We start from the raw sequence: 245,298 nt of genomic DNA on the forward strand, positions 1-245,298 counted from the left end.
GATCTCGGAAGCTAAGCAGGGTCGGGACTGGTTAGTACTTGGATGGGAGAATGCCTGGGGAATACCAGGTGCGGACTCATTCCATGACCAGAATAGCCTAGAGAGAGTACTCTCCTGTGGGTAGAATGCAGTTTGTTGCCTGCCTATGAATGCAGCCTGTTGCCTGTCTATGGAGGTCAGCAGGAGCTGACCCCTGGGTTCAAGTTCCCCATGAGTAGGGAGAAGCATACATAAGTGTAGCCTGAATAGAGGACCAGAGAGAAGGCCTCTTTCCATGACCTCAATAGCCTAGAGAGAGTACTCTCCTGTGGGTAGAATGCAGTTTGTTGCCTGCCTATGAATGCAGCCTGTTGCCTGTCTATGGAGGTCAGCAGGAGCTGACCCCTGGGTTCAAGTTCCCCATGAGTAGGGAGAAGCATACATAAGTGTAGCCTGACTAGAGGACCAGAGAGAAGGCATCATTGCATGACCAGAATAGCCTGGAGAGAGTACTATTCTGTGGGTAGAATGCAGCCTGTTGCCTACCTATGAATGCAGCCTGTTGCCTGTCTATGGAGGTCAGCAGGAGCTGACCCCTGGATTCAAGTTCCCCATGAGTAGGGAGAAGCATACATAAGTGTAGCCTGAATAGAGGACCAGAGAGAAGGCCTTATTCCATGGCCACAATAGCCTAAAGACAGTACTCTCCTGTGGGTATAATGCAGTTTGTTGCCTGCCTATGAATGCAGCCTGTTGCCTGTCTATGGAGGTCAGCAGGAGCTGACCCCTGGGTTCAAGTTCCCCATGAGTAGGGAGACGCATACATAAGTGTTGCCTGAATAGAGGACCAGAGGGAAGGCATCATTGAATGACCACAATAGCCTGGAGAGAGTACTATTCTGTGGGTAGAATGCAGCTATTGCCTGTCTATGGAGGTCAAAAGGCCCAGAGACTTGTGCTAATAGATTCCCAATGACCAGACTAGGACCTGCTCAGTGTAGCCTCTATGAAGTGGATGTCGTGATCTGTGTCTCCCTCTCCTGGCTCTATTTGGAACATACTCTAAGTGCTGTCTGCCACAGTGTGCATGGAGGTGAACAGGCCTAGACTTGATTCCCAGTGAGCAGAGTATGGCCTACACAGGGCTGCCTACCTGCCTGCCTGCCTGCCTGCATAGAGAAACCAGAGCCGGGGCTAACCCTATCATCCAGTACCCAGGTGAGAATTGTCCTACGTGCTTGGTGCCTGTTGTGACTACCAGAGTGGTCCTTGTTTTTGTAATGTAACGCTGTGAGTACAGCTCAGGAGGAAAAAATTCAGAGACCATTGTACTCTTTTTCTTTCCCCTTGAGTAGAGAGCCAGCACAGTAGCCTAGCCTCCTGTAGCCTGGATACATGCAGGTGTTCTAATTGTGGAAAGTGCAGGGTGCCTGTGGCATTCTGTAAATGTTTCTATTTGTGTAGTACACAGTTATTGTACAGTTTCTCTCCATCTTTCTTTCTGCAATGATTATAGAGTGTGTGTGTTTGTGTGTGTTTGTGGTTTCTCACCTGGTTTTTAATGTACTGGTCCTGGATGGAGCCACCTGATATGTCCATCTCTTCTGGTTCTAATAGGACAATGCTGCAGACTCCTGGGAGATTGAACCTTGGCAGATGTACAGAAAACCTTTGGTAAGAAAGTCATGTTTGACCTTTAGTGTACTGTTTAGGTGGCTAAACACTACACTAAACAGGACCCCTGAACCTATGTGGTAAATGTTTGTCCCATGAGCAGAGAACAGCATACATTAATATACTGTGTAGCCTGTATAGAGAACCAGGGCATGATCCTCCCTCCTGTTGTGTGAGTGTGTGTGTGTGTGTTTGCTGTGAAAATTGTGAATCCAAAGACACCAGGCCCGTGCTAATCGCACCTGTAGTTCCTAAGATAGTCCAAGTTGAAGCACAGCCAATCACAAGCCAGATATTCAAATGAGAGTCAAACTCTAGAGCACAGGTGTCAAACCGGTTCCACGGAGGGCCGAGTGTCTGCAGGTTTTCGCTCTCACCTTGTACCTGATTGATTAATGAGTTCACTAATTGGTTAATTTCTACCCCCACCTGGTTGTTCAGGTCTGACCTGGGAACCAATTTAAAGGACAACCCAAAGACCTGCAGACACTCGGCCCTCCGTGGAACCGGTTTGACACCCCTGCTCTAGAGGGTCAAAGTCGTTTTCATGCTTATACCTAACCCTAACTCCTTCCTTCCTTTCCCTAACCCTAACTCCTTGCTTCCTTTCCCTAACCCTAACTCCTTGCTTCCTTTCCCTAACCCTAACTCCTTGCTTCCTTTCCCTAACCCTAACTCCTTGCTTCCTTTCCCTAACCCTCACTCCTTTCTTCCTTACCCTAACCCTCACTCCTTGCTTCCTTTCCCTAACCCTCACTCCTTCCTTCATTTCCCTTACCCTCCCTCCTTCCTTCCTTTCCCTAACTCCTTGCTTCCTTTCCCTAAGCCTAACTCCTTCCTTCCTTTCCTTAGCCCTAAGTTAGCCCCATTCCCTAACCCAGCCCTATTCCCTAACCCTAAGTAATAGCTAAACCCTTAACCATAACCCATTTCACAGGTGAAGCTTTTGGAATATATAGATCTGTGTGTGTGACATGTGTCTTTGTCTTGATTGCAGGATGCTACAGAATGCCCAGGGCCCGGTCAGGGGATTCAGCCTTCAACCTGGCCCCACAACACCTTCCCTGGCAGGAACTGAGCCTGAAACTGCACCCCCTCTTCACCCTGCTCTATGCACTTATTATGATTATTTAAATAAATGTCATGAAAATGATCTGTCTGTTTTGAATCTATAAACCTACAGTCTATGAGCAGGAGAGAAGGACCAGAGGACCAGAGAGAAGGCCTCATTCCATGACCACAATAGCCTAGAGAGAGTACTCTCCTGTGGGTAGAATGCAGTTTGTTTCCTGCCTATGAATGCAGCCTGGTTTTTTTTACTTCTAAGACTCTTTTATGAACTGTTGGTTAACACTAACCCTAAAAGGGTTATACAGATTTACTGAATTACGAGTTACCATCTTATCTGCTTGTATGCATGCTTCCCCAGGCAAACACCAGATCCCCCTCTAACTACATTCCTTGTCTCATCCAATCATATAACAATATAAACAATACATCAATAAAATAAATTTCCCTGACAGATACCTAAACCATAACAAAGAGGTAGGCAGGTACAACCAAACATCTCCCTACTCCCTCCGCCGGTCAAAACACAGGGCCATGGCTGCGGCCTGGCAACAAAAACAGAAAATATTTAATAAAAATGTTTAACAATAAATATTTTTGTTTAAAATGTCTCGTGGGTGTTTTCAGATAATCCCAGGACATTTTCCCACTCTCGATTAATTCCTAAACCCAATGGTACGTACCATTTTGTGTTTCAGATGACAGTGCATCCTTATAGTGTTTGTTCTATAGGTACAATGTAGTACTTACCTGGCAGCTCTGTTTTGGCTCATTTGTAATTTTCTTAGTTGACTTTTAGATATAGATGACCATACGGGGAAACAATAATCCAAATGACATAAAATGTAAGATTTAGCCACCTGCTCCACAATGTGTGTAGGAACATAAGAAACACATTTCCTCACCATAGAGATACAACTACCCATCTTATAATATCAATATGGTCTTCCATTGACACCTTACAATACACAATCATGCCCAGTAATTTTACTTTATCTACCTGTTCTATAGGTTCCCCTGACAAGTTCAAACTCATCTTTGGTATTAATGACAATTTATGATTCGATCCCAAGATAATTGATTTGGTTTTTGATACATTCAGCACCAGCTTATTTTGTTTTATCCAATCAGAAACCATATTTAACTCTGCTGATAAAACATAATCCACTTCACTGACAGTTTTTGCAGCATAATACAATGTGGAATCATGAGCATACATTTGTACAGTTGCATACACAAAACAAATGGTATATCATTTGTGAAAATGGCGTAAGAAATGTGGTCCAAGGCATCTCCCTTGCGGGAACCCACAGTCCAAGACCTTAGATTGAGACCAGCTGCCAGTGTAATTAACCCGTTGCGTCCTACATGTGCGATAACTCTTAATAAATTTGATGGCAGTTGGACTAAATCCATAGCATTCTAATTTACCTATGAGTAGATGTGATCTATGACATCAAATGCTGCACTAAAATCGAGTAATGCAGCACCAGTAAACTTTAAATTATCAATTTCCTTGAGCCAGTCATCTGTCGTTACTGTAAGGGCAGAACAAATTGAATCGTTATGTCTATAAGCATGTTGGAAATCTTCAAACCATTAGATTAAAAGTATCTAACATCACATTATTTTTTATGAGCTTTACGTAATTAGAATAGATATTGTCCTCATTCTGCATTATATAGAAATCATTAATATGGTTTGGTATATATCAGTTGGTTTGGTCAAAAACTTCCCACAAAGGAAGCCCCTCCAGATGTCCGCCTCCCCATTATTTCAACAAAGGTTTTCCAGAGCTCTTTACCATTTTGCTTTACATCATTTATTCTCTTCATGTAATATTCTTTTTTCATTGATCTATTTCGTTTTGTTACATTATTTCTCAGTTGACGGTACATGAATCTGTCCTCCATCAATCCAGTCTTTACTAATATAGATTTGGCTTTGTCTTTTTCTTTCAAGAGGCTCTTTATACTCTCATTCAGCTATGGGGCTGTTCTCCCTATTACAATACACTTCCTCATAGGGGCATGCCTATCAACAATCTTCATAAATCTTTTTACTGTTTCTGGTAATTGCTATGATATTATGGTCACTAAAACACAGATAAACTGGTTTAGTGCCGCATTCAGAAATATTTGTATAAATAGAGTCTATAAAAGTGATGAAATATGTCCCGCACTGTTAGTAAAGACTATGGATGGTTGAGAGACCATCTGAGAAAGATTACAAGCAGCGATCAATGAAACTATGTATTGTTTCATTGGACATTGATTCACAAACCAGTCAATGTTTATATCCCCAAGTAAAAAAATATCACCATTCAAATCTGTAACTCTGTAAATGAACACATTTATCAATGATGTTGTAATCAGATAATTTTGTTCAAATACCTTATTTCTGATACTGCAGACATTCAAATGGGCCATAACATGACCCTTTGAAATAGAAAGGAGATTCTTATCATCAATAGGCCTACTATTCATAATTATTATTTGTTTTCTTTCAAATCTGTTCAGACTATATCAGCTAAAGTTAAGGAAACCATAATCTCTCGCTCCAGCTCTTTGCTCAGCAAAACTGTCCTTTTTTCAGTGGTTTTAGAGCGTGTGCGTGTGTGTGATTCAAGGACAATTCAAGACAATTCAATTGAATCCTAAATTCCGGCATCCCAAATCTAATTCTAAGCTTTATATCTGTTCTTTAACCTCACTCACCACACATAATATCGAAATGTCATATCTGTCATCAATTCTGACAAGATTAACATTGAAACTGAAAGCAATGGTGGTCCGTCACATTAAATGTGAATACTGCTGTAAGTTTTGGTGGGTCTGTAAATACATCTGTATGTTTGTGTTTCATGAACTCTATCCTCTTGGTGTGTGACTCTAAGAATCAAAATCAATTCTTTCTCAAAATGATTTTGCTTTCAGTGTTGTTTAGAAACAATATAGAAAGCCAAAACATGGCCTTATGTTTGGTCATGTTTGAGAAACGAAATCATAATATGATAATTTGACTGATGTATCCCCCATTCACCCAAGTAGGTGAGTAATAGTAATATAATATGAATATAGTGTTTTGTCAAATATGATGTTAATTCTATCGATCGACACTCTTAAATATGGAAGTACAGAGACGACATTTCAGGTCAGGTTCATACGTCTAGTGATTACTAGTTTGGAATATGATTAGATAAGAAATGTTTTCTAATTGGGCAGTACGTTTGAGGTCCCAGGTCAACATATTGTTAGAATTGTTTTGCTCATGACCAGAAGTACAGAAAAAGAGATGAACCCACCATGGGAGACTTCAGATCTTAGCATTACTAAGGATGAAACATTTACATTTAATGCTTCAATTAGACCAGAATTAAGTAATTTCCATTTAAACTCCACATTTTCCTTTCAAATGGTTATGTATACAAAATAATTTACTTTATTTTGTTAAGAAATATATAATGATTTTGAGGCTAAAAACGATTATGCATCCAGTACATAAATCCAGTAAATAAGTATTATGACATTTTGCTTATATGATACTGCTAGGAATGTGAACTTAAGAAATATTTAGATAATATGTCTGAATACTTACAAATACATCTATATGTCTGAATGTCGGGGTTCTCATATATTTAATGCATTGTAAGTTTATGGACCATATGTTAACTATTGCAATCCCAAAGTATTTGTTGTGTTTATGCAGGCATTTCAGCAAAAGGAAATAAATAATACATTTGATACATCCATTGATACATTGATACATTTGATACATATATTGTAGAAATAGCAACTATTAAATTAAATGTGGGATAACCAATGGAAGACTTATCACTATCATAACCCTTGCTAAACAGGTGATATATCCATGACACTGCGATATTGGTGAATAGGTCTTTCATATCAGCGCTCGACAACAGAAAGCATTGTTGTGGTAATGATCATTATGGTTGTCTCAATTTTGAAACAGGTTAAAACAAATGAAGCCGTCAAAATAATTTTAGAATGTAGCAACCGATAAAGATCATTTCGCATTAGAAATTATGAGCATTTAATACACAAAAATAAACGATTGTGCAACTTATTCCATTTGCATACTCCGAAATGAAGAGCATCACATTTCCATGACAGAAAATGGAGCAATAGACAAGAGGACATTTTTATTTTAGTGCAGCGCAGTCAATTGTTGGTCTAACAATTAATTTACTCAACACCTGTTATGTAGACGTGTAATAAGAGATGCGTTGCAAATACGCATTTTAGGATCTCAATAATCAATCCGCTCTTAAAATGACATCTGACGTTTTCGTGTCGTGTGTAGGCCATTTATGTGCCGTGTTCATGTCGTGTGTTGTCTTGTGGACATGTCGTTTGTAATTAACGTGTAAATGGCCTACACTCGACAGAAAATGACATGTCTCTATTGATGGACTGTTAATTTAAGATGTTATTTTTAGGAACTGTTCAGGCGTTAAGTGTCTTGGAATGTCATGTCAGTAGCTTCCCTAGGCCTGTTAAATGCATTATCCACCCCTCATAACACAGCAAGTACAATAACATGTATGCTATAAGAGCAGGTGCTTCGCATTATGTAGGATAGTACTTCCTTCGAAAGTTAAGTATGACACTAGCTAACAAGCATCATACAGTATGGTTAACATATTTACCATCTTTTTTGGGTTAATCCCTTTGATTGATACAATGAACAGGTTTATTCAATATGAAATTAGGGTTCTCACGATTCATCAAGTAAATCTGCTAAATCCAACTTGCATTTTGTGGCAGCATGTCATCAATTCGTCAAGATTAGAATAGGAGTCATGCATACACTTAGGCATAGAATTCTAAACAGTTTTTATTAAGGTAATCTCACAACTGATATCTGAAATAACACCCTCTATTTTTGGCACAGTAAGGCTGGGCAATATGGCCTTAAAAACATGGCTCTGCTGTTGTTTCTCCTAGACAGTTCAACTGAAAGTGGTTTTAGCACCTTTTAGCAGGGTGAGATATTGACAGTCAGATTTTATAGCTGTGTGCTCAATTAAATTCACCTGTATCAGTGGTTGTGGCTGAACTAGCCAAATTCTCAAATTCTAGTCCACATACACTAAATTGACAACAGTATGTGGACACCTGACCATCACACCTTTGTGAGTTTTTTGGACATCCCGTTCCAAAACCATGGGCATTAATATGGAAACACAGCCTTTTCACAGTATATGCTGGTCATTATGTCCTTGTCCTCGTTACAAACTGGCGAAAATGTTATGAGCACCGTGCTAACACACATTTTGTTCCAGATCATAACACCCCCATACCAATCATAGACATCAACAGTAGAGCACAGTAGAATATAGTACATGAATTTATGTTAACTACTATTTTCTCCTGTTTTGTTCATGGAGTATTCAGCAATAGGTACTTGACAGATGAATAGCTACATGACAGATGAGTGGATAAAGTATAATTGATCACCAAAATATTGATGGAGCAGTATTATTCGATTTTAGTGCTGCCTTTGACATACTTGACCATAGTTTATTATTGGGGGAGCTCAAATGTTATGGTTTTACACCATCTGCATTAGCATGGGTAGAGAGCTACTTGACAGATAGAACTCAGAAGGTGTATTTTAATGGAAGCTTCTCTGAAGTGAGGTCTGTAGCATATGGGATTCCACAAGGGTCTTCATTAGGACCATTGCTTTTTTTTCAATCTTTACGAATGATCTCCCACTGGTCTGTAGAGGAGCTTCTGTGTCTATAAATGCGGATGATGTAACACTTTATATGCCTGCACCATCTTTAGAAGTGATTGTTCCGCAACAACTCAAACGAACTTCACGGCTCTAAGAGATTTGCCAGAGCAGGTCTATATTGTCGGTGATAGGAAAACATACAGTTGCAGTCCTAGAGATGCAGGTGGGGTCTGCTATGTGGCGTATTTGGTCCCTTGGAGCCGACCATGGGAAAATGACAGCCTTATATCAGTCCCAAATTCGCCATAAGCGAACACTTACTAGAACGCAACAAATGTTCAGTGTACCTATTCCAAACTGTAGACCGAAATGTTAACCTTGTTGATGAATGTTTGGATAATGTTGAATATATTCTTAATGGAATGCAAAGGAAAGATAATCAAGGGTTCGCACCTGTTGGATCTGGTTAAATGTGTGACAGCAACCAAATTAAATTGCTGACGATAAAACGCCATTGTGGTGGGGGGTGTTTTTAGAGGTCATGGCATGTATCAACATGTCTTTTACAACTATTCCAAATGAGCTTGTAAAGTTATAAAACCAATTTATATAAACAAATGTCTGGCAATACAATGGATGATTTAGCCACTCCCTTCAGCAAATGGTTATCAATAAACCAAAACTTTCTTTGTACCCCCTACCACGGACCCACATAATGGCTTCCAATGCTTTTTTGATTCAATGTCAAAGTGTATGTTTTACCTTGAATAATTGTTGTACGAAAAATACTATTTAAACATTGATGTGGTTTTACAAATGGTTTTATTTTTGACTAATCAAGCTGAAAAATTAATGATTGACTCCTTTTTTTCTGAATTCATTCAATGAACTGAATCATAATGGCTTACAGCACACCTGAGATTCCCAGGCGGTCTCACATCCTGGTACTAACTAGGCCCGACCCTGCTTAGATTCAAAGATCAGGCGTGCTGAGGGAAATGTGGCTATAAGTCTACTGTCCAGTTGAATTTGGGCCATTGATAGTGTGTGGACATCTCCTGAATGAATGATTGACTCCTTTTATTCGAAATTGATTCAATTAACTGAATCATAATGTCTTACAGCACACCTGGTATTCCCAGGCCGTCTCCCATCCAAGCACTAACCAGTCCCGACCCTGCTTAGCTTCCTAGATCAGCCGTGCTGAGGGAGGTGTGGCCGTAATCCTATTGTCCAGTTGAATTCGGGCCATGTATAGTGTGTGGACATCTCCTGAATTAATGATTGACTCCTTTTTTTCCTGAATTCATTCAATGAACTGAATCATAATGGCTTACAGCACACCTGATATTCCCAGAAGGTCTCCCATCCAAGTCCTAAGCAGGCCTGACCCTGCTTAGCTTCCGAGATCAGTCAAGATTGGGCGTGCTGAGGGAGGTGTGGTCGTAAGACTATTGGCCGTTTGAATTTGGGCCTTTTATAGAGTGTGTGGACATCTCCTGAATGAATGTTTGACTCCTTTGATTCGAAATTGATTAATTGAACTGAATCAAAAAGGGTTACAGCACACCTGGTATTCACAGGCGGTCACCCATCCAAGTATTAACAAGGCCAGACCCTGCTTAGCTTCCGAGATCAGGCGTGCTGAGGGAGGTGTGGCCGTAAGCCTATTGTCCAGTTGAATTTGAGCCTTTTATTGAGTGTGTGGACATCTCCTGAATGAATGATTGACTCCTTTTTATCTAAATTGATTCAATGAACTGAATCATAATGGCTTACAGCACACCTGGTTTTCCCAGGCGGTCTCCCATCCAAGTACTAACCAGGCCCGACCTTGCTTAGCTTCCGAGATCAGGCGTGCTGAGGGAAATGTGGCCAGAAGGCTATTGTCCAGTTGAATTCGGGCCTTTTATAGAGTGTGTGGACATCTCCTGAATGAATGATTGACTCCTTTTTTTCTGAAGTGATTCATTGAACAGAATCAAAAAGGCTTCCAGCACACCTGAGATTCCCAGGCGGTCTCACATCCTGGTACTAACTAGGCCCGACCCTGCTTAGATTCAAAGATCAGGCGTGCTGAGGGAAATGTGGCCATAAGTCTACTGTCCAGTTGAATTCGGGCCATTTATAGAGTGTGTGGACATCTCCTGAATGAATGATTGACTCCTTTTATTCGAAATTGATTCAATTAACTGAATCATAATGTTTTACAGCACACCTGGTATTCCCAGGCCGTCTCCCATCCAAGTACTAACCAGTCCCGACCCTGCTTAGCTTCCTAAATCAGCCGTGCTGAGGGAGGTGTGGCCGTAAGCCTATTGTCCAGTTGAATTTGGGCCATTGATAGTGTGTGGACATCTCCTGAATGAATGATTGACTCCTTTTATTCGAAATTGATTCAATTAACTGAATCATAATGTCTTACAGCACACCTGGTATTCCCAGGCCGTCTCCCATCCAAGTACTAACCAGTCCCGACCCTGCTTAGCTTCCTAGATCAGCCGTGCTGAGGAAGGTGTGGCCGTAAGCCTATTGTCCAGTTGAATTCGGGCCTTGTATAGAGTGTGTGGACATCTCCTGAATTAATGATTGACTCCTTTCATTCGAAATAGATTCAATTAACTGAATCGAAAAGTCTTACAGCACACCTGGTATTCCCAGGTGGTCTCCCATCTAAGTATTAACCAGGCCAGACCCTGCTTAGCTTCCGAGATCAGACGAGATCAGGCGTGCTGAGGGAGGTGTGGCCGTAAGCCTATTGGCAGTTTGAATTCTGGCCTTTTACAGAGTGTGTGGACATGTCCTAAAAGAATGATTGACAGTAATCATCATCATCATCATCATCTTCTTCCGCTTCATCCGGGGCCGGGTCGCGGGGGCAGCAGTCTAAGCAGGGATGCCCAGACTTCCCTCTCCCCAGACACTTCCTCCAGCTCTTCCGGGGGGACACCGAGGCGTTCCCAGGCCAGCCGGGAGACATAGTCCCTCCAGCGTGTCCTAGGTCTTCCCCGGGGTCTCCTCCCGGTGGGACGGGACCGGAACACCTTCCCTGGAAGGCGTTCCGGAGGCATCCGAAACAGATGCCCAAGCCACCTCAGCTGACCCCTCTCGATGTGGAGGAGCAGCGGCTCTACTCCGAGCTCCTCCCGGGTGACCGAGCTTCTCACCCTATCTCTAAGGGAACACCCAGCCACCCTGCGGAGAAAGCTCATTTCGGCCGCCTGTATCCGGGATCTTGTCCTTTCGGTCATGACCCAAAGCTCATGACCATAGGTGAGAGTAGGAACGTAGATTGACCGTAATGTTTTCTAAAATGTATTGACCTCAATCAAAAAGGCTTACAGCACCTGGTATTCCCAGGTGGTCATTATATCTCCCGCAAGCTATGACCGAGCATAAATCAAACGTGAAAGCAGTATGTGACCCTTTGATATAATAATTTGATACCCCCTCCCTTCTTTAGGCAGGCGTCCTTTTTTCGTGTCACATGCCTTCTTGCTGGGGAAGTGGAGACCCGATGCCAACCGGGGAAACCTGTAGCAACATACAACACACATATCATTATTCCACCAATGCCCATGTACCCCTTTATTCTATTCTCATCTCTCCAGCCCTTTCTCTGTAACCCTGTCATCTTGGTACGAGTGGTAGGAGCCACTCGGTGTCCTAAACCCCCTTTTGTTACAGTATTCTTCAGTTCCTTCCCTTAAAAGTCTATTCCCCTGGCGCCGTCCTTTGTCTCCTTCTCTCGCTCGTACTCCCGCAGTATCCTGGGGTCCGCTCCAGGCACCGGTCCGGCTGGTTTTGGTCCTCCTTCCGTCCCCACTGGGGCAAGCTCCTCCTTCTCGGTTTGGATGAGGTCCGTCAGTGATCTCCCTGGCTCCTGCGCTGGTGTACACTAGCTCCAATGGTACCACGTCTCTCCTTTGTCCCTCAGGCGGACCGCATGGCTCGTTATCTCCACCACCTGATGAGGACCCATCCACCTTGGCTCCGACCACTTTCGTTTGATGACCTTCAGCAGCACCCACTCCGCCTGGGGCAGGTTCTGGTCCAGCGGGTGCAGGTTCCTCCGTTCTCCAACTCTGTTGTTGAATTCTGAAACGAGAGCTCGCAATTCATGAAAATACACTCTGTGATCTTTGGGCCACTTTTGCCCTTCCGGGACCGCAGGCCCCGCGGCTGGTCCTGGAAACTGTCTCCCCGTCAGCAGCTTGTATGGGGTGAACCCAGTGGCCTGATTTAACGAGCATCAAATCGTCATGACTGACAGTGGCAGTGCATCTACCCAGTTCAATTTTGTCTGTGCACATATCTTAGCCAATTTGTTTTTTAAATTTTGGTTCATCCTTTCTACCTTTCCCTGGGACTGTGGGTGGTATACAGTGCCAAAAGCTTGTTTTAGGCCCAATAAGTTCTGTTGTGGAAATTTCTTAATACAATGTAATCTCACTGATTAAAGGACTATGTCCCACTGTTTAGATAGATAGATGAATGTGGGGGATCTGGCATTTGCTTAGGGGGCATCATTGACTGGTGTCAGCTGATGAAAGGGTTACTCTTTATCTCCTTATCTGTTTGAACTCACCAGGGCATCTATTGTCTGTCCAGATACTGTAAGAACTCTTAAAGTTGAAGAAGGTATTTATGGCGGGAAGGAGAGCTGTCCTTGGTGTGAACCTTTGGGTAAACACTACAGTAAACATTATGGCAGGAAGGATAAGGTGGGGGAAGATAGCATTTGACTCTTGTGATAGAACAAAGGGAATGTGTCCTGATTGATCTGGAATGTCCAGGATTTGTCACACCCCTCTCCTGTCTTTAAATACTGTCGATTGCCTGTTTTTATTTAGAGACTATCCACTGTTACTTTGTAACCTGTATACTTTCTCCTTGCAAGCAAGATTAAAACCGTTTATTGCGCAATTGATTTCTCCTGTCTTACCTACCGTTTTCATACAACTATTTGGATTTTAGAAATTGCCATCACAGCTCTCTACCTTTTGTAAATCACTGTTCGTAAAGTGAGTCCCATTGTCTGACCTAATTTTCTCTGGGAAGCCGTGTCTAGGGATGTACTGGTTCACTCAACACTTGATCACTGTCTGACTGTCCTCCATTCTTGCCGGCCAGGCTTCTCGTCTCTGTTGCTCCTCTCTGTTGCCAAATTGTTTTCTCTTGTGGGGAAGCCCCCTTTTGATGTCTCACTACTTACTATCATTACTCGCGGAGTGTACCCTGCTGCCTGTTTTGCTGCTGTGTCTGCTGCTTGATTTCCCTGAGCTACTGCACTATTTGAGCTATCGTGTCCTTTGCATTTTATGATTGCTACCTTTTCGGGCAGGTCCAGGGCCTCGGCTAGTTCTCTCATCTCTGCCTCGTGTTTAATCGGTTTGTCCCCTGCTGTTCTAAACCCAGCTTTTAACCACTGTTCTAGCTCCACATGCGCTGCGCCTACCGCGTATGCCGAATCTGTGTCAATGTTTACTCTCTTCCACTTGGCCTGCCTGAGTGCCTCTATCACTGCTCTCACTTCTGCTCTCTGGGCTGACTGCAGCCCTTGAAGTCTCACTGCTCTGACTGTGACTAGACCCTCTGGTGTTAGTTTCACCACCGCAAAGGCCGCCCTCAGCCCATCTTGTTTGTGTCTGAAACAACACCCATCAGTGAAGAGGTCCTCTGCCCCTTGGAGGGGTTCTGCCTCCAGATCGGTTTGTGTCTTACTCTCCCTCACTACCTCTTGTGCGCACTCATGTGGTAGCCCCGTCCCCATCCGGTCTGCCATATTTATCGTGTGTGAAAGTCAAATTTGGAGCCCCGAGAATTTTGCTTAGGTGTTGTTACCTGAGGGAAGTCATAGTGAACATCTGTGAATTTACATATGCCACTACACTGTGTGTTGTAAGTATCTGAAGTTGATGTCCCATTACTATGTGTGCGCATTTTTGAATGAGTCTCGCCACCCCCGCTGCATGCTGTGTGCAGGTGGGGTGCCTTTTTTCGGTTTTGTCAAATCCTACGCTTATGTACATAAGGATGTTCCTATCTCCCCCTTTTTTCTGAAACAGGACCCTGTTCATGACTTGACCTGTTTCAGAAACGTCTAGAAAAAAGGGTTTTGTGTAGTCGGGAATTGCCAAATCAGCTGCGGTGGCTAGTTGTTGTTTCAGCATAATGAAGGCCTGGTCGGCCGGGCAAGTCCAATTGAGGGTGGCTTTAAGTTTACGCATTCCCTGCTCTTTAACTAGCGCTCTAAGTGGCCCTGTGAGCCCTGAGTAGTTTGGGATGTAATTGAGGCTATACCCCGTGAGCCCCAAGAATGATAGCATTTCCTGAACAGTAGTGGGTTTGGGATGGTGGAGGATGGTTGTGCGGTGTGCCGGTGAAAGCCCCGCTCCCTTCTGCGAGATTACTCTGCCCAGAAAGGAGACCTGTGTTCTTACCAGCTGTAGCTTTTCTTTCGACACCTTGAACCCTTTCTCAGCCAGTCTGGTGAGGACCGTCATTTTAGCTTGAATGCAGGCGGCCACCATCGGGGCCGCCAGCAGCAGGTCATCTACGTACCGGACCAAAGTTACCCCTGTCAGCAGGCAGCATCCCTGCAGCGCTTCTCTCAGTACCTGGTAGAATATGCCAGGGGAAAGTGCGAACCCCTGTGGTAGTCTCGTGTATCGCCATTGTCGACCCTTATGTGTGAAAGAAAAGATGTCACGAAGTTCCTCTGCTAGTGGGAGACAGAAAAAAGCATTAGCCAGGTCGATGCAGGTGAACCATTTTTGATCAGGGGTCAAATTACTGAGTGCTACATATGGGTTAGGTACCGGTATGGTGGGTGTGAGTAAAATGTCATTAATAGCTCTGAGATCATGGGCCATACGGTATTTCCCTGTCCCTTTCTTTTCGACCGGGAGGATAGGCGTGTTCCACGCGGAACATGACTCTTCCAACACCCCTGTGGGTCACAAACCATTCACTGTTACATCCAACCCTTCCTCCGCCTCTGGTTTGTGTGGGTATTGGGGCAACCATATGGGTTCTCCCGGGCTGATTTTAAAGGTGACTGGTGGGCAATCTGTGAGCCCCATATCCGTGGGGCCCTTGGACCACAGTGAGTCCGCCGTGGCTACAGGGTGATCCATATTTTCCCTCCCATGATCCCGAGTTATCTCCCTTCGCTCTAAATGTACCCAATCAGTCCCTGGTGCCTCTAACCGATACGAGGCTTACGGCCACACCTCCCTCAGCACGGCTGATTTAGGAATGAGTACCATACGTTTGGCGCCTGAGTGAGTGTCCAATCAGTGCATTCGACCGCCCTTTTAACCATGGGCCCCAGGTCTTTTGCTTGATGTTTAGGATGCAGGGCCAGTGACACATGCGGGACGGACTCCTCCGCCATCATGTACCACTGTTCCTGCTTGTCTGTCAACTGTACACCTGCCGCAACTCCTTCAGGGCCTACATATATGAATTTAGACCCGACCTGCCACGTGTCCCCACACACTACATCCCCAAACCCCTCTCTATACACCTCATCGCCCTGTCGATCATAAAATAGGGTTACATGTGGGGGGTCTGGCGGAGGAAAGTACGGCTCGAGGAGGGAGATCCACGGCTTCCACTTGAAGTACTGGGACAAAATGCCCGGTTTGTCCAGCTCTTCCGGTACCAACAGTCCCCAATATATTTACGCTATTTGGGGCAACCCCCGGCCACCGTGAGGTTGGGGTGCCCATGTGGGAACAGGGTATAAATCGGGTGTCGAGCCTAGGGCTGCCATTTGTCTGTTTCTTTTTAAACTCGTTTGCCTTTACCTTGGCCTCCCCCAGCTGTAAGCGCAGCAGTTTCTCTTTTAGTTCCTCTATCTGTTTATCTTTTTCTGACTCCTCGTTTTTAGCCCTCTGTAAATTATGCACTACATGTCTTTCCCATACGGGTGATTCACTGCCCGCCAAGTCAGGATTTGCCATCATTGCCTCTTTTATTTTCTCTGGAAGTCCCTCTAAGACCGCCCTTCTAAACCACTCCTGCTGCAGACCTCCCTTCCCCGGGTGGTGCCCTGTGTGTTTGGTCCATGTTTCTTTACATGCTTCTAAATACTGTCTAGGGCAGGGGTGTCAAACCGGTTCCACGGAGGGCCGAGTGTCTGCAGGTCTTTGGGTTTTCCTTTAAATTGGTTCCCAGGTCAGACCTGAATAACCAGGTGGGGGTAGAAATTAACCAATTAGTGAACTCATTAATCAATCAGGTACAAGGTGAGAGCGAAAACCTGCAGACACTCGGCCCTCCGTGGAACCGGTTTGACACCTGTGGTCTAGGGTGTTGATCTTTTTCCCAAGGTAACTTGGGTACCGGGGCCCCAGCCGGCAAGGGAAATTGTTCCCTCAGGGCCGTGGCTATACGGCCGACCACCTGACTGAAAGGGGTGTCGTCAGGGCTCCGCCTAGTGGTGGCCCCTTTTTCTATCTCAGTCATAGCCTGGGCGGACATGGCTCGGGCGGCTGCTGCCCTCCAGTCCCCCAATGCCAACATTTGACCAGCTGTGAGTTTATCAAATTGTGCCAACCATAGTCCACCTCCCTCTCCCATCGGGGGTAATTTATCTACCAGCGCCTGTACGTCTCCCAGCCCCAGTGGTTTATACCGTGGTTCACCACCTCCCACTCTAAAGAGAGGCAGCTGAAACCCAGCACAACTACCTTCCCCTGCTTGTGATTGCGGATACATTTTATTTTTAGTCTTTTGACCCGATTCTACTGCGTCATGGTGTAGTTTTTATTCTGGTGGGGCGAACGCGGCAGAGGTTCTACATCTACGTCTCTACTACTGTCTAAGTCGGTGTCTTTGTCTGAGTCAGTCCATCTCCCTACTGCTTTCCCCGTAACACCCATCCTCTATGTGCATTTCTCTTTTCCTGCTTATTTTTTGTCTTTCTCACTGTGTCACTCCCATCAGACCCCGACCCTGTGTCCTCACCTAACCTGCCTTTAGCACTGCCTAGCCTTTTCTTCCTGATTCCTTGAACCTCACTGTGATGGAAATTCCATGTATCGACACTCAGAGTAAGGGACACTGAGACAAAGTTCTCTTTGTACATTATAACCGTTTTATTAACTATTAGGCACATATGAGAGACGCGTCAACCGCTTACACACACATAATCGTCTGAGGAGTCTCTGACTCAATATAGCTCATTCAACCGTATATATCACATAGAAAAGGGGTGTGGTAAGATGCTGCCATCTGTCTCATGTCAATCAAACACCTTTGTTCTATCACACAAGTCAAATGCTATCTTCCCCCACCTTATCCTTCCTGCCATAATGTTTACTGTTGTGTTTACCTAAGCTTCACACAAAGGACAGCTCTCCTTCCCACCATAAGTAACTTCTTACAGTATCTGGACAGACAATAGATGCCCCCTATGCAAATACCAGCTCCCCCACATTCCTGAGGAACAAAAGACTGATACCCTTCTTCTAGGCAGGAGGACATAGCCCAAATGCCTAATAATTCTCTGATATTATACAGACATGTGTGTCACAATCAAAGTAAAGATCTACATATCAGCCAAATGGAAAGAAAGACATTTCTCAAATGTACCTTCGTTCAAAATTAACTCTCACTTTGTTTGTTAAGTTTCTTACTCCTCTCCTGATACGCTCCGTACTCTCTCTCTGCCCTTGCCTTAAACGGTTTCACTTCCTCCTTAGTGTCTGTCTCGCTCTCTGACTCTGCCTTCCTACTCAACTTCCTCTTGTCTTGCTTCCCTGTGAACTAAGGTATAGGCTCGCTGCTCTGTGTGTCTAGGCTCAACGTTCCTTGTTCTATGCGCAGCACTGGATACAGTGGTGCGGGCGGTGCACTAGGCGACACCGGGTCGTCTTCATATGCTGGGGGTTCTATCGCTTCTTTCTTCCTCTCCTCCTTTTTCTCCTTGTTCAAATGCTCTACTCCCTGACAACACACTGCTAACTTACACCAATCTTTTCTATCATTTTCCCATGCCTTTTCCTCATCTTTATATCTCCCTCTCTTGACCAAATTTGCTGTTTCCCTCTTGTCCCTAACTCTATCTCGATTCTTAGCACAATCCTTCTCTTTATTCCACAAAATTACATGTAATGGTCTCCTTTCATCCATCCTTAGTCCTGCCTCACTCACCACTTGTCGCAATTTCTCTTCTATCTTTCCCTTTTCTTTCGGAGTTGGGTCCATCCTGCCTACAACTGTCATTACATTTGCCACCTGTATTCCCAATTTCTTCCATCACCCGGTACCTGGACCCCACCCATCGTCATCTACTTCTCTCTCAAACTCCCTGTCCATCTCCTTACTAGTGTTTATCTATATGTGAGATTCTTTCTCACCCGTTATGTTCGAGGTGTCCCTATCTCCTCGGGCCGTTCACCCGACTGATTGTCAAGTCCCTTACTTACAATCTCCACCGTCCCTGTCGGGAAGTGGGGGGGGGGGGGGGTAGTCAATCCCAGAACAATAACCAATTGCCTCACCCTCCTGAATTTAAACCAGTCCCACAACGTTCTTCACAGGTTCACAATTTAGTTCACAGCCAATACGCAGATTTAGATATAACAGGCTCTGCTTACCTTTTTTATGATGCACCGGTGCTGAAACCTGTGAGTCCCGTATAGGTCAACTGGACTGAGTCGAATTCCTTCTCCTTTTTCCAATCCCGGACCGAGCCCCCAAAATTGTTGAAGTCTAACACTTCCCTGAGTAGGTTTGTTGGAAAGGAGAATAACACACCAGGAGTCAGGTCAATTACCGTACCGCATATTCCGTTTATTACAAAAGCTTTTGGAGACAAGTGTCGCCGCACCATGTCTAAACATGAACTGTCATAACAGCATTATTTATATTTCAAACACGCCTAATAATGGGGGGCGTTAAGGTAGCCAAGCAGTGTGCCATTGGTCCAATTTATGTTCTATACCTTATATGTGTACATGCAGCACAAGCGTCATATTTGGGCTTTATGTCTTCAGCTTGAAGTTCCTCAGTATGTGTGTGCGTTGTCCATCTGTGTCCTGTTTGCCTAAGACACCCAAGCTATATCTACTTCCTCTTCCTAGCAACCGTCTAAATAAGATTTCTTGTTGTTCTACTTGCAGTTTCAGCATTTTGCTACAGACATTCAACATTTTGGCCTTAATGCTTACAACAGTTTAACAGCTTATACATTCAGTATATCCACATTCCATATAATTTATTTACTGGAGTGTTTAGTATAACCTGCGTGAAGTTGCCCCCCCCAAAAAACGTCATCAAACTATGCTCAATTGTTTGTGCTGTAAAAAGTTTTGTTTGTGCTGCTTCGGTTTTTTAGATATTAACATAATATTTTTGGGTCACTCTGAGGTCACTCGATTTTTTGTGCTTCGTTTGTGCTGGTTTTTGCCAGTAAAATTGTCATTTGTGCTGCGTTGGGTTTTAAAATATTAGACATTAAATTATTGTTGATGACGTCACCAGCCCCCACACGCTCCAAATTCTCGTTCGTTTGTGCTCCGTTTGTGCACAACTAACTGAATGGGAAAGACACTGAATGAGAGAGAATTATAGACGGTGCACCAGCCCACTTTTTTTTTTAACAGTAAGCTAGTTGAAGTAACAAGGTATGACCTAAAGAATCGGCAAACCAAATCACAGTATTCACTTATAGATTACTGTTATCCTGTGCGTTTTCAACTTTTAACGAACTGATGCGGATCACAGGATGCAACATAAACTTCAAGGTAAGTGTTTTTACTTACTGTATGCTGTGTTTTGTTACTAATATAAAAATTGTCACAAATACACGCACCATAATCGGTTTGCTGTGTTTATACACATGTGTATTATAAAGGCTATAGGCCTATATTTCTCTTAAGCTCACTATGGCTTTTTATTTTTTTATTGAACATACTGATATTGTGAAATATTATTACAAGCTATTCGCTATTTTCAGTTATATATTATATTATATGTATAATTACAATGTCATTTATTCCTGTGATGTAAAAGCAGAATTTTCTGTATCATTAGACCAACTCCAGTTTTCAATTTCAAATGATTCATTAGAAATCATAGTAAAATGTTGATTGTATGCTCAATTATTATTGGTGCTCAGTTAATAAAGGTTCTTAATTTTGATCAATGTTGATCAACCTTTTATTAATTTATTACGTCCTTGCTAAAAAAAAATTGTAATATTTTTTTATATAGGCTACATTACTTAACCAAAATCTTTGAATTGTTGTATATATTGGTTTTCAGAAGAAGAAAATAACAACTCTTTTCAAAATTGATAGTTTCTTGAGCATCAAATTGATAACATCAGTAGGCTAGCTATTTTAGAATGTTTTCTGAAGGATCATGTGACAATGAACTAATGATGTTAAAAATCAGCTTTGATTACAGGAATAAATTACACTTTACTATATATTCACATATAAAACTGCAGTATTATTGGAATAATATTTCACAATATTACTGTATTTTTGATAAAATAAATATAGCCTTAGTGAGCATAAGAGAACATTAAACTTTGAGAAACACTTTTTAAAACCTTTTACTGGTAGGCTACTGTGTGTGTATTTATGTTTCTGTGTGTATATATAATGTAATTACTACTACTCCTACTACTATTATTATTATGTATGTGGAAACTCATGACTCAATTAAGTCAAAATGATTTAACTTTTCAAATGTAATTATGTACTATCGAACATTCCATTAACCACAAAAAAATACCTTTAAAAACTTAAAAACACTTAATACTGACAAGTTACAATCTGTCTTCAAAAGATACCACACAAAACAATAGACTTGAATGCAAACTTCCATAAAATAGCACACTACTTCTCCTAACAGGAGTAGGAAAACAAAAGTGTATGACATACAAAATGTTTAACAAAAAAAATAAAAATACAGTCAGGAGACACTGAAGTGAAGATAATTGTTTAGTCAACAAATAATGTGATGACAGAATGTCTTCTTCAATTCTACTTTAAAAGTGTGGATAGTTTAGCTGTTTTCTTGCCCAAAATGCTGAAGTTACATTTAAACTACAAATTGATGGCACACGCGCACAAATCCATTTTGCTCATAGAGAGAGAGTGGCAGAAAAAAAAGTGTGACATAGGCCTAATATCCGAACAACATGACGTTTTTATTAAACACTACAGGACTACAAAAAACACGGATAAGAAGTTGCATGATGTTCTGTTAAATCATCTTTATTAGCATCTAACATTTTAGAGATTGAATAGACAAAACTGAAATAAAATGCTCATAGGCTATAGGCTACTGACTAACTTCACACAAAAATACTATAACTATTTTTGATCTTGTGACCATTGATCTATTTTATTTGGCCTTATTTGTAGCCTATAGGTCTAATAAATATTAACATTAACTTGATTTAATTTCTGATATTTTAAAACCCAACGCAGCACAAACTAAACTTTTACCAGCACAAACGAAGCACAAACGAACAAGACTATTTTGGGTGAATTTGGAGCATGTGGGGGGGCTGAGTGACCTCAGATTGACCTAAAAATATTATGTTAGTATCTAAAAAACCAAAGCAGCACAAACAAAAATGTTTTGCTTGCAACTATGGCACGGGGGATAATGACGCTCTGCCAGAGACTGTTTTTTTAACGTTAACTGATGGTATGTTAAGTGTTATCGGATATTTTAAATGGAAAATGCTGCATAGAGCACCTTTAACTTTCCACATGCATTTTGTCATAGGTCAGCTGATCAAACATGATTTACACTACACAGTTTTGTGTTTTTAGAAATTCCTTCCTAATTTAACGTTAACATGCCTGAAAAAAAAAATAACCTCTCATCAGCAATATTTTCATGTATATTTTGCCAATATTGCTACAAGTCACTGTCTTATAGATTTGTACACAATTATCAAAATGGTTAGGTGTTGTAAGTGTACACAAAACACAGACCTAATTTGAAGTTGATCTAAAAATCCCCCGTTGAAGAAATTAATGGTGTAAGAACCAAGAGACACCTTTTTAGTTTCATGGGGATTATGACTCATACTATTTCACTGTACAGTTGTGCTCAAAAGTTTGCACACCCTTGGAGAATTGGTAAAGATATTTGTAAAGAAAACATCAGTGAGCAGCCAAAACATGTCTTATTTCTTATAGGATTCACATTTAACTGTAGGTCATAACAGAATGACACAATCATAAAACAAAATACTGGTCACTGGAAGTTCAACACGGCACCTCATGGCAAAGAACTGAGGATCTGGGAAAAAAATAAAAAAATGCGTTTCTCTACATTAAGATGGCCTAGGCTATAAGATTGCCAAGACCCTGAAACTGAGCTGCAGCATATGGCCAAGACCATATAGCGGTGTAACAGGACAGGTTCCACTCAGAACAGGCCTTGCCATATCCAGAGGTTGTCTTTGGGAAATAGACACTGAGGAACTTGAAGTCAGATACTCTCTACTTCAGCTCCAACAATGTGTATGGCGGTGTGATTCACCCCCTCTGCCGCTTCCTGAAGTCTATGATCATCTCCTTAGTCTTTGAGACGTTAAGAGAAGTTGTTTTTGCACCATGTAGCCAAGTCACTTACCTCCTCTCTTATTCAAAATGTTAAACAGGTAAAATGTTACTTAACATTTATTTTAAGACTAAAAGACCCAAATGACATTCCATACTAGTGGAATTTAGCTCTGCATTTCAAAGGCCTGTAAACAGTTAGTCTCCTAGGTCAGCTTCTTATTGGGTACCGGTAATGCACAATTTACACTGTGTGCCAACTACACACCACAGAACTGCAAACATTTTACAAAAAATCTCTGAAACTACAAAAGGTTTTAGTGTTTTAACCCAAACTCTTTCCCATTTAGCTCTGTACTTCAAAATCAAGATATCTGCTGACCTGCCTACTGTAGTCAAACCCAACAATGATGATCCCAACCAGAACTCCATTAAGAACTGGCTCAAGTGTGCCCAGATGGATGGACCACATATAAAGCACAAACGACAACTACAGCAAACAATTTGTCAAAGTTTATTAGAAAAACAAAAGCATCAGAACATTCTCTCATCCTGAAACATTTGGAAAACAGTCCTAAAATTAAAGGAACGCTTTTAAACTATGTTGTATCCGGTTTCAAAAATGAAGAAAAAAGCTCACAAGGAAAACATTTTTGGAATTAAAAAGTTGAGTAAGAATTATGATTGCAATGGGAGGGAGATTAAGTACTCCATGATAATATCATTAGCGGGGTAGGTTTCCTCTACTGAAGGGACCTCTTCCTGCTCGAGTGAAGCCTATACCTTGAATGGAGGGATGAGATGACAGGTTTGAATTTAGAAATTTGACATCATCCAAAATGGCCTCTTCATGATACTTCAATCTCTATTGTGTTATTGCTTTAGCTTTAAGTACTGAAAGTTGTTTTGATATGTGTTTGTAATATTATTCACAATCTGTCAGATCTTTGTGTTAACATTAGGCAGACCAACTGTAATTCATTTTCACAGTGAAAATGGTGTTATATTCCTCTTGTAGAACAGAAAATGCATGTCAATCACAAACTCCAAAACACTAAGAAATCTAAAACAATCTGTGAATGCTGTATATTGCCTATTGGCTTACCAACATAATAAAACTGCTCATCATCTAATGTGTTGTTTACACTGATACAGGGACAAAGAAGCAGTGCTGAATTTCTAGTAATATTTTCTCATATAACAAGTCGTGCATTAAATTACTGAAATCGAAACGTACATGAAGACTTACCTCTTCGTATAAGAGTTCTGCCTCTGTTGGTTGCCCTCATGGCCAGAGAATGTTGAGGTATGGGACGGCCTGACGGCTTGGGCTGCACACTACTACTGGTGTCTAGGGAGACAGAGAAAGAAAAAAGGAAGAGAAAAAGGTTCACTGAAGTAACAGTATAGTCGGTAAACAATTTAATAGTTAGCTACCTTGCTAGATCGGGGAAGATGATTTCTGGAATAGCGCTTTTGAGAAAACTAGTAAAATTAAATGAGATGGAAGAACTGATTTGCGTGCATTTACAATTGTGCTCAAAAGTTTGCATACTCTTGGGGAATTGGTAATATATGTACAATTTGTAACGAAAACATGAGTGAACAGGCAAAACTTGTATTTTATTTCTTATGGGCTTCACATTTAACTGTAGGTCATAACAGGATGGCACTATCATACAACATAACATGGCAACAAAGTAAAAAATTAACTGACCATGTTCAAAAGTCTGTATAGCCTTAGTTCTTAATACTGTGTATTGCCCCCTTTACCATCTATACCATCAAAAATAGCACTTAGGGTTGTGACAATAAAGCTCTATTTTGGTCTCATCACTCCAAAGTACAGTGTGCCAGAAGCTGTGAAACATGTCAATGTGTTGTCGGGCATATTGGATCTGGGCTTTTTTGTGGCATTTGCGCAGTAAAGGCTTCTTTCTGACAACTCCACCATGCAGCTCATTTTTGTTCAAGTATCATCATATTGTGCTCCTTGAAACAACCACACTGTCTTTTTCCAGGGCAGCCTGTATTTCTCCTGAGGATAACTATGGGATTTTCTATGTATCTGAAACAATTCTTCTGGCAGTTTTGGCTGAAATCTTTCTTGGTCTACGTGACCCTGGCATCAAGAGATCCCAGAATTTTACGCTTCTTTATAAGTGATTGAACAGTACTGACTGGCATTTGCAAGGCTTTGGATATCTTCTTTTATCCTTTTCCATCTTTATAAAGTTATTTTCTGCTACTCATGGCTCAGTATCTAGCCTGCTCAGTGCATCCACGTGAGAGCTAACAAACTCCTTGACTATTTATACACAGACACTAATTGCAATATAAAAAGCCATAGGTGTGGGAAATTCACCTTTAGTTGCCATTTTAGTTTTTTTTAGTTACCTGTGTGTGTCACCTTGTGTGTCTTTAAAGCCAAACATTGAAGGGTATGTACACTTTTGATCAGGGCTATTTCGGTGATTTCTGTTATCATTATGATTTAAAAAGGAGCCAAACAACTATGTGATAATACATGGCTTCATATGATCACTATCCTTAAATAAAACGTCCCAATTTCTGCCCCAGTATGCAACATTATGAACACAAATGTAATTAACAACAGAGACTGAAGACGTTAAAGGAGGTGATTAATGAGGCCTTTGAATATGTCTCGAGGAGATGAGGGTGAATACAGTGTGCTTGTTCAGCAGAAGCGTAAGTCTGGAGACTGTGCTACCCATTCCATGATTGAAGTGTTTGAACACCCCCATTTCTCCTGCTTTTATTGAAATGTAAGCAGTGTAAGTACATTGAATAACCTGAAATGGTATAAAGGTAATCAGTAAACATCCAGAGGTTCAAAATAAACATAAAAGGAACCAGGCAAGCCTAGTTTGGCCAGCCCACGATTAGAAGGGAAGAATGTCCTTGCCCTCGCTGGATTCGAACCTGAGTCTCCCATGTAACAGGCTGTGTCTTTAACCACTACCCCACTAAGCTAGATGTGTGCTCAGTGCTGGTACAGTGTCTCGACATTAGATAATTTTGTCATGCATTAACATCACACCAAGTTTGAATATTTCGCTAGATACAATTAGGCATTTTGTTAAACTGACTAACGTTTCTTATTAAGTTTACTTGCACCACAAATAGTATCCATGAACTGTATGGCTTTTGCCACTGGCCATTTTAACAGCTTGTAAGCCAGTAATAGGCTTAATAGTATATACTAACATACTACTTTGAATAGTCATAAGAAATTAGCAATTGCTAGCGAGACTGAAGATGAACTTGTCCCTGCCAAAGCTATTTCATTTCATGGCACAACAATGTTTGTTGTTCTTTCATACATGAATGACATTGATACAATAACTATTAATATAGGTGACGATAACGGACTCTCTCGTCAAGTGAAAAGACAAGAATCGTGGAAACCCCTCCTCATTCACTGCCCAAGGGGTTGTGTTCTATCTCACCCAACGCATAACTGGATGTGTACTTTGAAAATCCACTAGAAATAGTTGCAATATAAAATATAACTGTAAACAGTTATTCTAGACTTACTATTACATAGTTACTGAAGGTTGTAGCCATTAAAGTTTGTGTACCCTGAACAAATCCTAACGCATAACTTGTTCTGACTATGGCGAGGCTTGAACACCCGACTGCTGCATGGCAGTCCCTGCCTCTAATCACCATGCTATTTAACACTACAAATGCAGAGCCATTCACAACTACTAGAGCTGCTGTCAGGGGTCATTTTAACCCATGCATGTTTTGAACGGGAGGGTGTTACGAACACACATGTACAAACATGCATGTATCCAATGCCAATGACACTATTAGGAAGAAGGCCATTTGAGTAAAATAAAATAAAAATCGGACCAGGAATGCTACCCTGTGTACAAAGGTCTGAAAAATATTCAACACATTTTCTAACATTCAACAAAAGTTATTTTCAGGGTTAGCATAATTAGCCCTAGGGCTGTCGCAATTATTACATAACTGAAGGCAATTATATGAGCCAGACTACAATCTTCTTGCACAATATTTTGATTCCAAAATCTGAATAAAATCTGTTTCCAATCTGAATAAAAGATGTTATGTAAATGTTAGAAACGTCTCAAAAAATACCATGTGAATTATGTCAGTTTCCACGCACACACACACGCACACAAAATCAATATTACCAAAACTTGGCACCATCTGGTGGTAAATAAGAGGAGAATTAGAGCTTTAAAAAACTTTATAAAAATGGCGGATAGTGCATCCGGCAGAAATGTGGGCAAAATAGCTTTAAACTTGATTTCCCAGAGGTTATTTTAACATAAAAAAAAATACTGGGGGATAAAGCACACATATCCAGGAGCATTCCTAAAAGGAGCTTCCTGTAAGTTTATCGAGTGCTGCATTTATTTTTTTGGTACCTTGGGGTAAAACTGAACCCTTCTGTCTCTTCTAATGTTAACAAGGGGTAGTCAGTCAGTCAGTCAGTCATTCAGTAAGAGACATTCGGTCTTCTTGGCCAACACCACTTACACAGAGCAAAAAAGTTTAGGTGACCAAAAACTGAAAAATGATGTAATTTGCTGAATTTTAAGATAAGGCCTTTTTCAAGGAACCAGTAATGGGTTAACAACTTACAGCTTTTCTGCAGCAATGGAAGTAAATTAAGCATTGAAAGTTGATGCTAACAATTCCTACAGGCAGTGCTCGAAATGGGGCGGTACTCACCGGTACGCAGGACCGGCACTTCTACATTTTACTCTTAAGCGTACCTGCACTTTTTCTTGCGTACCGCTACTTCTCACATGCAGCCGGTACTTTACCACTGACAGAAAAAGCGTCAGTGTCAGAGAGATTTGTAATGACCTAACGTAACGTTACATAGACTACACTACCCAGAGGGCAATACGTGACTTACTAAAGATCTTGACAAATCATGTAAAGGCAAGCAGTTGGTTCACCCTATCAGGAGCTGTCTGATGGCTGCGGCTTCCGCCTGAGCGTAAACACATTTTTCACTGGTGAAATCCAAAACCTAGAAACTTAGAAAAAGTGTGTCGAATCTGAAATTGTAAGTCATGTTAGCCTGGCTTCAGAAAGTCAATAAAAGAATGCGTGTGCCAGAGCTAGACACTGTAAAAATCTCAAATGTAATTATATGCAAATGAAAGAGTACCGGCCCCTTTTTTCAAGCACTGCCAACAGGTGTCCCAACATTTGTTGATAATTTACAAACCCTATGTCACTATAAAAGCATTGTAGGAACAGACTCAGTTTTAACATTGAAAAGAAGACTTCAAGCTGCAGGTTTTTACAGGTCGAGTGGCACTAAGAAGGCCATTGCTAAGATGGCAAAATAAGAAAGAGGCTTGATGAACCACAGATAGTGGACTACTGGATGAAGGTTAAATCTTAGGTTAAATTAACTGAAATCTTTGGTAAATCATGCAGGGATTTTGTACGCCGTAGAGTAGCCGAAAGAATAGTTCCTCGGTGTGTGACATCAAGTGTCAAATATGGATAAGGAAGCATGCTGGATCCAGAGTCAGCGACTTGTACAGAGTGGCACCCTAAACTAAAAAGGCTACCACAGCACCATGCAATATCCTCTGGCGGAAACCTAGTTGGTCAGGGGTTCATCCTACAGCAAGACAATGACCCAAAACATAACTCCAGGTTATGTCAGAACTATCTTAGAACAACAAGACTGTTGGCTTCAAATCACGGAAAGGTCAGCACAGTCTCCACACTTAATCCCCATCAAGCTGGTTAAGGATGAACTGGGGATAAGGATGAAAGCAAAGCAAGTTGAACACATTTGTGGGAACGTATGCAACTCTGTTGGGAATCATTTTTATTTCCATTGTAGTAAGAATGCAACGAGTATGTTAGGCTGCAATACCCGCAAAAAGATGGCTACTTCAGTGAGTGAAAAGTTCGGATATAATTTTGTTAAACCAAAGGATTCCAATTGTGTATTTGTTGTATGCATTTCTTAGAGTACATTAAGACCATGTAAATATAATATAATATAAAAAAAAATTATTCTAAGAGCCTTTACTGGTAGTGTGTGTGTGTGCGCATGTATGTATGTATACAGTATTGAGTGCATAAATTAACATACTTAGAAAACCTTTGCAGGTGTTTTGCGTTAATTAGCTGATTACAGCTCTTCATAGGTTCACATTTCTGTATTGTACATCTTTTATTCTTATTTTTGCCAGATCAGGTAAACGGAGCCGGCCTAGAAGAGCGAATGTCTCTTACTGACTGACTGAGTCAGAGACAGACCTGTTAAATAGCACAATGGTTAAAGTTGTGGACTATCGATCAACAGGTCCCCTGTTCGACCCCCGTCAAAACACATTATGCCTTAGGGTTGGTTCAGGACAGACAAAAACTTTGCTGGGTACAAACTTCAGTATCTACGCTATAGGAAGCATAAAATAAAACAGTTCTGGGGGATATTAGGATTTGTTCAGGATAGACAAACACTTTGCTGGCTACACGATTCTCTTGTCTTTTCACTTGACAAAAAGTCAGTTATCTTCACCTATATTGATAGTTATTGTATCAATGTCATTCACGAATGGTGAATCAGCTGTTAAAACGCCCAGTGGCAAAAGTCATACAGTTCATAGATGCTATTTGTGGTGGAGGTAAACGTAATAAGAAATGTTACTCAGTTTAACACAATGCTTAATGGTGTCTGGTGAAATACTGAAACTCAGCGTGATGTTAATGATTAGCACAGCACGTTGAAATGCTGTACAAACTCAGCAAATATATAGCTCCATGGCATAGTGGTTTAAGACACAGTCCTGTAAATGAGAGACAAAGGTTCGAATCCAGGGAGGGCATCTACGATTATCACTTTTTATTGCGGGCTAGCTGAACTAGGCTTGCCTGGTTTCTTGTTTATTATGAGATACAGAATTTTTGATTTCCTTTAACTATAAGCCGTAACCATCAATGAATCTGGAATATATGAAGGTGTCACTGATTTTAATTACAGGAAAAAAATTCCTTTTCAACGGTATTCAAATCTTTTGAGATGTGTGTGTGTGTGTGTGTGTGTGTGTGTGTGTATGTATATATATAGAGATGTACATATACACACACTTATATATGCGTATGAGAGAATAAATAAGACCTGGAGATACAAAAGACAGAGACCGAAAGAGAGAAAGGGAAAGACAATCAAAGAAAACATTTATTTGAGAGAGACCATGACTGGACATTGAACAAACCACCAGAGCTGGAATTGGGCTCCTGGCTGGTGGAGGGCAGGCTGGCATCGTCGGATGGCTGGGAAGAGTCCATTTCAGCCTGGCTCTCCATCACCGTATCACCACTGTTACTGGTGAGAAAACAGTCTGTGAGCACAGAACATGTAGGCCGGTGTCTGGTTTGTCTCTGATGGTGTGTACTCACCCTTCATTCTCTGCCTCCAAGAACACTTCGTCTCCATCATCTACAGGGGCCGCCTCTCCACCAGACACCACCAGCCCCTGGTGACCTGCAGATGTGGTCACCATAGGAACGGACTGCGATGCCATGTCGTGCATGTCTGAGGGGTGTGACTCTGTAAAGACTGTCACTGGGGCAGCGACCTGTAAGGGTGTGGTGGGGACACTCCTCCCTCCTGACTCTTCATCATGAGCAGCCAGAAACAGAGGACTCTCATACATCCCCAGACCTACAACACAAAATCCATTGATAGGGCCAATGATATAATACCAACATTGAAACAGACAAATGTTCTTAATTGAATAAATAAACAGTGTCCTTAAGTACACTTCATCTTTTACCATCTAAGAACTGAGCACTGGATGTGTGTGCTGTACCTCCTTGTGAGGCAAGCTGGCCCAGGTCAGAATGGGAGGAGCTGGCTTGAGGCATATCTTCAGGAGGACCAAACCTGAACCTGGGAACTCCTGCCACCTGGGGAGAACTGGACAGAAAGAGATAAAAGGTATGAATTGCCAATAGACTGAAGCAAATACAGTCCATGGGTCCATACAAGGCCCTTTTTTGTGCAAAACCTATAAATAACTTTGTATTCTTATAATAGACGAACAAACAATTTCATAAATAATTATACAGAATGAAGTAACATAAGCATGCCAACTCACTGGATGGCTTCAGCAAAGCCATCAGTCCGGTGGGGGACCACCAGTGTGGGGGTGCTGGGGACCATTCTGTCATCCTCATCAAAGAAATGTTGCTAAGGGACACAAGAACCGAGTCAAATAGGGTTGCACCGATAATAAGATTCTTAGCCGATAATGATATTCATTATAACACAATTGGCTGATACCAGTGTTTTTTAATTTCTATACCTATTTACTGGCATACATAAAAAATTATTCTGCAGATGATGCTTCAAATTTCAAGAAATGCCAATTAAGATCATATAAAAGTTAGACTTCTATATATTTTAACCAAAAACTCAGTTTGAAAATGAATATAAAATGTAAAAATAATTTTATAATTACACATGCTCTTCCTGCAATTGTAGATTATACACTCATCAGATATTAATTAGATACATCATGCTAATACCAGGTTGGACCCTCTTTAGCCTTCAGAACTGCCTTAATTCCTTGTGGCATAGATTCAACAAGGTGCTGGAGACATTCCTTCGAAATGTTGGACCATATTCACATTATAGCAAAACATTATATTTGCTGCAGATTTGTTGGCCGCACATCCATGATGCAAATCTCCCGTTTCACCACATCCCAAGGGTGCTCTATTGGATTGAGATTGGGTGAGTATGGATGCTGTTTGAGTACAATTAATTTGTCACATTCAAGAAACCAGTTTGAGACATGGCGCAATCCTGCTGGAAGTAGAAGATGGGTACACTGTGGTCATAGCAGGCAGGCTGTGGTGTTTAAATGATGCTCAATTGGTACTGAGAGGCCCCACTGCACCACCACCACCAGCAGCCTGAACCATTTATACAAGGCAGGATGGGTACATGCTTTCACGTTGTTTATGCCAAATTCTGACCCTACCATCTGAATGTCGTAGCAGAAATTGAGACTCAGACCAAGCAACGTTTTTACAATCTTCTTTTGTCCAATTTTGTTGGGCCCGTGCAAATTGTAGCCTTAGTTTCCTGATATTATCAGAGTGTCACCCAGTGTGGTCTTCTGCTGCTGTAGTCCATCTGCTTCAAGGTTTGATGCGTTGTGCATTCAGAGATGCTCTTCTGCACACCTTGATTGCATCAAGTGTTACTTGAGTTACTGTTGCCTTTATTTTCAGCTCGAACCAATCTGGCCATTCTCCTCTGATCTCTGCCATCAACAAGGCATTTTCGCTCAGAGAACTGCTGCTCACTGGATATTGTCTCTTTTTCTGACAATTCTCTGTAAACCCTATAAATGGTTGTGCGGGAAAATCCCAGTAAATCAACACCTTCTGAAAAATTCAAACCAGTCCGTCTGGCACCAACAACCACGCCACGTTCAAAGTCACTTAAATCACCTTTACTCTCCACTCTGATGATTGATTTGAACTTCAGCAGATCGTCTTGACTATGTCTAAATGCATTGAGTTGCTGCCACGTGATTGGCTGATTAGATATTTGTGTTAAAAAGCAGTTGAAAAGGTGTACCTAATGAAGTGGCTAATGAGTGTATAATGCCTTGATAACATTTTAGGGATGTAGCATTTAAGCATTGCCTGAAGATAGAGAGAAGCACTTTGTGTGGCCCCGTAGGCAGGAACAATAACCTTGAAGCAAATTTGAGTTTCAAATGAACACAAAGTGTAGAGAGCAATGAAGTGGGGTGATGGGCGGCTGCATTCTGTATGAGTTGCAGGGGTTTGGTTGCACACGCTGGTTGCCCCACCAAGAGTGTGTTGCAGTACTCCAGACATGAGATGTAAAGTGCCTGGACAAGTACGTGCTGCTTTCTGAGGGAGGTATGGTCATACTCCACAAACGTTGTATGAATGAGTCACTGCATTGATGTAGAAAGAGAACGAGTGTGTCATCGAGAGGTCTTACAGGTAAGAAGCAATCCAAGAGTGAGAGGAATGTGAGATATAAAAAAAGTAAATCAGCTCTTACACTTTTAAATATGACATGATACAAAAATGCAACATGTTTAGACAAAAGCACAATCAATATGATTGCGTGGCAAATTTTTAATCATTCGACTAATAGCTGCTAATACCGATTGCTGACATATTGGTGTATCCCTAGAGTCAACATTTGGGACGGATGAAAAAGGATAGAGAACACAAACACTGTAGAAATGAGCACAGATGCACAGCTCTGCTCTCACCATGCTGCCTATCCCAGGAGTGAGCTGTGGTCCTCTGCCTACAGACTGTCGGCGGATTGGTGCAGGCTGCCTCTGTGGGACAAACAACAACCAAATATCCAAAGACATGCATGTGATTTGGGCATAAAACAGCACAAATGATAACACTTAATCAGTATACACACACTTTTTTCTATGGAAATGAACATTCTCAAAACAATAAGTCTTTGGTCATGGATACAGTCCCTTTTTTGGGGATCAGTGCCTTACCTGTGTGGGTGGGGGTCCAAAGCCCAGCTCAGGGGCGGGGGGCTGGATGTAGAGACGTGGGGGGAGGGGATGAGGGGGGCGGCGGGGAACAGACTGGGGCAGGCGCAGAGGGACTTGGCGTGGATCAAGGCTGAGTGAGGATGGGAATGGAGAGGGGGATGTAGAAAAGGTAGTGGCGGTGTTAGGTGTTGACTGTAACAGCTCTCTGGGGGGGTCAGCCAAGGGAAAAGGAATGGACTCTGTAGTGCTGCTGCTCCCTTCACCTGTAACGAGAACAAAGGGTTAATGTTTCTTTCTATGACGGTCAATTAACTGCATAATTTACCAATAGAAAATACAATTTCAATATCTAGTCTATCACGAATAGAAAGGCTTTTTCTCAATTGGTTTTGCTAATTCCTCAGTCCTCTCCTAGCCACCTTATTGAAAAAGATAACAGAAATATAAGAGGGGAGGAGAAGGAATGGGGACAAATATTTTCTGATAATACGTCCTCCCATTACTTCTAATCTGTTTGAAGAGCTCAAAAGTAAGAAAGGTAAGAAAGGTGGTAAGGAGAACGTAGGATGAACAATGTATTGTACAAAATATGGTCCTTCTCAGCTCGTTTCTTACATCATCAAGTCAATTACATTTACAGGGATCAATTAGGGTTTGGGACAATGTTTTGATAGAATGATGTCACACAGTCGTTTGTAGACTTGTTCGCCAAGCATGCATGGAGGGGAAAACTGGTGGGATATACCGTAATATAAAGACATTTAATATAAGCAACTTTTTAACAAAAGCCACAACCCGTAACATTGATGAATCTGACAAGTTATATAGTAGCAAGGTGAGGTGGCTTGGGCATCTGTTTTGGATGCCTCCGGAACGCCTTCCTGGGAAGGTGTTCCGGTCCTGTCCCACCGGGAGGAGACCCCGGGGAAGACCTAGGACACGCTGGAGGGACTATGTCTCCCGGCTGGCCTGGGAACGCCTCGGTGTCCCCCCGGAAGAGCTGGAGGAAGTGTCTGGGGAGAGAGAAGTCTGGGCATCCCTGCTTAGACTGCTGCCCCCGCGACCCGGCCCCGGATAAGCGGTAGATGATGGTATGGCATTTGTAATTAAGGCTATTAATGCAGTGAACTTTATCAATACAAAGAACACTTTCAGTTAGGGAGTTGTGTCTCCTCCAGACAGTGCTAGGGAGTAGTATCGGTTAGAGAGTTGTTGTGGAAATTTCTTTATACAATGTATTCTCACTGATTAAAGGACTGAGTCCCACTGTTTAGATAGGTAGAGGAATGTGGAGGATCTGGCATTTGCTTAGGGGGCATCATTGACTGGTATCAGCTGATGAAAGGGTTACTCTTTATCTCCTTATCTGTTTTAACTCACCAGGGCATCTATTGTCTGTTTGGGTTCGGTTGGAACCCTTAAAGTTGAAGAAGGTATTTATGGCGGGAAGGAGAGCTGTCCTATTTGTGAAGCTTTGGGTAAACACTACAGTAAACATTATGGCAGGAAGGATAAGGTGGGGGAAGATAGCATTTGACTTGTGTAATGGAACAAAGGGAACGTGTCCTGATTGAGCTGGAATGTCCAGGATTTGTCACACCCCTCTCCTGTCTTTAAATACTGTCGATTGCCTGTTTTTATTCAGAGACTTTTCACTGTTACCTTGTAACCTGCATACTTTCTCCTTGCAAGTAAAATTAAAACCGTTTATTGCACAATTGATTTCTCCTGTCTTACCTACCACTTTCATAGAACTATTTGGACTTTAGAAATTGCCATCACAGAGTGTACAGAAGTTCATGCAACAAGAATGTCATTAATTAGTTTTGCTCTCATCCTTGTTCACTATGTTTCTTTGATATTAGAAAGAACTCTCATTTGAGGAACTTTGCAAGCAACTAACTTCCTCCCATGCATGTAATCAATATAGGACTCCGTTCACTCCAAACTTCTGTGATTCTGCAAATTCTTTCACAATAGACAATACTCGTTTTTATATTTTATCGACTTTCACTTTTCCTTCACTACATTTAAAATATACATATATATACTTTTACTCCTATACATTAACAACGGACTCGTTGTTACACGCTACAAAAAAAATCTTATTTTAGATTAACAGACTTCAGTATTCGTACGCGCGCAGCGCACGAACAATTGGCGCTCTGGAGACAAGTTTACTACAACAGCAGCATATCTGAAAGCGAAGGCAGTCAATCAATCAAAATCAATCAAAATGTATTTATAAAGCGCTTTTTACAACAGCAGTTGTCACAAAGTGCTTTACAGAGACACCCGGCCTTAAACCCCAAGGAGCAAACAACCGTAGTGTTGAATTTCAGTGGCTAGGAAAAACTCCCTAAGTTATTGTGTGATGAATACGTCACCCTCGTCCGCAGGCGGTAGCTCCGATGCTGCTGGAATCGAAGACAACCACGGCCATATTTACAGCAAATGTTACCCTATGTAAGTGTTAAAGATTCCTCTCATGGCATGTATTGTCTATTGTCTCTGCCAAAAATCACTGAAATAATGGCGTTTAAAAATTCTCCATCGATCCTCAAGAAGCATATTGAGGTAAGTTAATTGTTAACTTACTTGAAGTTATTTATCATGAGTTAGTTATCGTTATCAACCTCAATGAATTTTGCGCAGTGTTGGTAAAATTGGTAAAACATTGGCTAATAGTTAGCTCACACTTTACCCAACGGTCAACTACTGCTACCTCATCTAAGAAATAGCTTAAAAAGAGCAAGGCTCTCACGTGACATTGTGTCCGTCCCAATGTATTTAATCAAAATGCATATACATAGTGAATAAAGCCAATAATAAAGCCATGGATACTTAGCTGCCTAACAGTGTAATAATTCAAAATAAAACATTGAGTTGCATTTAAATGACAGTGACATTTTCTATGCTAACTTAATATTTTAGTTTTTTTATTGATGCAGAGAAAGCATGATCATGTTAAAAAAAATGGAGCACTGACTTCACAAAAAAAAATGTCCAACCTCAAGCAGACCACATTGGTGAAAGCCAGATCCATGTCTCAAAGCTCAAATGGTCAAAGCTGTTAAGTATGTCATTGTAGGGCTCCAGCCTTTTGCTGTTGTTGAACATGAAGCCTTTATAGAATTTGTCAAGGATCTTCAGCCCAATGCAAACATAATCTCAAGGCACACGTTGCATTCCAGAATTGAAAATGTAACCATAAAGATGAAACAGGAGGTGACTGAAGCCATGAGGTTTTTGGATCACATCGCCACCACTACAGACTGCCAGTCAGTTAGAAGAATCGGTTTAATCGGTTTCCTGGCCTGTTCAGCAGATCGCATGGACCTACTGAAGTCCTTCCCTGCTGTCTGCAAGTTGTCTGTGAATCTGAACACACCTCTACCTGCCTCTGCAGCCTGTTAACGACTATTTAGCATTGCAGGATTTCACCCCACGAAGAGCACGACGATTCTCACAATTTTGAAAAACAAAGATTCACTACTTAAGATGAACCGCAAATCTTTCATCTTTAATTAAAGAAGGGAGCAAGAGAAGAAAAATGTGTAAAGGAGAGAGCCAGAGCAGAGGTAGAGACTAAGGGTGCAAGAAGAGGGGGAGCGAGCAAGAGGACATGGAGAAGAAGGGAGACAAGAGGAGACCGTGAGGAAGGAAGCAAGAGGAGAGGAGAAGAGGAGAAAGGAGTTGAGGGAAGGAGGGGTCAATAACGGAAAGTGAGTGAGCAAGGAGAGGGAGGGCGCAAGGGGGGGAGGGAGCAAGAGTAGAAAGGAGTTGAGTGAAAAATAAAGAATTTCTGTCAGTACTTTTACTTTTGATATTTACAATGAGGGATTTTTTTTTTTGATCCCCTGCTGATTTTGTACGTTTGCCCACTGACAAAGAAATAAATCAGTCTATAATGTATATGGTAGGTTTAATGCACAGTGAGAGACAGAATAACAACAAAAAAATCCAGAAAAACACATGTCAAAAATGTTATAAATTGAATTGCATTTTAATGAGTGAATTAAGTATTCAATCCCTCACAATCAGAAAGATTTCTGGCTTCCAGGTGTCTTTTATACAGGTAACAAGCTGAGATTAGGAGCACACTGTCCACAGAAGCAGTCAATCAATCAGATTCCAAACTCTCCACCATGGCCAAAGAACTGTCCAAGTATGTCTATGACAAGATTGTAGACCTACACATGGCGGGAATGGGCTACAAGACCATCGCCAAGCAGCTTGGTGAGAAGGTGACAACAGTTGATGCGATTATTCGCAAATGGAAGAAACACAAAAGAACTGTCAATCTCCCTTAACGGCCACCAGATGGCAGCACTAGATCGCTAGTTACGTTTGGACTTATATAATTTATAAACTCAGAAAAATTACCAACTTCTTCCCAAAAACTCAAGAACACCCCCATACTATGTTGACTAAATATTTATTTGTATATCATATTTATAATACAAACGATGTATTATGGTTCAAAACATCATATATAGTGATGTACACCCTTGTAATCCCTATTCTTGTCTACACATTAGCCTTTCTAAGATGCATGGTCAATGTCGTTGCCTGGTGAAAAGTTCCCATAGCAACCCAAACAATACACAGACAACCCAAATTATACACAGACAACCCAAATTATACACGGAACGCTTCACGAAAGTGGCTACAAATAATATACCATTGAAATCGGACGATTATGGCAATTCTATTTTTATAAATATTTATGCAAATGAGCACTGTCCGCGGATCTGCGGATGTCGACTATGTAAGGTTAAACTGAACCTTATAGTATCCCAAGCACTGAATGTTTCTGTACCTCCGTTTTTTATGCTTAATAATAATCTATTGCACATTTTTATGTAGCAGGGATATACTGTCCCCCTGCTGCCTTGGCTGGTGCTTTTGATGCTGTGTAAATGCTGGGTCCCTTTTATGTCTTTTGGGATAGTTATCCTAGACCAGAGGTGTCAAACCGGTTCCACGGAGGGCCGAGTGTCTGCAGGTTTTTGCTCTCTCCTTGTTCTTGATTGGTTAATTAGGTCACTGATTGGTTAGTTTCTACCCTCACCTGGTTGTGTAGGTATGAACTAGGAACCAATTTATAGGAAAAACCAAAAACCTGCAGACACTCGGCCCTTTGTGGAACCGTTTCGACACCTGTGTCCTAGACGATCTGAATCTTGACGTGCTAATATCAGTATCTGAAACAGAGGAGCTCAACCTACAAGGATATTTCAGTTATTAAGTGTTTATAAAGCATTTACAACAGCTTTTATGATGAACCGTTATATATCTGGTTATGAATGTTTGCGGTTGGACAGTGCAGATCTTTGCTGTTATTTATCCACTTGTGTGGATTGGGCTACGTGGACTTGTTCTAGCCTGGTTTAAATCTTACTTATCTGAAAGATATCAGTTTGTTAGTGTGGATGGCATATCCTCTGACAAGTCAAAAGTATATTTTGGTGTTCCTCAAGGCTCGGTTCTGGGCCCATTATTATTCTCACTATATATGCTGCCTCTGGGTGATGTAATCCGGAATCACAATGTCAACTTTGACTGTTATGCTGATGACACACAGTTATATATTTCAATGAAGCATGGAGAAGCCCCAAAATTAGCTACTTTGGAAGCATATGTTTCAGATAATAGGAAGTGGATGACAGAGAACTTCTTGCGCAACTCAAGAAACACAGAAACGCTTGTTTTAGGACCCAAGAAACAAAGAGCTTTGTTAGCAGATCTCACTGTGAACCTTGACGGCCTCATGGTCATATCCCAAAAAACTGTAAGAAACCTTGACCCTGACCACTCCTTTGATGAACATATAAAATGTCTCAAGAGTTGCTTATTTTCATCTTCGAAACATTGCAAAAATCAACTACTTTTCCCGGTCTCCTCCCGTTTTAAACTTAAGAGGGCATGAGGTCCAGGCCCACATCTGCGGAGTACCTGGTTTGGGGGACCCGTTGCAGTCCCTGTCCAAAGTCCTCCTGGTTGTGTTGCAGATCATGACGATACCCGACGATTTCAGCTGCCACTCTGCTGACCACCCCCCGTGTTGTCCCTGTCCTTGTCCATCCGGTCATGCTTCCGACTTGGACTAGGTTTAAATAGACTCTGGCGCAGCCAGAAATGTAGTGGCCACCCCTCTGAGCCTGGTTCTTCTCTAATTCACTTCCTAAATTTCAGCCTTCTTAAAGTTTTTCCTAGCTAATGAAATTCAACACTATTGTAGTTTGCTCCTTGGGGTTTAAGGCCGGGTGTTTTGTAAAAGCCCTTTGTAACAACTACTGATGTAAAAAGTGTTTTATAAATACATTTGATTGATTGATATTTCAACAGGATCCAGAACCGCTGCAGTGTTCCTCTGGGCCCAAGATTGACTAAGGTGAAGTGGTCTGACTAATCTACATTTCTAAATATTTTTGTGAATTACGGATGTTGGGTCTTCCGGACTTAAGAGGAGAGGGACCATCTGGCTTCTTATTACCGCACAGTTCAAAAGCCAGCATCCAGTGATGGTATGGGGGCGCATTAGTGGTCATGACATGGGTGATTTGCACATCCGTGAAGGCACCATTAATGCTGAACAAAATATACAGGTTTCGGAGCAACATTTGCTGCCATCCAACTTTTTCAGGGAAGGTCTTGCTTATTTCAGCAATGCCAAACCACATTATGCACATATTACAACAGCATGGCTCCGTAGTAAAAAAGTCAGAAGGCTAAACTGGCCTGCCTTTAGTCCAGACCTGTCACCCATTGAAAATATTAGGTGCATTATGAAACAAAAAATACGAGAAAGGAGATCTCGAACAATTGAGCAGCTGAAATCCTATATCAAGCAAGAATGGGAATCCATTTCACTTTAAAACTACAGCAATTGTTTCCTCAATTCCCAAAGGCTTACAGAGTATTGTTAAAAAGAGGTGATGCAAAACAGTGGTAGACATGCCCCAGTCCCAACTTTTTGAAATGTGTTCCTGGCATCAAATTCAACATGGGCATGTATTTTTCCAAAAACAATAACATTTCTGTTTCAACATATGTTGTCTTTGTACGATTTATTTATTTATTTAAATATAGGGATAAATGATTTGCATATCAATGCATTCTTTTTGTATTTGCATAAACTTTTTTTGCAAAAATGTTGGACATGAACTTGCACCAAATGAAAAAAAACTGTTGTAGCAGTTGTCAGAACAGAGGTGTAAACCCAATGCCTTTGGATCCAGAGATGCGTGAACTAGCCTTTATCCAATTTGGAGGGGGGAATTATGGTTTTACCATGGTTGTTCCAATATGTAAGTGTGGAGACGTTTTCCTTTGTCAACTATAGTCAAATGAATGAATATCGTAAATTAATAACTTACATGTTCGGTTTCTGAATGCATTTCATCTGAATTAATACAAATTATGTAGACATTTACAGTGTTGGGCAGTAGCGTCGCTACAAGTAGCGCCTTTACTAGTTAAACTAAATTTCTCAGTAGCGAAGCTCTTTTATTGATCAAGTAGTGCAGTTGCGTCTACACAATCTACATTTTCCCAAGCATTTCTGAAGCTTAAGCACAAGTCTGAAATACAACTGCTAAGGGTCACTAAGTGACGCCACCGCTATACACAGACCTGTATGTGTATTGTGTAGCCGACAGAAGGACTTCCGTATCAACAATCATTGTGCTGATGCCTGCGACTTTGCTATTGGGGAATAAAACCATGCATGTTTGAATTTACTTGATGTAAAGATGGCAGGGGGTGAGGACGACGAGAATTGGATCCAGGAGGAGTCGCCGTGGCCCTACCTCGAGAAATACATGATATTGATTGAAACAACAGATAAAAAGCATATTTTCAGGGGCTCACAGTGCAACCCCGAAAATAAGCTGCTCTCAACTTCCAAGACTTCAAATACAAATTTGAGAACACACATTCAGGTGATTCCTGAATAAGCGAACAACCATCGCCAACCAAACTTATCATCATAATTCAGTACTGTCTGCAAACACCAGCTATAGCAATTTGTCAACAGATAAAGACTAGCTAGCTAAATTTTTTTCACTGTCTGTTGGCAGAAAATAACTAAAATTAGGTGTTGGGTGGTGCAAAAGATTAACTTAGTCTTCTCTGTTTTGAATGGTTCTTTGAACTTCTGCAAAGACAAAGCCTTCACAAAACTGGAACCATTATCTGTTGTTGTAACGGTCACCTTGAAAATCTCTGTGCACATCTTCCAACATCTCAGCCAAAACGTGTGTGGCGCCCTACAATCCTGCGACAGGCTAATACGCCAGAGCAGATGCTTAAGTTTTCTTAGTTTATCAAGTGGATAGTCACCCCAAGAAAGCTTCTGTTGTTTGATGACCACGCATCTGTTGTGGTATATACAGAGTTCTGTTTGGACAAAGTCTTAGACAATGTGCTTTTCATTGATAAATGCTCATCCTCAAGCATCAATGGGGTGAAGCAGAGGTTTGGATACATTTATCAAGATGCAAGGTTGCTCATAGCCTCTGCAGCTTATCCTATGTTCAGATTGGTGTACATCCCCAGTGGAAAGAAGGCTGATATTGTGTCAAACCTGAAAGCAGAAGTAAACCCTGCTTCAAACTCAATCTCCAGATGATCATATGCAGACAGATGGCAAGGACCCAACGGATGACAGTGATGAAGTAACTGGATACTTCCCATCACAGAACAAGAACAGTTCTTAATGGACAGCTACGTGCAATCTACTGAAACCAACCTTGTCAGTGTATTCCACAAACTGCCGATGATGATCTTCCTGAAGTACAACACAGGAGTCCCTGCTAGTGCAGCTTGTGAACAACTCTTTAGTGTAGGAAAATACATTTTCCGACCAAAGAGAAACAGTCTTTCCAATTCAAATGTTGAAAAGCTTCTATTGTGTAGCGTGAACAAACACCTCTTGTGAGTAGGATCCAGCCTTGCCACCTCTTCCTCTAGTGAGGAGGAAACTTTAATATGTAGTGGAAACTTTCATGGAGAGAGATCTTTTTCACACAGAAACACACACGTGATTCAGAGGAAATGTTTTTTTGCCATGTTGTTACTGATTGTTTATAATATTTATCCTTTTCCATCTTTATAAAGTTCCATTACCTTGTTACGTAGGTCTTTTGGCTGTTTTTTTCTGCTCCCCATGTATCAGTACATAGCCTGCTCAGTGAATCCATGTGAAAGCAAACATACTCATTGACTATTTATACACAGACAATAATCGCTATTTAAAAAGCCACAGGTGTGGGAAATTCACCTTTAAATGCCATTCTCACCTGTGTGTGTCACCTTTTGTGTTTGTAACAAGGCCAAACATTCAAGGGTATGTACACTTTTAATTAGGGCAATTTGGGGGATTTCTGTTATCATTATGATTTAAAAAAAGAGTCAAACAACTATGTGATAATAAACGGCTTCATATGATCACTATCCTTAAATAAAATAGTTTTTTTGAATGATCAATCTACCTGTCCGAAAGAAAAAGCAAAAAATCTGAGTCGAACCGCATCCATTTCATGTCATTAGTTCTTCCACCATGGAAATGCAGCTGAACCATTGTTTTAGTTTTTGCCCTTGCTTAATCCAGCTCTTTTTACGAATAGCTCTACAATTCGAAAAGATAACTATGTTCTATGGCTATTCAAGTGTTTGTTTTAATATATTCCCTTCATGATCTGCAACCTAACACACACAAAAAGTGAATGGGTCTGAATATTTCAACAGGCACTGTAGTTTGGACTTTTATCCAAATAAGGAAACCCACTCACCACTTTGAGAGTCAGCTTGTTTTTGGGAGGTGGAGTCTGTAGCTCCCATGCTCTCATTGTCTGAGGCAGGCTCTGAAGTCTCCAGACCTCTCTCGTCCCCCTCTCCTTCAAATGGCTCGATGGCATCTCTACTCCCCTCGTTGCTTTCCTCTCCTCCCATCCCCGGGTCGTCATCTTCATTGACTTCATCCTCTTCCTCATACTTATGAAATGAAAATGTAATTAGTTGAATAACATACCAGCAAATCACATTTATATACAAAATTGTGTATATAATGTGATATACAAACAGGAATGGAAATTAAGTGCTTTCACAGATAAGAAAAAAATTATAAATAAATAATCTAGAGTGAAAAGCTGAAAGTGCAAACAAACATTGAACAGAATAAGGTCTTCAGAATATAATGTACACTGAAAACCTCACCTGCTCTGCCTCTTCCTCTTCGTCTCGATTGGAGCTGTCTGTGTCAATGACAATGACGTCAGGCTGGCGTTCCTCAATGGAGTCCTGCATATTAGAAGTCCGGAGAGTCACCTGATGGTCTGAGGGGACCGACTGGGATACCCCGTCCTCTTCCTCCTCCTCCACCTCTCTATATATAGGGAATGACACATCTGGTAGCTCCTAAGAACACAAATGAAGTATCACAGGATTATGCAAATAGACTCACATGGCAATGAATGGACTCACCATACAAGGGCAAAGGTACCCTCGATTTTCCCTTCCCCTCGATTTTACCTGGTTGCCATCTGGAGTCTCTTGGTTCACTCCTGATACTTCAGCATCTCCATCTGTGCCCTCTTCACAATCTTCCTCCAGGCCCACTCTCTGGATGATACAGAGCTTCTTAGGGATTGGTTGTTCTTCACTCTCCTCCTGGACCATGTCGGTGCTATCGGACGCAGCCTCCTGCTCGTCCTCACGGGGACGCTTAGGCCCTGTAGAGCCTACTATGGCCATACCTGAGCAAAACACTGCTGTAGATGTTGAAGGCCTCTCCATCTGACCGCCAGTACCAGCCTCTGGTTCCTGGTTTGCAGGCTCAGAGGTGGATGGGGCCTGCTGTTGCTGGGTGGGCTGAACAAAAGCAGTGGCTTGGCTGCTAATTGACTGAGAGTGTGCGGTGTTCTGGACGTTGGGGCTGGTGGAGCGGACTGAGCCACTGGTGCTGCCAAACACAGACACATGTTCCACGGAGATTCCACCCTCAGAGGTCTGAAGCACTGGTTAATACAAAAGAGGGTTAAGGTTAAATATAGAGTGCTTACATTTCTACGTTTCTCACACACAAATCTGTTTCCCCATCTTGTGGGTATATGAGGCAAATATTTTATTTTCTCTATAAACTTACCTGGTAAATAGTGTAAAAGGCAATGAAGGAATAATGGGAAAAGAGGAAGAAAAAATGGGTCAAGGCCCTAATTGTTGACTACAAAATCAAAGAAGTCTCTGGACATAAATTCAATTAAAAACCTTATTGCATAAGAGTAAGAACAGTCCATAAATGCAGACTGGAGGATATCAAGGATTTGAAAAGTTCTGTTTGGAAAAACAAGTCTGATCAACCACTAGTGAGCTCTGTGAATGTCTACTGAAGACAACAGTGCTGGATGATCGTAGAATCCTTTCCATGGTGAAAAAGAGAAGGTTTGGAGAAGGCTCATGAACTGAAGCATAACTCATTATCTGTAAAACACGGTGGAGGCTTCTAATGGCACAGGGTCACTAGTGCTTATTGATGTGACAAAAGTCAGAAGCAGCCAGATGAATTCTCAAGTGTTTAGAGATATAGTCTGCTCAGATACAGCCAAATTCAGTGAAGTTGATTGGATGGCGCTTCAATTTACAGATGGACAATAACCCAAAACATACTGCCAAAGCAGCCCAGGAGATAAAAAAAAAATAATTGTATTCTGCAATGGCCGAGTCAATCACCTGATCTCAACCCGATCGAACATACATTTCACTTGGTGAAGACAAAACGTAAGGCAGAAAGACCCACAAACAAACAAGTGAAGACAGCTGCAGTAAAGGCCTGTCAAAGGATCACAATGAGGAAGCCCAGCGTTTGGTAATGTCCATGTGTTCTAGACTCCAAGCAGTCAGTCTGCAAAGGATTCTTGCCAAAGTACTAAAAATGAACATGTAATTTATGATTGTGTTAATTTGTCCAATTACATTTGAGCCCCTACAATAAGGGGGCAGTATGAAAATGAAACATTTTTGTTCAACCAACTGAATTAAAACTGAAAGTCTGCACTTCAATTGCATCTCAGTTGTTTCATTTCAAATCCATTGTGGTGGCATACAGAGCCAAAATTATGAAAATTGTGTCTGTGTCCAAATACTTCTAGACTTAGCTGTATAAAACAAAACCCTATTTACATCAGGAATACTCCAATGTGCTTATACAGATACCTAGCCTAAAAGCCCAAAGAACAAGCAACAACAACAAATTCATGCAAAGATGCTAGGAAAAACTAATTTCTAGAGTCAGAAAACTAAGATAACAAGGGAAGAGCCAGACTAAATATTGGCCAGTCCATTTCTGGCTGTCCCAGGTAAAAATATAATCATAAGAATATGATACTTTTAAGGCCACATCAATATACAGCTCTGTAAAAAATTAAGAGACCACTCCTAATTTCTCTTAAATCAGCATCTCTACATGTATGGCAGCCATACCATTCCAGTGTCTGTTAAATTCCAACACAGACACACCTAATTTTACTTAATGAGGTACTGATTAGGTGATTACCTAAACCAAATCAAATTTAATGAGTATATGAGGATTATAAAATGTAAATATAAAAACCACTGCCGTGGTCATCACTATCCTCTTGCAACAGGACCCGTGGGATGGCAAAAACAGTGACAGTAGTACCTCAAAAGGTAATAAAAAAATTAAATACTATTCAGCATGACAAAAGAGTTGAAAAGAAAAGCTTTGAGAGAGGAAAATAAGGGTTCAATTCTGGCTTTACAGTGAGCGTCAGGTTGCTTCCATCCTGAAAATTTCAAAGATGGCGGTTTCATGTCTGTTGCTTGAACAAGGTCAAGCAACAGACACTGGAGACAGCAAAGCTACAGACTGGCGGAGGGCAAAAACGACCATTGACCGAGATGATCGTCAACTCATTTGAATGTCACTCAACAACCGTAAAATGACATCAAGTGACCTACAAAAAGAATGGCAAACAGCAGCTGGGGTTAAGTGCACAATGAGGACAGTTCGAAACAGGGGCAGGGCTGAAGTCATGCAAAGCTAGAAAAAAAGCCCTTCATCATTGAGAAGCAAAGAAGAGCCAGATTGAAGTTTGCAAAAGACCATAATGATTGGACCGTAGAGGAATTGAGTAAGGTCATCTTCTCTGACAAGTCAGATTTTCAGCTTTGCCCAACACCTGGTCGCCAGATGGTTAGACGGAGACCTGGAGAGGCCTACACGCCACAGTGTCTCGCAACCACTGTGAACTTTGGAGGAGGATCGGTGATGATCTGGGGATGCTTCAGTAAGGCTAGAATTGGGCAGATATGTCTTTGCGAAGGACGCATGAATCAAGCCACGTACAAGGTTATCCTGGAAGAACACACGCTTCCTTCTGCTCTGACAATGTTCCCCAACTCTGAGAACCGTTTTTTTCAGGAAGACAATGCTCCATGGCACACAGCCAGGCCAATCAAGGTGTGGATGGAGGACCACCAGATCAAGACCCTGTCATGGCCAGCCCAAACTCCTGACCTGAACCCCATTGAAAACCTCTAGAATTTGACCAAGAGGAAGATGGATGGTCACAAGCCATCAAACAACGCCGAGCTACTTGAATATTTGTGCTAGGAGTGGCATGAAGTGATTAAAAATCAGGGTTATTCCACCAAATACTCTTCTTCCTAAGTTAAAACATTAGTATTTTGTTGATGAAAAATGTATATGAATTTGGTTTCTTTGCATTATTTGAGGTCTGAAAACAATGCATCTTTTTTATTTTGACCAGTTATTTTCTACAAATAAATACTCTAAATGACAATATTTTTATGTGGAAATTGGGAGTAATATTGTCAGTAGTTTATAGAACACATTTTATTTTTTCACACGCATACCTATGAATAGTAAAACCAGAGAAACTGAAATATTTGAAACGGTCTCTTGATTTTTTTTCAGAGCTGTATTTGCATGGTCAGGTGACCAGTGGGCCAATACCAAGGTTCACTGCAATGTCTTCTTCAATCTCATAAAACATTGTAGAAATAATTTATGGAGCAAAATTGACCTCAAATGTAGACGGTAAGAAAAGAAAAACATAACAAATATTTGATAGTATGAAAAAACAGAATTCAAAAATGTATTCAAGTGTGGAAAAAATTTATGCTAAGATAATTAAATGGATTTTCGTGTCCGATCTTAAAATATTTTCGTTTTCTAACATGTTTTTTCCACATTCGCTTCTTCTTACGATTAGAATTTCGTAACACCTTCATTTGAGTCATGTTTTCTCAAAACCAAGTTTTAAGCCTTTATTGGCATGGAGGCGAGGCTTTATCTGGGCATTGAATTCTGGGCATGGCAATAGTGACGTCGACGCAACCTGGGAACAGTTTATTATTATGTTTTCAAAAGTACACATTTTGCCTAGTTTATACAATTCTTAAAATCTCTCCACATGTTGCATTGGGAAAGCAGTGCATGGAAAGGCAATGGTTTTCAACTGATAATGGTGCGATTCATGGGTAATCGGGTGCAAGAACTCAATGCCAATACCAATAGAGGCTCAAAACTTGGTTTTGAGAAAACATGACTCGAACAAAGGTGGGAAGAAATTGTAAACGTAAGGAGCGAACGTGGGAAAAACGTGTTTAAACTAAGATGTTTTAAGAATGGACACGAAAATCAATTTAATGATTTCAGCATACACTTTTTCACTCTTGAATCAATTGTTTTCATACGATTGAATTTAGTTTTCATAGTATGAAATATTTCAGTTACATTTTTCTTTTCTTACAGTCAATGAGCTCAATTAAGCTTGATTAAAATGACATGCCATTACTGAAAACAGGGGAAAATACTTGTTTTTATTACTTGTTAAAAGGATCCGCTCTAGGAACATGATCAAATCTAACTAATCCTTTTAACTGAAAAATACCATCCTTAGTGCAAAGCCAGAGGCCTCTACTGACCAAAAGTGTGCCTTCTTATGGACAAGAGAACAGAGCATTAACCTTTTTCATGAAGTCAACTATGTGTGACTTCAGTGTCATTGCATTTCAATGGTTGATCCATCCGCATGACCCAGTTAAGTGCCTGCACCCAGTGTTACGCCCTCAATGGCGCTGCATATCCACTCACAGGTGCCAGAATTGGCAATATATACTGATGTGTCTTTCAATCCTATTAAAACAGACATTGCAGTTCACCCACCAAATTAAAACCTAATTTTGATTGGCATTGAGAACTTGCTGTTTTATTTAGGATGAGCATGACAATTTCATAAAGTAAGACAGAATCCTCTAGTGACTAAAAGTTTTTTAATAGAATTCATAACTGAAGGCATCTACCAATTTAATTTAATCAACTGGATGGGACAGATCTTTCCTTATATCTGATACCGAACGTATAATACAGACCAACTCCTCTCACCTTCCTGGTTGTCAGACTGTGTGGTGGGCATGACGGTGGCAGTGGGAGTGGGTACAGTCACGGGCACCATTGGTCGGATGCTGGCCCTCGGGGTGGACTTATTTCCGGGGATCTGGGAGGGTTTACCAGTGGAACCACCTGTCACGGGGGTAGGCTTGATGTTGGCTGTGGGGGGCTGCTCTGAGGAGCCGGAAGAACCACTTGAAAATGAAATGTGAGAAAAAATACAGAATTGGTGTTAAAAGCTGGGGATGCTTTTTTATTTAAGTATATATTTTAGTGTGTGTTAGTGATGTGTGAAACAGAGTTGTTTGTGTTCCACCTATACCTGCATGTAATTCCTAATAACCCATTTATAACCGCCCCGACTATATGTCCACACCCATATGTCCACATATGTCCTATGCCCTATAGGCTTTTTTTCAAACGGGGAGAACTATTATCTCACAACACCAAGACCATTTCAAGAAATGCACACAAGTAGCTTATATTAATCATGTTATCGTAATAGTTGTGTAAACATCTGAGGTAAATAATAATACCAGCTAAGTCATGGTCAGTTAATGGCATAACGACAAATTGCCAACAAGAACAATTCCATCTGAAAAAGCTACTTAAATATCTATTGGCTACGTAGTCTGACAGAAGGTCCAAAAAGAATAGCTCTCAAATTACATTTTGGGGCTAGACAGAAAGAGTTAGCGATGCCTTAAGATACCACAGTGATACATTGAGAATCAAGCATTATCTGTTGGAGGAATTTAGAGGGGAGAAGTAGCGTTTTCGATCAACAGCTTCACACTGAATAACCTCAAGCCGCTTGAAGGCAGCGGAAATGGTACTCCGAGAGGCATATTATTGCACAATAACAGATCAGTACAAACAGAAATGATAGGCCTAGCAATGTATATTTTAACACTCAATCTGCCTGCAACCCACCTACTATTCTACCAAACTTAATTCTATGACTCTAAAACTGCTTGCCCCACAGATATAACGGCGATATCTGCAGGATGAGCGCATCATTAGTGTGCATGATCCAGACATCTTTATACCTTCCCCTGTCCGTAGCTTGGGTGGTCCTCTGGGTGATCTGCCTTTGCTCAGGAGCTCTTTGTGGTTGCTCCTGCGTATAAGAGTAAAAAGAAGTCACAAATAACTAAATTAATTTTAACTGACTCCTGGGTTGACTGATTCAAATTGAATTGATCCGAAATCCCTGTGTATCAGGTCTTTGTTTCAGGGAGAAAAACACGAATGGGTGCATGTGCTCAAGAGTGTCTTTGATCAGGGCTTGAAAGTAATTCCTAATAACCCATGTGAAACTGCCGCAGCTTCATGGATATAGTAAAATTCTGAAGCCCGCACCGACACGCAAATATACAAAATGCACTGTAACATGCAGTTCACGGTGCATTACCAAATAAGCTTCTTTTCCAGATGGTGGAAACTGTTCTCTCCCAAGACTTCGATTACATCAGAGAAAGTGCACAAATGTCACGTTCTCAACTGATTTGTTTGTCATTTCTGGCAAACAAGGGTCTTTGCTTGGCCCTGCATAGATACGTGTGCTGGCATCTGAAATATAGCCTACTCCGTTACTCATAATTGTTGCCTAGATCTCTCAGAATCAACAGATCATTATAAATGAAATCGTCAGGCCAGGAAATGTCATTTAACATTCAACTCGACAGCAACCTACCAGCTCACCCTCCCCAAAACTGTTTTATGACTGTAAACACGCTCACCTCGCAGATACAACTGCAGGTTCTGTGAGATAGGAGTTATTCTGAGCATCTACCGAGGATAATAAAAATATGCCTGAGACGGTTCAAACAGTTGTGGCCTTGCGGGACGCTAGGCCATAAAAATATAAAATTATAAAATATTATAAATTTTCTTCCTCATTGCAACACCAGATTATGCATCACTAAATGTTTGTCTCAGTAAAATACAGGGTTCAGTGAACTATTTCTCTCTTCACAGTTTGCAGCTCAGAGAAACATCACATTTTAGGACCCAAGAAACAAAATTTGTGGACAGATCTCACAGTGAACTTTGACGGTTGTATGGTCGTATCACAAAAAATGTGGAGACCTCTGCGTTACCCTCAACCAGAGTAGCTTTATCCCCATTTCACTGACACAATTCATAATTTTGGCTCTGTACGCCACCACAATGGTTGTTTCATTTCAAATGAAACAACCGAGCAGACATCAAACAAAATATCATATGAAACATTTTGGAATTGCACCCATTTTCATACAGTCGCCTTATTTCAGGGGCTCAAATTTAATTGGACAAATTAACACAATCTAACATTTTCATTTCTAGTACTTTGTCCAGAATCCTTAACAGAACACACAGACATTGCCAAAAGGTAGGTTTCCGCCTTCGTGATGCTTTGCCAGGCCTTTACTGCAGCTATCTTCAGTTGTTGTTTGTTTGTGGGTCTTTCTGCCTTAAGTTTCGTCTTCAGCAAGTGAAGTGCATGCTCAATCAGGTTGAGATGAGGTGATTGACTCGGTCATTGCAAAATATTCCACTCCTTTGCCTTAAAAACTCCTGGGTTTCCTTGTGTTTTGGGACATTGTCCATCCTTAAATTGAAGCGCCATCCAATCTACTGAATTTGGCTGAATCTGAGCAGACAATATATCCCTATACACTTCAGAATTAATCCAGCTGCTTCTGTCTTCGGTCACATCATCAATAAACACTAGGGAACCGGTGCCATTGGAAGCCATGCATGCCCATGCCGTCACAATGCCTCCCCCGTGTTTTACAGATTATGTGGTATGCTTCGGATCAAGAGCCATTCCAAGGCTTCTTCATACTTTTCTCTTCCCACCATTCTGGTACAAGTTGATCTTAGTTTCATCTGTCCAAAGAATGCCGTTCCAAAAATGGGCTGGCTTTTTTTGGCAAAGTCTAATCTGGCCTTTCTATTCTTGAGGTTTATGAATGGTTTGCACCTTGTGGTGAACCCTCTGTATTTGCTCTTGTGAAGTCTTCTCTTTATGATAGACATGGATAATGATATGCTTACCTCCTGCAGAGTGGTCTTCACTTGGCTGGATGTTGTGAAGGGGTTTTTCTTTACCATGGAAAGGATCCTACGATCATCCACCACTGTTGTTTTCTGTAGACGTCCAGGCCTTTCTGTTGCAGAGCTCACCAGTGGGTACTTTTTTTCTCAGAATGTACCAAACTGTTGATTTGGCAACTCCTTATGTTCCTGCGATCTCTTTGATGGATTTTGTTTTTGCAGCCTGAGGATGGCCTGTTTCACTTGCATTGAGAGCTCCTTTGACTGCATGCTGTGCAGTCAAAGCAATAGCATCCAAATGCGAATGCCACACCTGGGATCAACTCCAGACCTTTCACCAGCTTCACTGATGAAGAAATAATGAAAGAATAGCATATAACTTTCCATGAAACAGCTTTTGAGTCAAGTGTAGTTACTTTTGGTCCCTTGAAAAAGAGGGTGCTACATATTAAAGAGCTGTAATTCCTAAACCCTTCCTCCAATTTTGACTTTATTTCTGACCCTAACTATTCAGAACATTGCAAAAAACAAATCCATGCTTTTGTTACTTCAAGATTAGACTAATGCAATGCTATTCTCTCCGGTTATCCTTATAAAACAGTAAACTTCAATAAGTGGTTAAAACTGCTGCTAGAACATTAACTATGACAAAAATAAATTGACACATTACTCCTGTATCTCTAAATAGGCTGTCTGTTAAAGCTATGGCTGATTTAAATGTTAACCCGCAAAACATTACTTGCTCCTACTTGTTGAATTGGTCCAGCCATACATACCTACACGTACACTAAGATTACAAGATGCAGGTCTCAAAATTGTACCTAGAATTTCTAAACAAACAGCTGGAGGCAGGGCTTTCTCACAGAGCTACAATACTGTGGAATAATCTGACCATTAAGGTTAGAGATGGAAACTCAGTCCAAACCTTTAAGTGTCTACTAAAGACTCATCTCTTCAGCAAGGTATTTGATTAAGTGCTGTCTGGCCCAAGGGTGTGAAGGTGAACAGAAAGGCATTGGGTTTTACAAGCCACCCTTGCTACAATTGTTTGACAGGCTCTCATCTCCACTGGGATGTCCTTTCTCCAATGACACTTGGGGGCAGAGTCACTGGCTGTTGTTCTCTCTGCTGCTGTCCTTGTGCAATGGGAGTAAGTTCTGGGAGCGATATTTGGCCCTCATTAAGGGTTGTTGCGGTTGTTTGGTGTCCATTTGGTCAGATGTTTGGCGTCCATTTGGTCAGATGTTTGACAAAGGGGGTGAAATTACTTCCTGCCTGTTGTGCCCTGTCTGGCATTACCTTTGGACAGGGCCACAGTGTCACTGGACCCCCCGTCAAAGCCCCGAAGTTTTATGCTGCTACATAAGCCGTGGGACTAGGGTCTCTAACTTTTTGTGTCCCCTGTTCCGTTTAAACTTAGAAGGACATGAGCCCTTGATCCTGTTGAGAAAAAGGGCAGAGTGGAGGAGGTGAGCCGAAGATTTCAAGAGCAGCAGCCAATGACGGATCAGCAATCTGCACCAGGAAACGAGACAGATGACATACAACTAGCCCCCTCCCCCTTGGTGTTTGTCTATGAACCAAATGAAGACCCCAGTAAAGCAGCCAACTTTCAACAGAAATGGGGAGGGCCTACATAGACCCCAAATAAGGATGACGGGAGGGGTTGTAATATCTGTGGTCATGTGTTAATAATAAACCAATCATTGAACAATTTTGTATAATATGTACATCCTTCATACACAAAGGGAGGGGACTGAAAGATGATATCATGGTAAACCAATCATTGTACAATTATGTAAAATGTGTAGCTCCTTCATAAACATAATTAATAAAAAAACATTATAAAAGGGTCTGGAGGGTCCCATAACAAGGACTTTTTGATTGAGGACTCGGAAAAAGTTGATCTGACTCTTGGCTACTGGACCTTCCCGGAACCCGGTGCTAAGTACGAACGATAGGGGTGACTCTCAGTACCTCAGGCTCGGTGGGTGAACCGGTTCTAAATAAGCGTGACTACAAATATTGATGAGCTATAGAAACCGCTGAGTTGCAACATAAAAAGTTCCTACATCGGAGGATTGATCAATAGGACCGTTCCAGACTTAGGACGCGTGTCATAAGCCAGGGGGGAAGTTAACTGACCTTGCAGTTGGTCAAGTTACACCTTACGCTACATTCCAGTGCCTGGTAAAATGAGTTTGGTGTAATCCTTCCCAAGATGTAAAATCAAAACTAAAAGATCCCAGGGCTAGTATGAAATAACCTAAGACGCTTGGTGTCGTCACCTGATTCAAACTGAGGTCTAACAAATAACAGGAAGTAAGTTGATGAGGTGATCCCATAGGTAAAGGCGGCGAAAATACACACCCGAAAGACTCATAGCTGTCCTGGTCCACAGTCCTTATGGTTGTGTTACAGATCAAGTTGCTTGGGGTTTCAGGAGTGTCAGTAAAAACCCCTTGTGACAATGATTGATGAAAAAGGGCTATGTTGGAAGCCTATTTTATTTGTAAGTTGTATTATTATTATTATTGTTTCATCAGTTCAATGTGACACTCTGTTGTTTTTGGATCATTCATTATTACACTCTGAACACAAATGACACATCAACTCTTGATGAACAAAATATATTAAAGATCAAAATCTTTACTGTACATTGTGCAGTTTGTTGAGAACAAAATAACTTAACACTCAGTGCAGGGTCCTAAATTAACACCCGCCAAGCACCAAATGTGGGTAGATTTTATGTTTGGCGAGTAAATATCAGAAGGCTATCCACCACACTGGCGGGTAAATGTCTGTACTCAGTGTTTCCCTCTTACTAGGGGTGTAACGATCCATCTACTACATCGATGTATCGATTCATATTCCTATGATCCAACTACATCGATCTGTGCTCAGCAAGTTGGCCTTCCGGACGATATATATCGATCTAACATCGTTTTAAAATGTAATCAATCGATTGTATCGATACTAGGAAATAACCCATTGGATTTAAGCACGTCAGACTTTATAGGAATGTTTTTTCTTAGCACTTTTAATGATAAAGGCGATAAACGTTACTCGATTCAGTCTGCCTATCCGTGGCGTCATCGCCCCGAGCCAGCAGCAGCGCAAAGACAACAAAACAGCAGATGGCAGAGGAGAAGCCGACGAGCGAGAAATTATCTAGCCACCATTGCGGTCCAGTGTGTGGAAAGTGTTGGTTGCACTTTATTTTTGATATTAGTACTGTATTAGTACTAATTCTATGAAAAACAACAGCAAAAGTAGCAGGTAAACCTACTGTTAATTCAACCTGAAGAGATGTTGGTTGCACTTTATTTTTTATAGTAATATAGTAGTATTTTTATGTTGAAAAACAAAAGCACAAGTAGCAGGTAAACCTACTGTTGAAATGTTGGTTGCACTTACTGTACTTTTATTTAAAATGTATTGAATATTGAAAATGAGAGCACAACATTTTAACTTCCTATTAATTCAACCTAAAGTGTTGGTTGCACTTTATTCAAATAAAATGTGAATGCATTTGCCATTAATTGTTGTTTACTTGTTTGTTTATATCCATAATTAATTGATACCTGATTCCCTTACAAGAAACAACAGGAATCTAGGAAACTTAACCTGCACTGTCCAGTATCCAGGTATTTATTTCAGTCAAACGGGTAGAATTTTTGGCTGAAAAGATACTGAATCGATTTCAAGTCACTGAATCGTTTCGGATCGTATCGTTCTAAATGAACCATTATCGGCCTCGAATTGTATCGACAACCACGAATCGTGATACGAATCGAATCGTGGTTAAAATGAATCGTTACACCCCTACCTCTTACTGTAATCAGAGGTGAAGAGCGGCACGGCTAAATTGAATCAAGCTAAAGTTACTGGCTGTGTCTGTGGATGCACACGTTTCTGTTTAACTGTCACCAAGTGGCTGCCAAATTGATATAAAGAAGGTACTGTAGCCCGGGTTGTCTGAGCAACAACCCAAGGTAAGAAGCTAGCTAGCTAACTGCCACAACTCTATAGCTACAATAAAGAAGCATCATGCAGGCAACATTCGAGATTCGGCAGCAACAATAAGAGGGCCAGATTTCTCTTATTAAAGAAATTCGATTTTGTTATCATTGTTGATTTGCTTTTGCTCATTAGCTTTGGAGAGGGATTGTGTTAAATATGGGAGGCCCTCATAAAGAGGAAGGCATAGGCTACGGTATGTGGAAAGTGGCAACTGATGGAAGCTTTAGAGAAGTTTGTGTGGGGTTTATTGATCTGTGTTGTAGTCCTTTTCGCTCAGGTTGGATGGATTGTCCCTCTGACCGCCTCCGCCCTCCCGCAGTGTTCCGCCGGGCCGTTCGCTGGGAGTCCTGGGACTTTTGCATAGTTCACCCCGCCTGGCGACACTGCATCGGGGGAGAAAATGTTCCTACAATCGACGTAGCCAATCCCGCTGGTGACTGAGATGGTCCACACACTTTGGCTCTATGGACTTTGTTGTTGTGAACGTGGTGATGCAGTAGACCGTTTGGAGGCCGTTTCTCACAGTTGAAGTGTACCAATGGTAAAAATTACAGACCTCTACATACTTTAAGTAGGAAAACCTGCAAAATCGGCAGTGTATCAAATACTTGTTCTCCCCACTGTATACACATTTACAACCCCCCCCCCCCCCACCTGATCAGTTACACAAAATACATTCTGAAATCTTCGGTTCATCATGCAGGTTTTTATTTTTTTTACACAGTTGAGTAGGCAAAAGGATAATTCCTCAGTGTGACACCAATATGGAGGAGGAAGTGTGATGGCCTGGGGCTCTTGGGGGATCCAGAGTCGGTGACTAGCAAACAGCATTTTCCAGTACCATGCAATACCATTTGGTGTATGCCTAGTTGGTTAGGTGTGCATCGTAAAGCAAGGTAATGACCCATAACATACCTCCAGACAAAGTCTGTACTTTTTCTTTACTGGAAGGCAAGTAAAGTAGGTAAAACTTTCTAGTCTATAATCCGTCATTTGCAACATCAATGAAAACGAGATATAATGCAATTGAACAAAACAGTAAAGTAGACAATTGCGAAAGGGGGTTGTATTTTTAACTGTGTCATACATTTCAGAAATGGGAATTAATGACATAGCATTTTATGTTACAAATAATCACAAAACATTTTTGGTACAAGGAGATGGATTTCAAAACTGCTGATGACCAGAGGCCTTTTTTGCTGGCCTAGATGTCAGAATCAGACATTTTTATTTTTTATTAGTTAATATATATTTTCATTAATGCTATATGCAGCAGTGTCGTTAGGCCTGGGCGTCCGGGGCTACATCTTTCACGAATAGCCCCAGATCTCAAATTGTTGTACACCTTTTTTCAGGTGGTGTGATCAGAGAGCCAGCTATCTGAGGTAAAACTAGTTAGGACGTTGTGTAGGAACATCTAAGATTTATTTTATCTTTCTTTTGTGAAGTTTCTGTTAGATTTTTTGTTGTTCCCTGTTGTTTTTTTTATGCAAAATGGAGGGGAAGGAATGGATTTGGTGGTGGATTTACGGGCAAAGCCTTTTGAGAAAACATGGAAATTGCGAGGAACCAACCCCCCCACCTAGCAGCCCTGTCCCAGACAGGGAAAGGATTTGTGTGGCACTTGTAATCGATCAACTATGGAAAGTACACAGTGGCCTACAGTGTCGAAGGAACATTGTTGTTGTGATCATCAATTAGTGCTTTTCAATGGTCTATTTGTGTGGCAGCGTCCTGTCATACTGCATAACGGTACTGTTCATCCTTGGTGGTTTCAGGCACCATGTATTCATGTTTCTATAATTAGTGCTTTGTAAGCCTCTTGATAAATCACTTTATTCCAATGTCACTGTGAATACAGGGTGTTTACGTCGAATGACAATAGCCTATAGCTCAAATGTCATGAGGTTTTTTCAAAATATATAGCAATTATTTTGCCATTATACAGCTTTAGGCAACCATGCATGCTAAAATCATAAGCTTTCCATTAGCTGACTTTCAAGAAGGGATGATTACTTTGTCATTTAAATTATGCTATATGGGTTTAGGAAATACAGTGACATGCTAATATAGGATATGTAGGTGTACCGATTTCGATTCTAGTTCGGGAATTTTAAGTTTTATTTTGGAAATTTAGTGAGCTGATTTATTGATTCATTATACCACTGTATAAGTGAGAGAAAAATCACTAGCTACCTACTGTGTTGATCGTAAAGTTAATGTATTTAGAAAGTAGAAAAAAAGGTGTGATAATACAGAGCTAAACTAATCAAAGGAACAAGCCTAGGCTTGTTCAAAGTTTATTTTACACCCTAATGTTGAGTTGCTTTGTAGATATGATGAGTATGTGTTTGGGAATTTGTGGTTTTTGAAACTGGGAAGTAAGGTTAGAGAGCTAAAGTAATTCCCCATTGTTGGTGATCGAACAGTTTTAATGTCAATAGCACCACAGACATGGTCAAAATCTGCATATATGTTGTAATTTAGGATTTGTATTTGTTAGTTGTGTTAAAATACTACTTTTGTTAGAGTTTAGAACACAAATGAAACAGAGTTGGAGACTTTCCCTCATTTAGGAGCTGTTTCACTGTGCAGAAATTTGTCACCAGATGATATATTCCTTCACACAAGTGACAGTGTTGCGCATTTTGTGTCTTTGATTATTTTTGTGTTTTTCAAATGTTTACTTTGTTTTTGATTAATACAGTATGCAACACAATATGGTACCAATGTCTATTTTGATATGCATCCTGGAATTGTGGTTTGTCTTTATGCTGCTTTCTCTCGTTTCATTTTGTGACTACTGTAGTGAAAGCAGGGGGGATGTGTACTAGGTATGATGCTTATCAATAAATATTGATTTAAAGAATTGAGCTCAGAGCTCAAAATTTATCAAATTGGCATGCATGACGTGTTATATGAAACATTACTTTTCCAGTTTGCGTAGTTATAACAGAACATTGACATCTGTTATGGCTCATATTTTCCATTCACAGGATTTGTTTTAATTTGATTATTTTGAAATGGTTTTGTTTGATGTAAGGTCTAACATTGTAATGATTGAGTAGAATACATCTTACTATTTTGATTCAGCTAAGCAAAGTAAGACTGTATCAAGTTCTGTTCTAGAAAACCAGGTGGAGAAGTTTAAAACTGTAAACCTGTAAAGAGATGGACCCCAAAAGCCCACCCCTCAAGTGCACTGCTCACTCTAAGAAACAGATTTACTGGTGACATTATCAAAATTGTTATTCTAATTCGACTACACTGAATACTTTGTGTTCATTATTCTGGTTTTGACCATCATTTAGCTCTCAAACATCAAATAGGTTGAAAGCCAAATTTTGAGATTTTTGAGAAAATTCTAACTATTACTTAGAGAATTTATCTAGTACAGATGGGAGTTGAAAGTACAAAAAGATAGGAATTGAATCTGGATTTCTTTCTTGTGTGAAAGGGTAAAGTTTACAGACCAAGATTGGGTTGCTCACTTTTAATCAAGACCCTCACACCCTGTTTCAGGTCTGGGGAGATAGAACATAAGAGGGGGGGGGATTTATAGTGTCTTTGATCTGCTAGTATAAATAAAAGGAGATATTCACACTGGGTTTCATCTTAGAGAGTAATTAGGTGATGGAGTGCAATGTTTTGATTTGCAATATGGTACTTAATCGGTTGGGTTAAACAAAGGTGAATTTGATTGTAGTCCAGAGACAAAACAATCCATTGTAATTATATATCAACTGAGATCTGGTTAGATGAACCGAGAACTGTTTATAAACTACTCTGAGAGTGATACTTCAACATAAGCAAACTCTCTTAACAGATGATTAATTGGAACAGTAATAGGAAATTGTGTTCTTCTCTTCATGTAGTTTTTGTTATTTGTTGGTTGTTAAACCAACTATAGAAAAGAGTGGAATTGTTATTTTTCTACACTAGCAGAACAGAAGCACCAGAAATTTTAGTGTTTCCACTATACTGCTACTGTTTACAACTGTTCTAATCTATTTAGGCAACGAAAGCAGAAAGAAATTGAATATACAGATATACAAGTTTGTTAAGTGTTTGGTGGGAATGTGTTCCAATGCATTAACAAGAAGCAAAAACTAAGGTAATGGACATTATCTGATTGTGTACTGTGCAGTTGCAGCTAATCTTCTCAATGAGAAGTCACTGACAGGTACAGGACACTTGAAAGTGATCCAGCGACAATACTGGTTGGAGCCCAGAGACTGAGTTTGTCTCAAAGGACAATTGTGAGGTGGGCACAAAGTCAACAGTATTTTAGGCTATTCATTGCAATGGAGAAAGATACAAAGAATAAACTTGTTTTCCAATTCCTTCACAACAGTAGGCCTACCAGTCTAACCACTACAAGCTTACAAAAAAAATAATACCATCATTGCTACATGCAAATACCTGTCCATTCCATTTCCGCAGAAAATAAGCTGTTGAAACAAAGTTGAGCTCAAAACAAACCAATAATAATTATCCTAGAAGACATACAGCTACGAGAGAGATGCATGCAAAAACTGTAAACTGCACATTTTTGAAAATACGTCACTATACATCTTTCTAATTATAATTTTATTTATATCATTTTTAACGCTTTCCTATTGAAAATGACAAGAGAAGGCAAATAGAATATCATTTTTGCAGGCCAAAATAACATTGTTGATCTGCATGATCAGCACAATACATGATGCGCACAATATAGCGGAGAGCTATTATAGTGACTTGAAAAATCTCTTGCCAGTCACCGAAGTGTTCCTGACTAATGTATAGATGTGCCATGGAGGAAAATGCAGTACAATTGGCAATACTAAATGCCACATAACATCCACTGCAATGTATTGTCAATGAAGCTGGTAACCATACACATTTACAGATTTACATATTGATGTAATTGAAGAATATGCGATCAGTGGTTTTCAGCTAGAAAACAGAGTTATTAGGATCGTTATTAAATCGGGATAAAAATCGTAAATCGGGATAATTTTGGACAGGATCACTGAGGTATGAAATTCCTGTATCGACCCAGCCCTAGTCTCCAGTAATGCCTGTTCCTGATTGCAGGACTAATTCTAGTCCTGATGATTCTGTCTCGAGATGAAGAGGGCAACCTCCAATCGACGGTGGGAGCTAAGCAGAGCTCTGGTTCTGGACAACATTTACTGGGGCGCGAAAGACCAACTGCATGATATCATGCCACGCTGGTTGGGTCCATACCAGGTGCACCTCATCTGCAGTCCAGGTAGCTGAGAGAGGAACCAGAGACCATGCCACACTGCAAGAAGGCTCCAGCTTTAGAAGATACAGCGAAAGACAGATGAAATTGAATTTCACCTTAACGAGCGGCTTGAGACAAGTGCTAGTAACTTCTGTATTCCAATACATCCTGCAACCAAGGGCGACAGAGAGACAAGGACCGTGGAACCCCTTCAGGAAGAACGGAGGAATGAGATGCAGCACCGGGTGCCTGCTGATTTTAAGTATTATCATCATCATACCGATAGTGTGGACTTTCAAACCAGACTATGTTGATCATGGACAGACTGTAAATATGACACATAATGAAGCAAGGAAAGAGACATTCGTACACCATAAGGCCTAAACGACAAACATATACAGAGCGCAAATTTGGACAAGCTACACTTATCTCGTGACATGATTAATGGTCCCCCTGATGGAAATTGCTATGTAAGACCATTTTTGAAGGATAATAAGTGGTCTTGGTTGCATGTAGATACGGGAGGATATGCTATGGTTCCAGCTGTGAACCGACCTCTTGATTATGTTTACAGGTGGAAGTGGAAGAATAATTGTTGCGCTAGTAATATTTTGGAATAATCCATTGGTGTTTAAGCAATAATGAAGGCAACACACCTTGCAGACCACCTGACCACCCTAAAGGTAGACCCACTAAGATATACCCACAACATTTTCACCTACTACAACAGTGTCTACCCCTACACCAAGCCACCCCTGCACCAAGCCACCCCTGCACATAGAGCCAGAAAATGTAGCCCTTAGGATAAAAGTTGACTACACAATAATTGTTGGATTTGCCAAAACATACCAACATCCTCATCATCATCATCATCTTCCGCTTATCTGGGGCCAGGTTGCGGGGGCAGCAGTCTAAGCAGAGATGCCCAGACTTCCCTCTCCCTAGACACCTCCTCTGGGGACACACTGAGGCGTTCCCTCCAGCGTGTCCCAGGTCTTCCCCGGGGTCTCCTCCCAGTGGGACGGGACCGGAACACCTTCCCAGGAAGGCGTTCCGGAGGCAACCGAAACAGATGCCCAAGCCACCTCAGCTGACCCCTCTCGATGTGGAGGAGCAGCGGCTCTACTCTGAGCTCCTCCCGGGTGACCGAGCTTCTCACCCTATCTCTAAGGGATCGCCCAACCACCCTGCGGAGAAAGCTCATTTCGGCCCCTTGTATCCGGGATAATGTCCTTTCGGTCATGACCCAAAGCTCATGACCATAGGTGAGAGTAGGAACATAGATTGACTGGTAAATCGAGAGCTTTGCCTTGCGGCTCAGCTCTTTCTTCACCACGACAGACCGATACATCGACGCATTCCTGCAGAAGCTGCACCGATCCGTCTGTCAATCTCCCATTCCATCCTTCCCTCACTCGTGAACAAAGACCCCTAGATAGTTAAACTCCTTGCACTCTCCACCAACCTGAAGTGGGCAAGCCACCCTTTTCCGATTGAGGACCATGGCCTGGGATTTGGAGGTACTGATTGTCATCCCCACTGCTTCACACTCGGCTGCAAACCGTCCCAGTGCATGCTGAAGGTCCTGGTTTGAAGGGGGCAACACGACAAAATCATCCGCAAAAATCAGAGATGAAAACCTGACACCCTCAGGGCCCTGGCTGCGCCTAGAAATGTTGTCCATAAAAATTACAAACAGAACCGGCGACAAATGGCAGCCCTGCCAGAGTCCAACATGCACTGGGAACAAGTCTGACTTACTGCCGGCAATGCGGACCAAGCTCCTGCTTCGGTCGTACAGGGACCTGACAGCCCTTAGCAAAGGACCCAGGACCCCATATTCCCGAAGCACTCTCCACAGGATGCCGCGAGGGACAGTCGAATGCCTTCTCCAAATCCACAAAACACATGTGGATTGGTTGGGCAAACTCCCATGAACCCTCAAACACCCCGTAGAGGGTATAGAGCTGGTCCAGTGTTCCACGGCCTGGACGAAAACCACACTGTTCTGCCTGAAACCGAGGTTCTACTATCGGCCGTATTCTCCTCTCCAGAACCCTGGCATAGACTTTCCCGGGGAGGCTGAGAAGTGTGATCCCCCTACAGTTGGAACACACTCTCTGGTCCCCCTTCTTAAAAAGAGGGACCACCACCCTGGTCTGCCATCCCAGAGGCACTGTCCCCAACCGCCACGCAATGTTGCACAGGCGTGTCAACCAAGACAGCCCCACAACATCCAGAGACTTGAGGTACTCAGGGCGGATCTCATCCACCCCCGGTGCGTTGCCAGTGAGGAGTTTCTTGACTACCTCTGTGACTTCAGCCCGGGTGATGGACGAGTCCACCTCTGAGCCCTCATCCTCTGCTGCCTCAATGGAAGACGTGACGGCGGGATTGAGGAGATCCTCGTACTCCTTCCACCGCCCGACGACATCCCCAGTTGAGGTCAACAGCTGCCTACCTCTACTGTAAACAGCGTTGGTAGGGCACGGTTTCCCACTCCTGAGGCACCGGACGGTTTGACAGAATCTCTTCGAGGCCAGCCGATAGTCCTTCTCCATGGCCTCACCGAACTCTTCCCAGGCCCGAGTTTTTGCCTCCACAACCACCCGGGCTGCAGTCCGCTTGGCCTGCCGGTACCAGTCAGCTGCCTCAGGAGTCCCACAAGCCAACCAGGCCTGATAGGACTCCGTCAGCTTGACGGCATCCCTTACTTCCGGTGTCCACCACCGGGTTCGGGGATTGCCGCCTCGACAGGCACCGGAGACCTTACGGCCACAGCTCCGAGCGGCCGCTTCAACAATGGCGGTGGAGAACATGGTCCACTCGGACTCAATATCTCCAGCCTCCCTTGGGATCCAGTCGAAGCTCTGCCGGAGGTGGGAGTTAAAGACCTCTCTGACAGGAGACTCGGCCAGACATTCCCAGCAGACCCTTACAGTACGCTTGAGCCTGCCAAATCTGTCCAGCTTCCTCCCCCGCCATCTGATCCAACATACCACCAGATGGTGATCAGTTGACAGCACCGTCCCTCTCTTCACCAGAGTGTCCAAGACATATGGCCGCAGGTCAGATGAAACGACAACAAAGTCGATCATCGACCTGCGGCCTAGGGTGTCCTAGTGCCACGTGCACTGATGGACACCCTTATGCTTGAACATGGTGTTCGTTATGGACAAACTGTGACTAGCACTGAACACCTACCAACATCCTAACGTTCCCAAATGTTAACCCCCCCTATTCCATTTTCAGTAGCAGACTGGGAGGTGCATGGCCAGTCAAAGGTGGCTGCAAGGTTGAACATATCTACAAAAATGTATAACATACCTTCATTGTTCAGGCTTACACAATGAGTGGATAGGAGTTTTACTGGAGCAGGTCTATATAGTCTCTGGTCGGAAAGCATATAAAACAGAATGGCATTAGATATGATCTTAGCCTCCCAAGGAGGTGACTGCAAGGTGGTGGGGTCTGACTGCAGTACTTCTATGATTCATGTTTGGCTGTTTGTGAGTAAATTGTTTCAGTGTTGACCTTAAGGGTTGCTTAATCCAATAATCCAAAAGCGTGGATTATTATGGATATTTACTGAGCGGATATATTGATTAATGATACCATTGTATAGGAGAGTTAAAAATCACTAGCTACCTACTGTGTTGACAGTAAAGTACTGAGTTAATATATTAGACAGTAGGAAAATGCAAGACACGCTAATACAGAGGAAAACTAATCAAAAGAACAAGCCTAGTCTGATTGAGACTACAGTCACATGTTGCTCAAAGGTCAGTTATTTTGTGAGATGTTGTCCCACCTTCTTGTTCATTCAAAAGGTGTTTCTGAACTGTATGGCAGACAGACTGTCACTGATCTTGTGTTAGTCTTTCTGTCTCTATGTGCAAATATGAATAAACTATAATGTGTTAGAGTATTTTCTCTCTGCCCTACCCAGGAGGAGTTCTAATCGATGGAATTGCCATCATAGTTTCGATATGTAACGGCAAAATTTAAAAGGAGTTCGTGATTCTGTGACTGAGTAACTGCACGTCATTGATTGTGGCCAGCTGTTATCCATGTAAATGATATACACAATATCCATGTAAATTATTGTGTATGGTTAATCTAAAGGAGTTTGGATTAAATTAATTGCACTCACAAAACACAACTATACCACTCTATACAAAAACTCACAAAAAAATTAATTGCACTCACAAAACAACTATACCACTCTATACTCGCAGGCCAATTATTTAACTTTGGTTGCAACAATAAGACTTTACATTAGACATTTGTCAGCAACAATAAGACCACCGGTTTTCGTATTTTACCTTCAAAATAAAGGTCTGCGGTGTCTCTACAGTTTGTACTGTGTAGGCTAAATTTTCAAAGGAAAAACTGTGTGTGGGAAATGATGAACAAAATGTGTACATCAATAATACTTTACATAAGTTAAAGAATATAATAAGGTGAAGCACACACAACTGGTTAGAGCTTAAGTTAATGTAGAGAACATTGTCAAACATAAAAAAAATCCTATTTTGATGTTATTGTTATTAATTTGCTTGTACTTATTAGCTTCGGAGAGGGATTGTATAATAAACCGAACCACACTGTATTTCCATCCACCCACTGTAACATATAAGGGATACTTCTTGCAGAAAAACTGTGTGCTACACCCAGCAAAACTATTTTCCACTCCATCTAACCCCCAAAGCAATACAATTTCCTCTCTCTCATCTTCATCCGCTTATCTGGTGTCGGTCGCGGGGGCAGCAGCTCCAGCAGGGGACCCCAAACTTCCCTTTCCCAAGCCACATTTGCCAGCTTTGACCAAGGGATCCCGAGGCTTTCCCAGGCCAGTGTCGAAATATAATCTCTCCACCTAGTCCTGGGCCTACCCCGAGGTCTCCTCCCAGCTGGACCAGCCGGGAACACCTCCCTAGGGAGACGTCCTGGGGGCATCCTTACCAATGCCCGAACCACCTCAACTGGCTCCTTTCAATGCAAAGGAGCAGCGGCTCTACTCAGAGTTCCTCACGGATGGCCGAGCTTCTCACCCTATCCCTAAGGGAGAAGCCAGCCACCCTTCTGCGAAAACCCATTTCAGCCGCTTGTACTTGCGATCTTGTTCTTTCGGTCATGACCCAGCTTTCATGACCATAGGTGAGGGTAGGAGCAAAAATTTACCGGTATAGAGAGCTTTGCCTTCCGGCTCAGCTCTTTCGTCACAACGGTGCGGTAAAGCGAATGCAATACCGCCCCCGCTGCTCTGATTCCCCGGCCAATCCCTTCACCCGCGAACAAGAACCCAAAATACTTGAACTCCTTTACTTGGGGTAACGCCTCATTCCCTACCCGGAGGAGGCACTCCATCGGTTTCCTGCGGAGAACCATGGCCTCAAATTTAGAGGTGCTAATCCTCATCCCAACCGCTTCGCACTCGGCTGCGAACCAGTCCAGTGAGTGCTGAAGGTCACAGACCGATGACGCCATCAGGACCACATAATTCGCAAAAAGCAGCGATGAGATCCCCAGCCCACCGAACTGCAACCCCTCCCCCACCCCGACTACGCCTCAATATCCTGTCCATAAAAGTTACAAACAGAATGGGTGACAAAGCGCAGCCCTGGTGGAGGCCAACCACCCACCTTGAACAAGTCCGATTTACTACAGAGAACCCGAACACAGCTCTCACTTTGGACGTACAGGGATTGGATAGCCCTCAGAAGGGACCTCCTCACACCACACCCACAGTATTTCCCGGGGGACCCGCTCATACGCCTTCTCCAGATCCACAAAAGACATGTAGACTGGATGGGCATATTCCCAGGCCCCCTCCAGGATCCTTGCAAGAGTAAAGAGCTGGTCGGTTGTTCCGCAACCAGGACGAAATCCGCATTGTTCCTCTTCAATCGGAGGTTTGACTATCTGCCGAACCCTCCTTTCCAGTACCTTTGAGTAGACTTTCCCAGGGAGGTTGAGAAGTGTGACACCCCTGTAATTGGCACACACCCTCAGGTCCCCCTTTTTGAACAGGGGAACCACCACCCCGGTCCACTCCTTTGGCACTTTCCCTGACTCCCACGCAATGTTGAAGAGGCGGGTCATCCAAGACATTCCCTCCACACACCCAAAGCTTTCAACATTTCTGGACGGATCTCGTCAATCCCTGGAGCTTTACAACATCCTGTACATGGAATTCATATTGCCTCATTAGTTATTAGCTAGTGGCTTTTATTTGGAGACTGGTAGGGGATTCATGAACAGATTTAGATAATGGTTCATTTGGCAAATTAATTATTTAAAAATCATAATGTGATTTTCTGGATTTTTGTTTTAGATTCCGTCTCTAATAGTTGAAGTGTACCTATGACAAAAAATTACAGACCTCTACATGCTTTCTAAGTAGGAAAACCTGCAAAATCGGCAGTGTATCAAATACTTGTTCTCCCCACTGTATTTAAGTAAACACACCTTTGACAATTATAATGATTCTCTTCTGACCCCATAATTATCTTACAACAAGATGAATTCATTAATATGCTCTGTGCTGGGGAAGGCTGATTAACTTCCAAATATATACACTACATTTATTACATTCTGAAAAATTCTAACGACTACCTAGTTACATTGTTGGGTGCTTAAGGTATTGTACTGCACTGATAGTGTCAGACTTTTCAAGTATCCATATTTATCTGATGCAGAAAATTGTATTATAATATCAACTGAGGCAAATGTCCTGAACACTATTGTGATGTAACATGCAAGATCATTCAATTTGGCCAAACAGAGGCAGCATAATAGCCATAACACTAACTGTTGTCCTTTTTGTACACATTTGGTACACATGATCAGAGTTGTGATCTTACATTGTGTGAATGATGTTTCAAGTTGGCCACATGGGGGCACTACAGGAAAGGAAAAACCATAGATGTCTGATTGCTCGCAAAAATGGATATAACTTGAAATTAATGTGCAATCTGGCTAGAAGTAGCTTCAGTGCTGAAACCCGCTAAATGCTGCTTGCAGCTTTAATTTGGAAATTGTTTAATTTGATGTAAAGTCTAACATTTTAATGGTTTAATAGAATATATCTAACCATATCTGATTTAAGCAAAGTCAAATCTAAAAAATCTTATTCCACTGCTAGTTGCTAATGGGTATAAATACAGCAAAAGGAATCAAACATCAACCCAGCCAGTTCTTGATGGAAACAAAAATTTGAAAGACTATTATGGAAACTTGCCTTAATAGGCTGTAAGCTTCACTCTAATGATGGAACTTCTAAGATCCACAAGTTTTCAGGACTGATCTATTGACTTCATTGTTGGAGTTGATGGAACAAGACCCAGCGGCTGAATGAACAGTTGAACACAACTGTTGTTCTGCAGTTATATATTCAAAAGATTGGTACATCACAATCCCTTTTCTGAAGATGCACCACGTCACCAACTGGACACAGACAACTGAGCGTGACTACTGCAACTTGTTCTGGATGTATACCAAAACTACACTGGATGAATGTTACTGACCATTCACATGGCAGAATGATGCCATGGTCAGATCGCTTGGCTTCACACTCCATTTCTAGATGAATCATCAACAGCGAGATGAGAGGAGAATCCACCCCGGGTCAGAGTACCATGGGCCAGTTAACTGGACAGGTCACATGGTCCCAACACAGCAAAAGACACTGTTGTGGTGTTAATCTTGAATTAGTGTAGAGTTGGAAACTCACTATTCCACTATACACCTACACTGAATTGTTAGAACCAGTGTCACACTGACTGCAAAAACTGATATTGGAATAATACATCACTGATATAAGACAGAAGACAAGAAGTACAGGAAACTTGATTGGAAACTAGCTTAATTCCTTACGATCAACGATTTTGCAAAATTAACTGATATGGTGATTTTATATGTATGAAGGTTTGTTTCTAGCAAGATAGGTGGGAAACTCTAAGATGTATATCCCAACATTGTAAAGCGATGTTTCTTGTGATGTTGCAGAATGATCAACATTATCATGGCTATCCTGGCATGTTTGGATAGTGAATCCTTCACTATTAAAAGTAGAATCTTAACCTATTTAAAGGTAGAATTGTTCACAGGTAACAGTATAAGCCCAAGTCTTTTGTAGCCATGTGTCAGAGTGGGATGTGTCAATTGTGTGTACCTGATCATTATTTAAACACTATACGAACAGCTGAATTTCTTACACTAATAACTTCTCTCAGTTTAACGATAACTTCTTCATGTCACCTATAGACAGGCCTTATACAGTGGGGAGAACACGTATTTGATAAACTGCTGATTTTGCAGGTTTTCCTACTTACAAAGCATCCCATTGTATGATTTTTTAATAATTAATTTGCATTTTATTGCATGACTTAAGTATTTGATCACCTACAGTAAGAATTCTGGCTCACACAGACCTGTTAGTTTTTCTTGTGATTGTACTGAAAGATAAGAATTAAAGCAATTTCCCAAGACGAAAGCATTTTAAGTACCTTTCTGCATAAAATGTCAGGCCGAAGACTGTACTTTATTGGGTCAGGTGCTATTGGTGGTTGGGGAGGAAGTGCAGATAATTTGAATAGAGGAATATGTACTGACATTTCTTGTACAAGAAATTACCTACTATGAAGGAGATGTGAAGGCAATGATCAGTGAACCCAAGACCTTGACTTCAAGAGCAAGTGGGCTTCATGTAAACGTATCATTTTATTCCTATTTTTCGAAAATGTTTCAGATAATAATTTCTGTCAAAAACAATATAAGCATTCAAGACATTGTTGTTGATACCATAATACATTTGTTGTGTGTGTGTGGTCAAATAGGAGTGTAAGAGATGTAAAAAATGACATTAAACTAAGTAATTGAGTGCAAAATATTTAACTATCCACCATACATCAATGGACAGTCAACACAAACACACATGCAAACCCCTATGCCCATTTACATACCTACACTACCTTTAAAAAAATTGGGCCCACTTAGAAAAGGGTCCTTGTTTTCTTTTTATTAAAGCAAGATTTCTTCTTCTGTCCAGTGTCTGTGTTCTTTTACCCATCTTAAATCATTTCTTTTATGAGAATGTGATCGATTGCTTCTATGGACAGGTGTCTTTTATACAGGTAACAAGCTGAGATTAGGAGCAGTCCATTTAAGAGTGTGCTCCAAATCTCAGCTCATTACCTGTATAAAAGACACCTGGGAGCCAGAAATCTTTGAGAGGGGACGAATATTTATTTCACTCATTAAAATGCTAATCAATTTATAAAATGTTGACATGCGTTGTTCTGGATTTTTTTGTTGTTATTCTGTCTCTGTGTATTAAACCTACCATAAAAATTATAGACTGATCATTTCTTTGTCAGTGGGCAAATGTACAAAATCAGCATTGGATCAAAAACAAATTATTCCCTCACTGTATATGTTTAGATGTCTAGGAGTAGTAACATGTAGGCTTATTGAAAAATAACTCCATGTCAGCTATATTGTGTGTATACTGATTAATTCCAGTTAATAATTCTGTATTGAAAAAGACTAGATACACTGATTGGCGGTTACCTGTTAGGAATTAATCATGTTTTCATTTCCATGAAACACCTCATCTCAGATTGCTGATAAAACATGCACAAGGAAGCCAAGTTATTTCAAAGCAAAAAAACATCTTGCCTCAAATAGGTGTATTAACAAGATAAATATTGTAGCACAGTACTTTGACCTGGAATTACATGTAGGCTATGCAAAACGCTCAACTAGTAGGTCCGTTCATTTTGCTTGCATGCCTGTACCTTATTGTTGCCTTGGTCCTGGAGCTCATCCCTCTGAGGTTGTTCGTCACGGTGGTCTCTAAGCTCCCTGATCTCTCTGTCCTGTCGGTGCAAACGGCCCTCATACTGGGACTTCAGGGCACTAAGACGCACCTCTTGCTCCTCCCGCTGCTGCTTCAGTTCCTCCACCTCCTTAGTCAGCTTCTCCTTCGCAACTGAGACAGAGAAAACCTTATATCTTAGAGGTCATGAAATTCAACATTACAGGACTAAGCCAGCAAAGGCCCTAACGGAATGTAAGATAAGAAAAATATACTAATATTATTACAAATTTTACATTCCAAAATAAACAGCTCCAGTGCATTCAGAAAGTATTCAGACACCCTTTAATCTTTTCCAAATTTTGTTTCATTACAGCCTTAAATGTATTAAATGATGATCCCTCCTAATTATTCTACACACAATACCCCAAAATGATAAAAATAAATTCATCCTTGAGATATTTCTACAACAGGAGTCCACCTGCAACTGATTGGATAGATTTGGAAAGGCACACGTCTGTCTATAAAAGGTCCCACACTCCACAGTGCATGTCAGAGCAAATACTAAGCCATGAGTTTGAAGGATTGTGTCGAGGCACAGATCCAGGGAAACCAAAAATGACAAAAGCCACTCCTCAGGGAAGGCATATGAGGTTGTCATGACGTTACCTTAAATAAATAGAAAGATGTGTGCCTTTCCATATCATGGTCAATCAACTGAAATTACCACAAATGTGGAACAAATGAACTGTATCTTCTGTATGTGACGCACTGTTAAGCTGGTTGATCTTTTGCTTGGCTCCCATGAAAGCCTTTTTGGTCTTCTCCTCCTTGTCTGCCAGCTGTAGTCTTAGCGTCTCCTCCTGGTTAGCCTTCATCTGTAGCTCCTGTTTAAGCCTTGTTACCTCTCCCTGGGTCCCCAAGGCCTGGGTAGACTGCCCCTGGAGACGGATAACCTCCTGTTCCAGACGCCCCATCTCACTGTCACGCTCAATCACCGTCTGTGGGGTAATGGAGAAATAAAACGCTGCATTGATCACAGTATTCATACGACACAAACAACTGTAATCTCAATTGTATTTTATTAAAACTATTGGCAGATTTGAAAATGTGGTGTAAACAAATCAAACAGATGTGTTTGTTACAAGAAAATCAAAAGTACCTCAGTATTCCGATCTCAGACCCATTCACTCATACATTAAAAATGAAATATGTTGTCGTGTTGAGGTAGATACTTTAGACAATTAAACTAATGTGGACAATTAACTTTGCCTTCACCTGTGAAAGATTAATGCTGCAGTCACATTTCTTAAACATTTCTAAAAGCTGTTGAAAAATACGGTTAGGCGGTATATCTGAATGAAAAAAAGAGCACTCTACAAAAGTGAAAGATATACAAATGAAAAGATTAGGAAAAGGGTAAAAAATATATCAGTGTTTGGATAACCCAGCAAGCACAGCTGGATCAAAAACCAGTAAATGGAACCCGCATCACACCACTCAGGAATTGCCAGCAAAAGGGTGCTGGCAATTATCACCAGAGCACAAGATAATTGTTTATAATGTAAGATCTACCATTGCAAAAAGCATTTCATTTTCACATGAAAGCCCATCAGCATCATACTGTCTGTTAACACAAACAATGACAGACTGAACACACAAACAAATACTCACAGACAAAAGCAAGAGCAATTTAAGCTGCAAGCAGCATTTCAGGGGGCCAAGCATCTCACTAGAGAAATGTTTTGCTATTTAATAATGCCCAATGCCGCTAGTAAGATTTCCAATCGAAGAAAAGAAAATCCAAACAAATCCAAACAAGAAGACCTTAAAGAAACAATGTGTGTACAGAGTGGAGAATGTGTGTGTTGTGTGCAGAGATACAGGACAGTGTTTGTGGGGGGACCAGTGTGGTTTCTTGGATGAAAAGAAGGATTTGTCTGTATGCTGAGTAACAGGAGAATGTGTAATTTATGGGAGAGTTTTGGTAAATATCTTAACATCTGTAACATTTTTAGTTGCATTAAGGTGTATAGGTGCAACGTATCAAAATCATTAGCCACCTTGTGTTAGCTTACCTAGCTTCAGTCACATAGGGTCTGCCACCTAGCGTAAGCCACCTAGCCTTGAGTTTGCTAGCCACCTCAGTGACAGCTAAAATCTTCTCACTCAGATGCGAAATCAAAGGTAGCGTCACCAACCAACACAGTGGTCAAAATTATATGAAACCAAGGTTGGATTCATAAAACCACTGACTTTAAATGGGAAAGAGTTTAGCTGAAGAATCCTTGGCTCCATCGATAAAACAACTGCAAACAATGTGTGTCTTAGTTACCTCATTTAGTGATGAACATCTCCAGAAAGCTTCATGTCTCTGACTTATTTGGCAGATTTTCTGTGAATTTCTTAAAATCTGTGACATTTATAGCACCACCATGAGAGCTTGCATTTCATACTTTTCAAGGTTTATTCCTGGCCTTGGGGTTTATGGGTAAAGCAAGTAGCATTTTTCTTAGATAATCCTTTTAGGATTTATAGCCTAATAAAATTAGTGCCAAAACTACGATAAATTAAATTGTGGATTGTGGCCAAATCGTTTGAGTTGTCAACTTCTTTAATACACTTTTAAAGATAATGGCCTACAGATCCTTCACAGCAAACAGAATGCCAAACCGTTCAACACTCTCAGAGAAGAGAGTTTATTTTACTACAAAATAACGCAAAACACAGAAGAGGCTCATAAGGTCTTTGTGTACTTGACTTCTGCTGTCCATTCGTGGCAGAGAAGTAAATGGGCATGATTAATTTCATAGCGGATATTCCCATGGGGATTTATGGCCTTATATGGTCAGAGCCCCGCCCACCTCAATTTCATTCGCTGTGTGCAGACATTGTTTGAGATATAATTTTTCCTTGTATATCATTCAAAGAGAATTGCCCAAAGGTCCTTTACACCAAATGGCATGCATTACATTATGTCCCTAACTTGTATGGCAGAATATTGTAAAATTTCTGAAGATGTGTGACATTTACAGCTGCTACAGCGCCATTACGATATATATAGGTGGAAAGTGTCAAAAACACCTCATATAACTATTAAGTTTCATGTCTCTGTTACAACTTTGTTGCTTGGCCCCCTAACAATATGGCCGGCGTCTACCAATAGGTTCAACACACACACAAACACATGAATGCAACAATTTGCTCGTCACTCACAGGGGTTCTGATTGGGATAAATTGATTTCAACGCCAGTGCATAGGTCCAAAGCAAGTGTTTTGGAAAAATAAGATTGCCTAAAATATGAGTCTATGAACTGGCATTGAAATCAACCCATTTCAATGCCAGGACTCCTTGTGCGATTGGCAAAATGGGTACGCACCAAGGATATATAACAGCACTCAGTCTTCACAGTTGGACAGTTTGGAGCGTTAAGTAGGAATACGGTGTTGAAACCCACCTAGTTAATAGTCTCCAAATCGTTTTCAGTTTGAGTTTAGAATTCTGAATGGAAAAATTTAATATACACCTATTTAGGAAAGAAGTCATGAAAGGAGGACTTAACTTTCAAAATGGTATTTTCCAAATCAATTGCATTGTGTTGGGGAAGTTTCTTAAGCCTAATGCATTCTTACTGATTAAAGGACTTGAGTCCCATTGTTTAGATAGGTAGAGGAATGTGGGGGATCTGGTATTTGCCAAGGGGGTATCATTGACTGGTATCAGCTGATGAAATGGTTACTCTTTATCTCCTCATCTGTATAACTCATCAGGGCATCTATTGTCTGTTCGGGTTCTGTTGGAACTCTTAGAATTGAAGAAGTTACTTATGGCAGGAAGGAGAGCTGTCCTTTGTGTGAAGTTTAGGTAAACACAACAGTAAACATTATGGCAGGAAGGATAAGGTGGGGGGACAGCCCGCCCTTTGGGTAAACAGATGGCAGCATCTTACCACACCCCTTTTTTTATGTAATAAATACGGATTTTGCATGTTTGGAGGCAGAGACTCCTAAGACGATTGTGTGTGTAAGCGGTTGACGCGTCTCTCATATTTGCATAATAGTTAATAAAACTGTTAGAATGTGCCAAGAGAACTTTGTCTCTGTGTGCCTTACTCAGAGTGTGGATACATGGAATTACCATCACAATTGACAAAGAAATACATGTTAGACTACAATGGCTTGACAATTTTATTTTGTTGGAAATTAAGTAATAAAAAAATCCAGATGTCTAATTAACATTTAAAGTAATGCACTTTTAGATTTTTCCTTTATATAAAGTTGGCAATCCTAAATTTTAGTTACTAAACCACAGAGGTAAGACCTTGTACTATGTGATCAATGTAACTGTTGCAGGCCTTCATCTTCAGTTTCGCCAGGCAAGACGTTATGATCGCAATAACATCTTTGCATGTCAGCTTGCCCAGCTTACAAACAAAGGATTTCAATTAATTCCAAACATTTTCATTCAGGTTGAAATCTTGGTCTAGACTCTGACATGATTTGCTTGTAACAAGTGTGTAGTCTCACCAGTCTCTCTCCTTGGATTTATGTAGTGTAATTAACAGCAATTAGACTTTAGTTCTAAATAAATGCATAAAAATTCACAAATTCCATTAAATGTGATTAAAAAAAATTACCTGTGAAAATATTCATAAAACAATGGGTTGAATGTGTAGCGTATTTCCCATTTAACAACTGAAATGTCCTTCCAAACGCGCTATGTTAAATATGTCAATTATATTTTTGTTTGGGTCTACTGTGGCATATTGTACTTCATAGAAATGCGGTGAGAAATGTAATTTCTTATTACTTTAAAGTTTTAATTGAAAGATGCAGTCTACAGGAAATATTTGTGCTTAGCCAGTCACCAGATCTCAACCCCATAGAAAATCTTTGGAGGGAGTTGAAAGTCCGTATTGCCCAGCGACAGCCCCAAAACATCAGCATGGAGGAATGGGCCAAAATACCAGCAACAGCGTGTGAAAACCTTGTGAAGACTTTTGACCTCTGTCATTGCCAACAAAGGGTATATAACAAAGTTTTGAGATTAACTTTTGTTATTGACCAAATAACTATTCTCCACCAAAATGTACCAAGAAATTCATAAAAGATCCTACAATGTGATTTTCTGGATTTTCTCATTTTGTCTCTCATAGTTGAAGTGTACCTATGATGTAAATTACAGGCCTCATCTTTTTAAGTGGGAGAACTTGCACAATTGGTGGCTGACTAAATACTTTTTTGCCCCACTGTAACCGGATGTCTTGAAAAAGCATTCCTCTATAAACTGGCACAGTCACATTTATGATTAAAAACTTAACTTCATGAAATGTTATTATCAAAATAAATACAGATTGCATCTTATACTAGACAAATGCATATATTATTTAGCATTTAGAATTCAATTATTACATTAAATCCCAGATAGCATTGAGTAATTGGCTGCCCTCCGTAGACACGGCAGACCAAACGCTAGGGTGATTGCAAAACGTTCTATTGACAGCCCCGCTGGCAGACACTTTCACAAAACGGCAACAGAGCTCTTACCAATTATATGCCACTATCTTCTCACAGTCATTGTCCCCCAGCGCTTAACCCAACAGGTGACACTCCAGCTGCCCACAGTCAACAAAAAAATACATGCAGTGCCTGACGTCACTTATCGTTTAAATATTTTAGCATTATTTAAAATATCCTTTTTGTAAAGGGGACGAACCAAGGATTAGAGTTAATATAAAAATCTATTGACTGAAAATATATTTCTTTTAAACACAGAAATTAGAATATTGTGGAAAAGTTCATTTTCTTCTGCGATTCCAAACAAAACGTGACACCTACATATATAGTGGGGCGAACAAGTATTTGATACACTGCCGATTTAGCAGGTTTTCCTACTTACAAAGCATGTAGAGGTCTGTAATTTTGATCATAGATACACTTCAACTGTGCGAGACGGAATATAAAACAAAAAATTAACTGCATGACATACATATTTGATCACCTACCAACCAGTAAGAATTCCGACTCACAGACCTTAGTTTTTCTTTAAGAAGCCCTCCTGTTCTTCACTCAATACTTGTATTAACTGCACCAGTTTGAACTTATTACCTGTATAAAAGACACCTGTCCACACACAATCAAACAGACTCCAACCTCTCCACAATGGCCAAGACCAGAGAGCTGTGTAAGGACATCAGGGATAAAACTGCAGAGGCTGGGATGGGCTACAGCAAGCAGCTTGGTGAGAAGGCAACAACTGTTGGCGCAATTATTAGAAAATAGAAGAGTTTCAAGATGATGGTCAATCTCTCTCGGTCTGGGGCTCCATGCAAGATCTCACCTCGTGGGGCATCAATGATCATGAGGAAGGTGAGGGATCAGCCCAGAACAACACGGCAGGACCTGGTCAATGACCTGAAGAGAGCTGGGACCACAGTCTCAAAGAAAACCATTAGTAACACACTACGCCGTCATGGATTAAAATCCTGCGCATGTCCAGGCCCGTCTGAAGTTTACCAATGACCATCTGGATGATCCAGAGGAGGAATGGGAGAAGGGCATGTGGTCTGATGAGACAAAAAGAGCTTTTGGGTCTAAACTCCACTTGCTGTGTTTGGAGGAAGAAGGATGAGTACAACCCCAAGAACACCATCCCAACAGTGAAGCATGGAGGTGGAAACATCATTCTTTGGGGATGCTTTTCTGCAAAGGGGACAGGACGACTGCACCGTATAGAGGGGAGGATGGATGGGGCCATGTATCGCGAGATCTTGGCCAACAACCTCTTTCCCTCAGTAAGAGCATTGAAGATGGTTAGTGGCTGGGTCTTCCAGCATGACCACGACCCGAAACACACAGCCAGGGCAACTAAGGAGTGGCTCCGTAAGAAGCATCTCAAGGTCCTGGAGTGTCCTAGCCAATCTCCAGACCTGAACCCAATAGAAAATCTTTGGAGGGAGCTGAAAGTCCGTATTGACCAGCGACAGCCCCGAAACCTGAAGGATCTGGAGAAAGTCTGTATGGAGGAATGGGCCAAAATCTCTGCTGCAGTGTGTGCAAACCTGGTCAAGAACTACAGGAAACGTATTAACTAATTAATTGCAAACAAAGGTTTCTGTACCAAATATTAAGTTCTGCTTTTCTGATGTATCAAATACTTGTCATGCAATAAAATGCAAATTACTTAAAAATCATACAAAGTGATTTCCCGGATTTTTGTTTTAGATGCCTTCACTCACAGTTGAAGAGTACCTATGATAAAAATAACAGACTTCTACATGCTTTGTAAATGGGAAAACCTGCATCAGTGTATCAAATACAGGTTCTCCCCATTGTATAGAAGTTGGGACTTTTCATTTGAAAACAAGGACATTTCTAAGTGACCCCAAAACAGTGGCATGCATGTCGGCCTCATGGTGGCGCTGCCACAAGCCTCCAAGCCTCGTACTTTTTGCAAGCTCACCACGCCCACCCCTTGTGACCTAGAGTCTTGAAAATTGGTACATGGGTGTAGCTCCTCATGATGAACATTTATGCCATTGGGACCCATAAAATCCACCATGATGGATTTTCTGAAAAACACAAACACTGGCATCAAATGTGCGAACTTCACATAATTTGAAATTTGGCATCTAGGAACCATGTTCTTCAAAAGTAAAATCAGACAGGCCAGTATGTTAAAAAACATGGATGCTATAGACCAATGAACACGTGCGGAGGCGTGGTTTTGAACATGTATAGACATCTCCTACAAGGATAATGGCATAATAATTCTACGTGGTACATATGTTGACAAGGACCATACGTAAAAAATTACTGCAAGGATTATATCAACCACACAGTGGCACTATTGAGGTTTTTCCACATTAGAAAGGTCACCATACCCCGTTTAGAGATACAGCACGGAAAAGTAGTAGATAAGGCTACTACTCCTCATAAGGAACATATTTGCCATTGGGACTCTTAACTTCGCTTTCTGGGTTTGGCGTCAATTTTGAATACATGATAAACACTTTCAAATGGTCTCCTCTGGCACCTAAGGACCGATCTTCACGTACATTCATATTTGGCATCTATGGACGATGATCTTCAAGTGATATAATTTAGGCCATTATCATTATCTCGCTAAAATTATATTTTGAAACTATTTAGGGCAGTAGTACTGTTAAAGAGTATACTGAATATTTATTGAGCAACATTCTAAGATGAGTTATTTTCCTGAGGATCACTCCACTTGTCATATCAATAAAATATATGCTAAACATCAGACAACTGTTTGTGTGTTAATAATTCCTTTATTTACATGATTATTCACAATTTTACTAAAGATGGTGAAAAATAATGAATTCCGATTCTTGCATGCTTAGTAATGGACAAATACGATCAGTGAAAAACACCTTTATGAAGGTTATGTTGAGCTTGTTTGACTAATTACGGTTCACGTGTGCAGCCATTTTTGTTTCCATTCCACTGAATTCTGGGACCAAATGTCTGCCATCAAAGATGGTTGAACAAGACGATTCCCCAATCGGACCGGATGTTCAAATCTTGATTACTTTCCTGTCTCTGAGTTGCTCATCTTGTCACCTGTATCGGACTTTGTTTGATAAACAATCTTTAGCAGAGAAGTTGCAAATCGTGAAATACCATATGTGCGACAGACCAGACATGTAATGTTAAGTTGATCAGCCTTTTTTCTTTTATCGGAAGGCAAGTCGGGTAGGCAAAACGCTCTAGACTGTCATTTGCAACATCAATAAAAAGAGAAAGCAATTGCACAAAATAGTAAGGTAGATGATAAGTGGGAACAGGGATGCATTTTTTTACTACATTGGAAATTTCAGAAATGGCAATTCATGACACACTAGTTAACATTTTATGTTGCTAATAATTACAAATTATTTGGTATACAAGATATTTTTTTAAACTGCTGCTGACCAGAGGCTTTTTATGCTGGCCTTGTGATGTCAGAATCAGAAAATTATATTTGTATTTAATATACATTTTCATTTACGCTAGATGTATTTTACAAAGTTTGTTCCCATCAGTCTACTGACTTAGTTGCATTGCTTCTCTCTCCTTCGGTTGTGCTGTTTCCAGTGTAGCTCAGATAAATCAGAGCTTTTATCAGATTTTCTGTCTCTGGGTGAAAATCTATCCTGAGGCCTATAGAATTGAGTGAATCCCATCTTATGTTGAAGCAAATGGGGAGGAGGTGGTTGTTTGTCATTCTTCAACCAATTAGATTGCGTTTGCCATAATGAGTCTATGCTTTGGCACTTAGCAGCCTTCTAGCGTGCCTTGTTGCCTACGTGCACATTTTTCAGGTGGTGTGATCGGAGAGCCAGCTACCTAAATGAGGTAAAACTAGTAATGACAATGTAGGAACATCTAACATTTATTTTAACTTTCTTCCATGAGGTTGAGATTTTTTGGATGTAGTGCTTTCCGTTAAATTTTTTGTTTAGATTTGTACTGAGCCCTGTTGTCTTTATAACATGCAATGGAGTAGAAGAAATGCATTTGGTGACAGATTTACTGGCAAAGCCTTTTTCGAGAAAACATGGAAATTGTTAGGAAGGGTCAACCAAACCTCCAACTAGCAACCATTCAGGCTAAGGATGTAGTAGGTGCAGTGCTTTCTGTTAGATTTTTTTGTTTAGATTTGTACTGAGCCCTGCTGTTTTTTAATGCACAATGGAGGAGAAGAAATGGATAGGTGTGGCACTTTCAATCGACCAACTACAAAAAGTACACCTGGCTTATAGCGTCAAAGGAAAATTGTTTTTGAGAGTCTGTTCTTATTTCTTTGGTACCTATAATGTTATTGATTTGGGCTTTGCCATGTCTATTTGTGTTGCTGCATCCTGTCATACTGCATAATGGTACTGTACATCCTTGATGGTTTCATTCGCCATGCATTCATGTTTCTGTAATTACTAGTGTTGTAAACCTCTTGTTAAATCGCTTTATTCCACTGTCACTGTGAATATGGGATGGTTACATCGTTATTGGTAAGTAGGACAAAGTGCCCCATTTTGGAAATCAAATGCCTGTCGTTTTAACCAGCAAGGTAGTAGATAAATGTATCCGCCATGTACAGAAGTTGTCCAGGGTCTAACGATTTTCAAGAGGGGATGATTACGTTGTCATTTAAATTACACTATTTGGGCTTAGAAATTACACTGACATGCGGATATAGAGGTGTATCGATTTCTATTCTTGTTTGAAAATGTTTAGGTTTGATATCTTAAAATTTAAGGAGTTTGCGATTCTGTGATTAAGTAACTGCACATCATTGATTGTGGGCTGCTGTTACCACCTCCATGATATCCATGCAAATGATTGTGTACGGTTCATGTTATGGAGTTGGCATTAAACGAATTGCACTAATAAAACCATTCAAAACAACTATTCCGCTCTATACTTGCAGGCCTATTATTTATTTAACTTTGGTAGCAACAGTTAGACTCTACATTACAGATTAATCAGCAAAAATAAGACTTGTTGCATTAAAATAAAGGTATTTGGTGTCTATAATGTGTTGTGTAGGCTACCTTTTCAAAGGAATAACTATGTGGGGGGAATGATAAATGAAACAGAATGACAATTTCAATAATACTTTACATAGATTAAAGAATAAGGTGAAGCACACTGAGAAATGGTTAGAACTGTTATTGTCCTGTCACAAAACCTGCCCTTTCACTTAATTTACATACCCTTGTGATGCACACCGTTACCAACAGCGCCGTCTGTTTTGTTCCTTACACTCTGCAAAGTTTTGTTGTTTCATTATACCTGCTAAATCATAGCAAAGTAGTTACTGCAGCTTGCTTTGGAGGCCTCTCCCCAGGGTTAACAAACTTGTGTGAACACAGGTTGACACTAATGACACGGAAAAAATGACTGCAATAATTTTTTTTATCAACCACACAGTGGCGCTATTGAGGTTTTTCACATTAGCAAGGTCACCATACTCACCCTGTTGGAGTTACAGCCTTGAAAAGAGGTCCACCTCCTCACAAGGAACATATGTGCCATTGGGACTCATTAACATCGCTTTAATGGTTTGGCAGCCATTTAGAATTTGTGAAAAACACAAAAATGAACTGCTCTGGCACCAAATGTCAAATCTTCACGCACTATTTGGCATCTATGGACATTGGTCTTCAAACATTGTATCAGCCAGGCCAGTATGTTGAAAAACATGGCAGAGCCATTGACAGATGAACATGTGCAGGGGTGTGGTTTTGCACATATATACACATCTATAAGAATTCTACTAGGTGCGTATGTCAACAAAGACGATACAACCCGCTAAATGCTCCTTGCAGCTTTAATTTAAATATTACAGTTGATTCCAAAGTTGGAGATGCAACAACTAAAATTGTTTTGTAATGGAGATTTGAATAAAGAGACTAACAACTGTGACACAACCACCTTTACCAACGCTGAACACATTGTATCCATCCAGCGCCATATTTGCATCATCCTAGATAACCAGATTTCAGTTAATGTCAGTTTTTGACTGAGCTACTAAAACGTTGATGAAGTCCATCACAGGCTACAGCCTCCTTATTTAAGTGCAGGACTAAAAGTCCCATATGGTTTTTATAAACCAGTGGAATATATATTGTCTCATGAATAATAGACCTAGAGGTGACATGATCAGTGTTAAAGGGAACACTTAAATCACACATCGGGTCTCGATAAATGAAATATATAAAAATCTTTACAGTACATAGTGTAATCCAATGAGAACCAAAATTACAGATTTAAACTCACAGTAAAAATCTAACAATTGAAATCACAGGCAGTTCCAACTTATGTGAATTTCATCACAAAACCATGTGATTCAGTAGTGTGTATGGCCACCACGTAGATTGTGTCCTGGGGGACCACCTCCCAGAACAGGACATCAATGAGCTCCTGGACAGTCTGTGGCATTTCTTGGAGGCGTTGTATGCACTGATACATAACATCCCAGAGGTTCTCAACTGGATTCAGGTCTTGGAAACATGATGGTCAGTAAATGGACTCAATGTCGTCGACCATCCAGGAAATGCTTACACACTCTGGTCACATGAGGCCGGGCACTGCCCTGGATGATCCCAAGGTCCACGGCACAAGCAGAAGGTCTGATGATGGGTCTGAGGATATCATCCCGGTACAGCAGTCAGGGTATTGTTGGCTAGGCCGTGGAGGTCTAGGATATGCCTTCCTAGAAAATCACTGACACACCGCCAAACCAGTCATGCTGGATGATGTTGCAGGCAGCATAACATTAACCAAGGAATATCCAGACTCCTTCACGTCTGTCACATGCTCAGTGTGAACCTGCACTAATCTGTGAAGAGAACAAGGTGCCAATGGTGGACCTGCCAATAATGGTGTTTTCTGGTAAATGCCAATCGAGCTGCACGGTGCTGGGCTGTGAGCACAGGTCCCACTAGAGGACGTCGGGCCCTCATGCGACCCTCATGGAGTCAGTTTCTGACAGTTTGGTATGCGCACCAGTAGTACGCTGGAGGTCATCCACCGTAATAACTTGCCGCTCTGACGTGGCAGCTACATTTTCATTACGATTGAACATTAACTTGACTGGAAAAAATGGAGGATGAAGGAACAACTCGGGTTAAGGGGACTGTCAGCGAAATTATTTTTGGATGAACTATCCCTTTAATGATATTTACGCCAACCAAGACCATGACAGACTCTCTGTGTAGTGACTAGAAATGGTAGGGACCAAGACATTATAGACAGCGCCAGTCAAGTGATTTTTCTTTTGGTTATTTGAATAATAAAGCATCTTATGCATTGAATAATTGATTATCAATATAATCGATAGCAGCAGCCATATCATGAACCCGCAAAAAGGATGTGTCAGCCTTGTCAGACTTTACATGAAGAGACTCAGTGCTCAAGAGCAGGCTTGATTAAATATTTTATGTTCCAATATTGTATTTTTTTTTTTTTGTATTAAAAAAAAATTATCGGTACCCCAGTAACCAAGATCTACACTTAAGTGTAACATCTAAACCTTAATCTCTAAATGCACCATGCATTAAAAACAAAAAAATAGCAACTGTGTGCACAAATGGTGGGAGGTGGCCTGATGGAGCATGGTGATCTGAGTTGGTGTGGCTACAGTGCCAGAGTTGAATTTGCCCCGCACCGCCTGCAATCTCATACCTTTTGTACATTCTCTAGTTGACCCTCAAGGTCTTTGATCTTGGTGTTGGCCTGGGTGAGGGAGTTTTTCAGACACTGGATCTCCTGGGCCGAGGCCTGCTGAGCCAGCTGCTGGGCGTGCTGCTGGGCCTGCTGCACCTCCTTGGCTGCAGCTTCTGCCACAAGCTGACAGAGGAAACCAATGTGAAGGGGGAGAGGTGCAAAGAGTTACATTGTAGGAAATCAGTCAGTATGTCCACGTTTGAAGTCATTACATATCTGGCTGAGCACATTCACGATCTGCACATATACACAAAATCAGGCAACACAAAACAGGCATACACAAACATTCACCCCCTACTACACAAACACTACCTACCTTGTCATTCTGTACTTTGAGTTCCTCGTATTGGGTCTTGTAGCGTCGTCCAATCTTCTTGACCTGCGTGATGGTTTTGGCCTTCTCCTGGATGTCAATATTCTTTACATCAAGTTCTTTCTTGGTAGTGTCCCTCTCGGTGGTCACCTTGCCCAGGGTCTCTCTAACGTTCTGCAACTGGCTTTGGGCTGTGGTTAATGAAGCTTGGGTCCTAAGGATGCAGAGAATAAAGTTAATTTTAGTAAAAAACTAAATAGATAAATTTTTCTGGCACTATGTGGATTTATGAAAACTTGTACAAATGTCGGCATTGTGTGCCACAGTATAAAAAACATTTTTGATATCTATTTTGCTATTACTTTCAAGAATTATCATTCATACTGCTTTATCATTCTTTAGTATTTGTTATCATTGAGATTAAGTTTGTAGTCCCTGCCCAGTACGCAAGGAAATGCTTGTGTAGTCGTTTTCAAAACATACACTTAAAAAGTGTATTTAAAAAGTGTTGGTACCATATTTCATAGGCTCGATATGGCCAAAGGTTTTTGGAAACCGGACCATCACACCTATTGAGGTTGTGGGACATCCCGTTCCAAAACCATGGGCATTAATATGGAGTTTTAATGTCCTTATAACATTCGCCACTCTTTTGGGAAGGCATTCCACAAGACTTGTGTCTCTGTGGGAATTTGTGTCCATTCAGCCAAAAGAGCATTTGCGAGGTCAGGCATTGACGTTGAACTAGGCAGCCTGGCTTGCAATTGCCGTTCCAATTAATCCTAAAGCTGTCCATTGGGGTAGATGTCAGGGCTCTGTGCAGGCCAATCAAGTTTCTCCACACCAACTTCGTCGAACCATGTCTTTATGGACCCCACTTTGTGCACAGGGCACAAAAATAATGGAAAAGGATAGGGCCTTCCAAAAACTGTTGCCACAAAGTTGGAAGCACCCAACTGTCTAAAATCTCTTCGTAACCTGTAGTATTAAGATGACCCTTCACTGGAACTAAAGGGCCTAGCCCAAACCCTGAAACAGCAGCACAAGAACTTGCATTATCAGTCATCAGCAGATAGTTATATTTACACAGAGGTTATTCCTCTGATAGCACCAGAACTTGCATTACAGAAAAAAAATGTATTGGTAAAACACAGAAGACAGGCAATTTTTACATGCAGCCTCGCTCTGAGAGTTTGCAGGGTCTAGCACTTTGTAGCTGCGCTGTTGTTGCTCCTAGACACTTACACTTTTTACAGTATTGAAGAGTATGCTTGTTATGTTTAGATAACAAAAGACCATCTCTTTATACGTAACAAAGGAAGTCCCATTCATTCAAAGTGCAACAGTAAATAGCCAATGGGCTTACAGTACTAGGATGTGTATTCTGTTTGGGATGTCTATAAAGCTGAGGTATGACCGGAAGTTTGTTTGAGATGGTGTGAGATGAGATTGAGTTTATAAGACATTGTGTATGAAGACTGGGTCTGTAACCTCATGAACAAGACAATCATATGCTTTCTCCCTTGACGATCGGATACGTGATCATCATTTCAACCACTATACGAAATGGCTGATTACTAACAGCGTAGAAAGTGGAAGCGTATATAAATGTGTGCTATCATTGTTTTTTTACAGCTAAACAATTACAGCACAATTTTTTATTTATTGACTGATTACTTTTTTTACTTTCAAAAATCAAAGTGCTGTCACATCAGTTTTAGAATACACAGTGACCAACATAATTACTAAGACAGTGCAACATTTTGTTTTCATTTAGATCAATACTCAAACTTAAAACGTCAAACAAAACAGTTACTATGAAGTTAAAGAACAGATTCTCAGCTTACCTTTCGCTACATTTCCTACATTGTCCACCAATTTCAGTGATTCTCAAACCACTCACAGGACCACTAGCCATCTCACAATTTTGTTTTAAAGTTGAACAAACTTACCTGACTCAAGCTGTCAAGTGATTAATAATTAGTCTGCAAGTTTATTCAAATGTGCTGGCTCTGAGATGAATCTAATACATGGAGCAGCTAGGAGTCCTTAAAAAAAAACATTTCACAGCATGAAAAGTATTGAGAAAGATTCCATTTCCAAAGTTAGCAATTACATTGAGTTGTTTGGTTGTATTTTGCATACTGCCTGAAGTGGGTGACCCACCGATGCTGGTATCTTCTCTGGTGATGCTCAGAAAAGCATTTACCTTAGCATTTTTTAGGTTTTCAGCAGTTCACTGGGGAAACCCTTGCGTAATTGTTAGCAATTATTAAGGATTCAGCAGTGAAATGGGTGAAACCTTACGGTTTCTGTTATTGTTGGTTATTATGGGGCCAAGCACCGAAAGTGCTGGAATCCTATTGTCTTGGTTAGCAATATTATTATTATTATGAATATCAATATTAGGGGGCAATGCACCGAAGGTGCAGGAACCACTGGTGTTGGACTGGGGGGAGGGGTACAAAGTACAGAGGGCCCTAACATTTGTGTGCCTGATTGTATACTCTGTCCTATATTTGCACTGTGATGTTGGAGGAAAGTTGTTTTATTCAGCAGCATAGGAGTATGTTACTGGCATGACAATAAGGAAACTTGAACATATGCACTGACCTGGCGACCTCAGCCTTAAGTCTACCAGTCTCCTCAGAGAGCTGATGGATACGTTTGAGATGGGCCTCCCGCTCAGAGATTAGCTTCTTGTTCTCCTCCTGGTCAGTGTCCTTCTGCTGGCTCACCAGTTGCTAAGGACAACACATCAGATATATATAAAACACAAATAAATCCCCACACAAGTTTGGTCGTTTTGGGTCTACTCAAGCACATTGTATTTGAAATGACATAACGAAAAGATGAAGATGAGATGATAACGAAAAGGTGCAGACTATCAGCTTTAATTTGAAGGTGTTACATCCATAAATGGTTAAGGATTTACAGCCCTTTAATAGATAGCCCTCTACATTCTCTACATGATACTCTTGCCATTACTTCAGTACATGTTAATGTTTAGTTTTTTTTTATGAATCCAGCTTTAGAACAACTAGTGTTTTGCACCTCGCAGAAGAGGCAGAGGCTGAAGGGACCAAATGGACAACACTCAATTCTGTAAGTAGGCGTGTAATAGATTATTTGGATAATTGTCGTAAAACAATACACAGTGGCCTTCCCATTTTGGAAAACAGAATGTATCAATTTCGAACGCTATATCCGTTGCCCCATTCACTTTCATTTCAGCTGGGAGAGGTTTCCTTTAAAAAAAACATTTACCCTCAAAACTGTATTCATTCCCCAAAATATTGTCTCCACAGTCCAGGAGTACTGGAAACTAGCAGCAATCTGGGTAGTATTATTGAACATTTAGATATGGCAAGTACGGCAGTAATGTTCATAACAGTGTAAACTAGCAGCAATTTGTAGAATTCTTGAACATTATAGATAAATGTGAGTGTAATAAGCTTATGAATGGTGATATAGCACACTACATCTATGTAGTGAGAATTTAAGATAAAAATGTATACACAGCAAAAATATAGCAAGAAGATAAAGAAATAATATACATAACTGTACATAGCAGCAGTTTAAAAATAGTACTGTATACTAGCAACAATATTGGTAGTAGTATTGAATATTATTGATATGGCAGGAATAGCTGTAATATATAAAAAAATGCAAACTAGCATACATTTTTGAAAGAGTAGGATGGGAAGAATGAACAGTATATGTTAGAAGTATTGAGTATTATAGATACATGTGTAATACGCTCACGAACAGTACATGCAAAGGAATATTCTAATGTCCATTAAAAATACCTGAGAGGACATCAGAGCATGTGGAAAGTTTGTGTGTGATCCATATGATCATGGATCAGTTTTGGGGGTTGAAGATCCTTATGGCCTGAAGGATAAAATAATAATTTGGAATCTGGAAGTGCGTGCACCGATGTACCAGTAGCATCTACCAGACAGCAGTAGTGTGGATCATAGCCTGGATGGCTGTGATGTTTGATGTTCTGTGCTTTCCTCAGGCATCGTGTGTTAGGGTTAGGGAGCTAGGCGGTAGATGCCTTGCACAGAGGGCAGATGGCAGCCGATGATGTACGCCGCAGACGACATCACCCTCTGGAGGGACTTGCGGTCTGCAGTGGAGCAGCTGCCGCGCCCAGTAGTAATGCAGCCTGAGAGTTTTTACAGACACGCCAAATTTTTTTAGTCCCTTCAGGAAGTATAGTCGTTTTTAGGCAGTTTTCACTGCTGAGTTCACTTGTCTGGACCAAGTGAGGTCATCTCTGATGAAAACACAGAAACTTGAATTCGTAAACGCTCCATTTCAGCTCTATCGATGTGCATGGGGGCATGACCCACCCCTGTGCTGCTTCCTGAAGTCCACGATAATCTCTTTGGTCTTTCAGACGTTGAGAGAGATGTTGTCCTGGCACCATGTAGCCAGGTTCTTGACCGCCTCTCTGTTAACGGTCTCATCATTGTTGGAAATGAGACCCAGAATGGTACTGTCTTCTACACATTTGTGGATGCTTTTGGAGCTCTGTGTGGCCAGGCTGTCATGTGTGAACAGGGAGTACAGGAGGGACCTGGGGGGCTCCAGCACACAGGATGTGCCCATTTTCACCACCTGGGGTCTGCCCGTCAGGAACTCCAGGATCCAATTGCAGAGGGAGGTGTTTAGTCCCAGGGTCCCCAGCATCAACCGTAGATCTATTGGGGCAGTATGCAAATTGAAAGAGGTCCAAGGTGTCAGGAAAGGAGGAGAAGATGTGAGCTCCGACCAGCCGCTAGTCGGCCACTGCACTCCCTGAGGACACATCGTGGAATGCCATCTGGCCCTGGTGACTTTTGAGGGCTCACTTTTGCAAGCCTCACTGAAGGAATTGTTTTGGTGGCCTCAAACCGTGCAAAGGTGTTGAGCTAGTCAGGGAGCGAGGCGGCGGGACGAGGATCATTGCTATTGCTACCTTTGTATTCCGTGATGTGTCATAGTCCTACCCACACACATCTGGGGTCAGAACTGTGGTAGTTAGACTCCCACTTAGCCCTGTACTTTCTTTTTCAATCCTTTTGCAGATCATATCTGGATCTCCTCATACCTCCAGTGTTCCAGATCTGACAGTTATTCCTTGTTTTTTATCTTCATTATGGTGAGCATTCTTTGGTCATCAACTGTAGAGGTCTTCCTTAGTCTAACTGGTCATTTGCCATTGCAGTGCATTCTCTCTTCTTATCAATGTAGCAAACAGTAGATTTAGACTTGTGTTACGTACCCCTACTAGGGGAAGGGAACCATAAAATACAGTTCCGGTAAATCAATGAGCAACCGACTCCAAATGCACATTCAAGCCTAGAATGAACACTACACATCGACAGCGGTCTTGCACAAACATCCCAAAATTACAAAATATTCGCATAATAAGAAAGCTGTATGTAAACTTAAATGGCGGGAGACAAAAAAAGTAAAACAAATTGCTACTGTTAAAAAATTATTAATTCAAATGGGATGAAAATGCCCTCAAATTAAAGCTGACAGTGTGCACTTTAACCTCATTGTCATTGCATTGTTAAAAATATAAAGTGCCTTGTACATTGTAACACACAGGTTGACCTCTGACCTGTGTGCGGGTCTTCCAGCGTTTGATATCCTCCTCCAGCAGCTTCTTTTCAGCCTGCAGCATGTCATTCTTCTTGCTCAGTTCTGAGTAGGAGTCCTGCAGGGGAGTGATATCATTCTCTAGCTTTTGCACCTGAAAGAAAAAGATGGTGATGAACAGGTGTAAACACAAGCAAAAGGAAACAATTTTGGTATATTTCTCCTTATAACAGTACACAGAGTATAGCGTAGGCCTTACTTTGGCCTGTGTCTGATGCAGCTCCTGCTCCAGTCTCTCTCGCTCCTCCTTCAGCATCTTGTTGGTCTCCACAAGTACGTTCATGTTCTCCATCTTCTTCAACTTCTCATCATTCTGGGCTATTGTCTTTGCTGTTAGCTGGTGGACAGAGAAACCAATCAGTGATTTGGTCACAATGTTTCTATGACCCTGGTTTGAAAACCGCAACAAAAAACTAAATTATCTGATGATATTTTAAAGCCATTGCCAGTAACCCATATGTTATTATAAATGATGCCTTTTTAATTTCCAATTCTGCACTCACCTGCAGTTTTTCTCTCTCTGCATTGAGGCTCTCATGCAGTTCCTTCAATTCTCTATCCTGGTGTTCAGCCTGTTGTTTGTAGCGTAGTGTCTCTACCTGAGCCACCTCAAACTGCGTTTCTGCTATTTCTTTCTCACGTCGCACAAACCTGTAAGTAATGTACAAACATATCAACCTGACCGTAATGATCTTACACTACGCAGGGAGCTTTTACAGATCACAATGTAAATTAGTTGCTGGTATGCTGTTCACTGCTGAAATGAACCCTGATGAATAAGAGTATTAAAAAAATAAACAAATTAATGTATGGAATCAACAACATTTACAATAATGTTTATTAGACATTACAATCTAAAACATTTGTGTGAACTTTCAACAATGATCAAGTAGTGCTGACAGCACTTTTCCATAAGGCGCTCTGAAGAATGACTTTAGCATGAACAATCTAAATCTTTACCTAAGGATCTCAAGGATCTGTTCCCGACTCTTGCCCTCCTCGCTGAAGTACAGGTTGAGGCTGTTTTCCCGGCTGGCTTGTTGGTGGTGCCACTGCACTGTGGAGGCCATCTTGGTTCCTAAACTTTCTATCTGCTGGTGCAGCAGGTCGTTCTGCTTCTGCAGCTCATCTGCTCGCTTCTGCAGCTTTGAAAGATCTTCCTGGGGGAGTAAGGATATCAAGGTCAGACTGTTTCTGCAACATAAGGTTATGTACCTGGCCTGTTGTAGTCTTCACCATTATAGGATAGTGATGTGTCAAAGATGTGCACTTTCCCACTGCATAACGTAAATTAGACCTCACGGCTGAAATTGATGATTTCTGGCATGATACTGAAGCCCATGTGGCCGATAAATTGAGAATAAGCTACCTACGAAGGACCAACTATTATGGAGTAACTGAGAACATTGTTGAAGGGCTCCTGTGCTGCCAGACGGCCTGACTTTCCATCTATACTACTGATACACAAACCGCACAAGCCAGTGACTTCTTAACACTAGAAGCGCTGAGCCATTGAAACCGACTAGAAGCGCTGTCAGGGGTCATTTTGACTCATGCGTGTTTTGAATGGGAGACTGTTGCTAACACAAAATTATCAGTAAATGGTGCATCTTGCACATGTATATATCCACTACCAGCGCCGGAAGGACATTTGACTAAGAGGTACTAAAAATGGTGTGGGTGTTTGCACACGTTTATACAGTCAGGTTAGGGATCAAACCACAGTTGAAAATCCTGAAGCGAATAACAGCCTTGCAAATGCATATAGACGGGGTAAAAGATTAAATAACATGTTCACACAATTGTGTAATTCAACATTTATGCAAAAGGACAACTTTTTTAGATAACACTATTTGAAGGGGTGTGCATAAGAGTGACATAACACTGTCCTGATACACTCATAACTCATTTTTTATGCAAAGTTGACATTGATTGGAGTGGCACCACTGGTTAGCAATACGCCATTATAATGGTGTCTTGGGCAATAGTACAAAAAAAAAAGTTTATTGCAGGAACATAGTATCTACTGTAATTTTGTTAATGTTGATGCAGGACAGTTTGACGTGGTCATGTTGCATTGGGACAATTAACGATCCAAACACTTGAGCGTTCACGTAACTCTTCAAGGAAAAGCCATGTCTTTCTCATCATTTATCCGGTTTTCTAGGTCGGTAAATTACAAAAGTACACTGGACATTTAGATACAGTTTGATAACATGCCTATGTAAAATGAGATGTCTATGTAAAATGAGATGACGGTGGTGCATTCCTTTGAAAAAAACGAATTTGTTACTGTACTGAACACTCCTGACAATATCCCTAGGATTAATATAATTAAATTTTGTAACTATTGTTTAGGAACTTTGCAATCGTTGCACTGTAAGGGTTAGCGATTAGCTAGTTCCTTGTTAGCTGGCTTCGGTTGGTTATTAGCTGGTTCCAGTTAGCTGTATGCTAGCTCCAGTCAAGTGTTTGACAGTTCCGGGGAGCACTTTTCTAACTTGCTCAGCCATGTTCTATGTGTTAACATGAAGATAATTTGTTAAACTATCACAATCTAGCCAACTTTACAAATAATGTTTTCAATGTGATTATATTATGCATTAGTTTATATTACTCAGGCTATTGTTCATGCAAATAACTAAGTACTGTGCATGAACGGATGTCCTGTATCAATCTTGAAAAAATTACAGTACAAACTGTGTTCTTGCAAAAAAAACATATGCGCTTATGTCCTGTATCAACATGAACAAATGACACTACACTTATTTAATGCATTTATAAACTATTAATAAAGTAAGGGTTTTCATTGTTAACCATTTGTTCATCAATGTTCATTTAAGGTAACTACTACATTTGTTAATGGTTGTTCATGTACACTTACCCGAAAGTAGGATTGTTGAAAGTCGTTTTTTTTAGAAAACATTTGTTGTGCAAAAACAATAAAGACATTTCTTGCTTTTGTTAAGGTATTAAAAAGCTTTTGACAGATTTAATTAGATCTTTATGACAGCATTTTATAAACTTAATGACATCTTTATGACACAATAATTATGGTCTCATGACAACCAATGTTAAAACCAACCACATATGACAGTTATTTAATGCTTACACAAAGCTAAATAGTTTCTTCAAGAAGGATAATCAGGCCTGCTATGACATGTTTATGACAGGTTATGTTCCTGACTAACTGCGACCCACAACATGATTTGGCGGTTGCGCCGTAGCCGACTGGAAGGCTCTGCAACAGGTGGTGGAAACCGCCCAGCACATCACTGGTACACAGCTTGCGGCCATCGTAGACCTCCAGCACAAGCGGTGTCGGCACAGGGTGTGCCGCATCATCAGGGACCCGTCACATCCATGCCACAAAGTTTTGCCCTCCTATCAGGCACTCAGGAACACTTTCTTCCAATCTGCTGTAACCCTGCTGAACTAGGTGACCCATCAATAACCATATCTACTCTTTGTACTACTGGACTCTGACACTGCCCTGCAAAGTCTGAAGTATTCATTTGTTACAGGAACACGTCTACCTTGGGATCCTCATTGCTGCAAACACGTCATTTCAGTTGCACATGCTACCATACCCCTTCAATTTCATTGTACTGTAGATGTTCATTTACAATAACCAAATGACAACATTCATAAACGTTCATAATGATTCCTTCATGCGTCATGTCTATGAAAGTACCATGACAATGTCATGTCCCTCTTATGCACAACCCTTCAAATAGTGTTACCCATATTTATACCCATACATTTTAATGTGAATTAGGAAATATGGTTCGAAATGACAAAATACGACTTAGAATATTAGCCTAAATATTTTACACACGCTTGACTGTTTTTCTTTTGTCGATCAGAGTTGATATGACAAATAAGCGACTGAAACGTGTTTGTCTAATAATAAAGGTGTGAAATTAGGCTACATTGGAGTGCATTGCAAAACAAGTCTAAACAAGGTTTCAACTCGAATTAAGAATCAAAGTTTCAGTAAATGATCTGAGCCTATAACTGTCCGCAGAGCATGTCAAATGCGCTTTAGCAAGCATGGACTAGACATGGAAAAGGACATTTGATTTCAGAATCAAAATATTGTACAAGATGATCGTTGTCTATCAAAATCTTTTGCATCTGGTGTTGTGTTGAAAACATCCCCCCTACCAAAAATCTTCCCGCCTTTACATGCAAGCACACTCTCTCGACTCTCATTGCTAAGAATTGTTGCTTGTTGAGAGGACAGTTTAGCTTACAAAATTCACTGATCTTCGTAGAAAAATTATTACATTTAATTGTGTACATCAAGGGAGCAATCAATGACCACGTTAGGCTGCGCCCCATTAGATATTTTAAATCACGTGGGAAGGCAATGCCTGCAGTTTTCGGTTGGCTATTTGTTTCAAGTGTATTACTATAAACAAATCGTTGGCAAAATTATTCATATCTCCCATTTCTTATTTGACTAGTGTTTTCTAAAGTGTAAGGATAATAATTCATGTTTATTTCATTTTGTAAATTATATTTATAATGGGCTCCTATTGTAACTAGTCAAATTAGGATAAGACCGTATTCTTGCCTGCCAAACTCAGTAGTGCCACAAAAAGTATTTGACTGGCAGAGTTCATAATTTTGGTAGCTCATGCTGAGTATACCACAAAAAAACATTTGATTCACAAATTGAAGCCAGTTTGGAGTGGGGGATAATTTCGGCAAGGCCATTCTCCTGCCTGGCAAAATTACTACCCCCTCCCCCTCCACACTCAGTGTAGACTTATGGCGTGTTTCAAGTAAAACTGGTAAAAGGTATTGCACTTTAAAATAATTGTAACTTCCATTCCAATAAAAAAATTCATCAAGACCAATTCATCAAGACAATTACACCCGTTAACCTTTTTTTGATTTCTTAGACTGTTTGCAAGAGTCAATGAGGGAAAATAATTTTTCAGTCTTTAGGTTACATTTTCTTATTTAAATAAAAACATAGCTTTTGTTTTATTGCTGTTTAAATGTAGGCTATTACAAGGCAATTTAAAACGTGTTTTATATGGTGATTTTCTATTGTGTTTTTTTTTTTCAATAAGCAAATTAACAATAAGGCAATGGGGCAAGGAAGCCAACAATAATTTGCAATTCAATAAGTTATAATGGCCTATCGAAACTAAGAAAGAAATTGACAATTATGTCAATGATCTGACAAGCGACCAGCCACACTGTAGACATCAGTGTGAGGACTTTTTTGGGGGAAAATAAAAGTTTGTTTGTTATACTGTTTCTTCTAATACAAAAATAAATATCTATAAATTCAAGCCAAATAGCACAATGAATCAGAAACAGAAAAATATAGTGCAAGGACAAAAACTGGCAAGTAGAAAAGTGCAGAACTACAAAATACATGAACAATTAAGAGACAAAAACAACAAAGAGATGAATAACTGCTATAGGAATAAGTTGTGATATGAGTGTTTGGTGTCAGTGGGGGGTCAGGATTAGCTACTACATACATCTTTACTCAATTATCCAAAACTGCTCTTAAGTTCCTATTTTTAACAACATTAATACATCCTGCAATATCCATCAGTGGTTATTTGTACAGAACCATAATTTCTCCCCTAACAGATATTTTATCTCCAATAACAACATCAAATATAAAAATAAATTAATATATTTAGTATATATAGTTTAATATCAGTTTTTTGACTCAATTAATTAAATGTACCTAAGTTCCTAAAAAAAAAATCTATATTTACATCTGATGTCACACGATACATTCGTTTATCAAAGCATTACAAATGAATTTAATCAATTGACCTATTCACTGCCATATTCGAAAATATTTTACGGTTAGCCACAACACTTAATGTTTTTTAGGCATCCCTCTATAGGTATTATTACATGATTGAGTGAACACGTTACTTTTAGGCCATCTATATGCATTAGCAAGCCTATATCTCATCTTTCGCTTTTCAATTTCCCTTCTCGCAATGGTCCCTAACTTGCCATTCTAGCTGTTTGCCTACCAGTAGCCAATCGTCCAAGCTGATGCAAAATGTGGGGTATAGTTCCAACTCGACGGATAAAACCATTGAAAAATCCAGGCAGCATAGTCTTTCATATTTAAGACAAATCATTTTAGGTTTAACAGCCCTTCACAAGCCTAGTAACAAGCCTTACTGTAAAGAGTGGGTCTAGGCTATAAAAGATATTGTAAGTCGATTTTTGTCATTTCCAACCATATTTCCTAATTAGATAAATATATGTTGTCCCAATGCATAAACGTTGAAACGCCGTTTTGCTTAGTCACACGACCAAACACTCAGTAATGTCTTACTGTAAGAGCGAGCGGAGGCTAGCTGTTATTTTGACAACATATCATACAGGTCACAATATTATGATATTTAATTTTTTTATATATACTTTTAAGCAATGTATTCTACATATTTCCCACCTGACATTTTGTCTGTTGATATTTTTATATGCATGACAAGTGATACCGCCTGCATTTGCCGGCTAGCGTTAACCCTGACATGCGCACGCACACACAGACTAATCAATATTACCAAAACTTTATGCCAATAAGCAATTTTTATGCTGCACCTGGTGACAACAGAATTACAGCTTAAAAAATTAAATAAAATGGTGGATACCGTGTATGGTAGAAATTCGGGCAGAAATTGCTTTAAATACACTTTTACATTTGTTATTTTTATATATAAAAATAATGGGGGATGAAGTATGCATATCTAGGAGCAGTCCTAAAAGGAGCTTCCTGTAAGTTTATCAAGTTTCGCAAAAACATTTTTTGCGGAACTCAATAAAGTACCTAAACACATTTATTTGGCATGTTCCTTCATTTGTAAATGCACTAATTAGTTTTTCCCCCTAATTATTATTTTATAAAATCTATTACAATTCACTAAGCCTATATTTCCCCTTTCCCTCTGTGACAACACACAAACCTTGAGTTTCTTCTCCAGCTGGTTCCAGTTGGAGCGGGCCTCTTGTAACTGAGCGGTTACTTGATTTGCCTTGTCCTCTAACTGCTTTCTGCTCTGGTTCCCCTGAAGGGCCTGTTTCTTGGCTGCCTGCAGAGCCTCTACATCAGCCGCATGAAGCATCAGCTCCCGCTCATATTTGTTCTGGGCCTCCAAGGCCAGCTTGGCCTTTTGGAGAAAATAAATAGTCAAGTAGAGTATCACAAACCAATGTCCAGACATACTGACATACCCATATTCTTCACTGAGTTTCAATGACAGTTAATGCCTATAAGACCTGAGACAAGCAACAACGACGGCTACTTACCCCTCAATTTATCTAAGAAATCACTGGAAACATGTAACCTAGCATTTTGTGGATCTTTTTTTTTATGGATGTATTGTGAAAAGGATTATTTTGTATGCATGGGTCAATATACACATTTGTTACAATAAATATGTAAATGTTAAAATCTGTGAAACCAAGAAAAACTGGACAACCTGTTGTGAACTATCTTGGATGGCCATCCGTTCCTTGGTCATGGCTGCAGCCATCCTCTCCAGGGCCTCTTGGAGCTCTGACTGCATGTTCTTCATGGTCCTCTTCAGCTCATTTCCCTGGGAAAAGCATGAATGAAATTGATAGAAAGCTTTGCTGGGCCCTGACAACATGTCAGCCCCAGTCATGCACATAACTGTTGAAGGGCTCAATACATAGCTACATTTAGCCACATTTGTTGCTTTGGATGTTTTGCAATAGTATTTCGCAGAGGCAATCTTACCTCTTTCTCAACAATCTCCACAGCTTTCCTGTTTTCTTCACGGAGCTCCTGTTTCTCCTTCTCAGATTCCACCAGCTTTTTCTCTAGCCCATGCCGAAACTCATGGGCCTCCTTCAAACGAGTCTCCAGAGGCAATCGAGCCTGAGAGATACAAATATACAAACACTGAAACAAGGCTAAAGGGGAAATTACATTGAATTCATGTCTGTACTGAATTTGGACATAAGCAGTATAAGGATGGATTGGCTTAATTCAGAGGGAAAAGTTAATGTACCAGTGTGTGCAATCTGTCATTGGTCTAATATGAAAAACTTGCACCTGTTTCTCCTTGCTAAGAGACTCTTCCAGGCTGAGCACTACAGTGCGGTACTGCTCTACATTGGTGCTGGCATTCTGCAGGAGCTCCTGCAAGTCACTGATCTGCTTATCAGACTTCTGCAGACGCCCATACACTTCCTCTAATTCTGCTTGCAGCTTGTCCTGCTGTGGTGCCTGGGACTGGGCTGGGGTCTGGGACGGAACAGTCACTGGAGCTACAAATTAAAAAGACAGTTAGCCCAGGCTCTACATTGCAACATACAAGCATATGCAAGAGGTCGACCGATTGTGGATTTTTAAAGGCCGATATAACAACAGTTTAGAACAGGAAAAAGACGATAGGTGATTAACCGGATGATACCACCCCACCACACCATGAAGTGACTGTTGGAAACGAACAGCATTTGACTTTAACAGAATCCAAATAACTGTTGAACTGATCAAGTAAATACCTAAATAAAGAAATTAATCTGAAACTGAACATCAAACTGACTGATTCTAGAATGCTAAATAAAACAGTGGGTGGGAGCTATATTAGAGTTTGTTAGATTTTTTTTTAACAGCCTCCGGACATATCTTTCAAATAGCCATATAATAGCCTACCTTAAAACAGAAATAACACACAAACGCTAGGATCCAACAAATATTTTTGATTTAAATTAGTCAGGAGAATGAACTTTTCACAATCGTTGCAAACTGAAAAAATAGGCTAAAACTAGGGATGTTGCAATTATTAGATACTTGTCGGATTGCAATAATTTGAGCGAGATCACGATTATTTTATAGACAACTATCTTTTTGCACAGAATTTTGATTACAAAATCATGTTTTCACTCTGAATAAAGGATTTTGCAGCTAATGTAAGAAATGTCTCATCAAATACGATGCGAATTCTGTCAGTTTCCATAGGATATCTAGGCCCTGGGTGCAGAAGAGCGTTCGACAACTTTGCATAAAGCTATAGGCGCAGATCATTTACTGAAACTTGTTTCTTTCTAAATTTCAGTATATTCAAAAAGTTTAGAATTGTTTTGCAATGCATCATAACGTAGCCGAATTTTGCAACATTATAATTTAATAAAAAATGCATTTGTCACTTATTTGTCTGATCAACTCGAATGTAAAATATTTGGACTAATATTCCCTAATTAGATAATGCGCATTAAAATGTATGGATATATATATATATATATATATATATATGTTGTCCTGCTGTATATTAAACGTGTATGCTGGAGTTATTGCCATAGTGTGCAGCTTTTGAATCTCGTGCCACGCTCGTTGTTGGGCAAAGCGGAAAACTTGACTTGTCAGAGATAACCTTACTCCATTCCTCTATGGTCAAATCCTTATGATCTTTTGCAAATCAGCCTGGCTCTTCTTTGCTTCTCATTGATTAATGGCTATTTTCTTGCTTTGCACGACTTCAGCCCTGCCCCTAAAAGCCTGTATCGAACAGTCCTCGCCATGCACCATTTGCTGTTCTTTTTGTAGGTGACTTGATGTCATCCTACAGTTGTTGAGTGACATTCTATTGAATTGACGGTAATCTTGGTCAGTGGACATTCTTGGTCGTTTTCGCCCTCTGCCGGTCTGTAGCTTTGTTGTCCCCAATGTCTGTTGCTTGACCATGTTCTTATGAACCGCTGTCTTTGAAATTTTCAGGTTGGAAGTAACATTCACTGTATCCCTCTGCCAGTAAAGCCAGGATTGAAGCCTTCTTTCCCCCACTCAAAGCTTTTCTTTTCAAATCTTTTGTCATGCTGAATAGTCATTTTTGTATTCAAATTACCTTTGAGGTACTACTTGCAGTTTATTTCATCTAGCTGGTCCTATTGCAAGAGGATAGTGATGACCACAGCAGTGGTTTTTCTACTTTTCCTCGTTAAATTAGATTTGGTTCAGTTAATCACCAAGTAAAATGAGGTGTGCCTGTGCGGGAATTCAACAGACACTGGAATGGAATGGCTGCCATACATGTAGAGATGCTGATTGAAGAAATATTTTGGAGTGGTCTCTTAATTTTCTAAAGAGCTGTATTTGGGATATTTCCCAAAGAACATTTTGTACGTTGATATTTTCATCTATTTTCAACTGCACACGATACCAAAAGTCAGAATTTGCCAGCTAACTCAAACCCTGAACTATGTAGATATTTTTAACTATTTCTTCCCCATGAAGTCAGTTATTCCAGTTGAGAAGCCTGATATTACAATGGAGGAAACCGCTTGTCAACACTCACTCCAGAAAGGCGGCTCCTCTTGTATATGTTGGTAACAGAACATCGTGAGGTGTGATTTGGTGGACTATATAGTTGGATAGAATACTGTGGTAAAAACAGTTTGACGTTCGATATTTGAAAGATATTCAGACATTCAAAACTTGATAGCTTGCAAACAACTTAAGCTATAGACCCCAGGTTAGTCTAGTTATGAAAGAAAAAAGTTGGACAACACTGCACAGGTCTTGTTTTCATGCTTCCGACTGTCGTTTTCAAATTGCAGGAAACATTTATGGCAACAATGTCTGCCCATAACCAAAGCATGTTGCATGTGAGCGTCAACAGTGCAAAGTGCATCAGGAACATTTTAAAATCTCCATAACTCTTTGGCTACACCACATATAAACCTCAAACCAATGTTCAAGTGTTCAGGAAGACATGGAAATGGGCTGCTCTTTATAGATTGCTAAACTTTTTTAGGGATAATATAGAATGTTTTCTACAAACACATTGAAACAATGTACAGTTTAGAATTTCAATAGCTCCCTGATCACATGACCTAGAGTGGATATAAAAGGTCTACACACCCCTGTGAAAATGCCAGGTTTTTTAAATGTAAAAGAATGAGACAAAGATAAATCATATCAGAATTCTTTCTACTTTTAATGTGACCTATAATGTGAACAATTCAATTGAAAAACAAACAATCTTTGAGGGGGGAAAATGAAAAATAAAAACCTTACAATAACCTGGTTACATATGTTTGCACACCCTCTTATAACTGGGGATGTGGCTATGTTCAGAATTAACCAATCACATTCAAACTCATTACACACCTGCCATCATTTAAAGTGACTGATTAATCAACGTTCAGCTGTTCTGGTAGGATGTTCCTGACATTTTCTTAGTTTCATCTCAGAGCAAAAGCCACGGAGTGCTTCCAAAGCATCAGAGGGATCTAATTGTTAAAATATCAGAGAAGGGTACAAAATAAATTCCAAAGCATTAGATGTACCACAAAATTGATGAAAAGACAAGAAGAAAACTGGTCAGGGAGGTTTCCAAGACGCCTACAGCAACATTAAAGGAACTACAGGAATTTCTGGCAAGTACTGGCTAAGTGCTACAAGTGACAACAATCTCCCATATTCTTCATACGAATGGGCTATGGGGTAGGGTGGCAAGACGGAAGCCTTTTCTTACGAAGAAAAACATCCAAGCCCGGCTGAAGTTTGCAAAAACCAACATCAAGTCCCCCAAAAGCACGTGGGATGTGTTATGGTCTGATGAAACCAATGTTGACATTTTTGGCCATAATTCCAAAATGTATGTTTGGCAGAAAAACAACACTGCACATCACCCAAAGAACACCATACCCACAGTAAAGCATGGTGGTGGCAGCATCATGCCTCAGGGCAGTTTTTCTTCATCTGGAACCGGGGCCTTAGACAGGGTGGAAGGAATTATTAACAGTTACAAATACCAGGTAATTTTGGCACAAAACCTTCAGGCATCCATTAGAAAGATGAAGATGAAGTTGTTCGCCTTTCAGCACAACAATGACCCAAAGCACACATCAAAATCCACAAAAGCATGGTTTCACCAGAAGAAGAAGAATGTTTTGAAATGCCCAGTCAGAGACCAGACCTGAATCCAATTGAAAATCTGTGGGGTGATCTGAAGAGGGCTGTGCACAGGAGATGTCCTCGCAATCTGACAGTTTTGGAGCTCTTTTGCAAAGAAGAGTGGGCAAATGTGCACAGCTAATGTGCCATGCTAATAGACTCCTACCTAAAAAGACAGTGCTGTAATAAAATCCAAAGGTGCTTCAACAAAGTATTAGTTTAAGTGTGCACACTTATGCAACCATGTTGTGAGTTTTTTTATTTTTCCCCCTCAAAGATGTTAGTTTGTTTTTCAATTGAATTGTTCACGTTATAGGTTACATTAAAGGTGGAAAAAGGTCTGACATGATTTATATTTGTCTCATTCTTTTACATCACAAGAACCATGCATTTTAACAGGGGTGTGTATACTTCTTATATCCACTGTAGATGCTTCAAATCACTTAGTCTTGATAGGGAAGAGTCAAACATTGCACAGTCTTTGGTTTCTCAGGTAAGCACCTATACAATTTGAGAAATATTTGAAACATTAGAATTTCAATAGCTTTCTCAGCAAGAGACAGAGACATAATTTTGATGCTATATTATTCCCTTCATAAAGCACATGCTTTAGTTTTCCTACAACAAGTATTTGATACACTGCCGATTTTGCAGGTTTTCCTACTTACATAGATAAACTTCAACTGTGAGAGACGGAATCTAAAACTAAAATCCAGAAAATCACATTGTATGATTTTTAAATAATTAATATGCACTGTATTGCATGACAAGTATTTGATCACCTACCAGCCAGTAAGAATTCCGGCTCCCACAGACCTGTTCGTTTTTCTTTAAGCCCTCCTGTTCTCCACTCATTACCTGTATTAACTGCACCGGTTTGAACTCATTACCTGTATAAAAGACACCTGTCCACACACTCAAACAGACTCCAACCTCTCCACAATGGCTAAGACCAGAGAGCTGTGTAAGGACAAGGCAGGGATGGGCTTCAGGACAATAGGCAAGCAGCTTGGTGAGAAGGCAACAACTGTTGGTGCAATTATTAGAAAATGGAAGAAGTTCAAGATGACGGTCAATCTCCCTCGGTCTGGGGCTACATGCAAGATCTCACCTCGTGGGGCATCAATGATCATGAGGAAGGTGAGGGATCAGCACAGAACTACACTGCAGGACCTGGTCAATGACCTGAAGAGAGCGGAGACCACAGTCTCAAAGAAACCCATTAGTAACACACAGCCGTCATGGATTAAAATCCTGCAGCGCACACACGGTCCCCCTGATCAAGCCAGCGGATGTCCAGGCCTGTCTGAAGTTTGCCAATGACCATCTGGATGATCCAGAGGAGGAATGGGAGAAGGTCATGTGGTCTGATTCGACAAAAATAAAGCTTTTTGTTCTAAACTCCACTCGCCGTGTTTGGAGGAAGAAGGAGGATAAGTACAACCCCAAGAACACCATCCCAACAGTGAAGCATGGAGGTGGAAACATCATTCTTTGGTGATGCTTTTCTGCAAAGGGGACAGGACGACTGCACCGTATTGAGGGGAGGATGGATGGGGCCTTGTATCGTGAGATCTTGGCCAACAACCTCCTTCCCTCAGTAAGAGCATTGAAGTAGGCTGGGTCTTCCAGCACGATAATGACCCGAAACACACAGCCATGGCAACTAAGGAGTGGCTCCGTAAGAAGCATCTCAAGGTCCTGGAGTGTCCTAGCCAGTCTCCAGACCTGAACCCATTAGAAAATCTTTGGAGGGGGCTGAAAGTCTGTATAGTCCAGCGACAGCCCCGAAACTTGAAGGATCTGGAGAAGGATTGTATGGAGGAGTGGGCCAAAATCTCTGCTGCAGTGTGCGCAAACCTGGTCAAGAACTACAGGATATGTATGACCTCTCTAATTGCAAACAAAGGTTTCTGTACCAAATATTAAGTTCTGCTTTTCTGATGTATCAAATACTTACGTCATGCAATAAAATGCTAAATAATTACTTAAAAATCATACAATGTGATTTTCTGGATTTTTGTTTTAGATTCCGTCACTCACAGTTGAAGAGTACCTATGATAAAAATGACATGACTTATACATGCCTAGTAAGTGGGAAAACCTGCAATATCGGCAGTGTATCAAATACTTGTTTTCCCCACTGTATATAGGAATCCTATTTTTTTTATACACTACAAAATCGTTTGTAAATTCAATAGCTCCCAGATCACATGACCTAGTAGGTGCTTAACTGGGAAACCAAAGACTGTTGGAATCAAAAAAGCGAGTCCTGTGTAGTGCTGTCCAACTTTATTCCTTCATAACTAGACCAACCCGGGGTCTGTAGCTTAAATTGTTTGCAAGCTATTGGGCTTTGAATGTCTGAATATCTGTCAAACTATCTTTACCACGGTGGAAATGTTCGACAAAGGTCAATGCAATCCGGTAATTTCTCACAGGCCAGGAAGGATTACTTCTGTTGTGCATCCCTTTACATGGTAATGTCACTCTTACAAACCATTAATGTTGGTGCATATACCCAAGGTAGGGGGAATCCTAACGTGTGCGATTTAATTTCATGAATGGATAGTTACATGGCTGGAGTATTTGGAAGAGAGAATGCCACATTGGCAAGTAAAGTAAAAGATTAATGGTTTCTGATCCTCCCTGTCGTCTTGTATCATGAACAAGGAGCTGATAGTGTTGCGTTATATATATATTCGAAAGATACATTTTGTTGGGAGAAATAAACTGAAAACCGATACTCCTTGAATGCCACTTGTCAGCCTTGCGGTACAATCAGCTGTTCCAACATTTACCCTGGGACCGCAAGGGTTAGCCCACATTTTCTAACCCTAGCCCCAGTGCTTTGAAGGTTTTTTCTTGGAGTGGAGTGTTGCTTTCTGAGAAAAATATCTGATGTAGTCTACATCGAAGAACATAATTTAAAGTCGGTAGTGCATTTATGCCAGCACGCGTGTCTCATAAAATCAAGGAAGAGTGCCATAGGAGTGCTGCACAGCCATTGGCTACAATCGGAGCAAAGTTCTGCTGATAGAAATAGTTTGCAAAACGTCCTATTGTCGCTGATTAATCGGCCAAAGGATTAATCGGCCAAAGGATTAATCAGTTCCTTTATATTTCTCTTTTTACAAATATAATTTTACCCTGTTTATTAATGGCTTCACTAAAATCAGGTCGACAATATTAGCACTGTCTGCCATCGTGAGCAGTTTCACCCAAGTACGACGCTAGCCTAGCCTATTACTGTATATGAATGAACAATTAAAAAATATATATTAAACTTTGTAAAACTGAAACAAGGATTGTGGTGTAGCCTATAATTGTGTGAAATGTATGATGCAAATCAGCTAGCAAGTTCGCCAAACAAATAAAGAAATATTGCAGCAGTTTGTCTTTCGAATACACTTGAGAAATCCGCGATGGGACTGAGCGCGAAATTATTTCAGTGACTTCTTATAGTACAGACCTCTGTCAGTCAAAAGGAGACGCAGTTTGACAGATCGGGCTTCCGTGTGATGATTGGAGGATCCGGGCCAGCCCACTCATTCACCCCCAGAGACGCTGAGCGTCCGTGGGCGGGACATAATAGCAGCATTTATCCAATCACTGTCTACTTTCGGAGCACTGAAAAAAAACTGTTCTTAGAAGCCCCATTGAAGTCAATGGACGCTCGGAATCAACAGGGAAATGCACTGTGACGCTGCGGGATTGTATGAGAAGAAAATCAAGTCAGCCGACCTGTAGCTGATTGTGAACTAACAAGTTTTAGAGATGAACGTGTTTTAACGCATTTTCTGTCAATAAAATGTTTACACAACAGTACATATTTGACCACAACTGACATGAAACGCTGACTTTAAACCTAAGTCTGTGTCGTTCAATTGACTCCCATCTTATTTAACACCAACAGATTTCAGAGGCCAGTCTTTAGAATAGTTAAGTAAATTTTATCAAATTCATATTGATTTATATACATTGACAGACAAAGCAGTGCAATACTTTCTCTTGTAGAACAAAGACCATGCTAATAGTTAGAATTGTAAGAGACCATCTTTAAAAAGATACTGAATTAATTAATTTGGAATTTGGTGATGTTCATCATTCTACAGAACAATCAGTTAAAGAAAGTTTTTCTTTAAATATTAATGGAAACGGTCAATTTGTAACATCCCTAGAAGTAGTCTTGGCTTTCATGTGACATTTTCCAGATATCTTGTTTGCAAGCAAATTGAACCATGTAAAATATGTGCCAAAGCTTACATCTGAGTGGAACTCTGATGGGAGCCCTTGGGTTGGTCTGATCCAGGCTCAGACCTTGACCTGTACCCGGGTTCTGAGTCTCAGTCTGACTGAGCTGCTGTCTCAGTAGACTGGCCTGTTGTTCAGCATTCATCAACAGCTCCTTGGTCTTCTGGTGTAGGGCACACTGGGCCTCTAGCTGCTTCTTGGCTTCTAGCAGTTGAGCCTAGAGAATGTAATACAATAAGAACTGATGGAGGGAGGAAAGGTAGCCAGATATGATCCTAATAGGAAACAAAATAAATTGGCGAGCAAAACAGAGTTGACTTACATCTTGATTGCGGCCTAGCATGTGTCTCTGCTCCACCTCCTCAGCCAATTTATTCTTGAATTGGGTGAGCTCCCTCTCCAGTCTCTCTATCTGTCGGTTTAGACGCTGCCTGGTCTCAGTGTCTGTCCGCTCCATCATTAGCTAAGGGATAAGAGCAGCGCAGTATGCTGTAATTTGTATTCCACAAGCTTGATTATAGTCTGACATTTTGTAATGAGATACTACAGAGAGCTGTCAATATTTTTTTTTTTGATTAAGGTTACCATTACCAGATATTGATAAGGTTAATGCAGTTCCTTGCAAATTAATTTACATGTTGGTAATGTCCGCAACAAAATACTTGCAAATTTGTGTTTGCTGCAAATAAGAACCTGATCAATTATTCATTTTACTAATACTTTTCTGTTGGTTGACAGTTTCCATCTGAAGAAGCTTGGAGAGCAGCTAAAGGGGAGCGATGGTGAACATGTTTATTCCCAAACCTTGCCCAGAATACCAGTGTGTGTTATAACACAGCAATCAGAAGAAGTACTTACAATGTCGTCTCCACAGGTTAAACTGAGTTACTTGATGGAATAGGATTTGCCTTTAGTCCTTTTCTCTGTATTAAAATGTTTCTCGCAAAAATGTCTCTTCCTTGATTCTCCCATATTACGATACGGGAGAGGCAGAGGTATTGTCCCAATTGCAGAGCAGGTAGAATTTAATTAACTCAAGAATCACAAGCATGTAGAAGTCGACAATAACACTGCGTCCTCCTGTACAATTAAATTGTGACATGGCACATGACACCTATGCAGTAAGATTTAAGAAATATATAAAGCAACAATTATGGCAATAATATGCATAAGTGTAAACTAGTAGTAATTTTAAAAAGCTAGGTTAAGCAACCTATCTTCACCTAGCTTGTTAAGTTCACATTCAACTTGATGACATCACTGCTGAAGCACAGAAGCTGTGTATGGTAGCTATAGGAGACAGCTCACTAGGGCCAGTCTGAATTCAGCCAAATCTGCCTGCTGTTTCGTCACTGCACAGTTTGAAAAAAATATTGGTGCTATCGTGACCGATTACTGACTGTAGTTTGAGATGTTTCCCGGTAGTATTCCGCTTGCAAGTAAACTTTGAGAGGAAATATGAATTTGACAAACTATCCCTTTAAGTCTTCAGTAAAGAAATAACTCTCCGGTAACAATTTTAGGTATACATTGTCAATTACCAAGAGAGGTACCCATACTTTTACAAGAATTGCCGGCAAACGGATGACAATACAGGTTCTCGCCTCGGATCTACTCGCTTGGCTCCATGTTTGTACTCTGGTGTCACATTAGTGCTGGTTGCAGCCTGATTATTCTTGCTGACTTTGGCCATGCGCTGGAATGGTATTTTGGGACCAACTTCAGTCTAGTTGCAGCCAAGTAGGTTTATTCTCACATAACAAGAAGACTAGGTCAACTTGCTCTGGTGAGGCATTCGGCAGTGTTGATATGGGAATCAGTACTTGGTCTGAGTGCGTTTGTATGGATTTTGGGGCGCCATTAAGTAGGTTTATTCGCACTTTACAAAATGACTGTACTATCATCCTCTGGCAAGGCACCTGGTAGTGTTGATGTGGGATTGAATACTCTGTCTGAGAGCAGTCATATGGCTGTCAGGAAGCAGGTATCAATAGGTTAATTGATGGTGATCTGTAGTACAAGGTAGTGTCTGGCAGTGGTATTGCTGTTTTGGGGGATCAGTAATGTGTACCTGGCTCATTGCCAATGAGGATTGCTATTAATAATATTACGATTATGTTATTGTTGGTAGTGTCAAATACATTATCATATGATGGCAGCGAGTTGTCCCATAGGAGCAGAACCTAATGCCAAGACATTGTATGTACATTGCTGCGCATATGTTCTCCAATAAATGGTGGCATTTTCGGTCTGAAATGAGGTTGGTGAGTGCAGTGAGTGTGTACCTGAATAGACTTGAGGTTGGTGAGGAGTAGGTTCTGGTTGCGCTGCTCAGCTATCATGGCCTCCTTCTCTTGATTTTGCCTGAATTCAGCTGACTTCAGCATGTCCCTCTCCTTCTTCAGGTTCTCAAGACGTACCTGATAGACAAACAGCAGGCCGTGACAGAGGTGGAAATAGAAAATGGTAATTGAAGACACAGGGTGAAAGAGAAGCCTTACCTCTGCCATCGCCAGTTTCTCATTTGCTGCCCGGAGGTCCTGTGTCATTGTGTGGACGATCTGCTCATGTTTCTGAGCAGTGGCGGACATTTTCTCGTTCTTCTCTTGCAACACAGCAATCTCCCGCCTGTTGCCATTCACATTCTCCTGCAGCATCTCATACCTGTTAGAGACACAGAAAAGTCAATAATTTTTTACCATAAGTATAAGAACTGTTGAGAAAAAGCGCAGTGTACAGGAAGTAAACCGAGGGTACCAGGAGCATCAGCCAACGGCAGATCAACAATCTACACCAGAGCCTGAAAAGGATGACATCAATTTACCCCCTTGGTGCTCGTCTATGAACCAGGCAAAGACCCCAGTAAAACCGAAAACTTTTAAAGGCACTGTAAAGAAATGGGAAGGGCTTAGATAGAACCAAAATAAGAACAATTGGAGGGAATGAGAAGTCTATACCTTTTGTTAATGGTAACTAAAATGATACAGGACAGGAGAAAGATTGTTTGCAGTTTTGTCATTGTTCCAGATGTGTCAAATAAGCGCAATTCTTAGTTTTGTTATTAGGGGTCCTTACCCCAAAGGGGAACAGGAGCCCTATTATTTTTGTTAGGATTATTATTAGGGGTTCGTCGTTATGGGCGCTATAGTACACGATTCAATTTGCTAATGTCTAAATTATGCCATTTCCACCCAGTTTGTCCTAAAGTGCAGATTATTTTTTGTACCTGCCTCATTTTTCAAAAAAGCTTCAAGAACCCATAGTAAATTTTTCCCCCCTTTCCAAAACTACAAACATCTTCTCATGAACCGTAAATCCAATTGATTTTTCCTTTGGCATACAGGTGTCTTATACATGCCTCCCTTAAATATTTTCAGGAATAACAGAACTTGCAAAATGGTAACTACAGCTAACTACAGCACAATATATGTATGCACAATGTGCATGTGTGCAATACTTTATTGTAACAACAACCTATGCACTTCATATTTATTGTGCATCCAGATACCACCCCCATATAAGACCATGTGCATTTGTTGGTTAACATGTCAAAAGACGGCACAACACAAGCTAATGCTAATAAATGCTTTTAATGCCATTTTTCTCCTGAACGGTACATCGGATTTACTCCCCAGTGTACTTCCAGACTCTAGGCCATACTTCTGAACATGGCTGACAGAGAAGCAAGTTGCTACGTCAAAAATCTACAGAACTATAACAAATTTTGCCCTTTATGCTAACTCTGATTACCACTAGAGTTAATTAACCATTAGACTGTATCTTTTGAACCGTTCGAGCCACAGACATGAAACAAACTTTGTTTCACCAGTTTGGGATATCCCTACTTCAAATTAGGAAACATCCATCCATTCTACATAGGCTAATTAGTGTAATTAGCAATAATTAACTACTAGGCTGTATCATTTTAACTGTTCAAGCTACAGACACAAAACCAACTTTGGTTTACACGTTTAGTTCTCCCATTCATATGAAGAAATGTTTAATGATTTTACATATGCTAATTAGCATTAAATAATCAGGCTGTATCTTTTGAACAGGTCTGGACTGGTAATCTGGCATACCGGGCAAATGCCCAGAGGTCCAAGGCACTATTGGGGTAGACATAACTTGGAAAATCAAGCCCATCAAGCAGAAAGCAGCCCATTCATTTTCTATACTGACCCATGTTTTACACACGTTTTACTCAGCCCCACCCCTCCCCTACTGTCAACTGTTTGTGTCAGATGTGGTGGCTCACAGCCAAAACTCTGTGGATGAGGGTGTCGAAATGGACTAACACAAGCGCTAGGGCAAGCGGGTGCGGAGAAGTTGCGGGCCAAAAGAAGTAAAACTCAAAAGGTGGATGCCACTACATGGGCAAAAAAACGTTCATGTTTGCTGTAGTAGCTTCATTATATATAGTACCCGACACTGTGCAGCAACAGTTGATCGTGGAAACCACGCAGAGGAGCAGGCATGTGAAAAGGAAGCCAAGGACCCACAGTGTGAGCGTGACAGAGCCGAGGGACAGAGTGAGCTTGAGCAGAGTAGTTTAAGTGGTAAGCATGGAGTAGCTTCATGATTAACAGGGAGAGACTCACAGGGAGGGGGCAGCAGGAGGATGTAGTGTGTGCGCCAATGATGGCGCTAATTAAATAAATGAATGTAGATGATAAGATACTATAATCATCGTCGCTATCATAAAGGAAAACTACTGCTGGTGGTCACTCAGTCAAAGAGCATAGCATAAACTATTTGGCATTGCTTTTGTAGCTAGCATACTTCCCTTATGCAGTCGCAACTTCGGCTGACTATTCTAACGTTAACACTTTCCAGGCGGAGCCTTCTAATTTCAGCATCCTAACTGGTTTTTCTCTTATTATTGCTGCTGTCAAATCACATTTTTAATCTAAAAAAACATTAGCTACAAGCTGAAATAACAAGGTCATATTCGGCAGGAACCTTTTTTTTGTGTGCCAAAAGTGATACAGCAAAATCCACATTTTCCTGCGGCAATTTGACAATGGCCAAAAAACTGATATGGAGTATTACTTTCGCAGATTTGATGTACAAATGATCAGATCTGAACATTTACCAGCCTGACATTTGCTAAGTTAGCTAAGTTAACCATCTACCCACTTACTCAGTTTCTGAATGAGTTTTTCTCTACATATGACAATGTAAATGAACTACATTTGTTTGTGCACAGCAATGGTTTGATAACAGCTAAGTTTGTCACTAGTATTAAGCAAGTAAATACACAAAATGTAGTAGGTTAGGTACTGTAACCACAAGCTAAAAGCTGAGTCAGAATGGGAGATAATTCACTTTGTTTCTCAGTGCTGCTAGTAAAATGTTACATCTAACGTTTTGTGTAGATTTATGAAATGAGGCACGTCTCACTTGTTTTTCTATGATGTAAATATCCTTTTAGAAAAAGAAAGTCTGATTATACCCAACTAACTACTATCAATCTACCACGGCACCTTTTTCATTCCTTTCCAAAAAAGTTAAAAAGGAAAGTTTTGAGTGAGGAACAGAAGGGTTAAAAATAAATACCACTGCAAATTGAACGCTTTTATTCCTCACTCAAAACATTCCTTTTCAACATTTTTGGAAAGGAAAGAAAAGGTCGCTGTGGTCTCTTAATCCTTTCCGGTGCTGTATATTTCTAAGTACTACAGTATGTCTCTGTTACTGTACTTGGATAGTTTATTCATTACTAAATCCAATGTGTGCCTATAAGGATGTCATATGTTTATGACCACTACTGTAACACTTTCCCTGATGCTTGTGTTCATGTAATGTATGCGCCAATGTAAACGCAAGTAACGTGAAAGATTGTTCTGTAAGGCCTTTGTATAATGTGTAATGGATTCATGAAACAATGCAGTATAACAACTAATATACTAATTACAGTATATTGTTATATATTTTGTATATGTAGGTAGAGATGGATGGAGAGGAAGTTGTTGATCCTTGCATACTGGTGTATGCAGAGGAAGAGGTCACAGACATCCCTGGTAGAGACTGACATACCTGGAGAGTGTGATGTACTGCCCACTCTAATGCTTCATGGCACATAAACTGAAGGCACTCCACCCGTTCTTCTTCCACTCCCCAGTTATGTCTGTATCACTTGTCTCTTAAAGGTTGCCCTAATTTATTTTCAAAAGGTTTCTGCTTTTAACTGGAGTTGAGTTCACAGGTGTCTCTCTCTCGCTCTCTCGCTCTCTCGCTCTCTCGCTCTCTCGCTCTCTCATGCAGCCTTTTCGACTAGGTAAGTATACAATACATGCAACTCTCTACATTGTTCTAGATTAAAGACACCGATACTGTCATTACTTAATTATCATTCTCAACTTTGTCTCCCCCTCTCACTCATTTAAAGGTTGCCTTGTTTGAGGAGATATTTGCTGTCCAATTGATGTGGAGTTCACAGGCATTCATTTTGACTTTACTTGTATATGTTATACACACTAACCTTTTATTAAAAAAATATTTAAATTACAAGTTCTAGCAGAGCCTTTTCTTTGAAAATTCTCCTTGAGTATGGAGACTGTGTAGGCCCTACTCCACTGCCACCTCTGATCACCAGGGAGGCAATCAAGAACAAGTGAGCACACGTGTTGGTCACATTGTGGCCTGTTATGTAATGTGATGCAGAATGGAGCTAAGTACTACAGTACACGTGTCCACGGCACTTACTACTCAGCTTTGTAGTGGTTTGGGGGAATAATAAAGTAGGTACCTATATTTAAGGGGTAATGTCCGACTAACGGTGGTGGGTCAGGTCTGGGCCAAAATGCCAGAGAAGATTCTTAGTTCCAGTCCAAGTACAGTACAGACAAGAAACCAACTTGCTTTTACAGGTTTAGGCTATCCCAAGTTTATATGAGACTTGATTTTAGTATGCTAATTAGTGTAAATAGCATTAATTATTAGGCTGTATATATAGTTTGTCACACAGACAAAACCAAATGTTTCACACGTTTAAGCTATCCTAACTGCAACTTTTACATATGCAAATTAGTGTAATTAGCATTAACTAACAAGCTACAGACACAAGACCAGTCGTTGGTAACACTTAGGAACTTTAACTGTCTCATGTATGTTCATTTATGCTCATTCCCCTCACCATCATTATCTCTTGAACCTTAAAAAATACCGACTCCAAATCTTTCAATAGGTAAACACTATTTTGAACCATAAATACTTTTTTAAAACAGCTATTAGATTAGATTCAACTTTGTAATTGAACAGTACAAGTACAGCACAATAAAGTGCAGCTTGCGTCAAACCAGCAGGGCAAATAGAAGTGCAAAAACAGTATATGTATGTACAATTGGAATTTATGAATGTACAATTAATGCAAATTCAATTCTAAATATGCATTGGAAAATGTACACATTTACAGTAAATGTACAAGTATAATGTAGGTACGTGAGACAAATAGTTGTGTACAACTGTAGTACAACTGCATTCTGAATTTGCAATTGAGGCAAATTGAAGTAATAGGATAGCTAGAAGCCACACCAAGTTCTTCAGGAAATGTACTGCTAGTTTCATATTGCCTTTCTATATTGTATGTTAGCCAACATCTTACATTTGCTTAATTACTTACATCCACTTCACCATTTGGGGGGTTTTCTGCGGATCCCCTGTTTATTCTTCCTGTTGAAATTTTTTGCCTTTAGTTTTTGCACTGACTTCTCTACTCCATTTCACTCCTTACACTTTTCCCTGTTTGTTTTTTGAACTACTTCTAAATGGTGTGTAGGATACTTCTATTTCTGTTTTTATTTTGTTTCATCTACAGATTTTGTCTTTCATACAGTTTGTGTTCTTCCTGTTGTTTTTATTAATTGTTACATACAAATAAAACATGTTTTACAGTCTCTATGGTGTTCTACATCCTGTTGATTTTATTATTTCATTGTTTAGTAAACATCTGCTTCCCTCTATGCTCATTGTTCAACATATTCTTCCGGATCACACAATATGGGGAGATGTGAGGTAAAGGACAATCTACATTGTCTACATTGACAATCTACATTGTCAAAAATGCAAGGCTTCACAAAAACATCTTGCCCTCAATGTATATCTGACATTCTGTTAGTGTATCCCACCAGACCATTTTCCAATACTCACCATATTGAAGGTCCCCGTCCATTGTTGCTATGCAACAATATTTGTTATTCCTCATTTTGGACGCATATTCCTGAGATGGCATGTGCTACAGACACACCACTCTCTGCCAATAGGTGTATACAGTCTTCCAAATTCACCTATTAGACTATGGGTCCAATTGAAACCTAGGTGGGTCTATAATAACCAGACTAAGTCGCTCCAAAACCTACACTGGTATATCCACCCCGTAATGACCTAGAGGTCTGAAATTCAGTCCAGAGGTCCCTCTTCAACTAAGGAACAAACTTGCCTCAAGAACCCTTGAAGTCTGACATCTTGAATTGTGTCTAAAACACTAAAAATGTATCTTCAACTAGAGCTCTTCACCAATCTTCACACTACTTGGTATATATAATCTTGGGGCAAGTATCTAAAGATCCACCATAAGGATAGTTGATATCTTTAACAGAATGGCCAAAAAGAGCAAAATAAAATTAATGTGGGTGTGTTCTCAACTCAAATACTCGTTAATGCAAGATTGTGAGGCTTACTGCAACCCCACTTGGTATATGGGTTCAAGCCCATAGCAGGAAGGCCTCCACAAAGTTTCAAGATGATCAGCCTTATAGTGGTGCTATAATCAACAAATGCATGGGGCTCCATAGGAAATGAAAGAAGGTCAATTGGGAATGAAAGCAGGTCTGACCTAGCATTCTGAAATTCGGTCCACAGGTCCCTCTTCACCTAAAGAACAAATTTGCCTGAAGAACCCATAATGTCCGCCATCATGAACTTTGTCTAAACACTACAAAGTTATCTTCACACCGCTCAAAATATATCTTCGGACAAGTATAAAAATGTGGTATAAAGACTGTTAATATCTTTAAAATAAAGACTGATCTGAGCCAATTAAGATTGTGGGCATGGTCACAATTCAAATACTCATTTATGCAAGATGGTGAGGCCTACTGCAACCAAACGTAGTATATGGGTTCAGGCTTATGGCAGGATGGCCTCCACAAAGTTTCAAGCGGCGCGGCCTGATGGCAGAGCTATAATCTAGACAGGTGATTTCTCTCCAATGCCATTTGGGGGCGGAGTCACTGGCTTCTTGGTGTTTCTCCATCGCGTCCATCGTGCAATTGGTGTGATCTTTCCTGGCAATACTCGGCTCTCATTCAGGGTGGTTGCGATTGGTTGGTGTCCCTTTGGCAATGTGGGTGAACTGACTTCCTGCCTGTTGGGAGTGTCAGTGATTTATTTAGAATTGAAGGCACATCACCACCTCATTGTGCAGCGATGCCCCATCCCATCTGGTTTGTGTTTAATGAGACTGTAATTTGTTTTTCAACAGGACAATCACCCAAAAATGCCCCTCCTTTCTACTTACTGAAGCTGGTTAAAGGAATGCCAAGTGTTTGCAAAGTTGTCATCATGCAAAATAATGTAGTAATCAAAAAAAGTGTGAAAGTCCTTTTATTTATCGAGATAAGGCCACAGTGTCGCTGGACCCTCCTGTCTCAGTCCAAAGGTCTTACGTTGCTATATTATTGTGCTGAGGGAGTAGGGTCAGTTGTCCTTCTCCACTATAAATCTTTTTTTCTCAGTCTCCTCCCGTTAAGAACTTAGAGCATGAGGTCCTGGCCCACATCTGCGGAGTACCTGGCTTGGGGGACCCATTGCTGTCCCGGTCCAGAGTCCTCCTGGTTGTGTTTCAGATCGAGACGATGACTGACGATTTCAGCGGTCACTGTGCTCATCTTCAATTTGATCGTTTGCAGATTTATTTCCTGGGTCGTTGATGAGCAAACTTCTAAGAATATCAAGGAATCCATTTTTAGTCAGAATTTATAGTAGGGCTTTTGAAACTCATTGTTCGCGGAGCAAGTGGTTTTCTTGGAAATTATAAATATAATGTATTGTGTGTGTGTATGGAGGTGGAGAGTCTGTAACCATAACTGTATAAATAAAAAATAAGTGCACAAAAAGAACAATTCCAATTAATAATGAAAAGGCAACCAGATGAACTGAACAACAAAAGATCCACAAGGCCTAACACCGATGCCATATTTCCAAAGGTGCCAAACACTGGTGTTTTACCCTAAAGTCCAGACTTTTGTTTCCACTGACACAAGCCAGGGCCAGTTGGCCCAGTCTCAGGACCAGACTCACTTGGTGCAAAGCCCCGGACTTTCAGACTTAGGGCGGGGTTTGTGGATTGACGCATGTCGTGGTGTGAAAACGCGGCATGTGGTTCTATTCGAATGGTAATGTGTAGCCTTCCATTTGCTTAATCTTTATGTTTCCCGTAATGGTTTACATCCGATCTAACAAACAAATTCCTGTGGAGATTTCATGGCTATGTGCTGGATGTTATGCACCTGTGAGTAAAGGTTGTGGCTGAAACACCTGAATTTTATAATTAGTAAGGCCATATACTGGCTTCTACCTCACTGGGAAGCGGGTTAAACGGCAGCTGTTTTGGGAAATATTAAAGTAGGTGGTTTGCGACAACTGAGACTTCAGCTTTCTAAGAATATTAATAGGAAGTTAGTTGAAGAAACTAACCTTGGGCTTTTGCTACACAAGCCCCAGTAATTACATTTTAAAAGTACAAGTTACTGTGGCTTGCATTAATGCTTACAAACAAAGAGTTCGGTGGTACAGCAGAATTATACGTCTACAAAGTATGACAAGACTGGTATCCGTGTTTGTGTAAAAATAGCAAAAAATCCTGTTGCTATGGTTACTCCAGTCAGAATACTGAGGTTGGTCAAATACTTTTTTTTTTATCCTGATAAGAATAGCTGATAAAAGCTTTTTATCAGGCATTGCAAAAAATCCTGCTGCTTTGTTTACTCCAGGTACATTATCAAGTTTGGTAACACATTATAATTTGTTCTAATTTAAATAGTCCAATGGTATAGGCACATCTACGTACATCCTTGTTTGTGTATTTGGTTTGCAAGTTATATTTCACTAGAGCTGTTAATTAAAATTAGGATAAAAAGCGGTTGCTGCAGGTACTCTGGTTGAACTCTTTGAATTGCCCAGGGACAGCTGTTTATTAAGAATTGCCCGAGTAATAATATGAAGTATGTCGAAGGGCTAACCTGGGCCTTTGGCTACACAAGCACCAATCAATAATAATAATAATAATAAGTAGTATGTCAAAGACTAAACCTGGGCGTTTTGTAATCCAAGCCCTATTATTAATAATAATAATAATAATAATAATAATATTAATAAACAATAACAACAATTTATTATTAGTACGTCAAACACTGAACACCCCCGCCCCTTAAAATTACAAACTTGATGAGGTATAACCAACAACCTTCCAGATCATAAATCACGCAAATTGGCTTCCATTTGTGATCAAATGTAGTAATTTTGAATTATTTGAATTAATAAAAACAATTGTTCATAGAGGATTCCTAACTACTTAGTAGGGCAATTGAAAGTTAACCATTCACTATGGCCGGATAGGTACGAGATAAACTACAAGATAAAGTTGAGGAAAGGCACAAATCAGGGGATGGATGTATAAGGATTTCAAATGATTTGTGTATACCTTGGAACAAAATTAAAAGTTGAAGATATATGGCACCACCCAAACCTTGCAGAGATCAGGCCATCCCTCCCAACTGGTTGACCAGACAAGGGATAGACTGAAAATCCAATCAATCATATGTTTGGACACAGCTACTCAATCAACAGGATTTCTTTTGTTTTACTATTTCCCACAGTGTAAAATAATAGTGAAGACATGAAAACTATTAAATAACACATGCAAAATAATGTAGTAATCAAAAAGTGTGAAATGAAAGTGAATTTATTTTTAGATTCTGCAAAGTAGCCAAAACACCCCTCCAAAAAATCTAAAAATAAAAGGACTTTCACACTTTTTTTGATTACTACATTATTTTGCATGATGACAACTTTGCAAACACTTGGCATTCCTTTAACCAGCTTCAGTAAGTAGAAAGGAGGGGCATTTTTGGGTGATTGTCCTGTTGAAAAACAAATTACAGTCTCATTAAACACAAAACAGATGGGATGGGGCATCGCTGCACAATGAGGTGGTGATGTGCCTTCAATTCTAAATAAATCACTGACACTCCCATGATCAAAGCACCCCCACACATTACACCGCTTCCTCCATGCCGCACAGTGGGAACCACACATGCAAAGATCATCTGTTTGCCCACACTGCGTCAAATTCACACATGTTGGTTATAACCAAAAATCTCATCCTCTGCAGCAGAGGTTACTTTGGGTGTCCCTTTCCTGTGGCAGTTGTGAAGAGTTTTTTCATACCACTTTGATGGTTTTTATGTCTGCACTTTCAAAGTTCCTGACATTTACTGGACACACTGACCTTCATGTTTAAAAGTGATTATGAACTGTCATTTCTCTTATTTGCTTATTTTGTCTGTTTTTGCCATAATATGGACAATTACAGTACAGACATAATGCTGGTCTTCTGTACAGCAACCCTACCTTGTCACAACCCAACTGTTCAGTTGCAACACATTGAGGAATGAAATTCCACAAATTAACTTGTAATACGACACACCTGTTATTTGAAATGCATTCAAGGTGACTACCTCATGAAGACAGTTGAGAAAATGCAAAGTGTGGAATGCTGTCACCAACAAAAAGGGTGACTAGAATCTGCAATATGAAATTTATTTTGATCTGTTAGACTATTTGTTTGTGATATGATTCCATATGCGCCATTTCATAGTTTTAATGTGTTCACTATTATGCTATATGGAAAATGGTAAAACTAAAAAAATACCCTTGAATGAGTGGGTGTGTCCAAACCTTTGGCTGGCACTCTATGTACATACACATGCATTTAGCTCCACCAGGGCAGCAGGAGTACCAAACCCAAGAGTCCCCTTAAGAGGCTATTGTGACAGGCTATTCTTTTGTTTCAGCATTTAAGACAAACAAGTTTAAGTAATGCAGGGCAAACAGCAGCAGGACCTCATGGAGTTCGCCAACATCCACGTTGGTAAAATGTATTAACTTACCTCTTGGTTGCAAACTCAAGTTGTGTGGAGAGCTTGGCTTTCTGGCACCGGACCTCAGATAGCTGCTCCTGCAGCTTGTCATTCTGCTCATTCAGCAACTTGTCATTCTCTGCCTTCTCCTTCTTGTACATGGTGAAAGAGTCGTTCAACTAGAAAGAATATAGTGGAATGTTTTTTTAGTCTAAGTTTAGCACCTGCTATAAGAAGTGTTTCTAAATTATTACCATAATAACTACAGGCCAATTTCCTGATATATATAATTCCTATTGATCAATTATGATTAATATAATAAATATAACTCATATTGATCAGTTGGAGTATTTGGGTGTAAATGACCTTTTCAGGAATTAAGTGGTTATACATGTTTCTGGTATGCTGATACATTGGTATGCTACCCTCAATATGTCTTTTGAGAGAATGGAGATAATTTTATATAGTGGCTCTTTAGAACTCAATTCCTGCACGACCTGAGAGAATTTGGCGGTTGCTGCCGTGAACAAAAAGAGCTCTCAATGCAAGTGAAACACACTGCAAGAAAAACTACTCCATCGCATAAACATTAAAAGTGGCCAAATCAGCAGTCTGGTACATTCAGAGAAAAAAAGAATGCACTGGTGAGCTCTGAAACACAAAAAGGTCTGGAGATCCACAGAAGACAAAAGTGGTGGATGATCATGGAATCGTTCCCATGGTAAAGAAAAACCCCTTCACAACATCTAGCCAAGAACACTCTAGGACAGGGGTGGGCAATTCATTTTCACAAGGGGCCACATGAGAAACCTGAATTGTGTCAGAGGGCCACACCAACGATAACAAACTTAATTCTGCTCAACTTTCTTCGATTGTAAAATGCACTAAATTACATATTTTGAATAGCTGGTACTGATAATCGGAAGAATAAAACTACTCAGTAAATATTTATATTAGGCAATGTGAAATTGTGGTGTATAGGTCAAAAAAGAAAACAGCAATTATTGAATTAGTGCAATTTATTTTTTACTTGTTAATCTCCAAAAACAATGAAAAACAACAAACAACTTAACAAGTTTATAGAAATACAGCAATACAACAAACAATAACTTTGAATGTCTGAGGTGGCTATGCGAAGGACAGCGGAGAGGTGTCCTTCACATAAGGGTTCTTCTGCAAAGGGTTCATTTCTGTCACTTTATCCTGCATTCTCTTTAAAAGACCAACATTTTTCCCGGTCAGATTTGGACTCTTGTCTCATTTCAGCTTGTCTCATTTCAGTCCTAACATGTCCAAACATGCATTTACTTCTGTGAACAAGTCATTACCAGTGGTTGTCCCTTTCATTGACTGCATGGCTACCAACTCCTCCGTGATTTGAAAGTCTGCAGTTATCCCACGTAAGAAGATGAGTAGCTGGGCGGTGTCACGTACATCACAGCTCTCATCCAAAGCCAGAGAAAAATAGTCAAAGTTGGCCGCTCTGTTCTTCAGCTGAAGCTCCAAGTTTCCAGCAATGTCCTCAACCCGCCTTGTTACAGTGCGTCGGGAGAGTGACACAAATTCGCCCTTTCTCTCCGGGCACAACAACGTAACAGAGTCCAATAAGCACTCCTTAATAAATTCTCCGTCAGAAAATGCCTTACTTTTTCTGGCGATTTTGTGAGAAATTACATCACTTGTCCTGACGGCTGCATCTCTGGGGGTGTGAAATTTCGTAAAAAGTCCTTGTTGGGTTTGCAGTTTTGCTAGCAACACATCAGACTCCAACACGCGCTCTTCATCAGACAGATTTCTGTATTTACCCTCATGCTTGGTCGTGTAGTGGCGATTCAAATTATAATCCACAGCGACCTGTGTACCACAGATTAAGCAAACGGCTTTACCTTTAATTTCTGTAAATAAATACTTGGCAGTCCATGTCTTGTTGAAAACACGGCATTCGTTATCAACTTTTCTTTTCTTAGCTTGAGGGTAACCTGGCTAGCGTCACTTGTCGCTGTTCCACCTTCACTCTCAGCTCATGCACGCATATACGTCCATACTTAAGTAATACAAACATAACGCTTTTCAAAATAAAATATCCAAAGGCCGAGAACCAAAAACCGAAAGGAAAGATTGTGTCAATTATTCGGTGGCCGAATTTTCGGTGCATCCCTATAATTTATGATTGGCCTCACGCGGGCCGGACAGGGACGTACAAAGGGCCGGATGTGGCCCCCGGGCCGTAGTTTGCCCAGGTCTGCTCTAGGAGGTACGCATATCATTATCATGTCTACCATAAAGAGCAGACTTCACAAGAGCAAATACAGAGGGTTCATCATATGGTGCAAACCATTCATAAGCCTCAAGAATCGTAAGGCCAGATTTTGCCATAAAACATTAAAAAAAAAAAAAAAACAGTCCTGGAATAGCATTCTTTAAACAGGTGAAACTAAGATCAATCTGCACCAGAATGATGGGAAGAAAAAAGTAAGGGGAAGGCTTGGAACAGCTCATGATCTGAAGCATACCACATCATTTGTAAAACATGGAGGCAGTGTGATGACACGGGGTCACTAGTGTTTATTGATGATGTGAGAGAAGACAGAAGAGGCCAGATGAATTCTGAAGTGTTTAGGGATATACTGTCAGCTCAGATTCAGCCAAATTCAGCACAGTTTATTGGATGAGGCTTCACTTTACAGATGGACAATGACCCAAAATATACTATGAAAGCTAACCCAGGTGTTTAAGGCAAAGAAGTGGAATATTCTGCAATGGCTGGGCATGCACTTCACTTCACTGTAGACAGCTGCAGTAAAGGCCTGGCAAAGCATCACAAAGGAGGAAACCTAGCTTTTGGATGATTCCAGATTTCAAGCAGTCATTGCCTGCAAATAATTCTCAAAATAGTATTAAAAATGAACATTTTATTTAAGATTGTGTTTATGCGTACAATTAGATATGAGCCAATACATCAAATATTTTTTTTCAACCCCTTGAATTAAAGCTTGAAGTCTGCACTCCAATTCCATCAGTTTTTTTCATTTCAAATCCATTGTGGTGGCGCATAGCGACAAAATTATGAAAGTTTCAATTATGAAAATTGTGTCAGTGTCCAAATATTTCCAGACCCAACTGTATTTAGCGAATAAGAGAACTCAAATCAGGCTAAAAAGTGCTTGGCTGATAGGAGACAAAATAAAGGATTGAAGCTGTATTTGACACCTTGCGGAATTAACAAGAGAAGTCTAGTAGATTTAATAGTTGTGGAAAATCCCTCACTTGTGCCATAGCCATAGCTGGGCACAATTAACCAAAAGGTTAACTTTGATAACCGTTAATCAATCAAATAGTTAATTTTACGGAAGTTAGAAATAAACGTGCATGTACATTATTATAAAAATTTATTTTGCACTAACATCTAACAAAGGGCAAAAAATTAATATTGGAATTTAAGGGCTTGCGTTAGAATCCCAAACCATAGTTTTCAAATATAGTGATGTTGAAGTTACTCCATTTTTGAAAGGTCAATACCCTATCGATATCACAGATACGAGAACCATTATTTGTTGGCCAATCACAGATGACGTTTACAACACAAATAGCAGCTCAAGTAATATGAGGGTTCCCGAGGGTTGCTTGATCTTCATACTGAAGCCTTGAGACAAGCGCACAATCTTACTGCAGAGACACACTGAAGTCCCAGAAAAACTGGTACAGACAAGCCCATACAAAATACATAACGCACCTATGCATGTGAATTGGTTGCTTCTTGCAGTGAGGAACGGCAAGTTACCATGATTTATGCAACTTGGAGCTCGTGAGATGGGAAATTTCAGAGGTAGAGATGTTTAGATTTTCATGTACTACATCAAACTTACGACAGCAGTGTGGCCCTAAAAAGACTGTGGGAGTACGTGACCATCGTCGGATGGCAAGAAACGTTTCACGCGATTGACGCGTAACACTGCCTCAAATAACATCGTATTCAATGCTGGGCCCCCAACAAACATCAGCGTGAGGACAGTGCAACGTTCCCTCTGGGATATGGGCTTTAGGAGCCAACGCCCAACTCGATGTATACTCCCTGATGTATACTCGACACACAGCTATGCGCCTCCCCTGGGGTCGGGAACACCGCCACTGGAAACGAGTAGCCTGGTCTCATGAGTCGCGTTTCCAACTGTTTCAATCCGTGTGTACAGAAGCCATAGATCCCACATGTCAACAGGGCATTGTACAGGCTGGTGGTGGGTCCGTAATGGCATGGGGTTTGTTTAGCCGTCATTCAAAGGGACCCGCAGAGACGGCGTGGATCACGGGAACCTTCGTCCTCTGAACTGTGCCCCTTCACTGATCAGTGGGGAGTATGTGCTGCGCATGGCTCTAATTAATGCTAGATCGCTAGCAAATAAGACGTTCCTGCGCAATGACTTTTTTACTACGCCTGAGTTGGACTTCCTGTTTTTGACAGAGATCAGGCTCCATGCTGGTGAGTTTACGCCTCTCTCAGACCTTCTTCCTCCGGAGTGTAATTTCCACAGCAGCCCTAGGACTACAGGTGTTGGAGGGCCAGCATCTGTATTGTTGAGATAAATGAAGTTTAAATAATGCTGATTTAATAACCATGTATTTTAATGTTTTTGTTTATCTATGACCGAGAGTAACCCCAAATGGGAAGAGGTTAGAGCATGCCCTTCTTCATTGGACAGCGAAAACAAAGATATTCATCCAAAAGGTCCCCATGCCAATGAAGAGCCAATAAGGATGGGTTTTACTCACATGTGTGAAAAGCAACCGCCCCTGTGGCGGGAGAATCAAAACCGATGTTCGATCTTGATTCGGGGCGAATATTTTGTGGAAGCTCGAGGGTTAAGCAAATATTTGACTGCTGCAGTGTATTTCATGTATTCTGACTTACCATTTCATATTAATAAATCTTTGTGCTAAATTTTCATTCGGACCGAAGCCTCGTCCTTCTTCAGAAATTCTGGAACACATTTTCTTAACAGTATTCAATTCCACTTTCAAATGCTGGCAGACTCATTCTGACAGTTTTGTTAGTTTTGAACTGCAACTGTTTGAGTTGAACTATCCTTTTCCAGTACTGTGCGCGGTGGTGTATCGTCCACCTTGTCAATAAGAATTTTGACGGACTTTGCTGAATTTTTGGCAGTGATTATGATGGATTATGATCGTTTTTTAATTGTTGGTGATTTTAATATACATGTTTGCTGTGATCTAGGCCTGTGGTCAAGGATTTTATGAGTCTTATAGACTCCGTCAATCTCGTTCAGTCAGTGACTAGTCCAACAAATGAAAAAGAGCACACACCTTTTATGGTTTTACGGTTTGAGTCCATGTCTCTGAAATTTGTGATTTGTATATCAGATGACCTGGTTGTTTTGTTCACTGTCACAGTTCCCTGCACTAAGGCTAAAAATTGTGTTCCTGTATGTAAATTGCGTGCGATTAAACCCTTAAAGTATTTGTTGTGTAATCTAGATGACAGCTGTGCTTAGCGCTGACGATTTTATTACTCTCATGCATTGCACTTGCACTGATATCTTAGACTCTGTTGCGCCGTTCAAATCTAAACGCGCAAAGCCATCTTTAGAGCCTTGGCGAAACGACAGTACCCACAGTCTCAGACGTTCACTTAGACAAGCTGAAATAAAATGGAAGGATAAACTCCAGGCTTCCTTAAGAATGCTACGTGACTGCTGTACTAACTATCAGAGAGCTGTTAAAGCTGCATAAGCACAATTTATTTCAAACCTTGGGTTCTCTACAACTCTCTGATAAACCCCAGTAGCTCAGCTTGTATTGTTCCATCAGCCAAACTATTGGAAAGATTGTTGCTCTAAAAAAATGTTTGACCCTACCGCCCCCTCTACTGATACTCTATCAGTTTAAACCTGTATCCAACTTATTATTAACAAAGGTAGTTTGTACCATGCGCCCTCAAACTGTCCCCTGGATTCCATCCCATCTCATCTCATCTTTTAAAAGATGCGTTTGATACGGTTGGGCCCAGTATTCTTATTCTGATTAATACTTATTTCTGGGTGTGTTCCAGCTGAGTTTAAACATGCTGTAGTACAGCCTCTTATTAAAGAATTAAACCTGGATCCTAATGTTCTTTCAAATTTTAAGCCCATCTCTAAGCTATCTTCTCTCTTTCAAATACTAGAGAGAGTAGTTCTTAACCAATTTACAATGTTTTTAGAAAATCATATCATCCAGGAAAAGTTTCAGTCTGGCTTCAAACCACTCCTAAGACTTAACGATCTTCTTGAAACTGTTGACTGAGGGAGCCCAGCTATTCTGGTGCTTCTGGACCTGTCTGCAGCCTTTGACACAGTGGATCATAGGATCCCCTTAAAAAGCATCAAACAGTCCATTAGCATCAAAGGAACTTTCATGAAACGGTTTGAGTCATACCTGACTGATAGGAGTTTTTCGGTCCACCTAGCTGAATTTCCATCAACCACAGCACCTCTCACTTGTGGGGTCCCCCAAGGCTCCATTTTAGGCCCCATCCTTTTTTCGCTATACAGTGGGGAGAACAAGTATTTGATACACTGCCGAATTTGCAGGTTTTCCTATTTACAAAGCATGTAGAGGTCTGTAATTTTTATAATAGGTACAAGTCAACTGTGAGAAACAGAATCTAAAACAAAAATCCAAAATAATTTGCATTTTATTGCATGACATAAGTATTTGATCACCTACCAAACAGTTAGAATTCCAGCTCTCACAGACTTGGTAGTTTTTCTTTAAGAAGCCCTCCTGTTCTCCACTCATTACCTGTATTAACTGCACCTGTTTGAACTCGTTACCTGTATAAAAGACACCTGTCCACACACTCAAACAGACTCCAACCTCTCCACAATGGCCAAGAACAGAGGGCTGTGTAAGGACATCAGGGATAAAAATGTAGACCTGCAAAAGGCCTGCAAAATAGGCAAGCAGCTGGGTGAAAAGGCAACAACTGTTGGCGCAATTATTAGAAAATGGAAGAAGTTCAAGATGACGGTCAATCTCCCTCGGTCTGGGGCTCCATGTAAGATCTCACCTCGTGGGGCATCAATGATCATGAGGAAGGTGAGGGATCAGCCCAGAACTACACAGCAGGACCTGGTCAATGACCTGAAGAGAGCTGGGACCACAGTCTCAAAGAAAACCATTAGTAACACACTACGCTGTCATGGATTAAAATCCTTCAGCACACCCATGGTCCCCCTGCTCAAGCCAGCGGATGTCCAGGCCCGTCTGAAGTTTGCCAATGACCATTTGGATGATCCAGAGGAGGAATGGGAGAAGGTCACGTGGCCTGATGAGACAAAAATAGAGCTTTTTGGTCTAAACTCCACCCACCTTGTTTGGAGGAAGAAGGATGAGTACAACACCAAGAACACCATCCCAACAGTGAAGCATGGAGGTGGAAACATAATTCTTTGGGGATGCTTTTCTGCAAAGGGGACAGGGCGACTGCACCGTATTGAGGGGAGGATGGATGGGGCCATGTAACATGAGATCTTTGTCAACAACCTCCTTCCCTCAGTAAGAGCATTGAAGATGGGTCGTGGCTGGGTCTTCCAGCATGACAACGACCCGAAACACACAGCCAGGGCAACTAAGGAGTGGCTCCGTAAGAAGCATCTCAAGGTCCGGCAGTGGCCTAGCCAGTCTCCAGACCTGAACCCAATAGAAAATCTTTGGAGGAAGCTGAAAGTCCGTATTGCGCAGCAACAGCCCCGAAACAGAAAGGAGTGGGCAAAAATCCTGTGCAAACCTGGAACTACAGGAAACGTATGATCTCTGTAATTGCAAACAAAGGTTTCTGTACCAAATATTAAGTTTTGCTTTTCTGATGTATCAAATACTTATGTCATGCAATAAAATACAAATTAATTACTTAAAAATCATACAATGTCATTTTCTGGATAATTGTTTTAGATTTCGTCACTCACAGTTGAAGAGTACCTATGATAAAAATGACAGACTTCTACATGCTTTGTAAGTGGGAAAACCGGCAGTGTATCAAATTCTAGTTCTCCCCACTGTATATGTTGCCCTTGGGGTCCATTTATAGACAATGTCTCCTTTCATAAGTTTGCTGATGTACAAGTTTACATGCCGATAAAAACAACATCTAAAGACTCTGTAAAGGCTATTTTAGACTGCATAAAGGACATCAAAATCTTGTTGGCACTAACTTTCTTACTTTAAATGAAAGTAAGACAGAGATTCTTGTCTGGATGAGGTAATTTGCTGGGTGATCCTATTGGTACCCTAGGCGCTTATAGCCTCTTATATTAGACCTTTTGTTAAGAATCTCTGTGTTGTTATCTTTGATAGCTCCTTCAAACTCGATAAGTAAATTAGTCTAGTAGTGAAATCTAGCTTCATTCAGCTAAGACTTACGGCAAAGGTTAAGGTCCATCTTCCTCTGTGGGATTTTGAGAAAGTTATCCATGCTTTTATTACATCTCAGCTGGATTACTGTAATTCCTTGTACCTGGGGATGGATCAGAAAACCCTAAATCGGCTCCAGTTAGTACAAAATGCCACCAATCGACTTGGATTAAGCACTTTATATCTGTCTGAACTTCGTCATTATCCTGCCCGAGCACTGAGGTCAGCTAACAAGTTACTTGAGTTATCCCAAAACCCAGGCTAAAAACTAGAGGGGATCTAGCTTTCGCGGTGGGTGGTCCCATCCTTTGGAATTGCCTACCACTGCATATTTGAAATGCCCAGACTAAACACACTTAAGTCATTGCTGAAGACACACATTTGTACTCTGGCTTTTAATCTTAGCTGAGTTGGCATTACATTTCTGTGCTGCAAAATTTTTTCTGTGTCTTGTGTATCTACGTAATGTTTTACCTGTACATTTCATAGTTTGTATACTTTATTTTGTCCAGGACAGCGCATTGGTCAACGACCGTTGTTTTAAATGTGCTTTATAAATAAAGTTGATATTGACCCCTGGTACAACTGTTCTGATGATACACCCAAAAAATTGGCTTAGACGTTTTTGGGTTAGAGGACTTGAGTTAAAGGAAATTAAATGTACCGAAAGTTTAGTCCAATAACGAATTTCACAGCAAATTTAAAGGTAAAGGAAAATGTTACCTTTGAAAATCAGCGATTAACGGATTGGTGCCCAGCTCTGGTCACAGCACACTATCAAATATTGCAAATAATTGACACAAATGTTTAAACATTTTGAGGAAGGCATTTTCATTATTATTGGTGTCCTTCTACCATTGTTATCAGTATATTGTCCAAACTCCTTAACAGGATAAGTTTAAAAAAAATTGCAAGGCTACAATTACAGGTGCTGGTCATGAAATTAGACTATCAAAAAGTTAATTTATTTCAGTAATTCCATTCAAAAAGAGAAACTTGTATAATGTATACATTCATTCCACACTGTTTATTTTAATTTTGATGATTATAACTGACAACTAATGAAAACCCCAAATTCAGCATCTCAGAAAATGATATTACAAAAATCTTTTTGACATGTTGGCCAACAGAAAAGTTTGAACATGAAAAGTATGAGCATGTACAGCACTCAATACTTAGTTGGGGCTCCTTTTGCCTGAATTACTGCAGCAATGCGGCGTGGCATGGAGTCAGTCTGTGGCACTGCTCAGGTGTTAGGAGAGCCCAGGTTGCTCTGATAGCGGCCTTCAGCTCTTCTGCATTGTTGGGTCTGGCGTATCGCATCTTCCTCTTCACAATACCCCATAGATTTTCTATAGGGTTAAGGTCAGTCGAGTTTGCTGGCCAATTAAGAACAGGGATACCATGGTCCTTAAACCAGGTAATGGTAGCTTTGGCACTGTGTGCAGGTGCCAAGTCCTTTTGGAAAATGAAATCTGCATCTCCATAAAATTGGTCAGCAGCAGGAAGCATGAAGTGCTCAAAAAACTTCCTGGTAGACGACTGCGTTGACCTTGGACCTCAGAGAACACAGTGGACCAACGCCAGCAGATGACATGGCACCCCAAAACCACCAGACTGAAAACTTTACACTGGACTTCAAGCAACGTGAATTCTGTGCCTCTCCTCTCTTCCTCCAGACTCTGGGGCCTTGATTTCAAAAGGAAACTCAAAATGTACTTTCATCAGAGAACATAACTCAGCAACAGTCCTGTCCTTTTTGTCTTTAGCCCAGGCGAGACGCTTCTGACGCTGTGTCTTGTTCAAGAGTGGCTTGACACAAGGAATGCGACAGCTGAAACCCATGTCTTGCATACGTCTGTGCGTGGTGGTTCTTGAAGCACTGACTCCAGCTGCAGTCCACTCTTTGTGAATCTCCCACACACTTTTGAATGGGTTTGTTTCACAATCCTCTCCAGGGTGCGGTTATCCTTATTGCTTGTACACTTTTCTACCACATCTTTTTCTTCCCTTCGCCTCTCTATTAATGTGCTTGGACACAGAGCTCTGTGAAACAGCCAGCCTCTTTAGCTATGACCTTGTGCAAGGTGTCAATGGTCGTCTTTTGGACAGCTGTCAAGTCAGCAGTCTTCCCCATGATTGTGTTGCCTACAGAACTAGACAGAGACCATTTAAAAGGCCTTTGCAGGTGTTTTGGGTTAATTAGCTGATTAGAGTGTGGCACCAGGTGTCTTCAATGTTGAACCTTTTCACAATATTCAAATTTTCTGTGATACTGAATTTGGGGTTTTCATTAGTTGTCAGTTATAATCATCAAAATTACAAGAAAAAAACACTTGAAATATATCAGTCTGTGTGGAATGAATGTATACATTATACAAGTTTCACTTTTTGAATGGAATTACTGAAATAAATACACTTTTTGATGATATTCTAATTTTATGACCTGCACCTGTAAATAGGCATAACGACTTGACCTCTCATTCAAAATAAAAGCACATTGGTGTGACAAAGGTATTCAACTTTCCTCCATTAAATTCCCATTTACCCCCTCTTTGAGGTTTAAAGGTAAACAAAGAATAAAAAGTATTTTACAAGTGAAAACAACTGTACATATCATACAAATTAAGGAAGAAGACAGTCTAGGAGGCTATGTATATCGATCCCAAGAGAAAGGCGATTGCAAAATACAACAACACAAAAGAGTTTGAATCTGTCAAAAACACCCAGGCATAACGTTTTACAATCCAAAAATGTGCTCCTATTTTCTAAATTAATTTGACAGAATAGGGAGATATTCCGTGTCCAGAGATCGGGTTGCCTAGGCCCCTGCCTTCGACTGCCGGAAACTAGCTCTAGGGACGTGGAATGTCACCTTGCTGGCGGGGAAGGAGCCTGAGTTAGTGCGTGAGGTTGAGAGGTTCCGATTAGAGGGAGTCGGGATCACCTCTACGCACGGCTTGGGCTCTGGAACCACACTCCTTGAGAGAGGATGGACTCTTCACCACTCTGGAGTTGCCCATGGTGAGAGGCGGCGGGCTGGTGTGGGTTTGCTTATAGCTCCCCAGCTCTGCCGCCATGTGTTGGAGTTTACCCCGGTGAACGAGAGGGTCATTTCCCTGCGCCTACGGGTCGGGGATAGGTCTCTCACTGTTGTTTGTGCCTACGGGCCGAACGGCAGTGCAGAGTACCAGACCTTCTTGGAGTCTCTGGGAGGGGTGCTGGAAAGTGCTCCGACTGGGGACTCTATTGTTCTACTGGGGGACTTCAACGCCCACGTGGGCAACGACAGTGACACCTGGAGGGGCGTGATTGGGAGGAAAGGCCAACCTGATCTGAACCCGAGTGGTGTTCAGTTATTGGACTTCTGTGCTAGTCACAGTTTGTCCATAACGAACACCATGTTCAAGCATAAGGGAGTCCATCAGTGCACGTGGCACCAGGACGCCCTAGGCCGCAGGTCGATGATCAACTTTGTTGTCGTCTCATCTGACCTGCGGTCGTATGTCTTGGACACTCGGGTGAAGAGAGGGGCGGAGCTGTCAACTGATCACCACCTGGTGGTGAGTTGGATCCGATGGCGGGGGAGGAAGCTGGACAGACTCGGCAGGCCCAAGCGTACTGTAAGGGTCTGCTGGGAACGTCTGGCCGAGTCTCCTGTCAGAGAGATCTTTAACTCCCACCTCCGGCAGAGCTTCGACTGGATCCCGAGGGAGGCTGGAGATATTGAGTCCGAGTGGACCATGTTCTCCACCGCCATTGTCGAAGCGGCCGCTCGGAGCTGTGGCCGTAAGGTCTCCGGTGCCTGTCGAGGTGGCAATCCCCGAACCCGGTGGTGGACACCGGAAGTAAGGGATGCCGTCAAGCTGAAGAAGGAGTCCTATCAGGCCTGGTTGGCTTGTGGGACTCCTGACGCAGCTGACGGGTACCGACAGGCCAAGCGGGCTGCAGCCTGGGTGGTTGTGGAGGCAAAAACTCGGGCCTGGGAGGAGTTCGGTGAGGCCATGGAGAAGGACTATCGGCTGGCCTCGAAGAGATTCTGGCAAACCATCCGGCGCCTCAGGAGAGGGAAACAGTGCCCTACCAACGCTGTTTACAGTAGAGGTGGGCAGCTGTTGACCTCAACTGAGGATGTCGTCGGGCGGTGGAAAGAGTACTTCGAGGATCTCCTCAATCCCGCTGTCACTTCTTCCATTGAGGAAGCAGAGGATGAGGGCTCAGAGGTGGACTCGTCCATCACCCGGGCTGAAGTCACTGAGGTGGTCAAGAAACTCCTCGGTGGCAAGGCACCGGGGGTGGATGAGATCCGCCCTGAGTACCTCAAGTCTCTGGATGTTGTGGGGCTGTCTTGGTTGACACGCCTGTGCAACATCGTGTGGCGGTCGGGGACAGTGCCTCTGGGATGGCAGACCGGGGTGGTGGTCCTTCTTTTTCAGAAGGGGGACCGGAGGGTGTGTTCCAACTATAGGGGGATCACACTTCTCAGCCTCCCCGGGAAAGTCTATGCCAGGGTTCTGGAGAGGAGAATACGGCCGATAGTAGAACCTCGGATTCAGGAGGAACAGTGTGGTTTTCGTCCGGGCCGTGGAACACTGGACCAGCTCTATACCCTCTACGGGGTGTTGGAGGGTTCGGAGAAGGCATTCGACTGTGTCCCTCGCGGCATCTTGTGGAGGGTGCTTGGGGAATATGGGGTCCTGGGTCCTTTGCTAAGGGCTGTCAGGTCCCTGTACAACCGAAGCAGGAGCTTGGTCCGCATTGCCGGCAGTAAGTCAGACTTGTTCCCAGTGCATGTTGGACTCCAGCAGGGCCGCCCTTTGTCACCGGTTCTGTTCGTAATTTTTATGGACAGAATTTCTAGGCACAGCCAGGGGCCGGAGGGTGTCAGGTTTGGGGACCACACAATTTCGTCTCTGCTCTTTGCAGATGATGTTGTCGTGTTGGCCCCTTCTAACCAGGACCTTCAGTATGCGCTGGGACGGTTTGCAGCCGAGTGTGAAGCGGTGGGGATGAAAATCAGTACCTCCAAATCCGAGGCCATGGTCCTCAGTCGCAAAAGGGTGGCTTGCCCACTTCAGGTTGGTGGAGAGTGCCTGCCTCAAGTGGAGGAGTTTAAGTATCTAGGGGTCTTGTTCACAAGTGAGGGAAGGATGGAACGGGAGATTGACAGACGGATCGGTGCAGCTTCTGCAGTAATGCAGTCGATGTATCGGTCTGTCGTGGTGAAGAAAGAGCTGAGCCGCAAGGCGAAGCTCTCGATTTACCAGTCAATCTACGTTCCTACTCTCACCTATGGTCATGAGCTTTGGGTCATGACCGAAAGGACAAGATCCCGGATACAGGCGGCCGAAATGAGCTTTCTCCGCAGGGTGGCCGGGCGATCCCTTAGAGATAGGGTGAGAAGCTCGGTCCGCTGCTCCTCCACATCGAGAGGGGTCAGCTGAGGTGGCTTGGGCATCTTTTTCGGCTGCCTCCGGAACGCCTTCCTGGGAAGGTGTTCCGGTCCCGTCCCACCGGGAGGAGACCCAGGGGAAGACCTAGGACACGCTGGAGGGACTATGTCTCCCGGCTGGCCTGGGAACGCCTCGGTGTCCCCCCGGAAGAGCTAGAGGAAGTGTCTGGGGAGAGGGAAGTCTGGGCATCCCTGCTTAGACTGCTGCCCCCGCGACCCGGCCCCGGATGAAGCGGAAGAAGATGGTATGGTATGGTATAGGGAGATATTCCAGAAGAGCAAAGCACATCCTAGACTACATTAACAAAAGGTAATGTATTATTATTTTATGAATTTAGTTTAGTTTAAAACAGGACATCTGTTGCTATCATTCATAGGAAATTCCATTCACAGGAAGTCACGTTCTGTCAAAGCTCGCTGTAAACTGTAATTAGCCAATGGGCTTACAGGAATTCTATGGAATTCTGGGTAGTCATGTCTCCTGTATGGATAGGGTTGCAACCTGAAGTATTGTTGAACAACAAAGAGGCAACACCACTGTGATTATTTTAATAAACTGAACTCTATTGGCTCAATAGTTATGTCCTTAACAAAAAAGTGATTCTATGTAAAGGCTCATCCTACAGTAATGAAAGACAGCAGAGCCTATTTCACACAATAGCCTGCTGAAATAGCAAGACCTTTGAATGTAGCATGAATTAAAAACAAGCCATGGATTAACAAGACAGTATTGTAATAATGTAACGTTTATCATTGGATTATGAACATACAATAAGTAATAACAAGCAAGCTAAAGATAGTGACAGATGGGCAAAATCTAATCATATAGTTAGAACACAGCCTAAACTGAAAGATAGTAGACAGTAATTAATGTGGTCTACCTTTAGAAAAGTTTGAGTAGACCAAACTTAATTCACATGATACCCTCAGGGATATAGCTAACTGGCTAATGAGTTAACAAATGAGGTAGCACTGTGGAAAATACACATGATACTGTATAATTTCCTCTTGTCAAAAAATAGAATCCCTGGGGGGCCAGACCTGTTTGAGGGCAGCCTTTGCTTGGGTATTCTGGGCAGACTCAGATGTTGCAGCTCTCATAGGTGTTGACCTGGTAGGAGGGGGGAAAGAGGGCCGGCTGGGGGTGTAGGTGTGGGGAGTGACATCACGTGGAGGACCTGGGAATAATCAAATTTGCATCTGATCAATATTAGAACAAATAATTTTCCTAAATAGGACCTCAGACTATTTATTTGGTTGACCAGCCACTGTGGCAGGTAGATAAAATCTATTACCAGATCATTTACTATAACCATTAGAAAAAAAATCTCCCACTTGTAGGGGAATTTGATAACATTTGGACTTACTCTAGTCGATCTAATCTAAAGAATCAATCAACAAATTCACATATGTGCATGCTGCGCAAACTAGTTAAACAATCATTTTCTTTATTCAGGTCTTTGTGGGACCCAGCAAAAAAAATACTGAAAAACTGCATGATGCTCAGTGTAGTAAGTTAATCTAAACCAATGTGCTTTTTAGAGTGAGTCCTTGTCTGCTTTTCCATTTTAGTTTAGGTTCATATCAGGTGCATTTTTCCTCAGGCAAAACATCTTTTACCTATCACGCCTCAATCTTGGAATTCTATTCATTATGACCTGAAGTTGAAGATCACAATATCCATTTCACATTATAAACAGTTGTTAGGTAAATATATTACAGTGAATTGTTTGCCATTCTTAATGTGTATTTTCAACTGTTTAAATCTGTTATTTTGTATGTTTTATGGCTGCGGTTGAAACACAGGGCACCAATGAAAATGAGAACTCTGTCCCAATAGTTTTTCCTGCACAAATAAAATAGAAGTACAATCATGAGAAATCTGAAGAAAAAGGAAACTTCAGAGCTCAATTGTCCCAATTTGCCATTCATTAGAAGAACGATCAGCTGATTGCCCATTGCCACTTTTAAGCAAATATTGTACCCTTCCAATAACTGGACAATCCACCTGTGCATCACTGGAGTAATCAATTAGCAAAATAGTTATTTGCGGCAGCACTAGTGTTCGTTTTCTACAGTGTCACATTTTGTACAGCACATTTGCTCACTCTTGACAAGGGAGCACAAGGGAGGCGCAGTCAATTTCATTAACATTCGCTAGTGAAAGTCCAAAAACACCAAATATTTCAATTAGCTCTTAAATATATACTTACATAACTAAGTTGGATTGCCAGTATTTTCCACTTTCTAACATTATGGATTGTGATGTTGATCGTGATGTTAAATTCTTCTGCCCAACTGCAGTTGAGTTAGAATGGCGGCACAAGTTGAGATTTTATTATGGAAACTGATTTTTTTTTCCTTTGATGAACAGACCATAGAGCAATTTATAACCAGTGCTAGCTAGATGGGCAGACACCATGTGGAGACACTCAGATGATTTACAGAATTGCAAGAAAAATAAATTGGCAACCAGAGGGGTGTAAAACATTTCACAGGTTCAATGTTCATCCACAGCTTTATCATTGGATACAATTGTGAAGGGAATGTTGCTAGGGGTTAGGATACATGGGGGTTGAGGAGTGTTATCAGTGTGTAGGTTTTTATAATAGTAGCTGAGAGGCTCACCTTGGGGTGGGAAGTCTAAGCCAGTGCTCTGGGACAGCAGAATTCGATACATGTCTCTCTGCCGGGCGTTGGAGTCAGCCAACTGCTTCTGCTGGTTCCTCTGTTCTTTAATAATCTCCAGCTCCTGCTGGACATTGTCCAGCTGCTGCTCCAGCTGGGTAACACTACATATAGACAGGACATGAGAAATATAGTTTAACTTATGGTTTACATTTACTGCTGGAGATGATGTATTTCCTTACACCGCTCCTTGTGCCAACACAGCAAGAACAGGAATTAACCATTCATTTTGAAATAATGCACGGGTAGAAGCAATGATACACTGTTCAAACAATTTAAAGAAACATATTAGGAAGCTTAAGTGATTGTGAATCAATGTGACAACTGGAGGCAACAGCAAGACATCCCCCCCAAAAAAGGGAAGGGTTCGGCAGGAGGTGGCCACAAACAGTTCAAAATTCAATCAATCAATCAAAATTTATTTATAAAGCGCTTTTTACAACAGCAGTTGTCACAAAGTGCTTTACAGAGACACCCGGCCTTAAACCCCAAGGAGCAAACAACAGTAGTGTTGAATTTCAGTGGCTAGGAAAAACTCCCTAAGAAGGTCGAATTTTAGGAAGAAACCTAGAGAGGACCCAGGCTCAGAGGGGTGACCAGTCCTCTTCTGGCTGTGCCGGGTGAGATATTAAGAGTCCAATTGGAATAATAAATAAATTTCTCTTGGCTAAATCCAGAGTATATTTGATTTTAGACTAGGTCAGAAGTATGACCAGGTGGACAAGGACAGGAATAGCAACGGTCCCCCCAAACCAGGTAATCCGCAGGTGTGGACCAGGACCTCATCTCCTTCTAAAATTTAAAATTGGAGGAAACTGAGAAAAGTTAGTAGTACATCCCTCATGTCCCCCAGCACAATAATATAGCAGCGTAACACCTTGGAAACTGAGACGGGGGGGTCCGGTGACACTGTGGCCCTACCCGGGGGAGGCCCCGGACAGGGCCCAACAGGCAGGAAATCAATCCAACCACATTGCCAGGCATCAACCAAAGGGACACCCACCAACCGCAACCCCCCTGAATGAGGGCCGAGTATTGCTAGTAGCGTACAGCCCAACTGCACAAGTGCGCAATAGAGAGTCAACAACAAGCCAGTGACTCTTCCCCCGAAGGGCATTGGAGGGAGGGCATCCCAGTGGCGACGAGAGCCCACCTGGCAAGACCGCAAGGGTGGACAGTATCAAGCCTACTGGTCACCTTCACGCCCCCGGGCCAGGCTACACCTAATTATAAACCGTGCTGTAGAGATTAGTTTTTAGTAGACACTTGAAAGTTTGCACTGAGTTTGCATTTCTAACCTTAATTGGCAGATCATTCCACAGGAGTGGAGCTCTATGAGAAAAGGCCCTGCCGCCAATTGTTTGTTTAGAAATTCTAGGTACAATTAAAAGGCCTGCGTCTTGCGATCTAAGGTTACGTGTAGGTATATATGGCTGGATCATTTCAGCAAGGTAAGTAGGAGCAAGTCCATGTATTGATTTATAGGTTAAGAGTAAAACCTTAAAATCAGCCCTAACCCTAACAGGCAGCCAATGTAAGGATGCCAGGACAGGAGTAATGTGTTCAAATTTTTTTGTTCTAGTTAGGATTCTAGCAGCTGTGTGCAGCACTAATTGAAGTTTATTTATTAATTTGTCTGGATAACCAGAGATAAGAGCATTGCAGTAATCTAATCTAGAAGTAACGAAAGCATGGATTAATTTTTCTGAATCAGTTTTTGATAGGAAGTTTCTAATTTTTGCGATGTTTCGAAGATGAAAATAAGCAACTCTTGAGACATATTTTTTATGTTCTTCAAAGGAGAGGTCAGGGTCAAGGGTAACGCCAAGGTTTTTTACAGTTTTTTGGGATACGACCATGCAGCCGTCGAGGTTCACAGTGAGATCTGCTAACAACGCTCTTTGTTTTTTGGGTCCTAAAAGGAGCATTTCTGTTTTATTTGAGTTTAAGAGCAAGAAATTCTCTGAACAGTTGTTCTCTCCTGATCCTTCCTGACTGATTCTTCTCTAGTTTAGAATTTTGCTAGTATCCTTGTCACCACTGGTAGCATGAAGTGGGACCTGCAGCCCATTCAGGTTGCATAGGTAGTCCAGTTTCTTCCAGGATGGCACATCCATACGTGCCGTTACAAGAAGGTTTGCTGTGTCTCCCAGTAGTCTCATCTAGGTCAGGTAAGAGAACCCCCAGGATACCATCTGCTGTCTCATGAGGAGCATGCCCAGACGTTGTTGGGAAGGTGTACAGGCACGTGGGGGGCATACATATTACTGAATCAAGGTATTTACAAATACTTACCATGCAGACTTGGCCTCAGTCTGCTCTCTCTCCCTCTGTTCCTCCAGCTCCCGGAGGCGCACCAGCATACTCTGATTCTGCCTCTGCAGCTCATCCACACTGCGGAAACGAACCTGGCGAAGTCTGACAACCTCAGAGCTGCTGCTCACATTGGCAGTCTCATCGTGGACAATAGGATTGCCCCGTACTTCCTCCAGCTCCACCAGCAGCACACGCACCTATAACAGGAATAGGAGAAAATGCAATTTAACCCTCCCAGGTTGAAACCCGTGGAAACAGTGCTCATTTGCACAAATAGGTATGAAAATAGAAATCGCCATCATCGTCCGGTTTCAATGGCATATTATTTGTAGCCACTTTCGTGAAGCGTTCCGTGTATAATTTGGGTTGTCTGTGTATTATTTGGGTTGCTATGGGAACTTTTCACCAGGCAACGACATTGACCATGCATCTTAGAAAGGCTAATGTGTAGACAAGAATAGGGATTACAAGGGTGTACATCACTATATATGATGTTATGAACCATAATACATTGTTGGGAAGAATACATTTTTGGGAAGAAGTTGGTAATTTTTTTGAGTTTATAAATTATATAAGTCCAAACGTATCTAGCGATCTAGTGCTGCCGTTCTGCGTCATTACACCCCAAAAGAAGTGATAAAATCATTATTTGTTATTTTAGTGTGTTTTATTTCTAGGTAGAAGAACAACATTTTTTGGGGGTGCCTATATTTTTTACCTTCTATTATAAAAAAAATTCATTATTTTCAACCCAATACAGTGTAATTTGATAGTAAAGGCATGAAAATATGAGGGAATACCATTGACACAAAACTTAATAATGCTTTCAAAATAAATGTATTATGGCAGAAATATTTTCCAATTTATTTTTGCCTTTCCAATAGATGAGTTTTCTAAATGGTGACCCAGAAGTCTGTTTTTGTGTTTTTTTATTGTAGCCAAGGGGGTTGTGATTACCAGGATACATCATAATAGGTTGTATCTGTTACAGAAATGAATCTAGGACCCAAAATGTCCAAGTAGTGAAATCCGGCAGAAATTCCCACCGACCACTTAGCCCTTTCACATAAAAAAATTCTAATGACGAAACCCATTTTATTTGCGTAAACTTAAGTTCACTTCGCAACATGTAGTCTGACTACCATTCCATAAAACCCATATTTTCAGTTGGTGACAAATTATATTCCACATTCAGGTAAAATACTAATATGCATATTAATAAAAAGATTCACCTCTTAGTTAAAATTTACATATGAGTACTGTGATTAACGGCAAAATTACAAGTGATTAACTGGGGGTCTTCTAAAATCCTACAATTTTTTAATTGACCATTAGCAAGTAATAGCACTTTCACATGAAATAAATGTTATGTGGATATAACAGGCACATATTGGTAGGGCTATTAAACAAATGTACTTTATATATAAATGTGCTCAAAAGATTGCATAACCTTGTAGAATTGATAATATATGTACCATTTATAAAGAAAACACAGGTCTTTTATTTCTTATGGGAGACACTGTAGGTGTCATAACAGAATGGCACAATCACAAAACAAAACACAGCTACAAAGAAACCCTAACCCCTAACCCTGGTCACCAAAAAGTCCAAGAGCCTCCCATTCGTAGCTGTTGTGCAGAAGACGGCAAATTGTCTGCCAGTATATTCTGATAACATGCTGCATTCATCTTGCCTCATTAAATTTCACAAGATTGCCTGTGCCTTTCAAGCTTACACATACCCAAAACATCAATGAGCCACTACCATGCTTAACAGTGGGGATGGTATTCTGTTACCTATAGGCCTTGTTGACCCCTCTCCAAACACATCGCTTATGGTTGTGACCATGAAGCTCTATTTTGATCTCGTCACACCAAATTACAGGGTGCCAGAAGCTGTGAGGAGTGTCCCGGCGTCGTCGGGCATATTGTAACCAAGGGTAGGGTTAAAACAGCTCTGTAAAAAATTAAGAGACCAAGAAATTTCCTTTCCAAAAAAGTTCAGAGGAACAGAAGCATTAGCAGTGGTCTCTAAAAGTAGCCAGGCTACTTGGCCATGGCCTAGTGGCCAACTGGCCCTGACCCATGTCAGTGGAAACAGAAAGAAGTCTGGACATCAGGGTAAAACACCAGTGGAAATGTGGTATTAACGAGAGTAAGACGGAAGTTCTACTATTTAGTTCCTCAATTGATTTGGGGGGGCCATCTAAAAATGTGGGGCCATTGACCACAAATGTGCACCTCCCTTGCAATTTTTCAGCCTTAAAATTTCAGATTAATTCTCTTGTCAAAGGTAGCTTTGTTTCATCTGAGAATGATGGCAAAATTAAAATCCTTCCTCTCCTTTAAGGACTTGGAGATTGTTATACATGTACTTAAATTGAATATTGCAATTTTTGGTACTTTGGAATTTGTCACTCATTATCACGCTGGAAGCTTGTCCAGAATGCGGTTGCTAGATTGTTGAATGGTACCAGAAACAGGGACCATATCTCCAATATTGGCCTTGCCTTCACAAGTCAAATATATAATAGATTTTAAGGTGATGTTAATTGTCTTTTTTGTTAGTTTCTATTTATTTATTGTTATGTTTTGATTGATTACTTAAGTTTGTGCAGCACTTTTTTCAGCATTGGTAGTTTTTAAATGTGCTTTATAAATAAATTGACTTGACATTGGTGTATCTGTATTTAAATGTATCCCCGGTGAAAAGCCAGATCAGAGTATGTGAGTGGAGTGGGAGAGGAGCAAGCAGCGATATTTGAGCGGGCCAGAAGGAAAGTTACATTATAAGTTAATATTAAAGTAGTTGGAAATTGAAAGGCTTTGCTACAAAATCCTTTAATTTAAGCCATAATCATAGCAACACACTTCCACTTGGGAGAGCGCAATGGTTTACATTTTATGATATTATTTAATGAAATTAATATTCATAAATATATTGGCAGAGAGTCAGCAGGAACGAGCACTGCAGGAAAAGCAACATTCGAAGACTACTTTTCTGCACAGAAAGCCCCAGCAGCATCGCAGGAAAGAAGTACATGAATGAGACTCTTTAAAATGGTTCAGATGGACTATGAACCCTTAACCCGCAGAGAAAGGGAAGGGAGGCGGCACCTCGCAAGTGCAGCCCAACCAGGCTACACACAATCTTGCTATAGTACTATTCGAGATGCCCCATGCAATATTCGATAAGACTTGACGCCCTATGAAACTAGGCGATGGGTTTGTAGTGTCTACCAATATTTGGACAAGCAGAAGGGAACACAGTTTCCTAGGCTCTGTTGCCAGTTTCATTGACCGGACATTTTAAGTGTTGTTGAGCTGTGACAGAGTACAAGTAACATGGTCAAGGCCTTCAACCTACCTGGTTTAGGGGAGAGCAGTAATAAAGAAGATGAAAATCCGGAATCCGACACAGAGGCAGATTGGAGAAATCTACAGATCGGGAGTGCATCTGAACACAGTCTGCATAACTCGATGGAACAGCCCATTACGTATGATTGAGTCTGAAGAATCGAAGATTTTCCAAAAGAGACGTATTATGGCAAAATAATCTGAAGTCTACATCCGATGATGCCAAACACACCCTTCGGCATCAGGTTCTGGCAGACACACTGACGCCACTAGCAGACTTTACAGATAAAATCCAAAAGGATTTGGGGAACCTGGGCATGATTCTCCCCACGCTGTTTTTAAGAACATTTTGACTACCTTATCTCAGCCCATAGACATGCATTTCTGCATTTGCAGAAACACTATCAGAGAATGTATCCAATTGTTATGTGCAGTACTATAAAGATAAGCATCTTATCCTGGCTGCTGTATTGGATCCAATATTTAAAACTGAGTGGGTTATAAGAGGAGATCTGGTGCGTAACCAGCTTGGAGAGATATGCCAGAATGAACATGAAGCCACTTTGGCCCAACGCCTTTTTCTAAAAGCTTTAGATTTTATTTTATCCAATATGTGCAATATGTAAGCTATAGTTAAATGCTGAGCATTTAATATTTCAAAGCATTTGCATTATTCTTTTACATGTAACCCACTGAAAAAAATAATTTGTATATTTTTGGCAGCATGCTGATATGGCTTCGTTAGTTCGGAAATGCTCTTAGTGTATCGGAAATCGGAAAGGCTTTCCTTATGTATATATACACACGTTTAATAATAAGCTACTAATACAGTTCTATACCTGTTTGAGCGCATACATTAGTTAAAAGGCTGTCTAGATTTGTAGTCTATTTGGAATTATAATTATTGTATTCTCATCCTTTCATGCCGTTAATAAACAAGCACAATTAAAACACTATACGGTTTTGGTTATATTTTAATATAAAATGAATACAGGACATAATCACAAAAAATTGCATGGTCTTGTTTGAATTATAATGAAACAAAAAAAATGAATGGAGCGAATTTGGAGCAGCATTTTTTTTTCTGTGAGCGTAGAGCGCTTTTGAGCAGAGCGATGTGAAAGAGGGGAATTTCCAAACGATCCGCACCCCTCACATACTGTGCTGTAGATGCAAAGTATACCAGTACATTGATAAACATGGAAAGCAACTAAGAGTGTTGATGTGGAATGCAAAATGTATCTGCTGTTTTGGTACCACGTACTAATAGTGTGAATGAAAAGTGCACATGCCCAGATGATTTGTCTAACTGTAAGGGCGTGAAAGAGAAACTGACAACACCATTTTGCACAGTCACAATTTAAATTACAACAAAAATGTTATACAATGAATTTCCATAAACAAAGACATTTTAAATCCAACTTATTCCAGAAGAAAATGTAAGTGTGCCAATATATTACACCAAAACGGTATATTACAATTTTAAAAACATAATAGAAAAGAATGACATAAGTATATACCTGCAGGGACATGTCCTCTAACTGTCTCCTAGACCGCTCACTATCCACCTCCAGGCTAGAGCAGTGTTTTTTGGCATCATCTGCCTCCTTCTGAAGGCTGTGGATCTCCTAGAAATTATAAGAGCTCAAGATGGGTCAATCATAGCCTTAAAACTCAAGTTATTTTTCCATTTGTCTCTTCTTCTATAAGGTGACAATGACCATGACCCAGATTCCATTGATCTCACCATCCTGGCCTGTTCCAGCTTGACACAGAGGCTGCTCATGGACCTCTGTACATTCTCATATTCCTCCCGCTGGCGCTTCAGAATAGGTGCCTTCTCTTCCACCTCTTGGACAATCTCATCCAATATCTGTGTCACACGCCGGTTCTCCTGCTTCTCCACAAGCAACTGGCCCTGGACATCCACAAATGCGTTGTACAGCTAAGAGAAAGCACAGAATAATTAGAAAGATGTCTTCCAGTCTTTTAAACCCTTTAATCATAATAAGAATGAAAAATAGGGCTTTCAAATTGAAACCATTTATTACAGTAATGTTTTGGAATTATGAAATATTTTCCACCCAAAAGTATTTCTGGAACCATTTAAAATTGATATTAAATATTTAAAGAAACAAAAAGGTAGAGATAAGTAGATTCGAACTTTAGAATTTATAAATGAAATAAAGTTACTACTAAATTATTGATAGTAAATCAGTTCCACAGGGATCAGTTCTCGGACCGCATCTGTTCAATCTCTGCATCCTACCTCGGGGCCAAATTCTCCAAAACAACATTAACTACCACAGCATGCCGATGATACTCAAATATACACGGCTCTCGAACCGTATGACAACAGCTCAATAGACTGTGTCACTGTATAGAGCACATAAATACCTGGATGAACCAAAATTGTCTACAATTAAACCAAGATAAAACAGATTGTGCTTGACAAACAAAATTAAATAAGTATCAGTAAAGAGCTGGACTCTTGGGTCCTTAAAACCAGGGATAAAGTGCGTAATCTTGGTGTTCTGATAGACTCAGACCTTACATTTAACAGTCATATCAAAGCGGTCACCAAAACAGCATTCTATCATCTAAAAGATGATAACCAGAATCAAAGGCTTGGTGTCCCAAAAAGACCAAGAGAAGCTCATCCATGCATTTATCTGTAGTAGGGTTGACTATTGTAATGGCCTCTTATCTGGACTCCCGAAAAACAAAACAACTGCAGCTCATTCAGAATGCTGCTGCTAGAATGTTAACCAGGACCAAGAGAACAGAGCACATCACTCCGGTTCACTTGATGCAAATGTACACAAATTCATATCATAGACGATAGATAAGGAAGAGAGAGAGAGAAACCACCAAAGTCTGTGAGGAAAGTCACATGACATTGAAGACGACAAAGCTTATTTGTAACTTTCAGGATTTAAAAGGAACCCCAAATAGTACGACTTGTTGGCCTTATAAGATAACGTGGGGGTCAGCTATAAAAAAAGGTGGTACAAAAACTCCAAATGTTTTGTTTGTTAAAAAATGCTGAAAATCCATTCACTCGTAGGCTGCCATGGTTATGTACGCTCACCTAAAAGATTAGGAACACCTGTTCAATTTCTCATTAATGCAATTGTCTAATCAACCAATCACATGGCAGTTGCTTCAATGCATTTAGGGGAGTGGTCCTGGTCAAGACAATCTCCTGAACTTAGTGCTGCTTTTGACACTATTTATCACTCCCTTCTCTTAGAGAGACTGGAAACCCATATTGGGCTACGTGGACATGTTCTAGCCTGGTTTAAATCTTATTTATCTGAAAGATATCAGTTTGTTAGTGTGGATGGCATATCCTCTGACAAGTCAAAAGTATGCTTTGGTTTTCCTCAATGCTCCATCTGGGCGATGTAATCCGAAATCACAATGTAAACTTTCACTGTTACGCTGATGACACAGTTATACACTCACCTAAAGGATTATTAGGAACACCTGTTCAATTTCTCATTAATGCAATTATCTAATCAACCAATCACATGGCAGTTGCTTCAATGCATTTAGGGGTGTGGTCCTGGTCTCCAAACTGAATGTCAGAATGGGAAAGAAAGGTGATTTAAGCAATTTTGAGCGTGGCATGGTTGTTGGTGTCAGACGGGCCGGTCTGAGTATTTCACAATCTGCTCAGTTACTGGGATTTTCACGCACAACCATTTCTAGGGTTTACAAAGAATGGTGTGAAAAGGGAAAAACATCCAGCATGCGGCAGTCCTGTGGGCAAAAATGCCTTGTTGATGCTAGAGGTCAGAGGAGAATAAGCCGACTGATTCAAGCTGATAAAAGAGCAACTTTGACTAAAATAACCACTTGTTACAACCGAGGTATGCAGCAAAGCCACAACATGCACAACCTTGAGGCGGATGGGCTACAAGAGCAGAAGACCCCACCGGGTACCACTCATCTCCACTACAAATAGGAAAAAGAGGCTACAAATTGCACAAGCTCACCAACATTGGACAGTTGAAGACTGGAAGAATGTTGCCTGGTCTGATGAGTCTCGATTTCTGTTGAGACATTCAGATGGTAGTCAGAATTTGGCGTAAACAGAACGAGAACATGTATCCATCATGCCTTGTTACCACTGTGCAGGCTGGTGGTGGTGGTGTAATGGTGTGGGGGATGTTTTCTTGGCACACTTTAGGCCCCTTAGTGCCAATTGGGCATCGTTTAAATGCCACGGCCAACCTGAGCATTGTTTCTGACCACCATGTACCCATCCTCTGATGGCTACTTCACACAGGATAATGCACCATGTCACAAAGCTCGAATCATTTCAAATTGGTTTCTTGAACATGACAATGAGTTCTCAACCCAATAGAGCATCTTTGGGATGTGGTGGAACCGGAGCTTCGTGCCCTGGATGTGCATCCCACAAATCTCCATCAACTGCAAGATGCTATCCTATCAATATTCGCCAACATTTCTAAAGAATGCTTTCAGCACCTTGTTGAATCAATGCCATGTAGAATTAAGGCAGTTCTGAAGGCGAAAGGGGGTCAAACACAGTATTAGTATGGTGTTCCTAATAATCCTTCAGGTGAGTGTATTCAGCTCAACGCATTCTAGGTAGTGACGTGTATAGGTTGTACCAGCTGCGCCTAGAGTTTTTCCAATGTACCAGCTAGGTTTTGACAGTAGGCCTACAGTAACAGCCACTGTACAGCTGCATCTGACTGGTTTACATTCGCCTGCGATGCCGCATCGGTTATACTTGGCGAACAGTGTAGGCCTACAGTTATGGATACATTAACAGCATCTGGTGGCTTGTCGGTTACCTCCATGATTGGCGTAGTGTCTGATGATCCGTCTTCTACGACTGAAACTGTAGGAGTGGGTTGTTGACATCCTAGCAGGAGAGTGTCCAGAGTCTCTTGCCTTAGCCGTTTTTAGCGCGGCATTCCCTCGCTATGTGCGGACGTTTAGGCTACTTGTGGGGAAAATTGAAGACACAGAATTTTGGTTTTAGCCTTCGCTTGTAACCAGCAGCACCTGTGAGCTGTTTTAGCCGACTAAATGAATCAGGGCTGAAGTTGCGTGAACACAGCTGTGGGACTTTAGGGAGTTGTACTCGTCCACAAGCAACATCCCCACTGTTTTCTTATTTTCTTCTCGTGAGGAAAGCAGTGGAGGCTTACGTCACTCACCTTGTTGCCTTTGGACTGGAAATTACAACCAAACGCTGCACAATGTGTCATTATAATCACTTTTTGTCTGTAGCTACAGTTAAACTTTGCGCCATTAGCTCTCCTCTCAATATGAAAACAACCATTACACGTCATCGACCCAGAATGCATTTCGCACACCAAAAATAATGGCTGCCTTAGTAGTTCAAATTCTGTAATACACAGAGGATTTTTTAAATAACGAAAATGTATTTCTAACCATGTTTTTTTGTAGGAGAGAGTAATTGTAGCATATTTAGGCCTATCTATCTTAATAGTCAGGATTCCTTTTAAGAAAAGTTGCCTGATATATTAATAAGTAGCAATATCTTAAAATAAATTCTATGAGATACAGGGAGCCAGTGCAGAGATCTAAGGATTGGTGTAATGGGTTCTGCTTAGTTTGTTAGAACTTGAGGAGAGGCATTTTAAATGCAGAGATGCAAATTTTGTGACCTGAAATAAATATAGTTGCTTGCTAATTAGCGTACATAGCATTAACTAACTATTAGGCTGAATCTTTTGAACCATTCATGCCACAGTAACGAAACCAACTTAGTTTCAGACATTTAAGACAAAATTATGTCAATTGTTTTTATATATGCTAATTAGTGTAATTAGCTATAATTAACTATTAGGCTGTAGGTTTTGAACCATTTGATTGACACAAAACCAACTTTGTATCTCCAGGTTAGCCTTTCCCAATTCATACGATGAAACATTTATTGATCTTACATATGCTAGTTAGCGTAAATTAACTATAAGGCTGTATATCTTGAACCGTTCGAGCTACAGACAAAAGCCCTTTCATTGGTAACACCGCCACTATGTCATGCTAACTTATGTTAATTAACCACACCAACACTATCTCTTGAAAAATAGACTCCAAACCTTGAAAAGTAAACACTATTTTTAACCATAAATACTTTTTTAAACTGCTAGCAAGCACACTACACTTCTTTCAGGAAATGTAATGCTCTATTTTCATACTGCCTTTATATATTGTTGGTTTGCCAACAGAGACCTGGTTGGATCCCATGGTGCCGGACTCAAAAAACCCAGCAGAAGTGATGGCTTAGAATATACCTCCAAGTGCATCGATGATGTCGATTCGAGGGTAAATGTTCAGACTTACCCCAACCAAAAGCCCTAGGTTAATGGTATCATCCATGCTATGCACAGAGCACGGTGCTCTGCCTATATTTCCAGGGACCTGGAGGCTCTGAGGTCCAGATATTACCTACAGAAGGCCATCAGAGATGCCAAAAGAGACTACAGGTATAAGTTTGAGACCAACTACCACAGCTCTGACCGGAGACATGTAGTGTGCCCTGCAACACATCCACAGATCATAAAGGGAGAAACAGCAATTATGCCCTGCCTGCCGCCTCCCTCCCAGATGAGCTCTATTCCTATTCTTTCAAATAAAACAACTTACTTTGTAAACAGCCTACTTTGGCGCTGGAAATCCACAGATGTCTTCTGTGGCAGCCGCAAATTTAATAATGACAGCCGCTACGCCTCCAATCTTTGCCATTGGATACACGTCACAGTTCATGACGTTAGAACTACACCAGTAACAATAATTAAAATTGTGATATGGATAACGCTATACCATTTACTGCAGGTAGTGGTTTACATTTGATACTTCTTGGTCCGGTAGAAACCCTGTTCTTTTTAGTTACTTCACCACAACATCACATTACATTACATTTTATCTACTAATGAAAAACTCATCCACTTTTATACACCAGCCAGCGTTCATCTTATTAAAAAAAAATTCACCACACAAAATTTAAGTCCAAAATACAGCATACAAATATCGCCATTCCCAACATGCTTCAATACCCGGAAGACACGCATCCACGCACACAGACAGGCAATTACAAACTCACAAACACTACAGTTCATAAGCATTGGTTTCTGTTAAACAATGTTACCATTGTGTAGAAAACATTCTCACATCAATGCTTGTGGTACAATGTGATAAGACGCACTGACATTTTGTTTACCAGAAACAACATCTCATGCTGTCAACGAATCAGCATTGTTCATACAAATGTAAACTCAACCTTCTAGGTACATTTGTAACTTTTTGCCATATAATGCAACTCGAAGGTTAACGCTGACTTAAATGACCCTTTTTGCTTTCACAAACCATCATTGCTCAAACATACACATGTAACGAAGTCATCAGTTTTATTTTGAACACTTTTTTTCTCTCAACTGTGATATATTCAACCTAGCCAGAAAGTCTGCCCGGCCTTGGTTTGGTTTGTTACTTCAGAATACAAACGTCGCCCACACAATATATGCATTACATACTGCTATGGTGGATTACAAAACCTGTGTAAAACGCGTTGTTTATCAACCTGAATGTACTACCATTTGTACTAAGGATTTTCTAATTTTGTGGAGCATTAAAATGCGCAGATCTAATCTAAAAAACGATTTCATGTTAAAATAAAAAATGGGCAGAAACTCCACAAGTCATAAGTTGCGACCCAGTCTTGATATCTTATAATAAAAAGCAAGATTGAGTAAATGCTCTCACAAATGAAAATCCATACTTGTTAAAATGGCACAACCCTCTGTTACACAAGCATTGCAAATCACAAAAGGAGAACACTGGTTGGTTATAAACCATCTATTACATAAACACTTATGCTAACATCTGTCTATTGGGGTTTTAACATTCCCAAACCTTGGCATACTTATGTTAAACATCAAAACCTCCATAAATTACATACCACACACCCCTATACCATATTTCATCCCCTGGAGATGCATACGTCACACCAGAAGCATCAACCCAAACATGTGTCACACAGGAAGTGCTATCACCGGAACATACATCAGGTCCCACCAGCCAAACCCGGAAGTCTCGCCCCAAAACCATAAGCTCAGCCTACCTGTCAATCAATCATCCAAAAGTGGCAGTATGAACCCTATAGTAACTACTCAATGTACATCTCTGAACACAATTTTCATAACATGCTTTCAGTAGATTCAGGGGATTAATTAAACTCTCAATTCAATTAATTCCAATTATTGTAACCATCTTTGCCCCATCGCCATATCCTTACATAATGTAATAATTCGATACTAGAAATAAATGTAATTTTTTTATAAAAAAATAAACAAAAAAATATCGCTATTTGTTCACATGGTGGGGTAATAATTATTAATTTGCAAGGCTATGATTCACGTCACGATTTAACAGTGTTTTCGTCCCTAACCTGACAAACATACGCACACGATGAAAATGTTTTGGTCAAATGTCCTACAGCCACTAAGTGTCATTGGATATACGCGCAAGATGCGCCATCAACCGATCACTGTGTGTCAGCAACACTCTCCCATTCAAAACACGCACAAGTCAAAATGAACCCTGACGGCTCTTCTAGTAGGTGTGAATGGCTTGACGTATTCCAGTGTTAACGGGGGCTAAGTAAGTATTTAGTACAACAATAAATAACTGGCTAACTACAACAATTCAATATTTGTACATAGACATTTTGTTTGACCTTTTTTTTCAATCAACTATATTAACGCATTAACAATTACAATCAATTCAGTTAATTTAGCATTAGCTAATGTTACTTTGTGGATTAGTAATGTACTGTACAGTTTAGCAACAAGGTTCTGTTAACAGAGTTAACCCATTTACAAACACTGCAGGTTCGTTAGCTAGCGTTAGCCAAGGTAACATGTTGCTAATCAGCACAGTAGCACCAGCTAAAACTAGCTAACATTTGTTTGTTGCTCATGAGTTTAGGGAATTTAGCTACGGTTAACTGATGCTAGCTAATGTGAAGTTGTTGCAAAAAAGTAAAATGACATTAGCTAGTGTCAGCCAACTCTAGCGGATGTGGAATTGTTGAAAAACAGGACATTATTTCAAGATGTAGTGTCTTCGACACTTCTATATATAGCACGTTGTATAGCAAGTTGCCTAGCTCTCCGATATTCCTTTAGGGATTTATAGAAAATAAGAGCCATGCCTATGTCAAAGTAAATCACAGATAGGGTTCATAATGTTTGAGAAATCAACATTTCTTATAAGACTTTTAAAGAAAAGGGTCCAATGGTCCATCTCACCAACTGTCATGGAAATTGGTCATTTAAGTGTTTCAATTTTCTATTAGAAACAGTGGAAAATTCAATAGGGCGGATTTTATGGACCACAGCAAAATGCTTGTTCACTATGAGATGGGGCATGACTGGAACTTGGTTTCATTACCCAGAGGTGTCAGAGCTATTGACAACTGAAAATGGTGGGGGAATAATAACTAAACTAACAAAAACAATAGGGTTACAGCCACTAGCGACACCAGGATATTTATTTTACTGTGGGAGCTAAGATGAGACTAGGACAAATACAGGGCGTTCTAATCAACACCAGGTGTGAGTGCACTACTCATATGTTGAATAATAGTGAACTGTACTATCATTGGACTATTTGGTAATAGTAAGAAGATAGATGGTGATGGGGTCATGTGACAAATGGAAAAATCCCTTATTGATCACTTTCCAGAGAGAGTGGGAGCAGCAACTGTAAAATGGAGACTGAGTAACATAAAGGTATAGCATTTTGTGGTCCGGAACCATAATTTACATTCTTCTTCATAAAAGAATGAACAAAACAGTGCTGATCTTGTGTACCGCAGTTTGGACTCAAGAGACAAATTGTGTCAACAATCACCCAAAATGTATATCGCAATAAACAACACCAATATAATGGGTTCGATTCCAAAGACAATACACATGCAAAATGTATGAACATTTCCAATATTGGAACAAAATGTCATTCCTACAACTAAATATAATGACTGAGGATGGATATGAAATTAGGTTACTTTATAAACAGACATTCAAATAAGTTATTTTACCTCCATGAATTTCATTCCAGGCTTGACAATCTTGGCAACAGCAGCTGCAGTAGGACACATGGAGTCCAACTCCTCCTCTGTAAGAACTGGCATGTCTAAAGAACACAAACCAATGTTTTTACAACACCCTATTATAAAAATAAAGCATAATATATCAAGTTAGTACACTCTAAGAAAAATATCACTCTACACTTACTTGCACTCTTATTTGAAGCCAGCAGATTGGCATTCTCCAGCTCCATTTCCAATTTGTTGATCATCTCCTTCAGCTCAGTCTCCCGTTTGGCATTTGAATCCTCCATGTCCGTCAGCTTCTTCTCTAAGGTCTGCCTTGCTGTAATAGTCGTAATAAGACCTTAACACTAGAACAGCCAGAACTTTCAGACCCCAAGTACCTGCCACAGCCGTACGCCGTTTCAAATTATTAGCATACACATTTTCCTCCAAAGCATCACCATCCAGCCAGAGCATCAGTTCATCTACTGGGTCGTTATGAAACTATATACAGGGGGGAGAATAAGTATTTGATACACAGCTGATTTTGCAGAATTTCCCACTTTCAAAGCATGTAGAGGTCTAATTTTTATCATAAGTACTCTTCAAATAGTTTTAAGAAGGTCTTATCCATAGACTGTAAAAAAAAAATGGACGACGCCCCTTCGCTCTTTTCCATTGGTGAAAACTGAAGCCCCCAGTGTCCCGATATGGCGCTGACATCTTGGACTTGCGTCTGCGCAGATAGCGATCTTGGGACCAGTTCTGCGCAGTAGTTATGCGAAGTAGCGAGCAGGAAGTAAAGACGTAAAGCCGCAAAATCAACGGCCCCACCCCTGTGCCCCGCCCTCACTCTCCCTCGCAGAATGCGCATACCGTAATCAATTGCAAGCACACGCTGCACTGTTTTGGAAGTGGAGTCCTGCTCCTGTGAACTCTGTCTGCTCCATTACACTCCAAACTCATTAAAATAAGGTAAATACAAGTAGCCTACTAACCACACATTTAAACAGAGTTCAATCAAGTCCAAGTACAGTACAACCTTTGCTTGTTAAACCTAGACGATATGTTATAGCCTAACTTACATCATGCTTAACCTTAATTTAGAATAGGCCTAATACAAAAATAATTAGTAACTTCTAGCTAACGATCACCTGCTAGCTATTAACATGGCTATTAACGAGGCTTGTTGTCTTTTAGCTAACGTTAGCTAGCCCATTACATTTATTTACTAATTAAATGGCTTATAAATGTAACTTACCGAAAAAAATTCAAAGATCGATTGGAAATGCCAGATCGGTTAGCACAATCTACTGCAGAACAACCCATTATGTCCGTGTGAAATTATATCAATTATAGAAATTTAGAGATTAAATTTAAAACTCCAATCTCCTTAGTCCTCCGAAGATCGCGAAAAAAGCCTGTTGGCGCTTCAGTGGCTCCTCGGCTCAGATAGCTGTCAATCACAGCTGTCAATCACGACGTCACACCACAACTAAAAAACAACTTATTTTAAAAACAAACTCTTGAATTTACATTAGCGTGATACAAACTACAGTAAATGACAGAAACCAGCTTCGGAAAAAAGATTTAATTTAATTGTTTAGTTGGTCTCGCGTCCCATTGAATAACATGGGGAGACGGGGTTTATGACCTATACTAGGACCACTCACCAGGGGGCGATCGAGACGTTTTGGCTTCACTTTTCAGGGCTTGTGCGGCACGCTTGGTCTTATCATACAGGGGAAAAAATTAAGAAAATAATACAAAGAATGGTAATTTCGAAGAAAATAAGCTATAGATTTCCATTCATTTATTAGGCCTTACAAATGTACAAAATGAAAATTACACCACACTTGAAGGTGCTGTAATTTACACCACACTTGAAGGTGCTGTTGAAGGCACAGATCATAATGACTCAAAGGTAATACCAATTATAGAACGTTTCCATGATTGACTGCAATATCTTCGAGTATAAACAGCCGCTGCTGTGACTAAGTCCACATTTGCCTATGACTTTTATCACATCTATTATGCGTTCAATCACCTGGCGCTTCTTCACCTGCTTCACATTTGTTTGCCTGCCAGAAAGTTTTTTATATCTGCCCTTTTAGCCAACAGAAAGCAAGCATCAGCACTATGTATATGGATCTTACTTATCTCATGCTCTTCTATCCGCTGATGAACATGTTTCCATACCTCACTTTATGAAAGGACTATCACTTGCAGCAGATGCAAATGCCAAACACACAGAAAAATACAGAGATTGTGTTTTTTCACCGCATGTCAACCACTTGCGGCTGATGCAATGCTGTCTCACAGATCTCTTGCTGGGCTGTTGTCTCACTGAATGCTCTCTATGTCTCGTCTCCCAGCATGACTCACCGGTATTGTATAAAAACAAGGACATATACCAGGGGTGACAGACTCCAATTAGGCAGTAGGCCATATTTGGCGGAATGAGATCGCATGGGGGCCTTCATTGTCATGGTCATAAAATAAATTCTGCATGGGTATCATATTGTTTTGATTTCCTCCTTTACTACACCCACTACTGAACAAACAATGCATACTGGTTTATAATGTACTGTCATATACTGCTCTCTTACATTAAATAACTTCAATTAAAAATGTTTACTCTGTTATTCTCTCTACCTGTCCCTGTAGTCATGGCCTCCTCATTGCAAATTTCAGGCTCATCATTTTCAGCGGGGGACTGACAAATCTGCTGCTAAGAAGCTACAAAAAGAGGTCATTTTACTGCATACACAGATCAAGCTTTAGTTTTGTGGCCAATATTTGCATAATATTTGCAAAGTCTATGAATCGCTATATTGTGCGATACAAAAACTAATATTTTAATAATTTTTTTTATTTTGCTTGCGAATAGATTGACAACGCTACAACGATATTAGCCGAATAATTACATTACTAATGCTTATCATTAGGCTAATCATTATCTCTTTACCAGCTGCCACTTGTGTGTCCTCTTGAAAATAAATAGGTAAGCTTGTCACATTTGGCAGTTTGGCTTGTCAACCTGGCTTTTTCAGCCCCTCCTGGCCTCTCTTCCTCCCATCCATCCTCCCTGACGAGTATCGTTATGGTAGGGCTGGCCCAGCTATCGATGGCCTATCTAAGAAAACGTATTGGAAAAGACAGGCTATGGACACAACCAACTATTTGGGAACTTTAAAAGTTTAGACTATCCTCATTTCATACAATGAAACCTTTATTAACTTTTTGAATGCTAATTAGCGCAATTACCATTAATTAAATATTAGGCTGTATCTTAACCGTTCGAGCTGAAGCACAAAACCAACTTGGTTACACCGGTTTAGGGTATTCCTACTTCAAATTAGAAAAAGTTCGATTTTACATATGCTAATTTACATAATTACCATTAATTAGCAATTAGGCTGTATCTTTTCAACCTTTTGAGCTACAGACACGAAACCAACTGTTTCATACGATTAGGCTAACCCCACTGTAAATTATTAAATTTCAATTGATTTTACTTATGCTAATTAACGTAATTATTGTTTGGCTGTTTCTTTTGAACAGTTCGTGCTACAGACACAAAACCAACTTTGTTTCAACAGTTTAGGCTCTCTCACTTTCAAATTAGGAAACAAGTATCGAATTTACATGTGCTAATTTACATAATTAGCATTAATTAGCCATTGGGCGATATCTTTTCATTCGTTCACGCTACATACATGAACCGGATTCTCATTCAAGAGTTTTGACTGTTCGCATTTAATGTAAAGACACATTTATTGATTTTCCTTTATTCTACTTAGCATAAAGTAATCCACTGAATTGTTTGAACCGTTAAAGCTACAGATACAAAACCAACTTAGATACGAACCCAGTTTAGGCTATCCCTCCATCAAATTAGGAAATGTTCTTTGACTTTACGTATGCAAATTTGCATAATTAGTGTAAATTAACTGCTAAGTGGTAACTTTTGAATTGCTCAAGCTACAGACAAAACGGATGTCGCTCACCAGTTTCGGCTATCCCCAGTTCATATAATGAAACCTTGATTGATTTTACATACGCTACATAGCCTAACTAGCGTTAATTAAATTACAGGCTGTATCTTTTGAACCATTTCAGACATTAAACCAACTTTGTTTCACACGTTTAGGTTGGCCACAATGCAAATTACGAAACTACAGACATTTTGATCTCTTTTTGATGATATACAAGGTTAAATTAGGTTGAAGGATATATGCATGAATAGCTGTACATAGGCCTAAAGCAGGGTTTCTTGATAAATACGATACATTAAAAAAAATTAACACATAGGCTTACAGCCTATTCGTAGAAATAATTAATAGATGTAGCCTCTTGCATTCTTCTACATAGGCTCAGGTATATGGCAACACAGCCATCTGTTCAAGTAAAAACATTGCAGTGTATTATTCAATAAATTTTATGCATCTCACTCAATGTTTATTAGTTGCTCACCCACTGGCCTGGTTTCATCCTTCCACTGCCAATGTGTCTTCTGGCTTGGGTTGTCAAGCCGGCACTCTCGGTGAGGACATTCTGTACAGGTAGTCTTCCTGGTGAGCTCTAATTGCTCTTTTCTACCCAAATCATGCTGTCCCCCAGACTCCTGTCTCGCAGTGGCATTTAGGGTTGCCAATGGTTGGTTTTTTTGTTGCAAGGATGCATGGGCATTGGAGGTGGGGACTCAATATCAGAATTAGATGAAGACCCAACATCCGATGTCAATTTCGGGATATATTTCAGACCCACCATCTGACTCATCAAAATTTTACAACATTTGCAATGCTTTGTAAGTTTAGAACTGTGACAACAGAACATTGTAATACACGCTTATTTAAGGGAAGTCATGGGAGGAGGGTGTAGCTTGACAAAATGGCATTTCCATGATAATTACTAACTTAAATAGTAATTGCCATAAGCATTTGGCGGTTCTAGTGTTAAACGGCAAAATAAATGCTCACAGTGTGGGGGAAAAGGCATGGCCCCAATCAAATTTTTGCATCTGAATGTTATCAGATCTTTAACCAAAAAACAAAAACACAGTTATGCAACACCCAATGTTCGGTACAACAGTTCTGCCCGATTACATTTTTTATGTTTTCTTTCTACTATTTTCTATAGAATATAGGGTTGAAATTATTTGCATATCATGGCATTCTGTTTTAATTACATTCTATGCTGCATCCCAACTTTTTTGGAAATGGCTTGTATAATACATGTCGCCCAACAGGGTGTTAAAAGCTTAAAGATTAAATACACACAGCACAATGCCACAGCCGTTGCAAGTTCTGAGGGAGGGTGCAATTGGCATGCTGACTGCAGGAACGTCCACCAGAGCTGTTGCCCGTGAATTGAATGTTCATTTCTTAACCATAAGCCGTTTCAGAGAATTTGGCAGTACATCCAACCGGCCTCCAACCAAAGATCATGTGTAACCACACCAGCCCAGGAGCTCCACATCCAGCACCTTCACCTCCAAGATCGTCTGAGACCAGCCATCCGGACAGATGGGGCAACAATAGGTTTGCATAACCAAAGAATTTCTGCACAAACTGTCAGGGAACAGTCTCAGGGAAGCTCATCTGCATGATCGTCATCCTCATCGGGGGGTCTCGACCTGACTGCAGTTCGTCATCGTAACCAACTTGAGTGGGCTAATGGACGGATGAATTCCAGCTTTCACTGTACAGGATCGATGGTGCAAGGATCATGTTGCAAGGATCTGTACACAATTCCTGTAAGCTGAAAACATCCCAGTTCTTGCATGGGCAGCATACTCACCAGACATGTCACCCATTGAGCATGTTTGGGATGCTCTGGATCAGCAATTTACGACAGCTTGTTCCAGGTCCTGCCAAGATCCATCAACTTCGCACAGCCATTGAAGTGGAGTGGACAAACATTCCACAGACCACAATCAACAACCTGATCAATTCTATGCGAAGGAGTTGTGTTGCACTGCATGAGGCAAATGGTGGTCACACCAGATACTGACTGGTTGTCGGACCCCCCCGGATACAGTGAAACTGCACATTTTAGAGTGGCCTTTTAGTGTGGCCAGCCCAAGGCAAACCTGTGCAATAATCATGCTGTCTAATCAGCATCTTGATATGCCACACCTGTGAGGTGGATGGATTATCTCAGCAAAGAAGTGCTCACTAACACAGATTTAGACAGATTTGTGAACAATATTTGAGAGAAATAGGCCTTGTGTACATTGAGAAATCTTAGATTTTTGAATCAGCTCATGATAAATGGGGAAACACGAACACACACGATTTACTCAAATTGTTTCAGCCCTAACAACAAATGGAACAAGCACAAGACTTTGTCACAACATTTTCACTCAGACTCCAGACAGATTTTCACTTTATTACTTCAATAGCAATTCTTTTTGATTTGCATATTTCTCATGGGATATTAACAGCAGAAACAATGGATTAAGCACCAGACAACACTACAGTAAAATCACAGTATCTCACCATCTCCAGCCTCCTTTGTCAGCGTTTGCAGCTCCTGTACAGCCCTGTTAAGCTCGTCGTTCTTGGACTCTGCATCTGAAGCGGCCGCCTGATTAAAGCAAATATATCATAGGAAAGCTACAATGGCATCGCTTTGAATGCTTAATCAATTAAATACCTGTAACAACCCATTATGTAATACCACTGCAGTATGCAACAACTTGACAAAATCTAAGAAATTCATTATGTAATAACACAGGCCTTTAGTAATATTTTTATTTTGTAATAGCTTGAACGCAATGTAATTTGTATGTAATAAATGTAATACATTTCCCCACATTTGGTAATAAATTACACAAAGCCATGATAATTACAAAATGTGGGAGTTTAACTTTTTTAAATGCAAACGTATTTAGCTTAACAATTAAGCTAAATAAAAATGTCCAAATCATTAAATAAGACTCCTATGAACTCTGAGCAAACAGTGGTGTTGAATTTCAGTGGTTAGGAAAAACTCCCTAAGAATGCCAAAATTTTGAAAAAAACCTAGAGAGGACCCAGGTTCAGAAGGGTGACCAGTCCTCTTCTGGCTGTGCCAGGGGAACATAGTAAGATAACAATTGTAATAATTAATAAACGCATGTGGGCTGAGTCTAGAGTCCATTTAAACTTAGCCCAGTCAGAAGCATGATCAGATGGACAAAGAAAGGGACAACACGGGGGAGGCCAAGGTGTCAGCACAGTGGCAGCTGAAATCGTCAGGAATCACCTCAATCTGCAACACAACCAGGAGGATTCTGGACAGGGAGAGTAACGGGACCCCCAAGCCAGGTACTCTGTAGATGTGGTTCAAGACCTCATGCCCTCCTAAGTTCCAAACGGGAGGAGAGTGGGAAAATTCAGAAAATGCATTCCTCACATCAACAAGGATTTATAGTGGAGAAGGAGAACTGACCCTACTCCCCCAGCACAATAATACAGCAGCGAAAGACCTTGAGACTGAGACAGGGGGGTCCGGCGACACTGTGGCTCTATCTGGGGGAGGCCCTGGACAAGCAGGAAATCAACACATTGCCAAGTATCAACCAAAAGGGACACCCACCAACCGCAACAACCCTGAATGAGGGCCAAGTATTGCCAGCAGAGTACAGCCAATTGCACAAGTGCGCAACAGAGAGACAACAACAAGCCAGTGACTCCGCCCCAGAAAAGCATTGGAGGGAGGGCATCCCAGTGGCCTTCTGGTCACCTTCACACCCCTGGGCCAGACTGCACTTAATCATAGACCATGCTGTAGAAATGAGTCTTTAGTAGACACTTGAAAGTTTGCACTGAGTTTGCATTTCTAACCTAAACTGGCAAATCAATCCACAGTAGTGGAGCTCTATGAGAAAAGGCCCTGCCTCTGGTTGTTTGTTTAGAGATTCTAGGTACAATTGCGATCTAAGGTTACGTGTAGGTATGTATGGCTGGATCAGTTCATCAAGGTAAGTAGGAGCAAGTCCATGTATTAAGTTGTAGGTTAACAATAAAACCCCAAAATCAGCCCAAACCCTAACAGGCAGCAAGTGTAAAAAGGCTAGTACAGGAGTAATGTGTTCAAATTCTTTTGTTCTAGTTAGGATTCTAGCAGCAGTGTGCAGTACTAATTGAAGTTTATTTATTGATTTGTTAGGGTAACCGGAAAGTAGAGCATTGCAGTAACCTAGTCTAGAAGTAACAAAAGCATGGTTTAGATTTTCTGCATCAGTTTTTGATAGAATGAAGATGATGAAAATAAGCAAGTCTCGAGACATAGGTGTTTATCTAAGGAGAGGTCAGGTTCAAGGGTAACGCTGAGGTTTCTTACAGTTTTTTGGGATACGACCAAGCAGCCGCCATGGTTCAGTGAGATCTGCTAACAAAGCCCTTTGTTTCTTGGGTCCTAAAACAAACATTTCTGTTTTTCTTGAGTTTAAAACAAGTCATTCTGTCATACACTTCCTAATATCTGAAACGCATGCTTCCAAAGTAGCTCATTTTGGGGCTTCTCAATGCTTCATTGAAATATATAACGTCATCAGCATACCAGTGAAAGTTGACATTGTGATTCCGGATTACATCACCCAGAGGCAGCATACATATTGAGAACAATAACGGGCCCAGAACAGAGCCTTAATGGCAGAGCTGCGTGTGAGTGCACATGTGTCCTGACGTGTGTATACCAATACTTTGTGTCAGTATAACAGCATCATGCAGTTGAACCATCAAGTACAGTCTCTATTATGCTAAGGAATACAGTGACACTTGTAACTTGTTTCCACCGGCGCCAAACACAGGTGTTTTACCAAAAAAAATTAAAAAAAAGACAATGTTCTGTTTCCATTGACACAGACCGGTGCCAGTCGGCCAGCAGACTGTAGCAGAGACTTTACTTTAGGAATTAGAGCGGGGTCTGAAGGAATGATGCGTTACATGCTGTGAAAACACCAGCAATGTGTATCATATGCTTAGTCTTTGGCTTCTCATGACGGGTTTCATTCGATCTAATAAAACAGATCCCTGATAAAAAAAATTGGCCAATGAAAGACAATAAGTTCAATAGATTAGTAGCATCTTTTCAAAAATAATTGAGTCAATATGATACACACTAAAATAAACATTGTTGTAATGTTATAACGATTTTCATGAATTGAAAACATCCAGTTTGGTTGGTTATTACATAATGCTAAAATATTATGATAAACAAAAAGTCAAACTCCCACATTATGTAATTATCACTGCATTGAGTAAAAATGTATTACAAAATGCTGGGAAATGTACATATTGCGTTCAATGTATTTATTACAAAATATGGTGAAAGTTATTACATAATGAGGTGAAAGTGTATTACATTTTGTAAAGTTATTACATAATGCGGTAGTATTACATGTGTTGCTACAATACCTGATAGAGGGCCATAAACTAAAACCAATCTGGAGAAAAGCCTGGAAAAACCAAGAGACCACTCCAAATGTTTCTTAAATCAGCATCTCAACGTGTATGGCAGCCATTAAATTCCAGTGCCTGTTAAATTCCAACACAGGCACACCTCATTTTACTTCATGTGGTGGTGATTACATGAACCAATTCTAATTTAATGAGGAAAATAAAATCACTGCTATGTTCATCAATATCCTCTTGAAATGGGACGAGCTGGATGGGAAAAAAAGGTGCAAATAGTATTTGAATAATTTAAATAAAAAAAAAAAAACTATTCAGCATGACAAAAGAGTTGAAAAGAAAAGCTTCGAGTGAGGAAAAGGGTTCAATTCTGGCTTTACTGGCAGAGGGATACAGTGAGTGTCAGGTTGCTTCCATCCTGTGAATTTCAAAGACGCTAGTTCATAAGAACAAGGTCAAGTAACAGATATTGGGGACAACAAAAATACAGACTGGCGGAGGGCAAAAACGACCACTGACCGAGATGACCGTCAACCAATTTGCATGTCACTCAACAACTGTGGGATGACATCAAGTGACCTACAAATAGAATTGCAAACAGCAGCTGGGGTGAAGTGCACGGCGAGGACAGTTCAAAACAGGTTCCAAGTGGCAGGGCTGAAGTCATGCAAAGCTACAAAAAAGCCCTTCATCAATAAGAAGCAAAGAAGAGCCTGGCTGAAGTTTACCAAAGACCATAAGGATTAGACCATAGATGGATGGAGTCAGGTAATCTTCTCAAATTCTAATTTTCAGCTTTCCCCAACACCTGGTTATCTAATGGTTAAACGGAGACCTGGAGAGGCCTACAAGCCAGTGTCTCGCACCCACTGTAAAATTTGGTGGAGGATCGGTGATGATCTGGGGATAATTCAGCAAGGCTGTAATCGGGCATATTTGTCTTTGTGAAGGACGCATGAATCAAGACACTAACAAGGTTATCCTGGAAGAACACCTGCTTCCTTCTGCTCTGACAATGTCCCCTAACTCTGAGAATTGGTTTTCCCAGGAGATAAATGCTCCAATGCCAGACAGCCAGATCAACAAAGGTGTGGATGGAGGACCACCAGATCAAGAACCTGTCGTGACCTGCACAATCTCCAGACATGAACCCCATTGAAAACCTCTGGAATTTGATCAAGAGGAAGATGGATGGTCACAACACATCAAACAAAAACCTGAGCTACTTGAATTTCTGTGCCAGGAGTGGTATAAAGTCACCCAAAAGCAATGTGACACACTGTTGGAGAGCATGCCAAGACACATGAAAGCTGTGTTTAAAATCAGGGTTATTCAACCAAATATTGATTTCTGAACTCTTCCTAAGTAAAAACATTAGTATTTCGTTGTTGAACACTGAATCTGGATTTGTTTTCTTTGCATTATTTGAGGTCTGAAAACAATGCATATATTTTTGGTTATTTTGATCAGTTGTAATTTTCTACAAATAAATACAATAATTGACTATTTTTATTTGGAATTTATATAGAATAAATATAGAATAAAACGAAACTGTTCATTTTACTCAAACATACATATGAATAGTAAAACCAGAGGAACTAAATATTGCAGTGGTTTCAATTTTTCCAGAGCGGTATATAGTGGATATAAAAAGGGTCTATACATCCCTGTTGAAATGCCAGGTTCTTGATGTAAAAGAATGAGACAAAGATAAATCATGTCAGAAATGTTTCCACTTTTAATGTGACCTATAATGTGAACAATTCGATTGAAATATTCGAGGGGGGAAAATGAAAATAAAAACCTTACAATAAACTGGTTGCATAAGTGTGCACACCCTTTTATAACTGGGGATGTGGCTGTGTTCAGAATTAACCAATCACGTTCAAACTCATTACACACCTGTCATCATTTAAAGTGACTGATTAATCACAAATAAAGTTCAGCTGTTCTAGTAGGATTTTCCTGACATTTTCTTAGTTGCATCTCAGAACTTTCAAAACATCAGAGGGATCTCATTGTTGAAAGATATCAGTCATGAGAAAGGTATAAAATAATTTCTAAAGCATTAGATATACCATGGAACACAGTGAAGACCGTCATCATCAAGTGGAGAAAATATGGCACAACAGAGACATTACCAAGAACTGGACATCCCTACAAAATTGATGAAAGGACAAGACGAAAACTGGTCAGGAAGGCTTCCAAGAGGCCTGCAGCAACACTAAAGGAACTGCAGGAATTTCTGACATGTACTGGCTGTGTGCTACATGTGACAACAATCTTCCGTATTCTTCATATGAATGGGCTATGGGGTAGGGAGGCAAGACGGAAGCCTTTTCTTACAAAGAAAAACATCCAAGCCCGGCTGAAGTTTGCAAAAACAAACCAAGGTTGAACTTTTTGGCCATAATTCCAAAAGATATGTTTGGTGCAAAAAAAACATTGCACATCACCCAAAGATGATCTGAAGAGGGCTGTGCACAGATGTCCTCGCAATGACAGATTTGGAGCGCTTTTTCAAAGATGAGTGGGTAAATATTGCCAAGTCAAGATGTGCCATGCTAATAGACTCCTACCCAAAAAGACTGCGTGCTGTAATAAAATCAAAAGGTGCTTCAACAAAGTATTCAGTTAAGGGTGTGAACACCAAGTTATTGTGAGTTTTTTTATTCCCCCCCCTCAAAGATTTCAGTTTGTTTTTCAATTTAATTGTTCACGTTATAGTTCACATAAATGTGGAAAAGGTTCTGACATGATTTCTCATTCTTTTACATCACAAGAAGCTGGCATTTTAACAGGGGTGTGTAGACTCCTTATATCCACACCAGCCTCTCAATCACATCAAACTCTTATCAGGTTTTGGTAGCATTAAGTTTGCACTGATACTAGCATCTTGGACACACACTAGCATATAAGACAATACACGTAATTATACTGACTGTAGTAATGGTACTACCAGCGCAACAGTGCTCCTTGGCATGCTATTCCTTGGTATACAACTTCAGAACAATAGACACTAACCTTGTACAGGTTGCCGAGCTTGATTTGAGCATTTAGTTCATTGTTGTACTTTTCCACCATGGTGCTCTGTTGGTCTTTGGCCTACAATACATAGGAAAGATGCATTGATAACAGTATACAGTTCCTCATGAATAATGTAATTTATAATCAGTTCATAAGAACAAACTTTACACTAAACCTCTTTCAGTTTGGTCATCAGGTCCTCCACCTGCTTCTCCAAGTTTTCACTGATCATCTTCAAGTTGGTGACCTGTGTTTGAAGCTGTGTGACCTAGAGGGAAGGGGTGGAGGCCACAGGGTGAAAAGACAACAGAATGGGTTTGGCATCTTGGAGACCAAACTCAAAAAAGGTTCCGATTGCAAAATCTGACATGTTCAATAATATAAAGTGCCCTCCACAATTATTGTTACCTTTGTAAAGATGACCAAAAAAGGTTTGAAAATAACATGTTAATCAAGCATGTTTCTCAAAAACAAAATAAAATTGTTGGATTAGGTTAATTCACAAAATAAATTGTTGATTGAATAACATCTAAGACATTCACTTACACCCTAATTTGGCAAATAGAAATAGTTAGGCACATTTTTGAACTTCAGAATATATAAATTGGATACATAGATTCCAACACAATTTGAACATCGCATTTAGGAAAAAAAGAAAGAAAAACCAGGCAAGCCTAGTTCAGCCGGGCCACAGATAGGAGTGACTGTGGCAAGCCAAGAATGGGGCTTGAAGAGCCCCTTTTAACAGTTTATGATTAGTGAAACAAAAAAACAAGTTGTAACAGTTCACTGGTGAAACAAAAAAACAGCCCTGAGGCTACCCCCAGAGTTTGTGAAAATCTCTTAAAACGCTACGCCTATCTTACCAAATGACCAATCTTCACATAGTTAGATATTTGGCATCTATGGGCCAAGATGGTCTCTCAACGCATGTCAAACCAGACAAGTTCGTTGAGAAACATGCCCGCCACTGACCAATAAACATTAGCATGCGGGTGGCCTGGTACATAATGCATAAGACACGGATACTCATATTGCAAAGTACGCATTGGTACCATGTTCAAAACAATCTCAAGAATGAAAATATGCAGGCACTTTCAGCTCGACTATACAGGGGGCGCTATAAAAATGTGAATATAAATACACTGTCTGATATCTTTATCAGAGTGATGATATACTGCACACATGTTAAGGAACATGAAACTAAGCAGTAAAGTACGATTCAATTTGGCCTAATGGTGGCATTGATGGACCAAATAAAAAAACAGAAGGAAGCTCAATGTCTCATAATAGCCATACTAATTTAGATAGAATCCTGTTTAGAGTTGTTTAAAAACATGGGTACGTTGAGGACCAAGTGGTTCTGGAGAAGTAGACGTTTGAAGCAGTCAACATCAGTCAGATAGTCCAAAATATGGAATTGTTTCAGTGAGATGTAATGGAAAGCAAATTCCTTAAGTTGAAGGAATACGGATATTTTATTACATATGCTTAATTTAAGTTTAATTACATTAATAGGTTTGGTTTTGGTGCACTGCTTTTCTCCAAAATGTTTCCATATCATATGTAGCATATCAAGTGCGTAGTGACAGCCCTACACACTTGGGATACAGTATTTAAACGGAGTACATGCTCAGTTCACAAAGATTGTGAAGAGTTCATTCTGCAGACTAATTTAAATAAAAAACATTTGTTGGAGCACAGTTTGTGTGTTTTTGCTGTTTTTACATGAAAGCTATTATACAGTATGGCAATTTAAAACATATGTCCGGCAGCTCTTCTGTATGGCCGGAATCCTGAAATTTTAATTAGTGATGGTGATAAGACAAATGAGGTGATGCGACAAATAAGCGACTGAAATCCGCTTGCCTATTAAATAATGATGTAAAATTAGTCTACATTGTGGCATTATTTTAAATATGAATTAAACATCTGGATTTTTAATATTGCTTTTTGTCATAAAATGATAAAAATAAAATTGTCAGGCCTTCTGTACCTGACTGTTGTAGTCTAGCTTTTATTTATTTGATTTGGAATTCTATACTCACAAACTGAAAACTATTTAGACTGATTACAGTTTGTTTTGCATCATATTCCAACTTAACTGATTACAGCATGTGACAGTACAAGTATTGTAACAGGCGCTGTGTCTCAACTGTCTCTCTCCTTAAATAATTACAATTAACGAAAAGGAAGAGATTCAGGTGTATATAATGAAATATACATTCTCAGAAATAACAGTTAATCAAACACTGCAACAATGCAATCCATAAATAGGATTATAGTAGACAATATTCCTCAGATTTGAACATTTTATTCTGGCCATATACAGTGGTGAGAACAAGTAACTGATACACTGCCGATTTTGCAGGTTTTCCTAATTACAAAGCATGTAGAGGTCTGTAACTTTTATCATAGGTACACTTCAACGGTGAGAGGGAATCTAAAACAAATCCAGAAAATCTTATTGTATGATTACTAATTAATGTGCATGTTATTGCATGACATACGTATTTGATTACCTACCAACCAGTAAGAATTCCGGTTCTCACAGACAGTTTTTCTTTAAAGAAGCCATCCTGTTCTCCACTCATTACCTGTATTAACTGCACCCGTTTGAAAATTGTAGACCTGCACAAGGCTGGGATGGGCTACAGGACAATAGGCAAGCAGCTTGGTGAGAAGGCAATTGGCGCAATTATCAGAAAATGAAAAAAGTGCCAAAATGACGGTCAATCTCCCTCGGTCTGGGGCTCCATGCAAGGTCTCACTTCGTGGGGCATCAATGATCATGAGGAAGGCGAGGGATCAGCACAGAACTACACCTCGTACAAGGAACCTCACCGCTGCCATCCCTGCATTTCAGTTGCACATTCACCTTCTACATTCAATTTGCCTCTTTGCGCATTTAGAACTGCCATTGTGCCTGCATTTTACAGTTGTTACAGATGCATGACTTCCTAAAGACCTCATTGCGGTCATCTCTGGATCTCTGGTGTACATGCTACCTTAATACATCACTCCAGCATTTGCCTCATTTGCACATCTTGAATGCCATTTTGAAATTGCCATTTGTACCTCAACAACTATTATCCCACTTGTAACATACACTATACCTGATACTTGTACATTTTATGTCCTCCTATATTTGCACTTCTGGTTAGATGCTAACTGCATTTCGTTGTAGTGTACTTGTACTGTTCAATGACAACGTTGAATCTAATCTAAACGGGCCAAATCAGGGGCTAATGCCAGTGAACAGTGGGCTTAATTGTGATACACTACCTCATCCTTCCTGCCCTCCAGACAACACTTGAGCTCCAGGACCTCCTTGCCCTTCTCCCTGGAGATTGACAAAAGCTCCTCAGTCTTGGCCTTCAGTTCGGAGCCCAGCCATGCGTTGTGGTTCTGAACCAGCTCCTTCTCCTGTTCCATACGTTTCTCTCGGTGCTGAAAATACATGGTGTACTGGAGTTAAACAACCACTGGAATCATTACAAAACATAGTTGATCAATGAAGCACTCAGACAATCCATGTAAATTCCCAAATCCATAAAAGTTTGTTGGCAGAGATGCAATGGAACAGTGGGCCCACTGTTAGGTAGGTATCACTGTTTATGGGTCATGGTAACTGTACAATTACGGTACGAATTATGACATGTGAGAAGTGTTTCCACTAAAGTAGCAGACAGTGTCAAAACAATGCAATGCAGCAAGACACCAGTGACGGTTGACTGCTTCTCTTCAAGCAGTCGTTCATTAGGTAGATAGCAAGCAGGTACCAAGTTAGGGAATTTAACTAGTTAATGGACATTGTCTGCTAAACCATGGGAAAATGCTGAATTAATAACAAGTTGTGGGACAACAGCAGATTTGCTTTGTGGTTGAAATCGGATTTAAAACAAAGGTTAAAAAAAAAAAAGGTAGAAAAATGAAGCCCACTGTTTCTTGCAAAAAAAAAATTCAAACTTGCCACATTTACAGGAATTAAACATGTGAAACCCCATATGAAGTGTGAGAAACACCAAAAAGGCTGCGAAAAGCCTCCAACAAACATACAGCATTTCTCTATTTTGTTTGGTCATATCACTGATGACAGTACCGGTAATACAGTCAATAACGTTATTGTTAGCAGTAGGCTAACTGCTCTAACAACAGTGGGTACTTCAGTCAAATTGGTGTCCTTATGTATTTTTTTTTTGTGGGGTGTTGTGAAATTGGTCTTAAATTGAATTCAAATAAAAAAAAAAAAATCTTAAAACTTGTGAAATTGAACTACCTGAAACCTGCAGATACCCTGTGAGGCGCCTTTAGGGAGGTTCCCTACTGAGATGTCATTGAAAATCGTCCATTGGTTGTTTAAGGGGGAGGAGGTTGCAGTCCCTGCAATTGCCACATTGAGACACTGCTGTGGAGTAAAGTTTGTCAGCCCTCAGTCGCCTCCTAACGGCCAGGGGCCCCAAGCAGTTGCCTGCCTTACCTGTTCAGAAGCCATGAGTCTGGTTCTGTGCATCTGAATCTACAACGTGCCTGTAGTCTGCAGCGCAAAAAGAATGCTTTGAAAATTATAGGAAAACGGCCGGCATATCATAACTCCGCGGTTCAAGTGTGTGCATTGAACCATAGGGGGTGTATAGAACGGTTCGATAACATAACGTGCTGTTGCATCCCTATTGGCAATGCAGCAAATAATAAGTATATCTAGCATGAACTATGGCTCCAGATTAATTTACCTGAATGGAAAACTCTGAAGATTGGATCTCATCCAGTTTAAGCTTAAGATCCAACTTGGCTGCATTGGTCTCCAAATATTTGTCATTGAGCCTCTTGACATCCTCTGTGAGAAAAAAGAAAAGAAAAAAGAACTTGCTCAGAAAGCCCATCAACCACCTCGAGTAATCTGGTCGGTTCTTTGTTCTGGCACCACAATAGTGAAAGCCCAACACAGACAACATTTGAGAAGAGCCTGAAAACATCAACTTGGTTTATAGGAGGGTATGCAAGAACTCCTGAGGACAAAACGAAATATAGAATTATATTTCAAAGGGTATTGGTGAAAGACGTTACCTAAACTGGATTCACACTCGCACCAATTACTTACCAATTATTAACCGGTCAATATCAATTACGCACAACATTTCCTCACAACAACCTATTTTCAACATTAACCTTAGAGCGCATTTACAATTTGACGGTGGTTTCTAGATAGACACCGTCCCAGCTCCAGTAATAGCATTTAATGTAAATCGTAAAACAATTCCAAAGTAAATGCAGTTTAAGAGTTTCACATCAAAATCATGGCATGCTCCCAGATACTATCTAATCAACGCAGCAGTGAAATTATCCCAACTCTGTGTTGCCATTTTTGGCTTGCCCACAATCCATAAAAGTTACACAGTTAAAAAACAAGTTGAACTCATTTATTTGCATAAAATAACTGCTGAAGCAGGCAACATTTATCAGAGGCCAGATTTGCTATTAAAGGAATACATTTCAGACCTAAATTGGTTTTATTTAGATTTTCAATTAAATAATTGAAATGGTCTGCCATTTCATTTTCTTCTTTGAGAATTTGCAATCCTCCCCCCCGGGTATATTGACAGAAAACAGTGGTAATACACTTTAAAAAAAAAAGTCGCAGGGGAGAGAATAAAAAGCAACTTCTGCAATAAATATTTTTGGATAGTTTGTTTAGCCAAGTTATTGTCCATATTGGTTGAAAATAACAAAACTGTTCCATGTATTACTGTACACCAAGTATCACATTTTTCATATAAAAAAATGCCTGCGTAGAGCCCTAAAGTGTCAACCATAAGAGGTCGGACAATAAAAGGGGTCTCCAATACCGGGTTAAGGAGCATACAGGGATTTGGAGGCACGTCGATGGCCGCAGGAGCCTTAAGCAGCGGACCAACAACTTGGACAAAGTGACATTGAATTGATTCACCCCCGGAAATCAACTTCTACGCACCTTCACCATGATCACAAATCCGGAGAGCAAAAGCTGTTCTGATGCCTAAGGAGAGCGATTGTTGGTCTACCAAGTATGGATGGAGAACCAGATTGGATAGAGCATTCAAAATGAAGTTCATGTACAGGATAAGCAGGGTCTGGGACCACAGAGTAGAAACAGTTTAAAACCCACATTAACCGATGTTATCAGGGGGGGGGGGGGGTGGGGGGGGGGGGGGGGGGGGGGGGGGGGGGGGCGCACATCTGTTAACAGATTCAGCAAATCACAACCAAGTGATATCACAAGAAAATCACAATATTATAGCATGCCATTCCAGACGTTGTGGACCTAATGCCTGTATAAGCATGCAAAGATTGGCCTAGTTTGGACATTTCATATCTTTGGAATTTGCAAAAAGGACAGAAAAACATCAGAAGTATAATAAAGGGGAAATATGTAAAATGTTTACTGAATTAAAGTGAAATAAAAGTGCATTTACAAAAAATATATATTTTTGAAAAGGTCATGGTTTTCTGTAATTCAAATCAAAAAGTGACCATCATTTATTCTACATTCATCACACAAAGTGAAACATTTCAAGCCTTTTTTGTTGCAGTCTTGAAGATTACAGCTTACAGCTCAAAAATCCAGTGTCCCAAAATGTTAGAATAAAAAAAAATTTAAATACAGAAACGTCGACCTGAGAAGAGCTCTACTCAGCAAATAAACAAAACATCTGCAAAACTTTCCAAAGTACGTTAATGTATGCGCTCAATACAGGCAGTTGTTGACTCACAACTGGGATTCGTTCCGGAAGCCGATTTGGTCATAAACTGGCAGAGGAATAACTTTGTATATTCAAGTCCCCCGTAGCCATGTTTGCATTCTCTTACCTACGCTCGTTTGACTCTGTTTTCTAAGATTAGTTACAGTACCATGCTCTTAAGTTTTTCACAACAATATAACCGTTATACCGCACTTTTAACTTCAGCCACAGGCGGTCATAAGTCTGGGCGGATACAAGTCGACGACTACCTGTACTTGGTCGGGGCTCCATTTGCACAAAATACTGCATCAATGAGGAGTGGCATGGAGGCAATCAGCCTGACCATTGCTGAGGTGTTATGGAAGCCCGGGTTGCTTTGATAGCAGCCTTCAGCTCGTCTGTGTTGTTGGGTCTGGTGTCTCATTTTCATCTTGACAAGGCAAGTCGACCAGCCACAGTAAAACCATGGGCAGCAAATACAGTAAAACCATGGGCAGCAAACCAGTGACCAGTCGTTTTGGATCTGGGGGCAGGTGCCAAATCCTGCTGGAAAAGTAGATCAGCATCTTCCTAAAGTTTGTCAGCAGATGGAAGCATGAAGTGCTCTAAAATCACCTAATAGATGGCTGCATTGACTCTGGACTTGATAAAACACAGACTACCAGCAGCAGATGACATGGCACCACCAAACCATCACTGGCTATGGGAACATCACACTGGACTTCAAGCAACTTGGATTCTGTGCCTCTGTACTCATCCTCCAGACTCTGGGACATTGATTACCAAATAAAATGCAAATGTTGCTTTAATCTGAAGAGGTCATTGGACGATGCAGTTATTTTTCTCCAGCGCCCAGGTAAGACGCTTCGGATGGTCTCGGATTCAAGAGTGGCTTGACACAAGGAACCCAACACTTGTAGCCCATTTCCTGGACACATCTGTGCATGGTGGCTCTTGATGCACAGATTCCAACCTCAGTCCACACCGTGTGAAGCTCCCCCGAGTTCTTGAATCGGCTTGGCAATCCTCTAAAGGGGCAGTCATCACTGTTGCTTGTGCAGCTTTTCCTACCCACACTTTTCCAATTCCAATCAATTTTCCATGAATATGCTTTGACACAGCACTCTGCGAACAGCCAGGCCTTTCAGCAATGACCTTCTGCGGTCATTGCATAGCCTCCTCATGGAGGGTGTCAGTGTCTTCTGGACAGCTGTCAAGTAACTTCCCCATGACTGTGTTCATATGCACTGAAGGCTCAGGTAGTAAATTAGCTGATTAGAGTGCTTCTCGGGTTGACATCTCTGTAAATGTTTTATTCTAATATTTTGAGATAGTGGAGTTATAATCCATGAGCTGTAAGCCATAATCAAGATTGAAACAAAAAAGGCTTTAAATGCTTCACTTGGTGTAATGAATCTAAAATATATGAAGTTGTCACTTTATGATTTTGAATTACAGGGGGAAATGAAATTTTCCTTTGAGATGCACCTGCACAAGCAACAATGTCCAGTACACCATTTACAATTTGTTTAAAAATTATGTTTCAAATAAAGTTTGTCTAATACATTGCCTGAGATTTTCCCCATTTAAACTCATCGGCCCATCAATCAGTTTGCAATGACTTGTCAACTTGTTTAAATTGCTTTGGACTCTCCTTCCCACCTTAAAATCACCAAGGACAAGCTAATACTATTCAGGTTTCGTTTGGTAAGAGAAGACAAGGTAGAGACAAGTCATGTTATTGTTTAGAGGCAGGATTGTACACAGTGCCCTTTAAAGCTGCAAGCAGCATTGGGCATGTTAAAGCATTTAGCCAGTAACGGTCTTTTTGACCCACTTCTGCTGTGAGAGTTTCATACAGTGCCACGTAGGTGGCGTATTGACAACGGCATATAATAATCGGTTTTAAGTTTATTTTATTGCTAGGGGGAACTAGCGAGCACAGAAGTGAAGTTTGGGGAGTATGCTCTGGTGATCTTAAATCTTACAGAGAAACTATTACATCATTTATGTAGTTTAATTCTTCATAATCGATATTTATCATTGTTATTGGCTGACAATCTTTTGGCAGGTATTGAATTACATTATGTAACTTGAGTTTGAGTACACCAGCCTGTTTGGGCTATTCAAGAAGTGAGCTATGCTAATGTAATGAACATCAAATGCAAGGAAAAGCTATTTGGATGTGGTGGAACAGACCCATTTTTGATTATGCCAAATAATCAACAAATTAATTTAATGTATAAAGAGAGTATTACAATTACAGAACAAATACCAAAGCTTAAAGTACTCCAGAGATTTGAGGCGATTGCAAAAGCAGAGAAGCATGCAGAGTTCAGGGGGAAAATGCAAGAACCTTTAACCACCTTCACTCTGGTTATATCCTAAACTCAAGTAGTGGGGGTTGGTCAGTTGACCTAAGGAAAACAAAACCAATACAGACCCCCTTATCAATCAGTGACCTCTTCTGATCTGTTTCTTGGGGCTCTTCCTATGACACCAGGGTGTTAGCTCAAGGATCAAGCAAACAAAGCAATTAAAATAAGCCCTTTGGTCCCTGCATTCCCACTTTACAGAAACATCTGTTAACCATAAACATCACAATGACAACCTACCACAACAGAATACAAGAGCCCAGAAAACATTTCTATACTAAGAAAGAAATAATCATTTAACTGGTAACTAAACAGTGGACTTTACATTTTTCGGTTCCTTCAGATAATAGTGTCATAAGCCATTTCCCCGTGACATTGGTATGTGGAGGTACTGCAATTACCGTAAAACTTCAAATAATAGCCCGGGCGTTTATTTTCCCAAATCTGTCGTTACACCGGGCGTTTAAAAGAGACAGGCGGCTATAAGAGACCGGTTTTTAATTTAGTGTTGTTGATGTTCATTTAGTGTACCGTAATCATATCCACAGAATATAGGCTGATAGACAAAACATGACAGAAGAAGTTTACCACATTATATTATATTTTATTTATAATTTGAATGTGTTTAACAAATCATTTAAAGTAAGAAATGTCTTAGATTATTGGCAGCATAAAAAAAAAGAAACGATGTGCCAGCAATGGGCAGAACAATATAAATTACCGCTAAAATCCATCGTACCGGTATATGAACTTGTTGCCCAAAACACATCAACAAGAAAGAACGAATTCTACACTGTAAAACAACTGCAATCATGTGATAGAAAAATATTTTATTCATCACTTTCATCATCCCCGCGATCCTCAATGACAAGTTCATTGGCAAATTCCTCCTCCACGTCCTCTCCACTTCTCCCTCTCCAGCCTCCGTTAACTCTGCAGTTGTGCGTCTTCTGACTGAAAAGTCATTGCGCTTCAGGAATTTGTCCAGCCAGCCAGCGCTCGCAGTAAATCTATCCTCATCCCTGCCGTCACTCACTGTTGCATACACTTCTTTTGCCTTGGCCCTGATCATTTTACGTGAGACTCTGAGATGCTTTGCCCGCATGCTGTGGATCCACTCACACACGCTCACCTCCAGCTCTTCACTGACCTTCTTCCTCCCTCCACCTCGCAGTCTGGCCCTTTTGTTATCTTCCTCGGACAGACGTTGCAGTTCTGCTTTAAGTTTACGCCATTCTCGCACTCTCTTAGGATCAATCGAGAAATGTCTTGCCGCTGCTTTCCCGAATTTTGTTCTGTCAGCTTAAACGTTAAATCATACTTTTTTTTTTTGGTCTCCATGGTGGTATTGAGAGAATTACGGTAAGAAAAACTGAAGACTAAAAGAAAGTTTAACCTGTTTGTTATGTTGCCATAGTGATGAGTCGTTTCGGAACGGTCGCGTCTGTCACGTGAAATCAAATCAAAACATAGAATAAACGATCTGACGGGTTTAAAAAAAAAAAAAAAAAAAAAAGGCGTCTATTTGAGACCGGCGTTTATTTTCCCAAATCTGTCGTTACACCGGGCGTTTAAAAGAGACAGGCGGCTATTTGGGACTCGGCTATTATTTGAAGTTTTGCGGTACTATTACCACCACCTAACATTAGCATGATTTCTCCTGTTTGGAACGGCCATGTCAGTTATTTTCCCACAGTGTTTCTAAAACCCTCTGGCTCCTCATATAATTGCAGTGAACGAAAATAAAAGACTGCCTACTATGACATGAAAAGTAGGTTTCATGTCATAGTAGGCTAATGAATAGGATTTTCTGTAAATTCTGATTGATGCTAGCTAGTAAATTCCAAGATGTGGTCAGCACCGTAGTTCAACAGCATTTAGAAAAAGCACCACTGCCACAAACAGCGCTGTTAGATTGAGAGGAGATGTTTACATATGTTGAGGTGGTGCATTGTTTACAGATTTATTTATTTTTGGTTTCACGTAAAACATAACCAGTGATACAATGATAGTTTTGGAAAAGAAAATTCAGGAGAACATACAGAGACCTATAACAATATACCCTGGCCATCATGTCTTAGAAAAAACAAAGGTATCATATTCTTTCAAACGATATGTCACAGGAAATGGCTTTAGACAGTATTATCTGAAGGAACCAAAATATGTTCACTTCCATTGTAGACTGGAGAGAGGGTTCAATTAATAAATATAAAAAACTAAATCAAAACAGTTATAATTTGACAAAAAGTGTCTCCACAGTCCAGGATTATGCTAGATATTGAGGAGAAGAACAGTCGTTCCTCTAACATGGAATGCAGACCGATGTCTAAGATTATTCAAGTATCTTTATGGTCACATTAATTTCTCTAACGGAATTTAATACTTAAATGCTTAGCCAAATGTGTCCTTATTCTATAACCAGGCGTTTGATTGATTGAGAGTGTGTGTGTGTGTGTGTGGTCAGGATTCATGTTTGTTGTTACATATAGTGTGAACTAGGGGAGGGACGATATGAGAATTTCATGTCACGATAATCCTGGCCAAAATTATCCCGACTAATAACCATCCCAATAACAAATACAAAAAACCCACAGGTAACCTCAGGAGAAATACAGGCTGCTCTGGAAAAAGACGGTGTGGTTGTTTCAAGGACCCCAATGCGACGATACTTGAACAAAAATGAGCTGCATGGTTGAGTTACCTGAAAGAAGTCTTTACTGCACCAATGACACAAAAAAGCCTGGTTACAATATGCCCAACAACACCTTGACAAGCCTCACAGCTTCTGGCACACTGTACTTTGGAGTGATGAGACCAAAATAGAGCTTTATAGTCACAACCATAAACGCTGGGTTTGGAGAGGGTTCAACAAGGCATATAAGTGAACAGAATACCACCCTCATTGTGAAGCATGGTGGTGGCTCACTGATGTATTGGTGGTGTGTGAGCTCTAAAGGCACTGGGAATCTTGTGAAAATTGATAGCATTTAATCACAATTTGCATTCTGCTGCACGAAAGCTGCACATGGGATGCTCTTGGACTTTCCAGCATGACAATAAGCATAAGCACAAGGCCAAGTTGACCCTCCAGTGGTTACAACAGAAAAGGTGACTGTTCTGGAGTGGCCATCACAGTTTCCTGACCTTAATATCATCGAGCCTCTCTGGGGAGATCCCAAACGTGCGGTTCATGCGGAATGACCAAAGACATTGCATGACATGGAGGCATTTTGCTAAGACGAACAGGTAGCTATACCACCTGCAAAATTTCAGGGCCTCATAGACAACTATTAGAAAAGACTGCACGCTGTCATTGATGCTAAAGAGGGTATACACAGTATTAAGAGCTAAGGGTATGCAGCCTTTTGAGCAGGGGTCAGTAAAAAAAAATTTTGTCGTCATGTTTTGTTTTATGACGGCGCCATTCTGTTATGAACTACAGTTGAATGTGAATCCCATAAGAAATTAAAAGACGTTTTACCTGCTCACTCATGTTTTCTTTAAAAATGGTACATATATTACCAATTCTACAGGGGCATGAAAACCTTTGAGCATCGGTAACATACAGTATACTTAAAACAAGTTCATTTTCGGCCCTCTATTCGCACTTCTTGTTAGATGCTAACTAAATTTCGTTGTACTGTGCTTGTTATTTTGGCCCACGAAAATTATATTCTATTTGTCTTCCCATGTCACTGTCAGCAAGCGTTAACAATTAGCCTACAATATAAACGAAATTATAATTACAAAATCAAAACAGAAATAATAATTATTTTTCTACAATTTGCAGTTTAACAGTTTTTTTTCTGCTTGCATCTCTTGTAGCGGCATATCTTCTAGGATAAATGTAATTAGTTTGTTCAAGCTCAACATTGCTAAAAACTGCTTATTTTTCATGGTAATGGAATGGAAAAGTATTTGCATATAGCGGGAAGTTGAGACGTGATCAGAAGCTTTGTTTGTAGTCTACTAGGTGCAGTGGTTAGATTAGTACTTTTGTAAAGGAATTAGAAAACCAGTACATTCCTTATATCATTACTGTACAAACCCAACAAATAACTACATTTAAGAATTTAATAAAAATGTATATTGTGACAATACTGACATATGTGACAATACTGACTATATGCTAGCAGAGCCACTCGGCTTCATTGCCTATACACTGCAGAGGAAGTTTAGTGGCGTAGTACAAGGTGAGATGAGATGTGCACTCTACTTCTAAAATAAAACAAGCAGTCAGGGAAACTTCAGCGATTGACAGAACTTCTTCCAAGTCGCCCATGTGAGGATTATCCCGTTTTACGATTATCCGGGAATTTCTCCACAATTTCATAATCTTGAGTATTTTCCATCGTGATTAGTACAAAAATCGTCTATCGTCCCATCCCTAGTGTATACTTGACAGTAGGGTTTGTGTGATGGTAACTCCATCGATAGACACTTTTAAGTTCACTATGTCACAAACATTGTGTTTACATATTTAAATAATCAACGACAGGACTGCAAACCTAAAAGCACATTTTTATATTCCTTAATCAAATTTACCACCTACCAGCAGAACACACGTAACTATGGTTTTATAAACAATACAACAATTTCCAGTTTACCTCAAAACATTTTAGTCTCTCTAGATAACTGTCTGCTAAATAACAAACAAATAATAAGGTAAGAAAAACAAAAATGTTTAGTTCAAAACTAACAACAGTCAGTTTCTTACCAGTTAGAGTCTCGACTTCTTGTGTTCGCTTTTCAAGAAGACGGGCCAGTTCCCGCCTTTCGGCCTCAATCTCATATTTGGCTTTGTTCTGAGAAAGATGTTAGATTACATGTTAATGCTCAAGCACTCCATTACACAACATTCGTTGAGAAAGATTCTCATAGGCAGGCGTGACAGAGAATTATGTATATTCTCACCAACTGCTCAGATTCCTTCTCATCCGACAATTCCACATCAACACCTTTCACATTGTTCAGCTCATCAACTGCAGAGAAAGCAGACATAACAGGGCCGGTTAAGAGAACACAGATTAAACCTTGTACGCTCTCTTTAACATATGGCATGTTAACATACCAGCTGATTTAGCAAACAAGTACGTTTATTTATATAGCACAATTCATACATTGAAGCAATTAAATGTGCTTTACAAAGAAAAATATATGAAAGTACAATAACAAAAACTGAAATGAAAACATCAAAACAAATGAATCATAATAAGAAAAACACAATGAGAAAACGTAAAACTGGAAAAAAACATAGGAAGCTATAAGGCAAACAGTGAGGTTATGTGCTCGGTCACAGGCACGTTCATTATAGATACTTCCATTGTTCTCTTTTTTAATAGGGGCTTAATGGCAGCTGTTTTTAGAGACGTTGGGAAAGTGCCTGATTGCAGAGCGCTATTAACTATTTGCTGTAGGTCCATTGTTATAGAGTCATTTTTTTAACTAAAGAAGTCTGATGGCAGTGGGTCAAGACAGCAAGTGGAAGCTTTAAGATGTCAAACTGTTTCTTCCAGGGAATTTTGATCAATTGTATTGAAATGCGACATAATAACCAAGTTGTCTTTGTGGTCGTGGTGACGGTACAGAGTCCTTGTTAGACTGTGTAGTTCTGATGTTCCATCTAATACAGTGGGGAGAACAAGTATTTGATTGCCAGAAAAATCGGCAGGATTTCCCACTTACAAAGAATTAAGTAGTGTCATTTTTACCATTAGGTACTCTTCAATTATTAGAGATCGAATCTAAAACAAAAATCCAGAAAATCACATTGTATGATTTCTTTAATAATGACTTTGCATTTTATTGCATGACATAAGTATTTGATCACCTACCAACCAGTAACAATCCCGGCTCTCACAGACCTGTTAGTTTTTCTTTAGGAAACCCTGCTTTTCGCCACTCATTACCTGTATTAACTGCACCCGTTTGAACTAGTTACCTGTATAAAAGACCTGTCCACACAAAGAATCCAACCCCTCCACAATGGCCAAGACAAAGAGAGCTGTGTAAGAACATCAGGGATAAAATTGTAGACCTGCACAAGGCTGGGATGGGCTATAGGACAATAAGCAAGCAGCTTGGTGAGAAGGCAACAACTGTTGGAGCAATTATTAGAAAATGGAAGAAGTTCAAGATGACGGTCAAACTCTCTGTAAATCATCTCTGTAATTGTGAACAAATGTTTCTGTACCAAATATTAAGTTCTGCTTATCTGATGTATCAAACACTTATCAAATACTCATGCAATAAAATGCAAATTAAATATTTAAAAATCATACAATGTGATTTTCTGGATTTTTGTTTTAGACTCCATCTCTCATAGTTGAAGAGTACCTATGATACAAATTACAGACCTCTACGTGCTTTGTAAGTAGGAAAACCTGCAAAATCGGCAGTGTATCAAATACTTGTTCTCCCCACTGTACTTAGAATTTTTTAACTAAAGAAACACGCAAATTCATTACATTTCACAGAGGACATGAGTTCTGGTGCAATCAGCTTGATTGGGTTTGTACCATCAAAAAGTTGATTTATATCAGTAATTCCATTCAAAAAGTTTAACTTGTATAACGTATACATTCATTTCACAGAGACTGACATATTTCAAGTGTTTATTTCTTTTAATTTTGATGATAACTGACAACTAATGAAAACCCCAAATTCAGTATCTCAGAAAATTTGAATATTGTGAAAAGGTTCAACATTGAAGACACCTGGTACCACACTCTAATCAGCTAATTAACCCAAAACACCTGCAAAGGCCTTTAAATGGTCTCTCAGTCTAGTTCTGTAGGCAACACAATCATGGGGAAGACTGCTGACTTGACAGCTGTCCAAAAGACGACCATTGACACCTTGCACAAGGAGGGCAAGACACAAAAGGTCATTGCTAAAGAGGCTGGCTGTTCACAGAGCTGTGTCCAAGCACATTAATAGAGAGGCGAAGGGAAGGAAAATATGTGGTAGAAAAAGGTGTACAAGCAATAAGGATAACCGCACCCTGGAGAGGATTGTGAAACAAAACCCATTCAAAAATGTGGGGGAGATTCACAAAGAGTGGACTGCAGCTGGAGTCAGTGCTTCAAGAACCACCACGCACAGACGTATGCAAGACATGGGTTTCAGCTGTCGCATTCCTTGTGTCAAGCCACTCTTGAACAAGACACAGCGTCAGAAGCGTCTCACCTGGGCTAAAGACAAAAAGGACTGGACTGCTGCTGAGTTATGTTCTCTGATGAAAGTAAATTTAGCATTTCTTTTGGAAATCAAGGTCCCAGAGTCTGGAGGAAGAGGGGAGAGGCACAGAATCCACGTTGCTTGAAGTCCAGTGTAAAGTTTCCACAGTCATTGATGGTTTGGGGTGCCATGTCATCTGCTGGTGTTGGTCCACTGTGTTTTCTGAGGTCCAAGGTCAACGCAGTCGTCTACCAGGAAGTTTTAGAGCACTTCATGCTTCCTGCTGCTGACCAACTTTATGGAGATGCAGATATCATTTTCCAACAGGACTTGGCACCTGCACACAGTGCCAAAGCTACCAGTACCTGGTTTAAGGACCATGGTATCCGTGTTCTTAATTGGCCAGCAAACTCACCTGACCTTAACCCTATAGAAAATCTATGGGGTATTGTGAAGAGGAAGATGCGATACGCCAGACCCAACAATGCAAAAGAACTGAAGGCCGCTATCAGAGCAACCTGGGCTCTCATAACACCTGAGCAGTGCCACAGACTGATCGACTCCATGCCACACCGCATTGCTGCAGTAATTCAGGCAAAAGGAGCCCCAACTAATGTGGCCTCAAGTGTGTGTACGCTCTTTCCCATGTGAGATCAAGTGTGTCAAGTAGTGCAAAAGGTAATTTGGCATTAGGCAGTACTATTATCTATGGGGATGTTATAATCCTCTGTAATAAGTTATAATCAACTGATATAACAGTATTTCAGCAAAATCATAAAAAAATTTGCAGACTTACTGAGTTTGTTGTTCTCATCTTTGAGAATCTGGTAATCTCTGGTGTGCGTCAGAACCTGCTCCAGACTCTCGGCCAGCCTCCTTTCAATGTCAAAGTGTTGCTGCTCTGTAGACAAGTGGACAATGGAAAATGTAACGTGCAGCCTATAGCTACAGCACACAGCAACATAAGTTTAACTACAACCTAAACAAGGCTGTTTTTTTTAAACAGGATTCATGTTTCCTGTTTAAAAGGCTGTTTTGCCTAATGTTGCCAATTTTCTTCAAACTACACGTTCAAGTAGCTAATTTGAAAACAAGTATAAAAATTAGGGCTGTGAAAGTTAACAAGCGCAATTAAAAATGCTTAGCGTCATACATTTTATTGTCGCCATTAACAGCAAGATTTTTCTTGTTTGAGCCTCATCCATGGCTAGTGCTTGACTTGGGCGGGAGGGGTCACATTGATTTGCAACAATGTACGAGTAACTTCATAGGCACTTGACTTGTGTTGGAGTGGTCGAGAGCACTTCACAAACTATTCAATACAACAGAGAGCAGCCTAGGCATGAATCCTGTCTGTGAATCCTGCCTAACAGCACTTTACCTACTCATACGTTAGAACAGTCTGCGCTGTCCCAAGTTGTTGGAAATGGGAATATCTATGAAGGGGAACAGCTGTGTCCCCTCACAACCTTTTCTGAAATGGGTCCTGAGACAGTATGTGCGTGTGAATCCAACTGTTAATCTTACTTTTAGCATGGTAAGTTGATCCTAGTCTAAGATAAGCACTGGTGTCGTCACCAGTCAAAATTTACATTAAAATATATTGTAATAATTTCCTGCTGTAAAGAAATAACAGATTACTTGTTTAATGTTTGTGGATAAAACCTCTCTACCTACCTCGCCTCCCTTATGCTTTTGCCTATTTAAATAGCCTACCTAATTGTATGTGGTTGAATTGGGGAATCATTTAATCAACATCTACATATTTGGAGGTGGCCAAACTCCCATTAGGAAATCTAATTTTTTCCAGGTCCTCACCAGATCCATTATAAAAAACATTTAGCCAAATACTCAAAGGCCAAAACCACCAAAATATAGGTAATAGAGGTTGACGGGTTAATTCTTAATTAATTGGTCCACCAATTTCGACCGACAGGACATTAGACAAACTATTGCTATCGGCAGAACTTGGCTCCGATAGTGGCCGAAGGCTGTGCAGCCTCTACCGGTCACTTGCGACTTACACCTCGCGATGAGCTGGAGGGTACATACATGGCATCAAAATCTCACAACCAGGTACCTAAAGTAGGCAAACCTGTAAAGATCAGTTATTGCTAAGAAGCTTTCATTAACAACATTAATTAGAGCACCAATGTTGATACAGTATGCAGTATTTCATATATTTCAAGTAGTAACAATTAGATTTAAGGACTCAAGCAAGGCTAGCTGGCATGAGGCTATGATGGCTAACTAGCTTGTTAACATGTGCAGGACTCAGTTCATTCAAACACATACAGTAATACATTATTTACAAGCAACACGCTGTGCTGTAATCGATTAATGTCTAATCGGAGGAACGCCAAAAAGATTACTGCACAATACGCTAGAATCATATGTAAATTAAAAAACGAAAACGGTCCCTCTGTATGGATTTCATTATAGATAGTGAGTTTGTGTGACTAGTATATAACTGTTTGTTTTTAGCTGTACATTTGGTATGAATTACCGTAAATAAACATTCTAACTCAATTTCTAAACCCTAGCTACGGCCCTGATGTTAGCGAACACAAATTGTCAGAATTATGTCATTGAAAACAAGCAGGTTCCATTCGTCACACTAAGACACATTATTAATCTAGTTCAGTGCACTTTAAAATAGGAACTGATATCCTCAACAGCGCGGTTGAAATATGAACAACCGAAAGCCACTACATGGACATGCATATTGTTGTGCAATATTGACAAACTAGAACGTCAACGTTGGTCAGTAACATAGCTTTCGCTAATATTAATATTTAATATCACGATGGCTCTAGACAACAACGGATAATTATTTTCTGGAACCGCTCGTTACCACACCGTAACTCGCTGACAAGCTAGCCTAGTAGCAGTTAACGTGCCGTTGAAAAACAAGCATTGCTTTCAGTCAAATGGTCTGCTGCGACATGCTGCTGCGATAAAAAACACGCCAAAGTCATGGAATATTACAAAATACATATAGTTAGCTAGTCAAGTTATATGATTTGAGACGCATTTAAATAGTTAGCAACCTAGCTAGCTCAGGTTAACTAACCGGATAGAAAGTCAGCCACTTACCACAGTCTGCTTTGAACCGCTCATGCTGCGCTTTGAGGAATTCAATTTCATTCTGCTGGTCAGTAAGGAACTTTTCAAGTTTGTTTTGAGCCGGTTTGGGGAGTTTGTTCAGCTCTGTACGCTCCAAAATCTGTAACAGAACTGCCGCCATCTTCCTACCAATCTGAAACAGTGGGTGTTTATCAATCCGCGTTTTTGTCCGTTCTCGTGAACCCGTTTGACGTCATCTTTCATGGCCCATGTACTGTTCCAATCCAAAAAACGCAAGCTACCAAGAACGCTTAAAACGCCCGGATATGTTCTTGATCCGCCCCTTTTATGCATGGGTTGGTGGTTGGTGCAATAGGGTCTAACTGCAGCTTGCAGCAGTCGCTCATGCCGCACCCCCTGCTCAGGCCGCACCCCCTGCTCAGGCCGCGCCCCCTGCTCACGCCGCGCCCCCTGCTCAGGCCGCGCCCCCTGCTCACGCCGCGCCCCCTGCTCAGGCCGCGCCCCCTGCTCAGGCCGCACCCCCTGCTCACGCCAGGCCCGTTTTCTTTGCCTTCAAAATAAAAGCCCCCTTCTTCTTTTGGCTGTACAAAAAATGTATTTATAGCTGTACAAAAAAATTATTTATAATTGTGTTTTTCTAAATTCTATTTTTCTAAATAAATGCCCGTTCTTTATAGTTTGGGGTGGAACTACAGAATGCAATTAAAAAAACAATCATTTCATGTTGTATGGGATTACTTTTTGTATTTGCTAATGTATAATAAATTGAACTGCAAACAAAACTATTTATTTAGAAGTAAGCAAAAACACACGACAATGTAACAATTCAACAATCTAATTATTCTTGGTCTTAATAAGTGGATGTAAGTTATGTACTATGTGACAGTACTATCACATAGTGGGCTGGTCACAAGAGGACTAGAAGGCTCTCTCTGGGTCGAAGCACTGAAAGAAAAATCCTCTACTGCAGTTTACATGTGATTCCAAAGGACTTTATGCTGATCAGTATCTGTACGTAGATGTAGGCCCTTTAATCCTGTGGGTATGGAAATGTCAGACTGTCTGTATTATAATATTAACAAATGATAAATGTACAGCACTGGGTAGAAATCATATTGGTGCAATGCATTCAATAAACCGGATCACCAGTTGTACACGCGATCTCCCCAGTGTTCAGAAATGGACTCAATATTCCGAGGATTTGAATTTTATTCCACATTGAACAGGATGTTATTAAAACCAAAAAAGCATAAAGTAGACTCTCAATAGATGTTAGTTTTAACATTTTTTAAATTATACAAAAAGTTCACCCAAAGGTTGTTTAAACATATGACATCTCTTTTTTGTCATAACCAATTAATTAACAGTCTGTAATAACACTGGAGAATTCAAAATTCAATCCCAAGTTTCCAGCCACAAATTTTCACGGGGGCCTGCAGCTTGAAAAACACCCAGCTGGCTCAGGGTTGTCTGCCAACAGTTAGTATACGTGTCCGTTCTCACTGAAAGAGAAAATAAGTAAATAAATGTAGCAAATACATATTCAATTATTTTTTCCCCCAAACCCCTTTGTTACACACAAACACCTTATTTTTACCTATTGCATTTGGCGGCAAAAGTGATCGCAGTAACCTGGATGTGGGTCTTCTGAGTAAACTGCTTCAAGTACACACCTTTGTCCTGTTCTAACATATCCTGTAAAAGAAAAAGAAAAAACAGAATGATGATTATACTGACCAGTGACCACTAGACTCAGGATGTGGTCTAAGTGTAGTTATGACATCAATACTGAGTATAATGACATAGATTCAAATCCATCCAGTGTTAAGATGTTTACCAGGTGTGCAGTTTTTGAAAAGCATTCCACATTCACGACAGGTGTCCACGGAGTACATGGTGTAGAATTATTTTCTTTAGGACTCAGAAAACCTGCTCCATGTAGCGACACCTGTGAAAAACAAATTATCAATCAAAAGTGAACATTTCCATAAGGTTAGTGAAAACACACGTGAGGTACTCAAGTATTGTATACCACAGCACCCTTTATTTAAACACTTACTGTCAAGCCACTGAAAATGTGCCCGTCTCCTGAAGGAGTCAGTGGACACACAAGAGCCAATCTTAAGTATGCCTTATCTCCTTCCTGTAGTACCACTTCATTTAGGATTACAGAAAGCACACATGTTGGTAACTGTAAAATACAGGTCAGGCAAAATCAAGCATAGTAAAGACAACACACTGACTACACTATTGCCTGTACAAATGGCAACAATCATAGCATAGCAGAAATATGAAAATTAACAATTATTGGTGAGAACATCTATCATAACGCATTGCCCTGATATTGATATGACTGTACTAAGGGATGTATAAGCATGAGACTCTTGCAGTGACAGGGCAATTATTGTGCATAAGGTGCTCTATAGTGTGTGTCATGGTGGTAGTGCAATATAATATAATAATAATATAGCCAGTAAAAAGTGTAAGCAGTAAGTAAACATTACCTCCAATATGATGCACCTGTCATCCTTTTCTAATCGAAACCTTTTGAGGAAAATGATATTATATAAAAAAAAAGAAAATTATATTATAAAAAAAACGTAAGGTTGTTTTATATATATAAAACAACCTTACGTTTTTTTTATGAATTAATCAAGACCGGATAAGGCCACTGGGTGTCCTCTGCCATCATCATGCTCACCTCATGTTCCCTCTTGCTGGCCTTTGGGACCCTGTATATCGGCTGCAGTGAACCTTGGAGCAATGCTCTGGCCTCATTAGTCCAGTATGCAAACCTCTGTCCATGGCTTTTGAGTAAGATATTAGTAAAATAATAAAAAAAAAGTAAACTAATGTAGAAGCAATGTATTGTAGGAAGTAACATTTAGAGTTGTCTTACCCGTCAATCTGGAACCGTTCCATTAGACTAATGCACCACCATTTTCGGATGCGTGCCATGTCCCTCTAAAAGAAATAGAATATTTAAGTTGAGGAGGAATGTTCATGTTCAGTCACAAATCACTATTTGTCTGCAAACCATTGTCATGTCAATTACAGCAGAGTACAAAAAGTTATAGAGCCATGTTAAATAGTCCCACAAACAGTTCTTTGATGTGTGGTTAATACTGTAGTGCAAAGTACTTTATAGATCATGCTTAGTTAGACTTCTGGAAATTGTAAACAATTAACCAAAGTCAATGTCATGTTAGGGTGGATTTAAGTTCCTCTTATACTTGCTCCTATGTGAGAAGAACAATAATGAACCAAAATGGAGCCTCTGTGCTCAGGCTGAGTGCATACTGTAAAGTGTAAAAGGCAAAGATCTGTGAGGTTATATCATTTTCAGATAATAAAAAAAAACCAAAAACCTTTAATCAGAGACTAAAAAGCAATTTACCATCAACATTAAGATGCCACAAGAATTTACAGTAGTTTGATGAGGGAAACCCTGCAACAATTGGGCAAAGTGTTAAATAAGCAATATAAAAGTTTTTGGGTCAAATCAGAAATATAGACATGTGCATCCAGGTACATAAGTTGTTGGAGAGATGCACCTCAATGTCTTTGCCAAATTTAGTTGTCCACTGGCCCAGAGCAATGTGATGAGCTAAGTCACTGTCAAAATCAATCAAAATTACAAATTACACACCTTATACTTGTAATAGTATCAAAAAACTGAAGACAATTCATATTACTCGATTCCCTTATATTCAAAATACCACTGTATGCTATTGAAATAGAAGAGTTACAATAGCCACCCACAGGGCTTAAACAAAATAAACTAACTTATATAGCCATTGAACGAGGCTAAACTTTAAAACAGCCTTTGAACAAGGCTTTACTTTCATGCTTATGGAATCCAAATACACATCATAGTACCCTGTTGCAGACCTGTTGGTTGTGAATTTTGTTATTGGCCAAATCTGGACAATCTGTACCTGCATTTTTGGAGTACTATGAATTCTATAGGATTTCAATACTGAACAAGCCCCAGAACAGGGCTGATTTTTGTCATGTTACAAAACCTAAAGATGGTATGGTGTAAAGCCAAAGCCAAAAATATCATGCGAAGTACCTCACTCAAACTAACACACACACTACGCTAGCATACATGTGCATACACATAGGTATTTTAAGCTAACGTTAGCATACTTTTAAAACACCCTTTTAACTATGAGCAATCGTCAACCTGAAATCAACAGCTATCGGTAGTAGCCTAATATAAATTTTAAACAAACCGTAACGGGCTAAATAACTCCATATTGCTATTATCAGTAACTTACCAGGTGCTTCCCGGGAGTTGTTGCCGCCATGACTCAATATGGCAATATGGTCCATCTGCGTCTTGTAAACAAACCGTACATGTCTGAAAGTCGGAAGTTGCGTGCCAGCGGGGGCGCGGCGTGAGCGGGCGCGGCGTGAGCAGGGGGACTGGCGTGAGCGACTGCTGCAAGCTGCATTTGGACCCTTCTTGGTTGGTGACATGTCTATGGTTGGTGATTTGGTCAGCAAGAACGCATCTAATATCCCAGAAGTCATTTCAAGATACCAGGGGAGACGGACAAACTTCACAACTGTCTTTTTTTACTTTTCTTATTTCAGGTAAACGGTACCTGTAAATCAGCATCTGAAAATAAAATTGGTCATTAGGTCACAGAAATGGGGATTGTAGTCGCTGAATATTTGCTTATTTAAGAAACGGTAAATTTGCTCCGACTTTTCGCTTAGCTAGATAGCGTTGTTCAGAGCAGTGGAGACGCTAGTTAACGTTTATATAGTTAACTAGCGTAATATTCGTATATATATCTAGAAAATCCGTGCGTATATTCATCACAATTCACAAATAAAAATAGAAAAAAGTGAAAAAATCTGTAAATCTGTAAAAATGTTTCACAAATGTAAATAACATTTTTGAATAAGTACAAAGTGTTGACTTACAGGTTGTAAGTTTATTTACGGATCTGAATTTTATATTAACAAATTTTTTAGACACATTTTCCTTCTGTCGACAAGTTCTCGTATGCATGGTTTTAGTCAGAGGGCTCGCTTGGTGCTTCATGCTTCATGACACCTCATAAGTCTAATTTTGCGAGAATCACCCGAGGGGAACACGAGCAGGAACTCTGTCGTGTCTGAGAGACCCGAAGGCAATGGGAGCAGGAACTCTGTCCTGTCTGAGAGACCCGAAGGCAAGGCGAGCAGGAACTCGGTTGTGTCGGACGGAGAGACCCAAAGGCAACGGGAACACGAGCAGAAACTCTGTCGTGTCGGAGAAACCCGAAGGCAAGGGGAACATGAACAGGAACTTTGCTTGTGTCTGAGAGACTCGGAGGCAATGGGAACACGGTCAGGCCAACGGTCGTGTCTGAGAGACCCGAAGGCAAGGGGAACGCGGTCAGGTCAACGTTCGTGTCAGAGACCCGAAGACAAGAGGTGCAGGAACTCGCTCATGTCAGAATGACCCTAGGGCAAGGGGAGTGCGTGCAGACTACGTACCCGGGACAAGGCCGGTGGAAGGCTAACAGTGGGTCTTTCTGACCCCGGGGCTACGCGAGTGCCCGGGCAGGCTGTCCGCGGGTCGTTCAGACCCCGGGACGACACAAGGGTTAATCAGAATGACCGTCTGTCACTGAACATCATCGTTGCTGTAGATGTAGTGATTGTATGAGTTAGTGAACTGTTATAAGCTGTTGTAACCAATGTAGATGTATTGATTGTATAAGTTAGTGAACTGTTATAAGCTGTTGTAACCAATGAAACAAAATATTAATTGTTTGTAATATGAGCTGAAACTGAAGGAGCAAGTAGGAGAATAGGAAACCCTGTTCAATCGGTTGCCGGGGAGAGAAAGATTTAGTATGTCTGTCTTTTGAGAAACAGGACACAGGTTAGAGACACACACACATAGTCTGACAGGCCAGACAGAAACCAGGAGGAGACAAGAAGATGTTTGCGTTTATCCTTATAAGGAATAGAATTGGAACTGGACCAATAGCACACTTGTTCTGTGAATTTAACGACTCTATCTTTTTGGGCGTAGTAGAAGTATAAAATGATCTGTTGAATGTTGATCCTTAGACATTGTGCGGCGACACGTGTCTCCAGAAGCTTCTGTAATAAATGGACATATGATACGGTAATTGACCTGACCCCTGGTGTTTTATTCTCCTTTCCAACAAACCAACTCGGGGAAGTGTTAGACTTCAACATTGCCCTGGTTACTGAGTCTCAGACGCACGGTAACATCAGCAGTATAGTTCTCCCAGATAAGTTGACAGTTCTGTAAGCAGAAGATAAGACCCTCCGCAGGCACGAGCTGTGTGTGTTTGTGTGAGAGAAATGTAACCAATATCCCACTTGGTGCAAAGTCAAGTCAAGCTTTAGTTACTGCACATTCTTTGTAGCTTAGTGATCACATCAGTTAAATCACATCTTCAATCGCATTTGCAGATGGAGGCAAGAGACCTAGCCTAGATTCCCAACAGTAAGTAAAAGTACAGTATTGGGAAGCATCTTACCCAAACTATTTTTTTGCGGAAAATAATTATTGTTGGGAGGCAATGCCACTGTGCCACCGGGTCTGTATACATGATTAAAGGAATAATACATTAAAGGCAACAACACATAAGTACATAGAGGGCAAGAATAAAATGGAAAACACTTAAGACAACTAAAATTATGTAAAATCAAATACAATAAGAAGTTAAGAGAAATCAAATAAAACCAACAACAGATTAAAACAAAGTGAGAGGACGTTAAACATAAGTAAAGAGTGGACTTGACAAAAACGTCAGACTGAACTAAAAGCAAGAGAAAAAAGGTGTGTCTTTAAATTTGATTTAAAATTGTCAATGGTGGAACAGGACTTAATGTGGGATGGGAGACTATTCCAGAGCATGGGAGAAGCAACAGACAAAAATAGGCTACATCATCCTTCCTGGAGGGTGGGTTCTTGCTTCTTTTAAATATACCAAACTGTTTATTTTGAAAGACCAAACAGCTTGTCCATGTCTATGATCTGTTTTAATCCTTAATATAATTGATGCACCTCTTTTTTTTACTCTTATTTACTATATTTCCATTACATTCATGTTCATAGTAGCAGAGGACTTTGAAAATGATTCATAAAAGAACAAATTGGTGCATAGAAATTCACCAGAATGCAGGGAATGAAGCATCTGACACTCTTGCGGAGGGACCCCCAGACCCTGCCTGCTTCATTGCAGGAAAAACTTGTTGACCATGTGGTGGTGTACACAGGACAGCTACTGTGGCTGAGTTTGCATGGATACCATAGTAACCACAATGCTCTGGCGAAGTTAGGCTTTGGTATGTTGCCTAGGCTTTGGTATGTTGTCTATAAGTTCAAAAAACAAAAGCCAAGCAAATTGTATTTTTTTTCTGTGTTCATTTTAAATAGGTTATGTAATTATTATTTGCAATTCTCATCTGTGTGCAATATTATTCTGGTGCACATGCAAAGCTAGCCAGTCAAACCTGTATAAACTATGGTATAATAAACCCTCTGGTGTAGTGGAGGGTATATGTAGGTATACACCGTATAACCACTTTTTGGTCAGCTGCCATTGCGTACACTCACTTCTTACCAGTGGTTTAGTGGAGGGTATATGCAGGTATATGCTTTCTACCCACTTTTTTTGTCAGCGGGCATAGCGTACACTGACTTCTTACTGATGCGTATGAATGTAGTACAGTGAACGTATATGCAATATACATAATTTTTGTGGTAGATAAAGCATGCAAAAAGTAGCATACAAAAACCAGTCACACCATTATTACAAACGCACCAGGGTTTTATGTTTGATATTCAGAGTTTGATCGTCAATACCTCTTCCTAAAAAAAATCATACAAAGACGACAGTGGAATATATACAACTGGATTAGGGTAGAGATCAAGGTACACCCTTTGATTTGATCAAAAACCGAACTTTTCGTTTAGCAGAGCCCAAAATGTCGCTGTTGAATGGCTGTTCTGTATTTTAGGGACCGTCTTGAAAGTGCAATACCGCTGATTAAATGTGACTTAAAAATATATTTTATTTTGTGTCAACCTAATAATAGCTGCCCCTGTAAAGGAAAATCATAGGTACAGACACATTTTGTGTTATTAAACAACACTCTAATTTTCTACATATATTTTGGTTGTTAGACCTTATACATTTCATTTTATAATAAATTCTTATAGAAGTGACATATATACCTACAACCACTTGTATGTTGGTTTCTGACCTTTAGATTTGCGCTTTTCCATTTCAATGAATTTAAAGGAATTTCTTTCTAAGCAACAATTTTTTAATTGTTCACTATCCATATGAGTAAGAGATCTACAAAGAAACATGTTGTGTTCCATTACCTTTATTCTGAAAGTTACACCTCTCTTCTTTTTTTGAAATTCATTGTGTATTTAATTTAAAAATTACATGAATTACAACTCTATTACATAATTTTATGGAATATCCGGACCGGAGCCTGGTAGATTGGAGTCTATAGGTAGCTAGGACATTTTTTTCCTGAAATGTGAGTATAACGTTTATTTGTATAACAATATTTGACTGCATCACCAATGGGTTATGCCAATGGGTTATGTCAGGAACTCTGTCGTGTCTGGGAGACCCGATAGCGAGGGGAACACGGGCAGGCCAACGGTCATGTCTGAGAGACCCAAAGGCAACAGGAGCAGGAACTCGCTTGTGTCGGAGAGACCTGAAGGCAACGGGAACACGAGCAGGAACTCTGTGGTGTCTGAGAGACCCGAAGGCAAGGGGAGCACGCAGCCTGCTTGTGTCAGAGAGACCCAAAGGCGAGGGGCTGATTCTCACGAAATCCTGATTTAGAAGATGTCCAGTATCAGAATTTTTAAAATGCCCTTGAAGCTAATTTTCTTTTTGCAGATATAAGATTAAGGTCTGAATTTACTATAACCATTATTTTCACAAGATTTAAAAAAATATTTCCAAAATATTTATTTAAATTTTTAGATGAAGTCCATAAAACTTTATCATTACCGCAACATGATATACATTAAATATATGGTTAAAAATTTGTATTTATGGCTAATGATAAAGAGCACTCATTACTCATTTTCAAAGCTATGCAAAACTCTGGAGATTACTTTTTCATATTTATTATTTTTTGTAATTTCCTTATTTACTCTCATTACCAAAACATATGTGATGATTTACAGCTTATTTTTTTAAAATTGTTTTACTAAAAGATAACATACACAATATTTATGTAGCAGACCTTAAATAAGTAGTGTTGTATAATATGTATATACATTTTAAAACAAAATATGATTATCTAATGATTACTTAATTTGTTAAAAAGATACATGTTGATCAATGTTTCGGAAATGAGATTTAGTTCAATACATTCACTGTTGACAAAGGGGTTTGATGCCTTACCCTATTTTACATATTTAAAACACAAAATGTTTAAAAGAATATTTATTTCATAAACAGTGTTTAATTTTCTCATTTATCCTAATCATCACTGTACCATGCCTTGTTTTAACAAGTGTTGTGTATACAGTCAAGTTACAGTCATAAAGAATCATGTCATTTAGACTACACTGGTGCACTAACAAATATACAACCATTAGTATAAATATTATCATTCTAGTATAAGATACAATCATGTGTTCATGAGAACTTTTTCAATGTAACATACCATCATGTGGTCCTGAGAAACATTTAAATGTAACAGCATCATGTGCTCTTGTAAAATTTGTTTAGTTTAGCTAAATAAACTTTGGTCCTGACATTCAACCACAGAACTTTTTTTCCGAGAATAATTTCATGTGAAGAACTTGAATAGCAGCAACTCAATTTATGCTTTGTACCAATCACGTTTTCCCCCAGCTCATTCACTTAAGATGCTGGTGTTAGATCTAGAAGTGCTTGCTCTTGTGTTTTTTTCCTCCATTTAATTATTTTTCTCTCATGCTGTCTACTTGTGAGGTCCAGAGTAGTCTTAATTTTACCATTTTCCTTACGTTTCCGATACCTGGAAAAGGAAAAATGAATGAAAGGTGAAATGCAGTCCAGTAAGCACTGGCATAAATACAAACTTTGGACTATGATCAAAATTGCACACAATTGTTTATTTAGGAATTGTGTGTGTGTGTACGTGCACACACATGGACATGCATCTCTGTGTGTGATGTGTGTGAAAGTAATTCCATTCAAAAAGTGAAACTTGTATAATGTAAACATTCATTCCACACAGACTGATATATTTCGTGTTTATTTCTTTTAATTTTGATGATTATAACTGACAACTAATGAAAACCCAAAATTCAGTATCTCAGAAAATTAGAATATTGTGAAAAAGTTCAATATTGAAGACACCTGTTGCCACACTCTAATCAGCTAATTAACCCAAAACACCTGCAAAGGCCTTTAAATGGTCTCTCAGACTAGTTCTGTAGGCTACACAATCATGGGGAAGACTGCTGACTTGACAGCTGTCCAAAAGACGACCATTGACACCTTGCACTAGGAGGGCAAGACACAAAAGGTCATTGCTAAAGAGGCTGGCTGTTCACAGAGCTCTTTGTCCAAGCACATTAATAGAGAGGCGAAGGGAAGGAAAAGACGTGGTAGAAAAAAAAGTGTACAAGCAATAGGGATAACTGCACCCTGGAGAGGATTGTGAAACAAAACCCATTCAAAAATGTGTGGGAGATTCACAAAGAGTGGACTGCAGCTGGACTCAGTGCTTCAAGAACCACCACTCACAGACGTATGCAAGACATGGGTTTCAGCTGTCGCATTCCTTGTGTCAAGCCACTCTTGAACAAGACAGCGTCAGAAGCGTCTCGCCTAGGCTAAAGACAAAAAGGACTGGACTTTTCAGGCCAACATTTCTAAAAATATTTTTTCTGTATTGGTCTTAAGTAATATTCTAATTTTCGGGGATACTGATTTTTGGATTTTCATTAGTTGTCAGTTATAATCATCACAATTAAAATAAATAAACATTTAAAATATATCAGTCTGTGTGTAATGAATGAATATAATATACAAGTTTCACTTTTTGAATGGAATGACTGAAATAAATCAACTTTTTGATTATATTCTAATTATATGACCAGCACCTGTATATACAATTATGTCATCCTTCACGTTTGCGTGTGTGTATGTATACATGTATGCACATGTACTTGTGTTTCTGTGCGCGTGTCTGTGTGTGAGCGCAAGTGTTTGTGAAAACAATGAACCCAAGTTATATTATTTCCATATTATCACCCTGTCCCCTTCCTCTCTCTCTCTTCTCTTCTGTACTCCTCAAGTAACACTGGATTGCTGTATATTTTTTCCCTATGCTTTGCCAGCCTGTCTTTCGCTGATGCCCTTTTCTTTTCAACTGATGCTTACCTGTAACAAAATAGACAATAGCCATCCTGAATGTAAACTTTTGTAATAAGACACAGAAATACATAGTTTCGCAGTAAAACTATGACATTTATAGTAGGTGGCCTATACTGCATTCATACTGCTTTTTGTGGAAACACTACATAAAAATGAAAACATTATTGACCCCTTCTGGGGGGGTTGTAATAGCTATTTTGTTTACACAGTCTGTTCAAGAAATGTTTAAAGCAAATATCAAGTTACATAGAAATGAGCAAGAGATATAGTGCATGTCCCTCCTGCATTAACAATTTTTAATAGCTTCAAATACAGATGACATGGACCTCTAAAAGAACTTGCATTTTTGTTTACTGACCTTCCTTGTCAAGGGTACGCCCCTTAGATTTTCCATTTAAAATGTTGGTAAATTTACAGGAATTTATCTTTCGAAACCACTTTTATAGCACACTATCCATATGAGTAGAGATCTACAAACAAGTGTACTAACCACTCGCCAGAGAGTGATGGCAGCAGCACACCCTGAAGACGCACCTGTTGTCACTTAGTCATTAGTTCCGTATATATTCGTTCTGTTAGTCACAGTGCAGCATGGATTATTGTTTCTTGTTCAGAACGCTAGGTGTGTTTCCCTGCCACTAGATAAAGTATTGAACCATTTTCTCTTTGAGTTTTGTCTTCCGTTTTTTTGCACCTTCCTCATTTTTCCCCATACATTGAACATATTGAACATCTGAATAAAATCATGCAACTCACTATAGGGATGGATACATTTGAGAAAAGCGTTGCAAGTAAAATAATGCATTTGGATGCATAACTATGATAATGCGAAATGGACACCGACAGGAACGAAAATTATCATTAACAACGATCCCTGAAATCAAACTGGACAGAAAGAAAACGGTTTCTGGAGGAAGTTGTGTATGGACAGATGGAGAGTGTGGTACATACAAAGAGCAAAGACAAAAGATAGTTATGATGGCCAAGAGAGGGACAACAGTCGTAAGTCAGGAAAGGAGACAAAGGATAATATCAAAATGGATGAAGATGCATTTTGTTTGTCCACCTGGCCGAACGACAGCAGTCACAAGATGGAGTCTGTGTCCTTGGGACCCCGGAATCATGGACTATAAAAGTAACTGACGTGAGCTTTCATAATCATTGATTTAAGAGTCCTTAAATGTTTCCAAAAATATTTCCAAAAATGTGTCAGATCTAAACATAAGATGAAGTCTGGTCACTTCAAGGAAACCTGATCACTTAACTCGTTAATAGCCATGTTTATTAATTGAATATTACATGTAGTTTGAAAAAGCACTTTGATAGTATATAGCATGGTTTAATAGGCATTCAAGAGAGAGCCTATTATGTCCTGTCATGCATGAACATGTTTTAGTAGGTATTCAAGAAATAGCCTGTTTTGTTGTGCTTTATGTTCACTATGTAATTTTGAGACAAACGCACAGGGTTGCCAGGTCCCAGAAATATTTCCAACGCAAACGACAACTCAAAACCTGTCCAAATGGAATGAAAACTAGCCCAATTTTACCGTGTCCAATCAGATTAGACAACGGCGGATTCCTACAAAGGGCCTTAAAATAAATTGATATAGTATAGTTAAAGTTTATCTTTTGTCTTACCCAAATTCTTAATATCACACACTGTTTTTTTTTAACGCAATCTCGTACAATAAAGGTAAAAATGAGAATGTCATCTCTGATATTTTCGGACCCTATTCGAGGAGTACTAACTTGTACTTACATTTTCTCTTCTCAGCACTTCTCTCTGATGCTTTTCTCTCCAGATCTGCGGTTTGTTCTGTTACACACAAGTTTACAATTAACACAATGTTAAACTAAATAAACATATACTGGCTTTTATCAATATTATTACCAATATGCTTTACTGGGTAAACTTGAACGCTTGTCCCGCTTTTTCCAGAACTTTTCAAATTTTCTTCTTAGATGGTCTAACTGCGCAGCCTCATTTTGATTACAGCTTTGAACAGAACTATATACAATCTCAGGGCTGTTTTATTTTAGATATGTGTGCTCTCTTCCCCACCCTTCTCAGGTGGCGCTGAATAGATTCCAGCAGTAAAGAGAGAAAGCGTCCGTGGTGATGGTTTAAATTCATGGCAGCATATGTTTCTTCTTTGCATGTAAGCTTGAATCTTCATTATATTTAGCAAATAATTCTGCTCTAGCCTGTTTCGTAGCTTGTTCTTTATCAGTGACATTTGGGAAAATGAACGCTCAACTGCTGCATTGCTGAATGGTAGAGCAAGAAGACTCAATGCAAAATTACCAAGATCTTCAAAGTTTCTATCACCTGCAGTATCTGTGTATGCAGAAAACTTCTACCAGAAGTCCCCTGTTTTGCCATCTTCTGCATTATTCCATTCCAGAGTGTGAATTACTCTCCACTGTTGCTCTGCTTTTCCCTTGAAGAGGTGGAAAAAGGGAAGATCATCAATCCTTGGTTTACTTGACGACAGAAACATGAAATGTATCTAAAGAAATTGAGAGCCTTTAACTGTTTGATGTTATCTGGAAGTCTCTTCTAATTTCCTAAGATAACTCTAGCATGTAGTCCCTGCACGCTGCGTTTAATGTCCAGTTCAGCTAGGTCACTTATTCCATTGGCTTTCAAACAAAGCAAGACAGAACTGCACCCCAAAGTCTACAGCATCAAGTGGCAAAAGGTTCTCATCAGAAAAGTTAAACTCCATGATGTCTTGCCAGCTCTGGAATGTCTTCGGCAAACCTATGCGCTCAAGCAGGGACTGGTAAAATGTTAGAAGTTCCATTAGAAGTTTTGCAGGATCAGGTCTGTCAAGTTGAAAGATTTTATTAAGTATGTTTAACTCTGACACAATTGGTTGGAGGAATTTCAGGTATATCAGGTTAACATTGTCACTATATATTTGGGACAGCAGTTCCGCAGCATAGCACCTCTCACTGTCTTTTGTCAACTGAAAATGCAACTTAAGCTCCACATACTGTGAAAGGATCCGGTTGATGCATTCACTAATAGCGAGCCACCTAGTGTCAGACAGTTGCAGAATCTTCAGCGGGGCTTTCACCTACATTTATGGTTTTGTACAGTACAGAATATTTTGGAGACGCTGGGTGGCATTTGAAAAACCAACTGTAGGTCTAAGAAACCATGTACTAAAAATTTCTGGGGAGGACACTGACGGCTTTTGATGCACAGAGCTGAAGAGAATGGCACACACTTTATATAGACAATATGAGGATTGCGGTCACAGAATTTCTGTAGCACTGAATTATGTTGGCCACACATTGTGTTACAGCCATCAGTTGCAAGACAGATGCAATTCAGAATGGACAATTTGTTTTCATCTATGAATTTCAATAAAGCATTTGCTATGGTCAGCGAATCACCAGCTACTATTTTGAGCATTCCAGCAAAAGTGCTTATAATTCGAGAGAGCTTTTGCTGTAATATCTGATGATTATACACAGTAGTTTTTTGGTCGTGATATCAGTGCTCTCATTAACAATAAGTGAGTATGCTCCATTTCCTACATCCTCCAGGAGGTCTTCATGTACTACTGGTCCAATCACTGAATTAATTAGTGCTGTGCATTTCGTTCGATGCAAACTAATGCCTTTCTTTGAGATTTCTTCCACAACACCTCCTAAGTGGTCAACAGTTGAAGGTGCTTGAGTGACAAGCAACGTGGGCAGCCAGCTTCAACTCTGACTTTTTCACAGGTACATTATTTCTTAGAAAGGAACTGCCTGTGTCAAATAATGTTCTGGCATTTGAGAAAGGAGCAGCATTTTCTTTTTCAGTCGCAGCATGAGCTACCAGATCACCATGGTGAGCTCTTATTTCACATTTGCAATATTTACAAAAGGCTTTTCTATCATCGTTTGGAACGGTTCGAATCCACTCTTTTAAAGCCTTTCTCTGCCTCCCATTCTTTGCGATACTTCTTTCCATACTTTCCCCATTTACCTGACATTTTTGACATGCTACTTGTTCATCCACGGACAACCAAACCGACGCTTCTATAACTCTTTCATGTGACGTGATGACGAATCAAAAGCCGCACCATCTCGCAAGCAGCAGCGGTTGTTGCCAAATATTCATTCCCGGGATCAACACCCAGTAATAAAAGGTTCCTTTTCATTTTATCTTTGTCTACACCTTTATTTTTTTTTGCGGCCGCGGTACATTATAAATGTAACCCAAAAAAACGCAACCCGCAACTCCATATTTTTTCCCGCAACTCCTTTTTTAAAATAGCCCAATTGCGTCGGAAAACCACCACCCTGGCAACTATGCAAACGCATCTACTGCGTTGAGTTTTATTTTCCGCATGGTAATTTGCTTCCACGTGCTGAGCTGGTAGCTAGTACAAGCGGGGAAATTGAAACTGGTTGATAAATTAAACATTGGTACAATGATAATTTTCTAATCTTGTAAAACATAATCTCATGGTTTTCTTACAAAGGGTTAAAATATTGTTTTCTATCATAAACTGAATGAAGAATCCACATGGTTTAAGTATTTAAGAAAGACGCTGTGTCCCTTAAGGACTGAATTTGAATCCAATATAGTCATAGCCTATAAAAGAGGGCAAAACAGCTAAAGTGAGTTTATTCCCCACAATACAATTAGAAGACCTATTTTAAATGCTTAACTGAGTATGGTTAAATAATATAGTTTCTCTTTATTTGTGTTTACTTACTTACTGAAATAATACTTGGGTTTTAAAACCAACAAACTTGTTATTTGAGTAAAGAATAACATATCGTACTACGTACAGACTGAGGACTATGCATGAGGTTCGGTTTGGTTCTTGCTTTCGTTTGCAAATGTGGCCTGTTTGGATTTGTCCTTTGCTTTTGAGCCTGTCCTTGTCCTTATTGTTTCCACCTGTGCCTTGTTTGCTCCCTCGTTGTGTCCCTATTAAAGTTCCTCCTGCCCCAGTGTTTCTGGGTGGCCATTGTCGTTAGCTTGTGTTTGTTCCTGTTGCCTGTTCCTGCCATTTGTGCCCTTTTGTTTTTGTACTTTACTTTACTGTAAGTTCACTGAATCACTATTTTGCCATTTTGGACTCCTCTGCGCCTTTGTCATTCTACCCCTGGCCAAACTGTGAAACATGTCAGTACGGAAACATAAATTTCATATACATTGAACAATGCATTTGGTCTTTATTTCTGGCTCACTATATGTGGGTAAAGCTATGGGCTCCAGGAGGGGGGGCAGACCCCCTAGGATGACCCCAACCTTTCCCATTAAATCAGGGTTGCCTATTGCTAAGGGACATATTTGAGTGTTCAGACTTGTCCCACTCCAATACGAGCATATTCAGATTTGTGATTAAACATTAAGTGAAAGCTAAGTATATTTTCCTCTCAATAGATCTAGTCATCCCCCATTGTTGATGATAGAACAATCTTAATGTCAATAGAATCCTAGACATGGTCTAAGTATGCATAAATTGTGATTTAAAGTTTGGCTGACCACCACTATTTGGAATACAAATGAATACAAATTTGATAATTTCCTTAAATGTAGAAGGTCAATCAAGACAATGTTTGTCACAAGGTAGTTTAGCCATTGCCTGTGAAAATGCAAAATTTGGGTGCTGTAGATATGCTAATACAATCACTCTGGTGGTTGCAGCAGGTGAACCACTGGAACATGGGCTGGAGTTTTTCTCTCATAAAATTTAGATGAGCAGCTTATTCTCTAGGGGGCAAACCATTTATTTAATCAGGCATGTGCTAAGAAACTACAGGAGTTTATAAATGCATTATAGCCGACCTGTGGGTAGGTACTGAGGTAAGACAAATTTGTCAATAGGTTTTATGGTTTAAAATTCCTTTGCACAAGCGACCGTGTTGCACATTGTCTTTGTGTTTGTGAATGTTTGTGTTTTTAACATTTCCACTTTATTTTTTGATATACAGTGTGCAACTTTATTGAATTGTTTAGAATTGTTTTATTTCCCTTATTTATTTTGTATAAATAGTTGCACAAACAGGCCAGAACAAATTCCCTGTTTGATGTGAAATTTACCAGGCAATAAAACTTTTTCTGATCCTGATTATATATATTTTTAAAGGTCCTTTACACCAAACAGCATGCAAATCTGTTCAATGGCCTCTGAGGAGTTGCAAGTCGGGGGCGTTACTTAATATTGGGGTTCCTGAATGTTAAGTTACACCCCCTGATGTTCGCTATTGGTCAGTTTAAATGGGGGTTCCTGAATATTACGTTACACCCACTGATGTTCGCCATTGGTCAGTTTGGTGACATCCTGGTTTGACACACGTTTCAACGCTAGGTGTCATGTATGGGTATGACGTCATTACGTTGAGTGTACTAATGGATGAAGAGTAAACTAAAGTTACAACTTTATCTCAGAGTCCTTTTGATTTAATTCAATATCATTTAATTCAATATCAAGATATAACACTAGGTTCAAGCGGTTCAAGCACTGATATAGAAAACAAAAGTGTATTTGCTTTGACTACATGTTGAAAAAGCACTCCAGTCTGATTATGCTTGTACCAATTATGTAAAATAAAATGTTTTTTTCCAATAACATTTAATTGTATTTGGTTTCAGGATTAAAATTGTTTGATAACATACAACTGAAATATATTAATTTGAAGACTGGAGTGCCTCTAAAAAGGTTTTAAATGTTTTGGTTACAGTCAAGAATGAGACACTGGTGGTTTAGAAAGCTGCTGAGTGCAGTTATAATACAGACACATGCATACATACACATGCACAGTCATACTCACTATGCCTGCCATGGTCAGTTTTTCTTTGAGTAGCCATTGCTTGGTTATATGTGATACAGTAGAAGGCCATCAATAGGAGGTTGATGGTTGAGATTGCTGCTTATTGCAGTTAAAATATAGTTGATCTGAGCTCTTCATGTTACAAAGTGAAACAGGCCTCCCTTTTGCACAAGTTTATACAGTATTACCATTTATGTATTTTCCATAGATTCAACATATTAGACAAATGTGAATATGCTGTGTAAGGTACGTTGTGTGGTGGACCTGTGAGCAACAACTTCAGTGACAGCTAAACTTGAAGGTTCTGTGGGTTCTGCTGTGTAGATCTGACCAGTTTTCATACAAATCATTGTAATGGTTTCTCCTTCCTCTGACTTGCACTGTTCAATTTAACAGCAATGTTCTAGAAAGTTGAAATTGGTAACTGGAAGTGTGGAATTTTCTATAGCCTGTTGCAGAAAGGTGGCAAGTTTCAATTTGCATCATGTAGAGGTCAGGTCAACATCTGTTTACAGAGCAATAAATTTTTCCAGGGGTGCCTGGAACAAGCCATTTTTTTATTATATAGTAATGACGTGGTTATGGACTTAAAACATTGTTGGGAGGAATATAAGTGTTATATCTAATTTAATCCTAAAAGTTGATTCAATAGCATACATTACAAGTAGAACAGGTCCAAAAGAGCACAACATAATTGGAGTCGACACAGAATTTTTCCCCTTTCTTAGGGACCCTCACCACCAGTGCTGACCTCAGGCTATTGGACGGCTCAGTGAAGTCAGTCCCCAGTCCCCAGTCCCCGGTGTTGATCTGATGTTGCACCAGGTGAGTACAGCCTACATCCTGTTCATCCCAGGCGAAACTGTCCTTGAACTCAGTTAAAAGTTCTTAGCTGCTTTCGTTGTTCTGAGTTGAGGCCCTCGCTGTTCCTCCGACAACGCCAGCTGTTGTGTGCCCCACCACAATTTTTTTTCTTTCCCTTTTCCTTGAGTATTCTGTAGATGTATGGTAAGTGGGGGTCAGGTCTGTACGAACGCCTTCCCGTTTTCCTGAGGCTTGGTAGCGACAGGGCAGTCACGGACCAAGTGACCAGGCTGGCAACAAGGGGCCCAGAATGCCGACGGGGTGTTGTGATGAATGTGATGAAGAGATGGCACGGATTAGCTCTGTCGTTTCGGTCACCTACATCGGTTTTTCCTCTCTCACTGTGCATGATTCCGCAGTTCTTATCACCACTGAATCTCCTGTTCTCTTCCTGGCCGCCTCTCCCCAGATAACCTCATTCCCCCTTGCTACCTTGAACGCCTCCTGCATCAAACATGGTCTCCCCAGCTGGGTCTGTGCTCGGAGGTCAGGAGGAGCCAAAGCCAAGATGAAGCGTTTACGGGCTAGTTCATCCTGCACGGCCAGTGACATGTGACTGTAAGCTTGCCAGGTCCTCGATGTCATTAGCCAACTAACTAAGTTATTCTCCCATTAGTCTTTCTCTTCGGCCCAGTGCCTGAAGAATGAGTTCAGGATGTCTGTCACGACCATATACAGTGGGGCAAAAAAGTATTTAGTCAGCCACCAATTATGCAAGTTCTCCCACTTAAAAAGATGAGAGTGGCCTGTAATTTTCATCATAGGTACACTTCAACTATGAGAGACAAAATAAGAAAAAAATATCCAGAAAATCTATTTTTTTTAAAGTTAATTATTTGGTACATTTCTCTGTAAAATAACGGTGGGAGGACTTCCGGCGGTATTCCGAAGCGTATGGCCGCATAATCCCGCACTCCCGCTCGGTCGGAGTTTATTCCCCAATTTGAATAATAATAAGATTAGAATTTTTGATAATCAGTGATGGAAGGGGAAAAGTGCAGGAAAGGCAAGGGTAAGCAGTCTATGAGAGCGGAGAAGAGTGAGAAAATAACGACTGAGGGCGTCATGGCCGAGGATCAAGGAGAGCGTGATGGCGCACGTGGACAAAATGCTTTAACAGCCGTGGATATGGAAGTTAACATAACCGCCATCCGCACAGATATAAAGATGATGTCAACAGAGATGAAGACTGAACTGAGTAACTTTCGAGATAGAATCAGAGACGACTTGAAAAAGGAGCTGGCGGACATTCGAGAGGAAATTCATCAGAAGCTTAACGAGGTCGCAACCGATCTAAAAACGACTACTGATAGAGTGAGTGAGGCCGAGGCTCGGATAGCCGAAGCTGAAGAGTGGTCCGTGGACTTTAGAGAGGCACTGAGCCAGTCACTACGAGCTCAGGAAAGTTTGCAGTTAAAGCTTACAGACTTGGAAGCACGCTCAAGGCGTAACAATGTTCGCATTTATGGGATCCCGGAGGGAACTGAGGGAAACAATATCTTCCAATTCATAGAAAACTTTTTTAAAAAAGAGCTGGAATCCCTTGCTGATGTGGACCTTGGAATTCAACGATGCCACAGAGCGCTCGGTCCAAAACCGCCTAGAGAAGCGCAAGCCAGATCGGTAATTGTCTACTTTCAGCAGTTCAAAATTAAAGAGATGGTTCTTCATTCTGCGTGGAAGAAAAAGGAGATTTACCACAGCGACAGGAGGATCTATTTTGATCACGACTACCCTGCAGAAACGCTAGCTAAAAGGAAGGCGTATACGCAGATCAGGAGGGTTCTTAAAGAAAAAGGAATACGGTTTCATACACCGCCGCCAGCGAAACTGCGAGTCTTTTTTGACAGTGGATCGATTACTTATGACAACGCAGCGGAAGCAGCAGAGGACCTGAAGAAGAGGGGATTCACGATTGAGCGGGAGAACACTGCTGAGGCTGCGGAAAAAGCACGGAAGGTCTACTGGCAGCGATCAACAAACGCGAACACGGCAAATCGGCAGACCCGCCAAGAACGGATCAAGGAGAAGCTACAGAGTTTTCACCACCCAAGATAGATCTAACGTTAGAGCTATTAAGGTAATCGATGCGGGTGACAACAGACCGTTAACTGACTGCATTATAAGAGTAAAAAATGTAGAGTAAGTGAGGCCGCTGTCTGGTTATGGACACTATTGCTTTAATGACATTAGCTCCAAGGGACAAGGTTTAATGCCCTCAACGTGGGAGTAAAGACTAGGTTGAGTTACCTATGGTCATTTTTATTTAAGTTGTTTGTAACGTCCCCACAAGTCGTTTATTCTTTATTCATTATATTTTTCCTATTGAATTCCTATTGCTGATTCTTTAGTCCTGTCAAATTTAACTGATTAGAATCACCCTTAACCTTTAGTGAAAATATAGCTGACCGACAAGTACGGGTAATACATTTGTTTTTGACTTTTGTAAGTGCATATACAGTACATCCTTTAGTGTGCTATAGGTTGCACTGAAGGGGGGCTCTGGTGATTAGCTGCTGGACTTTCCCCCCCACATCACGAAGTAGTTATTACTTCACAATGGAGGTCTACCTGTGTTTTTTTATTTGCTCGTCTTTTTGTTGTTGTTGTTGTGTTCTGATTTTGTTATACAGTTCTAATATAGTTCAGGTTTGGTCACCAATAATGTGGTTGCGGTGGTCTAAATGCAATGTCAGGAATATAGGGTGATTACCCTTAATGTAAATGGTTTAAACAATCCAATTAAGAGAAGCAAGGCTATTGCAAAGATGAAAAAGGAAAAGTTACACATCATATTTTGGCAGGAGACTCATTTAAACAGTGCAGAACACGAAAAATTAAAAAAACTAGGGTTTAAGAATGTATTTTACTCATCCTATAAGAAAGGAAAGAGAAGAGGGGTAGCTATACTAATTTCTAATAGTGTACATTTTCAAGTGGTTTCTGAAATTTCTGATAAAGAGGGCCGTTATGTTTTAGTTAAGGGATTTTTAGATCAGAAAGAAGTTACACTAGTTAACGTGTATATAGCCCCTGAGCAGGGCAATTCCTGTATTAAAGAAATTTTTCAGTTAGTTGCTTCTGAATCCTCTGGGGTTTTAATATGTGGAGGAGACTGGAACACCCAAATACAGCCTAAACTCGATTCCTCTAATGCACTAAAGAGGTTAACTTCTAGAGCTAGTATAACAAAAAAACTTTTGATGGAGATGGGACTGATTGATGTGTGGAGGGACTTCCACCCAGCAGACAAGCAATTTACATTCTACTCTGCAAGTCAAGATGTTTACTCAAGAATTGACTATTTTTTTATTTGTAAATCAGACAGGCACAGAATTATAGATTGCAAGATAGGAGTCAGAGATATCGCTGTCTACTTGACCCTGCATTTAGATAATAAAAGGAAGGATATGTTGTGGCGACTTAATACAAGCATTTTAAATGATAGTGCATGTAAGGAATATGTCCAAAAAGAACTGGGGGATTATATGGATAACAACGATAACGGGGAAGTATCACCAAGCGTCCTGTGGGATGCTTTAAAATCAGTGATCAGGGGAAAACTCATAGCTCTCACATCATATAGAAAAAAGGAAAGAAGTAAAAAGCTGCTTGAACTACAAAACAATTTGAACCTTTTAGAGAGAGAACATGTTGAGAAGAAGAAACCATATATATTAAATCAAATAAACAATGTTAAAAAGAAAATAAATAAATTATACGAGGAAGAATTAGAGAAAAAAGCTAAATTTATTAAACAGAGATATTATGAAAATGGTCCTAAGACTTTGAAGCTGCTGGCATGGAGGTTAAGGAAGCAACAGGCTGAGAATACGATATATGAAATTAGGGATCCCAAAACCAGAAAGAATTGCCATAAGCAAGAAGATATTAATAATATTTTTGAAAATTACTATAAAACTCTATACAAGGAACCACATATAACCAGCTCAGAGGAAATACATTTATTTTTAGAATCACTTGACTTACCTTCCATAGGTGAAGTACAAAATAAAGCCCTAATGGCAGAGATCACAAAAGAAGAAATAGTAAAAGCAATTTCTAGATTAAAAGTTAATAAAGCAGATGGCTTTCCAGCCGAGTGGTATAAGGTTTTTAAAGACCAATTAGTTCCTATACTATTTAATTGCTTTAAATATACACTTAAAGGAGGTGAACCACCAAGAACATGGAGTGAGGCAATAATTTCAGTTATTCCTAAAGAGGGAAAAGACAAAAAGGAGTGTAGTTCATTTAGGCCAATTTCTGTATTAAACATGGATTATAAATTATATGCATCGATATTAGCTAAAAGACTGGAAGATATAATACCAGAATTAGTGGACTCAGACCAGACTGGATTTGTACGTGACAGACAGACACAAGATAATATTAGGCGGGTACTGCATGTAATTGATCATATCACTAAAGAAAACATCAGTGCAGTAGTAATTAGTTTAGACGCAGAGAAGGCATTTGACTCGGTTCGCTGGGAGTACCTGTATTTGGCATTGAGAAGATTTGGTTTTAAAGATGAGTTTATTAGATGTATCAAAATGTTGTATTCATCACCAAAGGCTAGAATAAGAATCAATGGGCATCTTACTCAGAGTATTAACCTGGAAAGAGGCTGCCGCCAGGGATGCCCTCTCAGCCCTGCCCTTTTTGCTTTATTTATTGAGCCCATAGCACAGTCAGTTAGAGATGAGCAGGAGATAAAAGGTATTACGTTTCAAGGCTTTGAGCAGAAGATTTGTCTGTACGCAGACAATGTTTTGTTGTTTGTTACTGCTCCAGAGGTTAGTATCCCTAGGTTGATGTCCATCTTAGAAAAATTCGGCACTTACTCGGGATATAAATTAAATGTTCAAAAAACACAAACCTTAAGTTATAACTACACCCCTCAGAATTATATACGAAGTAGATTAAAATTTAAGTGGAATTCATCAAGTATTAAGTACTTGGGGATTATAATAACAAAGGATATTTCTAAACTGCTTGATAGCAATTATGGTCCTATAAGTAAGAACATTAAATCGGACATAGATAGGTGGTCCCAAGTGCCCCTAGAGATGCATAACAGGATAGATACAGTTAAAATGAACATTCTCCCCCGACTCTTATATCTCTTCCAATCCCTACCAGTCGAGGTGCCTTTAAAACAATTTAATGAATGGGATAAATGGATTTCAAGATTCGTATGGGGGGGGTAGGAGGCCAAGAATTCAATTCAAAACATTGCAGCTACCGAAAGAGAAGGGGGGCAGATCACTGCCATGTTTAATAGACTATTTCAAAGCAGCCCAGCTAAGACCTTTAGCATGCTGCTGTAACCCAGAGTATACAGCAAAGTGGAAGGACTTGGAGACCTCTCAGCTGTCTGTACCATTGCAATCAGTGCTGGGTAGCAAACCTTTATATGAACAGTATTCTAAAAGGTTGAATCAATGGACTAAGGTTCCTTTAAGGATCTGGTTTAAAGAATGCAAATCTCCGTTACTTGAAAGACAATCTAGATTACTAAAATGGATTGCTTTTGACCCCGACTTTAAACCAGCAAGGGCTGATGGGAGGTTTCAGCTCTGGTATAGGCTTGGCATCACATCTTTTAGCTCGATTTCATCAAAAGGAGAATTAGATAGCTTTCAGGAAATTTCAGATAATTATGGTTTGGGAAAACTTGATTTTTTTAGGTACTTACAAACTCGGACTTATTTTAATAAAGAAATACGATACATGGAGAAGCATGACACCAATTTAATTGATCTATTTATCGACATGTACAAAAATAAAGATAATAGGAAACTTGTCTCAAAATTATATCTAGCCATTCAATTCATTAAAAAGCATTCAACAAATAAGATTAGATTAAAATGGGAAAAAGAATCTGGTCTAGGTATTTCCGAGGAAGACTGGCTGAATATCTGTTCTGTACAGGCGACTTCTACCAGCTCGGGTATGTGGAGAGAATTCTGTTGGCGGAATCTTGTTAGATACTTTGTAACCCCCAAGTTAAAAGCTATTCAGTCCTGCGAGAAGGGAAGTGGTCTATGTTGGAGGAAATGTGGGGAACAGCTGGCAGACCATTTTCATGTATTCTGGAGCTGCCCAGCCATTCAGTCATATTGGCAGGAGGTAATACAAGTAATACATTTAATTTTCGGTGATGGGATTGACTGCTCATTTTATACAATTTACCTGGGCAACTTAGCAGCTCATTTGATGAAGAAAGACAAGTACCTTTTAAAGATATTATTAGCAACAAGCAAGAAAGCTGTAACACGAAAGTGGTTACAATCTGAACCCCCAACAAAGGCTGAATGGCTGGACATTATGACCAGTGTCCAAGATATGGAGAGGATGACTTTCGCTTTAAATTTACAGATGAACAAGTATTTACAGTATTGGGATAAATGGATTGTGTTTATGACTTTATGACTTGTTTAATGTAATAATGCATAAGTGACCAAACGATTGTTCTGTTTTGTTTAGATGTGTTTGTATGTTGTTATGACTGTTTTGTTTTGGTTTTGTTTTGTTTATTTTCAAAAGAAAAATAATAAAAAATTAAGTATAAAAAAAAAAAAAATAACAGTGGGAGCAATTAGACCACTGATAATCTCCCTCGATCCGGGGCTCCACGCAAGATCCCACCCTGTGGGGTCAAAATGATCACAAGAACAGTGAGCAAAAAATCCCAGAACCACATGGGGGGACCTAGTGAATGACCTGCAGAGAGCTGAGACCAAAGTAACAAAGGCTACCATCAGTAACACATTACGCCGCCAGGGACTCAAATCCTGCAGTGCCAGACGTGTCTCCCTGCTTAAGCCAGTACATGTCCAGGCCCGTCTGAGGATTGCTAGAGAGTCATATGGTCAGATGAAACCAAAATATAACTTTTGGGTAAAAACTCAACTCGTCATGTTTGGAGGAGAAAGAATGCTGAGTTGCATCCAAAGAACACTATACCTACTGTGAAGCATGGGGGTGGAAACATCATGCTTTGGGGCTGTTTTTCTGCAAAGGGACCAGGACTACTGATCCGTGTAAAGAAAAGAATGAATGGGGCCATGTGTCAGGAGATTTTGAGAGAAAACCTCCTTCCATCAGCAAGGGCATTGAAGATGAAACGTGACTGGGTCTTTCAGCATGACAATGATCCCAAACACACCGCCCGGACAATGAAGGAGTGGCTTCGTAAGAAGCATTTCAAGGTCCTGGAGTGGCCTAGCCAGTCACAAGATCTCAACCCCATAGAAAATCTGTGTTGCCCAGCGACAGCCCCGAAACATCACTGCTCTAGAGGAGATCTGCATGGAGGAATGGGCCAAAATACTAGCAACAGTGTGTGAAAACATTTTGAAGACTTACAGAAAACGTTTGACCTCTGTCATTGCCAAAAAGGGGATATAACAAAGTATTGAGATGAACTTTTGTTATTGACCAAATATATATTTTCCACCATAATTTACAAATAAATTCATAGAAAATCATACAATGTGATTTTCTGGATTTTCTTTTCTCATTTTGTCTCTCATAGTTGAAGTGTAATGAAAATTACAGGCCTCTCTCATCTTTTTAAGTTGGAGAACTTGCACAATTGGTGGCTGACTAAATACTTTCTTGCCCCACTGTATCCTAGTGAGTGTCCCCACTAGCGCCCTATAGTCACGTCTTTGCCCCGGGCTACGCAATATCAGGCAAGCTACGGCTTCTCCAGAGAGCACATCGCTAACTGCAGCATTCTCTGCTCTTCCTTCTAGCCAACTCAGTCTGCTAAAAGTTCGAATTGGGCCACGAAAGCTTCGAAGTTGGCATCGCCAGAGAACTTTGGTGTCTGCAAACTACGATTAGACACCGGGTACTCTGCAGCGCCATCTTTGTTGACATTGACATGGGGATGCCTCTTGCCGAGGCGTGATGTCAAAATTGGATCCTTCATAGATGAGAGCAGCTATACGTCACTTTCCTCTCGTCCGAACGACCACACCCCCTTTTAGGGGACAGCTAGCGCTGTAAAAGTGTAGTACTGGTACCATGCCTAAAAGCTGCTGCGCTGTGTTTTGCCTGTCGAATAAGAGAATAAAACACTAGTTTACGCTTTTCTGTACTTCCCATTAAAGTGAAGGACAGCAAAAGAAGAGATCTGTGGCTTCAGACCATCCGCAGAAAGGGTGAAAATGCTCTACTATGGGACCCGTCCTGTCAACACGTTTATGGCTGTAGCAAATACTTCATCACGTTAGTTAATGATGCTAAAGTCAACAATTGTAATGTTACAAGTCAAAAAGTGAATGTTGATGCTGCATTGAAAAGGCAGTACATAGAACATTCTGAAAATTCACTTCCCCTGAAGTAATTTTATGTCATGATTATTGTCATAATAATCCCAATTCAAAGTGTCTAAATGCTGCAAGATTGAATGTATAGCACTTCTTTTTGCATGTAATGACGCAAAACGACCAGCAGGTGGCAGCACTAGATCGCTAGTTACGTTTGGACTTATATATTTTATAAACTCAGAAAAATTACCAACTTCTTCCTAAAAACTCAAGAACACCCCCATACTATGTGGACTAAATATTTATTTTTATATCATATTTATAATACAAACGATGTATTATGGTTCCAAACATCATATATAGTGATGTACACCCTTGTAATCCCTATTCTTGTCTACACATTAGCCTTTCTAAGATGCATGGTCAATGTCGTTGCCTGGTGAAAAGTCCCCATTAGCAACCCAAACAATACACAAACAACCCAAATTATACACGGACAACCCAAATTATACACGGAACGCTTCACGAAAGTGGCTACAAATAATATACCATTGGAATCGAACGATTATGGCGATTCTATTTTTCTGAATATTTATGCAAATGAGCACTGTCCGCGGAACCGCGGATGTCGACTTTGTATGGCTAAATCTGTCATGTCCTGGCTATGCCTCTAGCCATCTCTGCACTGGACTAGGGCCATAGTCAGGACAGGACGGAAGTTGGTACCTCTAGCCACCTCCGATCCTTTTGGTCTCCCCAACTGGAGGCAGGTGTAGATCGTTGCCTCCAGTTGGGGACCCTATTTATTTTCTCTGTGTGGCCACACCCGTTGTGGTTCATTTTGGTTTTGTTTTTCCACTGGATGCTGTTTTGGTTGATACTTTCTTCAAACAGTGGTACAGGAAGAAGTCCTCAGCATTCAAGTAGGCCATGTTCTTTATACAGGACAATGCTCCATCACATGCATCCAAGTACTCCACTGCTTGGCTAGCAAGCAAGGGCCTCAAAGATGCTTGAATAATGTCCTTACCTGACTTGGACCCTTCTCAAACATGAGATTTACAGTGAGGGAAGACAATACACCTCTTTGAACTGCATTTGGGAGGCTGTGGTTGCTAAAGATGAACAGATCAAGAAACTGACAGACTGCATGGATGGAAGGCTCAGTTATTGAAAAGAAAGGTGGCTATATCGGCTATTAGAGGCTCCTCTGGCATGGTATGGGCTAATGGAGGCAGCTTTGACCTTTGCTGTTGTGTTGTAGCGGGGCGCTGAGCTCTGACAGAGAAATAAGGTCCTCATGTCCTGTTGGTGGGAACAAGGTGACACCACCGGAGATGGACGTTCCCTGTGGCTCTAGCCCTGGCAATGCCCGCATCCTCCACTAGTGTAACTGGGAGAGACACAGCGATTGCACACAAGGTATGTTCAGGGCCCTTGTGGGGGTTTTATTAGCTAAAAGCGAGAAGGGTCAGTGGAACGAGGTGATAGAAATCAAATTCAAAAGACAAACCCCTTTTACGGGGAATGTGGCTGTGTCTCTGGGGGTGGCCTCTGTGATTGTAATTCCATCAATAGGAACTCTCAAAGGAGTAAGTAGAGAGACAAAATTCTCTTGGCATAATTAGCAGTTTATTTGCAAATAGACTCGTCAAAAATGTACAGAATAACCCTCTGAGGAAAATACATGAACAGTCTGTATTTATTACAGTTAAGAGGGGTGTGGTTAGTTACTGCCTAGCTGTCCTTATTTCACATAGGTTTTACCCAAAAGGGCAGGCTGTCCCCCCAACCATTATTCTTCCTGCCCTAGGTGTTTACCGTCAAGGGGGTAGGGGAACATCATAAAAGGCAGTCAAACCACATTCCTGAAGAACAAAGGACAGATACCCTTATTGGTTTGGGCAGATTAACAGATGGTCAAAGGTCCATAATGATCCACTGCAGACCATGTCAGAAACAAATATCAGAGTTACACACCAGGCAGTAGTAAAGCAGACATTTCTCAAATGTACGCACCAACGGAAACACCTAGACACCTCTCCTGACACCCCTGAGACCACCATGTCAACACCCTCTGCGACCAGGAAATCGTTGGGTCGTGACCTGACAACCACGGAAGTCCCAACACCACAGGGAAAGTAGAAGAATGAATAATGTGAAATTCAATCTGTTCTGTATGGGCGTGCTGGATATTCATAGTGAGGGGCACCGTGACGTTCTCAACTAGACCAGTACCCAGTGGTTTGTTGTCCAAGCCTGTAATGGACCTAGGCCTAGACAACAGCACCAGGGGAATGCGCAACCTCTGGGCATAACCGCTGTCCATAAAATTCCCAGCTGCACCTGAGTCTACGAGCGCCTTACACTGAGAATTAGCAAGGAAATCAGGGAAGGCCACCAAAAGTGTCATGTGATTCGCAGAGAGCCCTGACAGTGTGTGTGGTCTACTCACCTGACTCGGTGTAGGGGCAAAGGCCTGCATGCTCCTCGTCCCCTGCCTGAGGTGCCACAAGATGCTCACCAACCTCCCTGCCATCGGGCGGATGATCGAAAACGGCCGAAAGAGCAGACAATTTACTCGTAATGGGCCAACTCCGGCCCGTTAGCGGACCAGACGGAGTTGGCCCAGTCCAACGCCTTGCCCCTCAGACAGGAGACAAGGGCTGAGACCTTCTCCCTATCCCCCGGGTGAGGGTTGAGGGAGGCGAAATTAAGCCCCAGCTGCAGCATGAACCCGGAACAGTGTGCTGCGTCTCCGTGGAAACCCTGGGGAAGGCTCAGCTGTATGGTCCTTGTCTGCGACGGTGGAGACAACGATAAGGGTTGATCGCTGGTGGCACCTGCTCGGCCGGCATCCTCGCCTCCAACCGCCGCATTGCCTGGACCATGTTGTTCATGGCCTCCCCCAGGGAGGCAATCATGTCCCCGTGCTGTCGGAGCTGGTTGCTCCCTGCTGACTCCATTGTCGGTGAGGTATTCTGTCACAAGGGGTGTCGTCGTGGTGTGCGTAGAATTAAATGAGCCAAACACAGGGAGGCGGTTAACATATCTTTGTATTATATCTCTTGAATGGCACACAATAAACAAGCGCAAAAACAAGCGTGCAAAGCTTCTCCAGTACAACACCAGACATATAACAATACCTCACAAAAACGCCCAGGAACACAGGGACTAATATAGGCAACCTAATGAGGGAATGGACACCAGGTGCATGCAATAACAAGACATGACAGTGCTGTGGGAGGAGGAGCAGCGTGACTAGAAGGCCGGCTATGACGTACGCCAAACCGGGGGCGAGGGCGTGCGTCTCCCACGTGAGTCCTCGTTACAACACTATCGAGATTCTGACAGTCTGAGTCGTTTGTTGAAGTGTTGGTTGACTGAGGTTGAATTACAATTGTAAGAAGTCAACTTAATAAAAAGTCAAGATGAGTCAAAGCAACCCCATCATAAAGTCTATTTTGAAGTTTGTGGATCACAAGTGAAGTTTGTGCTGCCACTGTATGCTCTCCAACCTTACTTCTATTCTGTATACATGTGTAGCTGAAAATGTCCTCAATGCAACAGTATTACTGACTTTTTGAGATGCTGGCTAAACTTGAGAATAACAAGCTTATTAAATAGTGGCAAGTCGTATCCATTACTAAGTAGGTAATTTGAATTTAATTGTGTACTTGAATGACGTACTATGTGCATCACATCCAAATTCATAAATCAACATAGCGAGTGAAGGAAAATGGCTCCAAAAAATATATGTTTGAGCATACAATAAAGCTCAGGAGGGAGGGGAAAACATTGGTTAGACAGGCAGACCAAGAGATCTATTCAGAAGTAGCTGGGCAGAGTCAATATAACGACTAAATTAAGCAAGATTTACTTTTGTATTTCCGAAAATACTCCACTCCCTGACAGGACCATTGACACCACACCACTCAAGCTACTCCTGTACTGAACTGTCATTATCCATCAGTGGAAAAACCCATAAAGACCCATTCTGTATAAAAAAAACAGCAAATGAAATACTATTATTAGTATAAAAAATATCTATACAATTTTATAAATGTAAAAACAAATTTACATCTAAAACGAGGTAGGCTGGAACAGATGACCAATTAAAATTGTAATACCAACCTGGTTGATGCTTAAGCCATTAGGCTAACCTTAGTTGTAATAATAAAAGTCTCCTACAAGGGCAATCTTCTCCACCCCCAACGCATTCCACATCCTTCTAGAAACCATAGCAGGTGGAACAAAACTCTGTACATAATTTAAATTAGCATGCTAGCCAAGTTAAAAGACGGTCAATCCAGCAAATCCATGGACTACCACCAGATAATATAGCTCATCCATTAACATATTAAAATACATTCAAAATAATTGCAACAGAAAACAGTAAGTATATGGCTTCCTCACAGTGCCATAGTTACCATGGAAATATTCATAAAACATTCAATAGTAGCATGGAAAGATGGAGACAGTTATGGAAATATTAATTTTATTATTTTTAGGAAATAATTTTATCCAATTGTATATTTTCATGATTTGAAAGTAGCTATACTAATGTGTTTGATTCATCCACTCTGTTTTTATGCATCTGAAAAGCAGGAGTCACCCATCGACCACAGGAACACTGCTCCCCACACCAGTTAAACGATCCCAGCTTGGAGCTACACTTAGGGCACAGGAGCTGAAAAATGCAAGTAATGTGAAAATGCTGAGTTGGTGATTCTTAAAGGTGGTCATTAAGCAGTCCCCAATAACATTTTATTTTTTTTGATTTAATAAATTAACATTTCAGAATATTCCATGTATGCTTACCTGTCCATTCATCACCCCCAAAAAGGCTTGTTCCATCCACTGGACTGGTTCAGTAAAGTAGGAGGTACACTGGGTTTCGTACCCCCTCTGTTGATTACTCAACTTCTTATGGCCAAATGCAGTTGGCCCATGGCCAACTGGGTGACTAAGGATACTGGAACCATTAAATAATGTCCGTCTAGAGAGAGAAAAAAAAAGGGTTGCTGGAGAGGGGGAATATAAAAATAATTTGTGTTGCATTCATTTTTACACTTCAGCATTTGACACAGTCTCAGGGGGAATGGAGATCAAAGGTGAATGAATTGGGAGTCAAGGGTGATTCAATTGGGAGTCTATGGAAATTAATGGGAGTCAGTGGGGAAGAATGGGAGTATATAGAGAATGAATGACAATGAATAAAGAGTAAATGGGTGCCATGGTAGTCCCGGAAGGAAAAGCAACCCATCCATTTCCGCTTGTGGATATATTTAATGCTTGTATTTATGCCAGTAGCATGGTAAAAAATAACATATTATTTAATTGCCTACCGACACATTTTACACCTGTACGCCACTTCAGAACAGGTACTTAAGGAGGGATCCGCAGCAAACATCTCCTTGGGAACATTCCGAAGCTCTGTGTCAAGTATAAACAACAAACTTAAGAGTGTGTCTTTAAGTTAAATAGAGTAATGTGCCCTGGTATAGTCAAACTACAGAGGTTAGGACAAACTACTCCCCCGGGTAGGGCCACAGTGTCGCCGGACCCCCCCCGTCTTAGCTCCTAGGTCTTACGCAGCTATATTATTGTGCTGGGGGTTTGGGTCAGTTCTTCTTCCCCACAAAGTTCTCCTTCTCCACTATAAATCGTTGTTGATATGATGAATGCATTTTCTGAATTTTCCCAGTCTTCTCCCATTTTAAACTTTAGGAGGACATGAGGTCCTGGTCCACATCTGTGGAGTACCTGGTTTGGGGGGCCCGTTGCTGTCCCGGTCCTTGTCCATCTGGTCATACTTCTGACCTAGTCTAATTTTAAATAGACTCTGGATTTAGCCCAGATACATTTATTAATTTTTCCAATTGGACTCTTTATATCTCACCCGGCACAGCCAGAAGAGGACTGGTCACCCCTCTGAGCCTGGGTCCTGTCTAGGTTTCTTCCTAAAATTCAGCCTTCTTAGGGAGTTTTTCCTAGCCACTGAAATTCAACACTACTGTTGTTAGCTCCTTGGGGTTAAAGGCCGTGTGTCTCTGTAAAGCACTTTGTGAAAACTACTGTTGTAAAAAGGGCTTTATAAATACATTTGATTGATTGAAGGACTTACCTGGGTATTTCTCCGTGAGTTTAAGAAGTCTATACTCCTTGTACTGGGGGCTGGTGACATCTACTTCACAACCCAATGAACTCATACAGTGCTAACTGATCCACAAACCCCTCATTCATCCTAAACATGAACACAATGTTTTACAATAAACATTAACTACTAGGACAACAGTACTACCATTTGAGTCAACCAATACAACTGATCAGCCATAACATTATGACCACTGAGAGGTGAAGTGAATAACACTGGTAATCTCGTCATCATGGCACCGGTCATTGGGTGGGAAGCATAAGGATTTGAGTAACTTTGACAAGGACCAAATTGTGATGGCTAGACTGGGTCAGAGAATCTCCAAAACTCCCACCCTTGTGGGGTGTTCCTGGTCTACAGTAGTCAGTTCTAGGGGTGCATGATATATTGACGCAATACAGTTATCGCAATATCACATGCAATATCAAAATCGAAAATGTATTTTGTGGTGCGTCCATTGGCTGTGTGTTCGATTTAAGTGGCTTGAAACCACTATATAATAATCATGTTTCATTGGCCAGTTGCCCTGTCACACGCAAGTTGTGATGCGCACAGGTCCACAACACGAACATACCCTATGGAGCATACCACGTGATGTGTGCACACTTCAACAGCGTGTTAGTGAAGAGAGATAGAAACAGCAAAATGAGTCAGAGGGTTGAAAGAAAAGAAAGGACAGAAAGAGAGAGAGAAAGCAAAGCAAGTCAGAAGAGCAAAAGAAATAGAAAGAACAGAAAAGTAAGAAGATGTGTGGCTCAGGGAGACAACAAAACAAAAAGATCAAAGAGAAACGTTAGGACCAAAATGTTACGTGATAGTCTGTAACAGTAATTTTGATCCACGTCATAAAAAACATTACATCAGGGGGGTTGCGGTTGGTGGGTGTCCCTTTGGTTTTTCCTAGCCACTGAAATTCAACACTACTGTTGTTTGCTCCTTGGGGTTTAAGGCCGGGTGTCTCTGTAAAGCACTTTGTGACAACTGCTGTTGTAAAAAGCGCTTTATAAATACATTTTGATTGATTTGATTGATTACAAAATTATAATCCAAAATAAATATAAACATCATGGAGTCAGGAATTTAGGACACTGAGCGATAAATAATGAATTACTGCCCAGTATTTGCTATAAAGGCAAAGCTTCTAAAATGCCTTTGCACTAGATTTGAGATTTAATGAATAGAAAAAAAAACTAATTATGTATGCGCTGCCAAGAAATACAATAGCCACCTTCACATAGGCTGAAACACCAGATTCTTCTAGCAAAATTAATTCTAACAGAATTCAGGTTGCCTACAAAGCTTTGTGTAGCTAGTTTGCAGTTTGTCTTCATGCATTTGTTTTTATTGTTTTTACTTTTAATGTTGATAAATCCAATATCAGTAATTGGCCCTGTTTGAGAGTTGACAAGGGTTCCTCTACAGTAGTGACTTTACTGTAGAGGCATATACTAAGAAAAACTTTAGATTCAACTGTACTTTTATTGAATGTACAAGTACAGTAAAATGAAATGCAGTAAGCATCAAACAGAAGTGCAAACAGAAAAGGGCAGAAAATATACAAGAATTAAGTATAATGTACGTACAAGTGGGATGTATAGATGTGCAATAAAGGGAAATACAAGTGCAAATGGCAGTCCTGAACCCCAATTTGCCATGTGCATCTGGTACAACATGTCCTGTTCTGTAGACATGGCCTTTATTTATTTATGTTGTACCAGTCCAATATGACTGTCATTTGAAATAAAACTTTGTGTTGTAAGAAAACATGTTGTTTTCATAGGTTCTGAATATATTTCGATGGGTTTTCCTATAACATTTGTGTTTTTATACATCTTTAAGAATATCTAAATGAATTTTGATATCGCAATATTTTCCATCACATTGATGGCCAGGTGTGTTTTGCGCCGCTTACTTGGAGAACATATAGCACCAGGATGCCATATGGGAAGGAGGCAAGCCAGCGGAGGTAGTATGAGGATTTGGGCAATGTTCTGCTGGGAAACCTTGGGTCCTGCCATTCATTTGGATGTTACACTGACATGTACCACCTATTTAAGCATTATGGCAGACCATGTGCACTCTTTCATGGCAATGGTATTCCCTGATGGCATTGTCCTCTTTCAGCAGGATAAGGTGGCCTGCCACAAAGCAAAAATGGTTCAGGAATGGTTTGAGGAACACAACGAGTTCAAGGTGTTGACTTGGCCTCCAAATTCCCCAGATCTCAATCCAATTGAGCAAGTCTAATCCATGGAGGCCCCACCTTGCAATTTACGTGACTTAAAGGATCTCTGGCTAACTTCTTGGTGCCAGATACCACAGCACACCTTCAGAGGTCTAGTGGAGTCCATGCCTGGAGGGTCAGGGCTGTTTTGGTGGCAAAACGGGGACCTACACCATATTAGGCAGGTGGTCATAATGATATGGCTGATCGGTATATAGTCCCACAATGGACATTGTAAACCTTATAATAAAACAACATATTTCCAGCTTACTTTACATCAGGTTTAAGCTGCTGAAGTTTGGCGCATGCATCCACAAAATTCATTTTGTGACATTTCATCAGGTAAGCAGTCACCACCGCTGCACTCCGACTTTGCCCAACGTGACTGGAAACACAATACATGTCAAATGCATTTGATTCATCATGATATGCATTAATTAATCAACTGAATATTTGCTAGGACTCACACACCAATGCACAAGGACAGCTTTTGATTCCTCACTAGCATCACATATGAAGCTTATGCAGTCGTCAAAGTGGCTAAGTAGGTCTGTTTTAGATTCGTCCAGGGCATGGATATACTTCATCCTAAATGACTCATCAGGTACAGCTGGCTGCTCTGAGTCCACAGTGAGTATGTGGGTGATGCCAGCATTAATCAGATCCTGGGCATCGTTAAGGTCAGATGCCGCCCCGATGTACACTCCTGCATCTACTCGAATCATCGATGGTCAATCACTATTTATTAAGGGTAGTAGAAGACCTGTAAATAAAACGTGAGGTAAGAAATAAGTTATTCCTTAGTTAAAGAAATAACATTTATTATTTTGACTATAGCCTAAATGCTTCTTGTCTGAATATCAGAATATAACATTTACTATACAGCTAACATGCAATTTTCTATCAACACATTCTATCTACGTCCTTTCTGATAATAATCTTCAAACAACAAGGTTCACTAGCAAAAATGGCTACAATTGTATAAAACTACTGTAACTTCACATGTTAATCATAGCAGGCTACCAGTCTCAAGTTTGTATGTAGCTAAATAGCAAACGACTTGTTTGAATGTCTGTCGTTGCGTCTTACCAACTAAAGATCTGCGTCTTGTGAGCAACATTAAAGAAACACTTCCGGGTCACGAAAATCTGGAAAATTTTCAAAATAAAGAGACGAACGAATTACTTAAAAAGGTGAGATAAATTGAGAACATGTACCTCTCAAACTTGACAATTTTCAAATATGATCATATTTAAGAGTAATTTCGATAAAAAGTGGGTGTTAAAACACGTTCCAAGGGTAAAATTCTGACAATGCCAATGACAGAATATGGAATACATATTGCCTCATAACTAATAAACTATTGAATATTCCACAGAGAAAGCAGTGTAGGAAATGTCCAGGAGAATGTGTAGAGTAAGACAAACCTGTCTAATCATGGGGAACAGTGTGCTACATCTAGCAACACAATATTTCCACACCCCCTTTTTCCACAATGTAACTTAATGGAGATGAAATACATATTGACTCATACAGAAAAAATTATTCTATACGCCGCAGTGAATGTATTGTAGGAAATGTTCAGGAAACTCTATAGAATGATATATGCAAAGAAATCAAGGGGCACTCTGTATTTGCAATTGTTGCTGGTGTTTTACTCCGCCCACCTCATTGGCCATAATGTAACTAAATGCATATGAAATATATATTGGCCTACAAAAAAAAAATATATTGTATACGCCGTGGTGAATGTATTGTAGGAAATGTTCAGGAGAGTGGATAGAGTAATTATATGCAAAAAAAATCAAGGGGCACTTTGTATTTGCAATTGTTGCTGGTGTTTTACTCCACCCATTCCATTGGCCACAATGCAACTCAATGGATATGAAATACATATTGGCCTATGAAAATAAAACTTTTCTATACGCCGCAGTGAATGTTTTAGTAGGAAATGTTCAAGAGACTCTATAGATTGATTATCTGCAAAAAAAAATCAAGGGGCACTGTGTATTTTCAATTGTTGCTGGTGTTTTACTCCGCCCACCCCATTGGCCATAATGTAACTCAATGCATATTAAATATATATTGGCCTATAAAAAAAAAACATTCTATATGCCACGGTGAATGTATTGTAGGAAATGTTCAGGAGAGTGGATAGAGTAATTATATGCAAAAAAATTAAGGGGCACTCTGTATTTGCAATTGTTGCTGGTGTTTTACTCCACCCATTCCATTGGCCACAATGCAACTCAATGGATATGAAATACATATTGGCCTATAAAAAAAACTATTCTATACGTTGCAGTGAATGTTTTTAGGAAATGTTCAGGAGACTCTATAGATTATCTGCAAAAAAATCAAGGGCACTGTGTATTTGCAATTGTTGCTGGTGTTTTACTCCGCCCACCCCATTGGCCATAATGTAACTCAATGCATATGAAATATATATTGGCCTATAAAAAAAAACTGTTCTATACACCGCGGTGAATGTATTGTAGGAAATGTTCAGAGACTCTATAGATTGATATATGCAAGAAATCAAGGGGCACTGTGTATTTGCAATGTTGTTGGCATTTTACTGCGCTCATCCCATTGGCGACAATGCAACTCAATGGATATGAAATAAATATTTGCCTACAAAAAAAATATATATTGTATACGCCGTGGTGAATGTATTGTAGAAAATGTTCAGGAGACTCTATATATTGATTATCTGCAAAAAAATCAAGGGGCACTGCGTATTTGCAATTGTTGCTGGTGTTTTACTCCGCCCACTCCATTGGCCATAATGTAACTATAATATATAGCCAAACCCTAAATCACAACTTTATGCTTTTCTTTGTTCCATCATCAACAATGGGGGATGACTTTAGGTGACTACCCTCACTTCACTTCATTTGGTTTAAAAATCATAAATTTCTAAATTAATGCTATTGAGACGAAAATATTTTTAGCTTTCACTCCATGTTTGATTAGCCCAAAACTGAATGTGCTTGTATTGATAAAATTACCACAGATATAATACCAGACTGAACACTCAAATTTAACCCTTAGTAATAGGCTACTTTGATTTAATGGGAAAGGTTGCTAGAGGCAATCCCAGTGGATCTGCCCCCCTTCCTGAAACTCTGAGCTCCACCCATTTATGGTGAGCTATTAAAAAGGCCCAAATGTTGTTTATGGTCCTCAGACTATCCTATCAATTTAGCCGACATCCTTCATTAACTGAAGATTTTGATTTAGTGTACAACCCATCTAATATTTTTGCAGTTTGTAAAAAGTGCCTATCTACACAACAACTCAACATTAGGGTGGAAAGAACTCTTAAGAATGGCAATGTAGACAGAAAACAGATGTATGAAGTCACTAAAATCAAGGTACCCCAAAGCAAACTCAATGTAGGCCTTAAACACTTACATACATACCCTATTTGTTCATTAGTCAATTTACCATTTTAGAATTTAAACTCCATTAATGAGTATCAGGCGCTGGTTTTAAAACAAGTATTATCCCAGTTATCATTGGTAAATGTAAATAAGAAACTATATCATTTAACCAAATTTAATTCAGCATTTAAAATACATCAAATTTTTATTGTGGGAAATAACCTCACTTTAGCTGTACACTTTTTAAGGCTATGACTATATTGGATTCACATGCAGTCCTCATGGAACACAGCGTGTCACTTTAACGTTAGACTTTTACCACTTATACAATACATAAGGAGAAAGAAAACACAATATTTTAACCTTTTGTAAGACAATCATGAGACTATTTTAACCGATTAGAAAATCATTGTACCAAATTGTATCTAATTCATCACTAGGTTTCAGACGTACCCACTTGTGCTAGCAAACAGCTCAGCACGCAATAGTCGGCTACCACGTGGTGGGCCTTGGTTAAGGCCTAAAGGTAGAAGAAACGCACACCTTAGTTGATGAGGTGCTGGCTAAAGGGTACGAAATGAAAACAAAATGAATGAAAAAGCTGCACATTCTAAACTGGACCACTTTTTTTTTTTTTTTTATAAGACCAACATTTCCACAGACACACTGTCTTCATCAGGGTACAATGAAAAACACTGCAAATCACATGCTTTTATAGGGTATTGTGGGACACACACAGGTGCTTGTAAAATGTCAATCAAGAGTTTATCTAATTGGACAATAAAGGAGTAGTGTGTCAAAATTGAATAGGGAAACAAAAAAAAGAATAGATATATACAAACAGGAATACACCAAAGGCCACAATGGCACTAAGTTTTATCAATAATCAAGAGCAAACCATGGTAAAAATGAATACACAAATCAGAGAAATGGTTTCAGATCATAATCAATATTGAGACCTAATGGAGCAAGGGTCCTTAAATTAAAGATCCAAGCAGCCTCTCTTTTTAACAATAAATTGTCAAGGTTGCCTCCTCTCCTAGGAAGGGTGACATGTTCAATGCCTATATAGCGGAGAGATGCAATAGAATGATTAATCTCAATTAAATGAGAAGCAACAGGTGTTTTTACACCTAATGGTGCTACGATGTTCTGAGATCTTTTTGTTTTACCCACGCAGTGCTTACCACAAGTACATGTTAACAAATAAATGACAGCCTTAGTAGAGCATGTGATTACACCTTTTATAGGGATAGGTTTGGGGAAGTTTAAAAGATGTACACTTAAATGTTCCATTACATTGAGCGCAGGCATTGCATTTGTAGTTACCATCAGGTAAAGGAGCCAACAGTCGTTGACCTTGGTTAGTTAGAGAAGATAAATCGGAGTGTACTAATTGATCTCTGAGGTTTCGACCATGAGAAAATACCACCAGGGGAGGGTCCAGAAACACCTTACTAATAGCGGTATCTGATTTGAGGATGTGCCAGTGTTTCTGAACAATTTGCTTAATTCGTTCAGAGCATTTGGAGTAGCATGTGGTTAAGGTTTTATGAGGCTGTCTTAGAAAGAGATGAATTCTAGGTTTCTTTTGTATTTTCTCCACAGCCCTACTAATTTGGTTGTTGCTGTACCCTCTTTCTTTAAATTTACCTTGCATTTGAGTCATGTTTTTGTCAAAGTCAGAATTATGTTTCCAAATTTGTTTAATGCGACAAAATTGGCTGTATGGCAAGCTATTTTTCAGTGGAAGAGGATGATAGCTGTCTGCTCTTAGTTTGAGTTTCGTATAGAGATCAGTAAATAATATATTGTCCTCACAAATATGGCTCACCACCCACAGGAGGGACCATAAGGGGCCGGTGCAAAGAGGATCGGGCGGCAGTCGAAGGCAGGGGCCTAGACAACCCGATCTCTGGACACGGAAACTAGCTCTAGGGACGTGGAATGTCACCTCGCTGGCGGGGAAGGAGCCTGAGTTAGTGCGTGAGGTTGAGAGGTTCCGATTAGAGGTAGTCGGGATCACCTCTACGCACGGCTTGGGCTCTGGAACCACACTCCTTGAGAGAGGATGGACTCTTCACCACTCTGGAGTTGCCCATGGTGAGAGGCGGCGGGCTGGTGTGGGTTTGCTTATAGCTCCCCAGCTCTGCCGCCATGTGTTGGAGTTTACCCCGGTGAACGAGAGGGTCGTTTCCCTGCGCCTACGGGTCGGGGATAGGTCTCTCACTGTTGTTTGTGCCTACGGGCCGAACGGCAGTGCAGAGTACCCGACCTTCTTGGAGTCTCTGGGAGGGGTGCTGGAAAGTGCTCCGACTGGGGACTCTATTGTTCTACTGGGGGACTTCAACGCCCACGTGGGCAACGACAGTGACACCTGGAGGGGCGTGATTGGGAGGAACGGCCCCCCTGATCTGAACCCGAGTGGTGTTCAGTTATTGGACTTCTGTGCTAGTCACAGTTTGTCCATAACGAACACCATGTTCAAGCATAAGGGTGTCCATCAGTGCACGTGGCACCAGGACACCCTAGGCCGCAGGTCGATGATCGACTTTGTTGTCGTCTCATCTGACCTGCGGTCGTATGTCTTGGACACTCGGGTGAAGAGAGGGGCGGAGCTGTCAACTGATCACCACCTGGTGGTGAGTTGGATCCGATGGCGGGGGAGAAAGCTGGACAGACTCGGCAGGCCCAAGCGTACTGTAAGGGTCTGCTGGGAACGAGAAAGAGATCTTTAACTCCCACCTCCGACAGAGCTTCGACTGGATCCCGAGGGAGGTTGGAGATATTGAGTCCGAGTGGACCATGTTCTCCACCGCCATTGTCGAAGCGGCCGCTTGGAGCTGTGGCCGTAAGGTCTCCGGTGCCTGTCGAGGCGGCAATCCCCGAACCCGGTGGTGGACACCGGAAGTAAGGGATGCCGTCAAGCTGAAGAAGGAGTCCTATCAGGCCTGGTTGGCTTGTGGGACTCCTGACGCAGCTGACTGGTACCGACAGGCCAAGCGGGCTGCAGCCCGGGTGGTTGTGGAGGCAAAAACTCGGGCCTGGGAGGAGTTCGGTGAGGCCATGGAGAAGGACTATCGGCTGGCCTCGAAGAGATTCTGGCAAACCATCCGGCGCCTCAGGAGAGGGAAACAGTGCCCTACCAACGCTGTTTACAGTAGAGGTGGGCAGCTGTTGACCTCAACTGAGGATGTCGTCGGGCGGTGGAAGGAGTACTTCAAGTCTCTGGATGTTGTGGGGCTGTCTTGGTTGACACGCCTGTGCAACATCGCGTGGCGGTCGGGGACAGTGCCTCTGGGATGGCAGACCGGGGTGGTGGTCCCTCTTTTTAAGAAGGGGGACCGGAGGGTGTGTTCCAACTATAGGGGGATCACACTTCTCAGCCTCCCCGGGAAAGTCTATGCCAGGGTTCTGGAGAGGAGAATACGGCCGATAGTAGAACCTCGGATTCAGGAGGAACAGTGTGGTTTTCGTCCGGGCCGTGGAACACTGGACCAGCTCTATACCCTCTACGGGGTGTTGGAGGGTTCATGGGAGTTTGCCCAACCAATCCACATGTGTTTTGTGGATTTGGAGAAGGCATTCGACTGTGTCCCTCGCGGCATCTTGTGGAGGGTGCTTGGGGAATATGGGGTCCTGGGTCCTTTGCTAAGGGCTGTCAGGTCCCTGTACAACCGAAGCAGGAGCTTGGTCCGCATTGCCGGCAGTAAGTCAGACTTGTTCCCAGTGCATGTTGGACTCCGGCAGGGCTGCCCTTTGTCACCGGTTCTGTTCGTAATTTTTATGGACAGAATTTCTAGGCGCAGCCATGGAGCTTTCTCCGCAGGGTGGCCGGGCGATCCCTTAGAGATAGGGTGAGAAGCTCGGTCACCCGGGAGGAGCTCAGAGTAGAGCCGCTGCTCCTCCACATCGAGAGGGGTCAGCTGAGGTGGCTTGGGCATCTTTTTCGGATGCCTCCGGAACGCCTTCCTGGGAAGGTGTTCCGGTCCCGTCCCACCGGGAGGAGACCCCGGGGAAGACCTAGGACACGCTGGAGGGACTATGTCTCCCGGCTGGCCTGGGAACGCCTCGGTGTCCCCCCGGAAGAGCTGGAGGAAGTGTCTGGGGAGAGGGAAGTCTGGGCATCCCTGCTTAGACTGCTGCCCCCGCGACCCGGCCCCGGATAAGCGGAAGAAGATGGTATGGTATGGTATGGTCCTCACAAATAATTAAAAGACCAAGAAAACTAATTTGTCTTGTGTTAAACTGCATGTTAAATCTCAGATCAGTAGAGTAAGAGTTTAGGAAGACATGGAATCACCTTTCCACAACACGAAGATATCATTGATATAACGTTTCCACAAAATGATATTAGACAGAAAGGGATTTTTTAAGGGATTTAAAATGAATCGTTCTTCCATGTAGCCCACAAACAAATTAGCATAATTAGGAGCCATAGGAGATCCCATAGCAGTGCCCTTTGTCTGAATAAAAAAATCATTTTGGAACATGAAAAAGTTGTGTGTGAGCACTATCTCGGCCAGGGTTACAATATATGCACTCGAAGGTCGTAAAAGAGGGTCGCGTTGCGAGAGAAAATGTTCCATAGCTTCAATTCCACCAACATGTGAAATATTAGTGTAGAGTGACTCAACATCAAACGTGACCAATAACGTGTTCTCGGGAAAGTGATCGAGAGATTCGATTACAGTAATCTTGCTGCCAGTATCCTTAACAAAAGAGAGTAGCTGTTCAGCAATAAGTCTAATAAAATAATCGACAAAGGTGGATAATGGTGTGGTTACCGCATCAATGCCTGCTACAATAGGGCGTCCTGGTGGTTTTGTTGCATTTTTATGGATTTTAGGCAAAATATAAAAACTAGCAATTTTCGGGTATTGGATAGCCAAAAATTTATATTCGTTCTTAGTGGTATGGCCAATGCTAAGAAACCCATCTAAAACACTAACAATGGTTTACTGAAACTGGACAGTAGGATCACTTTTGAGTTTCTTATAAAATGTGCAATCGAACAGTTGTCTATGACACTCATTAAAGTAATCTGTCCTATCCAGGAATACAATGGTTAATACCTTGGTTAAGGCCTACCTACATTTTTGTGAGACCCCCTTGAGGCCTTAAAGTTTTAAACATTATCATCAACGCAATAAATAAGTTTGACTCAAAATTACGTAAGTACACATGACAAAGCACAACAAAACTGGTTATTTCTTGAATACCCATTAAAACATGTTCAAGCATGACAGAACAAAACAAGCTATTTCAAATGCCTATTAAAACATATATAACATATAACATATATAGCTATATAACATTCAAGTGCTTCTCAAACTACATGTAATATTTAATTAAATAAGCTTGGCTATTACCAAGGAAGGTGATCAGGTTTCCTTGATAAGTTCCAGCTTCATCTAATGGTTAGGTAAGGTAAATTTTAGGAAATAAACATTTAAGAAATCTGAATCAATGATTATGAAAGCTCACGTCAGTTCCTAGTATCGTCCATGATTCCAGGATCCCATAAGAGATCCTAACCAGGTCTTCTCTCCAATTTATCCACCCCTAGAGATATTTTACACGTTACACAATGTAATTCGTGGCCCAGTCAGGGAGTAACTAGGTCTTCTCTCCAATTTATCCACCCCTAGAGATATTGTACACGTTGCAATTCATGGCCTAGTCAGGGAGTAACTAGGTCTCCTATCACTACCTGTGCTCTTGAATTACTCGATTCGTTCGTTAAATGGTGTGGATTTCGGAAAACACCAACTTTTCAGCTGTTTCGCAAGAAACAGGAAAAAAGACTGACTCCCTTGCGGGTGCACGCAGCCAGCTTCGTCTCAGGACAACAAAAAACTGTATTTTTGGTAGAATCTAAATCTCCAACCATCCGGGTCACGGCACCAAAGTGTTAGAAATCGGCGGTTTTGTATAGTGGTCAAATAATGTAGAACCCGTATCAAATCGAGGGAGAAGTTCGCTCACGTTTATTGGTAAATTGCAGCACAGATGTCATTTGGTGAACGTTCCATTATCTTATCACTGTAATGTTGGTTACAAGCTGATATATTCATTGAAGGGTGTGTCTACCTAGCAAAGATTAGGTTTCCAAGACAGTAACCCCCATGCCAAATGGTCAATGTGAACATTCCTGTGGTCGTTAGGGCACAACCTACAGAGAGATAATCTAAACCGAGATGTTTCTGTTGTTCTCATTATCTAGGCACATTCACTTCCAATGAAACCTACATTCATATTGTAATTGTTAATGCTCAGATTCCACAAAGGTAAGCACCCTGAAAAGAGAATGTAGGAAAGCGGAACGTAAGTGGAGGAAAACTAAAAACTCTATATCAATGGACCCACAGCAAATAGTTAATAGCTCTCTGCAATCAGGCATTTTCCCAAGGTCTCTAAAAACAGCTGCCCCTATTATAAGCCCCTATTAAAAAAGAGAACACTGTATGCATCTATAATGAACAACTATAGACCTGTATCAAATCTCCCTTTTTGTAGCCAAGATCATTGAGATAGTTGTCTTCAATCAACTCAGCAATTTTGTGACCTCAAGCGGTCTCTTAGACAAATTTCAGTCAGGTTTCCGCCCTGATTAAAGTTTTAAAATGATATACGGCTGAATACTGGTTCTATAAAATAACTGGTTCTATGTGTCACTGTATAGAGCACATAAATACCTGGATGAACTAAAATGAGATTGTGTTTGGCAACAAAAATAAGAGAACAAGTATTAGTAAAGAGCTGGATTCTCAGGCCCTTAAAACGACCCAGCCACGTTTAATCTCCAATGCCCTTGCTGATGGAAGGAGGTTTTCACTCAAAATCTCACGATACATGGCCCCATTCATTCTTTTCTTTACACGGATCAGTCGTCCTGGTCCCTTTGCAGAAAAACAGCCCCAAAGCATGATTTTTCCACCCCCATGCTTCACAGTAAGTATGGAGTTCATTGGATGCAACTCAGCATTCTTTCTCCTCCAAACATGACGAGTTGAGTTTTTACCAAAAAGTTATATTTTGGTTTCATCTGACCATATGACATTCTCCCCCAATCCTCTTCTGGACCATCCAAATTCTCTCTAGCAAACCTCAGACGAGCCTGGACATGTACTGGCTTAAGCAGGGGGACACGTCTGACACTGCAGGATTTGAGTCCCTGGCGGCATAATGTGTTACTGATGGTAGCCTTTGTTACTTTGGTCCCAGCTCTCTGCAGGTCATTCACTAGGTCCCCCCGTGTGGTTCTGGGATTTTTGCTCACCGTTCTTATGATCATTTTGACCCCACGGGGTGGGATCTTGCATGGAGCCCTGGATCGAGGGAGATTATCAGTTGTCTTGTATGTCTTCTAACTTCTTATAATTGCTCCCACAGTTGATTTCTTCACACCAAGCTGCGTACCTATTGCAGATTCAGTCTTCCCAGCCTGGTGCAGGTCTACAATTTTGTTTCTGGTGTCCTTTGACAGGTCTTTAGTCTTGGCCATAGTGGAGTTTGGAGTGTGACTGTTTGAGGTTGTGGACAGGTGTCTTTTATACTGATAACAAGTTCAAACAGGTGCCATTAATACAGGTAACACGTGGAGGACAGAGGAGCCTCTTAAAGAAGTTGTTACAGGTCTGTGAGAGCCAGAAATCTTGCTTGTTTTTAGGTGACCAAATACTTATTTTACAGAGGAATTTACCAATTAATTCATAAAAAATCCTACAATGTGATTTTCTGGATATTTTTTTCTCATTTTGTCTCTCATAGTTGAAATGTACCTATGATGACAATTACAGGCCTCTCTCATCTTTTTAAGTGGGAGAACTTGCACAATTGGTGGCTGACTAAATACTTTTTTGCCCCACTTTAAATCTCTGAATGGTTTAGGACCTGAATACATTTCTGATATGTTTGAAGACATATCAGAAATGTAAACCAAGCATGGCTCTTAGATCCATGAACACAGGTCAGCTAGTAGAGCCCAGAGTCCAAACTAAACATGCAAAAGCTGCATTTAGCACTTATGCTGTACACAACTGGAATAAACTACCAGAAGACCTTAGACGAGTCCCAAACGTATCCATTTTAAAATCCAGGTTAAAAACACTTCTCTTTTCACGTGCCTATTACCGAGCACTTAAACTTAAGCACACTGTTGAGCCTTATAGCTACCTATGTTTTTATCCCATTTTTAATCTTTATATTTTATTTCATTTGAGTATTTGTTTTTATGTTATTGTACTTTCATACATTTTTCTATGTAAAGCACACTGAATTGCTTCGATGTATGAATTGTGCTATATAAATAAACTTGCTTGCTAATTTGCATAATTAGCAATTAGGCTGTGTCTTTTGAACCGTTCGAGCTGCAGATATGAAACCAACTTTGATTCACCAGTTCAGCTATCCCCTGTTCATATAATGACACAATAAATAATTTTATATAAGCAATTTGTGTATTTAGCATAATTTATCTATTAGGCTTTTTCTGTTGAACCGTTCATGCTACAGACACAAAACCAACTTTGTTTCACACGTTAAAGCTATCCCCACTGCAAATTAAGAAACCGTTATGCTAATTAGCGTAATTCGTTTTTATTAACGACTGGACTGTATATTTTGAACCATTCAAGCCACAGATACAAGATCTGTCATTGGTAACACTTATTAGTTTTAAATATGCAATGTATGCTAATTTATGCTAATTACCCTCACTAACACTATCTCTTGAGCCTTAAAAAATACGGACTCCAAACTTTTCAATAGGTAAACACTATTTTTAACCATAAATACTTTTTAAAAAGCTAGCAAGCACACCACATTTTCATCAGGAAATGTCTAGTTATTATTATTATTATTCTGGCAAAAAATTGTGTTTTTTGCAAATTCCTGTGAGATAAAATGGCTTAAAGGTGCCCAAATATTTATGTTAGTAAAGGGCCAGGGCCGCAACTTCTGGTGCAATAGCATGCATGTCGGCCTCATGGTGGCGCTGTCACAAGCCTCCAAAGTTGTACTTTTTGCAAGCTCACCACGCTTACCCCTTATGACCTAGAGTCTTAAACATTGGTACATAGGTGTAGCTCCTCATGATGAAAATGTTTGCCATTGGGACCCATAAAATCTGCCATGGTGGATTTTCCGCCATTTGGGATTTTTTGAAAAACACTAAAAAAATTACTCCACGCACAAAATGTCCGACCTTAATGTAATTTTATATTTGGCATCTAGGAACCATGGTCCTCAAAAGCTAAATTGGCCAGGCCAGTATGTAAAAAAAAATGGAATTCTACGTGGTACGTATGTTGACAAGGACCATACAGAAAGATTACAGCAAAGATTTTTTTAACAACCACACAGTGGCGCTATTGATGTTTTTCACATTAGCAAGGTCACCATACTCGCCCCGCTTTGAGATACAGCATTGAAAAGAAGTAGATAAGTCCGTCTCCTCAAGAAATATATGTGCCATTGGGACTCATTTACTTGGCTTTAATGGTTTGGCAGCCATTTTGAATGTGTGAAAAACACAAAGAAATGAACTCCTTGAAAAGAGGTATATAAATCCATATCCTCCAAAAGAACATTTTTGCAATTGAGACCCATTAAGTCGGGCGTAATTGTTTTTCAGCAATTCTGAATTTGTGAATAATGCCTGAAACACTACTTCTATGGCATCAAATGACAGATTTAAACCTGTTCACAAGTACATTTTAAAATATCACTGAAGGCCCCTCAGCCTGATTTCTTAATGCATATTTTCAGTATGTACTGACAATTCCAGAATTGTATATTATGACAATATAAACTGCCACCACAGCAGCCCATAAACACCATGTTGCTTATTAGATATGGAGCAGTATCCTGATTTCAACTGGTTAAAATAATATTTTCCAAAAAAAAGTATACTGAATATTTATTGAGCAACCTTCTAAGATATGTTATTTTCCTGAGGATCACTCCACTTGTCTTATCAATAAAACATGTGCAAAACATCAGACAATGGTTTGTGTGTTAATAATACCTTTATATACGTATTATTCACTATTTCACTAAAGATTGTGAAAAATTATAGATTCTGATTCTTGCATATTTAGTAATGGACAAATATGATCATTGAAAAATAACTTTATCTAGGTTACGTTGAGCTTGTTTGGCTAAATACTGTCTACGTGCGTAGCTAGGTTTGTTTTAATTCCACTGGATTCTGGGACCACTGGATTCTGGGAAAAAGACAATTCACCAACATGACCAGAAATTCAGAAATGTTCCAGTCTCTGAGTCACTTATCTTGTCACCTGTATCTGACTTTGTTTGATAAACATACTTTAGCAGACAAGTTACATATCGTGAAATAAAGTGCGACAGACCAGACATCATGTAATGTTAAGTTGATCAGTCTTTTTTCTTTACTGGAAGGCAAGTAAGGCAGGTAAAGTATTTTAGTCTATAATCTGTTATTTGCAACATCAATGAAATGGAAATATTGTGCAATTAAACAAAATAGTAAGGTAGATGATAATTGGGAACAAGGTAATATTCTATGTCGGGAATTTCTGAAATGGTATTTAATGACATGCTAGTTAACATTTTATGTCACTTATAATTACAAAACTTTGATAAAGTTATTATTTGGTATACAAAAATATATTTTTCAAAACTGCTATTGACCAGAGGCCTTTTTTGCTGGCTTAGTGAGGGGTATATGTCACGTGACCCTAATACAAGTCTTCCCATGCTAATATGTTCAATAAGGAAAACCCACAATGAATCCACATAAGTGCCAAAATGTACTATTTATTTTCAGTGGCCTATTAATATACAAATAGTGTACATGGAATCAGGGGAAGTGGCCAAATACAAATAAAATAATCAGAAAGAAGGAAAATAAAACTACTCCGCCCTTAAGGCAACCCCATATATTTTGCCTTGTTACCGGCTAAAGTGCCACAATCACAATCACAATAAACCACAAACACAACCAACATCGTAACTGTCACGTCCTGGCTGTGCCCCTAGCCATCTCTGCGCTGGGCTCGGGGCATAGCCAGGACAGGACAGGAGGTGGCCTTTAGCCACCTCTACTCCTTTTTTTGGTTTCCCCAATTGGAGGCAGGTGTTAGTTATTGCCTCCAATTGGGGACCCTATTTAAGTTTAGTTTGTATGCCCCGAGGCGTGGTTCATTTTGGTTTTGTTTATCCTGTGTAAGGAATACCCACGTCACTGGTTGCTGCCTTTTGTTTTATTGGAGTCCTTCTTTATTTTGCATTAAACATGGATTATCTTCACCAACTATACTCTGCGCCTGTGTCCTTCTCACCCCAGGACCGTGACAGTAACGCTACAGAAAGAGCAGCAACATGTATCCGCTGGTTCACTGTAGAGAAAACACACAATTAAAATACCTTGCGCCCAAACGGTAATTTCACAGGTTAAACTCCTTTTACTATATCAACCATTAAAGTGGGCCAAACTGCTTTGCTGGCTCATGCTTACCACAATGTCCCCAATACATTACAGCTCACAAAACAACACTTTAAAACACAAACACAATTAAAGCGCACCACAAATAACATAATTCACCAAAAACAATTAACCACACATGAAATTAAACAACACTTACCAGAAATCCACACCCAGCTACTCTCACGGTTCTCCCCTGGACAGGATGTGCATCATCACTTTCTTACCGATCGGAGACTGTGCGCCCTCACTACGGTTCTTTGAACCATGCATTTATACAATTAACCTGCAATGGACTTTCCCCAGCCCAACAGCTGGTGCCACTGGTCACATCATTTAGTATGTATTTTCATTAACGCTATATGTATTTTAAAAAGTTTGTTCCCATCAGTCTACTGACATAGTTTTGTTGCTTTTCTCTCCCTCGGTTGTGCTGTTTCCAGTGCAGCTCAGATAATTCAGAGCTTTTATCCCATCAGTTTGTCCACATTTGCTGTCTCCAGATCAAAATCTACCCTGAGGCCTAGTTAGGACTTTGTGTAGGAACATCTAAGATATATTTATGAGGTTGAGATTTTTAGATGTAGTGCTTAACGTTAGATTTTTAGTTTAGATTTGTACTGAGCCCCTGTTGTTTTTTAACACACAATGGTGGAGAAAGAATATATATATACAGTATATGTGTACAGTATATGTGTATGTGTGTGTGTATACAATTAACTGTTAAAACTGCCAGTGGTAAAAGAGTGTAAATAGTTATATTAAAATAGGCAACAAGTGCTGGACATAGTTCCCACCAATGTTTTTTTTGTATACATTATTATTTTTGTAAGTGTTCTGTTTTTGCTAGTTGTTCAAGTTCAAGTTAATTTAGTTTTATATTGTTGTTATTTTTACATTGTATTTAAATATGTTGTTTTAGTGAAAATATATTGTTTTTTATTTACAAAGCATTGCCAATGGTCTTAACACTAGTGCAGTCAGCTCTGTCGTATGTCAAATTGAATAAAGAATGTGGGTAATCATTACACCCCGAACAGTTAAATATTTAGTGGAGTTCTACAGTGGATATAAAAAGTCTACCCCTGTTAAAATGCCAGGTTTCTGTGATGTAAAATAATGAGACAAAGATAAATCATGTCAGAACTTTTTCCACTTTTAATGTGATCTATAATGTAAACAATTCAATTGAAAAACAAACTGAAATCTTTGAGGGGGAAAAATGTATAATACAATACAATAAACTGGTTACATAAGTGTGCACACCCTCTTATAACTGGGGATGAGGCTGTGTTCAGAATTAACCAGTCACATCCAAACACATGTTACATAAAAGTCATTACACACTTGCAATCATTCATTGTGACTCTGATTATCACAAATAAAGTTCAGCTCATTTTTGAAAGATATCAGTCAGGAGAAGCATACAAAAGAATTTCCAAAGCATTAGGTATACCATGTAACACAGTGAAGACAGTCATCACCAAGTGGAGAAAATATGGCACCACAGAGACATTACCAAGAACCGGACGTCCCACCAAAATTGATGAAAGGACGAGAAGAAAACTGGTCAGGGAGGCTTCCAGGAGGCCTACAGCAATATTAAAGGAACTGCAGTAGGGCTGCACGATATATCGTTGCAGCATTGACAATGCGATGTATGTATCCACAATAGTCATATCGCAGAACGTGTGATTTAGTAAGGTAAACATATATCAGTCTACAATATATATATATTTTTAAAATATTAAACTAGCATTATATCTGTCTGATGTAACGTAATTTACTCTGATTTATGGGTAATTTGATACACAGTTTATTATTATTTTAAATACTGTGATGGTAATTTTATCGATAAGAACTCTTTAAGAAGGAAGTACAGAGACAAAATGTTCTCGGCACAATTAACAGTTTATTAATTATTTATTTGCAACTCAATGCCCTCCAAAGCAAAAATCTATTTTGGATTCCTTTGCCCGTATTATACCATACTAGAAAGGTTCCAAATAGCAGAGAGAGTCACAGATTCAATAACATTTCACGTCGCCAAAGACATGGTACCAATTAACACGGTTACCAAAGCGGGTTTTAAAAACATGATCTGGTCGCTTGACAAGCGGTATGTAATGGCATCACGCAACTATTCTTCTCAAGTTGTCATCCCAGATTGTCTGAGAAATGCAAGGCACAAATTGAAACAGAGCTGTCACAAGTGGAATAGCAACAACGGACTTGTGGTCCAGCCGGACATGGAGCCCTACATAAGTCTGACCGTACACTTTATTAATGAGGACTTCCACCCGAAAAGTCACTGTTTGCAAACTGCATTTTTTCCAGAGGATCATACAAGTGAGAACATCGCAACAGGGATGAGAGAAGAATTAGCTGATTGGGGAGTCATCTACTCCTCCATGAACTGCCACCTTAACGTGGTGGAGGGGTTTGAGTACCCGAGGAGTGACCATAGGAGCTATGTTGTCTGTGGCTATATGCCCCTGGTAGGGTCTCCCAAGGCAAACAGGTCCTAGGTGACGGGTCAGACTAAGAGCGGTTCAAAACCCTTTAATGACGGAAAACATTTTGAGTACCGTGACGTCGCCCGGTATGGCACAGCCGGGGCCCCACCCTGGAGCCAGGCCCGGGGGTTGGGGTTCGTATGCGAGCGCCTGGTGGCCGGGCCTTTCCCCCCGAGTCGGGCTGGGCTCAGCCCAAAGGAACGACGTGGGGCTGCCTTCCCGTGGGCTCACCACCTGCAGGAGGGACCATAAGGGGTCGGTGCCTAGAGGATCGGGTCTCTCATTGTTGTTTGTGCCTACGGGCCGAACGGCAGTGCAGAGTACCTGACCTTCTTGGAGTCTCTGGGAGGGGTGCTGGAAAGTGCTCCGACTGGGGACTCCATCGTTCTACTGGGGGACTTCAACGCCCACGTGGGCAACAACAGTGACACCTGGAGGGGCGTGATTGCCCTGCCGGAGTCCAACATCCACTGGGAACAAGTCTGACTTACTGCCGGCAATGCGGACCAAGCTCCTGCTTCGGTCGTACAGGGACCTGACAGCCCTTAGCAAAGGACCCAGGACCCCATATTCCCGAAGAACCCTCCACAGGATGCCGCGAGGGACACAGTCGAATGCCTTCTCCAAATCCACAAAACACATGTGGACTGGTTGGGCAAACTCCCATGAACCCTCCAGCACCCCGTAGAGGGTATAGAGCTGGTCCAGTGTTCCACAGCTCGGACGAAAACCACACTGTTCCTCCTGAATCCGAGGTTCTACTATCGGCCGTATTCTCCTCTCCAGTACCCTGGCATAGACTTTCCCGGGGAGGCTGAGAAGTGTGATCCCCCCTGTAGTTGGAACACACCCTCCGGTCCCCCTTCTTAAAAAGAGGGACCACCACACCGATCTGCCATCCCAGAGGTACTGTCCCTGACCGCCACGCGATGTTGCACAGGCGTGTCAAGCAAGACAGCCCCACAACATCCAGAGACTTGAGGTACTCAGGGCGGATCTCATCCACCCCTGGTGCCTTGACACCGAGGAGTTTCTTGAGTACCTCTGTGACTTCAGCCCGGGTGATGGACGAGTCCACCTCTGAGCCCTCATCCTCTGCTTCCTCAATGGAAGACGTGACGGCGGGATTGAGGAGATCCTCGAAGTACTCCTTCCACCGCCCGACGACATCCTCAGTTGAGGTCAACAGCTGCCCACCTCTACTGTAAACAGCGTTGGTAGGGCACTGTTTCCCTCTCCTGAGGCGCCGGATGGTTTGCCAGAATCTCTTCGAGGCCAGCCGATAGTCCTTCTCCATGGCCTCACCGAACTCCTCCCAGGCCCGAGTTTTTGCCTCCACAACCACCCGGGCTGCAGTCCGCTTGGCCTGCCAGTACTCATCAGCTGCCTCAGGAGTCCCACAAGCCAACCAGGCCTGATAGGACTCCTTCTTCAGCTTGACGGCATCCCTTACTTCCGGTGTCCACCACCGGGTTCGGGGATTGCCGCCTCGACATGCACCGGAGACCTTACGGCCACAGCTCCGAGCGGCCGCTTCGACAATGGCGGTGGAGAACATGGTCCACTTGGACTCAATATCTCCAGCCTCCCTCGGGATCCAGTCAAAGCTCTGCCGGAGTTGGGAGTTAAAGATCTCCTGACAGGAGACTCGGCCAGACGTTCCCAGCAGACCCTTACAGTACGCTTGGGTCTGCCGAGTCTGTCCAGCTTCCTCCCCCGCCATCAGATCCAACTCACCACCAGGTGGTGATCAGTTGACAGCTCCGCCCCTCTCTTCACCCGAGTGTCCAAGACATACGGCCGCAGGTCAGATGAAACGACAACAAAGTCGATCATTGACCTACAGCCTAGGGTGTCCTGGTGCCACGTGCTTGAACATGGTGTTCGTTATGGACAAACTGTGACTAGCACAGAAGTCCAATAACTAATCACCGCTCGGGTTCAGATCAGGGGGGCCGTTACTTCCAATTACGCCCCTCCAGGTGTCACTGTCGTTGCCCACGTGGGTGTTGAAGTCCCCCAGTAGAACGATAGAGTCCCCAGTCGGAGGACTTTCCAGCGCCCCTCCCAGAGACTCCAAGAAGGTCGGGTACTCTCCACTGCCGTTCGGCCCGTAGGCACAAACAACAGTGACCTATCCCCGACCCGTAGGCAAAGGGAAACGACCCTCTCGTTCACCGGGGTAAACTCCAACACATGGCGGCAGAGCTGGGGAGCTATAAGCTATAATCCTGTTTTCTTTATATATGTTGCCTTTAGGGGCTATTATAGGAAAGCACAACTTGTCTTTTCACTGTTATGCTGATGATTTGCAAATTTATTTGCCTATGAAACCAAAAGACAGTGTCGCACTACACTCCTTGCTTAATTGTATTAATGATATTAAGATGTGGCTGTCACAAAACTTTCTTAACTTGCACAAAGATAAAACAGAGTGTATCATCTTCAGTACTTCAGCCACGACAAACGGTCCAACTTTGAGTTTGGGAGCACTGGCTTCATACTTAAAGCCAGCTGTCAGAAATTTGGGGTTACTTTTGATTGCAATATGAAATTTGACAAGCAAATTAGCAATGTTGTTAGAATGAGCTTTTTCCAGCTCCGTCTCCTAGCTAAAGTTAAGCCATTCCTTAACAGGCAAGATCTGGAAAAGGCGATCCATGCTTTTATTAGTTCAAGGTTGGATTACTGTAATGCTCTCTATGTTGGTTTGAATCAAACCTCCATCTCACGCCTTCAACTTGTGCAAAATGCTGCTGCTCGGTTTTTAACAAACACATCTAGACGTGCACACATCACTCCCGTTCTTTCACCCTACATTGGCTCCCTGTGCGTTTTAGAATAGATTATAAGATTTTATTGTTTGTTTTTAAGGCCCTAAATGGCCTGGCCCCAGAGTACTTATCTGAGATTTTAACCTTGCGTGAGCACAGCCATTCTTTGCGGTCTTCTAACCAACTGGTTTTAGAAGTCCCAAGGTCAAGGTACAAACGATTGGGTGATCAGGCTTTTGCGGTTGCTGCCCCGAGACTCTGGAATAAGTTACCCCCTGATATTTGCACAGATGTTGCTCTTTTCAGGTCTAAACTCAAAACCTACCTGTTTAGAATGGCTTTTAATACGCAGTAGTGGTGTGACAATTTCCTCTTCCTGTTTCTATGTAACCTTTTATGATTTTACTGTTTTCTATGTTCAAATTCTTCTTATTGCAATATATGTTGTTTTATTCTTGGTTCCTGATGTGAAGCACTTTGGATACCTGCTGGTTGTTGTTAAGCGCTATATAAATACATTTTGATTGATTGATTGATAAGCAAACCCACACCAGCCCGCCGCCTCTCACCTTGGGCAACTCCAGAGTGGTGAAGAGTCCATACCCTCTCAAGGAGTGTGGTTCCAGAGCCCAAGCCGTGCGTAGAGGTGATCCCGACTATCTCTAGTCGGAACCTCTCAACCTCACGCACGATCTCAGGCTCCTTCCCCGCCAGCGAGGTGACGTTCCACGTCCCTAGAGCTAGTTTCCGTGTCCAGGGATCGGGTTGTCGAGGCCCCCGCCTTCGACTGCTGCCCGATCCTCTCCGCACCGACCCCTTATGGTCCCTCCTGTAGGGAAGGGACCATAAGGACCCCTTATGGAGGACCCCTTATGGTCCCCTTAAGGACCCCTTATGGTCCCTCCATGGGAAGGCGGCCCCACGTCGCTCCTTCGGGCTGAGCCTGGCCGGACCCCATGGGGAAAGGCCCGGCCACCAGGCGCTCGCATACGAGCCCAAACCCCGGGCCTGGCTCCAGGGTGGGGCCCTGGCTGCGCCATACCGGGCGACGTCACGGTGCTCGAAATGTAACTCATCATTAAAGGGTTTTGAACCGCTCTTAGTCTGACCCGTCGCCTTGGACCTGTTTGCCTTGGGAGACCCTACCAGGGGCATATAGCCCCAGACAACATAGCTCCTAGGGTCACTCGGGTACTCAAACCCCTCCACCACGTTAAGGTGGCAGTTCATGGAAGGAGTATTCTAGAATATCAAACAAATTCCAATTTCCACTACCCACTTTGTGGTGAAATATATGGAACTGTCAAAGTAAATAGAGGGACAATGAAATGTCAAATGTGAGAGGAGACCCAAAAATTGCAGCCATACCTATGCCATTCAAGACCTTTTGAAAGGTGTGGAGTCACACACATCCATTCAGATCCAGGAGGCACTATTTGCAGGATCATCCTACCCGGATGTGTCTAAAATGGCAGTTTTTATTGAACAGGTGCCATTTGACATTCCAGTGTGCAAAAGGGTAAGGCTTAGTTATTAGCCTAATAATCAGGACATGCTAAAATAATAATCCCATAGTGTTTAACTGTAACCATTCAATATATAGTATTTACTATATATGATTTAGTATATACATTTTTTATAATTTTGGCTCTGTACGCCACCACAATGGATTTGAAATGAAACAACTGAGAGGCAATTGAAGTGCAGAATTCAAGGGGTTGAATAAAAATATTGTATGAAACATTCAGGAATTGCAACCCTTTTTTATACACAGTCACCTTACTTCAGGGGCTCAAATGTAATTGGACAAATTAACATAGTCATAAATAAAATGTTAATTTTTAATACTTTGTCAAGAATCCTTTGCAGGCAATGACGGCTTGAAGTCTGGGACGCATGGATAATCACCAAACGCTGGGTTTCCTCCTTTGTGATGCTTTGCCAGGCCTTTACTGCAGATGTTTTCTGTTGTTGTTTGTTCGTGGGCCTTTCTGCCTTAAGTTATGTCTTCAACAAGTGAAATATATGCTTGATTGGGTTGAGATCAGGTGATTGAGTTGGCCATTGCAGAATATTCCACTTAAGTGCTGTTCAATCAACCTTGCTGAATTTGGCTGAATATAAGCAGACAGTATATCCCTACACACTTCAGAATTCATCCAGCTGCTTCTGTCTTCTGCCAACTCATCAATAAACACTAGTGACCTAGTGCCATTGGAAGCCATGCATGTCCATGCCATCACACTGCCTCCATCATGTTTTACAGATGATGTGGTGTGCTTCGGATCATGAGCCGTTCCAAGTCTTCTCCATACTTTTTTCTTCGCATCATTCTGATACAGGTTGATTTTAGTTTCATATGTCCAAAGAATGCTGTTCCAGAACTGGGCTGGCTTTTTTAGATGCTTTTTGGCAAAGTCTAATATGGCCTTTCTTTTCTTGAGGCTTATGAATGGTTTGCACCTTATAGTGAACCCTCTGTGTTTGCTCTCATGGTTGACTTGGATAATGATATGCCTACATCCTGGAGAGTGTTCTTCACTTAGCTGGATGTTGGGGAGGGGTTTTTCTTCACCATGGAAAGGATCCTATGAATCCTTAAAGCCCATATTAATTATTTACTGTATATGTATATAGTTCGGTAAACAGCCAAAATAACAAAACTTGTGTCCGTGTCCAATTCCAGACCTAACTTTAACTGACTGTGTGTAATCTGATTGGTGTTTTGAACTTCGATTACAGAAACGATATGGGACCACTCCACAGATGTTTGGGGAGTCAAGTGGTGTCCTCCTCCTTTACCCCTCTTGTGGCAGTGTCTGTGCCTGTTGCAGAGTTCAAACCAGAGGCTCAAGACATGTACACAAGCTTTCATGTGTACACAGTGAGAGGTAGGCACTGGGAGTTGGTAACTTAAGATATCCATATGAACTTGGTTTTACATTTTAATTTTCTCAAAACCCACCAGCTCAGATGCACAGTCTGCTTTAAAATCACACCCTGTGATGTGGGAGAGGACTTTATTTTCAACATGGGCACATACAGCTCCGGAAAAAAGTAAGAGACCACTGCACCTTTTTCTTTCCCTTCCAAAAAAATAGAAAAGGAAGGTTTTGAGTGAGGAACAGAAGGGTTCTGTTCCTCATTCAAAACCTTTTTGGAAAGGAAAGAAATAGGTGCAGTGATCTCTTAATTGTTTCCAGAGCTGAACATGGTCCACCATGAAGTCTTCACTATGTTTACCATTTCCTCAATTCAAGTTCCCATATTGTCATGGTACAGTGAGCAGCTGCGCCACCGTTCCGTACGTTCTCAGTTCCAATCATCACACGAATGCATCCCAGACTTGTTTTGTGTCACGTCATTAATCATCGTTCAAACCAGGTCCCTGTTTGCTCATTAGTATGTGTTTAAATGTTTCCCCTCTGCTCCCCACACTGTGGATCATCCTCATTGTTGTCGTTGTGTGTGTTGCCGTTACTTGTGAGTTCTTTATACCTGTTGCCTAAGTTCGTTTTGCTGCTTAAGTCAGCCTTTTCTTTCATTGTGTTTTGTTTGTGCTCTGTGCTTGTTTAATTAATTAAAGGATCAACACTGACTACCTCTGCCTGCACCTGGTTCCTTACTCCTGCAACACTGCACCAACTGACAGAATGATCCACCAAAAACTTAACCAGCAGGCAGTCCCTCCAGAACCGAGGCCTCCCCAGGAGTTCTTTAGGGGGGGCTATGGGGGTGCCTGAAGGGGGTCTTGACAGCACCCCCTCTATGTCCGGTGCCAGCGCCACGGTGTCGGTCACCCCCTGCTGCCCAGGTGCTGCAGCCGGCACCCCCTGCTGCCTTGGAGTTGCAGCCAGCGCCCCCTGCTGCCTTGGAGCGGCAACCCGTGCCTCCTACCTGCCAGGAGCGGCAGCCCGTGCCTCCTACCTGCCAGGAGCGGCAGCCCGTGCCTCCTACCTGCCAGGAGCGGCAGCCCGTGCCTCCTACCTGCCAGGAGCGGCAGCCCGTGCCTCCTACCTGCCTGGAGCGGCAGCCCTTGCCTCCTACCTGCCAGGAGCGGCAGCCCGTGCCTTCTGAGCCTGAGGAGGAGTGGCCACTACCGCCTGAGCGGCCTCTACCGCCTGAGCCTGAGCCTGAGCGGCCTCTACCGCCTGAGCCTGAGTGGCCTCTACCGCCTGAGCCTGAGCCTGAGTGGCCTCTACCGCCTGAGCCGGAGGAGGAGTGGCCTCTACCGCCTGAGCCGGAGGAGGAGTGGCCTCTACCGCCTGAGCCGGAGGAGGAGTGGCCTATTCCGCCTGAGCCGGAGGAGGAGTGGCCTCAACCGCCTGAGCTTGCCGGGGTCTGGTCGCCGCCGCCGTCCCGCTCTCCTGTCCCGGCTGCCCCGGCGCCCTCTACCGGCCTGCCCGACCCGGCACCCTCTACCGGCCTGCCCGGCCGCTCCGCCGGCCCTCCCGGCTATTGATCCTCCACCGGCCCTCCTGGGTCCTGATCCTCCGCCTCCCCGGCCTGTCCCGACGGATCCTCCGCCGGCTCCGCCTCCCCGGCCTGTCCCGCCCTGGTTAGTCTCGGCTGTTCCGCCCCCTCAACGGGTTTGTGCCAGTGGGAGTTCTGCGCTGTCCCGCCCCCCCCTCCCTTGGGCCTGGGTTCGTGTGGCCGGGCCTTTGGTGGGCGGTACTGTCATGGTACGGTGAGCAGCTGCGCCACCGTTCCGTACATTATCTCAGTTCCAATTATCACACGAATGCATCCCAGACTTGTTTTCTGTCACATGTCTTTAATCATTGTTCACACCAGGTACCTGTTTGCTCATTAGTAAGTGTTTAAATGTTTCCCCTCTGCTCCTCACACTGTGGATCATTGTTGTTTTGTGTGTGTTGCCGTTACGTGTGAGTTCTTTATACCTGTTGCCTAAATTTGTTTTGCTGCTTAAGTCAGCCCTTTTCTTTCATTGTGTTTTGTTTGTGCCTGGTGTTTGTTTAATTAATTAAAGGATCAACACCGACTACCTCTGCCTGCACCTGCTTCCTTACTCCCGCAACACTGCACCAACTGACACATATTATTATTTTTATGGCCATAACTATAAACAGTGGATTCCATGAACATTTCTAATTGATCTCTATCCTGTCTAATGTTGTCAACCCAATAATTGTCTTGTGTCTCAAACAGAAATAGTTACGTTATTCATTTGTGTTATAATTGTTGTATTAAGGGATCATTACTTCCCCAATCCTCCTCCTGTGAGAGAAAGGTTTGTACACAGCGGATGCAGGCACCAGACACCGGGCAGTTGACTGCAAGAAGATAGCAGGCAGACATCTGTCATGGAAATCTAATGTCAGAACCCTTTAACACAAATACAGTTTATTAATATTTGCAAATACAGACCGAAATAAACTAACTTAGATCACTAAGATCAGTGACAGTCTGCCTGCTGTACAGTTCAGAAACACATCCTTTTGTATGGGCAAAAAGGTGGGACAACATCTCACAAAATAACTGACCTTTGAGCACATGACGATGGTCTCAATCAGCCTAGTTTTGTTTCTTTGATTAGTTTAGCCCTGTATTAGCGCATCTTGCATTTTCCTACTGTTTAAATACATGAACGAAGTACTTACTATAAACACAGTAGGCAGCTAGTGATTTGTCACTCTCCTATACAATGGTATAATTAATCAATACATCAGCACAGTAAATTTCCATAATACATCCCCACACTCATTC

At 40.8% G+C, this 245,298-nt stretch overlaps 2 protein-coding genes, 1 long non-coding RNA gene and 1 pseudogene across 6 annotated transcripts; all 4 read right to left on the minus strand.

Annotated features, from left to right (window-relative positions):
• Positions 1 to 11,058: 11,058 nt before the first annotated feature.
• LOC114838861 lies at positions 11,059 to 11,179 on the minus strand (annotated as a pseudogene).
• A 12,289-nt stretch (positions 11,180 to 23,468) lies between these two features.
• Positions 23,469 to 183,957, minus strand: tpra (translocated promoter region a, nuclear basket protein). 4 transcript variants are annotated; one of them, XM_013132787.4, is made up of 47 exons: positions 183,721 to 183,957; positions 181,421 to 181,525; positions 178,360 to 178,427; positions 178,163 to 178,250; positions 169,085 to 169,188; positions 167,637 to 167,801; positions 164,527 to 164,619; positions 164,349 to 164,429; positions 158,424 to 158,511; positions 152,123 to 152,260; positions 151,927 to 152,021; positions 143,566 to 143,763; positions 143,339 to 143,446; positions 138,442 to 138,659; positions 136,087 to 136,250; positions 134,500 to 134,636; positions 119,631 to 119,779; positions 108,960 to 109,122; positions 108,744 to 108,878; positions 106,781 to 106,921; positions 106,471 to 106,675; positions 98,359 to 98,573; positions 98,041 to 98,181; positions 97,760 to 97,876; positions 97,244 to 97,447; positions 91,245 to 91,444; positions 90,788 to 90,935; positions 90,484 to 90,621; positions 90,247 to 90,378; positions 87,240 to 87,370; positions 84,630 to 84,840; positions 84,272 to 84,436; positions 71,853 to 72,081; positions 71,061 to 71,254; positions 50,012 to 50,082; positions 48,957 to 49,156; positions 44,060 to 44,544; positions 43,745 to 43,945; positions 43,321 to 43,522; positions 33,524 to 33,786; positions 33,275 to 33,346; positions 31,106 to 31,197; positions 30,782 to 30,924; positions 30,405 to 30,669; positions 30,221 to 30,324; positions 24,208 to 24,321; positions 23,469 to 23,747 (listed from the first exon to the last, which is right to left on the minus strand). In XM_013132787.4, exons 1-47 carry the CDS (start codon positions 183,869 to 183,871, stop codon positions 23,695 to 23,697), a joined length of 7,284 nt encoding a protein of 2,427 aa, XP_012988241.3. In that variant the 5' UTR covers positions 183,872 to 183,957; the 3' UTR covers positions 23,469 to 23,694. The 4 variants fall into 4 exon arrangements, with proteins under 4 accessions (XP_012988241.3, XP_012988242.3, XP_012988239.3 ...); XM_013132788.4 differs by having other exon boundaries at positions 30,221 to 30,330; positions 30,818 to 30,924; positions 183,721 to 183,956; XM_013132785.4 differs by having other exon boundaries at positions 30,221 to 30,330; positions 183,721 to 183,956.
• A 9,499-nt stretch (positions 183,958 to 193,456) lies between these two features.
• Positions 193,457 to 197,311, minus strand: LOC105006048. The gene is made up of 3 exons (XR_827367.3): positions 197,011 to 197,311; positions 196,866 to 196,922; positions 193,457 to 193,737 (listed from the first exon to the last, which is right to left on the minus strand). It is a non-coding gene; the product is annotated as an uncharacterized LOC105006048 (long non-coding RNA).
• An 18,219-nt stretch (positions 197,312 to 215,530) lies between these two features.
• On the minus strand, positions 215,531 to 220,526 carry dusp12 (dual specificity phosphatase 12). The gene is given in 9 exon segments (NM_001303917.1): positions 215,531 to 215,617; positions 215,620 to 215,734; positions 215,866 to 216,043; positions 216,393 to 216,480; positions 217,172 to 217,249; positions 217,251 to 217,291; positions 219,697 to 219,810; positions 219,897 to 220,188; positions 220,486 to 220,526. Coding segments are annotated over 8 exon segments (903 nt in total). The 5' UTR covers positions 220,151 to 220,188; positions 220,486 to 220,526; the 3' UTR covers positions 215,531 to 215,582.
• Positions 220,527 to 245,298: the final 24,772 nt, after the last annotated feature.

Source organism: Esox lucius, chromosome 3 (assembly GCF_011004845.1).
Source record: "Esox lucius isolate fEsoLuc1 chromosome 3, fEsoLuc1.pri, whole genome shotgun sequence".
In the NCBI taxonomy this organism is placed as follows: Eukaryota; Metazoa; Chordata; class Actinopteri; order Esociformes; family Esocidae; genus Esox; species Esox lucius.

What these genes read in the sequence shown, in the direction of transcription:
- tpra (XM_013132785.4), bottom strand. Translation starts at nt 183,871, where the DNA reads ATGGCGGCAGTTCTGTTACAGATTTTGGAGCGTACAGAGCTGAACAAA. An exon ending in CCAACCTCAAGTCTATTCAG is followed by an intron (nt 106,922 to 108,743) that starts GTACACACTCAC and finishes CTTATCCCTTAG; the next exon opens with CTAATGATGGAGCGGACAGA. An exon ending in AGCTGGAGAAGAAACTCAAG is followed by an intron (nt 91,445 to 97,243) that starts GTTTGTGTGTTG and finishes TTACTCCCCCAG; the next exon opens with GAAGATCTTTCAAAGCTGCA.